General features: G+C 39.3%; 5 protein-coding genes, 1 long non-coding RNA gene and 1 pseudogene across 6 annotated transcripts; 2 read left to right on the top strand and 5 right to left on the bottom strand.

The window, feature by feature from the left end:
- Nucleotides 1-234: 234 nt before the first annotated feature.
- Nucleotides 235-14,515, bottom strand: LOC133766056 (alcohol dehydrogenase class-3). The gene is made up of 9 exons (XM_062199834.1): nucleotides 14,437-14,515; nucleotides 11,716-11,817; nucleotides 9,274-9,415; nucleotides 8,671-8,758; nucleotides 5,162-5,381; nucleotides 4,766-5,026; nucleotides 3,901-4,036; nucleotides 610-748; nucleotides 235-473 (listed from the first exon to the last, which is right to left on the bottom strand). The coding sequence occupies exons 1-9, from the start codon at nucleotides 14,479-14,481 to the stop codon at nucleotides 449-451; spliced, it is 1,158 nt and encodes a 385-aa protein (XP_062055818.1). The 5' UTR covers nucleotides 14,482-14,515; the 3' UTR covers nucleotides 235-448.
- A 100-nt stretch (nucleotides 14,516-14,615) lies between these two features.
- LOC133766055 (uncharacterized) lies at nucleotides 14,616-166,540 on the top strand. The gene is made up of 3 exons (XR_009866642.1): nucleotides 14,616-14,931; nucleotides 16,999-17,132; nucleotides 166,476-166,540. It is a non-coding gene; the product is annotated as an uncharacterized LOC133766055 (long non-coding RNA).
- On the bottom strand, nucleotides 48,494-73,825 carry LOC133766053 (alcohol dehydrogenase class-2 isozyme 2). Its single transcript, XM_062199832.1, has 9 exons — nucleotides 73,720-73,825; nucleotides 71,937-72,038; nucleotides 68,813-68,954; nucleotides 67,362-67,449; nucleotides 64,730-64,961; nucleotides 59,115-59,375; nucleotides 52,041-52,176; nucleotides 51,460-51,595; nucleotides 48,494-49,368 (listed from the first exon to the last, which is right to left on the bottom strand). Exons 1-9 carry the CDS (start codon nucleotides 73,735-73,737, stop codon nucleotides 49,344-49,346), a joined length of 1,140 nt encoding a protein of 379 aa, XP_062055816.1. The 5' UTR covers nucleotides 73,738-73,825; the 3' UTR covers nucleotides 48,494-49,343.
- Nucleotides 124,742-147,589, bottom strand: LOC133766054 (alcohol dehydrogenase class-2 isozyme 1). The gene is made up of 9 exons (XM_062199833.1): nucleotides 147,483-147,589; nucleotides 140,232-140,333; nucleotides 139,131-139,272; nucleotides 137,643-137,730; nucleotides 135,551-135,782; nucleotides 130,234-130,494; nucleotides 128,076-128,211; nucleotides 127,340-127,475; nucleotides 124,742-125,072 (listed from the first exon to the last, which is right to left on the bottom strand). The coding sequence occupies exons 1-9, from the start codon at nucleotides 147,498-147,500 to the stop codon at nucleotides 125,048-125,050; spliced, it is 1,140 nt and encodes a 379-aa protein (XP_062055817.1). The 5' UTR covers nucleotides 147,501-147,589; the 3' UTR covers nucleotides 124,742-125,047.
- Nucleotides 148,513-149,200, top strand: LOC133765782 (retinoic acid receptor responder protein 1-like; annotated as a pseudogene).
- A 9,700-nt stretch (nucleotides 166,541-176,240) lies between the features above and the next one.
- LOC133765601 (alcohol dehydrogenase 6-like) lies at nucleotides 176,241-191,292 on the bottom strand. Its single transcript, XM_062199144.1, has 9 exons — nucleotides 191,210-191,292; nucleotides 189,086-189,187; nucleotides 187,169-187,310; nucleotides 183,787-183,874; nucleotides 183,464-183,680; nucleotides 182,251-182,511; nucleotides 180,885-181,020; nucleotides 177,958-178,096; nucleotides 176,241-177,405 (listed from the first exon to the last, which is right to left on the bottom strand). The coding sequence occupies exons 1-9, from the start codon at nucleotides 191,225-191,227 to the stop codon at nucleotides 177,381-177,383; spliced, it is 1,128 nt and encodes a 375-aa protein (XP_062055128.1). The 5' UTR covers nucleotides 191,228-191,292; the 3' UTR covers nucleotides 176,241-177,380.
- An 18,086-nt stretch (nucleotides 191,293-209,378) lies between these two features.
- On the bottom strand, nucleotides 209,379-230,950 carry LOC133765600 (alcohol dehydrogenase 1-like). The gene is made up of 8 exons (XM_062199143.1): nucleotides 230,912-230,950; nucleotides 229,322-229,423; nucleotides 217,098-217,236; nucleotides 215,838-215,925; nucleotides 215,503-215,722; nucleotides 215,072-215,332; nucleotides 214,581-214,716; nucleotides 209,379-209,521 (listed from the first exon to the last, which is right to left on the bottom strand). Exons 1-8 carry the CDS (start codon nucleotides 230,948-230,950, stop codon nucleotides 209,379-209,381), a joined length of 1,128 nt encoding a protein of 375 aa, XP_062055127.1.
- Nucleotides 230,951-243,793: the final 12,843 nt, after the last annotated feature.

Here is a 243,793-nt window from a genome sequence, read left to right as displayed (position 1 = left end):
ACTTGGATGCTGATGAGATTTGCCAATGATGCCTTGGAAAAATCTGGGCTTTAGTAAAAGGCCTGAGACTCCTCAAGTCCCTTGAGTGTTAACTGGGATTGGCAGCAGAGAATGAATGCTCAAAACCTCTCCTTTGCCCCGTGTCTTCCTCCTTTCCTGAACAGGATGCAAACTATGGGGAAAGGAAGCCTGAGAACAAGCAGCCTACAACAGAGATGACAACTTCCACACCAATGCAGAGATGAGTTTTATTTTGTTAGAAAATTGCTTAGTGAGCCAGCAATTGTACATGTGAAGGAGATCATGATTTGTGTGGCACAACACTGTCCCTGGGGTACTCAGTGAAGATGTAAGAGGCTGTGAGCTTGGAGGATCTTTGTCCTGTGCATCAGGCTGCTCCCATCAGACAGGAAGGCAGGTACAGGATGGACATGTTCTCCATGAGAATTTAAATCTTTACAACAGTTCGAATGCTGTAAGGGAAAAACGCAGTACACACACATGGTTTTAATGATGCCTCATCTTCTGACGCCACTAAAACTGTTCTATTTTTGACACCTGCTCCCCCATCAGCCCCAAATCTTTATTACATTCTGTACTAATGCTTACCTCTTCCCTGAGTGCATCAGCTCAAAGGCTTCATTAATTTGGTCAAAAGACAGGGTGTTAGTGACAAATTCATCAACTTTTATCTTCTTGGACATATATTCAGACACCAACTTTGGGACACTTTCCACACTCTTCCATCCTGAAAGAAATCGTCTAGTCATCCATTTGTTCAGCAGATTTCTACTGTATACTTACTGCTTAGGGGGAGAGAGGATGACATTTAGGAGAATGAATTTTCTGATGCATTGAAGAGGACTGAAAAACTTCAAAATTAGTATCGAGTAGAGGAAGAATTTGACACAGACCTTTAGTCATGAAAGAAGTAAACACCTTTGAATATTTTCATTTTTCTGCATCAAGATTTACTAAAATCTCATTAAGATTGGCTAGCTGAGACTTTTAAACTACCTAGGATAGAAATCTTAGGAAGAAGTTTACTTAAGTCCATAACAGCAAAGATTTCTATACTCACAACATTTTAAGCCAGGAAAAGCTGATGGGATACAAGACTTTATTTCTCTGGTTTTATATTCAAAAATAAAATAGAGATAGCATCTCAGAATACAAAAACATGAAATTGGCTCACTAGGCTAATCCTCTGCCTTGCGGCGCTGGTACACCGGGTTCTAGCCCCGGTCGGGGCACTGATCCTATCCCGGTTGCCCCTCTTCCAGGCCAGCTCTCTGCTGTGGCCAGGGAGTGCAGTGGAGGATGGCTCAAGTCCTTGGGCCCTGCACCCCATGGGAGACCAGGAGAAACACCTGGCTCCTGCCATCGGATCAGCGCGGTGTGCCGGCTGCAGCGCGCCTACCGCGGTGGCCATTGGAGGGTGAACCAACGGCAAAAGGAAGACCTTTCTCTCTGTCTCTCTCACTGTCACTCTGCCTGTCAAAAAAAAAAAAAAAACAAAAAAAACAAACAAAAAAAAAACATGAAATAAAGTAGTAATTCTTTAGTGAAGTGAGATTTTAACAACATTAGAGGCTTTAATTTCTTCCTTATCTTGAATGAATCAATAGATCAACAAAGAAGCTTCCCTATCTTTTATGAGTTCTTTGGACATTTCACATTTCCTTTGAGACTTTTTCCTAGTTCCCTTCTTATATCCTCTGCCAAATTTAATTTTCCCCCCCTACAAATTCTAGGGATTGTTTTCTTTCTCTGAAATCTGGTGATAGACAGCTAATGTCTGTGCTTTTCCCTGGATTAAAACTTATTTACATCTTGGATCAGGCCTCAGATGTGCAAAGAGCCCCAAAGGTTCAGCTACTTTTTTTCAGCCAGTGTGTGCTAGGATGGAACTTAGGTTACAGGCTATCACTAAGACCCCTGGCTCTTTCTAATGCCCCCAGCGAGCATGTTTTGCAAGTGTGCCCTGAGATAACCCAGCTGTGGTGTACATCCAGGCTCTAGAAAGTAAAAAGCTTACAATGATGTTTTCTAATGCAAGATCTGTAGGGTAAAGAAGGAAAACTGGGGCTGGCACTGTGGCACAGTAGGTTAATCCTCCACCTGTGATGCCCACATCACATATGGGCGCTGGTTCTAGTCCTGGCTGCTCCTCTTCCAATCCAGCTCTCTGCTGTGGCCTGGGAAAGCAGTGGAAATTGGTCCATGTCCTTGGGCCCCTGTACCTATATCAGAGACCGGAAAGAAGCTCCTGGCTTCGGATCAGCGCAGCTCTGGCCATTACAGCCATTTAGGGAGTCAACCAACAGAAGGAAGCCCTTTCTCTCTGTCTCTCCCTCTCACTGTTTGTAATTCTACCTCTCAAATAAATAAATAAAATCTTAAAAAAAAAAAAAAGAAGAAGAAAGAAAACTGGTTAAACTACTCACTTAAGCACATTTTCCCAGCCTCTCTTTCTGGCTTTCAAAAGAAGTGGCATTAACAGGAGGTAGGGGAGCTAATTACATACACCTTGTTGCACCTGGATCATTCAAAACCTATGTTGAGTTTTCTTCCTCAAGAAGATGGTGAGATATAAATGTATTGTTAAGCAGCCTATAAAAACCTTAGATGTTGGGAAATACAAAAACATTTTGATGTCTTTTGTCTTCCCTCACTGAACAACCCCAAAAAGGTGGAAACTGTTTCCCAGCATTCTGCTGGCAGTTCAAATACCTGAGGGCTTTTTAGGATCATACAAGGAAAAATGGTAAATCTGGAAGCTACTCAATTTTGTTGGAAGCTTTTGTCTAGTTTAATATTTTCAGCTTGGGGCTGACTTGGTAGTGTAGTAGGTTAAGCATCAGCCTGTGGCACCAGCATCCCATATGGGCGACAGTTCGAGTCCTGGCTGTTCCACTTCTGATCCAGCTCCCTGCTGATGGCCTGGGAAAGCAGTGGAAGATGGCCCAAGTCCCTGGGGCCCCTGCACCCAGATGGGAGACCCAGAAGAAGCTCCTGGCTCCTAGCTTCGGGTCAGCTCAGATCTGGCTGTTGCAGCCATTTGGAGCGTGAACCAGTGGATGGAAGACCTATCTCTCTGTCTCTCCCCCAGTCTGTAATTATGCCTCTTACATAAATCTTAAAAAAAATTAAAAAACTATATTTTCAGTTTAGGACACAGTATTGATTGGTGCTGAATTCAGGAGTATTCAGACAGAGACATGTTCACACCCAGGGATCACTGCACTCTGGACAAATGAGTAAAAAAAAGGACAACCTATTTAAGTTCACGGTATCAACAACAGGGTAGCTGACACTGCTGCTGCCTAACCTTGCAATCAGTTTCCCCCCCTGCCCTACCTTCCAACTGCTTCCTTATTAATAGTATTTTTTTTTTTAAAGATTTACTTATTTATTTGAAAGGCAGACTTAGAAAGAGAGAAAGACAGATATTTCATCTTCTGGTTCACTCCCCAAATGCCTTAAACAGCCAGAGTTGAGCGAAGCCAAAGCCAGGAGTCAGAAGTTCAATTTGAGTGTCCAAGCACTTGGGCCATCTTCTGCTGCTTTCCCAGGCCATTAGCAGGGAGCTGGATTGGAAAGTGGAGCAGCTGGGACTTGTATTGGAGCTCACGGGATGCTGGCACTGCAGGAGGTGGCTTAACCTTCTGTGCCACAATGCTGGCCCCTGAACTTTTTTTTCAAAGGCTGTGTAACAACTGTCCAGGGGCTTCAGAAGAAGCTGAGCCCCTGCCCAGTCCAGGGATAAATACTGACTTTCAAACCCTATTATTAAAATATCCTTGTGTGTAACAACTTAGGAAAGAGAAGGTGGTAGCCTGGGCTCAAAAATCCAATGAAAATACTGAGAAAATATACTTATCTTATCCATGGAATTACCTCCAAAGGCAGTGCCTTTCCATGTGCGACCTGTCACCAGCTGGAATGGACGAGTGGAAATTTCTTCACCGGCACCAGCTACTCCGACCACCACACTGACGCCCCAGCCTTTGTGGCACGCCTCAAGTGCTGCTCTCTGCAGGAACAGATACAAGCAAAACACTGACGTCAGTACATTTGCTGAGAATAACTTCCTCCCCAGAAACTTCCAGTCGGAAAGGAGGTGGTGGTGGCATAAAGCTTTTATTTAAAAAATCGCAACAGAACATCCAAATTTAATGTTTAATTTTTCTCAACAGTTATATTTTAACAAGTATTTTAAAAATTATTAACTTTGATAAATATTAATACAAGTTCAAAGAACTTCAGCTTTTATTTGCTTTCTATTATTAAAAAGTAAATCCCAGCCTGAAATTCCATTGCCTTTAACACCTTTATGGAGTGCCCACTTAATGTCAAGGAGCTGTTACTACTGACATTATCTAGATGAGGAAACTGAGGCTTAGAGAAATGGAAAGCTATTTGCTCAAGGCCACAGAGTTAGAAAGTGGACGTGTACCTAATCTGAAAGCCAATGCTATCTACAACTGCATTATTCTGCATTTTCATTTAATAAATTATGAGACATATACACTTAGTGTGCATCAGAAGGAATAGATTTTTTTCATCTTTCCCTGAGATGATTTATCCCCATCCCATTTAAAGCTCAAAGTTTTTTTCCTCTTCTTCTATCAGAATAATTCTTATCAAAAGAAATTTTTTTTTCCTTTACAAAAACAAAACAATTTTTCATCTTAAAGAAACCACATTAAAAAGAAGCAGGTCCACCAACCAAATCGAAAGGAAGCCAAGCAAGCGCACTCACCATGACCTTCACATTGCCAATACACTCAAAAGAATAGTCCACTCCTCCATCCGTCTTCTCAACGAGTACTTCCTGGATGGGTTTACTGAAATCTTGAGGGTTAATACACTCGGTGGCACCAAACTCTTTGGCCCTCGCAAACTTATCTTTATTGATGTCCACGGCGATGATCCGAGATGCACCAGCTGCTTTACAGCCCATGATGGCTGCCAATCCAACTCCTCCCAGGCCAAAGACGGCACAAGTAGAGCCAGGCTCCACCTAAATATAAAGACGGTCTATAAAGCACTCATTGCAGAAGAGTAAAGCAAATCACTAGGTCAATGTCACTGTTCCAGCAAAGCTTTGCTGAACTGAATTAGAAGGTATAAACTGAACCCCAGATTGCTCTCTTACCTTGGCAGTGTTTAATGCAGCACCATATCCAGTAGAAATGCCACAGCCCAGAAGGCAGACTTTATCCAAAGGTGCTGAAGGGTCTATTTTAGCAACAGAGATATCAGCCACCACCGTGTATTCAGAAAATGTGCTGGTTCCCATGTAATGCAAAATTGTCTTTCCTTTGCAAGTAAATCTGCTAGTACCATCTGGCATTAAGCCTTTTCCTTGAGTGACTCTACGCAAACAAAAAAGGGAAATGACAGACAGGGTAGACTCAGGTTTCATCCAAAAGAAATCAGACATGAAAGAGTTATCTGTACCCCCATGTTCATTGAAGCACAATTCACAATAGCTAAGATATGTAATCCATCCAGATGTCCATCAACTGTTGACTGGATAAAGAAATTATGGTATATATACACTATGGAGTACAACTCAGCTGTAAAAAAAAAATGAAATCCTGTCTTGCAAAAAGATGGATGCAATTGGAAACCATTATACTTAGTGAAATAAGCCCATCCCAAAAAGACAGATATCAAATGTTTTTTTGTGATCTGAGGTAGCTAAAATGTAATGTATTGGAGTGAAATGGACATTTTCAGATTCGATGATTGTTTACAGCTCTTGTGTCTTCCGTTAAGGAACAGTGTTTTTTTTTTTTCATACTGTTTGCTGAATTTTTTTACTTAATGTAGGGTTAACTTTATGATCATTAAGTAAACTGAAAATAGATCTTTGTAAAAATTAAGAATGGGATTTGGGGAGGGAGGAGGAAGAAAGGTTGGAGGGTGGGCAGGAGACATGGTAGGGTGGGAAGTATCACTATGTTCCTAAATCTGTATATATGAAACATATGAAACTTGTATAACTTAAATAAAATTTTTAAAAAAATGAATCAGGTTTCTTAAGTCACAGAAGAAATAAATCAGTTTTTAAAATAATGACCAGTAAAGTGTAATAAGATCAAAAGTATATTTCTTATTATTAATAATTTAGCACCTTTCAGTATTGCCTTTTCAGCAAAACTTATAAGAAGTTTTCCAATATTCAACAGTCTTCTAGAATTGAATACCAAACTTGTTTTAAATAGAAGTAAAACATTAGGATCAGAAAAAGTAAGATTCCATCATAAAACTCTGTGAGCAAATAACTTTATAAAGGATAAAGCCAAAACCAGCAGTTAGACAAGCAGATCCTTCATCCACTGGCTCACTACTCAAATGTTTTCAAAAGCTGGGGCTGAACCAAGTCAAAGCCAGGAGCCAGGAACTCAATCTGGTCTCCCAGGTGGGTAGCAGAGACCTGAGAACTTGAGGGATTATCTGCTCCCTTCTAGGGTATGTATCAGAAGAAAGCTGGAATCGGAAACAGAGCCAGGACTCAAATCCTTGCACTCTGACATAGAAAGTGGTTATCTCAAAAGCAGAATCTGAACCAAATGGTCACTCCTAGAGGAATTTCTTTTCCTTTTCTTTTTAAAAAAGATTTATATATTTATTTGAAAGAGTGTGTGGGGGGGATATCTTCCTTCCACTGGTTCACTTCCCAAATGGCCTCAACTGCCAGGGTTGGGCTTAGTCAAAGCAGGAGCTTCTTCTGGGTCTTCTATGCAGGTACAAGAAGCCCAAATACTTGGGCCATCCTCTGCTACTTTTCCCAGGTCATTAGCAGGGAGCTGGATAAGAAGTGGAGCAGCTGGGCCTCGAACCAGCAACCATATGGGATGCTGGCTTTACCTGCTGTGCCCAATGCTGGCCCCAGAGGAGTTTCTTGAATAAAAGGTGACATAGGATACAATATAGGCCTTGGGAGAAATTCTTCCTCTGAAAAGTTACAGTCACAAAAAGCCCATCATCATTATTATACTTGACATGCCACAAAATTTTTCAGACTGTGCTTGAAATTCCCTGTCAAAACAGTCAGATATTTTTTGGCTCAAACATTATGAAAATTAACTGGGTTAATAAATGGAATCTTCCTTTACAAAAATATAAGCTAATTTTGTCAACATTATTAGAAAACAAATGCAAGAACAGATCTGTCCTACAGCGCTGGCAAGAGTGTAAACTGCTTACTGTCACATTGGAGAGTTCTAGATGCACATCCTGTAACTTGGCAACTCCAACCTCAGGAAAAAACCCCAAAAAAAGTGCAGCATACACCCATCAAAAGATATGTGGAAGAATGTTCTGAACAGCAGTAATCATAACAGCTCCATGCTGGGAGCAACCTAAATGTTGATCAACAGGAAAATGGATAAACAGTGGCATTTGGAATGCAACTATAACAGAGCAACGGAAATGAACCTCTGATGCACATAGCAACTTGGCTATATTGCACAGACATTATGAATGACAGAAACCAGACAAGAGAGCACACAACTGTATGATTGTAGTCATGCAGCATTTTATAGTAAAGGAAATCAGAACTGTGGTAACCTTTCCAGGGAGGTAGATGTTGCCTTGGAATGGACACAAGGGACTTTGTGGGGTGTTGGTAGGGCTCCCTCTCTTCATCTGGTGAGGGCTCTAACCAGCAGGTGTGTTTAAACATTCATTAAGTTGTACATTTAAGATCTGTATGCCATAAATATTTTATTAAATGTATTATGTTCTACCTTAATAAAGAAACAAAAGAAGGGAACAAACATTAGTAGTTCATTTTTGATGGTATGTCACAACTGCATCCCAAATACCACTTTTATCCATACTCCTACTGATGTTTAGGTTGCTCCTAAATTTAAGACTGCCTCAAAGAAGCAGTTATTCAAGTGTTGCTATGGTAGTACAACATATTAACTATCTTTTCTGTGTCAAAGGGTTACGTTATCTCTTATAGTCTCCCTAGGTATTAACGTTATAAGGTAAGTTTTATTACTTTGATTTAATGGACAATAAAATGGCTCATAAAAATGACTTTGTTTAATCTCACAAGCATGTCCTTCTTTACTACACATTCTGGAAAATTTGGCTGAGTGTTAGTGAAAGAGAATCTATCCAGAAAATTGTTTTATATCTTGATAGCTGGTAATCCTGGGCAAACCTCTGATTTTCTGAGTCTTTATTTTCTCATCTATGAAAATGAGCAATTCCAGTAACAGTGATAGTGGTATCATTTTAAAAGATGAAATGAGAGGCGGTCATTTGGCCCAGTGGTTAAGAGGTTATTTGGTATGCCAGCATCCCCTGTCAGAGTGCCTGGGTCCTGAATTCATCGTTCTGGTAATGAGCACTCTGGGATGGCTCAAGTAGTTGGTTTCTTGCCACCCACAAGGAAGACCTATACTGAGTTCCTGACTCTCAGCTTCAGCCTGGCCCAGCCCTAGCTACTGAGCATCTGGGGAGTAAACCAGTGGATCGGAGCTCTATCTCTGTCTGTCTCTCCAGCTATCAAATAAATAAAACAACACTCTAACAGAAAAAATGAAATAATGTTTGTGAAATGCATGTTATAAATTGCCACACAATTTCTTACCATTGTTAATAAGACCTCTTATTTTAAGAATAAAATAGAAATATACTAACCTTATTTTCTGGCAAAGATTTGTTTTAGGATTAAGACAAAACTTGCACTCTCCACACTGTGGGATGTAAAGTGGGATGACAGTATCACCTGGGAAACAAATGCGAAGACATTATCTAGAAGAGGTAGCATCCGTTTCTAAGTGGATACATCAGCCCTGCAAATTCTCATCCCCATCAGCGAGTGCTGCTTGCCGAAGTCAACAGCTTTACGCTGTAGAACCGTACCCACATTACACCATTTAGACACTGCCCGTCGGAAAAGTCTTTTTCAGAACTGTTATCTAAATGAAACTTTTCACAGTGACTGCAGAACAAGGAGGTTGTGTACATCAAAATACTGACTCACTAATGCTTCTCCACAAATTCTTGCTTGGTTTGCCAAAACTGGCTCTAGAAATATATTTAAACAGCTATAAACAAACACTAGCTTGAAAATAAAAACAGAAAACAAAAAAAAAAACCCTCAAACATCTGTGCTTTTCTAGTGAGAGAAAAAAAGCAAGTGTTGGCGGTAACCTGTTCATAAATTGTGCATAACATCAGAAAAATCATTTCACTATAAAATAAGCCACAACCATCAAATAATTCAAATCCTCTCCTTACCTGCCTTCAGGTTAGTAACTCCTTCGCCAACACTTTCCACAATTCCAGCACCTTCATGTCCCAAGATCACTGGAAAACACCCCTCAGGATCGGCTCCACTCAAGGTATAGGCATCAGTGTGGCAAACTGCAGTGGCGAAGATCTACGAGGACATTAAAATATAACGCATTGAAGTGTGTGTATGCAATTCAGAGTGAGGCACAGGTCAGATGAAAGGCATTTTACTTTAATATATTTCATGGATTCTTAAACACATTTCTTTCATATTTTAACCTCTTTAAAATCAGCAGGTGGGGTTGGCATTGTGGTGTAGCAGGTGAAGCTGCTGCCTGCAATGCTGACATCCCATGTGGGCACAGGCTGGTGCACTGGCTGTTCCTCTTCCCATCCAGATCCCTGATGATGGCCTATGAGGGCAGCAGAGGATGGCCTGGGTGTTTGGGTCCCTGCTACCCAAGTGGGAGACCTGGAGGAATCTGCTGGCTGCTGGCTTCCGTATGGCCCAACCCTGGCTGTTTGGCCATCTGAAGAATAAACCAGTGGATGGAGGATTAGTCTGTCTTTCCCTCTCTGTGTTTCTTTCAAGTAAATAGATAAATCTTTATTAAAAAAAAAATCAGCATGTGCTTATAACCCACAGCATCTTAACAATTAGAACTAGTGGCATTATTTTAGTGGTGCATAAAAGCCATGGTGCACTTATGGGCAATGAAATGCAGCTTATCTATTCCCCTGCATATTTGCAAGGTAGGGTGTGCAAAGGGATTTTCCAGGCACTGTATCTTTAGGCATGGAGAGGTGTCATCACCTGTGCACAAAACAGGCTGTGCTATCTCACTGCTGGCCTCCTAATTGCTGGGAAATGAGATGGCTGCAAAGGTACTATTTCTGAAATACGCCACTTTACTCAAGTCTGGGTCAAAATCCAGAGCTTGTAGTGGAACCAACTCCCTTTTTAGAAAGCACATATAGGGGGCGGCACTGCAGCATAGTGGGTAAAGCCACCGCCTGCAGTGCCAGCATCCCATATGGGCACCAAGTCGAGTCCCGGCTGCTCCACTTCCAATCCAGCTCTCTGCTGTGGCCTGGGAAGGCAGTGGAGAGTGGCCCAAGTGCTTGAGCCCTGCATCCACATGGGAGACCCAGAAGAAACTCCTGGCTTCTGGCTTCAGATAGGCCTACCTCTGGCCATTGTGGCCATTTGGGGAATGAACTTGTGGATGGAAGACTTCTCTTTCTGTCTCTGCCTCTCTGTAACTCTGCCTTTCAAATAAATAAATAAATCTAAAAAAAAAAAAAAGCACATATAATTTTTACTTAAATAAGCCCTTTATCCCTATCTCTCTAGCTATTGAGTACCATTTTTCCCAACCACCAAAAGCGCAGAAAGGCAAATCTTGGAGTGTTCATGTTAATGCCTCTGCTTCTGGCCTATGTGCCCACTTACAAAGAGACATTCTTTCCCATCTGTCAGCAGTTTCAGAGAACACAGCTTACTGCACTCCTCTCTCACTGCTACTCTTATATCCAGGGCAAACATTATCTTCAGTGGCAAAATCATAACCAGCTTAATTCCTGAACTTGAAGAAAACAATTCGAAGTACTGTAAGATTTCAGATTCCCAGGTCTGGCTGACAAAGGACCTTCAAAAGGTTCTTGGTCCTGGGCTCCTCGACTTCATAGGTATGATCGTGGGGTGCATGAGCTTGGTATGGTACGTTTGGAAGTCAGATAAGGGGATGTCAAAGCAAAAAAAAAAAAAAAAAGGAGCTGTAACTCTTTTTTCTCTTTTTTCCTATAATATTAGTTTTATTCAGCAGTTACTACTTTAAAGTGTTAATTTTATATCAAAACAAGTAGGAAGCAGAATGCTGAAAACAAGAAGTTTTATAAACAAGCTTCCAAGATCTCTCCAGCTGGCTGCCTTGTGCAGTGCACCTCTCTCCAGGGGCAACTTTCTCTGCCACAGTGGAGAAGCAGTGCAACAACAAACTCCCTGAACGCTGGTCTCTGCTGCCCGGTCAGCGCATCTGAAAGCTCTCTAAGAAGCCGACTTCACTTGCTCGTTGCTCCAATCAGGAACCTCTTCCCAAGTCTTATTTGAAGTCCCTACTGACAAAACTGAAAACATCTGTTTCCAGCATGTCACCATAAAGGTAGAGTCATGGGATCAGCAAAAAGGGCATTATCCGAAAGTCACCTGAAAATAAAGCTACACAAGATCAACTGCAGCATCCAGTTATCCACATAGATGGCTACCTAGCACAAGATCAAAACATAAGGCCGGAGACAAGGGTGCATGATTCTAGAGTTGGATAACTTTCAGTGTCATCTCCTTGTCACTCCCCAGTGGGATTTATCCTCCGCAGACCTCAGATCTACTCTTCTACCCAGAGACCTCATTTTAAGTCTTTTCTTCCACTGCCTTAGCTGTATCATTACCTTAATTCGAACTTCATGAGCCTTTGGGGGTGCGACCTCTATTTCCTCTATGGAGAGAGGCTTTCCTGCCTCCCAGGCAACTGCAGCCTTGCACTTGATAACCTGAAATGGATAGAAAAAGTGTAAGCTGTTTTTCCTCCTAAACTATGAATTGGTCAATTTAGATACAAGTGAATGTTAATTTTGGAAAGTGTATCACAGATTCACAAAGAAAACATCTAAATGATAGGAGAACTGTGTTGAGATTTTATATAAACAGGATACATTTAAAAAGCCTTAACTGAAATGATACAAAAACCTCTTTTGATTATAATTTTTTTCATCAACTATTTAGTGATCCTCTACAATGCATAATTAAGAACAGGTTAAGAATACAGGTTGATGGAGTGGGAGCTGCAGTGTGGCAGGTTAAGCTGCTGCTTGGGATGCCTGCATCCCACAATGGAGTGCCTGGGATTGGGTCCTACCTCTACTTCTGGTCCAGCTTCCTATTAATGTGCACACATGAGGGCAGCAGTACTTGAAAACTTTGTGTTTCCAACATTTCAGGCCACAAGAGAACCAGACAGAGTTCTTGACATTGGTCTGGCTCAGCCCTGGCTGTTGTGGGCATCTGGAGAGAGAACCAGTGGATGAAAGATCTGTCTTTGTCTACTGTGTTTCAAATAAATAAAAATTAAGGAGGGCTGGTGCTGTGGCGCAGAGGGCTAAAGCCCCAGCCTTCAGCACTGGCAGCCCATGTGGATGCCGGTTCAAGTCCTGCTGCTCCACTTCCGATCCAGCTCTCTGTTATGGCCCACGAAAGCAGAAGAAGTTGGCCCAAGTGTCTGGGCCCCTGTACCACATGGGAGACCCAGAAGAAGCTCCTGGCTCCTGGCTTCAGATCAGTGCAGCTCTGGCCGTTGTGTTCATTTGGGGAGTGAACCAACAGAACGGAGGACCTCTCTCTCTCTCTCTCTGGCTCTACTTCTCTCTGTAACTCTTTCAAATAAATTAAATAATTCTTTTCATATGTGGTTATTGAGCACTTGGAAAATAGTCTGAGCTAGGATATGCTGTAACTGTAAAATATATCTGCATTTTGAAGACTTGGTACAAACACAGGTATGACTATCTCATTAATAACACTTTAAAAATATTAGCTACAAAATAAAATAGTATTTTGGATAGCTTGATTGGCTTATATAAGTACACCATCAGAGGTTACAGTCAGCACGAGGAAGGTTGACAACTGACGTAATGCTTAGGAAATATGTTAACAGGATCAAGGCTGCAGACAACCAGGTTCAGAGGAGACAGACCTGAGTCAACAACTGAAAAAGTGTGATTTAAAGAGACAGGCACAAAGTCCTTCGGAGAGGAAGAAGTGGAAAAAAGAATGCACTCTACGTGGTGGGTTGGGGAATGCGTCACTTTTAAACTGGATACTGATGGGTGAGGAAAGCATAGCTATTAACAGTGATACATCTAAGGGCGGCTTTTCAGAAAGCTCACGGACAAATGGAAATTAACGTATTATGCAAATTGCCATGACTTTTTTTTTTGAAGCCCCTTCACACACAGGGTGGAAAGGTATATGACTAATAGTCCTTGGCACAGTGGCAGCTTTGCCAAGTAAGAAGTTATCAGTAGCAGCAGAACAAAGTGAGGAGGAAAAGGAGAGGTGCACTGTATCCAGAAACAAGGAGTGGCTTGGGTAAATGGGTGAGGCTGGGAGGCACCACTTGAAAAGTGAAAATGCAGATATTAAATTGGATAGTACAGAGAATTTGGACACTGCATTACAATCTCTTCATTTCAATGTGCTGTAAATCTCAAAACAATATCCCCAAAGTCAAAATCACAACACTGAGCCAATGCAACAATTAAATAACTCAGAATCTAAATCTGATGCCTCACTCCTTTGAAAAATATTTGAAAGCTGCTCAACCTTTCCCTTTCCCTTACAAATCTAAGCAAAACAAAGCCCCACTCCAGACCCAAGGCCAACTGCCCTGCTTTAACATGTGGATTATCATAGGAATAACTGTTCACCTCCTCAGAATAAAGACATTTTGGTAATAAAAAAAGATGCCAACTTATCAAGTTTGAAAGATCGGAGTTCATCATTTCTGTTAAACTCCTAAAGTTAAGGTCACGTATCTTCTTAGAAAATGTCCAAAGTTTGCAAAGCACTGGAACAACTGCAGAGTGATTTATTCACATTATTTGAATAACGCTGCCTTTGGCGGCGAATGTGTATTTCAGGAACCTGTCGCCCAGGAATCCCGACGCTACTATCCGTGGTGCGACCGCCACGCACAGCGCTGAAACGCGGTAAACCGCTCGCCGAGTACAGTTAGGCAAGGGTTAAAGCAGAGTATCAACCGGTCGGTAAACTTGTGCTCAAAATGTTACAGGAGCAACACCGGGTTCAGATCGTGGGCCTTGGACGCGGCTTTGCCCGCTTGCAAGGACGACTGGTTGCAAGCCATGGCCGCTCCGACCAGCCCAGGCCCGGCCCCCACGCCCGGTTCTCCCATCCCCCAGCCCGCTCCGCTAGTCCCCGAAGCAGCCAACAAAGTGAGGAGCTGCAACGGAGCCTCCGTGCCTCCCTCCCCGCTGCACCGGGTAGCGGGACCCCGTCCGCGCGCAGCCCCGCACGCCCCGGGGCTGGCGCTCAGCTGCCACGTCCTGCTCTCCCGGTCTTCGACCCGGGGCCCACCACCGGGCGAGAGCTACCTGGTTAGCCATGTCCTCGGATCGGGTCCGCGCGGGCTGTGGCATCCGGGGCCGCTCGTGCGGGGACGAGGAAGTGGGCGGGGCGTGCGGCGGGGGCGGGGCCTGAGGCGCCGTCCGGGAGACGCCAACCCGGAGGGCGGCGCCCGAGGCGTGGCCTCGCCGGGGAGCGGGCCCGGCCGACCCGCGCCTGCCTGTCACGGCTCCTCACACAGCTTCTGGGACGGGAACGGAGACCCCGTGTAGTTTTGGTCCAGTCTTAGAAAAGAAGGCTCATAAAGAGTGGAGGAAGGCGAGGGAACGGGAGGCTGGCTGGGAGCCCGCGAGACAGCGCGCCGCTGTTCCAGCGCGGCGTGTGCGCCTGGCGATGCCAGGATGAGTGGCATGCAGCCCTTCAGGGGCCTCAGACTGAGCTTGGGGAGTAAGGATACCGGCGGGCGGAAGGAGGGCAGCTTGTTCTGCAGACCTCCCAGCTCGTCTTTCAGCAGCTTCTGAGGGGTACGTTGGATCGGGCGGGCGCCGCTGTAGTACACAGGAGGGAACTTGGCAAAGAACCTTCCAGAGGAGGCCAAAGGCTTAAGACAAGGGTCGTAGGGTAGAGAGAGGGCGGAGCGTTTGATGTTGAAGAGGAAAACTCTGCTTGCTGTGGGTGCTAGATGTTCTTAAAACAGGCTGCTCTGCTTTAAGTCTTTTCATGGCGCTTTTCTAAGTACACGCCACATGCGTTGGTAATCTCGAAAATTCTGCCCAAACCCTTTCCCACTCCACCCTCTCATCCAAACCGTGGCTTTTGACTTCTTGTTATATGAGAGGGTCTTTTAAACGTCTGTGGGAAAAATGAAATTAAGAGTATTAGTTTTTGTGCAACCTTTTCTTTTTAACGTGGAAAATATTTATTAAGAAAAAGACCATGCGTTGATTTCAAAATTTTATTTGGGCAAAAATAAACTCATACTATTCTTTCAAATTTTCTGTAAGCCTTTAAAACACGATTTATTTATTTGAAAGGCAGAGTTAGAGAGAGGAGAGATCTTCCATCTGCTGGTTCACTCCCCAAATGTCTGCAACAGCCAGGGCCTGGAGCTTCATCCAGGTCTCCCAGGTGAGCACAGGAGCCCAAGCCCTTGGACCATCCTCCACTGCCTTCCCAGTGACATCAGCAGGGATCTGCATGGGAAGTTCTTGAACCGGCACCCATATAGGATGCCAGCATTTCAGGCGGTGGCTTTACCCACTGTGGCACAATGCCAGCCCCTCCATGAGCTTTTTGACTACATTCTTATATGAACACCAGATTAGTATCTCCTAACCTCCATATATGGGCCTACCAGCCAACTTCATCCCTTGGGATTATCTCATAGTAGTCTCAAACTCAATTGTTGGGAAGCTCATCATATGTTTCTCTCCTTAAAGGACTTTTTCCTTCTGTCTGTGTGTGTTGAGACCTTATACCTCTTTGCCCCAGCCAGAAATGGGGGAGTCACAACTTCTCCCCCTCCCTTGGTCCCTGCAATCTGTCTTGTCAGCAAGCCCTAAATAGGCCCTCCAGCTTGTCCCCACCTGCTCCCCACTGCTTCTACCTTAGTTCAGGTTCTAGTCATTTCTTACAGGGGTACTGAAAGAGCCCCCCATCTGATTTCCTTGATGCCAGTTCTGAAATAATGCCCCCATAGTGATCTTGCTGAACCTACACCAATGTCATTTCCTTTCTGCCCCAAAACACTATTGAATGAGGTAGGTTATAAAGAAACAAATGTTGAGGCTGGTGTTGTGGTACAGTGGGTAAAGCCACTGCCTGCAATGCTGGCATCCTATATAGGCATTGGTTTGAGTCCTGGCTGCTCTACTCCCATCCAGCTCCTTGCTAATGCACCTGGGAAAGCAGTGGAGGATGACCCAAGTTCTTGGGCCCCTGGACTCACATGAGCGACCTGGAAAAAGCTCCTGGCTCCTGGCTCCTGGCTTCAGCCTCGGCCCTTGCAGCCATTGGAGAAGTGAACCAGTGGATGGAAGCCCTCTCTCTATGTTTAACTCTGCCTTTAACTCTCTCTCTTTAACTCTGCCTTTCAAATAAATCAAATAAATCTTTTTTTAAATAAAGAAAGAAATGTCATTCTACTATTTAGAGCTCTCCAAGAGCTAAGATGGATAGAATACCCTGTAGCTAGCCAGTTAGGCCCTGTGTAAATCTCCTGCTTACCTCTCCATCTTGGTTTCTGCTGTTCTCCCACACAAGTCTCACGACAACCTGACAGAACATTTGTTCCTTAAAAGGGATGTCCAGAAGCAGAAAAAGACCGTCCTATCTCCCAATCCCATGCCTTTTTGTATACCAGCACTTCTGCTTGCAATGCAGCAAGCACTTTCTGGCTGGGGAGGGGGTGTTAGTGTCAGGGGAGGGCGGAAGGGAAGAGCATTAAGCTGAGAGTTAATTTTCTTTTCCCTATGGTAAAAAATATTGTCTATTTTCTGTGAAGAGAGATTTGCATTTTTATAGAGACTTCTTTAAGAATAACAGGACTTTTAGAAAACAACACTCCATCTTACCAGCTGCAAAATTAACAGTTTTTCCTAGGTCCATGAGAGACGTGAGGTCACAGGGGAAGCTGCTGCTGCACAGTGAGAGACACAGACGGATGGGTACGGAACATCACGACTTACCAGATTAGAGGCCCACCCCTTCAAGAACCGTTACTGAGGTAGGAAAACCTGAATTTTAATTCACGAATTTGCTGGAGATGTATCTTGGATTAATCTGAGAGTTATGAATTCCAGAGGAACCAGTCTTAACACTGGGTGAGCTTGACTTCCTTGAATTCTCACCATGAAGGTTGGAGACCAATCCCCTGCTGCTCCCATCAAGGGGAGTAGAAAAGTAACTAGTTTGAAGTGTGGCAGAACATTCTGTTCTTAACAAGGCTTGCTCTCAAGAGTTGTTTGAAATTTATGGTCTGATAATTCCAACATCCCTGCCAAATTTTGAGTCTGGTTCTGATACATGGTCTGTCCATTCAAACTGTGGTTTTGCCTTTTAGTGTGCCTTATACGTCTTTGCTGAGAGCCAAACATGATACGCTGATAAAAGGAACTACAGTAAACAGGTCTTTAGTGACATACTGCTAAGGTATAGGGGAAAGGGAAGTATTCTATAGTTATACGGTTTGATTTCAGGGAGAACTTTGAACCTGTCCACTGGGCTTTGAACTCCACAATTCTCAGTTCTTTTTTTTCTCTCTATTTTTCCCCCACTTCCTTAGGTGGTAAAGGATGGCTAGAGGGTGTTCAGATTAAGTAGAGCCTTTCTCTGGGACTGGTTAAGCTCTGGTACAAACCACAGGGAGAGAGAGAGAGAGAGAGAGAGAGAGAGAGAGAGAGAGAGAAAGAGATTTTCCATCTGCTGGTTCACTCCCCAAATGGCCACAACAGCCAGAGCCAGGCCGCTCCAAAGTCAGGAGCCAGAAGCTTCTTCCAAGTCACCCATGTGGGTGCAGGGGCCCAAGTACTTGGGCCATCTTCCACTGCTTTCCCAGGCCATTAACAGGGAGCTGGATGGGAAGTCAAGCAACTGGAACTCGGACTGGAGCTCATATGGGATGCCAAAATCATAGAAAGCAGCTTAACTTATTACACCGCGATGCTGGCCCCAGGGATGCACATATCTGAATTGACCTCTTAACTCCTGCACAAAATACTTATCCCCACTCCCTCTCTTTTTCTGTGTAATGCTCTGTACCAACTTCAAACTCTGACATTCAGAACAGAAGTACTGAACCCATATGGATGCTGGTTTGAGTCCTGGCTGCTCTACTTCCAATCCAGTTCCCTGCTAATGTGCCTGGAAAGCAGCAGAGGATGACCCAAGTGCTTGGGCCCGTGCCACCCACGTGGGAGACCTGGAAGAAGCTCCTGGCTCCAGCCCTGGCTGTTGTAGCCATTTGGAGAGTGAACCATTAGATGGAAGATCTTTCCTTCCTTCCTTCCTCCCTTCCTTCCTTCCTTCCTCCCTCCCTCCCTCCCTCCCTTCCTTCCTTCCTTCCTTCCCTCCTTCCTTCCCTTTCTCTCTCTTTCTCTCTCTCTCTCTCTCTTTCTTTGTAATTCTGCTTTCAAATAAATAAAACAAATCTTTTTTTTTAAGGTGATAAGCCAGAAGGGCACCAGTGTCAGATGGCAACTGTACTTGACATGTAAAATGTAGTCTTTGGCTCCAAATAGCCCTCCCATCTAAGCTGGACAACGGAGGAGGCTTGATACAGTAGTTAGCAAGAGACAGAAAGGATGGTGAAGGGAAACGGGAAGCAGCAAACCCTTTCCCTTTATCCATTGCGGATTTCCTGGTTTGAGGCAAACCTGAATTAGGAGAAGAGGGATTTTAAATACCGCTTTAGACATGTCTGCATTTTTTTCTCTGTATATGAAGTTCATTGGAAGAGTTATGGATTCCTGTCCCTAATTTCATTTAAGTCAGGAAACAAAACAAATGAGTCCAAAAGCAGGTTCATGGTGGATATTTTTCATTATTTTTATGCCTGACATTAAAATTATCTTCTTATACTTGGGGAATTCACCATCTTATGAGTGTGAAAATATTTCCTCACAATTAAAGAATGGGCAAAGAACTCAGGCTCCACCAATCTGAATTGTGTCTAAGACCTTAAATTGAAAGCTGTGGACTTCCAAGGGACTCTCTCTGGTGAAAGCAGTGGTTGCAAGTATGATAAATTCTCTGGGACATAAATGACAGCCAAGTCAGGGTGGCGTCCTGTGTCAAAGGGTGGCATTGATGATTCAGTCTGCACCCTCGGGCTGAGGGCAAGAAAAGTGGTCACCAGATCAGTACTGCTACTTAGGTTTGGCTAAAATTCCAAGCTGTACAAATTTACCTATAGTCATTATAATTCTGTGATCTATGTATTTAATGAATGTCTTAATATCTTAAATAAACCAGAATTTATTTCTGTGACTTACCATGATAGCAAATGTTATAAAAAAACAGTTCCTGTAGTGATGTAAGAAAACAGACCATTAAGGAATTGAATGGGTCAGTCTGGGATTATATATCAGAACTGGTCAAAACAGAAGTCAGTGAAAACTCAGATGAGATTAAGGAGGGTGAGCAACTCCAGTTGTGCAGAAGTGGATCAGTTAATAAATATATCAACTCTGACTTCATAGAATGAAATAAATAGTGAAGGCAAGACCTTGGGGACCATAGAGCTATTATCAGAAGACTATTAAAGTGCATGGGTTATTCAGAGTCTGGAGGTAAGTAGTTGCTTCTAAAAGTTCCAGGGAGCTTAATGAAAGAGAATGGAAAACTCAAATTTCAGATCTTGGCTCATGGTATGAACTGTAACCCAAGGGTGTTCCATGACAATGTAGAAGATTCATTAATTCATTAATTAATGGTAGAAGATTAATTAATTCATTGTGGCTAAACTAGCCAGAAGCCAAATTTAGAATCTGACCCTGTGGATTTCCAATTATAGCATTGATTAACATCACAGGAACACCAGGTCTCTTAGGACATTGATTGGAAAAGAATAGGATATATTGGAAAGTTCAGATGAATCAGGTAGCCATAAATCTCTAATCTTGACTAACTTTAACTTGTTGACTGAAACATTTTCTCTTGCCTATCTGATATGGATGTCACTTGCTGATTTGAAGACCATATAAGGACCTTGCCTAAGCAGCAGCCCAATAAGGGAAAAGCTAATTTCCTCATTCCTGTCTTCTACCATCCCTATTGTCTTCAGATTTATGATTATCTTCAGACTAAGCAGTTAGGAGCAATTACTAAATGTGAAGGGAGAAAGGTTATACACTAAAATAATATCATATTTTCCTAATGCATACTGATAAAAATTGGACCAATTCTTGTGAGAATGACTTCTGTGAGTACTAGGGAAAGGGAAGAACTTAATTTTAGATAAGGCTGAATTTATCCTGTTGGGTGCCCTCACTAGAAGGTTCTGTATTTGTTGTATTAGCTGTAACAGAAAGGAATAGCTAAAATTGTTCTATTCCTAGACAGAAACCCAAGTTCAAAAATGATCCATGCTAAGCTGGTGCCGGGGCTCAATAGGCTAATCCTCCACCTGTGGTGCCAGCACACGGGGTTCTAGTCCTGGTTGGGGCACCGGATTTTGTCCTGGTTGCTCCTCTTCCTGTCCAGCTCTCTGCTGTGGCCCGGGAGTGCAGTGGAGGATGGCCCAAGTGCTTGGGCCCTGCACCCACGTGGGAGACCGGGAGAGGCTCCTGGCTCCTGGCTTCGGATCAGCGCCGTGTGCCGGCTGCAGTGGCCATTGAGGGGTGAACCAACGGAAAAGGAAAACCTTTCTCTCTGTCTCTCTCTCACTGTCCACTCTGCCTGTCCAAAAAAAAAAAAAAAAAAAAAAGATGCTAGATGTTATCTTAGATAATGTAAAAGAAGGAAAACAAAGAAGAATGTTAGAATTTATCATATGCTTCCCTCCCTGAGAGGGCCCAGAAAACAAGCTCTTTAGCAAGGTTATGGAGAAATACGTTCTTGAGTGAGAGTGCCATGATTTGTTTTTCACGTAGGTTGGTGTGGGTGTTCTAGTTGAGATGGGCTTCTTGTTTTCTATCAGGATGGTAGAGACCAAGTGGTGTGGCAGGAGAGGCAAGGTAGGCACAATCACTGTGATTAGCATCAGGATCAGTCTGATCCACTATGGTTTTAGGATGTGGCAGTGGAAGTACTTATTAGGTTGTTTTGCCTAAAATAATAGACTATTTGAATAAAAGAGGCTTAACAAATGAAAGTTTATTGTCTGATATAACCAAAAAGTCTGTCAGGGGTTGGTGGGTTCTGCTGCTCGGTGATGGCAGAGGGCAGGGCTCTAGTCCAGCCTATCTGCCATGTCTGTTTTTTGTTGTTGTTGTTATGTTTTAAAGGTTTATTTATTTACTTGAGAGGTAAAGTTATAATCAGAGAGAGGACACAGAGAGTGAGGTTTTCTTTTCTGTCCACTGGTTCACTCCCCAAATGGCCACTACAGCCTGAGCTGAGCTGATCTGAAGCCAAGAGCCAAAAGCTTCTTTCAGGTCTCCCATGTAGGTGCAGGGGTTCAATCACTTGGGCCATCTTCTACTGCTTTTTCAGGTGTATTAGCAGGGAGGTGGATCAAAAGAGGAGCAACAGGGACATGAACCAGCACCTAAATGGGATGCCAGAGCCACAGGTGGAAGCTTAGCCTACTGTGCCACAGTGCCAGTTATTCCCGTGTCTTTGCAGTCACAGTTGCAAGATGGTTTTTGTAGCTCCAGCATGTCACATATTTATATTATAATACCTTAAGGTACAAAGCAAAGGGTCTTCTATTCACTCTACACTTTTTGTTTTTATCCAGAGAGAAATCATTCCCAGTATTCTTAATCTCAAGTCTCAGTTTCCCAGGATTCTTTTCTTTTTTAAGATTTATTTATTTATTTGAAGGCAGAGTTACAGAGAGGGAGAGAGAGAAAAAGAGAGAGAGAAGTCTTCCATTTGCTGGTTCACTTCCTAGATGGCTACAATGGTTGGAGCTGCGCTGATCCGAAGCCAGGAGCCAGGAACTGTTTCTGGGTCTCCCACGTGGGTTCAGGGGCACAAGGACTTGAGGCGTCCTCTGCTGCTTTCCCAGGCACATTTAGCAGGGATCTGGATCAGAAGTGGAGCAGCCAGGACTAGAACTGGCACCCACAAGGGATGCCGGCACTGCAGGCAGTGGCTTTACCTGCTACGCCACAGCGCCAGCCCCCCTCATGTCTCATGTCTCATTCACCAGAACCAAGTCACATGTCCACTGCAAATCAGTCTCTAGGAAAAGGGAGTGGGATTACTTCAATCATGGATTAGCTGCTGGAGCAGAGGGAGAGTCCCAGTTTCCTTGAGCTTATTATTGTATGTTTCTTAGATAGAATTTGAGATTCTTTTTCTAAATGAGAAATGAGATAAACCAGGTAGCCAAAGTAGGCACCTCCATTTTTGTGAAGCTCTCGCTTATTAATAGCATGACTTAAAAAGACGACCAGCTTTGAGCAGAGCTTATTGCAAGGAAAGTCTGTTCATTTCATCTAGGCTGCCTTGATAAACAACTCGTGCTTTCCTTTTATGGACTGACTGGTTTTTAAGTGTCTGTGCAAGATGTTAATGGAGCCTATGGGCTATGGCACTCCTATAGTGAAATCGTGGTGGAAAACCTGGTTAGGATTAAATGCCTGCTTGTGAGACACTGCAGGTGATTGTGCTGTCTGATTTTCTCAGTATGAATTGGATCCACAGAATTATAAGGCTGGACCAAACTAAGAAGATAGCATTTTCAGACAGAAGTGGTTTATATAGCATTGGACTCCAGTTGGTCCTAAAGGCACACAATGTTGCAGTTACTTCCCACTTTCACTTGTTGGAGAGATTTCCTATGACCAGTTATGGAGAAGGAGGAAGAGAATTTTAGCTTGTTTTACAAGCATTATGCATAATACTCTGGCAGTTGATAATGGTTGACTTAAAACATTTTGCCAGGGCGTAGAACTTTAAGACTCATATCTCTATGAGAATGAAGTGGCCTAATATAAGGGTCTATACTGATTAATGGGTAGTAATTAATTATTTGGTCAGATGACCAGAGACTTTGAAGAAATGGGGTTATAAGAGTGGTAAAAAGGGAGTCTGGAGAAGACTTATGTTGGTGGACCTTTCATAAGGATTCATGTGATTCTCATCAAAAGCTCCAATTTTGGAGAACATTGTCAACAATCACATGAACAAGATGACTCACCCTGGGGGTGTTGTTCATCAGGACATCCAAGTTCTTGTCCAGAGGGCTAATATAATAAATGTTAGTGGCCCTGCTGATGTTTGTGGGTCCAGCAGCATAGACATTGTCTTAGCAAGGCTTTTTTAGCTATGTCATTGCTGAATGCTCATAATGATGAGCAGCACCATGAACCCTGGGTCCCTAGTGTGATGCAGTATCTCAGGTGGCCTAGACACCTGTTCTGTGACAGGATGATCACATCAAGGAAGAGGTTGTTCTTAATGACATCTGTATTTATTTCTGATTATAGAATGATTTCCCTTGTCTGTCATGCTTATACTTGTATCATCATTGAAACAATTTTTAATATAAATGAAACAATCTTAGACTCTCAGATTTAAAAAATATAACAAAGATGTAAATACTGTGAAATACAGAAATGTAATTTATAACATTCTTATCAGGTCAAAATCTTACCAATAAGACAATCAGAATTGCAAATTCTGGGGGATGAGTTTTTTATTTTTATTTTGTATAGTGGTTAAGACACCATTTGATATGCCAACATCCCATATTTGAGTGCTTCAATTAAAATCTCAACTCTTCCAGTCCAGTTTCTTGCTAATGTACTCCCTGGTCAAGTAATTGGGTCACTGCCTCCCACTTAGGAGGATCAAATTGAATTCTCAGCTTCTGTCTGAGTAGCAGGCATTTGCAGTGCAGGCATTTGAGGAGTGGACCATTCAATGGAAGATCTCTCTCTGTCTTTTTCTCTCTTGCTTTCAAATATATAAAAAAATGAAATTTAAAAAATTACAAATTCCTTTTGGAAGTTATTTTTACAGGTTAAGTCAATACTTTCCTTTTTCTTTTTGAAAGAGTTATTTTTACTTACTTGAGAGAGAGTTATATAGAGAGGTAGAGATAGCGAGAGAAAGGTCTTCCATACTCTGGTTCACTTCCCAAATAGCTACAATGGCCAGAGCTGAGCCAATCTGAATCCAGGAGCCAGGAGCTTCTTCCTGGGCCCCCTACATGGGTGCAGGGCCCAGGGACTTTAGCCATCCTTTGCTGCATTCCCAGGTACATTAGCAGGGAGCTGGATCAGAAGTAGAGCAGGTGGGACTTGAACCGGCCCTCATATGGGATGCTGTAGACTGGGGCTTTAACCCACTGCACCACAACCCTGGCCCCTTAAGTCAATATTTTCAATGTCTTTGAAGTCTTACAAGGCCTTTTGGTTCAAATAGTATATTAACAGAAAATGGATTTATTCTTAACAAAGAATAGAAGAGGTCCTAGTGATAGCTAGGGATATTTGCAGTCCTCATATTGCTGAGTAGAATAAATTGATATTCTTGGGAACCTTCTTAATTTAAAAGCTTATAAAATCAGGTTATTTGCAGTAGCTTATGATGTAGAATTGCATTTCTCTTTTTATATGTACCAGGAGAAGGAAGGGGTATCTTTTTCATCTCTTCCTCAGCCTCTTTTGGTTTAATTATAAAGACTTACATTTTTAACTCCAGGTTTTGAAATTTTATTAGCTGCTTATAAGACAAATAAAGAAAGGGTTAAAATTTTATTCAATAGCACTCAAATAAGGACATATGATTTTTCTTCTATATTACTTAAATCCCTTTTTTTATTATGGTTTTCTTCCAAAAAGTCCTTGAGACTTCAGAGAAAATAAATGGTCTGGGGCAAGCCATTGGCATGGCAGTTAAGACTCATATTGGAAAGTCTGCATCTCATATTAGAATGCCCAGATTCAAGTTCTGGCTCTGCTTCTGATTCCAGCTTTCTGCTAATGCACATCCTGGGAGGAGTGGGGATGGCTGAAATAGTTGGGTCTCTGCCATCCATGTGAGACTCAGATTGAGTTCCATGCTCATGGCTTTAGTATAGTCTAGCAGCCATGGTTGTTGTGGGCAATTGGGAGTGAGCCAGTAGATGGAAGTTCTCACTCAGTTTTACTGCCTTTCAAATCAATGCAATAAATAAATTGAAATACAAACAGTCTGTCTTTGGTCTTAAAGAATAAGAACAATCTGGCTTAATAGCATTTCAAGGAAGAAATGTTTAGGGATTTTATAAAACTCAGTATTTGTGTACTATGAAAGAGAGCTATGGAATAATATAAAAGTTGCATGTACTGGAATATTATTTTCAATAAATGTATTACTCAGACTGCATATGGAATCTTGAGTTATACCAAGTGATGCTTAATTAGGAAGAAAGAGGATGTGATAGTGGGGGAATGCCAGCTTTTGCATAGTTCTTATACACTGCACATCTTTTCAAGAGCTCTTTTTTTTCCCAAAGAAACCTTTTATTTAAGGAATCCAAACTTCATGCTAAGCACATCCTAGGTACAACTTTAGGAATATAGTGATTCTTCCCAACATACCTGCCCTCCCACCCACACTCCCACCCCTCCTCCTTCTCCCTCTCCAATTCCCAGTCCCATTTTCCACTACAATTCATTTTCAATTAACTTTATACACAGAAGACTAACTGTATACTAAGTAAAGATTTAAACAATTTGCACACACAAAAAATTTTTTTCTCAACAGTTGAGACAAGAGCTGTTCATATCATCTACATAATACACTAAAATGAAATAAATCTTTGAGAACAAGTTTTACAGTTAACTCTCATAATACAAGTCATTGGGGACAGAGGTCTTGCATGGGAAGTTAGTACACAGTGACTCTTGTTAATTTTTTAAAGACTTATCAATATATATGAAAGAGTTACACAGAGAAGGAGAGGCAGAGAGAGAGAGAGAGAGAGAGAGAGAGAGGTCTTCCATCTGCTGGTTCACTCCCCAGTTGGCCACAACAGCTGGAGCTGCACCGATCCAAAGCCAGGAGCCAGGAGCTGCTTTCGGGTCTCTCAAATGGATGGAGGGGCCCAAGGACTTTGGCTATCTTCTACTGCTCTCCCAGGCTATAGCAGAGAGCTGAATCAGAAGTGGAGCAGCCAGGACTTGAACTGGTGCTCATATGGAATGTCGGCACTGCAGGCAGTGTCTTTACCTGCCATTCCATAGCACCAGCCCCTCCTGGTGTTTATTTGCAATTAACATTATTATGTTAATTCTTATGACGTCAGTGATTACCTAAGGCCCTTGACATGAGCTGCCTAGGCTATTGAAGCCTTTTGAATCCACAAACTCCATCAGTATTTAGCCATGCCTGAAATGCTCTCGTGGGCTTTTCAGCCAGATTAAGAATGCCTTGAGGGATGATTCTGAGTTCAGAGTGCTACTTAAAGAGATTGTCATTCTATGAGTCTGCTAGTAGACTGCATCCCATATTGGAACATTCACTCCTTTTTAATTCTATCTAATATCATTATTACCAGACACTTAATCATATTTATGGGATCACTTTAACACTTAATCCTATCCATATGATCACTTTAATGTTAAAGGTGGTATTTTTACCACCCAGATTAAGGGATTTAGTGTCCCATGGTAAGTCTTTAAACTGTACCTTTAGAAGTAAGTCCATGGCTGGTGCCGCGGCTCAATAGGCTAATCCTCTGCCTTGTGGTGCCGGCACACTGGGTTCTAGTCCCGGTCGGGGCGCCGGATTCTTTCCCGGTTGCCCCTCTTCCAGGCCAGCTCTCTGCTGTGGCCAGGGAGTGCAGTGGAGGATGGCCCAAGTGCTTGGGCCCTGCACCCCATGGGAGACCAGGAGAAGCACCTGGCTCCTGCCTTCGGATCAGCGTGGTGCACCGGCCGTAGCACGCTGGCCGCGGTGGCCATTGGAAGGTGAACCAACGGCAAAGGAAGACCTTTCTCTCTGTCTCTCTCTCTCTCTCACTGTCCACTCTGCCTGTCACAAAAAAAAAAAAAAAAAAAAAAAAAAGAAGTAAGTCCATAGAATGTATGCAGAGCTATACAGCTTTTAGTTACAAACTTCTTACACTTCATAATTGCAACTTTGGGAAAATGGTGATTCTTTCTACCATGTCCACCTTCCCACCCATACTCCAACCACTGTTCCTCCTCCCTCTCTTATTCCCACTCTTATTTTTTACTGAGATCTATTTTCAATATACTTTATACACATATGATTAGCTCTGTATTAAGAGTTCAACAAATAGTATGAAAAAAAAACTTCCTCAACAGTCAAGACAAGGGCTGTTCAAATCATTGCTTTCAAAGTGTCAATTTACTTCTACAGATTTCTTTTCAGGTGCTCTATTAGTTATCACAGATCAGGGAGAACATATGTTATTTATCCCTTTGGAACTGGCTTATTTCACTAAGTATGATGTTTTACAGAGTCCTCCTTTTTTTTGCAAATGACCAGATTTCATTGTTTTTATCACTATGTAGTATTCCATAATGTATGTATCCTATAATATCTTTATCTAGTCTTCAGTTGATGGGCATTTTGGTTGATTCTATGTCTTAGCTATTGTGAATTGAGCTGCAATAAATATGAGTATTAGATAACTCTTTTATTTGCTGATTTCATTTCTCTTGGGTAAATTCTCAGGAGTGGAATGGCTTGGCCATATGGTAGGTCTAGATTCAGATTTCTGATGTGTCTCCATACTGTCTTTCATAGTGGCTTTACCAGTTTAGATTCCTACCAACGGTGCTTTAGGGTATCTTTTCCCCCACATCTCCACCAGCATTTGTTGTTTGTTGATATCTTTATGAAAGCCATTCTAACTGGGGTGAGGTGAAACCTTATTTGTGGTTTTGATTTGCATTTCCCTGATGGCTAGTGATCCTGAGCATTTTTTTCATGTGTCTATTGGCCATTTGGATTTCCTCTCTTGAAAAATCTGTTTAAGTCCACTGCCCATTTCTTAACTGGGTTGTTTGTTTTGTTGTTGTGGAGTTTCTTGATCTCTTTGTAGATTCTGGTTATTAATCCTTTATCAGTTACATAGTTTGCCAATAATTTCTCCTATTCTGTTTATATATATACATATATTTATACAAGCTTCTCAATTTGAAGTAATCCCATTTGTTAAGTTCTGCTTTGATGACCTGTGGCTCTGGGGTCTTTTCCAGGAACTCTTGGCCTGTGCCAGAGTCTTGCAAGGTTTCCCCAACATTCTCTAATAATTTGATGGTATCAGTTCATAGATTTAGGTCTTAATCCATTTTGAATGGATTTTTGTATAAGGTGTAAGGTAGGGGTCCTGCTTCATACTTCTGAATGTGGAAATCCAGTTTTCCCAGCACCATTTGTTGAGGAGATTGTCCTTGCTTGAGGGATTGGTTTTAGCTCCTTGGTCTAATATAAGTTGGTTGTATATGCTTCAATTGATTTCTGGTGTTTCTATTCTGTTCCATTGGTCTATCCATCTATTTTTATACCAGAACTAGGCTGTTTTGATTATAACTGCCCTGTGGTATGTCTTGAAATCTGATAGTGATGGCACTGGGTTTGTTTTTGTTGCATAAGGTTGCTTCAGCTTTTTGAGCTCCCCTGTGGGATTTTTTTTAAGATTTATTTATTTGAAAGTCAGAGTTACACAGGGAGAGAAGGAGAAGCAGAGAGAGATAGAGAGAAGAAAGAGATCATCCATCCACTGGTTCACTCCTGAACTGGCTGCAATGGCTGGAGCTGAGCTTATCTGAAGCCAGGAGCCAGGAGCTTCCTCCAGGTCTTCCCAAACACGTGCAGTGGCCCAAGGACCTGGACCACCTTACACTGCCTTCCCAGGCCACAGCAGAGAGCTGGACTGGAGTGGAGCAGCTGGGGCTCAAACCAGCGCTTATATGTGGTGCCAGCACTGAAGGTGGAAGCTTTACCTGCCACGCCACAGCGCTACCCCCCAAAGCTGTTGATTTTTGTGTATTGATTATATATCTTGCTACTTAACCAAACTCTTCTATGAATTCCAATAGACTCTTATTGGAGTCTTTTGGACCCTCTATATATAGAATCATGCCATCTGCAAAGAGGAATAGTTTGACTTCTTCCTTCCCAATTTGTATCCCTTTGTTTTCTTTTTCTTAATGGCTCTGGCTAAAACTTTTAGGACTCTATTGAACAGCAATGGAGAGAGTGGGCATCCTTGTGTGATTCTGGCTCTCAGTGGGAATGCTTCCCACTTTTCTTCATTCAATAGGATGCTGGCCATGAGTTTGTCATAAATTGTCTTGATTGTGTTGAGGAATATTCTTTCTATACTGTTTGCTTAGTTTTCATCATGATAGGGTGTTTTATTTTATCAAATGCTTTCTCTATATCTATTGAGTTAATCACATGGTTTTTGTTCTTCAGATTATTAATGTGATATATCACATTGACTGGTTTGTGAATGTTGAGCTATCCTTGCAAACAACGGACAAATTCCACTTGATCTGAGTGAATGATCTTTCTGATGTGTTATTGGAATTGATTGGCTAGAATTTTATTGAGGAGTTTTGCATCCATGTTCATCAGGGAAATTGGTCTGTAATTCTTTTTCTCTGTTGTATCTTTTTCAGTTTTATTAATTAAGGTGATGCTGGCTTCATAGAAAGAATTTTGGGAGGATTCCCTCCCTCCAAGTTGTTTTGAGTAGCTTGAGAAGCATTGGATTTAGTTCTTTAAATGCCTGGTAAAATTCAGCAGTGAAGCCATGTAGTCCTTGGATTTTCTTTATTGGGAAAGTCTTTATTATAGATTCATTTTCTGGTTTGGTTATGGGTCTGTTTAGGTTTTCTGTGTTTTCATGGCTCAATTTATGTAAGTTGTGTGTGTCCAGGAAGGTATCCATTTCTTCTAGTTTTCCCAGTTTGTTGGCATACAGCTCTTTGTAGTAATTTCTGATGACTCTTTATTTCTGTGGTGTCTATTGTTATATTTCCTTCTTAATCTCTAATATTATTAATTTGGGTCTTCTCTCTCCTTTTTTTGGTTAGTTGGACCAATGGTGTGTCAATTTTGTTTATTTTTTCAAAGAACCAGCTCCTGGTTTTGTTGATCTTTTGTATTTTTTTTTGCTTCAATTCTGTTTATTTCTTCTCTAATCTTTAGTATTTCTTTCCTCCTGCTTGATTTGGGCTTGATTTGCTGCTGTTTTTCTAAATCCTTGAGGTACATGGAGAGTTCATTTGTTTGGTTCCTTTGCAGCTTCTTGATGTAGGCACCAATTGCTATAAACTTTCCTCTTAACACTGCTTTTGCTGTGTCCCACAGGTTTTGATAGGTTGTGTTATCACTTTCATTTGTTTCTAGAAATCTTTTGATTTCTCTTTTAATTTCTTCGATGACCCACTGTTCATTCAGGATCATGTTGTCCATTCTGCATATGTTTGCATATGGTGTAGAGATTCGTGGGTTGTTGATTTCGAGTTTCACTGCACTATGGTCTGAGAAGCTGCATGGTATAGTTTCAATTTTTTTGAACTTGTTGAGGCTCCCTTTATGGCCTAGCATATGGTCAATCCTAGAGAATGTTCCATGTACTGGGGAGAAATACGTGAACTCTGGCTGTGGGGTGGAAGGTTCTGAAGATACCTATTAGCTCTATTTGGTCTATAGCATCAATTAGCTCTGTTGTTTCCTTGTTGATTTTCTGTCTGGTTGATCTGTCCATTGGTGAGAGTGGGGTGTTGATGTCCCCTGTTCCTATTGTATTTGAATCTATATCTCCCTTTAAATCCTTTAGTAATTCTTTCAAGTAGCCAGGCGCCCTGTAATTAGGTGCATATACATTTATAATAGTAATGTCTTCCTGTTGGATAGATCCTTTAATCATTATATAGTGCCCTTCTCTGTCTCTTTTAATAGTTTTTATGTTAAAGTCTATTTTGTCTGATATAGGATGGCCACACCAGCTCTTTTTTGATTTCTGTTAGCTTGGAGTATCTTTTTCCATCCTTTCACTTTCAGTCTGCGTGCATCTTTGCTGATAATGTGTGTCTCCTGAAGGCAGCATATAGATGGATTCTCTTTCTTGATCCAATCAGCTAGTCTGTGTCTCTTGGTAGTAGAATTAAGACCATTCACATTCAGTGTGATTACTGTTAAGTACTGTCTTTTCCCATTCATGTTTCCTGAAATGAGCTGTTTATGTATTTTGAAATTTGTTTTTAGCTTACTCTACATTCGCTTTTTTTTGTAGTGAAGCTCTTTTTTTATATTTCTGTGTGCAGCACGTCTTTGAGCAAGTGTTGTAGGGTTGGACACGTGGATACAAATCTTTCAGTTTCTGTTTGTCTTGGAAGATCTTTATTTCCCCTTCATTCATAAATGATAGCTTTGCAGGGTATGGTATTCTAGGTTGGCATTGTTTGTTTTTTTAAAACTTGAAATATATCATGCCATTGTCTCCTTGCCCTTAGTGTTTGCAATGAGAAGTCTGGGGTAAGTCTGATTAACTTACCCCTGAATATGATTTGTTGTTTCTCTCTGGCACATTTTAGGATTTGTTCTTTGTGTATCACTGAGCTGAGTGTTACCACAATGTGTCGTAGTGAATTTCTCTTCTGGTCTATCCTGTTGGGACTCCTGGTATCTTTGAATTTGCCTGTTATTATCCAGCTGCCTTTGTTTGAAGTTTTCTGATATTATTTCATTGAAAACACCTTCCAATCCATTCTCTCTTTCCACCCCCTCAGGGACTCCTATTATCCGAACATTATACTGCTTGATTGAATCTTGTAGGTCTCCGACTGTATTTTTTAATTTTTTAATTTCTTCTTCCTGCGTTTGAACTGACTGTATTATTTCTGGAAGTTTGTCTTCAAATTCTGATATTCGGTCTTCTATTTCATCTGTTCGATTTCCGAGGGATTCCACAGTGTTTTTTCATATGGTTAATCGAGTTTTTCATTTTCAGTACTTCATTCTGGCATTTCTTTAGGATCTCTAATTCTTGGGCTTGTTTTTCGTTCAGCTCTTGAAACTGTTTCTCATTATTTCTAAGTAATCCGATTTTTAATTTTCTGAATTGTTTTTCTGGCATGGTTTCAAATTCTTCTTCTTCAGCCTCTGTTATGGTTGGTTTAGCCTGCTCCATTGGCGAGTTTATATGTTCTTCTATATTCTTATTGTGGGTTTTTCCTTTGTTTTTCAGCATTCCATCTGGCTTGTTTTTCAGGTTGATTTCCCTCTGCTATAGGCTGCTGTGGGTCTGTGCCAATATCCGGTGTAAGCAGGTTGCTCTACCTTCTATAGTTTGTTTATTTTTTACTTATTTATTTATTTATGTATTTATTTTTTGTAACTTGAGTGGGCTGGTGTCAGGGCTTTGAGGTGCGAATCTCCACCCCTTGGAGGCCGGTTTCCCTGTTCCTTTGTTGGCCCTTACGTGTCTGTGCCTGGGTTCCTTGGTCAGCCACTCTCTCTCACTGTGCCTCCTGCATAAGGAGTGCTGAGTAGCTCCAGACCACCTTTGGACTCTGCCCCTGCTGCTTCCTCCTTCAGAGCAGAGGCCAGCCTCCTTTACACCTGAATGTAAACAAACAGGATGGCTGCTCTCTGCCCGCTGCAGCTCTGATTGTGGGGAGGGCGGAGGCTCTGAAGGATCCTGGCATTTTAAACAAACTATAGAAGGTAGAGCAGCCTGCTTACACCGGATATTGGCACAGACCCACAGCAGCCTCCTCCCCCTGGATTCCTCCCCCTGGATCGTGCCCTCTTCCCCCGGGCGCTATTCAATTTTTTTTTTTTCTGGTAACTTGAGTAGGTTGATGTCAGGGCTTTGAGCTGCCCTTCCTCGCTGCGCCCCCTGCACAAGGAGTGTCCTTTCACTCCACTCCGCTTCCGAAGGTTCCTCCTCCTTTGTAGTGCGGAGGCAGAGGCAGTTCACTTTTAAGCCCGAATGTAAACAAACAAGATGGCTGCTTTCCACCCCCTGCAGCTCCGATTTGGGGGAGGGTGGAGGCACCAAGTTATCCTGGTGTGTTCAGTCCCTCAATTTGTCCCCCTGGATCGTGCACTTTTTCAGCAGGCGCTACTCACTCTGTTCTGTTTTCGATTTCCTCCCCCTCTCAGTCATGTGTGTCTCACTGTCCATCCCAGGGTGGGTTGGAGGAGGGGCTGCAGCGGTGCCGGGTGCCCTGTCTCACCTCGGCTTCCAGTGTTAGTGCGTAGACTCCCCTGCTGGTGTCCTGTGCTTCAGGTGTCTGCGTCCTCCTCGCAGGTCCACCCTGTCTCCCCAGTTCCAGAAGAGTTTCTTCTGCAGTATATTCTCTCTGCCCTTTCCCCAAAACTACAAATTCTCACCACTCCTTGAACCTTCCCTTTCCAGACCATTGGTGTGCTCCCTCCCTATTCCGCCATCTTGCCTCTCTACATTCCTTTTTCTTCTATGATTTTATTGATTTTGGTCTTTTCTCTTCTTTTAGTAGGTAGTTGGGCCAATGATGTGTCAATTTTATTTATTTTTCATAAAACCAGCTCCTCATTTTTTGTTTGTTTTTGTTTTTATTTTTTATTTTTATTATTTTTTTGACAGAGTGGACAGTGAGAGAGACAGAGAGAAAGGTCTTCCTTTGCCATTGGTTCACCCTCCAATGGCTGCCGCAGCTGGCGCACTGTGGCTGGCGCACCGTGCTGATCCGAAGGCAGGAGCCAGGTGCTTCTCCTGGTCTCCCATGGGGTGCAGGGCCCAAGGACTTGGGCCAGCCTCCACTGCACTCCCGGGCTACAGCAGAGAGCTGGCCTGGAAGAGGTGCAACTGGGACAGAATCCAGTGCCCCGACCGGGACTAGAACCCGGTGTTCCGGCGCCACAAGGCGGAGGATTAGCCTACTGAGCCACAGCGCTGGCCCAAGCTCCTCATTTTGATGATCTTTTGTAATGTTTATTTGGATTCAGTTCTGTTGATTTCTTCTCTAATTTTAATTATTTCTCATCTCCTTCTAGTTTTGAGTCTGGTTTGCTGCAGTTTTTCTAGGTCCTTGAGATGCTTTAATTGCTCATTTGTTTGGTCCCTCTCCAATTTCTTGATGTAGGCACCTATTGCTATAAACTTTCCTCTTAGCACTGCTTTTGCTGTATCCCATACGTTTTGATATGTTGTGTTGTTATCCTCATTTACTTCCAGAAAGTTTTTGATTTCTCTTTTGATTTCTTCTATGACCCACTGTTCATTCAGGAGCATGTTGTTCCATCTCCATGTGTTTGCGTATGCTCTAGGGATTCCTGAGTTGCTAATTTCCAGCTTCATTCCACGGTTGTCTGAGAAGATGCATGATATGATTTTGACTCTTTTGAATTTGCTGAGACTTGTTTTATGGCCTAGAATTTGGTGAGTCCTAGAGAAGGTTCCATGCACCGCTGAGAAGAATGTGTATTCTTTAAGTGTAGGATGAAAAGTTCTGTAGATATCTGTTAGATCCATTTGGGCTATAGTGTCGTTTAAATCTACTGTTTCCTTGTTGATCTTCTGTCCGGTTGATCTTCTATTTCTGAAAGTGGAGTGTTGAAGTCCCCCAATACTATTGTATTGGAGTCTAAGTCTCCCTTTAAGTCCCTTAACATATCCTTTAAATAAACTGGTGCCCTGTAATTAGGTGCATATACATTTATAATAGTTACATCTTCCTGTTGAATTGATCCCTTAATCATTATATAATGCCCCTCTTTGTCTCTCTTAACATTTTTTGTGTTAAAGTTTATTTTGATATTAAGATGGCTACACCAGCTCTTTTTTGGTTTCTGTTGGCATGGAGTATATTTTTCCAACCTTTCACTTTCAGTCTGTCTGCATCTTTGTTGGAAAGATGTGTTTCTTGTGAGCAGCAAATAGATCGGTTTTGTTTTTTAATCCATTCAGCCAGTCTGTGTGTTTTAACTGGAGAGTTGAGGCCATTTACATTCAATGTGACTATTGATAAGTAGTGACTTTGCTCTGCCATTTTTCAATAAGCTAATCCAAAGATATTTTCTAATATATGCTTTGAACTTCCTGTGATCTTTTACTGAGAGATTTTCTTCCTTTACCTTCTTTCGTATTGATGGCCATGTTTCTGTGTGTAAAAACACATCTTTAAGCATCTTTTGCAGGGTTGGATGAGTGGTGACAAATTCTTTCAATTTCTGTTTGCTATGAAAGGTCTTTATTTCACCTTCATTCACAAATGAAAGCTTTGCAGGATATAATATTCTGGGATGGCAGTTGTTTTCTCTTAGAACTTAGGCTATATCTCACCATTCCCTCCTAGCCTGTAGGGTTTCTGATAAGAAGTCTGCTGTGAGTCTGATTGGAGAGCCTCTGAGAATAATCTGAGGTTTCTCTCTTGAACATTTTAGAATCTTTTCTTTATGTTTCACTGTGGTGAGTTTGATTACAACGTGTCGTGAGGATCTCTTTTGGTCATGTTTATTGGGGGTTCTATGTGCATCCTGTACTTGATGTCTCTTTCCTTCTCCAAACCCAGGAAGTTTTCTGCTAGTATCTCACTAAAAAGGCCTTCTAATCCTTTCTCTCTCTCCATGCCTTCAGGAACTCCTAGAACCCAAATGTTCGTTTTTTTAATAGTATCCTATAGATTCCCAACAATATTTTTTAGACTTATAATTTCCTCTTCTTTTCTTTGGTTTGACTGTATACTTTCCTGTGCTCTGTTTTCTAAGTCTGATATTCTCTCTTCTGCCTCACTGGTTCTGTTTTTCAGGCTCTCAAATGTGTTTTCCATTTGTTCTATTGAATTCTTCATTTCATTTTGACTTCTCTTCAATATCTCAATTTCATGTTCTACTAAATTCCTCATTTTGTTTTGATTCTTCCTTTAGATTTCATTTTCATGCGCTGGTGCCGTGGCTCACTTGGCTAATACTCTGCCTGTGGTACCGGCATCCTGGGTTCTAGTCCTGTTTGGGGCGCCGGTTACTAGTCCCAGTTGCTCCTCTTCCAATCCAGCTCTCTGCTGCGGCCCGGGAGGGCAGCGGAGGATGGCCCAAGTGCTTGGGCCCCTGCACCTGCACAGAAGACTGGGAAGAAGCACCTGGCTTCTGGCTTCAGATTGGCGTAGCACCGGCCTCAGTGGCCATTAGGGGAGTGAACCAACAGAAGGAAGACCTTTCTCTCTGTCTTTCTTTCACTGTCTATAACTCTCTCTCTGTCTTTCTCTTTCACTAACTCTACATGTCAAAAAAAAAAAAAAAGATCTTATTTTCACAAGAGAGACTTTCTGTCCTGTCCTTATGGATTTCTGTAGTTCATGCATTTGTTTTTGATAACTTTTAATGTTCTTATCATAAATTTTTTGAATTCCATATCTTGGATTTCTTCTATCTCATCATCTTCATAATTTTGTATTGGAGTATCTGTTCATTTGGGAGCATCATAATGTCTTCCTTGTTTCCTCAGTTTTTGCATTTGTTGTTTTGCATTGTGGAGATATTCTTTGGTTTCTTCTTCTTTTTTTTTTTCACTGTGGTGACTTTTCTCATTATACTATGACTCTAGATTAAGTGGACTGTCTGCTTTTGGTGAATCTCTAGAGGCTTGTGGTGGGTGTGGCCAGAGATCTCTGTTCAGTTCTTCAGGGTTAAGGGTGTGCCAAAGGTGACACACCCAAGTTTGGTGTGGTAAATCTTCTCTCTCTTTTTTTTTTTATTTAGAAGGGAAGTAATTCTCCTCAGCTGAGCTCTTTTCCTTGATGGCAATCAGTGCCTGAGTGCTAGTCCCAGTGGGTATAATATTTGTCTGCTCTGTCCCGAGGACCACACAAAAGATCTGTGCAGTCCTCAGTGTAAGCTCAGATTCCCCTGCAATGTCTTTCACCGTGTAGCCAAGGCTACCGAGTTGTGGTGTCTCACACCGAGACTACTCACGTCTCAGCCACACCGTGAGTTCTCCCACACACTCTCAATTTTTTCACAGTCCCGGTTCATAAGCTCCACACATTCTCTAGGTCTTAGTCTCCTGTTATTACTCCCAACCAGAGTCAAGTTTTTCTGTTTGGTTGAGGGCGGGCGCAGCCCCGAGCTGGTATAGCTGTTACGTATGTCCAAAATGGCGCCTGCTCTATTGTCTCACATGCCTTTGTAAGGTTTGTGGAGAGAGAGAATCATGTCCGTACCGTCCCTTTTGCTTTTTTCTCTCCTCTAGTTAGGCTGGTGTACTTTCCTCCACAGGGCTTCAAGCCTCGTTCCCTCCAGGCTCTTCCTGCTGCTTTTCCGCCAGTGTCTCGGGCTACTGCTGTTTCACCTCATCTCTCTTTCCGGTGCTGGTGCAGAGGAGAAGATTCTTGGCAGCTGGGCTCCCGAGCCTTAGGCGCCCGTGTTCTCCACATAGATCCACCATGTCCCTCTAATTCCAGAAGAGTTCCCTCTGCAGTTTCTCCCCTAACTCTTCCCTGAGACTTCGCTATCTCCACTTTTATTAAACTATCTTTTCCTGGACTATCAGTGAGCTCCCTCCGTATTCTGCCATCTTGGAGCCCCAGAACCATATAGTTTTCATTATTCTGTTATACATATTGGAGAAAAGGGAAGTGCTAATGATTTTCTTTACATTTGTGAGAAAAGTTAAAATACTGCTTAGAAATTCAGAGATGCCAATTAGAACATTTCTTACCAGGTCAAACCTTATCAGTACAACCATCAGAATTACAGATTGCTTTTGGAGATTATTTTCATAGGGTAAGGCAACACTTTCTAATGCCTTTGGAATCTCATAAGACTTTTTGATTCAAATATGAATTCTTTGAACAGAGAATGGATTTCTCTTTCACAAAGAAAAAAGAGATTCTAGTATCAGCTATGGATATTCAGTCTCCAAGTTGCTGAGGAGAACAAATGGTTAGTAGTGGGAGTTTTTTTTTTAAATTATTTATTTATCTGAAAGTCAGAGTTACAGAGTGAAAGAGGGAAAGAGAGAGAGAGAGAGCGATCTTTCTTTCTTTCTTTCTTTTTTTTTAACTTTTATTTAATGAATATAAATTTCCAGTGTACAGCTTATGGATTACAATGGCTTCCCCCTCCCATAGCTTCCCTCCCACCCACAACCCTCCCCTCTCCCGCTCACTCTCCCCTTCCATTCACATCAAGATTCATTTTCAATTCTCTTTATATACAGAAGATCAATTTAGTATAAAGATTTCAACAGTTTGCACCCACATAGAAACACAAACTGAAACATACTGTTTGAGTACTAGTTATAGCATTAAATCAAAATGTACAGCACATTAAGGACAGAGATCCCACATGAGGAGCAAGTGCACAGTGGCTCCTGTTGTTGACCCAACAAATTGACACTCTAGTTTATGGCGCCAGTAACCACCCTAGGCTCTAGTCATGAGTTGCCAAGGCTATGGAAGCCTTCCAAGTTCGCCGACTCTGATCATATTTAGACAAGGTCATAAAAGACAGGGTGAGGATAGTAACCAATGATCTTAAGAGTGGCATTTACCAGGTTTGAACAATTATACAGCATTAAGTGGGGAAGAGGACCATCAGTACACACAGGTTGGGAGTAGAGCCATTGGTGGTAGAGTAGAGGTTATGATTACTAAGGAATGAGGGCCAAGTGTGCTAGACAGGGTCTAGAACAAAGGACAGAGTCATTATTAGAGGAGCTAAGAAAGGTGCTGTCTAAGCTACAATTAAGTTTTCTGATTTAGAGGCAAATAGAACCTGACAGAAGGGGCTTGATAATAATCTGCTGGGCTTTAGGCCTTGTAAGTTCAGAGGCCCAGACCTATCTATCTCTTCACATGGGGTATATCCTAAGGGAGGTGTGAACCTCCTTGGGGAAGGCACTCTGTTGACTTTCATTACTTGGCTGGCCTGGGAGGAGAGCTGGCCAGGTAAAGGCAGGTGGCATCTCTAACAAGAAATTTACAGTTCTGCCTGCAATGTTACTGACCCCACTTGACCACACCCTCAGCTGCAGTGGTCACTTTGGAAGTTGGGCTGAGTGAAGGGCTTTTCAGCTTAGAGCCAATAAGATCTGTGGCTCTGACCTGGGCATCCTTCGACTCCGGGGCAGGTCCATTTCCAGTGATCCAACTCTTGGCAGAGCTGCCAGGGCTCTTCACAAGCTGACTTCTGCTGAAGCCCAGGCTTACCACATTGAAAGCCACTGCAGTGGACTGGCCTGTTGGGTCTCCTTGAGGGCAGATCACTGTACAGATCAGCCATTAATAGGCCTGCCACCCATTGCTTCTGATGCCCAGCTTTCTTTTCCTCCTGGTTTGTGTTAAAGCAGACCAGAGGATGCAAGTCAAGGGAGTGCCCAAGTCCCATCTCTAATCTTCGGTGGCCTGAACTATAAGTCTATAGTCACAGGCATGTTCTGTAGTAGTTTTTCTAAGGTAGACAATGCCCATGAGGAAAATTATATTCTCCCTTAAAAACTTTCTTTCCCTATTGGTCTGAAAGGGAGGTTTTTTCTACTTACTGTATACTTCGCTGATGGTGAAGTGAATCTAGCTATGAGATTATTATTTAAGTTCTTATTTTGGCTATGCTATTACAGAAAAATGTTAGCCATCTCTTTTATAAGGTCTAAAGATTAAATTGTGCATCCTATAGATTCCTTCATAATAGAATTAGTTTCCTACCTTGAAGAGAATAGAGAAATGAAAGAACAAGTTTGGCTTAGAATAGAGAAATGAGGGAGCAAGTCCTAGATCGCTTGCTGACAATAGCAATATTACATGAGTACTTAGCAAACTGTTTCAACCATTAGATAACAACTTAAGAAAGTATTTACCAGAAGGTCCAATGCCTTCTATAAATTTTAAGAATCATGTATTTGGAAATACCTCTTAAATATCTAACATGGTGTAGTTTGTTTACCCAGTAAACTTAAGCACAACCATCTAAAATGTTTTTAGTTTCTTTCTACCAACAAGTCTAAAACATATGATACACAGATTCAGGTCACACAAATTAAAATGTATCTTTAAATAGATTTTAGCAGCTTAAATTTATGGACAATCTTATCTATAAGCCATTTAAAATAAAACTCTTAAGAAAATTTCCCCATGTGGACATACAATATGTACACACATATAACATAGTGTAATAGACCAATATAACAATTTTAATAATAGCTTTTAAAATCTTTAACTCTTTTTGTAGATTGCCAATTGATTTGAATTGCTTTTTGTTTTTAGTAACCTCAGTTAACCATACTTTCTCTCAGTTGGTACTGTTAATACATTATTGGCTTCATCTGTTTACAGAGCCATCCCAAAGTACTGAATACAATAGAAGTGGCTAGAAAAAGTCCATAGGAATCTATAGAAGGACAGCTAAACACAGAACCAACAACACTTTAGTTTTATGAGCAGCAAATCATATATAACTATGGATGACAAAAGACTTTAAGTTGCCATGTTTAAAATTATAAACTCATCAACCAACAAGAGGCACTTGCTTACTTCACAGTATTTTTGAAAGCACCTGTAGGATTTTACAAGTATTTAACCTTTTAGGCCTCCGGGGCTTTCTCATTAAGATAACTATCATGTCTAGTAACACAAAATCATTAAGCCTTCTTGGCATTCTTGACAGGCATTCAAAAAATCAAAGTTTCAAACAATCTGGACTCTAAAATTTCCAGTAATCCTGGACTTTGGTTTTTCCAGTTTGGGCCTAACTGAAAAAAATTAAGGACCTATGTCTCTCATCTTATAGAGACTCCAACTAATCAGGCTATTTGGATTATATTAGAAGTTCTGTCAAGATGTGATGTGGTACCAAACTTTGTTTCTATAATGGAAAATGCTATTAATACAAATGTTTTAGAATTAAAAAGTCTAATGATTTTGAGAGAGCGATCTTTCATCCACTGGTTCACTGCCCGATGGCCACAATGGCTGGTGCTGGGCCAGGCAGAAGCCATGAACCAGGAACTTCTTCCAGGCGTCACACATGGGTACAGGGGCCCAAGTACTTGTGCTATCTTCCACTGTTTTTCACAGGTCATTAGCAGAGAGCTGGATCAGAAGTGGTGTTGCTGTTACATGAACATTCATATGGAATGCTGGCATTGCAGTGGTGGCTTTATCCACTACCCCATATTGCTGGCTAGTGGAGCTTTCTTAATATAATACCTCATCAATTCAGGTTATTTGCATAATGTATAATATGGAATTGCGTATCTTTTTTTATAGCTCCTAGGAAAAAGAGCATCTCTTTCATCTCTTCCTAGACTTTTTTGGTTTAATTATAATGACTTTCATTGTTAAGGCCTAATTCTCAAATTACATTAACTATTTGTAAGCAGCCCTGTAGAGCATAAATTTATTAGCATAGTAAATAAAGGAAGGAAATACAGTTTGTCTTCTCTATTATTAAATGCCTTGTTTACTTTCAATTTCCTCCCAAAAAGACCCTGAAAGTTGAGAGAAGATAACTGATCTGTCTTTGTGCTTGAAGTTTGAGTTAAGTGCACTAGGTTTAATAGAATTTCAGAGTAAATAAGCATTTTATGAGGCTCAACATTTGTCCACACTGGGAAATAGCTACACAATAATACATAAATACACACTGTATTTACTGTTTTATTATCCTGAATAGATATACTATTTAGGCTATATCTGGAATGTTGAGTAGCTATTACATAGTATCATTTTCTATGAACTGCATAGATTAAAAATCTTTTGCATCAAGTGGGGTCGGCATTGCGGCATAGCAGGTAAAGCTGCTGCTTGTGATGCCAGCATTTCCTGGCTGCTGTTTCAGTTTCCTACTAATGGCCTGTGAAAAGCAGTGGAGGATTGCTGAAGTGTTTTGACCCCTGTAACCTACATGGAGCCTGGATTAAGCGCCTAGCTCCTGGCTTTGCAGCCATCTGAGAATGAACCAGTTGATGGAAGGACTGTGTCTTTGTCTCTCCCTGTCTTTAACTCTTTCAAAATAAATAAATAAATGTTTAAACTTTTTTTGCATCAAAATAAGCTTGTCTTTTAATTCTCTTTTTCCATGAACTGTTTGTTCTAAGTATCTCCATATCTGCTAAGAACAAGGTTGCTGAAGAATAGAAAAATGGCCCTGCCCTAAAGAGCTGTATTGTCTCATGAAAAATATTGGCGACTCAGGCAAAATAATACATATTGACGTACCTCTTTTTTTTAAATTTTATTTTGCTTGAGTGGGAGGGATGAGGGGTAGAGAGAGAGAGAGAGAGAGAGAGAGCTAGAGAAACAAAAAGAGCACTCTGTCTCCTAGTTCTTGTCCCAAATGCCTGCAGTAGCCAGGGCTGTGCTGGGACTGAAGTTAGCAGCTGGGATAGTAATCTAGGTCTCCTGCATGGGTGACTAGAACCCAATTAAGCTATCACTGCTGCTTCCCTGTGTTCACACTTGCAGGAAGCTGGGGTTAGTTGCCAAGGCTAGGAATTTATCCCATATACTCCTGTGTAAGATGCTGGCACCCCAATTGTATTGCTAAGCTAAATACTCACTACTGAAAGCACTCTTTCAAATGTCAACTATATCGGGCTGGGCATTGTGGCAGTGAGTTAAGCTACCACCTGCGATGCTGGCATCCTATATGGCTGCCAGTTCAAGTCACTCCTGGTTCCAGCTCCCTAGTCTTGAGCCTGGGAAAGTAGTGGAGGATTACTTGAGAGCTTGGTGGCCCTTGTACCAATGTAGGAGACCTGGATGAAGCTCCTGCTCCTGGCTTGTGCCTGGTCCAGGCCCAGCTGTTGAGGTCATTTGGGGAGTGAACCAGCTGTTGAAAAATCTCACTGTGTCTTTCCCTCTCTCTGTATCTCTGCCTTTAAATTAAATAAAACAAGCTTTAAAAAAGTTACCTATAATATAAATGAAGCTTGCATTATTCTGTCTTACTGATCTTTCTCAAGAAAAATAGGATTTAAGTGATGGAAAAATGTAGGAAACAACACCAGAGGGCACTGTAGTACCATTTTGAAAACTGAAGGCTAAGTTATTTGAAGGGATAGTGAATGTTTCTTACAATTGCATGTTTTCCTTGTCAGAAGAATATATGGTGGTATTGTTGTACTGCACTGTAAATTCAAATATTGTTTTATTAAATGATATTTGTAAAAGTTTGCAATAATTTCAGGCTAAAAATCACTTTAAGAAATAGACCTCTATATCTTAATGTGTTAGAGAATAAATTGTTTTTGTGAAAATTTAACAATCTTTAATACCCTGAATGGTATTAAAAAAATGTTCTTGCAAAAAATTTTCAATGTTTGGGTCAGAGTATTGGAGGAAAGGAAGAAATGATTCTGGAGAAATTCTTTAGAATAAGAGAAAGTAGATCTTCCATCTAACCTGTAAAATAGCATGTCTCTTTCTCTCCGCTACCCCTGTCCTTAGGAGGGATCAAGTTCCCTTCCAAAGGGATCAAGTTCCAAGTTTTGTTTCATAACTCTCTGGAAATGTTGGAACTTGTGTTGCCCCAGATCTTTGGAAATCAATGATCTTCAAGTGAAGAATACATGTGTAGCACTGAAGAAAAGTAGCCAGCAGTTGGTAGTTCATGGACTTTCTGCTGTCTTTAAAGTGTAGATCTTACATGCAAGATTTCTACAAACTGTCACTTGCATAATTAGTCATTTTTGTTGTCTCTGGCATATTACAAAGTTTCAGTAATCCTCAATTTGAGAGAGAAATACTTTTGTAACTTTGGCATTAGGTGTACATTTTGAAGACTTACACAATAATTTTCCAGGATTTTCATGGATATAAAAAAGTCCCTCTGATGCTAAAAGAAGGATCATGGTTAAGCCTTAAACCCCATTCACTTCACTCTGGGGTTTCACTGGCTTTTTTTTTTTAAAGTGTTTATTTAATTAATGCATTTTTTTCATAGATACAACTTTAGGAATATAGTGGTTCTTTCCCCCATACCCACCCTCCCACCCCACCTCCCATCCCACCTCCCTCTCCCTCTCCCTCGCCCATCTCCTTCTTCATTATGGTTCATTTTTACTCTGATTTTATATACAGAGGACCAACTCCATGTAAAGCATAGATTTCAACAGTTTGCACCCACACTCACCACATATAGAGTACAGGTTGAGAACAAGATTTGCAGTCGATTCTCACAGTACAACTCATTAAGGACGGAGGTCTTACATAGGGAGTAAGTGCACAGTGACTTCTGTTGTTCCTTTAACAATTAACACTCTTATTTACGACATCAGTGATCATTCGAGGCTCTTGCCATGGGCTGCCAAGGCTATGGAATGTCTTTTTTGACTATAGACTCCATCGTTATTTGGATACCACCATAAGCAAAGCAAAGTGGATATTCTCTCCTCCCTTCAGAGAAGAGTACATCCTTCTTTGATGGCTCTTTCTTTCCACCGAGGTCTGACAGAGATCCTCTGTGTTGGATATATTTTGCCATAGAGTCTTGGCTTTGCATGCCTGAGGTGCTTTCACAGGTCTTTCAGCCAGACCAGGAAGCCTTAAGGGTTGATTCTGAGGTCGGAGTGTTATTTACAGGGAATGTCATTCTAGGAGTCTGCTATGGTGGACTGCTTCCCATATTGGACTTTCCTTCCTTTTTAATTCTATTATTATTACCAGGCACCTGATGTTTTTTATATGATCACTTTTACACTTAAACCTATCTTTATGATGACTTTAACAATTTGTGTGTGAGTATGTGTGTGTCCTTCTTTTAAAAATGTCATTGCCAGATGGAAATTCCAATTACCCTGATTTGATCATTACACATTGCATATTTGCATCAAATTATCACACTGTATTACATATATATAATATAAAAATTTTTAGATATTACTATCATAGCTCTATTTTATTTTTTTTAACTTTTATTTAATGAATATAAATTTCCGAAGTACAGTTTATGGATTACAATGGCTTTTTCTCCCCCATAACTTCCCTCCCACCCTCACCCCTCCCATTCCCCGCTCCCTCTCCCATTCCATTCACATCAAGATCCATTTTCAATTATCTTTAAATACAGAACATCAATTTAGTATATATTAAGTAAAGATTGCATCAGTTTGCACCCACACAGAACACAAAGTGTAAAATAGTGTTTTATAGTTATAGCATTAATTCACATTGAGCAACACATTAAGGACAGAGATCCTATATGAGGAATAAGTGAATAAGTGCACAGTGACTCCTGTTGTTGATTTAACAATTTGACACTCTTCTTTATGTCGTCAGTAATCTCCCTAGGCTCTAGTCATGAGTTGCCAAGGCTATGGAAGCCTTTTGAGTTCGCCGACTTCGATCTTATTTAGACAAGGTGGTAGTCAAAGTGGAAGTTCTCTTCTCCTTTCAGAGAAAGGTACCTCCTTCTTTGATGGCCCATTCTTTCTACTGGGATCTCACTTGCAGAGATCTTTCATTTACTTTTTTTTTTTCCAGAGTGTCTTGGCTTTCCATGCCTAAAATACTCTCATGGGCTCTTCAGCCAGATCCAAATGCCTTAAGGGCTGATTCTGAGGCCAGAGTGCTGTTTAGGACATCTGCCATTCTATGAGTCTGCTGTGTATCCCGCTTCCCATGTGGGATCGTTCTCTCCCTTTTTGATTCTATCAGTTAGTATTAGCAGACACTAGTCTTGTTTATGTGATCCCTTTCACTATTAGACTTATCAGTGTGATCAATTGTGAACTGAAATTGATCACTTGGACTAGTGAGATGGCATTGATACATGCCACCTTGATGGGATTGTATTGGAATCCCCTGGCATGTTTCTAACTCCACCATTTGGGGCAAGTCAGCTTGAGCATGTTCCAGATTGTACATCTCCTCCCTCTCTTATTCCCACTGTTATATTTAACAGGGATCACTTTTCAGTTAAAATTTAAACACCTAAGAATAATTGTGTGTTAATTACAGAGTTCAACCAATAGTATTAAGTAGAACAAAAAAATACTAAAAGGGAGAAAGTATTAAATTGTACATCAATGGTCGGGACAAGGGCTGATCAAGTCACTGTTTCTCATGGTGTCCATTTCACTTCAACAGGTTTCCTTTTTTGTGGTTTGTTAGTTGTCACTGATCAGGGAGAACATATGATATTTGTCCCTTTGGGACTGGCTTATTTCACTCAGCTTGATGTTTTCCAGATTTCTCCATTTTGTTGCAAATGACTGGATTTCATTTTTTTTTTTTACTGCTGTATAGTATTCTATAGAGTACATGTCCCATAATTTCTTTATCCAGTCTACTGTTGGTGGGCATTTGGGTTGATTCCATATCTTAGCTATTGTGAATTGAGCTGCAATAAACATTAAGGTGCAGACGGCTTTTTTGTTTGCCAATTTAATTTCTTTTGGGTAAATGTCAAGGAGTGGAATGGCTGGGTAGTGTGGTAGGGCTATTTTCAGGTTTCTGAGGAATTTCCAAACTGTCTTCCATAGTGGCTTTACCAGTTTACATTCCCACCAACAGTGGATTAGTGTCCCTTTTTACCCACATCCTAACCAGCATCTGTTATTAGTTAATTTCTGTATTTAAGCCATTCTAGCTGGGGTGAGGTGAAACCTCATTGTGGTTTTGATTTGCATTTCTCTGATTGCTAGTAATCCTGAACATTTTTTCATGTGCCTGTTGGTCATTTGGATTTCCTCTTTTGAAAAATGTCTATTGAGGTCCTTGGCCCATCTCTTATGTGGGTTGTTTGTTTTGTTGTTGTGGAGTTTCTTGATCTCTTTGTAGATTCTGGTTATTAACCCTTTATCAGTTGCGTAGTTTGCAAATATTTTTCCCATTCTGTTGGTTTCCTCTTCACTTTCCTGACTGTCTCTTTTGCAGTACAGAAACTTCTCAATTTGATGCAATCCCAAATGTTAATTTTGGCCTTGACTGCCTGTGCATCCAGGGTCTTTTCCAAGAAGTCTTTGCTGGTACCTATATCTTGCAGTGTTTCTCCAATGTTTTCTAATAATTTGATGGTGTCGGGTCATAGATTTAGATCTTTAATCCATGTTGAGTGGATTTTTGTGTAAGGTGAAAGGTAGGGGTCTTGCTTCATGCTTCTGCACGTGGAAATCCAGTTTTCCCAGCACCATTTATTGAATAGACTGTCCTTGCTCCAGGGATTGGTTTTAGATCCTTGATCAAATATAAGTTGGCTGTAGATGTTTGGATTGATTTTTGGTGTTTCTATTCTGTTCCATTGGTCTATCCATCTGTTTCTGTACCAGTATCATGCTGTTTTGATAACAACTGCCCTGTAGTATGTCCTGAAATCTGCTATTGTGATGCCTCCGGCTTTGTTTTTGTTGTATAAGATTGCTTTAGCTATTCAAGGTCTCCTGTGCCTCCATATGAATTTCAGCATAATTTTTTCCAGATCTGAGAAGAATGTCTTTGGTATTTTGATATGTATTGCATTGAATCTATAAATTGCTTTTGGGAGAATGGATATTTTGATGATATTGATTCTTTCAATCCATGAGCATGGAAGATTTTTTCCATTTTTTGGTATCCTCTTTTATTTATTTCTTTAAGATTTTGTAGTTCTCATCGTAGAGATCTTTAACGTACTTGGTTAAGTTTATTCCAAGGTATTTGATTGTTTATGTGGCTATTGTGAATGGGATTGATCTTAGAAGTTCTTTCTCAGCCCTGTCATTGGGAATTTTTTTTCATAATTCTGCTCACTGAGTATTTTTTTTAAGATTTCTTTATTTTAAAGGCAGAGTTGCAGAGGCAGAGAGTGAGAGAGGGAGAGTGTTAGGTCTTCCATCTGCTGGTTCACTCCCCAAATGGCCACAACGGCCATTCTGAAGCTGGGAGCCTGGAGCTTCTTCAAGGTCTCCCATGTGGGTGCAGGGGCCCAAGGACTTGGGGCACCTTCCACTGCTTTCCTAGTTCTTAGCAGTGAGCTGGATCGGAAGTAGAGCAACCAGGACTCGAACCAGCACTCATATGGGAAGCTGGCACTGTAGGCGGCGATTTACCCACTACAGCACAGCACCAGCCCCACGTCAGTCTTTAAGGAACATTGATAATCTTTGGAAATTTTACCAAGTTGAGAGTTAGTCTTCATTAATCTAAGTTACCTACCTTATCCTTTTAAACCTTCATTATAACTCTATGCATACTATAGTTTGAAAAACTCACTTTTGTTACTTTTTTAACATAAATTTTAATCTATTAAATCTTGTAACAATAAATATATTTATCTAATAAATTACTTTATTATAAGTAATTTACTTTTTGTTATTTTTAGTTGACTATAGAAAATTGGCATCAGTTAGAGCCAGTTAAAGATCATTAAACTGTAAAACACTAAACATGATGTGTTCCAGTAATTGTCAAAGATGAAAGGGTGATTATATGTGGAGATAGAAATTTGAGAATTTAGTTTTTTTTCCTTTTCAAATTTTCATTTCCATGGATTTTGATACCTGATTACTTGTGATTATATTGAATAATGATAAAGTGGGGCTAAAAGACATTAACTGTAATTTATTTAGCAGCTTATTTAAAAAGAATCGCTTCTGGGAACATAGTAATTATATGACATTTTATAAACACATATAATATGTAGCTATATTTTTCCAGTAAGTACCTTTTTAAAAGATTATTTATTTAAATGTAGAGTTACAGAGAGGCAGAGAAAAACACAGAGAGAGAAGTCTTCCATCTGCTGGTTCACACTCTAAATGGCTGCAATGTCCATAGCTGTGCTGATCTGAAGCCAGGAGGCAGAAGCTTCTTCCAGGTCTCTCACATGGGTGCAGGGGCCCAAAGACTTGGGCCATCTTCCACTGCTTCCCCGGACATAACAGAGAGCTGGATCAGAAGCAGAGTAGCCAGGACCTGAACCAGTGCCCATATGGGATGCTGGCACTGCAGGCAGTAGCTTTATCTGCTATGCCACAGCACTGACCCCTAGTAAGTACCTTTTTATTGTGGAAAGTTTTCAACATAGACAGAAGTGGGAGAACAGTGTAATGAAACCCCATATATTCATCACCCTACCTATAACATTGTAGAATATGTTCAGTCTGGTTTTATTATCCCTTCATTTCTCCTCTCCTCTCCAGATCTAATTTTAAACAATTCCTAAACATCATGAGATTCCATTCAAAAGTATTTCATTTGCTATAGTCATTTAACATGGAAACCATTACCATATTTTATGATGACAAATTCTACATTATTTATAACTGTTATATGTTGAGGTACTAACTGTAAATATTTGTTTAAATTCATAGTTTTTCTTGATTCATCATTTTAGGTAATCAGTCGGCAGGTTCATATTCACATAGTGTTCCAAATTGCCTCTGACATCTTCAGTAGATCAGGATGGTTCGGATGCTGTTAACAAGAAGTGAACTATGTTAAGTATCATTTTCATGATAAATTTAACTAAAACTCAAAAATAATTTTTGCTTTTCCATTTCAGAATTTGGTCTAACCTTTCTTTATAGACATCCTTTCATCTTGTCATCTTCTGTTTGTGGCATATATAATAATTTACAATGCAATATAAGCTGGGGACAATTTGAGGACCCTCATTCAACCTGGACCCCAAGGTCCTTGTTGCTGAATGGTACTATGGTGATAGAGCATACCAAATGAAGGTTTAGTCTTGGAATAGTCACTGATGTTATTCCTCTATAGCCAAGGGCAAAGTTGGACACTGAAGGAGGAGTAGTTGAGTTGGGATGCTCCTGTCTGAGAATCCAAGTATTCTCCCTCCTGGATAACTCCAACATGTAGGAGCAAAGAGGGGGAAAAACCCAAGGACAAAGAATTCCTTATCCCAGACATCATTGATGGAGCTGCTGTGATATCCTGGCATCTGCAGACTGCCATGCATAAATGTTTTCTGCACTCAGGTGCTGGAAGTACACCCACCTGTGGAGGGAATATTTTGTGTTCATTCCTCACGATGTGAATCAGTCAGTGCACCTTGCAGTCTAGTCAGTAATTGCGTTCCATCCCCTTCCCTTGAGGCACTTCCTTACTTCTGTGTAGCTTGCAGGGTAGGGAGTCGTGCCCTCTCTTGTGCTTCCTGTACCCCTTTAGTGAATACATCTGGAAGTCCCATCCTCTGTCTTCCCTGTTGCCTCCTTTCCATCAGTTTAGGCAGCCAGGTAGTCTTCTCAGTGATCCAGAGGGGAAGTAGGAGGCCTACTGAGATATCTACCCCTAAGCCTGTGCTCTCCCACTGCTTACCAGGGAGATTTTTCTACCTACTAATAAAGCAATGCAGCATCTTCTGTTTGGTGGCCACTTTGCTTGTATCTGTGTGGTTATGTTCCATGACTGAGAACTTTAGAGGAAAGGTGTTATGGTAGAGGAGCTATGAGCACCAGGGTCTAAGGCCAAATACCTCAACCCATTCTTAAGAAATATTCTATGTGGGAATACTGAGATTGTGGAAGATACTATAAGAGCTTCTGCACTAAGTTTACATAGAGGAGCTTAAAATAATGTTATTTTTACTTTTTATTTAATTTTTTATATGTTGTCACTAACATCAAATTGGGGAGTTGATGGCAATGGGGATATTTTTTCAGGTTTCTTGCTTAGGAAGCAGCCTGAGTCCTTACATCATGGTCCTATTTTGTTTTTCCTGTGACATTTGTTCTCTGCTTCAAACTCCTGTCATTTTCATTTTACTTTAGGCTCCTTCCTCCATTTGCTGTATCTTCTTTTTCCATTTTTTCTCTGCCCTGTATCTCCTCCATATAATATTGTTACTGGTGTTTTTGACCTTTGCTAAATCACTGTGCTAAATCACTGTGACTTAATTGATCCTAAGCTTAGCCATTCCCCAACTGTTACAAATCGCTCAGTTAGGACATTTATAGAAGTTCCTAGGATCCATTGTAAAGGAGCACAGCATATAAAATTAGGGATCAGAAGGGTATCTTACAGGAGCCTAACACAAAGCAAGAAAATGAGAGAATGAGGCAGCCTTCATACTTTGATACCTGCCACTCACTGATCACATCTCCGTGGTTTCATGTCGCTCTGTTTATGAAGGGACTGAGTGGGCATTCTGGGTCAGATTGCAGAGTGTAATGATTCCAAACTCAGGGAAAACCGTTCTAGAGGGATCTGTCATGATACCATAGAAATCCTTCTTTCTAGGGAGCAGCCCCAGCTGTTTTAGCAATTGTTTATCAAGGTGAAGATCTGTGTCAATTGAGGCCACCACTCTGTTGCAACAGTGTATAGCAGTTTTAACAAGTGTAGTAATTTTAATAATTTTTAGTAGTGTGCATTACGGAAGTCAGAGGTTTTCTTTCTTCCCAATGGCCACCGTACAATCTTTTAAGCACATCTAGTATCTGATATGGGAATTCAGGAAAGACAAACTGGTTAGTGCTTAACATCAAATTAAAATAGAATCATCATGAAGGTTTTCTAAACTTGTCAATCATCTTTTTAGTTTACCTTTTTCCTTGTTTCAATAGGTCCAGTGCCTCATTGATTTTTTCAAATGGCAGGGTATGGCTCACCAATTCTTCCAGATTGAATTTCCCATTCTTGTAGTCAGAAACCAGCTTTGGGACAGTATCTACATCCCAACCTATAATTTGGCCAAAATGGCAAAAATTGAAAGACACAGCCCACGAGATTAAGAAGCAATGTATTCAATGTTTCTTGAAGATTTGAGTCGCTTCAAATAGATTTATCTCTTTCCCTTCTCCTTTAAGTTTCTATACTTATATCTAAAGATTTCACAAGAAAAAATATCAAGATGACTTCTACATTAAATAATTGTATCAATTAATTAAAAGTTTACCTTTTGTGCTTTTATGTTGGATTACTTCACTGCAAATTGAATTTTAGTTTTTAAGATAATTACATTTCTATATGAACTCTGCTTATTAGTAGTTAGTGTTTATATAAAATCTACAGATATGGTCTAGGTTATTAATATTTAAACAATTTATTTTCTTTTGTGTCAGTCTTCAACCTAAGAATTTCAGTACTATAAAAGAACTGAAAAACTATGAAGAATAAAAACCCACCGCCAAAGCTTGATCCTCTTAAAGTACGGCCCAATATTAGTTCCACTGGAGAAATAGTCAATCCTTTGTCATTGAAATTGACTCCAACAAAAGTACACGATCCCCAGCCTACTGTTGTACAGTCCACGGTTGCTTTCTGGAAGGTACAGTACAAAAGAACACCCAAGTATACAGAAATGTAGCACACAAACTCCAGTGTTGGCATATGTTTTAGAGAAAATTTATTCAATTCTGCATTTTGGATAATGAGATTCAAGCTAATGAGGTAGAATCATTGTATAGAGCTTCAATACAATTTGAGGGTTCATTATAAAAAATAATAAAAATAAGCAGAACATATTTTTACATTGTATTAATAGCATAGATAGACAATCTAAAATGTATAGTTATATGCAATAAGTATCAATTAGAAATATTTAACACATTAATATGAATTATAACATCTTGTTCAATGTATTAATGAAGATTATAATTTATTTTATGTGTAATTGTATGCCTATATAAGTGTGTTAATGTTAAATATAAAAATAAGAGATTCCAAGATGGCTGAATAGGGAAGCAATATGTAGATTCTCACAGGGGAAGACAGTAGGAAAAAAACAGAGGAAGTGTATTCCCCGGGCAGAATTGGAGAAAAGTTTGTGGTGGAAATTCTACAGAAAGAAGAGGCGCGCCTTGGAACATTGTGAAAAGTAGAAATGCAGCAGCATTTAGGGGGACCACACATGAATCCCATAGACTTAGGCTGGAGGAATTGCCAGGTTCTGGGAGAGAGGTGGGCAGACTGCAGCAGCCTGGGCCACTGGTGACATTGCATGAGGGAGAACCTTGTGGACCAGACTGATTTTGAGTCTGGGGTACAGGGTACCTACCTAATCCAGTGAATACAGGGCACATTTCTTTCTCCTCATCCTCCCCATGGGTACCTGGCAACTGATGGGGAATAGGCACTATATCTTGACATCAGTAGATACTGCAGTGGTTCCTCAGGCATGTGACCAGTGTATTTTTTTTTTTTTTTGGACAGGCAGAGTGGACAGTGAGAGAGAGAGAGACAGAGAGAAAGGTCTTCCTTTGCTGTTGGTTCACCCTCCAATGGCCCCTACGGCCGGCGTGCTGCTGCCGGCACACTGCACTGTTCAGAAGCCAGGATCCAGGTGCTTCTCCTGGTCTCCCATGGGGTGCAGGTCCCAAGCACTTGGGCCATCCTCCACTGCACTCCCTAGCCACAGCAGAGAGCTGGACTGGAAGAGGAGCAACCGGGACAGAATCTGGCGCCCTGACCGGGACTAGAACCCGGTGTGCTGGTGCTGCAGGCAGAGGATTAGCCTATTGAGCCGTGGTGCCGGCCATGACCAGTGTATTTTACTAGAGGGAAAAATCCTTGTTTCCCACTTACTGTAAGTCTGGCTAAGAGGGTTGACAGGATGTTGAGCACCTGCTTAGGATTGGAGGTGCTCCCATCCTCTCAAACTGTCACAGGCTGTGGGGCTCAGATTGCCAAGGCAGAGCACCCATAGACATTGAATCTGGAAACAAATCTGCTGTCTCTGTGGGTGGGGTAGGCTCACAGGGCAGTGAGGGGATCCTCTGCACCCCATGACTGTGGGAGCCTTCAGTGCTGTGTGAAGAAGAGAAAAAAAAACTGTTCCTCAACAGTCAAGACTAGGGCTATTCAACTTATTGCTTCTCAAAGTATAAATTTCATCTCTAAACATTTCATTTTAGGTGCTCTGTTAATTATCACAAATCAGGGAGAATATATGGTATTTGTGCCTTATTTCACTGACTTATTTCACTAAGTATGATTTACAGATTCATCCATTTTGTTGCAAATGACCAGATTTCATTTTTTTAAACTGCTGTGTAAAATTCCATAGTGTACATATCACATAATTTCTTAATCCAATTTTTGGTTGATGGGCATTTAGGTTGATTCTATGTCTTAGCTAATGTGAATTGAGTTGCAATAGGCTTGGTGGGGGGTGCAGATAACTCTTTTATTTACTCATTTCATTTTCCTTGGGTATATTCTCAGGAATGGGATGGCTGGGTCATATCGCAGGTCTATATTCAGATTTTTGAGATATCTCCATACTGTCTTCCATAGTGGCTTTACCAGTTTACATTTAAACCAATAGTGGATTAGGGTACGTTTTTCCCTACATCCTTGCCAGTATTTGTTGTTTGTTGATTTCTGTATAAAAGCCATTCTAACTGGGGTAAGGTGAAACCTCATTATGGTTTTGATTTGCATTTCCCTAACAGTTAGTGATCCTGAACACTTTTTCATGTGTCTGTTGACCATTTGGATTTTCTTTCTTGAAAAATCTCTGTTTAAGTCCATTGCCCTTCCTTAACTGGGTTGTTTGTTTTGTTGTTGTGGAGTTTCTTGATCTCTTTGTAAACTCTGGTTATTAATCCTTTATCAGTTGCATGGTTTGTAAATATTTTCTCCCATTCTGTTGCCTCTTTACTTTCCTGAGTGTTTCTTTTGGAGTACAGAAGCTTCTGGATTTGATGTAATTCCACTTGTGAATTTTGGCTTTGATTTCCTGTGGCTCTGAGGTCTTTTCCAAAAAAATCTTTTCCTGTGCCAATAACTTGCAGGGTTTCCTCAATGTTCTCCAATAATTTGATGGTGTCAGGTTGTAGATTTATGTCTTTAATTCATTTTGAAAGGATTTTTTGTGTAAGGAGTAAGGTAAGGGTCTTTAGTCATACTTCTGTATGAGAAGATCTAGTTTTCCCAGCACAATTTGTTGAAGAGACTGTCCTTGCTTCAGGGATTTGTTTTAGCTCCTTGGTCAAATATTAGTTGGTTGTAGATATTTGCGTTGATTTTTGTTGCTTATATTCTATTGCATGGTCTATCCAATTTTTTTTTTACTAGTGCTAGGCTGTTTTGATCATAACTACCTTGTAGTATGTCTTGAAATCTGGCATTGTGATGCCTCTGGCTTTGTTTTTGTTGTATAAGGTTGCTTTAGCTATTCGAGGTCTCTTGTGTTTCCATATGAATTGCAGCATCTTTTTCTAGATCTGAGAAGAATGTCTTTGGTATTTTGATTGGTATCACATCCCTTAATCATTACATAGTGCCTTTCTTTTACTTTTTTTAAAAGTTTTGTGTTAAAGTATATTTTATCTGATATTAGAATGTCAACACCAGCTTTTTTTTTTGACTGATATTAGAATGTTGACACCAGTTAGCATGAAATATCTTTTTCCATCCTTTCCCTTTCAGTCTGCATGTGTCTTTGTTGGTGATTATTGTTTCTTATAGCCAACAAATATAGTTTTTTTTTTTTTAAATCCATTCATCTTGTCTGTGTCTTTTAACTGGAGAGTTGAGGCTTTTTACATTCAAGGTGACTTTTAATAAGTAACAACTTTGTCCTGACATTTTTCCAAAAATATTTCCATTTTTTACTTTGGATATCCTTTGTACTTTTACTGGGACATTTTCTTCCTTTATCTTCTTTTGTGGTGATGATCGTGTTTCTGTGTTTTTTTTTGTTTGTTTGTTTGTTTTTGGTTTTTTTGTGCAGCATATCCTTAGGCATCTTCTGCAGGGCTGGATGGGTGGTGACAAATTCTTTCAATTTCCATTTGTTATGGAAGGTTGTTTTTTCACGTTCATTCATAAATGAGAGTTTTGCAGGGTATAGTATTCTGGGCTTACATTTTTTTTTTCTCTTAAGACTTGGAATATAACTCATCATTCTCTCTGTAACCTGTAGGGTTTCTGATGAGAAGTCTGTTGTGAGTCTCATTGGAGATGCTCTGAAGTTAATCTGGCATTTCTCTTGTGCATAGTTTAGAATCTTTTCTTTATATTTTACTGTGGTGAGTTTAATTACAGTGTGTCATGGTGAAGATCTTTTCTGTTCATGTCTATTAGGATTACTATGTGCTTCCTGTACTATGTCCCTTTCTTTCTCTAAATTAGGTAAGTTTTTCTGTTATTATTTCTCCAAAAAGGCCTTCTGATCCTTTCTCTTTTTCTATGTGTTCAGGATGTCCTATTGCCTGTATGTTGGGTCATTTAATAATGTCCTGTAGATTCCCAACAGTGTTTTTATTTTCTAATTTCTTTTTCTTGTGTTTGGTCTGACTGTATAATTTCCTATGCTTTGTCTTCCTAGTCAGATATTCTTTCTTCTGTTTCATTGATTCTGTTTTTAAGGCTTTCCATTGAATTTTTTATGTTCTATTGAATTCTTCACTTCCAAAATTTCATTTTGATTTCTCTTTAAGATCTCAATTTCATGGGAAAAATTTTCTTTATGTCATGCACTGATTTCCTTAGTTCATGCATTTGCTTCTGATTACTTCTATGTAATCTTCTTTAGATTTTTTATTTACTTATTTGACAGGCGGAGTTACAGACAGTGAGAGAGAAAGGTCTTCCTTTTGTTGGTTCACTCTCCAAATGGCCGCAATGGCCGGAGCTGCGCCAATCCAAAGACAGGAGCCAGGAGTTTCCTCCTGGTCTCCCATGCAGGTGCAGGGGCCCAAGCACTTGGGCCACCTTCTAGCACTTTTCCAGGCCATAGCAGAGAGATGGACTGGAAGAGGAGCAACTAGGACTAAAACTGGCGCCCATATGGGATGCCAGCACTGCAGGTGGAGGACTAACCTAGTGTGCCACAGCGCCAGTCCCACTTCTATGTAATCTTATGATCAAATTTTTCGAATTCAATTTCTGGCATTTCTTCAATATCATCATCTTCACAATCTAGAATTAAGGTATTGTGTTCTTTTGGGCATGTCATGTTGTCTTCTTTATTCATGTTTCTTAAATTGGTGTTTGTTATTTGGCATTTTTGGAGATACTCGTTGGTTTCTTCTTCTTTTTTTTTTCTTTGCTATGGCAGCTTTTATCTTTGTATGATGTCTCTGTAGATTAGTAGAGTGTCTGCTTTCAGTGAATATCTAGAGGCATGTTGTGGTTATTGCCAGGGAGCTCTGTTCAGTTCTGCAGGGTGAAGGGCAAGTCTGAGACATACCCAGATGTCCTCTTTATTTTTTTCTTTTTTTAAAAATCAGAGTGTAGGTTTATTCTGCTCAGCTGAACTCCTCTCCTCAAAGGAAACCATTGCCTGAGTGCTAGCCTCAGTAGGTATCATATTTGTTTGCTGTGCCCCAAGGGCCACACCAAGGATCTGTGCAGACCTCAATATAAGCTCAGATACCTCAGCAATGTCCTCACCAGGTAACCAGGGAGCCCTGAATATGTGGAGCCATCCACAGTGACTGCCCAAAGTCCCAATCACACTGTGAGCCCTCCTACACAGCCTCAGGTTTCTTTACAGTCCCGGAACACAAGTCTCCCACAGTCACGAGTACCCAGTCCCCTGTCAGTTCTCCCCACCAGACTCACATGTCTCCACTCTGCTGGCACAGCTGTTACGTATGTCCAAAATGGTGCCTTCTCCTTATCAGCTTATTATAGGATGCTGTTGCAGGTTTGTCGGGGAGAGAGAAATGTATTCCTCCTTTTTGTTCTCCTCTAGTTTGGCAGATACATTATCTCCCGCTGGGCTCCAAGCTGGATTCCCTCTAGGGTCATCCTGCTGTTTTATCACCACTGGCTTGGTCTCTGCAGTTTGGTCTCACCTCACTCTCCAGCACTGTTGCAGAGGCTCTCCACTGCAGCAGTCCTGAGTTATGGGTATCCACGTCCTCCAAGTGGGTCCACCATATCCCTCTAATTTCAGTAGAGATTCCTCAGCTGTTTTCTCCCAGGCCCTTCCCTGAGGCTGCACTCTCTCCACTTTTTTTAAGCTATCTTCTCCTAGTCTAGATCAGTAGGCTCCCTCCCTACTCTGCATCTTAATTCTATCTATAAAGTTTTAAGCCTTTTTAGGGCAATGTAAATTTAAAATATGTTAAGTCAAAAACTAAAAAAAAAGGTAGAAGGAAGGAGGATAGGAGTGTGAGATGGAGGGTTGAAGGCAACATGATTATATTCTCAGATTTCATAAATCATATTGAATCTGTTAATAATTTGTTAAAATTAAAGTAAAAATGAAATTAAAAATAAACATAGTCTATATACACTTCAGTGTTTAGTTTTTTTTTTTTTTTTTGACAGGCAGAGTGGACAGTGAGAGAGAGAGAGACAGAGAGAAAGGTCTTCCCTTGCCGTTGGTTCACCCTCTAATGGCCGCCGCGGTAGCGCGCTGTGGCCGGCGCACCGTGCTGTTCCGATGGCAGGAGCCAGGTGCTTCTCCTGGTCTCCCATGGGGTGCAGAGCCCAAACACTTGGGCCATCCTCCACTGCACTCCCTGGCCACAGCAGAGAGCTGGCCTGGAAGAGAGGCAACCGGGACAGGATCGGTGCCCCGACCGGGACTAGAACCCGGTGTGCCGGCGCCGCCAGGCGGAGGATTAGCCTGTTGAGCCACGGCGCTGGCCTTCAGTGTTTAGTTTTAAGAAATATATGCTATTATATATGCTCCATTTTATCAAATATAAACATTAACAACATACTATGTATGCATAATGTATAAATAGTTAAGCAGAAAAAGTATTCCTCCTTTTTTATGCACTTCAATTAGTTAATTTCTTGATATGTTTTGCTAACAATGGTGCAATGTATATAATATACTTGCTATTTTATTTAACTTTAGTTGTCAGATGAACATTTTCCCATTAATTATTAGTGAAGAAACCCCTCAAATTATCATTTCAAAATGGGAAATTGTGGTGCTCATGTAAAAATCAGAAAAATATAATTTCCAGCCTACTAATATTGAGCTTTTCCAAGGGATCTGAAATGAAAATTCAACATCTAAAAATAATATTATGTCTGCTTATCTTAACACAAGTGTGAATTCACAAAGATAGTATTGGCATTTGGAGTACACACCAGTGGCCATCAGAAACATGTATAAATAAGGGAGTAGGAAAAGATTTGCAGCAGACCGTTCCACTTCCTTGTTACCATTTAAACATATTAAGAAGGAATGATTATAGTTACTTTAATGAACATGCTCCAGCCCTCTGCTATTAATTGATGACCATAGAACAAATTGAAAATAAGATCCAAGGAAAATACATACATACCATGACTTCTGATCCACCTGCACAGTCAATAGCAAAATCCACACCTCCGTTGGTCATCTCAACAATGACATCCTGTACAGGTTTATTTAGTTCTTTAGGATTGAGGCAGTCAGTGGCTCCCAGGGCTTTGGCCTTTGCAAACTTGTCATTGTTGATGTCAATGGCTATGATTCTGGAAGCTCCTGCTGTTTTACAGCCTATTATAGCAGAAAGACCTACACCTCCTAGGCCAAAGACTGCACATGTAGAACCAGGGGTGACCTGCGGGTAGGAAAATTATGAAGTAACTCTTAAAGCAGCTGGTCCCACTTGTTTTCATGTAAAAGGGAGTGTGAGACGGAGGTATGAATATATGCATAAAATACTGTCTGTTATAAAACCATGTGATATCACCAATGTAGGAAATCTGCCAATGTGAAAAATTGTGTTACTGTCTAAACTGATGAAATTATTTGAAGGCAGACAATTAAGTTTATTTGCTCATAAAGAACAAACCTAGTAAAAGTAGTTATTTTACTTTTTCCTTCATTGTTATCAGCACAAACTTTGAAAAATACACAAATTCTGCCGGTGCTGCGGCTCAGTAGGCTAATCCTCCGCCTTGCGGCGCCGGCACACCAGGTTCTAGTCCCGGTCGGGGCACCGATCCTGTCCCGGTTGCCCCTCTTCCAGGCCAGCTCTCTGCTGTGGCTAGGGAGTGCAGTGGAGGATGGCCCAAGTTCTTGGGCCCTGCACCCCATGGGAGACCAGGAGAAGCACCTGGCTCCTGCCATCGGAACAGCGCGGTGCGCTGGCCGCAGCACGCCTACTGTGGCGGCCATTGGAGGGTGAACCAACGGCAAAAAGGAAGACCTTTCTCTCTGTCTCCCTCTACTGTCCACTCTGCCTGTCAAAAATAAAAAAAAAAATAAAATAAAATACACAAATTCTAAAGAATTTATCTTTTTCCTTTTTTTTTTTTTTTTGACAGGCAGAGTGGACAGTGAGAGAGAGAGAGACAGAGAGAAAGGTCTTCCTTTTACCGTTGGTTCACCGTCCAATGGCCGCTGCGGCCGGCACGCCGCACTGATCTGAAGCCAGGAGCCAGGTGCTTCTCATGGTCTCCCATGCGGGTGCAGGGCCCAAGGACTTGGGCCATCCTCCACTGCCTTCCCGGGCCATAGCAGAGAGCTGGCCTGGAAGAGGGGCAACTGGAACAGAATCCGGTGCCCCGACCAGGAATAGAACCCGGGGTGCTGGTGCCACAGGCGGAGGATTAGCCTATTGAGCCATGGCACTGGCCCATCTTTTTCTTTTTAAATTGGATTGAAAGTAAGTTGAGGCCAGCGCCGCAACAACAGCCACAAAAACTCATGCCTTAATTTATACTGTTCTTTCAACCTGATATACTTTTTGCTGTATTTTATCTAATTAAAATATAACCTATAATTCTAGCCCTGCCTTAAAGAACATTCTCTCCATGCACTTTGTCTCTATTCTTCCATCAGAAATCAATACACATGTGAGCAGCATTGTGGTATAGTGGGTTAACCCACCACCAGCATCACTGGCATCCCAGTGGATGTTGGTTTGTGTCCTGGCTGTTGCACTTACAATTTAGCTCCCTGGTGCTGGCCTGGGAAGAACATTAGAAGATGGCCCAAGTGGTTGGACCCATGCACCTATGTGAGAGAACTCAAAGAAGCTTCTGGCTCCTGGCTTTGGCCTGGCCTAGCCCAGGCCATTGTGGCCATCTGAGGAGTGAACCAGTGGATTGAATATATTTTTTAAAAATATTTAATTTTTGTTAGTTTATTTATTTGAAATTCAGAGAGACTGTGACTTACAATGTCCCTTACAATACAGAGATCTTCCTTCACTGATTCACATTTCAAATGCCCACAACAGCTGGGACTCTCCAGGCCAATGACAAGAGCCCAGAAGTCGATGTGGGTCTCCCATGTGGGTGGCAAGTGCTCAACTACTTGGACAATTACCTACTACATTCCAGGGTTCCCATTACCAAGAAACTGGAATAGGAAGTGGAGCCAGGACTCTGGCTCAGGTACTTTGATATGGAATGAGAATGTCCCAAGCAGCATTGTAACTGCTGTACCAAATGCCTGCCCCTTATTGAATCATTTTTTCCCCCATTTGAAAACATGGTTACCCAGAGTGGATGTTTATCTGTCTGCCAAGATCACTGTTAGAGAATATTTTCATGTTTCCAAAGAACTCTGTGAACTGTGGTTTCAGTGACAGCAAATGATACAAGCAGATTGAAAGGATTTAGGGGTTATGGTGATGCAGGATGTTGTTGCTTCAGTTTTCTTCCCAGAAGTTAAACTCTATTACTGCTATTACTGAATGGACAGAATTACTGACACTTCCCTTCCTTAATGTCTTATTATCTGATTTATATTTCCTCTGCGATGTTTTATCTGGTAGCATTTCTTTCTCAACGGTGAAAAGAACAAGTCCTTGGAGTTTAAGCACACTCAGACCAGATTTGAAAGAAAGCTGTACAGTTCTACTGCTGGGTATATATCTAAAGGAAATGAAGTCCTTATGTTGAAGAGAGATCTGCACATTCATGTACATGCAGCAGTATTACAACTGCCAAGATATGGAAGCTGTATAACTATGAATCTATGAGTGGGTAAAGAAAATCTAGTATATATGGAGTGTCCTCACAAAATTCATGGATGATACATATGATGAAAAAACTAAGCATGAATTTCAGTTTTTTTTTTGCCAAAAACTTATATTTTAATTACATTTTCCCATGATCTTTTTGAAGAACCTTCATGTACATGACAGAATACTATTCAGCCTTAACAAAAGAGGAAATGCATTCTTTGGAAATGACTTTGATGAACCTGGAGGACATTAAGATTAGTGATATAAGCCAAGCCCAGAAACGAATACTGGTCTCAGGTACACCTGGTATCTAAAACAATGAAAGACATGGAAGTGGAGGGTAGTTCAGGGCTGGCGAATAAAGAATGGGAAGACATTGATTATAGCATACAAGGTGTCAGTTTGAAGGAATAGCTCTGCAAACATTGTGCTAGAGCATGGTGACTGTAATTAAGTGGATAATGTATTCTATATCTGAAAATGGCAAGAGTAGATTTTAAATGGTGTTACTGCAAAAAAACTATGTGAAAAGATAAACATGTTTATTAGTTTGATTTACTTACTCCACAATGTACATCAGTACATCACATTGTATCCCATAAATACATAGTTTTTTTTATCAGCTAAAAATAATTTAAAGAGAGAAAGCTGCGTCTGAAACTCTAGTTTTAATATCCCTTAAGAAGCATAGAAGTGTTAGGTTGGAGTCCAGAAGCATGGAGTCCAGAAGATGAAGGTAAAATTTCTTCCCTGAGTCTCTGATTCTGTCTAGGAGAGAATGCTCTTGTGCCTTGACTACTGCAGCTATAATTGAACCAGATACATCTCTTTTTCTCTTTTCATATTCTGATGAACAAAAGCAGCCTACTGTGCCTGTGACTGAAATATATGTTCAAACAGATAAATTATGCTTGCTTGTGAATTCCAGACTGGTCTTGAGAAAGCCAGCTGGAGTTGCAAAGTCACCTGGCCTTCCCTGGCCGGTGTGACTAGAGGTTTGAATTTATTCTAAGAGAATGGGGAAGCTTGAGTTCTAGATTGAGTTGGCTTCATCTTGATTAAACAAATACTGAAATCTTTAAATACAGTACTTTGCCTCTTTGAGATCCTAGCCAAATAACATTGCTTAGCTGCTTAGTTTAACAGAACATCCAACTATTCCCTCCTCTAAAAGAAAAGCCAGCAAGCAAGTTTTCCAGGGAACAGGGCTGATGTCTGAGATAACCCTGTTATTAGATCTGCAGTGAGCCCTAGCACCTGACTCAGCAGCCCAACTTCTTTGCAGCTTCTTTAAAAACTCCAGCCCATCCTCACTGAGCAGTAGTCTGCTTAGAGACTGCTAATTTGCTATTTTTTCATCTGCTAACAGGTTAAACTATCTCTTTCCTTGACCCTCAAACTTTGTCCTCTTTATTTTCATTCAGGACCAAGGACAGGAACCGAGCTTTTGGTAAGGTGGTCACAGCAGCCATCAACTCCGCCCTACTTCAATACATTTCCTCTAATAGTTTTCAGATTTTAGTTTGTTTTCCCATACAGTGTTAAGTTTTTGTAAATTAACGAATGATTCAGTAAATGAAAATAATTAGAGAGAGATAATATGCTGATGGCCCAAAGTAGCACTTCTGTCTACTTGGTAAATAAAAATTTAAATGAAAAATCATACATGTTATCTTGGCTACAAAATCAGCCTTTTGTTGTGGTTAGGCTGATTATGTTTCATTGACACTGACCAATTGAAGGTATCCTGAAGAAGAGGAATTTGGATTACAAAGCTGAGGACCTAGCCTTACCAAGATGTTTCACGAATTTCATATGTACCTGGTTTTACCCATTCACTTGTTGAAAAATTATCAAGTGCCTATTAGTTGCTAGGCACAATTCTAGGCTCTGGAGGTATCACAATGAGCAAGACAGTTTTTACCTTTAAGGACAAATAGTGTAATCGGATGAAAAAATTAAGGGGGAATTTCCCCAAAGTTTGATGAGAATGAAGATGGGTAAATGCAGGGACTCTGGAGAAAACTGGGAAGACACTCATTGTGTGTCTGAGAGGCTGAAGCAGGGCTCTGTCAGGAAGTGATATCTAAGTGGAGTCTTCCTCACAATGTGGGTGGGAAGCAGGTGTAAGGCACCCAGAGGGCACAGTGACTGGTGCCTGGGAAGCCTGGGTGAGACCGAGGGGACAACAAACAGTTCAGGGGGAAGCAGAGAGCCACTGTAGCCCACTGGGGAAACTGACCTCATCTGGAGGATAAAAAATAAAACAAGAAGTGTGAAATCTTCAAATTTGTTGTTTAGAAAGAGTACTTTGTCTACATTTGCAGTTTTCAGTCAAGGCATAAAGTCTGATGTCAGAGAGGTTAAAATAAGGAGGTTGTTTGAGAGATTCACTTCTGAGATCCTTCTTTGGTATCTTGCCCCAAGGTATCATTAAAGTTTTTAAATTCTAACTTGGGATTCCAGAGACACGTTTTGTCACCGTCAGAGCTGCCTCCATAGACCCACCCTTGGAACCAAAGGATGGGACAAGGAGCAGAGATGAGTTACTACTGACTGAAAGTGGAGATTTCTCAGCCTCGGGGGAAGCCCGAGTGGCTATAAGGAGATGGGTGAGGGCTTCCATAGCTTCTGATGCTGTTCAGTGGGGAAGGTGTCTCAGAAGGAGCACTCAGACCTAGGGTTCATGTTTAAGCTGACTGTGTATAAATCAGGGGTGTCCACAATCTAACTTGGTGTAGTCTAGAACATGTATTGGGTGCCAACTACGTGCTGCCTGCTGGGTCAGACATTATATACCAATAATATGATTTACTTATCTCCATCAGTATCTGTCCCACATGTTATTCAAGATATGTTAAATCATTTGCCTAAAGTCACAGAGACAATAAATGACATAGCTAGAGTTTGAAGGAGGATAATGGACTCTGGCTCCTTTCCATCACATTGCCTGCTAGTAACTTCTGGGTTGCCCAACCTGATGTTTAACCATTTACCTTGGCATCGTTGATTGCAGCCCCGTAGCCAGTAGAAAACCCACATCCAATCAGACAAACTCTCTTTAAATTTGCATCGTCATCTATTTTGGCAAGATTGATATCTTTTACCACAGTGTACTGAGAAAAGGCACTGACTCCTAGGAAATGGTAAATTGATTTTCCTTTGCAGGTAAACCTGCTGGTTTTGTCGTCCATTAGTTCTTGTTCAATTAAAGGGTTTTTATGTTCACTAGAAAATTTAAAAAAAAAGAGAGATGAAGAAGGGGAAGTGAAAAGAACACTAATCACTTACCTCCAGAATGTGCTGGGGAGTATATATTTGTCATGACAACTTTGTAATGTTGACAAAATCGAGGAAATAATCTGAAAGTTATCATGTTAATAATATCATGTTAGAAGTATTTTTAAAGGTAATAGCAACAAACATATTGAATTCCTTCTGTATGTCAAAGTTCTTTTAATGACTTTATATGTATTAACCTTTAAAAATTTTGAGGAGAAAATCAATTATATAAAGCTAGAAAAAAGAGTGTAATGAAATCTCTTACATTCTTTGTCCATCTAGTTTCATCTATTATCCTTCCACAATACCAATTTCCTTCCTCTTATTGGAGTATTTTGAAGCAAACCCCAAATCACCATTTATTCTGTAAATTGCTAGGATTCCTTGGGGTATGCCTATTTTTTTTGTTGATATACTTCTTACCTGCATTAATTTATAATTCTTTCCCTTACAATTTATTTTTTGAAGAAATTGAGTCATTTGTCCTGTAGAAGTTCTCCTCATTGTGGATTTTGCTATTACATTTATATAATCTGGTATAACATAGTTTTCTGTCCCTATATTTTATCCTAAATTAGTATTTTTGATCTAAGCACTTGTTCAAATTCAGGTTTTATATTTATGGGCACATAATTCATACACAGTTCTGTATATTTTATGAAAGGAATGCAAAAGCTGTCAGGATCAAAATGGAGTCATGTGTCAACCCTAAGTAAAGTTGTAAGGTTATGAAGAAAAAGTTCTTATCCATAATTGCCTGATAATAACTATCAGAAAAGACTCTTCCAGAACTACATTACACAGGGGCAAGCATAACCTTATACAAAAATTAATACTTCGAAGACATACATCAAACCTTGGACTAAGGTCACCCTGGTCATTAATCATTGTGGCTGACAATCACTGTCTCAAAATATCTCATGTAATCCTGCTCATTTTTGCCTTTGGAATTTTCCCTGGGGCCGGCGCTGTGGTGCAGCTGGCTAAAGCCCTGACCTGAAGAGCCGGCATCCCATATGGGTGCTGGTTCAGGTCCCGGCTGCTCCATTTCCCATCCAGCTCTCTGCTTTGACCTGAGAAAGCAGTAGAAGAGCCCACCTTCTTGGGCCTCTGCACCTGCATGGGAGACCCAGAAGAAGCTCCTGGCTCCTGGCTTCGGATTGGTGCAACTCCGGCCGTTGCGGCCAATTGGGGAGTGAACCATTGGATGGAAGACCTTTCTCTCTGTCTCTCTCTGTTTCTCCTCTCTGTGTGTAACTCTGACTTTCAAATCAATAAATAAATCTTTAAAAAAAAGAGGAAAACTTTCCCTGCACAATCTCATTGAATATGCTGTTGGTTAACTATGGCATGCACATTCCCAGTGCTGTGTGCTGGTATCCCTATTACAGTGCTCTGCTATTCCCAAATAAATGTCAGTATTCTTTAGAGAGCCTTTCTTTGATTACTCTTTTAAATTTAGGTTGAAAGTTTCATATGGAGGGACACAATATCTGATTACCTCCATTTTTGTGATATAGAAAGAATTTATGGTCACTGGCTATATCTATTATTATCATTAGAGATTTGCAAAAGAGTGTTACAGTGTTGTTTTTTTTAATATCTACAACCTTAGGAAGCAAGCTTTATTATTATGCTCACTTTTTAGATGAGGAAAATGAGGCACAGTAATAGATGTGAGTATTGAAGATTTAACTTTTATAATAAGTAGTTTCAAATAGCGTTACTGAGAATTAGATTTTTCTTTAGTCTCAGTGAAGTCAAAACAATTTGGAATTTAGATTTTGCCACTAGGTTAAAATTCTGTCTCCAAGATTTATACTATGAAGCCTTGGAGTAAATGACTGTGCTTTATTGCCTTCTGTAATTCTTGTAGAATTAGCTACTATTCCAGTGATATATTTATACATACACATACGTGTAACCATGGAAAACTTATGGTATTATTTTTGTGTAAGACACTTAGTGAAAATGTCTTTCAGCCGCTTTCTTTCCCTTAACACTTTTTTTTTGTAAATTATTCTATGTTGTTATGTAGTTCAAGTTCAGTGATTTTCACTAATTAATAGTATTCCATTATGTTACCTCAGAGCAATTTATTAATCCATTCTCTTATTTATAAACATTCTTGCTGTATTAAATTGCTTGCTGTTATAAACAGTGTTGTCATGAACATTCTAGCATGTGTCTCTTTGTGTGCATTTGCAACAGTGTCTTGTATACACGTTGTTGTGGAATTGGTGGGTGGGAGGTTAGCACCTCTTCAACTCCATTTAGGTGTTGTCAATTTGCTGTCCAAAGTATTTATATCAGTTCATGTTCTTACACACAATGCATAGAGCTTACCTGAATTTTGTACAAAAGTTTGTGAGTGGACTCTGGCAGAACTTGCATTTTCTACAACGAGGTACATAAAGTGGAATTACTTTGTCACCTAGACAGAAAGACCATAGGTTAAGTGGTGCCTAACATGTTACTTATGGTTTCCAGCAGATGAATCAATGAGAAGTATCATTCATTATCACATACATTTTATATTCAAAAGAAAGTATAATTGGCTACAATATCAAGTTATAAGATCTCAGATTCCCCCCAGTACTGCACATATTGCCATATATTATTCTGCTCAGTATTCAAGCAACAGGTCTGTATTAATATCATTAGGTGGAAAGTCCCATTTAAGACTCTGCTGTCTTTGGAACTCTACATTTTAACTGTTGTTTGTTTGTTTTATTTCCAAACATTCCAAGGACATCCTTAGATAAGAGGAGAGGTGAAAGCTAACAGGCTAGAAGCCTGGAGTAAACTTTACATAATTTCCCTGTTTCACCATTTAGCTTCACTTTCACATTCCACATTTGCTCACTTATTAAACTCAATTCCAAATTATATAATGACTTCTGTCCTTTGATGATGGAGGGCTAGTGATGATAATTCACATTTAGTGTTAATTCAATATTTAGTATGTGCCAGACACCTTTTTAACTGCTTCTATGTATCATCTTACATGATTCTCAGAATAACCCTCTGAGATAAGTATTAGTATAATCCAACTTTAGGAAACAGGAACTGAGAGATGTCACAGAAAAGTGACATAACCAGCCAAGAGCACACGGACAGTAGACAGCAAAGCTGGGACTAAAAGATTACATTGATTAGACTTCTTCATGGATGTAAAACTTTTAGGAGCAGTTTATTTCTGTGATCTTGTTTGGGATAAAATCTGCTAATTTCTGTTTGGAGCATTTTCCTTAAAGTAGGGAAGTGATATGATTTAATCTGTCAGTCAAATGAGGATTACAATGGCCATATTCCAGTATTTGGTGAATCTGTTATAAAATATGATGTAAATAATTTCAGCCATTGCTGTGTATTACTTAGGTACTATTTTTGCCTACAGATAGACACCTAACATTAACATATGTATAATGCTTTTCATTTAAGCTACCTAAAAATTTTCATTCTTCATATAAAAATAAAAGCTTTCTATTTTCTGTAGATAAAGGATTGTACATACCCCACGGAAGCTTCAGTTTAAGCAACCCTGTCTTCTTTTGACAATTCCTTAGCATTGTGTATAAATAAACTGATAATGTTTCAGAAATTTTATTAGATAATTCTAATTTCAACTATTCTGTCCTGTTGTTAGACTGTGATAGACCATGTGTCAGGTTTGCTTTGAAAAAGATGGTTCCACTATGTAAATAGAGATCAGATACAGCAGGCACTGCCAGGACAGGAATTATCTCCAAAATAACCTGAAATATCCATTTAATTGGGATCAGGAATTAAAATACCTGGTTTGAAGTTGGTCACTCCTGGCCCAACACTTTCAACAATTCCTGCTCCTTCATGGCCAAGGATCACTGGGAGAAGACCCTCTTTAAATGCAGGATTTATCACATAGGTATCAGAACGGCATATACTAACGGCAATTATCTAGAACACAATCACAGATTTGATCATGTTTCTGCCATTATATTAGTGGATTGGATCTTTTTTTTTTGTCCTTTACAAATTTTATTTATTTATATTTAGTAAATATAAATTTCCAAAGTACAGTTTATGGATTATAGTGACTTTCTCTCCCCCCCATAATTTCCCTCCCACTCGCACCCCTCCCATCTCCCACTCCCTCTCCCATTCCATTCACATCAAGATTCATTTTCAATTATCTTTATATACAGAACATCAATTTAGTATATATTAAGTAAAGATTGCATCAGTTTGCACCCACACAGAACATAAAGTGTAAAATAGTGTTTCAGTACTAGTTATAGCATCACTGCACATTGGACAACACATTAAGGACAGATCCCACATGAGAAGTAAGTACACAGTGACTCCTGTTGTTGACTTAACAATTTGACACTCTTGTTTATGGCATCAGTAATCTCCCTAGGCTCTAGTCATGAGTTGCCAAGGCTATGGAAGCCTTTTGAGTTTGCCGACTTCGATCTTATTTAGACAAGGTGATAGTCAAAGTGGAAGTTCTCTTCTCCTTTCAGAGAAAGGAACCTCCTTCTTTGATGGCCCGTTCTTTCTACTGGGATCTCACTTGCAGAGATCTTTCATTTACTTTTTTTTTCCAGAGTGTCTTGGCTTTCCATGCCTACAATACTCTCATGGGCTCTTCAGCCAGATCCAAATGCCTTAAGGGCTGATTCTGAGGCCAGAGTGCTGTTTAGGACATCTGCCATTCTATGAGTCTGCTGTGTCTCCCGCTTCCCATGTGGGATCGTTCTCTCCCTTTTTGATTCTATCAGTTAGTATTAGCAGACACTTCTCTTGTTTGTACGATCCCTTTGACTCTTAGTCCTATCAGTGTGATCAATTGTGAACTGAAATTGATCACTTGGACTAGTGAGATGGTATTGGTACATGCCACCTTGATGGGATTGTATTGGAATCCCCTGGCATGTTTCTAACTCCACAATTTGGGGCAAGTTCAGTTGAGCATGTCCCAAATTGAACATCTCCTCCCTCTCTTATTCCCACTCTTATATTTAACAGGGATCACTTTTCAGTTAAAATTTAAACACCTAAGAATAATTGTGTGTTAATTACAGAGTTCAACCACTAATACTAGAACAAAAAAAAAATACTATAATGGATAAAGTATTACATTGTACATCAATAGTCAGGACAAGAGCTGATCAAGTCACTGTTTCTCATAGTGTCCATTTCACTTCAACAGGTTTCCCCTTTGGTGCTCAGTTAATTGTCGCCGATCAGGGAGAACATATATTTGTCCCTTTGGGACTGGCTTAATTTACTCAGAATAATGTTTTCCAGATTCCTCCATCTTGTTGCAAATGACCGGATTTCATTGTTTTTGACTGCTGTATAGTATTCTATAGAGTACATGTCCCATCATTTCTTTATCCAGTCTACTGTTGATGAGCATTTGGGTTGGTTCCAGGTCTTAGCTATTGTGAATTGAGCTGCAATAAACATTAATGTGCAGACAGCTTTTTTGTTTGCCAATTTAATTTCCTTTGGGTAAATACCAAGGAGTGGTATGGCTGGGTTGTATGGTGGGGTTATATGCAGGTTTCTGAGGAATCTCCAGACTGACTTCCATAGTGGCTTAACCAGTTTGCATTCCCACCAACAGTGGGTTAGTGTCCCTTTTCCCCCACATCCTCTCTAGCATCTATTGTTGGTAGATTTCTGAATGTGAGCCATTCTCACCGGGGTGAGGTGAAACCTCATTGTGGTTTTGATTTGCATTTCCCTGATTGCTAGTGATCTTGAACATTTTTTCATGTGTCTGTTGGCCATTTGGATTTCCTCTTTTGAAAAATGTCTATTGAGGTCCTTGGCCCATCTCTTAAGTGGGTTGTTTGTTCTGTTGTTGTGGATTTTCTTGATTTCTTTGTAGATTCTGGTTACCAACCCTTTATCTGTTGCGTAGTTTGCGAATATTTTTCCCATTCTGTCGGTTGCCTCTTCACTTTCCTGACTGTTTCTTTTGAAGTACAGAAACTTCTCAATTTGATGCAAAGTGGATTGGATCTTATATGTGAATTTTGGCCCAATGCCATCTTGAAGCATTGTGATACTCCTGAACTCAATAAAAATTACATGTTGAAAAAAAGAACAGATAAAAATAATATACTCATATTTTTTTTTCTTATGATGTACCTTTGTTTTCTACCTTCCATTGTTGTTAGCAAGTCTTAAAAACAGATGGAATCAGCAATTATTGTCTCCAGGAGAGGAAACCAATCAAAGATAATAGAGGAAAGTTGAAGTCTGTTAGGGAAAAGAGTGCAAGGAGTACATGTTTCTAAGGTTTGTTCAGCTTTTGCTTAGACTATGTGGAATGAAGGGGCAATGTAGGTAGAACAGAGATATGAAATAAAAATTGTTTAAATCAATTACTAATGTATCTCTGTATTACTTTTCTTCAAAATACTGTTCATAAGGACGTCTCACTCATTCTTGTGTATAAACCAAACACTTCACATGCTGTTCCTGAGGAAAATTAAGGCTGACTAGCACTGGGGAAAATGGGGGACATCATCGGAATTCATTGTGCTCTTCTGCTTGATCCCAGACACTTGTGCTGCCCGGATTTTCTTCTCCTTTGTTTTGGACCTAATTCTCTCTTTCTTTTAATTACACTTTCCAGTAATTGGCAATTGGAGGGCAAAAGAAAATTCAACATCCTAATCCAAAGAGAATTCCTTTGTCTGGTTCTTAATGTTAATGATTTATGTTAAGCTAGTTCAATTACATTTTAAGTTGATGATTTATCACTCTTGGTGATAGTGCCTGTTCTTACCTGACCTAGAACTAAAACTGCCCCATAATGGAAACTCCAAGGCCTCCCAGTCATTCCATGTGGGATTGAATTGATAGAAACCAATTCTTTACTTAGGGTCCCATCTGTCCCTGGAGACAGTCTCCACTTACCTGAATTCTAACTTCATGAGCCTTGGGAGGAGCTACCTCAACCTCCTCAATGCAGAGGGGCTTTCCTGCTTCCCAGGCGATGGCTGCTTTGCATTTAATAACCTGAAAGAGAAGTGGAGGGTGAATGTAAGGGAAAGGAGAGAGAGAGAGAGAGAGAGAGAGAGAGAGAGAGAGAGAGAGAGAGAGAGAAAGATAGGAAAAAACCTAAAGAGCCTCTTGATGTAGTAATTCCATGAAACATAGTTTGTGAAAAAGAAAATGTTAAATTCTACATTATAGGTTTCCTACTTTTTAACTCATTGAGATGACAGATGTATTAAATTTACCCTGATATAATAACTTGATTCTTTTCCATAACAAAGTAGATATGTTTATAGAGTTCATAGGGCTTCATTGATGACCAAATAGTGTTTGTTGACTCAACCATTTGTAATCAACTCTGCGTTACTCAAGATCTTATTACTAGGACAAAGGTTTATTACTTAGCTACTCAAAGTGCAGGCCTTAAACTATAAATCATGTTACTTGGGGACTTGTTAGAGCTGAAAGCTCTTTCCAAACCCAGTAAATCAAAATTTTGAATTTGAATAAGATCGCCAGATGATTTATTTAAAGTCAGGGAAGTGAAGTTTATATAATTACATACATTTTTTCAGTATAATATAAATTAATTTTTTGTTTTTGTAAGAATTGAGCAAAAATGCATGAAAAGAAACATTTCAGGACTCTATAATCCATATATCAAAAATTTTTCTAAGGCCGGCGCTGTGGCTTAACAGGCTAATCCTCCGCCTTCCGGCGCCAGCACACCGGGTTCTAGTCCTGGTCAGGGCGCTGGATTCTATCCCGGTTGCCCCTCTTCCAGGCCAGCTCTCTGCTATGGCCCGGGAAGGCAGTGGAGGATGGCCCAAGTCCTTGGGCCCTACACCCGCATGGGAGACCAGGAGAAGCACCTGGCTCCTGGCTTCGGATCAGCGAGATGCGCCGGCCGCAGCGGCCATTGGAGGGTGAACCAGCGGCAAAAAGGAAGACCTTTCTTTCTGTCTCTCTCTCTCTCACTATCCACTCTGCCTGTCAAAAAAAAATTTTTTTTTCTAGCTTGAAATTGTATTTTTTATTTCAAGTAGAATTAACATTGAAAGAAAGTAAAAAGAAGCAAAATTATAATTCTCCATCCTAATATTATTTTTCCTTGGGTGTGATCTTCCTAAAGTCTTTTACCATATGAACATATAGTTTTCAATAGTTGCTGTCAATTTTGAATTATGCTTTTAAGTATCATTAACCTTACTATATATATATATATATATATATATATATCAGTTATAGGAAGTTTCAAAATCCAATAAGGAAAAACAGAACTCATCTGTGATTTTATCACTCACTTCATGCTTTTAATCTAAATCTTTGTAAGTATCTCACATGGGGTCATAAACAATGCAGCAATTCTGCTTTATAATCAACTTTGCCTATTTATTAATGTGTATATTTTTCATATTATTCTCTAACATTATTTCCAACAAATATATATTCTGTTTTATGGCTCTAGCACAATTGCTTAAGTCTCCTTTGCGCTGGTGACTTAAATAATATTTGATTCAACACCCTGTAGAGAGCATTTGATAGATCCACAAAGTTTCCTTTTACCAAATTCCTAGCACTGGGGCCACTCCTGTATCCTTTTGATCAATTTTAAGTTGCTATAATTCCCAAAGGAACCAACAAATGTACACAGACATAAAAAATACACAAACTGAAAAAAAAATACAGCTTATTTTCTTACTTTTCCCTTGGTGCCCATTTTTCTTTGGAGAACTTGCTTTCCAGTTTGAGAAACCTTCCGCTTCTCCTTAGGGTGCTCTGTGTCCAGTAATGAGCTGTCTTTGAATAAATATAATTCCTGCTGCCTTATTCTCCAATCACTTTCCTTTGCTCTTACTTTGGTCCATAGCTCTGCCCACTTACTGCCAAAGTGTGGTAACATGTCAGCTGCAAAACCTTTGATCTCAGCCAGCTTCAAGATTTTTTTAAACTCTTTTTTTCTTTTATTGTCAAATACAAAATAATAAAGAAAAATACATTAAGCATATAAAGGTGAGTTAGCAAATAATTTAAGTACAGGGGATTCTTCTGGCCTAGAGTCTCCTTTGTACTCATCTTTCTCGTTCACAACCCTGATGATTATATCCTCTCATATTGTGTGGTTTTGGCTAATATTTCTTTTTTTCTATACAATTATTTAGTTTTATCTATTCAAACCTTTATGTGAATGGAAACATATACTAGTGTATGTATTCATTCATCATATATAGTATGTATTTTCCTTCATGTCCTTTGTTCTTATCAATTCTGTTTGTGAGATTCTTCGACATTGCCTGTAGCTCTCGTTTATTTTCATCACTGTAGAATCTTCCACTCTATGAACTGAATATCACCTACTCATCTATTTTCTTTTCTATTTGTTTCCTTTTGTTTATAATGAATCAGTGGTTGCATATAAGTTAATTTCATATATCTTATTGCAGATGTGCTTGAGTTTCTTTAGGGAAACTAAATAAATAAACTAAACTGATATTCAGAGTTAGCATACTCCTTTAAGGTGATGCCAGTTTTTCAAATATTGAAATATTTTTTTCAGGTTGGTAAAACATCATTGGCCTTCTGAGGTGGGACCTGGTCAACCAACTCCTGATGTTCTGGATCTCAGGCTGTCCTCTACAATATAGTAGTCCTAGAATCCCTGTGGGCAAATATCCAGTGATGGTTTAACCTCCTGGGCTGTGATCACTAGAGCTAGGGGCCGGAGATTCCCTAGAATCTCACTTGTATGGCCATTTGTGAGAAGTAGAGTACCCTGTACTGCTTGTTGAATACTTTTAGTAGGAGTGCAGTTGCCAGGCCTTCAGCTGCTAGAGTTAATACCAAAGAGATTTGCCAGGTGGCTGTACTTACCAGCAGCAGTTATCAGAGTCCTCATGGCTCCACAGCCTTGCATATTGCTAAAGTAGCCTAGCATGTCTTAAAATGTTTTAATCATATCTAGGTTTTTTTTTTTTTTTTGACAGGCAGAGTGGATAGTGAGAGAGAGAGACAGAAAGAAAGGTCTTCCTTTTTGCCGCTGGTTCACCCTCCAATGGCCGCTGCGGCCGGCGCATCTCGCTGATCCGAAGCCAGGAGCCAGGTGCTTCTCCTGGTCTCCCATGCGGGTGCAGGGCCCAAGGACTTGGGCCATCCTCCACTGCCTTCCCGGGCCATAACAGAGAGCTGGCCTGGAAGAGGGGCAACCGGGATAGAATCCAGCGCCCCGACCGGGACTAGAACCCGGTGTGCTGGCGCCGGAAGGCGGAGGATTAGCCTGTTAAGCCACGGCGCTGGCTCTGGTTTTGTTTTTAATCTGTATTTCTCTGATTTTTTAATGAGACTAAATACCAGTGGTACATTAGCTCATATTGATTTTTGGTGTATTCTAGTCATATTATACTGGGAGATGCTTAAAAATTATTCTGGGCCGCCAGCGCCGCAGCTCAATAGGCTAATTTTCCGCCTGCAGCACCAGCACACTGGGTTCTAGTCCTGGTCGGGGCGCTGGATTCTGTCCCAGTTGCTCCTCTTCCAGGCCAGCTCTCTGCTGTGGCCCGGGAGTGCAGTGGAGGATGGCCCAAGTGCTTGGGCTCTGCACTCCATGGGAGACCAGGAGAAGCACCTGGCTCCTGCCTTCGGATCAGTGCGGTGCACCAGCCACACGCGCCGGCCGCAGCAGCGATTAGGGGGTGAACCAATGGCAAAGGAAGACCTTTCTCTCTGTCTCCCTCTCTCACTGTCCACTCTGCCTATCAAAAAAAAAAAAAAAAATTATTCTGAGCCGGCGCCGCGGCTCACTTGGCTAATCCTTCGCCTGCGGCACCAGCACCCCGGGTTCTAGTCCCAGTTGGGGCGCTGGATTCTGTCCCAGTTGCTCCTCTTCCAGTCCAGCTCTCTGCTGTGGCCTGGGAAGGCAGTGGAGGATGGCCCAAGTGCTTGGGCCCTGCACCCGCATGAGAGACCAGGAGAAGCACCTGGCTTCTGGCTTCAGATCGGCACAGTGCACTGGCCGCAGTGCACCGGCTGGCCGTAGCGGGCATTTAGAGGGTGAACCAACGGCAAAAGGAAGACCTTTCTCTCTGTCTCTCTCTCTCTCATTGTCTAACTCTGTCTGTCAAAAAAAAAAATTATGAATTTGTTCAATTCTGAATAGTGCCTTCTGTTTTTGCTTTACATATTTTGAAGCTTGATATTAAGTATATGCAAAGATTTTTTGTTCTAAACTATTTAAATAGTTTAAAATAAATTTTACCACCTTTCTGTGTTAGGATGTTTTCTTTGTGTGTCATTTCTTTTAATGATCCCATAGTTTTCCACTATCTCTTTCAAATGTTTACTAATATTATCTTATTGAATATTTTATTAAACTTTTAAACAGTCTTTGCTTCCACTTTCTCACTACTCACCTTGTCCTTCTTCATTGGTCAGCCTGTATCTTTTTAATTGAAAATGTATTCTTGAAAGTTGCTCCTGGGGTCATTTTTTTTTAAAAACCTGACCTTTTAGAAAATTTCTTCATAGCATTTAAGGTTTCTACCTTTTAGCTTATCTTATGGTTTCCACTATATTTTCCACATTCCTTCCCTTTAATCCAAACTTTAGACAGGGGTTTCTAGTTGCTCCTGAGAATCTCTAACAGAGTTCATGTCCACAAAACAGCCTCATTTTCTTGTTTACACCTCCAAAGTGCTTCCTTTTTACAACTTCTCTGTCTTGACACTAGCATCACATTTCTTTTTCTTACAGTTCTGAAACCTACATTGCTGGGCTGCTTTTTTGATTTCTACCTCTCATGTGCCCTTTCTTTCTTCCTCCCTTCTTTCCTTCCTTCTTTCCTTCTTCCTTCCCACCCTTGCTCCCTCCTTCCTTCTTTCTTTCTATTTTCAATGTTTTCATTTTAAAAAAAAATTTTATTTGAGCGGCAGATGTGGAAAAGGGGAGGGAGAGGGAGAGAGAGAGAGCAAGAGAGTGAGAGAGAGGCAGAGGGAGAGATCCCATCTCGGTTCATTCCCCAAAGGGCCATGCCACCCCTCACCCCACCCTACTCCCGCCGTGACCAAAGCTAGGTGCCTGGAACTCAATCCAGGTCTCCCACATGGGTGGCAGGAACTGTCAGCTGAACCATCAACACCACTTTCCAGGTTCTGCATTAACAGGGAGGTGAAGTCTGGGGCTGGCTATTGAACCCAAATACTCTAATCTGGGACAAGGGTGTGTTACCTGACATCTTAACTGCTAGGCCAATTGCCAAACCATTCTTTGCATTTTTATTACTACACCATGGACAAGCTTTTTCTTATTTCTTGCTTGTACTATAATGATCCTCTTCCTACTGAATTTCCTATGTGCAGAGCTCCATATGCCAGTCTCCATTTCAAAATAATACTAGATTAGTATTCCTAACAGAATACTAATCATATCATTTTATTCCAAAATCAGAAGAATGCTTTAATTCCCAGTGAATTAGGTAAAAACACTCACTCCAGCATTTAAGACCATTTTGTTAAAACCTAAACTTTATTTTGCATTTTACCTTCCAGATTTCCCTATTTGTGTTCTTGTCTCCACCCGAAAAAGACCTTTCTCCAATGCGCTGTTTGCCTTCTAACCACCCTGCTTTTATTAAAGCTGTTTGCCCCTGATTGGAACATGTTCTGGGCCATCTGTGCCTTCTAAACCCTAAGGTATCCTTCAGGCCCATGTCCAGGTGACCTGCCTATCCCAATCCTTCTATTTGTGTGTGATTTTCACCTCATTGACTCCTGACAGTACTGATGTTTGCACCACTCTTCAGGTTTGCACATAAATGGCTACATAGAACAAAATGAATTCCTTCTCATATTCTATTATTTGTACCTTTTTGGTAACCTTCTTCTCATCTTTAACCTTCTGAACTCTATGATTGTGTTTTATTTACATTTCACATCCTGCCTGCACAGAACACTTTATAGTCCTCCAAAATACAAAGTACCTAATAAATACGGGTGATTGAATATTTACCTTGGTAATGCAATGGGCACCAATGCACTTTTCTGATAGCCTGGTATCTGCCTTTTCTTCTGTGCTTCATTTTCCTAAGCTTTGAAGATAGAGGTGGTCTTTTATTTTCTCTAAATATAAAAGTACCGGTTGCGAAGTGTTTTGAGAGGAGAAGGAAGAAGAGGTCTCTGAATGGTAAATTCTTTGATTTTGAACATGGTGCCTTCTTCTAATTTTTTTTTTTTTTGGACAGGCAGAGTGGATAGTGAGAGAGACAGAGAGAAAGGTCTTCCTTTGCCGTTGGTTCACCCTCCAATGGCTGCCGCGGCCGGCGCGCTGCACCTGGCGCACCGCACTGATCCAAAGGCAGGAGCCAGGTGCTTCTCCTGGTCTCCCATGCGGGTGCAGGGCCCAAGCACTTTGGGCCATCCTCCACTGCACTCCCGGGCCACAGCAGAGAGCTGGCCTGGAAGAGGGGCAACCAGGACAGAATCCGGCACCCCGACTGGGACTAGAACCCCGTGTGCCAGCGTCGTAAGGCGGAGGATTAGCCTATTGAACCGCAGCGCTGGCTATTTTTTTTTTTTTTTAAGATCATGGATAATTCCTATAAATATGGTTTTATCATTTGTGACTTTTGATTTCGGGCTTGTGTTATCAAGATTCCCCTTGTTATATATTCCTTAAAAAGTGTAGCTTTCTGAAGACTGCATGCTTATTGCGGGGAGCTGCTGGCTGTCCATCCGCCCTGTGCAGAGGCTTCTCACCTGGCTTAAAACTCACTACTGGGCAATGGAGACCGTTATTGTCTTCCCACCCACAGCCACCACCACCAGAGATGACAATATTTATACTAAGATGTTGTTACCTGCTCGTGAAATTATGGCTGTTCAATGGTTGTGCAGGAGTTCTAACCAGAAGTGCTAAACTAGCAGCACAATCTCCAGCTGTGTAGTAATCAGGTCTGAATCAAAGGGAAGAGTTCAGAGAAATCTCGTTGGGGAATAATGAGCTACCTGAAAGGTAGTTCAGAAACAGACTTTTGTCCTGCTGGTCGGTGACCTGGGCTCCATATAGAACTTGCTTATTTCTAGTAGCTCCCCATACCCAGGTCCTTGTCTTTATTCCCTGCGAATTAAAACTTACATGACCCAGCTCATACTTTGTAGGCCATCATCTTTTTACTATAGTATTTAAAAATTAGTTTGATGAGGAGAAATTGCTGGAAAGTGCAATGAACACAAATGAAATGTGGCTATAAATTAAAGTGTTATCTCAATGTTAATTTTTATTTTTTAAATTTTTTTTGATTACTATGTTGCAAAAGAGCATATCATTTTTCTTTTCTTTCTTTCTTTCTTTCTTTTTTAATTTTTGACAGGCAGAGTGGACAGTGAGAGAGAGAGACAGAGAGAAAGATCTTCCTTTGCCGTTGGTTCACCCTCCAATGGCCGGCGCGGCCGGCGCACCGCGGCCAGCGCACCGTGCTGATCCAAAGGCAGGAGCCAGGTGCTTCTCCTGGTCTCCCATGGGGTGCAGGGCCCAAGCACTTGGGCCATCCTCCACTGCACTCCCTGGCCATAGCAGAGAGCTGGCCTGGAACAGGGGTAACCGGGACAGAATCTGGCGCCTCGACCGGGACTAGAACCCGGTGCGCTGGCGCCGCTAGGCGGAGGATTAGCCTGTTGAGCCACGGTGCCAGCCTATCATTTTTCTTAAACACTGAAATTTTAAGGAGAAAAATGGATTCAATACATACTATCTTCAAATGGTTAGGAAATAACATATACATGGTAGGTGCAGGGAAGATAGTGACCAAGAAAAATCCTAAAATGTTAAAAAAAACAAAAAACAGTAAATATGGGTATGCTAGTTCTAACATATGTCCACAAATCCAGTGAAATTCCTCCCTGGAAGAAGTGGAGTCTAATTACCCTGTCCTTTGTGTGAGTTGGGCTTAGTGACTCCTTTGTACTTGCTAGATGAAGGCAGAAGTTATCACACTAACTTCAGGGGCTAGGTCATAACATGTACTGCATGTTCTTGTTGGCTCGTTTTCATCCACTTGGCCTCAGAGGAGAAGCCAGTTCCTGTGTCATAAGGACACTCAAGTAGCTGTGGAGAAGTTCATTTGTCTAGGAACCGAGGCCTCCTGCCATGAGCCATGTTAGTAATCTTGGAAGATGATCTGCTGCCCTCATCAAGCCTGTAGCTCTGCCACGTCTGCCTACATGCCGACCACAACTTCACAAGAGACCCTGAGCTAGGATCATCCCTTAGCCATTTCTGGATTCTTTCTTGCTTAACTATGTAAAATAAAAAGTACTTCTTTTAGGCTGTTTTGCTTGTGGGAAATTCATTGCTTAGCTGTGAATAACTTTATGCCTGGTAAGAGAATGTGTGAAATATTTGGACTGATATTGCAGCTTTCCTGCAAGTTTGAAATTATTTCAAAATGAAATGATAAAAAGTGAAAAATAGTAATTCCTCACCCATTACATTGATGTAAGTAATTATGTTTCATAGTAGTCAATTTCAACCTTAATACCCAAGAAAGTGCATTTGAGACCAAGATGTTCCAAGCTGAACTCATCACTTTCTCCTTATTCCTAAATACTTGTTTCCTTTAAATCTAATTAATTTTTTGATTCTAAAGCACTTTTATTTACATGCTAAAATTTATGAAATAGGTTGCTTTTGCTATGGTTGACATGTCAGAGTTTATTGGTAGCATTTTTCTGGCATGGTGGTATATAAGTTGTGGTGTATTTGACAGTTGATGGCTTTGAAACTGTCATGAAATAAAGTGGCTGTAAAAACATGTAGATTGTGTTCCTCAACAATTTGTCATTTTATTCACATGGATTTGAATTGCAGCTCATTTCCTTGGTATTTATTTTTCTTGCTTTTAAAACAATTGAGATAAAGTTCACAACATACATGTACCACTTTAATCATTTTTAGGGTGTACAATATAGTGGTCTTTTAGTATATCCAAAAACGTATGCAACCATCACCACTAGTAGTTGCGAAACATTTCCACCACCCTAAAAGTAAACTGCATGCAAATGTTCCCCATTCTTCCCTACCGTTAGCCTCTGGTAGCCACTGACTTCCTGTCTATACTGATTTGCCTATTCTGAATATGTTATATAAATGGAACCACAGAATATTTGTCATGTTGTGTCTATCTTCTTTCATTTAGCATAATATTTTTCAGGTTCAACCATGTAGTGGTGTGCACTAGTAATTCATTATTTTTGCTGCCAAGTTATATTTGTTTTATATAGACTGACTGTATTTTGTTTATCCTTTTGTTAGTTGATGGACATTTGAGTTCTTTCCACTTTGGCTATTGTGAATAATGCTGCTATGAACACTCATGTTCGAGTTTTTGTGTAAAGACACATTTTCAGTTATTTTGGGGGGTATACCAAAGAATGGAATTGTGGGGTTTTGATCACTGTCTTTTTAATTTTTGAGGAACTGCCCAACCCTTTTTCATGGTAACTGCACTATTGTACATTCCCATTATAAGTAAGGCTTCTGGTTTCACCACATTCTTATCAACACTTGTTAATTTCCCCCCTCCCCTTTTTATTTCTTTCTCATCATAGCCATCTAGGTGGTGCTAAGTAGAATCCTAAAATTAAAAAAATGATGTTTCTTTTCTGACTTTCTCATTGCGCTTCTGGTTTCTTCTCATTTCAGTTCATCTAAACTCCAGTGCAACAATAGATTCCCAAAGGAAACCTCCAGTTATGTAATTTCCTGTTCAAAAATAGTCAATGATTCCATACAAAAAAAAAAAAAAAAAGACAAAACCCTGAATTATGTATGAACTTGTTAAGATAGAACTCAAGGACTTAAAAATATATCCCTATTTTTTGCTAATATTTTCTTTTTTTACTACTAGTATTCTGTGTTTTAGAAAATCTGGAAAATTCAGTTACTTGAATATCCTCTGTACTGTCCATTTACATGCCTTTGTTAATGTTTTTCTTGTACCTCTACTTCTCTTTTTTTTTTAAGATTTATTTATTTATTTGAAAGTCACAGTTTCACAGAGAGAGAGAAGGAGAAGCAAACAGAGACAGAGGTCTTCCATCTGCTGGTTCACACCCCAGTTGGCCTCAGTGGCTGCAGCTGCACCCATCCGAAGCCGAGAGCCAGGAGCTTCTTCCGGGTCTCCCACATGGGTGCAGGGACCCAAAGACTTGGGCTATCTTCTACTTCTTCCCAGACCATAGCAGAGAGCTGGATCAGAAGTAGAGCAGCCGGGACTTGAACTGGTGCCCATATGTAATGCTGGCACATTGGTTAGGGATGCCCACATCACACATCAGAGTGCCTTGTTTGAATCCTGGTTCTGCCCTCTATTTCAGCTTCTTGCTAATGTACACACTGGGCAACAGCAGGTGATGACTCAAGTAGCTGGGTCTCTTTCACCCACATGGGAGATCCAGATTGAGTTCTGGGCTCCTGGCTTGGGCCGGCCCCAGCCCTTGTTGGGGATGAACCAGCAAATGGGAAATCTGTCTCTGCCTCTCTTTTTCTGTCTTGTTTTCAAATAAAACAAACAAATTAAATAAATAAAACAAATTGAATTTTGAAGAAGTGTAGTAAAGAGTGATGGTATGGTGAAATTATCAAAAGTAGTATAAATTGCTGAGGGAACTGGTAATTTATGTTTTTCTGGCTATGATTACTATTATTTACAATTTATATTTGTATTATTAATTTTTAAAGTTTAGAATCCATAGTAATATATTCATTTAACATGTTAATGAATTTCAAGTGCTTTAACCTTTGGTCCTTTATTTTATTATTAGTTTCATTTTATTTTATGTTGAAGATGTTGATTTGTTGGATAAAAAATTTTATTTTTATTCTTTAAAATTGTAATTCCAGGTAAAAGATATTATAAACAAAACTATAGATTCATAATGTAATTTCTCTGCCAAAATTGATTAGGAAAATAAATAATGTGAGAAATCAATATATCTTCAGAAATGAAACCAAAATATATGAAGAAGGGCTATTCATTTTTTGGAGACTAAACTGTATTTGATAGGGCATTTCAAATTCCTGTATTGAATGATCTATACATATTTTTATATTTTCTAGGACTTTGTCCTTAATGTGGAATATGGCTTTAATTTTTGTTGGAGTGAAATAATTTAATATGCCTACAGACCTTGTGTTAGTATTTTACACAGAGCACAGTGGAATCGTCTTGTCTTTGCCGTGAACTATTTTGGCCTCAGGTGGGAGACTGGAGAGCCGATGGCTGGAATCATCTGGAGGCTCGTTCGCTTGTGTGTCCTGCAGCTGGACACTGTCTGTCGGCTGGACCTCTCAATTCCTCTCCATTTGGGCTTCTTTGTGCAAATCCCTGTGAATTTTCTCCCTTACATTTTCTTCTTGCTCATTAGCATCTCTTTTAGTTTGAAGAATTCACTTTGGAATTTCTTATAAGACAGGTCTGGTGATGATAAATTCTCTCAGCTTTTGTTTGTTTCCGAATGTCTTTAGCTCTCCCTCAAATCTGAAAGAAAGCTTTGCTGGGTATAATATTCTTGACTGGAGATTTTTTTTTCTCGTTCAGTAGTGTGAAAGTCTTATCCCATTACCTCCTGGCATATAAGATTTCTACTGAGAAACCTGCAGTCAGGCTAATTAGAACCCTATTATGTGTTATTTGCCTTTTCTCTTACAGCTTTGAGAATCCTCTCTTAATCTGTAAGCTTGGAGAACTTGAGTTTAATATGTCTTTGGGGTAGACTTTGGTAGAAGGCATGTGACCTGGTGAACTTTGACTTTCCAGTACTTGGCGAGTCACGTCTTTCTCTAGATTGCGAAGTTTTCTGTCATAATGTCTTTGTATATGCTTTCTACCTGTTGGCATTCTCAAGTTCCTCTTGAACTGCCACAACCCAGGTATTTGCTCTTTTCATGCTGTCCTAAACGTTCTTAGAAGTTTTCTTTGTTCCTCTCGATGCTTTTTATTTCTCTCCTCCAACTGTGTATTATCAAATTCCTTCTTTGTATTCACTGATTCTTTGTACTATTTGATCTATTCTGATGTTGATACCTTTGATCTCAGTTTTAAATTATTTAATGTACTTTGAAAGATTTCTTTTTTATTATTTTTATTTTTATTATTTATTTATTTATTTATTTTTTATTTTTGACAGGCAGAGTGGACAGAGAGAGAGAGACAGAGAGAAAGGTCTTCCTTTTTGCCGTTGGTTCACCCTCCAATGGCTGCTGCGGCCGGCGCATCTCGCTGATCGGAAGCCAGGAGCCAGGTGCTTCTCCTGGTCTCCCATGGGGTGCAGGGCCCAAGAACTTGGGCCATCCTCCACTGCACTCCCTGGCCACAACAGAGAGCTGGCCTGGAACAGGGGCAACCGGGACAGGATCGGTGCCCCGACCGGGACTAGAACCCGGTGTGCCGGCGCCGCAAGGCGGAGGATTAGCCTGTTAAGCCACGGTGCCGGCCCTAGATTTCTGTTTAATTTTGTCTAATTATTCTGTTTCTCTATCAGATTCCTCTATTAGAATATTAAATCAATTCTTTGTTATCTTGAGGTAAATTGAGCTTCCATTTAAAAAAAAAAAAAGTATTTTAAAATATTTATCCAGGGAGTCAGCATTGTGACGTAGCAGGTAAAGCTGCCGCCTACAGTGCTGGCATCCCATTTGGCGCTGGTTCGAGTCCCAGCTGTCCACTTCTGATCCAGCTCTCTGCTATGGCCTGAGAAAGCAGTAGAAGATGGCCCAAGTCCTTGGGCCCTTGCATCCGTGTGGGAGACCTGGAAGAGGCTCCTGGCTCCTGGCTTCGGATTGGCACAGCTCCAGCCATCGCGGCCAAATGGGGAGTGAACTGGTGAATGGGAAACCTCTCTCTCTCTGCTTCTCCTTCTCTCTCTGTGTACCTCTGACTTTCAAATAAATAAATAAATAAATAAATCTTAAAAAATTCTCTATCCAATAATTTGAAACTTTCAGTTGATTGATGGTTGTTTTCTGGCAGACAATGGTTTCTCTTGAACTTCTTGACACTTGTTGGTGTATGATATAGTCTGGCTTCCAAAGCTCTTGTGAAGATGACTTAAGGGGTGAATAACTGCTTATCTATGTGGGAAGGTGGTTGCTGGAGCATCTTATTTGGCTGCCATATTGGTTCTCATTTGATTATACTGTTGCCTGGTAATGGGTGGTAACTGTGTCAAGGCTCAGATGAATTTTTATTTTTACCAGAATATGCAGTTTTAGTTACCTGTAAGAAATGACACTAGCATATTTATTTAATAACATATGTTCATGAATACTGAATTTTAAAATTCAACAAAGCAAGAATTGTTTTCACCAGGAGTGAGGTGGTTCTGAGTAAGGATGCTAATGAAGAGATGAGCTAGAGAGACAACCTCACTGGTGTTCATTCTATTGTGCTGACTTACAGAAAACTGCTCAAGAAATTTTCATTGTATATTTTATATAAGGATAGCATCCACTTTTTTATAACAAAATTTCTGACTCATTTTCTTGTGTTATGAGAAAGCAGTAGACTAGTAGCTAGGAGCCTTGGACGAAGACCTGATCCAGACATTTATTATATAATGCTGAGAAAAAGTGGTTATGTCTGTGTGCCTGTATTTCTCCATCTGTTAAGTGAAAGACTTGAACTAGAGTCTTTTAAATATGTGTTCCAGCGCGTAAGTGGTATAATTCCTAGAATTATGTTGGAAGAAGAAATGTTTCATCTGGTAGAATTGAAACTGGTTTCCTGTATCTAATGTCTTTGATGTTGACTTTATCAGATCCTAGTCTCCCTCTCTTAGCTGGCAGTTGTGATCTTCTCATTTAGATGATTACAATTCAACTCTTTACTAAATATTGGTTATTGTCTACAGTCTTGTCTTTACTGTTGAGGAATAGTGTTTCTTTTTTCTTACTATTTATTGAATTCTAGTGGAGGGTTAAGCTTATGATTGTAAAATAAACTGAAAGTATGTCATTATAAAAAGAAAAAGAAAAAGAAGGAGGAGGGAGTGTGGGTGGAAGTATGGTCAGAAGGGAAGGTTAGGTGGGAAGTATTACTATGCTCCTAAATATGTATATATGAAAATGAAATTTGTTCATCTTATACAAATGAAAATTTTAAAAAATTAATTCATTAAGTTAATAGGGGGATACAGGAGTCAGGCTGCCCCATATAACTCCAACTTTTAAGAGTTAGATTTTCATTTTTATTCTCTATAGTTAACATCCTAGTGCTAGACTCTATTTTGAGATGCTTCACAGAAACTACAGGGCCTATTAAATGAGGTAATAACCAACCTGCCCATAGATCCCAGATGGGCTGGATCTCACTTTGCAATCATTGCATTTCTGGAAGAACACACCAGCTTTTTATTGCTGACCAATCCAAGGAGGCCATAAGCACCGTGGACCAACAATAGACTTGTATACAAGATACATACTACTGAACCCTACCTTTACTATTTGAAAGACAAAAAGACAAAGAGAGGCAGAGACAGAGGGCGACATCTCCCATGCAATGGTTCACTCCCCAAATGCCTACAACAGCCAGAACTATGCTAGACTGAATCCAGAAATCTGGAACTTAGTGAATTAAATGTGGGGACACAGGGCAAATATCTGGATTACACTGGAAAAGTTAGTTTTTTTCCCCCTCACCAAAATCTTTTGATTTAATTTCAGATTAAATGTTTTTGTGCTTTCTACAACAGAACTGATAAAGTAAGATCTCAAATACTGGGGTTGATGCTTCTACAAGAGTCCTTTCTGTATTTTTCTTTAATTTTTTTTAAACCATTTGAAACTTGTAGGAATATTTGCATAGTATAACATACTTAACATATTCATCTACAGAATTTAAAATGTTCTTATTCTTGGCATATTTTAACCTTTTGACATTCATTTCATGCCTTTAAGAATTTGATTTTGAAAATGTAATATATGTACTACTAGCATCCCTAAGTGGAAATATTTCTTTTTTCCCCCATGTGTTTTTTCCTTTGTTGTTTTCCCTTATAAAGTTAATTTTATTTGTGTCTGAGATATAGCTTATAAATGGATTTCTTTGGAGTGAGTTTGGGGCTAGGAGCCAGTCCTAAGATATCAATTTAGAATTCTTCCAGTAGGGGAATGCCATCCAGAGGGGAACCACCCATGAAAGATCCAGGTAAATTAGCAAGGAACACAGTAAAACAGTAACCTGACATCCTTTATGAATCATCTCCTCTACTTTTTACAGATTTTTACAGAGTTTTCAATGGCTCTAAAAAAAAACATTGATGTTATACGTAACAGCTACTTCAGCTGTATTCTCTCAGACTTGAGGATGGAACTCTTCCTTTTTTTAAAAAAAATATTTATTTATTTATTTGAAAGGCAGAGAGAGAGAGAGAGAGAGAGAGGGAGAGAGAGAGTGAGAGACAGAGAAAGGTCTTCCATCCATTGTTTCACTCCCCAAATGGCCACAAGGCTGGAGCTGGGCCGATCTGAAGCCAGGAGCCAGTAGCTTCCTCCAGTTCTCCCATGTGTGTTCAGGGACCCAAGGACTTGGGCCAATTTCTTCTGCTTTCTCAGGCCATAGCAGAGAGCTGGATTGGAAGTGGAGCAGCCAGGACTGGAAGCGGCACTCATGGGATGCTGGCAGTGCGGAGGCAACTTTATCTGCTACACCACAGCACCGGCCTCTGGAACTCTTCCCAACATTCTGCTTGGAGTCACAGTATTTCTAGAAATGCAGTTGTTTTATTTTTAATTCTTTTATTTTGGAAAATATTTTTAGGTTACATGAAAGTTGCAAAATTTCAAGGCCATGGAGTCAAGGAATGAATGAGTAGCTGTTCCAGATTAAAAAACTAAAGAGACATGGTAGCTTACTGCAATGTGTGATTCTGAATTGGACTCTTTGCAGACATTATTAAGACTAGCACAACTTGAGTAGTCTCTGAGGATTAGATGGTAAAATATCAATATTAATTTTCTGACATTTATGTTTGTACTATGAGAATGCCTTTGTATGAAATATGTATTATTCTATTTGAGGGTCATGGGTCATTCATTGTATTATCAACTTACTCTCAAATATCCAGGAAGATAAATTCTTTGTTCTGTACCTGTTCTGTATCTGTTAGATTTTGTAAGTTGATATTGTTTCAAAATATAAAATTCTTTAATGATAGGAAGGAAAAAAGGTATAGTCATGATCATTTTTCCACAAATGCCCTCTACAGCACATTTTCACCCATAAGTATATGGTCCAGTCCAGCATCATGTATTGAATTTAATTGTCATATCACATTTATCTCCTTTAATTTTCTAAGCAATTGTGAAGAGTTTCTTAGTTTTTTTTTATCTTTACAACATAAACATGTTTGAAGTGATCATGCCACTAATCCTTATCTTAATTTCACTGTATATATTTAGTTCAACAACTTTATAATGTTTTGATGGCTCAATGTTTTGATGGTTCAGTGAAAACAGAAAGTTGATTTTCTTGAATGCTTTCATTTCCGCCTTGTCTGTAACTGACCTCTTGGTCAGGAGCTACAACATTTTACTTCCAGTGCAACTTCTGTTCATTTATGTTCATCCATGCAGGCAAGTGTATACTTATGTATCAAGAAGAAATAGTGCTATTTTAGAATTTGGCTATAGTTTGTGACACCTAGCCAAGGAAAAATGAAAGGTTCATGTTGGTATAGGAAAAATCTCCTGATGGTAATGGGTAATAATGTAGAGCAAGATTTCTGGCTAGTGGTCAGATGGAAGAGGTATAGACAAAAAAGACTGATATTATAAATAATAAAATATGAATTTTTGGCCATTGGTGTACAGGTAGATGCAATAAGTATGAAGACTTGGAAAAGAGTGTAGAGAAGGACAAGAATAGGCTTGAATGAGATATGTGTGCAAAGAGAGATGGCCAATAAGAAATACCATGCATATGGATGGCAGCAGAGGCCAACAATAAACTTAATCTGTCTTCTGTTCATGCTGCACTGAAGTATAATCTCCTCATATTTCCCAAGTATGTAGCAAAGTCAGCTATAAACAAAGGACCAGTTGGTGGTGCTTCAGAAACTATAGGGAAAGAGAAAGCACAGCTTATGGAAATGTCACAGGTGACAGTAGCTCCAGAACACAGCTGGCCAGGATGATGATAAAACGCTTTCAGCAGGAGTATGAGTTCAGACCACATAAATGGAAGCCTCCAGAAATACCCAGAAAGCATGGAGGAGTATTTGTGTATTTCAGTAATTTTCATGGAGACTCAGCCTGTTTTTTTTTTTTTTTTTTTTTTTTTTTTTTTTTTTTTTTTTTGATGAGGGTAATAGCGAGTGAAAGGGGAGGAGGCAGGGTGAATATCTGGATTACACTGGTAAAACTATTTTTTTTTCTCCTGCAGAAGTCTCTTTTTTTATTTCAGATTAAATCATGTCATGCTTTTATGCAATAGAATTAGTTTTCCACAGATTCTGTTGCTTTCTAGGATTCTGTTATTTACTGATAGAATTTCATGTTAAAATATTTGAAGCAAGGTTAAGAAAATGTGAAGAAAGGCAAAATACTTCTAAAGAGTGAAAGGGAAAGCTGTTTCTATTTTTTTTTTTAAATAAAGGCTCTTCAAGTCCTGTCTTCATTTCCTAGAACCCTACATCTGTGTCTGCCACCCCTTGTGTCCATCTCAAACAAGGACTATGGCAACACACAAGTACCCAAGAAACCCAACCCTGGAGGTCTCACTGCCTGGATGTATTTTCCCCAAAGAACCATTTCCCCTAAGTCTGTGCCACTTGGTTGAGAGTTCTGAAGACATCCCAAGACTCCAGCTGGCACACACCAGCATTTCAGAACTATGGCAAAAGACTCAAATTATATTAATCTATTCATCTATCTCTCACAAAATGATCTTTGGGGTAGTTGCTTTGTGATGTCAGATGAAGAGTGGACCTGGGTCTGTCCTGTTGCTTCTTCTGAGTGATGCTTCTGCACCTATCACATGCTTTTGCTGTTTCTTCGGGTTTTTCTAACTTTTAGACTGACTTTTGATGTGCTTACCTCACACACATACCTATATTCTAAGGATAAATGTTGATTCTCCAAGAATATATGCTCTAAAACTTGAGTTAAGAGAAGAAATGAGACATTCAGTTGCCACACAGGAGCATGAAGCCACCACACTGCTTCTGCAAGTGTGCACATCATGGTATCACTTTGGTGAGTGAAGCTCTGCCTTGGACTGTCAGGGAATATTCATTTGTTTATGAGGGATCAGATTTTGATTTGAATTATATTTGGTTACAAAGTTCATGTTTGTTGTCAAGCTGCTGCTTTCAGAAGTTTTTGGTTGTTTGGTAAGGTTAGGGCTCTATTCCCTTTCTTTTGCATTGCATGTAAGTGGAATTTTGATCTTGGGATATTGTTAACTTTTATTCTAAAGTTAATAATTAGTCTATGTAATTACTACTGTGGGTTCTCATTAGATTTTTTTAAATCTTTGGTATTTAAAGGAACAAGTCAACTAGTATGAAATTTTTTTAGTATTGGGGTATTATATATAAAATAACTTTAGTGTTGGGATGTTATGTATAATATAACTTTTCCTTATCATTCATATTTCAGCTTAAATATCACTTTTTCAAGTGATCTCTCAGCCTGGGTTAGGGCCCTCTGTATTAAAAGCCACTTATACTTTTTCTTCAGAGGATTTTTATTTTTCATTTTCAAATTTGATGTGTTGCATTCTATCTCTGTTTAGTGATTTTTCTAGAATGAATGGGTGAGCAGGATTTAAAAGGACTTACAGGAATTCTTGAACATTGGCTGACAATGAAACCTCCAGGTATATCACAGTATATGCAGTCTCATAAGGGGGAGTTGACAATAAACAAAACCACACAAATAAATGGATAAATAAAAAATTTGAAAGGTGTTAGAAAAATAAGATTATTGACTTCTCTAAGCCAAAATAAAAAGGGGGACTCATACTAAGCTGAGTAGAAAATTCAAGTACCATGATATTGGAAATTTGGAATCCTGTAAAGGGTGTACTGTACAAAAGCAAATGTCCCTGGCTCTTCAGGTCATCAGGGTGCTTATGGAAAACATGTTTGAACCTTTTTTTATTTGTATTTTTAAAAATTTAATGAATTAGAAAATTCATTGGAAGTTAAGCAATTAAGCCCCTCTTAAATTAACCAAATAAGAAAAACAATCTATTTCATGTGATCTTTTCAAGGGAAAAATTCTGGCGGTGCACTTTATACTATATCTTCAGTTAGAGTAAACTCTATGATACCACAATAACTAATATTCATGAACGTGCCCCAAATTAATTAAATATTATATTAAATTACATTATTTCTTCCAACCTGTTTATAAAGCAGGTGCATGCATAGATACATTTTTTGACAACTAAAGTGTTTATCTGATTACTTTCTTTTTTAATTTTTTAAATTTTATTTAAGGTATACAAATTTCATATATACAGATTTAGGAACCTAGTGAAATTTCCCACCCTACACTCCCTCCCACCTGAACTCCCACACATCCTCATGCTTTCTCTCTCATTCCTGCTCTTAATTTTTATAGTGATCTATGTTCTATTCTTTATATTCATAAGATTAATCCTACGCTAAATAAAGAGTTCAACAAATAGTAAGAAGAAAAAAAAAAAAACAATGTTCCTCAAGAATAGAGACAAGGGCTGTAAACAGTCATCAAATCTCAAAATGTCAATGTCATGCCTATATATTACATTTTTGGTACTCTATTAGTTACCACAGATCAGGGAGAACTTATGGTATTTGTCTTTGGGGGAGCTTATTTCAGTAAGTATAATGGTTTCCAGTTGCATCCATTTTGTTACAAAAGGCAGGATTTCATTCCCTCTCTCTCTCTTTTTTTTTTTTTTTTTTGACAGGCAGAGTGGACAGAGAGAGAGACAGAGAGAAAGGTCTTCCGTTTGCCGTTGGTTCACCCTCCAATGGCCGCCATGGTTGGTGCGCTGCGGCCAGTGCACCGCGCTGATCTGATGGCAGGAGCCAGGTGCTTCTCCTGGTCTCCCATGGGGTGCAGGGCCCAAGCACTTGGGCCATACTCCACTGCCTTCCCGGGCCATAGCAGAGAGCTGGCCTGGAAGAGGGGCAACTGGGACAGAATCCGGTGCCCCGACTGGGACTAGAACCCGGTGTGCCGGCGCCGCAAGGCGGAGGATTAGCCTAGTGAGCCGCGGCGCCGGCCTTCTTTTTTTTTTTTTTTTTTTAAACAACTGAGTAGTATATATATATATGTGTGTGTGTGTGTATATATATATATATATATATACCACAATTTCTTTATCTAGTCATAGTTGATGGACATCTGGGTTGATTCCATAGCTTAGCTATTGTGAATTCAGCTGTATTAAACATGGGGGTGAAGATAACTCTTTCATATGCTGATTTCATTTCATTTAGGTAAATTCCTAGGAGTAGAATGGCTCCATCATATGTTATATCTATTTTCAGCTTTCTGAAGTATTTCCATACTGTCTTCCACAATGGTTGTACTAGTTTTCATTCCCTCCAAAAGTGGATTAGGGTACCTTTTTCCCTGAATCCTTGCTAGCATTTATTTATTTATTTTTTTAACTTTTATTTAATGAATATAAATTTCCAGTGTACAGCTTATGGATTACAATGGCTTCCCCCCCTCATAACTTCCCTCCCACCTGCAACCCTCCCCTCTCCCGCTCCCTCTCCCCTTCCATTTGCATCAAGATTCATTTTCAATTCTCTTTATATACAGAAGATCAATTTAGTATAAAGATTTCAACAGTTTGCACCCACATAGAAACACAAAGTGAAACATACTGTTTGAGTACTAGTTATAGCATTAAGTCAAAATGTACAGCACATTAAGGACAGAGATCCCACATGAGGAGCAAGTGCACAGTGGCTCCTGTTGTTGACCCAACAAATTGACACTCTAGTTTATGGCGCCAGTAACCATCCTAGGCTGTCGTCATGAGTTGCCAAGGCTATGGAAGCCTTCCAAGTTTGCCGACTCTGATCATATTTAGACAAGGTCATAAAAGACAGAGTGAGGATAGTAACCAATGATCCTAAGAGTGGCATTTACCAGGTTTGAACAATTATACAGCATTAAGTGGGAAAGAGGACCATCAGTACACACATGTTGGGAGTAGAGCCATTGGTGGTAGAGTAGAGGTTATGATTACAAAGGAATGAGGCCCAAGTGCACTAGACAGGGCCTAGAACAAAGGACAGAGTCATTATTAGAGGAGCTAAGAATGGTGCTGTCTAAGCTACAATTAAGTTTTCTGATTGAGAGGCAAATAGAACCTGATAGAAGGGGCTTGATAATAATCTGGTGGGCTTTAGGCCTTGTAAGTTAAGAGGCCCAGACCTATCTATCTCTTCACATGGGGTATATCCTAAGGGAGGTGTGAACCTCCTAGGGGAAGGCACTCTGTTGACTTTCATTACTTGGCTGGCCTGGGAGGAGAGCTGGCCAGGTAAAGGCAGGTGGCATCTCTAACAAGAAATTTACAGTTCTGCCTGCAATGTTGCTGACCATACTTGACCACACCCTCAGCTGCAGTGGTCACTTTGGAAGTTGGGCTGAGTGAAGGGCTTTTCAGCTTAGAGCCAATAAGATCTGTGGCTCTGACCTGGGCATCCTTCGACTCCAGGGCAGGTCCATTTCCAGTGATCCAACTCTTGGCAGAGCTGCCAGGGCTCTTCACAAGCTGACTTCTGCTGAAGCCCAGGCTTACCACATTGAAAGCCACTGCAGTGGACTGGCCTGTTGGGTCTCCTTGAGGGCAGATCACTGTACAGATCAGCCATTAATAGGCCTGCCACCCATTGCTTCTGATGCCTAGCTTTCTTTTCCTCCTGGTTTGTGTTAAAGCAGACCAGAGGATGCAAGTCAAGGGAGTGCACGTTTCCCATCTCTAATCTTCGGTGGCCTGAACTACAAGTCTATAGTCACAGGCATGTTCTGTAGTAGTTTTTCTAAGGTAGACAATGCCCATGAGGAAAATTATATTCTCACTTTAAAACTTTCTTTCCCTTTGGTCTGAAAGGGAGGTTTTTTCTACTTACTGTATAGTTCGCTGATGGCGAAGTGAATCTAGCTATGAGATTATTATTTGAGTTCTTATTTTGGCTATGCTATTGCTGAAAAATGTTAGCCATCTCTTATAAGGTCTAAAGATTAAATTGTGCATCCTACAGATTCCTTCATAATAGAATTAGTTTCCTACCTTGAAGAGAATAGAGAAATGAAAGAACAAGTTGGGCTTAGAATAGAGAAATGAGGGAGCAAGTCCTAGATCGCTTGCTGACAATAGCAATATCACATGAATACTTAGCAAACCGTTTCAACCATTAGATAACAACTTAAGAAAACATTTACCAGAAGGTCCAATGCCTTCTATAAATTTTAAGAATCATGTATTTGAAAACACCTCTTAAATATCTAACGTGGTGTAGTTTGTTTAGCCAGTAAACTTAAGCACAACCATCTAAAATGTTTTTAGTTTCTTTCTACCAACAAGTCTAAAACATATGATACACAGGTTCAGGTCCCACAAATTAAAATGTATCTTTGATTGATTTTAGCAGCTTAAATTTATGGACAATCTTATCTATAAGCCATTTAAAATAAAACTCTTAATAAAATTTTCCCATGTGGACATACAATATGTACACACATATAACATAGCATAATAGACCAATATAGCAATTTTAATAATAGCTTTTAAAATCTTTAACTCTTTTTGTAGATTGCCAATTGATTTGAATTGCTTTTTGTTTTTAGTAACCTCAGTTAACCATACTTTCTCTCAGTTGGTACTGTTAATACATTATTGGCTTCATCTGTTTACAGAGCCATCCCAAAGTACTGAATACAATAAAAGTGGCTGGAAAAAGTCCATAGGTACCTATAGGAGGACAGCTAAACACAGAACCAACAACGCTTTAGTTTTATGAGCAGCAGATCATATATAACTGTGGATGACAAAAGACTTTAAGTCGCCATGTTTAAAATTATAAACTTATCAGCCAACAAGAGGCACTTGCTTACTTCACAGTATTTTTGAAAGCACCTGTAGGATTTTACAAGTATTTAACCCTTTAAGCCTCTGGGGCTTTCTCATTAAGATAACTATCATGTCTAGTAACACAAGATCATTAGACTTTTGAATTCTCAAACATTTGTATTAATAGCATTTTCCATTATAGAAACTTAAAGTCTGGTACCACATCACATCTTGACAGTCCTTCTAATATACTCCAAATAGACTGATTAGTTGGTGTCTCTATAAGATGAGAGACGTAGGTCCTTCGATTTTTTCAGTTGGGCCCAAACTGGAAAAACCAAAGTCCAGGATTTACTGGAAATTTTAGAGACCAGATTGTTTGGAACTTTGATTTTTTGAATGCCTGTCAAGAATGCCAAGAAGGCTTAAAATCCAAAATATCTGGTTGAAATAAGATTTCTTAAAATCATGACATAACATAGACCAAATTTGATCATTGTTACAAGGTGATTATTCAAATTTTTGAAAAAAGCACATATTTAAATAACCCATAGCTCTTAATAAAAATTCAGCTGTTTTTGAACAATTAGAATTTAACAGACATCAAGAGAACATAATAGATTACTTTAAGACATTGATTTAACAGAGCATCAGAGTTTAATTCTATGTCAAAGAGAAATTGAGCTTCCTGTGATCTTTTGCTGTGAGGTTTCCTTCCTTTACCTTCTTTCATATTGGTGACCATGTTTCTGTGTTTCTGTGTGTAAGACATCTTTAAGCATCTTTTGCAGGGCAGGATGAGTGGCAACAAATTCTTTCAGTTTCTGTTTGCTATGAAAAGTCTTCATTTCACCTTCATTCACAAATGAGAGCTTTACGGGATATAATATTCTGGGCTGGCAGTTTTTCTCTCTTAGTACCTGGGCTATGTCTCGCCATTCCCTTCTAGCTTGTAGGGTTTCTGATGAGAAGTCTGCTGTGAGTCTAATTGGAGATCCTCTAAGAGTAATCTGACGTTTCTCTCTTGCACATTTTAGGATCTTTTCTTTATGTTTCACTGTGGTGAGTTTGATTACAACATGTCGTGGTGAGGATCTCTTTTGGTCATGTTTATTAGGGGTTCTATAAGCTTCCTGTACTAAGATGCCTCTGTCCTTCTCCAAACCTGGGAAATTTTCTGCTAGTATCTCACTGAAAATGCCTTCTAATCCTTTCTCCCTCTCCATGCCTTCAGGAACTCCTAGAACCCGAATGTTGGTTTTTTTAATAGTATCCTGTAGATTCCCGACAATATTTTTTAGATTTCTAATTTCTTCTTCTTTTCTTTGGTTTGCCTGTTTCCTTTCCTGTTCTCTGTCTTCTAAGTCTGATATTCTCTCTTCTGCTTCGCCCATTCTGTTTTTAAGGCTCTCTAATGTGTTTGTCATTTGATCTATTGAACTCTTCATTTCCTTATGATTTCTAGTCACTATCAGAGTTTCTTGTTCCACTAGTTGTTTCATTTCATTTTGATTCCTCCTTAATATTTCACTTTCACGAGAGAGATTTTCTATCTTGTCCATGAAGGATTTCTGTAGTTCAAGAATTTGTTTTTGAGAACTTCTTAATGTTCTTATCAATTTTTTGAGATCCGCTTCTTGCATTTCTTCGATCTCATCATCTTCATAATCTTGAATTGGGGTGTCTTTTTCATTTGGGGGCGTCATAGTTTCTTCCTTGTTCTTGTTAGCTTGGTTTTTGCGTTTGTTGTTTGGCATGTTGGAGATATTTGGTTTCTTCACTGTGGTGTTTTTTCTTGTTACACTATGGCTCTATATTAAGTGGACTGTCTGCTTTCAGTGGAGCCTTAGAGGCTTGAGATGAGTGTGGACTGAGAGCTGTGTTTGGTTCCTCAGGGTTGAGGGTGTGTCAAGGATGACACTCCCAGGTTAGGTGTGGTAAATCTCTCTTTCTTTTTTTGATTTAAAAGGGAAGTAATTCCGCACAGCTGAACGTAATTGGAGGTAGTTAGCAGGCAAATTATATACCCACAGGAGCCAGAGATCGGAAGCTCTTTCCCAAGGACCACACAGGGAATCTCTGCTGCCCTCAGTGTGGGTTCCAATTCTCCTGCAGTCTCCCACTGGGTTGCCAAGTTAGATGCTAATCTCCTGTTATTTCTCCCCTCCCCCCCCAGAGTCAGGTTTTTCTGCTAGGCTCAGGGCTGGTGCAGACCTGAGGTCGCCCTGCTTATGACGTATGTCCAAAATGGCGCCTGCTCTGTCTTGCTCGCCTTTGAGAGGTGAGCGGAGAGAGAGAAACTTGTGTCCGTATCAGTCACTTTTTTAATTTTTTTTTCTCTCTCTTCTAGTTAGCCTGGTGAACTTTTCCCCACGGAGTTTCAAGCCTCGTTCCCTCTAGCCTCCTCTTTCCGGTTGCCTGCTGGTATCTCGGGCTATGGAGGTTCGGCTCACCTCGCGTTCCAGCGCTGGTGCGTTGAGTCTGCCGCTGGTGTCCCGAACTTGGGCTCCTACACTCTCCACGCAGGTCCACTGTGAATCACTAGTTCCGGAAGAGTTTCCTCTGCTGTTTCATCCCCTACTCTTCCTTGACCCTGAAGTATCTCCACTTATATTAAACTTTCTCTCCCCCCGGACTAAGTGTGCTCCCTGCTTATTCCGCCATCTTGCCGCCTCTATGTTGGGATTTTCCTTCCTGCTAGCATTTATTGTTTGTTGACTTCTATATGAGAGCCATTCCAACTGGGGTGAGGTGAAACCTCATTGTGTTTTGATTTGCATTTCCCTGATGGCTAATGATCCTGAGAATTTTTTTATGTGTCTGTTGGTCATTTCGGTTTTCTCTTTTGAAAAATGCCTGTTCTAGCCCTTTGCCCATTTCTTAACTGGATCGATGTTGATGTTTTATCAGTTGCATAGTTTGCAAATATTTTCTCCCATTCAGTAGATTGACTCTTCACTTTGCTAAGTGTTTCCTTTGTGGTGCAAAAGGTTCTCAGCTTATGTAATCCCTTTTGTCTATTTTGTCTTTGATCGCCTGTGCTTCTGGGGCTTTTGGTGTCCTCAAGTAACTCATTGAAGATTTCCCAGTGAATAGCTGAGTGGTGCCATCTCCTGTCAGTTGTCTTGGGCACTTTGATGTTTTCTCTTCAGATTATGCTCTTTCTCCTTTTGTCAAATTGCATGGACAGAGATGCCTTTGCTTCCTAGTCCTAGAGTTAGTCAGATGGCTTCAAGCTATGAAACAATTATTATTATTATTATTATTTTTGACAGGCAGAGTTAGACAGTGAGAGAGATAGACAGAGAGGAAGGTCTTCCGTTCTGCCATTGGTTCACCCCCCAGTGGCCACTGCGGCTGGCACGCTGCGACCGGCGCACTGCGCTGATCTGAAGCCTGAAGCCAGGAGCCAGGTGCTTCTCCTGGTATCCCATGCGGGTGCAGGGCCCAAGCACTTGGGCCATCCTCCACTGCCCTCCCGGGCCACAGCAGAGAGCTGGACTGGAAGAGGAGCAACTGGGACAGAACTGGCACCCCGACTGGGACTAGAACCCAGGGTGCTGGTGCAGCATGTGGAGAATTAGCCAATTGAGCCTCAAACCATTATTGTTCTGAGGATGTTCTCTGTGCTAACATGCAAGGATACAGCAGCTAACCCTTTTGGGGGACAAATCATGATAGTTCAAATGTCTCCCATACAATGAGCACCAAGTTGCTATTTAGGATGGTGTTTCTGAACTTACCAATTGTGAAGAATGACTTTGAGCAGATGGATAGACCAATGGAACAGAAAAGAAACACCAGAAATTAATCCAAACATCTACAGCCAACTTATATTTGATCAAGGATCTAAAACCAATTCCTGGAGGAAGGATAGTCTATTCAACAAATGATGCTGGGAAGACTGGATTTCCACATGCAGAAGCATGAAGCAAGACCCCTACCTTATACCTTATACCTTATACCTTATACCTTATACCTTATACCTTATACCTTACACAAAAATCCACTCAACATGGATTAAAGATCTAAATCTATGACCCAACACCATCAAATTATTAGAGAACATCGGAGAAACCCTGCAAGATATAGGCACGGGCAAAGGCTTCTTGGAAAAGACCCCGGAGGCACAGGCAGTCAAGGCCAAAATTAACTATTGGGATTACATCAAATTGAGGCATTTCTATACTGCAAAAGAAACAGTCAGGAAAATGAAGTGGCAACCAACAGAATGGGAAAAAATATTTGCAAACTATGCAACAGATAAAGGATTAATAACCAGAATCTACAAAGAGATCAAGAAACTCCACAACATCAAAACAAACAACCCGCTTAAGAGATGGACCAAAGACCTAAATAGACATTTTTCAAAAGAGGAAATGCAAACTGCCAACAGACACATGAAAAATAGGATCACTAGCAATCAGGGAAATGCAAATCAAAACCACCATGTCGTTGCACCTCACCCTTTTTAGAATGGCTCACATACAGAAATCTACCAACAATAGGTGGTAGATGCTGGGGAAAAAGGGACACTAACCCACTGTTGGTGGGAATGCCTAGTGGTAAAGCCACTATGAAAGTCAGTCTGGAGATTCCTCAGAAACCTGAATATAACCCTACCATACAATCCAGCCATACCACTCCTTGGAATTTACCTCAAGGAAATTAAATTAGCAAATAAAGAGTTGTCTGCACCTCAGTGTTTATTGCGGCTCAATTCACAATAGCTAAGACATGGCATCAACCTATATGCCCATCAACAGAAGACTGGATAATGAAATTATGGGATATGTACTCTATAGAATACTATACAGCAGTTAAAAAAAATGAAATCTGGTCATTTGCAACAAAATGGAGGAATCTTGAGAACATCATGCTGAGTGAAATATGCCAGTCCCAAAGGGACAAATATTGTATGTTCTCCCTGATCAGTGACAACTAACAGAGCACCTAAAAGGAAACCTGTTGAAGTGAAATGGACACTATGAGAAACAATGACTTGATTAGCCCTTTTCCTGACTGTTGAGGAACAACTTACTACTTTATTCCTTTTAGTATTTTTTTGGTTCTATGTAATACTGTTGGTTGAACTCTGTAATTAACATACAATTATTCTTAGGTGTTTAAATATAACTGAAAAGTGATCCCTGTTAAATATAAGAGTGGGAATAAGAGAGGGAGGAGATGTTCAATTTGGGACATGCTCAATTGGACTTGACCCTAATGGTAGAGTTAGAAACGTGCCAGGGGATTCCAATACAATCCCATCAAGGTGGCTTGTACCAATGCCATCTCACTAGTCCAAGTGATCAGTTTCAGTTCATAATTGATCACAATGATAGGACTAAGAGTGAAAGGGATCACATAAACAAGACTAGTGTCTGCTAATACTAACTGATAGAATTCGAAAGGAGAGAATGATCCAACATGGGAAGCGGGATACACAGCAGACTCATAGAATGGCAGATGTCCTAAATAGCACTCTGGCCTCAGAATCAGCCCTTTAGGCTTTCAGATCTGCCTAAAAAGCTCATGTATTTCAGGGCATGGAAAGCCAAGACACTCTGGCAAAAAAAAAAAAAAAAAAACTAAATGAAAGATCTCTGTGAGGGAGATCCCAGCAGGAAGAATGGGCCATCAAAGGAGGTACCTTTCTCTGAAGGGAGGAGAGAACTTCCACTTTGACCATGACCTTGTCGAAATAAGATCAGAGTTGGTGAACTCAAGAGGCCTCCATAGCCTTGGTAGCTCATGACAAGAGCCTAGGGTGATTACTGATGCCATAAATGAGTGTCAATTGTTAAATCAACAACAGGAGTTCCTGTGCACTTACTCCTCATATAGGATCTCTGTCCTTAATGTGTTGTACTATGTGAATTAATGTTATAACTAGTACTCAAACAGTACTTTACACTTTGTGTATCTTTGTGGGTGCAAACTCTTCAAATCTTTACTTAGTACATACTAAATTGATCTTCTGTATATAAAGATAATTGAAAATGATTTTTTTTATTTAGTAAATATAAATTTCCAAAGTACAGTCTATGGATTACAATGGCTTCCCCTCCCCCATAATTTTTCTCCCACTCAAACTCCTCCCATTCCCCGCTCCCTCTCCCATTCCATTCACATCAAGATTCATTTTCAATCATCTTTATATACAGAAGATCGATTTAGTATACATTAAGTAAAGATTGCATCAGTTTGCACCCACACATAAACACAAAGTGTAAAATACTGTTTCAGTACTAGTTCTAGCATTACTCCACATTGGACAACACATTAAGGACAGATCCCACATGAGAAGTAAGTACACAGTGACTCCTGTTGTTGACTTAACAATTTGACACTCTTGTTTATGGCATCAGTAATCTCCCTAGGCTCGAGTCATGAGTTGCCAAGGCTATGGAAGCCTTTAGGTTTCGCTGACTTCGATCTTATTCCAACAGGGTCATAGTCAAAGTGGAAGTTCTCTCCTCCCTTCAGAGAAAGGTACCTCCTTCTTTGATATCCCCATTCTTTCCACTGGGATCTTACTCGCAGAGACCTTTCATTTAGGTCTTCTTTTTGAAAATGAATTTTGATGTGAATGGGATGGGATAGGGAGTGGGAGATGGGAGGGTTGTGGGTGGGAGGGAGGTTATGGGGGAAAAAGCACTGTAATCCAAAAGTTGTACTTTGGAAATTTATATTTATTAAATGAAAGTTAAAAAAAAGAATGACTTTGTACTTATTTTTATTTTCAGCCTGTCATGGCCTGATACTTTTATGTAAAGTTACTGAACGTCCCATAATGCTATTAAGCATTATAAATGAAGTTTATTCTCCACAGGTTCTGTTGTTTCCTGGGGTACTGTTGTTTGTTAATACAGTTTCATTTCATGTTAAAATATTGTAAGCAGCATTAAGAAAATGCGAAGAAATTCAGAATAGTTCTAAAGAGCATAGGGAAAACTCTTCACGACTGTTTTTTCTTATAAAGGTTCTCCAATTCCTGTCTTCATTTCCTGAAATCTCCTGTCTGTGTCTGCCTCCGCTTGTGTCCTCCCCAAGTAGTGGCTATGGCAGCACACAAGACCTGAGAAACCCAACCCTGGAGGTTTCACTGCTTGGATCTACCTTCCCTAAGGACTCATTTCACTTTGTCTGCGTTACTTGGTTGGGAGTTCTGGAGATACCCCAAAGGCTCCAGCTCATATGCACCAGTTTCAGGAATGTGAAAAAGAGTGTCCTATAAAATTATATTCATGTATCTTTCAAAAAATGGTTTGTAGGGAAGTTGCTTTAGAGTCTAAGAACAAAGTGGAACTGGATCCTCCTTTTTGGTTATTCTTAGTGATATTTCTGCTGGTTTGGACTTACCACACCTTTTTTAAAAATTAATTAATTAATTTATTTTTTTGACAGGCAGAGTGGACAGAGAGAGAGACAGAGAGAAAGGTCTTCCTTTGCCATTGGTTCATCCTCCAATGGCTGCAGTGGCCGGCGCACCACGCTGATCCAAAGGCAGGAGCCAGGTGCTTCTCCTGGTCTCCCATGGGGTGCAGGGCCCAAGCACTTGGGCCATCCTCCACTGCACTCCTGGGCCACAGCAGAGAGCTTGCCTGGAAGAGGGGCAACCGGGACAGAATCCAGCGCCCTGACCGGGACTAGAACCCGGTGTGCTGGCGCCACTAGGTGGAGGATTAGCCTGTTGAGCCACTGCTCCGGCCTACCACACCTTTTGCTGTTCAGTTTATTTTTCACTGTTAGACTGAGTTTGTCTTGTGTATCCCACATACACATACTAGTATCCAAAGGATAAACATTAATTCTCTAAGATTAAGTTCTGTAAAACTTGAGTGCGGAGAGGAAGAGAGGATACTTCAGTTGCCACATAATGAGCATGAGGCCACCATACACATTTTACAAATGTGCAAGTCATGGGATCTATGCTGAGTGAAGTTCTCTTGGGTCAGCCAGAGCATTCATAATGGATCTGCTTGACACATCAGTGGCAGTTCTCTGATTTCCTGGAAGGAGACTTTGAAATTACTTTTTTTTTTTTGACAGGCAGAGTAGACAGTGAGAGAGAGAGAGAGAGAGAGAGAAAGGTCTTCCTTTGCCATTGGTTCAACCCCCAATGGCCTCTGCTGCCAGCGTGCTGTGGCCGGTGCACTGCACTGATCTGAAGCCAGGAGCCAGGTGCTTCTCCTGGTCTCCCGTGGGGTGCAGGGCCCAAGCACTTGGGCCATCCTCCACTGCCCTCCCAGGCCACAGCAGAGAGCTAGACTGGAAGAGGGGCAACCGGGACAGAACTGGCGCCCCGACCAGGACTAGAACCCGGTGTGCTGGCGCTGCAGGCAGAGGATTAGCCTATTGAGCCATGGTGCTAGCCTGAAATTACTTTTTAAAAAGTATTTTATTTATTTATTTATTTGAGAGGCAGAGTGACAGACACAGGGAGAGACAGAGAGAAAGGTCTTCCATCTCCTGATTCACTCTCCAAATGGTTACAATGGCCAGAGCTGGGTTGATCCCAAGTAAGGAACCAAGAGCTTCATCTGGGTCTCCCATATGGGTGCAGGGGCTCAAGCACTTGGGCCATCTTCTATTGTTTTACTGAGCCATAGTAGAGAGCTGGATTAGAAGAGGAGCAACTGGGACAGGAACCAGTGCCCATATGAGATTCCAGCTCTGCAGGCAGTTTAGCCTCCTATGCCACAGCACCAGGCCTGAATGCCTGTTTTAAGGACATGAGTGAATTTCTAGCCAAAAGATGCAGTCTCCATCTTTTTTTTTTTTTTTTAAAGATTTGTTTATTTATTTGAAAGGCAGAGTTACAGAGAGGCAGAGGCAGGATCCAGGAGCTTTCTCTGGGTTTCCCAAATAGGTGCAGGGGCCCAAGGACTTGGGCCATCTTCTACTGCTTTCCCAGGCCACAGCAGAGAGCTGGATCAGAAGTGGAGCAGCCAGGACTCTAACAGGTGCCCATAAAGGATGCTGGTCCTGCAGGCAGCGGCCTTACCTGCTACACCAAAGTGCCAGCTCCTGGTCTCCATCTTGAGGAAGGGAAAGGAGAAGGCTTAATCTCCTTAGCTGATGGATTTTTATAGTGGAGTTTGTTTCCATTATAGTTACTATATTTGATTATATTGAGTTGTTTAAGAGGGGATCAGAGGTTTGATTTGAATTGTTTGGTTACAAAGTTCATGTTTGTTGGCAAGCCTCTGGTTTTGCAAGTTTTAGTTCACTTGATAAGATTGGGCTCTGCTGGAATTTGAACCCTATCTGGAAAGCACTAATGTGATGCCTCAAGAGTTGTTGTAGGTAACATGTTGTTAGAGAGTCATGAAGGCTTGGCTTTGAGGTTTTTTTAAATTATACAAATGACACCCAGATGTTAGAAGTGTAAGTTAGAGTGGCTTTTATCTTTCATCTGTGTATGATTTATATTTTGAAGTTTTTTAAAATTTTTTATTTTTAATTTTTGACAGGCAGAGTGGACAGTGAGAGAGAGAGAGAGAGACAGAGAGAAAGGTCTTCCTTTGCCGTTGGTTCATCCTCCAATGGCCGCAGCGGCCAGTGCACCGCGCTGATCCAAAGGCAGGAGCCAGGTGCTTCTCCTGGTCTCCCATGGGGTGCAGGGCCCAAGCACTTGGGCCATCCTCCACTGCACTCCCAGGCCATAGCAGAGAGCTGGCCTGGAAGAGGGGCAACCGGTACAGAATCTGGCGCCCTGACCGGGACTAGAACCCGGTGTGCTGGCGCCACTAGGTGGAGGATTAGCCTGTTGAGCCACAGCGCCAGCCTATGATTTATATTTTGATAATAGAAAGCTACCTTATTATTTTTCTACTTTCTTTTCCTTTTTTTTTTTTTATACAGGAACTATCTTTTGGTCTAAATCTCCACTCTAGCTAACAGAATAGGATGATATCAGAAGTCTGGGATCCTGGAAAGGGCACAGTTTTCAAAAGCAAATACCCCCAGCTTTTAAAGTCATCCAGGTGCTCTTGGTGAACAGTGGTTGAATGCTAGAAGGTGTGAAGTAGCTCCTTGAAGATTTCCCAGTGAAGAGCGAGGTGGCACCTGTATTGTCAGTTGTTTCGGGCACTTTGATGTTTGCTCCTCAGATTCAGTTCCTTCTCCTTTTGTCAGATTGCCTGAACAGTTCCCATTGCTTCCTAGTCCTAGAGTCAGTTACTCGCCCCAACCTGCCAAGCTATTATCTCTCTGAGGATGCTCCTTCTGCCAACAGGCAAAGTAGACAGCACTAACCCTTCCCCAGGAGTGAAATACCAGCTCATATATCTTTCATACAATTTACAGGAAGCTCCTTGTTTAGGGCAGTGTTCCTGATCTTATCTATTGTGAGAATGACTATCTTCTTATTTTTATTTTCATTATTCTATGGATTGATGCTTTTTTGTAAAATATAATAAAAACTATACTGCTGCAATAATGAAATGGGGACTAAAAGCAGAAACATACAAAATACAAAGCTCAGGTTTTTTTTATTACTCAAAAGACAAAATCATTCTGCCCATGTGCCAGACAAGTTTATTTTGTTGATTTTTGAAATTCAGATTAATTTTATTTAAATTGGGAACACAATTATTAAAACTCCACACTAAGCAAGACCTCTTCTCCCCCTTTTATTTATAGAAAACATAAGGAGCTTCTAAGTAAGGCAGAAATATTGCTAAGTTAACAAGATCAGATTTGAATTTGGAATCTATTCTCTCAATTGGTTGAAAAGAATGGCTGAAAAATACATTACCAGCAGAAAACAATATATACCTATATGTCCTCAAAGGTACAAATTTGATTACAGAATATACTTTTGTACATGCTTCCATCTCAGAATGCAATTTTGAAAGAGCTCAGTTATGTTTCCTTGGGTTTTAAGAATGTCTAAGATCCTTCTTTATATGAATCTTTGGAAACACACAGTGTTTTACATGTGCACATCAGCAAGTTTGTGCTCTAAAGCAAGGGGAACATCTATAGACATATTGTTACTGTATAGAGAATGGGATGACTTTTTTTTTTTAAAAGTTCTTTCCCAGTGCAAATGTCAGCTATACTAGTTCTTTTATCTCTATGGCAACAGCCTTATTTCCATCAGCATTACTTATTTGTGACAATTGTTTCCATTTCTAAATTATCTTCTGGCAGAAAATTTCACTCCACCTTCTACAGGAAATTCAAACCCATCTCCGATGTATATCTATGTGTAAAAATCTTGGTATCTACCTGTAAATTCAACTGAAGACATCTTTATTACACAGCTGTACATTTCTTCTAGAATTCCAAGTTCAGTATCTAAATCCATTACCATCATTTCATAGTGTGGAAGTTCTCTTGATTTTGTGCTTCAAATTCTAGCACTTAGCACTACACAGTATCTTCAGCCTTTAATGTAATGACATCTCTGTTGCCAGAACTGCTCTGTAAGATGACAAAGCCAAGAGGCTCAGAGAGGTGGGTGTGTTGGAATGGATGTATCACAAACACCTGAAAACCCAGCGGAAGACTGTGTTCCTCAGAATCCAAGGGGGACACTCCTTTCACTAAAGTTAGAAATGCCTCAGTGGTGCAGGGGCAGGAGGTTCACTCCTAATTGCAGGTTGTAATTGCTGTGGCACAGGTGGAATCTCTAGGAGCACCAGGTGAGCTGCATCATAGACATACAGCATGAGTCCATGTTCTGCAGGTCCATGTTGTTTGAGTTGATGTCCTATAAGGCATCACTGATGAGATTCTTGTGTGTCTCCTTCCAGCACATTTTTCAGGATGGAGCCCCTGGACCATGTGTGCCTTGAACATGGTGGTAGAGTTGCAATATATGTGGCTAAAGTCAGTGGGAAGGAGGAAATTGGTCTTACCATGATGATATTTTTTGAGTGTGTAGATCAATTGGCACCCTTATCCATCTCAGCTCTAGGCCAACTGTAATCTATTACCCATCACCACTGATCCCTGTAGGTCACAGCCCCCTGGTTACTATTCAGCCTCTGTTGCCTATTTGGATAATTACACCCTCTTGTTCTGAAGGTTAAGTGCTGCCTCCTGATCTCTGCCATGGCCGAATCCAGTCATCCCAGAATCCTGTGGTGCTTCTCTGCTCTGTACTTGTGCCTGGAAGAGCACAGACACTACTGGGCTTCTTCATGAGGTCAGTGCCAGCCCTCCTCCCCACACTGGGCACTTCTTGTTGCTTTGGTGTGGGGTGTGTGCTCTGGATTGTCCTGAGGGACAGAGACATCTGCCGAGTTTTTGGGTTTTATATGATAGATTTCATTCTAAAACACTCACCTTTTGGAACATCTTGGCTTCTTTGCTGGTCCTCTGCCCAAACAGTTCTGGTATCACTACTACATTTGTCATAGGTCAGTAGTTTTCCCCCAACATTTAAAGCTCTATCCCAGTAGCACAGAACTCCTTCCAGATATTTTTCACAGGCATCAAATTCTTGGTTATAGGCAAATGCTCCTATTTCACTAATCTCTCCCTTAGCTCCTGCTCTTCCAGGCCAAAATGTACTCGCTTTATTTGTAACACATTTTTTTTCAGTTCCTGTGCATGTAATTTAGCTGGGTCTCAATTTTTTTTAGTGAATTATTTCTGAAGTCAGGCTAGGGCTTGACTTTTAATTTTTTTTAGATTTATTTATTTATTTGAAGGGAGAGAGAGGGGTCTTTCATCTGCTGGTTTATTCCCAAATGACTTCAAAGACCAGGGCTGGTGCAGGATGAAACCAAGAGCCTGAAACTCCATCTAGGTCCTCCACATGGATAGTAGGGTCCCATGCACAGCAGCCATCCTCTGCTGCTTTACCAGGCACATTAGCAGGGACCTGGATTGGAAGCAGTGCAGCTGGTATTCTGCTACGGGTTGGCATTGCATGTGGCAGCTTAGCTCACTGCACCAGAATGCCAGCCCCTAAGCCTTGACTTTTAGCCCTAAATATTGGCCTAGAAGCCATCAGATATATAGAAGCATATCTTGTCGAAGGGAAACATCATCTATGAGGCATTCACTTTAACAAGTCTATGCAAGGAGAGACTCATAAGGAGAGTGGGCCACTACTTTAGGCTTAGTGGGTTCAGGAAAATCTGGGGTTTGAGGTTCCCAAGATACTCCCAGTTCAGTCTCAAGCTCTGACCCCTTCCCTATCAGGCCCCTGAAGTTAGTGTTGGAGATTTGTGGGGACCGTATATTTAGACTTCTCTGTGATTTTGGCTGATCTTATAATTAAGTCCTAGTCCTGATCAGCCTAGTTTGCCTTCTGTTGTAAGAAATAAAGGAAAACTTAAATGCTGTCAATGAGGTTTTCATTTTTCAGTTCTGCTTTTAGTTGGTGATTGACCCAAGCTTGCCATTTTTTCCCCTTTAGCACATTAGTGATGTGTAACAATAACCAACTAAACTACAAACTACGGTCCTTATAATTATCATTGCTACTTTATCTCTCTAGTGCTAATTAGATTGCACAAGGCAATGCATACCTGCTGTCTGTATTTCCATCTCAATTCACCATAGGTGAGACTACACTAATTTGCCAATGGGGATTATTTTTCTACTTACCACCAGTGCATTAATGATCTACAGTTTAGCAGCTAAAAACAAACATTTATGTTCTCAAATTTTCTGTTGGGCAGTAGCAGCTTAGCTGGTGGTTTGTTTATCAGTTGATCTCTGTTTCTCTTTCTTCTTTTTTTTTTTTGTAATTAAAGTTGATTTTTTTTGTTGTGTATACTTTTTTTAAACTTATTTAGTAAATATAAATTTTAAAGTTGATTTTTAAAACAGAACTAAAATGAATTATGCAACAACATATAATAGAGGCAATATAGAAGCAGGCATCAATGAGATACCTGTAGCAAAAACTATATAACATAAACAATGAACAAGGGGAAAATATTCATAAAACATTAACAGCATCAATAAAACACTAGCAAATTAATTGAGGAAAAGAAATGTAACACAGATAGCCAGTTTCAGGAATCAAAACAGAATCACTCTTTCAAATCTTGTAAACCTTAGTAAGGTAAGAGGATTTTCTGAAATATTTAGGAATCAGATTTTTGAAACAGATCCAAAGCTACCAAATTTTGGAAATCAATTTACCAAAACACAAATATAGCATAGCATAGGGAACTTCTATATAAACTAAATAAGTTGAATCAGTACTTGAAAAACCCAAACAGTAAATAAACAAATTCTATAAGCAAAATTTCAGGCCCAGATTTTTTTTTTTGGGGGGGGGGGGGCAGGTAGAGTTATAGACAGTGAGAGAGAGAGACAGAGAGAAAGGTTTTCCTTCCATTGGTTCACTCCCCAAATGGCCGCTACAGCCGGCGCTGCGCCAATCCAATGCCAAGAGCCAGGTGCTTCTTCTTCCTGGAATCCCATGTGGGTGCAGGAGCCCAAACACCCGGGCCATCCTCCACTGCCCTCCTGGGCCACAGCAGAGAGCTGGACTGGAAGAGGAGCAACCGGGACTAGAACCCGGTGCCCATATGGGATGCCAGCCCCGCAGGCGGAGGATCAACCAAGTGAGCCACGGCGCCGGCCCCCAGGCCCAGATTTATAACAGAATATTCCAAAGACCTATGATTGAGGTGTTAGCCAAAGCTGCAGTCATCTCAAGGCTTCACCCTGGAAGAAATTCACCCCTAGTTTCATGCACATTGCTGTTGACAGGCCTTAGAAGATCAACTTCCAAACTTGCTGAGAACCCCACTATGGAGTTGTTCTATGATGTGGCAGCTGTTTTTTTCCAGAATGAAGGATCCTAGAGAGAAACTCTCAAATGGAAGGCATGGCATTTTTATAAAAAGACTTCTGGTCTTAGAAGTGATAGTCTACTACTTCTGATGTTACACTTTAGTCATCAAATCCAGCCCACACTTAGTGAGAGATTATGGGGGTTCATCTAACACCTCACAATGGAGTGGAGCCTTTTGGCCATCTTGCTGGCAAATGATCCAGTTCCAGAATCCCATCCTTAGGATCTACTTCTTAGGATTGCTTCTAGTACCAACTGTTTCACTTGGGTTTCCTCAGATACCAGCTTTGAGACAAAAATTGGACTTCTAGTAGTCCCATGAACAAGTTCCATGAACATTATTTGTGAAATGGGGAAAGGTGACACAGGGAAGAGAAGGCCGCCAGTAAATAATACATAATTTATTGTGTTAAATATATTTATGACAAAGTTTATCATGTTGGTCATTTTTAACAATGTTGACAGTTTGATGACATTAAGTAAATGCATATTATTGTGAAACCGTTACCATCATCTATCTCCAGATATCTGCCTTTTCTCAAACTGTAATTCCCTACTTATTATACATGAACTCTTAATTCTATCCTTTCCTTAGCTCCTGGTAAGCACCATCTTAATCTGATTAGATGACTTTGACTACTCTAGGGAGCATGTAAGTAGAAACAGATGGTATTTGTACTTTTCTGACTTGTTTATTTCATTTAGCATAATGGTTTTAAAGTTCATCGAGGTTCTAGCATGTGTCAGAATTTCTTTCCTTTTTAAGGCTAATATTCCATTGCATGTATATACAACATTTTGTTGATGTATTCACCTGTCAATGGACACTTTGATTTCCTCCATTGTGGCTATTGTTAATAATGCTGCTATGAATGTGGGCATGGGGATGCATTTTAAGATAGCTACCAAAGTGAGCAACTAGAGTTTAATTCCATGGGGTTACTCTGTGGATTGTGTTTTTTATAGCAACTTTTTCCAGTCATTTGTTGACAGCTGTTTGGGAAGCTGTAAATTCCCTGGAATGTCTGGAATACTTAACCAGGACTGACAGATTGACCTTATGGAATTCTGGCAAAGTACCTGAAACGTAGCATGGCTGACATTGGCAATTGGAAAGCAACAGGCCCAAGGAAAGGGGTGAAGTCCTAAAGGTATGGATGAGTCACTGATGGCTGCATCCACAAGAATGTTGTGTGAATTGTACTCATAGTGATAGGTTTTAGTTCCAATATGTTTTCTAATCCATTTTAATAACACAGCTTCTCTCTCTTTTTTTTCTACATCTTGTCTCTGTCTTTTCCATTCTATCCAACACAGTGGTGTGTCAAAGTAACGCTTTTTTCAAACACACATTTAAACATGCCAGCCTTTCCTCTAAACTCTGTGAATTTCTCTGGTCCATAGAATTAAATTCTTAAACCTCTGTGACTAAACATTGTCTATAGAATTAAGTCTTACTGACGCCATAAACAAGAGTGTCAAATTGTTAAGTCAACAACAGGAGTCACTGTGTACTTACGTCTCATGTGGGATCTGTCCTTAATGCGTTGTCCAATGTGAAGTGATGCTATAACTAGTGCTGAAACAGTATTTTTACACTTTGTGTTTCTGTGTGGGTGCAAACTGATGAAATCTTTACTTAGTATATACTGAATCGATCTTCTGTATATAAAGATAATTGGAAATGAAAAAAAAAAAAAACCCTGGTGTTAAATTGGAAATGGCATAGAAAATTAATTAATTTTTAAAAAATATCATGTGGTATCTCTGTCCTTAATGTGCTGTACATTTTGATTTAATGCTATAACTAGTACTCAAACAGTATGTTTCACTTTGTGTTTCTATGTGGGTGCAAACTGTTGAAATCTTTACTTAATATATACTAAACTGATCTTCTGTATATAAAGAGAATTGAAAATGAATCTTGATGTGAATGGAAGGGGAGAAGGAGCGGGAAAGGGGAGGGTTGCGGGTGGGAGGGAAGTTATGGGAGGGGGGAAGCCATTGTAATCCATAAGCTGTACTTTGGAAATTTATATTCATTAAATAAAAGTTTAATAAAAAAAAGAATTAAGTCTTCTGCCTCTTTCCTATTAGGTCCAGCCATGCCTTCCCTCTCTCCCTGTTTTATTATGTACACCATGAAATACATGTTCTTTCACCACCTCAACCTTTTTTTTCATGCTGTTACATAAGTTCCAAGTATTCTTTTTCAATTTGGCAAAACCCAGTATACTCATTGAAACTCAGTTCAAAGTTATTTGTGAAGTTTTCTGTAATCTGTCCCAGACAGTATTATTTTTCTTTTCCTGTTACTGGTTGGATTTTAGCTTTTTTTAAAAAAAATTTTGAAATAAAATATATCTACCAAAAATTCAAATAAGTATACAGATAAATGATTTTTTTGTCATCTGATCACACTGATAGCCAACACTCAAGAAAAAAATCATTACTAGTAACTCAAGACTCTCAACTATTCCCCTTTCCATTTCAGTTTTTAACATGTGAAATAAGAGTATATTGTCATTTACATGGTATAATTTAGTGAAGCACTATTTATAACTATATATACCAAATGATATGAAATCAACAAAATTTTTATACTCTACATATTAACTACCACGATTAAGAGACAGCATGTGATATTTGTCTCTTTGGGTCTGGCTTATTCCACTTACTATCATATTCTATAATTGTACCTATTTTGTTGCAAATATCAGAAGTTTATTCTTTTTATGGGTGAGAAATATTCCTTCATACACACACACACACACACCACATTTTCTGTATCCAGTCATCAGTTGATGGACATCTAGGTAGATTCCATATCTTAGCCATTATGAACTGAGCTGATACAGATATTGGAGTGTAGGTAACTTTCATATGCTGATTTCAATTCCTATGGATATATTCCCAGGAGTGGTATAGTTGAGTCCTATGGTAGATCTATTTTTAGTTTTCTGAGGAATCTCTATGCGGTTATTCATAATGGTTGTGCCAGTTACATCTACATCAACAGTGTATTAGGGTATATTTTTGTCTATATCCTCACTGGAAATTTTTTTTGGGGGGGCAATAACCATTGTGAGGTAAGGGGATATATCATTGTGGTCTTTATTTGCATTTTCCTGATGGCTAGTGATCCTCAGGATTTTTTTTAAAGATTTATTTATTTGAAAGACAGACATACACAGAGAGAATCATCCATTTGCTTGTTCATTCCCAAGATGGTCACAATGACCAGCGCTGGGCAATGCCAAAGCCAAGATACAGGAGCTTCTTTCAGGTCTCCTACATGGGTAGTAGGGGCTTAAGTACTTGGGCCATCATCCACTGTTTTTCCTAGGCCATTAGCAGGGAGCTGGTTTGGAAGTGGAGTTGCTGGGAAATGAACAGTGCTGATATGGGATGCCAGTATAGTGACCACTGGCTATGCCACAATGCCATCCCTGAGAATTTTTTCATGTGTCACTTTACTATTTGTGTTTCATTCTTTGAAAAATATTTGTTCATATCTTTTTCCTGTTTCTTAACTAGATTGTTTGTATTATTAGTGAATTTCTTGAGCTCCTTACATATTCTGGTTATTGATGCTTTGTCAGATGGATAGTTTGCAAATATTTTCTTCCATTCTGTCAGTTGCCTCTTTACATTGTTTTTCCTTTGCTGGGCAGAAGCTTCTTAGTTTGATATAATGCCATTTGCCTATTTTTGCTTTTATTACCTGTGTTTCTGGGGTCTTATCCAAGAAGTCTTGCCTAGGCTGATGTCTTTCAGAATTTTCCCTATGTTTTCCTCTAGTGATTTGATTATTTCCGGTCTTAGGTTTAGATGCTTGATCCATCGTGAGTTGATTTTTGAACAGAGTGTGAGGTAGGTGTCTTCTTTCAAATTTCTGCATATGGAAATCCAATTTTTCTGACACTGTTTATTGAAGAAACTGTCCTTTCATCAGCGATTGATTTTAGCTCATTTGTCAAAGGTTAGTTGATAGTAGATGCATGCTTGATTTCTGGGGTTTCTAATCTGTTCCATTAGTCTATATGATCATTTTTGTTCCAGTACCAGGCTATTTTGATTATAGCTGCCCTGTAGTATGTATTGAAATCTGGTATTGTGATATCTCTGGCTTTGATTTTATTGTTTAAGTTTTCTTTAGCTATTCATGCTCTTTGGGTTTCCATATAACATTTTAAGAATTGTTTTTTTCCTTGGTCTGTGAAGAATGTGCTTGGTATTTATATTGGGATCACACTGAAGCTATAAATTGCCTTGGCAAGTATGGATATTTAGATGATATTAATTCTTCCATTCCAATAACTGAAAATTATTCCATTTTTATGTCTTCTTTTTTTAAAAAGATTTTATTTATTTATTTGAAAGTCAGAGTTACAGAGAAGCAGAGGCAGAGAGAGAGAGAGAGAGAGAGAGAGAGAGAGAAAGGTCCTCCATCTGCTGGTTCACTCCCTAAATGGCCACAATGGCCAGAGCTTCACCGATCCGAAGCCAGGAGCCAGGAGCTTCTTCTGGGTCTCCCACGTGGGTGCAGAGGCCCAAGGACTTGGGCCATTTTCTGCTTTCTCAGGCCATAACAGAGAGCTGGATCAGAAGTGAAGCAGCCGGGACTCGAACTGGCGCCTATATGCAATGCCAATGCTGCAGATCAGGGCTTTAACACACTGCGCCACAGCGCTGGCCCTATGTGTCTTCTTCTGTTTCTTTCATTAATGTTTTGTAATTTTCATGTATAGATCTTTCACTCCCTTGGTTAATTTATCCCTAGATATTTAAAGTTTTTTTTTTTTTTTAGTTATTGTGAATGGTACTGATTTTGCAAGTTCTTGTCAGCATGGCATTGTTCATGCATACAAAAGCCATTGATTTTTGTGTTGGCTTTACATCCTGTCATTTTGCTGAATTCTCTTATGAATTCTAATTTAGAGTCTTTTGATTTCTCTGTATAAAAATGTCTTCTACAAAATTGGATAATTTGAATTCCTCCTTTCCAATTTATATCCCTTTGATTTCTTTTTCTTGTCTAATGGCTCTGGCCAAGATCCAGAATGATATTGATTAATAGTGGTGAGAGTAGGCATCCTTGTCTGGTTCCCTATCTTAGTGGAAATGCTTTTAGCTTTGCCCCATTCAGTATGATGCTGACTGTGGATTTGTCATATATTAGTTTTATTGTATTGAGGTATATTCCTTCCATACAAAATATTTAATTTTTAAAAAAATTATGAAAGAATGTTGTATTTTCTCAAATTCTATCTGCATCTGTTGAGGTAAATATATGGCTTTTATCCTTCATTTTGTTGATGTGATGTGTTTTGTTGATTTGTATGTGTTGGTACCCTTTAGATCCCAAACAACGCTTTCAAGTCTTTCTAATGTTTCATCCTCCTCTTCCTTCTTCTTCCTCTTCCTCCTCTTCTTCCTCTTCCCTTTCTTCATCTTCCCCTTCCTCTTCTTCCTCTTCTTCCTTCTTCTTCCTCCTTTCTTCAGGTGGACTCAAAACAGTAGGGGCCTTGGAATTCTCCCTTTGTCACAGCTGCCACTAGCAGGGGTGGCAGCAGCCTCCTCCCACCTTGCCCTGGGAGGATGGTATTTTCTAACCTGGAGCTGAGTGCATAGATGGAAGGGTGGCTATTGGTCATGTGTTTGCATTTTTCCTTTGTGCTTCACAGAGTATTCAGTTCTGATCATTCTCCCATGAAAATTCTCTGAACCAGTTCCTGGCAATGTGTTTCTTCCTTTCTGTATCTCTCTGGGGCCGAGGTCAGTGAGACTGTTCACTATTTAGACATCTTGAACCTCTAAAATTTTAACTTTTTTCATATCTCTATTCTGATTTTCAAGTTGTACTAACCATTTCTGTATCTCCAATACCATCCTTGTTAGTGAACAAATGTGTACTGGGGCCAGTGCCACAGCTCACTAGGCTAATCCTCCGCCTACAGCGCTGGCACCCAGGTTCTAGTCTCTGTTGGGGCGCCAGATTCTGTCCCGGTTGCCCCTCTTCCAGTCTAGCTCTCTGCTGTGGCCCAGGAGTGCAGTGGAGGATGGCCCAGGTCCTTGGGCCCTGCACCTGCATGGGAGACCAGGAGGAAGCACCTGGCTCCTGGCTTTGGATTGGCACAGCGCGCCGGCCATAGTGGCCATTTGGGGGGTGAACCAATGGAAGGAAGATCTTTCTCTCTCTCTCTCTCTCTCTCTCTCTCTCTCTCTCTCCCTCTCCCTCTCACTGTCTAACTCTGCCTGTCAGAAAAAATGTGTGTTGTGTAAATAAGTGATTGTGTAAATAAATGACTATCAAAACTTTTCAAAAAGTCAAGGAGAATCAATACACTTCTTCAGGATCATGTCAGTCATTCTTGTGACAGGTCATTCTTGTGACAGGCCTTCAGGGTTAGTTATGAATTATATGAGTGCAGTAAGTGGGATAAATAAATTATAGTGTAGGCCAATGTCAAACTTCACTATTGAAAAGAACCCTAGTATAAACTGACAACATTTAGTGGAAAATTTCGGATGTGATAGGATTTAAAACATTTTCAAGAGCTTTGCCAACACCAGTGTCAAGGATTCCTTTGGATTGAATAAGCAGGAGCTGATGGTTTTCACTTGAAAATTATCAAGAAACACTAACTTAATGTCTTGTAGTGTGTATATACCAGGTAGTGCTATAACTGGGCATCTTCCTGAATTTTATATGTTAAAGGGGGGCTTCCAATTTGTTTTTTATTGTCTAAGTGATATCTTAGAATATTATCTTGTATTTAACTAAAAATCTGAAAATACTTAATGCTTCTCATTTTGCAGGCAACCATAAAGAGAACTATAGTTCTTCTTAGAGACTGGATTCCTATAAGGTGAGTCTGGCATTAGGCAAGCCATGCCAGAGACCAGAAGAGGCTCTATCCAGTGTCTATCCGGGGAAATACTTGGAGATTGGAAAGAAGGATTTTGCTTAGCTTTTAGAACAGGACACTTAGTGTGATTTAGGAAGTGGAGTTCTGCAGGGGCAGGCTACAGAGTCTATTCATGGAAACTTTTCTAGGCCTAACATTAGAAGGCAACTGTGACTTTGAAGCTGGCAACAATAGTGGATGGGTATAGATGTGTTGAAAGACTTGAAAGCATTGTTTGGGATCTATAGGATACCAACACATGCATGATGTGTACAATAATGTATCAATAAAAAGGAGAGAAATGTTCTGAATTTGTAATCAGATTTGAGAGAATTTTTCAATGATCTACAACAGAAAGATACATTCAAAGTAGTTTAATTATTTTATCTTTACTGAAGGAAAACATATGGGTACCATGTGCAGCAAATCTGGGAAAGGTTAAATTTTCCAAGGCTTGAAGACTTCTGCAACTTCTCACAGTTAGTAAGGTTAATTCGAAGGCAGACCAGGATTCAATAGGGGTCCTCAGGAAATAGATCAATGGATGCTCTGGCTCAGAGTTGGGGAGATGGAGTAGAGTCTTTCCAAGTCCAGACTGAATAGGTTTGAGAGCACCCAACTTTCCAGAAAGGGAAAGTCGAGATCTCATCTCATGATGCTTTATCTTAGTTTGGGAATCAAAGTTTTACAAGATCCCCTTGACGTGATGGGAGAGATTGGCTGGGGATACAGCACACTTTCCTGGCCTAGTTTATATCATGAAGGCACAGTGTTTCGTTTCCTGGCCTTGCAAGTTCAGCATGGATTGCTGTCATGATCTGCCCTTGTTTGATCCATGTCTCCAGTTTTAGGAAACCCAGACTGGAGCAGAAGACTTTAACTAGGAAGGGAGCTCCTGTGTTTATTGGAGTTCTTAAAGAATACACACACACACACACACATACACATACACATATATATATACACACAAATTATAGATACATTTACATATATAAATAATATATATAAACATCATTAAATACACATAATATATAAATATATATAAATGAGTATTAGAAAGGAAATAATTTTCTAAGAGAACTGTGCAGTTTAATCCAAGTTCTAGGGGAATTATGAGGCTTTGAACAGAATGACAAGGGTCTGGCTCAGATACTGGTATCATAAAGAGCATTAGGTCTTGTTTTCCCCTTAGCCACTTCTTGAGAGAAAAGACTCTTTGGTACATGTTAGTAAGAGTCACTTTAATTATCTTCCTTTTCTGTGAAAAGTGGAATGAAAAACAGCTTTGTTGGTTAAGACCACAGCTGCCTCCTTGAAATGTAAATCTTGATAATAACAAGACTACCCCCATTTCCCTCTTCCCTATTATTTTTTCTTTTTCTGAGTTCCTAGATAGCTTAGTTATGAAGCCAGGTAATATGAACTGCTGGGAGCTACGTTTTCCTGGTCAGTTGAAGAAGAATTTGAAGTTCCTTTGACAATCTGGGAGAGAGGAGTGGATAACCGAAGAGATATTTATAGTCTCCTTGGTGATGATATCAGGTCTGGTTAACCTGATTGAAGTTAACCCAAGTCTTCAATAAATTTATGAATATAGTTTTTTTTCCTTTGGTATAAATGGGCAGAGTTTCTAATCTAGTCCAACATGCTAGTGGAGAGACACAATGTGTAAGGAATATAGGCCTAGAGGTTGAGACAACTATGGACCTAATTGATATCTATAGAACATTTCATCCCACAATTTAAGAATATGCATTCTTTTCATCAGTGAATGAAGCTTTCTCTTGGATAGATCATATACTAGACCTTAAAGCAAGTATTAGCAAAAAAAACCCTTGAAATCATACCATGTATCTATCTTTTCTGACCACAATGGAATGGTGCTGGAAATTAACAACTTAAGAAACTGTAGAAAATATGCAAACACATGGAAATTGAACAACATACTCCTGAATGGACAATGTATCATAGAAGAAATCAAAAGGGAAATAAAAAAATTCTTGCAGATGAATGAAGATGACCATACAATATATCAAAACTTATGGGATACTGCGAAAGCAATAGTAAGAGAAATTTATAGCAATTAGTGCCCACATCAAATAAATGATCTATCAATGCATCTCAGGCACCTAGATAAACAGCAACAAACCAAACCCAAAATTAGTAGCAGCAAAAAAATAAATGAAACTGAAACCAAAAACAGGTACAAAAAATCAGGAAATGAAGAGCTGCTTTTTTGAAAAGTTAAAATTGACACAGCATTGGCCCAACGAATGCAAAAGAGATCAAATCAATAAAATGAGAGATGAAAAAAGAAATGTAACAACAGATACCACAGAAATAAAAAGAATCAGGAATTACTACAAACAGCTGCATGCCAACAAATTGGAATATCTAAAAGAAATGGATAGTTTTCTGAACACCTACAATCTACCAAAATTGAGTCATGAAGATATAGAAAACCTAAACAGACCGTTAACCAGGATGTAGATTGAATCAGTAATGAAGACTCTCCCAACAAAGAAAAAGTCTGGAACCATATGGATTCACTGCTGAATTCTACCACACATTTAAAGAAGAACTAACTTCATTTCTTCTCAAACTATTCAAAACAATTGAAAGGGAGGAAATCCTAGCAAACTCCTTCTATGAAGTCAGCATCACATTAATTCCAAAATCAGAAAAAGAAACAAAAAAGAAGGAAAACTATAGAACAATATTCTTGGTAAACTTAGAAGCAAAATTTCTCAACAAAATATTAACTGAATACAACAACACATCAGAAAATTGAGAGCTAGTCTTTATTATTGTGATTTAAATTATTATCTATCTTTAAAAATAATTTATAGTTTTTTTTTTTTTTGACAGGCAGAGTGGATAGTGAGAGAGAGACAGAGAGAAAGGTCTTCCTTTTTGCCACTGGTTCACCCTCCAATGGCCGCTGCGGCCGGCGCATCTCGCCGATCCGAAGCCAGGAGCTAGGTGCTTCTCCTGGTCTCCCATGCAGGTGCAGGGCCCAAGGACTTGGGCCATCCTCCACTGCCTTCCCGGGCCATAGCAGAGAGCTGGCCTGGAAGAGGGGCAACCGGGATAGAATCTGGTGCCCCGACCGGGACTAGAACCCGGTGTGCCGGCGCCGCAAGGCGGAGGATTAGCCTGTTAAGCCACGGTGCCGGCCATGATTTATAGTTTTTAAAAAAGATTTCATTTTTTTATTTGAGAGGTAGAGTTACAAACAGTGAGAAGGAGAGACAGGGAGAAAGGTCTTCCATCCACTGGTTCACTCCTTAAATCGCCACAATGGCCAGAGGTGAGCCTATCTGAAGGCAGGAGCCAGGAGCTTCTTCTGGGTCTCCAACACAGGTGCAGGGGCCCAAGCACTTGGGCCATCTTCTGTTTTCCCAGGCCATAGCAGAGAGCTGGATTGGAAATGGAATAACCAGGACTCGAACTGGCCCCCAAATGGGATGCCAGTGCTGCAGGTGGAGGATTAACCTACTGCGCCACAGTGGCAGCCCATATCTTATATTTTTAAAGCAGCATTGTCACATCTATACTACAATAGTTTGAAAACTGTCATTTTGTTCGTTTTGGTATAGATCTTGTAAAATCTTATAATAACATCTTAGAATATTGTTATAAGTACATTGCTCTTTGTTATTTTTAGTTGGCCATAGAGTATTGGCATTAATTAAAGCCAATTAAAGACCATTAAACTGTAAAGTACTAAACATAATATGTTGTGAATATTATCAAAGATGGAAGTACAGTTATATTATGGAGGTAGAAATATGGTTGTTAAGATGTGGGCTTATAACTATTCAGAGCAATCGAAAAAGAGGGAATCCTCCCAAATTCTTTCTATGAAGCCACCATCACCTTAATTCCTAAGCCAGAAAGAGATGCAACATTGAAAGAGAATTACAGACCAATATCCCTGATGAACATAGATGCAAAAATACTCAATAAAATTCTGGCCAATAGAATGCAACAACACATCAGAAAGATCATCCACCCAGACCAAGTGGGATTTATTCCCAGTATGCAGGGATGGTTCAACATTCGCAAAACAATCAACGTAATACACTACATTAACAGACTGCAGAAGAAAAACCATATGATTCTCTCAATAGACGCAGAGAAAGCATTTGATAAAATACAACACCCTTTCATGATGAAAACTCTAAGCAAACTGGGTATGGAAGGAACATTCCTTAATACAATCAAAGCAATATATGAAAAACCCACGGCCAACATCCTATTGAATGGGGAAAAGTTGGAAGCATTTCCACTGAAATCTGGTACCAGACAGGGATGCCCTCTCTCACCACTGCTATTCAATATAGTTCTGAAAGTTTTGGCCAGAGCTATTAGGCAAGAAAAAGAAATTAAAGGGATACAAATTGGGAAGGACGAACTCAAACTATCCCTCTTTGCAGATGATATGATTCTTTATTTAGGGGACCCAAAGAACTCTACTAAGAGACTGCTGGAACTCATCGAAGAGTTTGGCAAAGTAGCAGGATATAAAATCAATGCACAAAAATCAACAGCCTTTGTATACATAGGCAATGCCACGGCTGAGGAAGAACTTGTAAAATCAATCCCATTCATAATAGCTACAAAAACAATCAAATACCTTGGAATAAACTTAACCAAAGACGTTAAAGATCTCTACGATGAAAACTACAAAACCTTAAAGAAAGAAATAGAAGAGGATACCAAAAAATGGAGAAATCTTCCATGCTCATGGATTGGAAGAATCAATATCATCAAAATGTCTATTATCCCAAAAGCAATTTATACATTCAATGCAATACCCATCAAGATCCCGAAGACCTTCTTCCCAGATCTGGAAAAAATGATGCTGAAATTCATATGGAGACACACAAGACCTCGAATAGCCAAAGCAATCCTGTACAACAAAAACAAAGCCGGAGGCATCACAATACCTGATTTCAGGACATACTACAGGGCAGTTGTTATCAAAACAGCATGGTACTGGTACAGAAACAGATGGATAGACCAATGGAACAGAATAGAAACACCAGAAATCAATCCAAACATCTACAGCCAACTTATATTTGACCAAAGATCCAAATCTAATCCCTGGAATAAGGACAGTCTATTCAATAAATGGTGCTGGGAAAATTGGATTTCCACGTGCAGAAGCTTGAAGCAAGACCCATACCTATCACCTTACACAAAAATTCAATCAACATGGATTAAAGACTTAAATCTACGACCCGAAACCATCAAATTATTAGAGAGCATTGGAGAAACCCTGCAAGATATAGGCACAGGCAAAGACTTCCTGGAAAATACTCCAACAGCACAGGCAGTCAAAACCAAAATTAACATTTGGGATTGCATCAAATTGAGAAGTTTCTGTACTTCAAAAGAAACAGTCAGGAAAGTGAAGAGGCAACCAACAGAATGGGAAAAAATATTCGCAAACTATACTACAGATAAAGGATTGATAACCAGAATCTACAAAGAAATCAAGAAAATCCACAACAACAGAACAAACAACCCACTTAAGAGATGGACCAAGGACCTCAATAGACATTTTTCAAAAGAGGAAATCCAAATGGCCAACAGACACATGAAAAAATGTTCAAGATCACTAGCAATCAGAGAAATGCAAATCAAAACCACAATGAAGTTCCATCTCACCCCGGTGAGAATGGCTCACATTCAGAAATCTACCAACAACAGATGCTGGAGAGGATGTGGGGAAAAAGGGACACTAACCCACTGTTGGTGGGAATGCAAACTGGTTAAGCCACTATGGAAGTCTGTCTGGAGATTCCTCAGAAACCTGAACATAACCCTACCATACAACCTAGCCATCCCACTCCTTGGAATTTACCCAAAGGAAATTAATTTGGCAAATAAAAAAGCCATCTGCACATTAATGTTTATTGCAGCTCAATTCACAATAGCTAAGACCTGGAACCAACCCAAATGCCCATCAACAGTAGACTGGATAAAGAAATTATGGGACATGTACTCCATAGAATACTATACAGCAGTAAGAAACAACGAAACCCAGTCATTTGCAACAAGATGGAGCAATCTGGAAAACATCATGCTGAGTGAATTAAGCCAGTCCCAAAGAGAAAAATATCATTTGTTTTCCCTGATTGGTGACAACTGAGCGCCAAAGGGAAAACCTGTTAAGTGAAATGGACACTATAAGCCTGTTAAGTGAAATGGACACTATAAGCAACAATGAACTGATCAGCTCCTGTCCTGACTTTAGATGTACAATGTAATACTTTATCCTTTTTAGTATTTGTTATTGTTGTTGTTGTTCTAGTACTATTGGTTGAACTCAGTAATTAACACACAATTATTCTTAGGTGTTTAAATTTTAACTGAAAAGTGATCCCTGTTAAATCTAAGAGTGGAAAAAGAGAGGGAGGAGATGAACAATTTGGAACATGCTCAATCGGACTGGCCGCAAATGGTAGAGTTAGAAATGTGCCAGGGGATTCCAACACAATCCCATCAAGATGGCATGTACCAATGCCATCACACTAGTCCAAGTGATCAATTTCAGCTCACAATTGATAGCTCTGATAGGTCTAAGAGTCAAAGAGAACACACAAACAAGACTAGTGTCTGCTAATACTAACTGATAGAATCAAAAAGGGAGAGAAGGTTCCAACGTGGGAAGTGGGATACACAGCAGACTCATAGAATGGCAGACGTCCTAAACAACACTCTGGCCTCAGAATCAGCCCTCAAGGCATTCAGATCTGGCTGAAGAGCCCATGAGAGTATAGCAGGCATGGAAAGCCAAGATATCATGGAAAAAAAAAAAGACCCAAATGAATGATCTCTGTGAGTGAGATCCCAGTGGAAAGAACGGGGCCATCAAAGAAGGAGGTACCCTTCTCCGAAGGGAGGAGAGAACTTCCACTTTGACTATGACCCTATCGGAATAAGATCAAAGTCAGCGAACTCTAAAGGCTTCCATAGCCCTGGCAACTCATGACTAGAGCCTAGGGAGATTACTGACGCCATGAACAGGAGTGTCAAATTGTTAAATCAGCAACAGGAGTCACTGTGTACTTACACCCCATGTGGGATCTGTCCCTAATGTGTCGTCTAAAGCCAAGTGATGCTATAACTAGTACTGAAACAGTATTTTTATACTTTGCGTTTCTATGTGGGCACAAACTGATGAGGTCTTTACTAATTATATACTGAAGTGATCTTCTGTATATAAAGAGAATTGGAAATGAAAAAAAAAAAAACAACCTGGTGTTAAAATGGAAATGGCATAGAAAATTAATTAATTTAAAAAAAATTATGTAGGATCTCTGTCTTTAATGTGCTGTACATTGCTATTTAATGCTATAATTAGTAATCCAATGGTAGTTTTTTCACTTTATGTTGCTATATGGGCAAAATGTTGAAATCTTTACCTAATATATACTAAACTGATCTTCTGTATACAAAGAGAATTGAAAATGAATCTTTACATGAATGGAAGGGGAAAGGGAGCGGGAAAGGGGAGGGTTGTGGGCGGGAGGGAAGTTATGGGAGGGGGGAAGCCATTGTAACCCATAAGCTATACTTTGGAAATTTATATTCATTAAATAAAAGTTTAATAAAAAAAGTTTAATTAAAAAAAAAGATGTGGGCTTATTTTTTTTCAAAGTCTTTATTTCTATCGACTTTGAGATCTGATTACTTCTAATAATAGTGAACAATGATAAAATGAGGCTAAAATAAAAGAAATTAACAGATTTTTTTAGCAGTTTATTCAAAAGGATAGCTTACAAGAACATAGGAATTATGTAACCTTGTATAAATATGTAAAATTTTTAATTATATTTTCCAGTAAATATCTTTTTATTATGGGAAGTTTTCATCTTGGATAGAAGTGGAAACAGTATAATGAAACCAAACATATTCATCACCAAACCTAAAACATTATAGAATCTGGTCAGTATTTATTATTATGTTTTATTATTCCTTCATTCTCTACTCCCACCTCCTCTGAGCTAATTTTAAACAGTTCCTATATATCATATGATTCCATTCATAAGAACTTCATTTGCTATAGTCCTTGATCATATAATCATTAACATACTTTATGCTGACAAATGCTATATTATTTATAGCTACTTTATGTTGAGATATTAACTGAAATATTTGTTTAAACTTATATTTTCCTTGGTTCATCATTTTAGGTAATCAATCTGGTAGGTTCATATTCAGTCACATAGTATTCCAAATTCCTCTGGCATCTTCAAAAGATCAGGACGGTTCGGATGCTGTTAATAAGAAAGTATAAAGATAAATTTAATTAAAACTCCCAATTTTTTTTTCCCATTTCAGGACTTGGTCTAACCCTTTCTTTATATGTACCCACTTTGTCAGGCTAATTTATTTTGTCATCTTCTTCCATTCATGGCTTATATACGCAGTGCTAGTAAGTGGAGCTGGAAGGGAATTGGTTGAATTCATTCAACCCGGACAAGGTCCTTGTTGCCCAGTGGTAATATGCAGAAGTAGAGTATATTGGTATACTTTAGTATACTTTAGTCTTGGAATAAGCACTCCTCTTGGCTCTTGTATTGATGAAGGCAAAGTTGGACATAGAAGGAGGAGATGGTTGAGGGGTTGGGAGAACCTGAATGTTCTCACTCCTGGATAGCTCCAGTAAGTAAAAGGCTCAGGGACAGCGAATTGTTTTATCTCAGACTTCACTGCTGAAGCTCTGGAATCTTGGCATCAACAGACTGCCATGCATAAATAATTTTATACCCAGGTGCTAGAAGATAACTTCACCTGTGGAGGGCATACTTCTGTGTCCAACCCTCACCAGGAAGAAGAGTTGCTGTACCTTTCCGGCCAGTCAGTCATCATGTCCCTTCCTCCATCTTTCCTGTTACCTCCTTTCTGCATGTTTAGGCAGTCAGGCATCTTCTCATTGGGCTAGCGGGGAAGATGAGGTCCTACTGAAGTATCTACACCTAAGCCTCTGCTCTCCCATGGCCCACTAGGGAAGCCCCTTTGGAGTATAGCGGAGATGTATCTACTGACTAATAAAGAAATACAGCACTTTGTGACATCATAAATAAGAGTGCCAATTGTTAAATCAACAACGGGAGTCACTGGGTACATGCTCCCCACGTAGGATCTCTGTCCTTAATGTGTTTTACTATGAAACTTAAAAACAATACTAGTCGAACAGTACCCTATACCTTGTGCGGTTGTGTGAATGCAGCCTGTTGAAATCCTTGCTTAGTATATACTAAGTTGATCTTCAGTATATGAAGGTAATTGAAAATGAAACTCGATAAAGGCCGGGATGGGAGAGGAAGAAGGAGAGAGGAGGGCCACAGGAGGGAGAGAGGTTGGGGTGGGGGAAGCCACAACAATACAGAAGTTGCACTTTGTAAATTCACATTTATGAAATTTAAAAAAAGAAAAAGAAAAAGAAATACAGCACTTTGTACTGGGCTGCCACTCTGCAGGTATCCTTGTGTTAAGTTCCATGACAGAACTTTAGAGGAACAGTATTGTAGTAGAGGAGCTGTGAGCACCAGGGTCTATGGCCCAAAGCCTCAACCTACTCTGAACCTGGGGAATATTACTTATGGGGGTGTTTAGATTATATAAGATATTGCAGGGTGTCTTCATTAAGTTTACATAATGTAACAAAAATAATGTTTAACTTTTCTTTTTATTGAACTTCACTTATAAGTTGTAAATAATATATCTACAAATTAGGGAGTTCATGTCATTGGAGATATTTTCTAGGAACTAGCCTAGGTCCTTACACTGTGGAGACATTCTCTATTTTTTTTTCTGTGACATCTGTTCTGTTTTGAACTCTTGTCATTTACTTTTTACTTTATGCTCTCCACACTTGTTGCTGTGTCCTTGTTTTTTCATATACTCTTGGCTCTGCACCTCCTTTAGGTAACTGTGTTCCTCTTGTTTTTGACCTTTGCTTCTGCTGATCAGGGCTGTTTTTGATCATTATGACTATAAAAATTGATCCGAATCGTAGCCATTTCCCAACCCTTAGAACCTATTAATTAGGACATTTCTGAATTCCTAGGATCTGTGGAATGGGGACACAATAGCTAAAATTATGGATCAGAAGGTATCTTACAGGAGCTTTATGACAAAGCGAGAAAAGGGTGGAGTTGAGGCATCTTTCACACGTCTGATACCTGCCACTCACTGCTCACATCTCCATTGTTTTGCCTGGGTCCAATTGCAGAGCATGATGATTCCAGACTCAGGGCAACACTGTTGCAGATGATCTGACATTATTCCATAGAAACCTCTCTTTCTAGGTCAACCGAACCCTAATTGAGTTAGCAGCTATTTGTGAAGGTATGCATTACGGAAGTGGAAGCTTACCCTTGTCGCCCACCCCAGTGGTTTCTATTTAATCTTTTAAGCACACCTAATATCTCTGATATGAATGTCAGAAAAGACAAACTGGTTATTCCTTAACACCAAATAAAAACAGAACAATGTTAAAGGGTTTCTAAAGCCCTCAATCATCTACTTCTTAATTTACCTTTTCCCTTGATTCAATAGATTCAGTGCCTCATTGATTTTGTCAAATGGCAGGGTATGGGTCACCAATGCATCCAGATCAAATTTCCCATTCTTGTAGTCAGAAACCAGCTTTGGGACAGTTTCTGCATCCCAACCTATAATTTGGCAAAAGTGCCGAAAAATGAAAGACATGGCCCATGGCATTAAGAAGTACTTTCATCAGCGTTTGTGGAATGCAAAATTAGGTCAGATTGGAGTTATTTCAAATAGATTAATCTCCCCTCCTTAAATTTTTTGTACTTACATATAGTATATTATATTATTATAAAATATTTTATTATATTTTATACTTAGTATATTTTATACTTTATATAATATAACAAGATATACAGTAAAATATATGATATAATAAATATATAATAAAATATAATAGCATATTTTCCTATAAAAAAGCAAGATTATTTCCTACATTTGATAAAGAATTGTATCAATTAGCTAATAGTTTACCTTTTAGTTATTTTGTTTGTATTTTTATGTTGGTTTACTTCACTGCAAATTGATTTTAAATTTGCAAATTATAGTTACATTTCTACATGAACTTTGTTTACTTGTAAGTAATTAGTGTTTCTGTAGTTTTTAGATCTGTTCTAGACATTCAATATTTAAATTATTTTGTTTTCCTGCCAACAATGTTACCCTAAGAATTTCAGTACTACTATGAAGGAAATTAAGAACTATGAAGAATAACATCTTACCACCAAAATTTGTTCCTTTTAAAGTACGGCCCATTATTAGTTCCATTGGAGAAATAGCCAATCCTTTGTCAGCTAAATTGACTCCAACGAAAGTACACAATCCCCAGCCTACTGTTGTGCACTCCACGGTTGCTTTCTGGAAGGTACAATACAAAAGACCAGCAGTATGTAGAAATGTAGAACATGAACTCCAGTGTTGGCATATAGAACATATTCAAGAAAATTTATCCAACTCTGCATATGAGATAATGAGATTCAAGTTAATGAGGTATAGAATCATTTTATAGAACTTCGATGCAATTTGCGGATTCATTATAAAACATTAAAAATAAACATCGTATTTTATTCCATATTAATAAATAGATTGAATCTAGAATGTGTATTTTTATGTATTAAAAAAAGGACACTTATGTGCATATGTGGTATTAGAAAAGAACTATAAGCTATTCTAAACTTTAAACAGTAAGTTTTTGGGGCTCTACCATGGACATACACTAAAATATTTGCAATTGTAGGGGCATAGGAGAAAAATCTTTGAAGTTGTGAAGAAAGGGTAAAAAGTAGCTATTCACTAGAGCATAAGAAATTTGGCTCACTCAGATCCTTGAATACTGCTCGGTGGATTCAATCAACCAGAGATTAAAAATATTCTAAATAGGAGTGGATGTTGGGACTAGCTGTTAAGGTTTCTACACTACGCATGTCACTACCTAGGTTTAATGCCTGGCTCTGGTTCCACAGTCCAGCTTCCTGACAGAGCAGACCCTGTCAGCCAGTGGTGACAGTTCAAGTAATTCGTTTACAGCCACCCAAGTGGGAGAACTGTGTTGAATTCTCAGTCCCAGGCTTTGGACCCACCTCAGGGACCATTGAGGGCATATTGGGAGTGAACCAGCAGATGGAAGCTCTTTCTCTGTTTCTCATAAAAAATTTTTTTCAGAAATAAAAAATGGTGTCATTTGTACTGGCCATGTACAGAATTTTTTGCTTGTCTTATTCTCTAAATAAGACAGTATAACAAATATTTTGTATTATTTACATAGACTGTAGTAAGTACTAATTACTTAGAATTAGGCATTAGAATTAGGAATTCTAATTATTGTATATATAATTCTAATTCTAATTAGGAATTAGAAGTATTTATTAAGACATTGATTCACATTATAACTTCTTGATGTTATTAACATAAATTACAATCTATTATATAAGAATAAATATACATATATAAATGTGTTAATATTAAATATAAATGTTACTATATACATATGAGTGTTTTAATAAGTTTATAAAATGCCATATCTATATTAACAAATATGAAATATTAGCAATAAATATGTATGTTATATATAGTTAAATAGTGTATTTATTCTTATTGATTTCCTTTTTTAAAATATTTTTATTTATTTATTTGAGAAGTTATAGAAAGAGATAGAGAAAGACAGAGAGAAAGGTCTTCCATCCACTGGTTCACTCCCCAAATGGTAGCAAAGGCTGGAGCAGAGCTGATCCAAGGCAAGGAGCCAGGAGCTTCTTCCAGGTCTCCCACACAGGTTCAGGGGCCCAAGCACTTGGGCTTTCTTCTACTGCTGTCCCAGGCCCTAACAAAGAGCTGGATTGGAAGAAGAGAAGCTGTGACACAAACTGGTGCTGATATGGGATGACAGCACCACAGGCAGAGGCTTAGCCTACTTGCTAAGATAATGTACTTTCTGTTTTATTTGACTTAATAGTTAAAATGAACATTTGTTCATTAATTAAAAATGAAGAAACCCTCAAAATTATCTTCTCAAAATAGGAAATTGGGATACTCATGTTAAACAAAATTAGAAAAATATGATTTCCAGGCTATTAATATTGAGCTTTTCAAAGGAATCTCAAAAGAAAAAAAATCAACATTTACAAGTAATATTGATATGGCTGCTAATCTTGATTCACAATGTTAGTACTGGTATTTGGGGACACATCAGTGGGCATTGAAGGAAATGTGTAGTTGAGGGAGTGGAGAATGATTTGTAGTTGACACCTCCATTTCCTTGTCACCTTTTTGAAAATATTAAGAATGATTACAGCTACTTTAATGATCATGACCCAACATTCCCAATTGATTGATGGCCATGGAACAAATTGAAAGTATGAACCAAGGAAAATACATACATACCATGACTTCTGATCCACCTGCACAGTCAATAGCAAAATCCACACCTCCGTTGGTCATCTCAACAATGACATCCTGTACAGGTTTATTTAGTTCTTTAGGATTGAGGCAGTCAGTGGCTCCCAGAGCTTTGGCCTTTGGAAACTTGTCACTGTTGATGTCAATGGCTATGATTCTGGAAGCTCCTGCTGTTTTACAGCCTATTATAGCAGAAAGACCTACACCTCCTAGGCCAAAGACTGCACATGTAGAACCAGGAGTGACCTACAGGTAGGAAAATTATGAAGTAACTCTTAAAACAGCTGGTCCCATTTTTTTTTAAGAGGAGGGGTGGTATGAGGACATGAATCTATGAGTAAAATCCTGCCTGTTATAAAACCATATCACCACTGGAGGAAACCTGCCAATGTGAAAATGGCTGTTACTGCTTCAGTTTGGTTAATTATTTCAGAGCCATGAAGGGCACAAGGAAAAAACACAAGTGAAAATAGTTTCCCTAGTTTACTTTTCCCTTCATTGTCATCAGCACAAAGTTCAAAAACCAACAAATTCCAAAGAATTTACCATTTTTAAAAAATTAACAAGTTGAAATCTGTATTTCTAATAGAATTTAGTCAGTCGTATTACTTTTACAGCTACATTTGACCATCAATATATCTCTCAATATGAATCAACATTGGTCCTTCTAAATCATCAATTCATTTAAAAGGAATGAAGTCCAAACATCTTTGTATGGTATTGAGGGATTTTCATGATCTGACCTGTGTTTACCTTCCAACTTCATCTCCATTATAGATGCTATGCAACAGCCACAAGAACTTTTTGCAGATTTCTGTCCTCATCCCTTAATCTCAGCTGGTGTATTTTCCACTGTATTTTCTTTAATTAAGATATAAACTACACTTCTTTTTTTTTTTAAGATTTTATTTATTTATTTGACAGGTAGAGTTACAGACAGTGAGAGACAGAGAAAGAGGTCTTCCTTCTGCTGGTTCACTCCCCAGATGGCCACAACTGCCAGAGCTGTGCTGATCCTAAGTGAGGAGCCAGGTGCTTCTTCTTGGCCTCTCACACGGGTGCAGGGGCCCAAGCACTTGGGCCATCCTCCACTGCCTTCCCAGGCCAGAGCAGAGAGCTGGACTGGAAGAGGAGCAACCGGGACTAGAACTGGCACCCATATGGGATGCCGGTGCCGCAGGCGGAGGATTAACCTAGTGTGCCACGGCGCCAGCCCCAAAGCTACACTTCTATACTTGTGTTAAACAACATTCGCTTCATGAAAATTGTCCTGATTCTTCAAGCAGAAGTCAGTGCCTACCTTTTTGTGTGTCCTGTATCATGTAACTTATACTCTCTGGTCGATTGCTTGTGTATATGCTTTTTTTAAAAAGTTATTTGAAAGGCAGACTTACAAAGGGAGAGGGTGAGACAGAAGGAGGGAGGGAGGGAGAGGGAGGAAGGGAGAGAAAAAGGGGTGGAAGAGTGAGGGGGGAGGGAGGGAAAAAGAGAGAAAGAGAGAGAGAAAGAGAAAGAAAGAAAGAGAAAGAAAGAAAGGAGGGAAGAAGGAGGAAGGAAGGAGGGAGGGAGGGAAGGAAGGAAGGAAGGAAAGGAGACAAGTCATCTTCCATCCACTGTTTCATTCCCCATATGGCCACAGTGGTTGGGGCTGGGCCAGCCTGGAGCCTGGAACTGCATCTAGACATCCTCTGTGGGTGGCAGGTCCTCAAACACTCAGGCCTTTTCCACTCTTTTGCAGTTGCATTAGCTGGGACTCCAACTGGTGCTCATATGGGATTCTGGCATCCCAGGAGGTGGTTTAAACCATAGAGCTACAATGCCAGCCCCATGTGTGAGTGTTTTGATGGCAGAATTTTATATTCCACATTGTTTTCAGGAAGTTTTCTGTTTGTCTAGTTTTTATGAAATGTTACTTTGAAATAAGTTTACAGTGTACAAGATAGTATAACTGAAATATTATTCTGCAGAATAATATAGTACTAGAAAATACTACATTAAGAGATGATTAGTTTTTATTTTCGAATGAGGATGGGATGCTTTAAGGGTTAAAGCATAAATAAAAGTAATGAAGAAAATCTCTCCAAGAGAGTGTTAATACATTCTAAGTTAGAAATAAAATTACTAAGGAACAGAGATAATATTTTACTGTTTGCATAATAGGTATGCATACACTGACCTTTGCTATTCAGGGAAAATTAAATACTTGTATTTTGCAAATATTAAGAATGCTGCTCCCCATAAATTGTGGCCTATTTACTATAATATTAGGGTACAGGTTTACTATGTTTCCCAACATGTTTCTGTAGAGTATGGGTTAAAAAGTTACCCTGTGAGTCTCTCTGGAAGGACAAAGGCAGTTTTCCATATGCAGCAGTGATGTAACTAATTGTATTCTCAGGCTAGCTCACAACAGTGTGTAGACTGAATACTCCACACTGCTTAGTGATACAGCTGGATCTAAGTGCCTTTTTATTCAGCACCTAGAGGAAGAGTCACTGTAAAGCACTCCTACAATTTGCAAACGGGGCTACCCAGAGTGGGTTCTTACCTGTCTGGGAATACCATTGTTACAGAGTGTTTTTACAGTTCCAAAGAACTCTGTGAAATGTGATTTAATTGACAGCAAAGGATACCAGCACATTAAAAAGGAATCAGGAGTTCTAGTGATATGAGGGTGTCCCCAGTAATATATCATTGTTGCTTCACTTTTCTTTCCAGAGGTAAATTTAACTCTGTTGTGGCTTTTACCTTATGGGCAGAATTACTAGTATTTCATTTGCCTTAATTTCTTCCTATCTGATTTATATTTCCTCTCTGAGCATTTGGTAAGATCTTTTATCATGTAGGATCTCTTTCTGAACAATGAAAAGAATAAGTCCTGGGAATTTAAGCGAACTTAGACAAGAAAGCTGAGCAATTCGATTTCTGGGTATATATCTGAAGGAAATGAAACCATTACGTTAAAGAGATGTCTGTACACTCATGTTCCTGCAGCAATATTCATAATTGCCAAGGTATGGAACCAACATAAGTATCTAGGAATGCATGAATGCATAAAGAAAATTCAGGGTTTATGAGACATCCTCACAAAATTCATGGAAGATGTGTATTATGAAAAAACTAATCACAAATTTCTTTAAACTCATCTTTGAATTTTTTCCATGAAGTTTTTGAAGAACTCTCATATACACAATGGAATACTACTCAGCCTTAAAAAAAGAAATCCATTCCATGGAAACAACTTAGATGAACCCAGAAGTCATTAGGCTCAGTGAAGTAAGCCAAGCACAGAAAGATACCACCTGGTCTCAGTTACATCTGGGATCTAAAGCAATAAACCCATAGCAGTAGATATGGCAGTTTCATGACTGGGGGATAAGGAATGTGGAAACATTGGTTGAAGGATAGAGGTTGTCAGTTTGAAGAAATAAGTGCAAAGCATGGTGACTGTAGTTAATGTACTCTATATCTGAAACTGACAGGAGGGTAGGTTTTAAATGATCTTACTATTAAACAATAAGTATGTGGATAATGCTAAGCATGTTAGTTTGTTTTAAACACTTCATGGTGTAATCAAAATATTACATTGCATTCCATAAATGCAAGATTTTTTTAAAAAAATCAACTGTAAATAAATAATTAAAACAGAAGGCTGTAGCTGAATCTCTGGTGTGGATTTACAGCACTTAAGGAGCACTGTAGAAGCAGAGGGCACAGACTGTGTGGAGTTTGGAAGAAGAGGGTAGGAGGGTGAGTCTTCTTCCCTGAGTTTCCAGTGCTGTGAAAGGGAGAATGTTCACGTGCCTTGACTGCTATGGTCAAATCAGCTGTTAACTTCACCCTACTGCCAGCACACGTCCTCTAACAGCCTTCATATTATAACTTGTTTTTCCCTACAATTTTTGGTTTTTCATTAATGAATGATTCAGTGAATGAATAAATCATCAGAGGGAGATAATATGCTGATAGCAAAGAATAGCATTTCCATCCGCATGACAGATAAAATTTTCAGTGAAAAGTCACTCTTTGTTATCTTGGCTTCAAAATCAGCCTCTTACCAACTCTAGATAACCTGATAAAGAGGACTCACTGGATCATGAAGCTGAGAACAAAGCCTCACCAAGATGTTTTAAGAATTTCAGATGTTCCTCATGACTTTACCATTCATTTGTTAAAAAAATATCATGGTCCTAGTGTCAGCCAGGGTGCTAATCTCTGTGGATATCACAGTGAGTAAGAGAAGCTTTCTGCACTTAAGGAACAAGAGTGTAATAGGATGGAGAAATAAAGGGACAATTTTTCCACTGTGTGATGAGAATGAAGACAGGGAAAATGCAGATACTCTGGGGCAGAACTGGGAGGATGGTCATTGCTTGACTGAGATACTGAAGGAGGAGTTGGTCAGGAAGTGACATCTAAGTGGAGTCCTCACTGCGATGTGGGTGGAGGCAGGTGTAAGGCACCCAGAAGCCACAGTGACTGGTGCCTGGGAAACCCGGGTGGGACCAAGGGGCAACGAGCAGCTCAGGGGGAAGCAGGAAGCCACTGTAGCCTGCTGAGGAAATTGACCTCGCCCCTAGTGAAAGTCAAATACACAAGAAGAATGACATCTTCAAATTCGTTGTTTAGACAGAGCCCCCTAGGTGTGTCTTTACAGTGTTGAGTCAAGGCGTAAAGTCTGATGTCAGAGAGGTTAAAATAAGGAGGTTGTCTAAGTGTGAAATTCTTTCATGTCTGACCAAAAAGCTTTGTAAGAGTTTTTAAATTCTAACCTGGGAATCCAAGGACACATTTTGCCACCATCAGGACTCACACCAAAGACTCTTTAAGCCCAGGACAGGGATGGGAAGCACATATGAGTTAGTACTGATTGAGGGTGAGCAATCCTCAGCATCAGTAAGAAAGCCTGGATGGCTGTGTGGAGATGGTGAGGGTCTCTGTAGCTTCTGCTGTCCTTTGACCAGGGGGCTGTCCCAGGAGGAAGACTCATATCTAGGGGTCATATTTAAGCAGACTGTGTTTAAGTCAGGGACACTCCCCAGTCTCACAGTGGTATAGTTTATAAAAGACACTGGATGCCAACTACCTGCCACCTGCTGGGTCAGATGTTATATGATTTATTTATCTCCATCAATATCTGTCCTAGGTGTTATTCCAGAGAGGTTAAATTACTTGCCTAAAATTACAGAGGTAATGAATGACATAGCCAGATTTTAAATGAGGGTAATAGACTTTGGATCCTTTATATCACATTGGCCTCTAGTAACTTCTGGGTTGCACAACCTGATATTTAATCATATACCTTTGCCGTGTTGATTGCAGCTCCATAGCCAGTGGAAAAGCCACATCCAAGCAGACAAACTCTTTCTAAATTTGCATCGTCATCTATTTTGGCAAGATTGATATCTTTCACCACAGTGTACTGAGAGAAGGCACTGATTCCAAAGAAATGGTAAATTGATTTTCCTTTGCAGGTAAACCTGCTTGTTTTGTCTTCCATTAGTTCTTGCTCAATTAAAGGATTTTTACCTTTGCTGGAAAGTTTAACAAAGGGAGAGAGATGAGGAAAGAGACATTAGATAGAACACTGATCACTTTCCTAAAATATATGTTGGTCACTGTAGGTTTGTGGTGACATTTTTGTAAGGTGGATAACTTGAAGAATAACCTAAAACTTTTCACATCAATATAGATTCTGTTAGAATTACTGTGATTACTGACATCATAAATAAGAGTGTCAATTGTTAAATCAGCAACAGGAGTCACTGTGTACTTACTCCCCATGTAGGATCTCTGTCCTTCACGTGTTGTACTATGTGAATTAATGGTATAACTAGTACTCAACGGTATAACTAGTACTTTTCATCTTCACAATTTATTATTTTGAAGGAACTGAATCATCTGTCTTGTGGAGATTTGCTTCATTTTGGATTTTGATATTACATTTATGTTATCTGGTTTAAGACATTTTTCTGTCCTTGCATTTCCTCCTAAATTAATATTTTTGATGTAAACACTTGGTCTGATTCAGGTTTTATATTTTTGGGCAAATACGTCATACATAGTTGTGTATACTTTATGAAAGGAATGCAAAATCTGTCATAATCAAAATGGAGTCACGTGTCAACCCTAACTAACTAACTAAAGCTGGAAGTTTATGAACAAAGATTTCTTATATATAATTGTATGATAATAACTATAAAAATACTCTTTCAGAACTACATAACACAGAGGAAAACATAATCTTATGCAAAAGGACATATGCTCAAAATTGGACTAAGGTCACCCTGGTTATTAATCATAGTGTCTGAAAATTATTGTTTTAAAATATCTCATATAATATCCCTCATTTTTGCCTTTGAAAACTTTCCCTGCACAACCTCCTTGAACATGTTGTTGGTTAACTATGTCATGCACATTCCCAGTGCAGTGTGCTGGTATTCCTATTGCAATGCTCTGCTATTCCCAAATAAATAACATTATTCTTTAGAGTTTTTTCTCTATGATTATTTTTCTAATATTAGGTTGGGAATTGCTTCTGGAGGGTCAATAACTGATTATCTCCCTTCTTGTGATATTAGAAAGAATTGTCTATATTTGTTATTTCATTAAAGATTGGCAACAGAATATCCTATGAATTTGTTGACTATCTATGACAACCTTATGAAGCAAGCATTATTTTTATCCCCATGTTACAGATGTGGAAACTGAGGCACAGTGATAGATGTGAGTAGTGCAAGTTTAGCTTTTTCAGTAAATAATTTCAAATAGCATTAACAAGAAATTGATTATTGTGTAGTATCAAGAAAGTCAAAACAAGGTGATTAACATTTAGATTTTGCTACTGTTGTCCCTAGGTTAAAAGTCTGTCTCCGAGTCTTGTCTCCATGAAGTCTTAGAGTAAATGTGCTTTATTGTTGCCTTGAATAATCCTTGTAGATACAGCTACTATTCCAATAACATGCTTATACTTTTACTGCATATACATGTAGCTATAAACAGTTATGGTATTGTTTTTGTGTATAAAATGTTAGTGAAAATGTCATTCAGTAACTTTCTTCTTTCCCTTAACATGTTTATGTGAACTATTATATATTGATATATGCACTTAAAGTTCAGTGATTTTGAGTTTTCTAGTATTCCATTATGTTACCACAGCAATTTATTAAGCCATTTTATATTTATAGACATTCTTTCAGTTTTGGATTGCTAGCTGTTATTCACATTCTAGCATGTCTATTTGTGTTCAATTTCAACAGTGTCTTGTACACACATTGGAGTCAAATTGGTGACCAGGTGGTTAGCACCCCTTCAGCTCCATTTAGGTATTGGCAATGAGTTGTCCAACATATTTGTACAAACATATGCTCTTACTAACAGCACAAAGGGCTTACCAGAATTTTTCACAAAAGTTTGTGAGTGGACTCAGGCAGAATTTGCATTTTCTACAATGAGGTATATACAGTGGGATTACTTTGTCTCCTAGAGAGAAAGACCGTATGTTAGCTAGTGCCCAAGATGTTGCTCACAGTTTGTAGCAGATGAATCAGTGGATAGCATCATTCTTTTTGGCATATATTTTATGTTCAAAAGAAAGCACGTGTGGCTAAAAAATCAAGGTGTCTTACAAGATTTCAGGTACCCCCAACCCCTACTTCTGTACATATTCACACACAGACACACACACACGCACACACACACCTCAGCATTCAAGGAACAACTCTGTAGTAATGTCATTAGGTGCAGAGTCCCATCTGAGGTTTTGCTGTCTTTGGAACTCTACATTGTGACTGTTACTTGTTTTATTTTTGAATACCCAGCAGAGAATAGAATATCCTTAGATAAGAAAAGAGGTGAAAACTAACAGGCTAGAAATAGGGAGTAAACTTTATGTTATTTCCCTGTTTCACTATTTAGCTTAACTTTGACATTCTCTGGTTAAATTCAATTTCAATTTTATAATAGCTTCTGTCCTTTGATAACTAAGGTCTAAGGATAATAATTCACATTTAGTGTTAATTCAACATTTAGTATGTGCCAGGCACCATTTTAACTGCGTCTTGTGTTGTCTTACATGTTTCTCAGAATAACCCTCTGAGATAAGTACTAATATTTTCCCACTTTAGGAAACAGGAACTGAGAGAAAGCTCAGAAAAGTGACATTTCCAGCCAAGAGCATGCAGACCTGGGACTAAAGGTTACATTGGTTAAACTCCTTCATGGAAGAAAAACTTTTAGGAGCAGTTTGTTTCTGTGAGCTTGTTTGTAATGGAATCTACTAATACCTCTTTGGAGCATTTTCATTAAAGCAGGAGAGTGATATGGTTCATCCTGTCTTTTCAGGGAGGGTTACTTCACCAACATTCCAGGATTTAGTGGCTTTGTTGTAAAATGCGACATCAATAACTTCAGCCAGTTGTGTGTATTATTCAGGTATTATTTTGATCTTACTAACCTCCAAATAGATACCTAAACTAACATTAACTTATGTATAATGATTTTCACTTAAGCTATCTATAAATTCTCATTCTTTATATAATAATAAAAGTTTCCTGTTTTATATAAATAAAGTAATTATAAATATATTGTGTATGTACCATGGAAGCTTCAGTTTAAGCAAACCTTGTAATTTGGCTTCTTAGGACAATTCCTTAGCACTATACATAAAGAAAGTGACCATGTGTCTGAGATTTTATTAGTAATTCTAATTTCAAATATTCTGTCCCATTTTTAGACTGTGATAGACTGTGTGTCAGGTTTGCTTTTGAAAAGATTGTCCTACCATGTAAGTATCAATCAAGTATAGTATGCAAAGCCAGGACAGGAATTATCACCAAAATAACCTGACATATCCACTTAATTGGAATCAGAAATTAAAATACCTGGTTTGACATTGGTCACTCCTGGCCCAACACTTTCAACAATCCCTGCTCCTTCATGGCCAAGAATCACTGGGAGAAAAGCCCCTTCAAATTTAGGACTGATCACATGGGTATCAGAACGACATAGGCCAGCAGCAATTATCTAGAAAGCAATCACAAACTTGGTCATATTTCTGCCCTTATACTTCTGGGAGGGGAAATGTTATAAGTAGCTTTGGTCTCAATGTCATTTTGAAGCATTATGATATAGCTAGAACTCAATAAACATTACATTTTTAAAAAGACCAGAGAAAAATGTACTAAAATTCCTTTATTCTTATGATGTATCCTTGCTTTCTACCTTCCATTGCTGTTCGAAGATCATATAAAGTGATAAGATTGGCAATTACTGTCTCTAGGAGAAGAAAATGAAAGGCAATAGAGGAAACTTTGATATTAGCAAGAGGGTGGAAGTAACATGGGTTTCTAGGGTTTGTTCAACTTTTGTTGAGACTTTGTGAAATTAAGAGGCAATAAACCTTTTACAAACAAAAGAGATATCAAATAAAAAATATCTAAATTAATTACCGATGTATTCTGGTACTACTTTTCTTCAAGATACTGTTCATGTATAAACTAAACCCTTCACTTTTTGGTCCTGAGGAAAATTCAGGCTGACCAAAGTCATTGAATTCACTGGGATCAATGCAGTCCCTTCTCTCTGTGGGTGCACTCTGGTCACCTGGGACACTTGTGCCACCCAGGGCAGCCCTGGGGGTTTTCCTTCTCCCTTGTTTTGAACCTAATTCTCTTTCTTCTAAGAACATTTTCCAAAAAGTGGCAGTTGGAGGACAAAAAGAAAAACTAACTTCCTAATGCAAAGGGACCTTTGTCTGGTCCTTAATGTTAATTTATGTTAAGCTCAGTTCAATTACATTTTAGGTTGATTAGCAAACATTACTGAAACAATTAATGATTTATCACTCCTGAGCAGAGTGCCTATTCTTACTTGAACCTAAAACTAAAATTCTCTCATCTTGAAAACTCCAAGGACTCCCAGTCATTTCATGTAGGATTGAATCAATAGAAACCAATTCTGTACTTGGGACAATCCCCTCTTACCTGAACTCGAACTTCATGAGCCTTGGGAGGAGCTACCTCAACCTCCTCAATGCAGAGGGGCTTTCCTGCTTCCCAGGCGATGGCTGCTTTGCATTTAATAACCTGAAAGAGAAGTGGAGGGGGGAGGTGTGTGAAAGAGAAAGTAGATATAGGAAAAACCTTAAAGAGCCTGTTGACATCATATCATGAAACATAGTTTGTTGTTGGATATTATTTTTTTTAACTTTTATTTAATGAATATAAATTTCCAAAGTACAGCTTATGGGTTACAATGGCTTCCCCCTCCCATAACTTCCCTCCCACCCGCAACCCTCCCCTTTCCCGCTCCCTCTCCCCTTCCATTCACATCAAGATTCATTTTCAATTCTCTTTCTATACAGAAGACCAGTTTAGTATATATTAAGTAAAGATTTCAACAGTTTGCCTCCACATAGTAACACAAAGTGAAAAATACTGTTGGAGTACTAATTATAGCATTAAATCACAATGTACAGCACATTAAGGACAGAGATCCTACATGATATTTTTTTTATTATTATTATTTTAACTTTTATTTAATGAATATAAATTTCCAGTGTACAGCTTATGGATTACAATGGCTTCCCCCTCCCATAATTTCCCTCCCACCCGCAACCCTCCCCTCTCCCGCTCCCTCTCCCCTTCCATTTGCATCAAGATACATTTTCAATTCTCTTTATATACAGAAGATCAATTTAGTATAAAGATTTCAACAGTTTGCACCCACATAGAAACACAAAGTGAAACATACTGTTTGAGTACTAGTTATAGCATTAAATCACAATGTACAGCACATTAAGGACAGAGATCCCACATGAGGAGCAAGTGCACAGTGGCTCCTGTTGTTGACCCAACAAATTGACACTCTAGTTTATGGCGCCAGTAACCACCCTAGGCTCTAGTCATGAGTTGCCAAGGCTATGGAAGCCTTCCAAGTTTGCCGACTCTGATCATATTTAGACAAGGTCATAAAAGACAGAGTGAGGATAGTAACCAATGATCCTAAGAGTGGTATTTACCATGTTTGAACAATTATACAGCATTAAGTGGGGAAGAGGACCATCAGTACACACAGGTTGGGAGTAGAGCCATTGGAGGTAGAGTAGAGGTTATGATTACAAAGGAATGAGGCCCAAGTGCGCTAGACAGGGTCTAGAACAAAGGACAGAGTCATTATTAGAGGAGCTAAGAAAGGTGCTGTCTAAGCTACAATTAAGTTTTCTGATTGAGAGGCAAATAGAACCTGATAGAAGGGGCTTGATAATAATCTGGTGGGCTTTAGGCCTTGTAAGTGAAGAGGCCCAGACCTATCTATCTCTTCACATGGGGTATATCCTAAGGGAGGTGTGAACCTCCTAGGGGAAGGCACTCTGTTGACTTTCATTACTTGGCTGGCCTGGGAGGAGAGCTGGCCAGGTAAAGGCAGGGGGCATCTCTAACAAGAAATTTACAGTTCTGCCTGCAATGTTGCTGACCCCACTTGACCATACCCTCAGCTGCAGTGGTCACTTTGGAAGTTGGGCTGAGTGAAGGGCTTTTCAGCTTAGAGCCAATAAGATCTGTGGCTCTGACCTGGGCATCCTTCGACTCCAGGGCAGGTCCATTTCCAGTGATCCAACTCTTGGCAGAGCTGCCAGGGCTCTTCACAAGCTGACTTCTGCTGAAGCCCAGGCTTACCACATTGAAAGCCACTGCAGTGGACTGGCCTGTTGGGTCTCCTTGAGGGCAGATCACTGTACAGATCAGCCACTAAAGGCCTGCCACCCATTGCTTCTGATGCCGAGCTTTCTTTTCCTCCTGGTTTTTGTTAAAGCAGACCAGAGGATGCAAGTCAAGGGAGTGCCCAAGTCCCATCTCTAATCTTCGGTGGCCTGAACTACAAGTCTATAGTCACAGGCATGTTCTATAGTAGTTTTTCTAAGGTAGACAATGCCCATGAGGAAAATTATCTTCTCACTTTAAAACTTTCTTTCCCTTTGGTCTGAAAGGGAGGTTTTTTCTACTTACTGTTTACTTCGCTGATGGCGAAGTGAATCTAGCTATGAGACTATTATTTAAGTTCTTATTTTGGCTATGCTATTGCAGAAAAATGTTAGCCATATCTTTTATAAGGTCTAAAGATTAAATTGTGCGTCCTACAGATTCCTTCATAATAGAATTAGTTTCCTACCTTGAAGAGAATAGAGAAATGAAAGAACAAGTTGGGCTTAGAATAGAGAAATGAGGGAGCAAGTCCTAGATCGCTTGCTGACAATAGCAATATCACATGAATACTTAGCAAACCGTTTCAACCATTAGATAACAACTTAAGAAAACATTTACCAGAAGGTCCAATGCCTTCTATAAATTTTAAGAATCATGTATTTGAGAACACCTCTTAAATATCTAACGTGGTGTAGTTTGTTTAGCCAGTAAACTTAAGCACAACCATATAAAATGTTTTTAGTTTCTTTCTACCAACAAGTTTAAAACATATGATACACAGATTCAGGTCACACAAATTAAAATGTATCTTTGATTGATTTTAGCAGCTTCAATTTATGGACAATCTTATCTATAAACCATTTAAAATAAAACTCTTAATAAAATTTCCCCATGTGTACATACAATATGTACACACATATAACATAGCATAATAGACCAATATAGCAATTTTAATAATAGCTTTTAGAATCTTTAACTCTTTTTGTAGATTGCCAATTGATTTGAATTGCTTTTTCTTTTTAGTAACCTCAGTTAACCATACTTTCTCTCAGTTGGTACTGTTAATACATTATTGGCTTCACCTGTTTACAGAGCCATCCCAAAGTACTGAATACAATAAAAGTGGCTGGAAAAAGTCCATAGGTACCTATAGGAGGATAGCTAAACACAGAACCAACAACGCTTTAGTTTTATGAGCAGCAAATCATATATAACTGTGGATGACAAAAGACTTTAAGTCGCCATGTTTAAAATTATAAACTCATCAATCAACAAGAGCCACTTGCTTACTTCACAGTATTTTTGAAAGCACCTGTAGGATTTTACAGTATTTAACCCTTTAGGCCTCTGGGGCTTCTCATTACGATAACTATCATGTCTAGTAACACAAGATCATTAGACTTTTTAGTTCTCAAACATTTGTATTAATAGCATTTTCCATTATAGAAACTTAAAGTCTGGTACCACATCACATCTTGACAGTCCTTCTAATATACTCCAAATAGACTGATTAGTTGGTGTCTCTATAAGATGAGAGACATAGGTCCTTCGATTTTTTCAGTTGGGCCCAAACTGGAAAAACCAAAGTCCAGGATTTACTGGAAATTTTAGACACCAGATTGTTTGGAACTTTGATTTTTTGAATGCCTGTCAAGAATGCCAAGAAGGCTCAAAATCCAAAATATCTGGTTGAAATAAGATTCCTTAAAATCATGACATAACATAGACCAAATTTGATCACTGTTACAAGGTGATTATTCAAATCTTTGAAAATAAGCACATATTTAAATAACCCATAGCTCTTAATAAAAATTCAGCTGTTTTTGAACAATTAGAATTTAACAGACATCAAGAGAACATAATAGATTACTTTAACACATTGATTTAACAGAGCATCAGAGTTTAATTCTATGTCAAAGAGAAATTGAGCTTCCTGTGATCTTTTGCTGTGAGGTTTCCTTCCTTTACCTTCTTTCGTATTGGTGACCATGTTTCTGTGTCTGTGTGTAACACATCTTTAAGCATCTTTTGCAGGGCAGGATGAGTGGCAACAAATTCTTTCAGTTTCTGTTTGCTATGAAAAGTCTTCATTTCACCTTCATTCACAAATGAGAGCTTTGCAGGATATAGTATTCTGGGCTGGCATTTTTTTCTCTCTTAGTACCTGGGCTATGTCTCGCCATTCCCTTCTAGCTTGTAGGGTTTCTGATGAGAAGTCTGCTGTGAGTCTAATTGGAGATCCTCTAAGAGTAATCTGACGTTTCTCTCTTGCACATTTTAGGATCTTTTCTTTATGTTTCACTGTGGTGAGTTTGATTACAACATGTCGTGGTGAGGATCTCTTTTGGTCATGTTTATTAGGGGTTCTATAAGCTTCCTGTACTAAGATGCCTCTGTCCTTCTCCAAACCTGGGAAATTTTCTGCTAGTATCTCACTGAAAATGCCTTCTAATCCTTTCTCCCTCTCCATGCCTTCAGGAACTCCTAGAACCCGAATGTTGGTTTTTTTAATAGTATCCTGTAGATTGCTGACAATATTTTTTAGATTTCTAATTTCTTCTTCTTTTCTTTGGTTTGCCTGTTTCCTTTCCTGTTCTCTGTCTTCTAAGTCTGATATTCTCTCTTCTGCTTCGCCCATTCTGTTTTTAAGGCTCTCTAATGTGTTTGTCATTTGATCTATTGAATTCTTCCTTTCATTATGATTTCTAGTCACTATCAGAGTTTCTTGTTCCACTAGTTGTTTCATTTCATTTTGATTCCTCCTTAATATTTCACTTTCACGAGAGAGATTTTCTATCTTGTCCATGAAGGATTTCTGTAGTTCAAGAATTTGTTTTTGAGAACTTCTTAATGTTCTTATCAATTTTTTGAGATCCGCTTCTTGCATTTCTTCGATCTCATCATCTTCATAATCTTGAATTGGGGTGTCTTTTTCATTTGGGGGCGTCATAGTGTCTTCCTTGTTCTTGTTAGCTTGGTTTTTGCGTTTGTTGTTTGGCATGTTGGAGATATTTGGTTTCTTCACTGTGGTGTTTTTTCTTGTTACACTATGGCTCTATATTAAGTGGACTGTCTGCTTTCGGTGGAGCCTTAGAGGCTTGAGATAAGTGTGGACTGAGAGCTGTGTTTGGTTCCTCAGGGTTGAGGGTGTGTCAAGGATGACACTCCCAGATTAGGTGTGGTAAATCTCTCTTTCTTTTTTTGATTCAAAAGGGAAGTAATTCCGCATAGCTGAACGTAATTGGAGGTAGTTAGCAGGCAAATGATATACCCACAGGAGCCAGAGATCAGAAGCTCTTTCCCAAGGACCACACAGGGAATCTCTGCTGCCCTCAGTGTGGGCTCCTATTCTCCTGCAGTCTCCCACTGGGTTGCCAAGTTAGATGCTAATCTCCTGTTATTTCTCCCCTCCCCCCCCAGAGTCAGGTTTTTCTGCTAGGCTCAGGGCCGGTGCAGACCTGAGGTCGCCCTGCTTATGACATATGTCCAAAATGGCGCCTGCTCTGTCTTGCTTGCCTTTGAGAGGTGAGCGGAGAGAGAGAAACTTGTGTCCGTATCGGTCACTTTTTTTTTTTTTTCCCTCTCTCTCTTCTAGTTAGCCTGGTGAATTTTTCCCCACGGAGTTTCAAGCCTCGTTCCCTCTAGCCTCCTCTTTCTGCTTGCCCGCTGGTGTCTTGGGCTATTGAGGTTCGGCTCACCTCGCGTTCCAGCGCTGGTGTGTTGAGTCTGCCGCTGGTGTCCCGAACTTGGGCTCCCACGCTCTCCATGCAGGTCCACTGTGAATCACTAGTTCCAGAAGAGTTTCCTCTGCTGTTTCATCCCCTACTCTTCCTTGACCCTGCAGTATCTCCACTTATATTAAACTCTCTCTCCCCCAGACTAATAGTGTGCTCCCTGCCTATTCCGCCATCTTGCTGCTTCCCCCCCCACATGATATTTTTTAAAAATTGATTAATTTTCTATGCAATGTCCAATTTAAAACCAAGTTTTTTTTTTCATTTTCAATTATCTTTATATACAGAAGATCAATTCAGTATATACTAAGTAAAGATTTCATCAGTTGCACCCACACAGAAACACAAAGTGTAAAAATACTGTTTCAGTACTAGTCATAGCATTACTTCACATTGGACAACACATTAAGGACAGATCCCACATGAGACGTAAGTACATAGTGACTCCTGTTGTTGACTTAACAATTTGACACTCTTGTTTATGGCGTCAGTAAGCTCCCTAGGCTCTAGTCATGAGTTTCTAAGGCTATGGAAGCCTTTAGGGTTCGCCGACTTCGATCTTATTCCGACAGGGTCATAGTCAAAGTGGAAAGATGAGAGGTCTTAACTGAAAATAAGATTTTAAATTTTGCATTTATAGTTTTCCTATTTTTTATTTTTTGAAATGGATAATTATATTAAAGTTTACCCTAGTATAATGGCTTGACTTTTTTTATATCAAAAAGTAGATATTTTTATAGAGTTCATAGTGCTTGGTTGAGAATCAATAGGTGTTGCCTCAGTCATTTGTAATTAACTCTGAATTATCCAACATCTTATTTCTGAGACAAAGATTTATTAGCTACTCAAAGTGCAGATGTCAGATTAGCAGTTGTGCCACAGGGGAACTTGTTTGAGATGAAAGCTCTCCCCAAAGCCACTAAATCAAAATTTGCATTTGAATAAGATCCCCAGATGATTTATTAAAACTCTGAGGTTTATACAATTACATAAATTTATCAATATCATATAAAGTAAATAAAATGTGTTTTCATAAAAATTTGTGAAAAATGCATGAAAAGAAATGAAACATTACAGTACTCTATAATATGTACATCAAAACATTTTCTAGCCTCAAGTTTTATTTTCTCTTTCAAGTATAATTAAAATTGAAAGAAGAGAAAAAGAAACAAATCTGCATTCTAACATTATTGTTATTTTTGGTATGATGTTCTCAAAATCTTTGACCACGTGAACGTATATTTTTCAATAGTTATGAAATTCTTAATTATGTTTTTAAATATGATTAATCTTGTTACAAATGAAATATATATATCAATTACAGGAATTTCCAAATCCAGGTAAGGAAAAAAATTCATCTATGATTTTATTACTCATTTTATGCTTTTGATCTAAATTCTTTTAAGTATCCCAAATGGGATCATGAATTTTGCAGCACTTTTAGTTTTTAATCTATTTTTGCTAACTGATTAATATACATGACTATTTCCTATATTCTTTCCAACATTATTTCCAACAAATGCATGTTCTTTTTTATGGCTCTAGCATAGTTCCTTTAGTCCCCTTTTTTTCTGGCCATTTAAATAATATTTGATTGAATACCCTTGTAGTAAACATTTGATAGATCCACAGTTAATTCCTTTGAGCAAATTCCTCGCATTGGGGCTACTCATATCCTTTTGTCCAACATTAAATTACTGTAATCCCTGAAGGAAGTACCTTTCAACAAGTGCACACACACATAAAAATGCACAAACTGAACGAAATGCACAGACTGAACAACTTATCTGCTTACTTTGCCTTTGGTGCCCATTTCCTTTTGGAAAACTTGCTTTGGAAGTTTCTTTCTGATTTGAGACGCCTTCTCTTCTCAGGGTGTTCTGTGTCCAGTAATGAGCTATCTTTGAGTAAATATCATTCCTGCTTTCTTGTTAACCAATCACTTTTCTTTGTTGCATTGGTCTGTAGCTCTGCCCACTTCCTGCCACTGTATTTGTGGTATCGTATTTCAGCTGTAAACTTTTTGATTCCAGCCAGCTCAAAAATTTTTTTAACTTTTTTTTTCCTTTTATTGCAACATAATAAGTAATAAAGCACATTAAAAATTCAAAGATGAGTTAACAAATAATCAAGGATCACACATGCATGGCTATTTGTGAGAAGTAGAGTATCCTGTACTGATTGTTAAATATTTGAGTAGGAGTGGAGTTGCCAGGTTTTTAGCTGTTATAATTAATGCTGAAGATATTTGCCAAGTGCTGCACCTACCAGCAGCAGTTATCAGAATCTTCATGGCTCCAAGCCTTGCATGTGCTAAACTTGCCTTGCCTCTCTTAAAAAGCTGTGATGAAAAACTGCTCAGGATCACTAGCCATCAGGAAAATGCCGATCAAAACCACAATAAATTTCGCCTCACTCCAGTTAGACTGGATTTCATATAGAAATCAAAAAATAACAAATGCTGGTGAGGATGTGAGGAAAAAAGGTACTACCCTAATCCACTGTTGGTGGGAATGTAAACTGGTACAGCCACTGTGGAAGACAGTATGGAGATATCTCAAAAATCTGAATATAGGCCTACGATATGACCCCACCATCCCACTTCTGGGAATTTACCCAAGGGAAATGAAATCAACCTATGGAAGAGTTATCTATACCCCGGTGTTTATTGCAGCCCAGTTCACAATAACTAATATAGGGAATCAAGCCACATGCGCATCAGCTGAGGATTGGATAAAGAAATTACGGGATATGTATACCATGGAATACTACACAGCAGTAAAAAAAATGAAAAATTAGGAGCCCGGGCGTCCAGTGCCGTGCCAATGTGGCCCCGCCGGGGCAACCGCAGCCCGCGTCCCGGCCTGTGGGCTGGCACCCCGCCGCGCAGCTGTTCGAGCTGCTGCTGTTGCTTGACCTGGAGGCCGTGGTGTTGGCGGTGCCCGCAGGGGCGGGGGTCCGGAAGACAGGGCTCCTCGGCAGGGCGCGGGCTCCTGCAGCAGGCGGCCCAGGCGGCGCTGCACTTCTTCAACTTCCGCGCGGGCTCGCCCAGCGCCCTGCGAGTGCTGGCCTCGGTGCAGGAGGGCCGTGCGTGGGTGAACCCAGAGAAGGGCTGTAAGGTGGAGCTGGTGTTCAGCACGGAGCGCTACAACCCGCAGGAGGGGGAGGAACATTTGGGGAAATGTTGCGCTCAAGTGTTTTTCAAGAATCAGAAACCCAGACCGGCCATTAATGTAACCTGCACTCGGCTCATTGAGGAAAAGAAAAGACAACAAGAGGACTACCTGCTTTACAAGCAAATGAAGCAACTTAAAAATCCCTTGGATGTGGTCAGCATACCTGGTACGGATCAACAGTCATGGACATATTGATCCTTCACTGAGACCCATGTGGGACCTGGCTTTTCTTGGCAGCTCATACGTAATGTGGGAAAAGACAACTCGGTTCTGGCGCTACAACCTGGCACAGCTCAGCAGTGTGAAGCAGTGGGTAAGAAAACTGAAAATTAGCTAGGGCCACAAGTGTTAGAAGCAATGTAGTGTTCTTCGGCTGAATTAATGTGGATTTCTAATGTTACAATAAGAGTTTTAATTACATTTCATTAATTCAACCAAAATTTGGGTGTCTGCCAGGACCCAGGTATTGTTTTAGGAACTTAGGATGCAACAATGAATGAAAAACACAATGTTGCTGCCTTCATTGAGATTAACTCTAGTGAGAGGTAAGACAGTGAACTAATGCACAAATGAATATGCATCAAATGGTGGTAAGTGCTTTGGAGAAAAACAGAGGGAAAAGGAAATGCGGGGTGTTAACAGAATTACTACTGCTATAGTCTACAGTAAGGCCACTTTGAAAGAAGTAACAATGAAAGAAGTAACAATGCATGGAGGCTGAAGGGAAGTGACAGCAGGCCATGTTCCCATGAGGGAAGAGAAGTTCAGGCAGAGGGAACTGCGAGCAGGATGGTTGGTGGGCAAGGGGTGGTGCCGGGAGGTAAGATCAAATGGAATACAAACGGAGGGGACCCGTTCATGTGAGGCTTTGTCTTTTACCCAGTAGAAGGGTTTTAGCAAAGGAGTGACATGATCTGACTTAGAACAGTATCATCCTGGCTGCTATGTATAAAGACCACACCAAAGCAAAATGAGGGAGCTGGCAGGAAACCAGTGAAATATTACTAGTAATCTAGGTGAGGCCTGGGGATGGCAGCAAGGGAGGTGATGAGACGTGCTTGGATTCAGGTAGACAGTGTTACTCAGGGATTAGATATGGATATTAGAGAGTTAACTGCCGACTGGGGAAGACTATAGGAGGAAGAGATTTGACATAAAGTTACCTTCATTTGAGACATGCTAAATTCTCTGACCAAGTAGAGAATCTGATGTTCAGGGAGAGGTTTGGCCTGGTCATTAAAGTTACAAGATTAGGATTGGGTGAGCCCACAAGTAATGAGTGAGTGTAGACAAAGACAAGGGCTTTATATGGACTGACTCCTAGAATACTTCTAACTATAGATGTTGGAGGTAAATGGAAGATTGGCTGCCAGTACCAAATAATGCTCGAAAGTCAAGCAAGATGGAGCCAGAGAATGGACTTATTTGGTTTAGCAACTGGAAGTCAATAGAAACGAAAGCCTGCCTGGTGTAGGTTTAAGGAGATGATGGGAGGACAGGAAGGGGATGTTCACTTCTTTCAGGAAGCTTAGCTATTTTGGAGAGCAAAAGAAAGGGAAGGGACTATGATTGGAGGATGGGTGGGCAGAAGTTGAAAGAAGGGCTTTTTATGTTGTATTTTTATGTTGATGAGAAAAATCCAGTAGAGAGGAGCAAGGTAGGAATTGCAGAAAAGAAAAATTGTTTATATTTTTGAGTAGGCAAGAGAACTGATCAATTGTGATGCTCTTAGGTACATGGAGGGTTCTCTTTGGGGGAAAGCAGAAACAGCAGCCTGATCTGCTGGTAGGAGGGCAGATGTCAAAGACTTGCGGAAGTTCTGACTGTTCCCATCTTCTCCATAAAGGAGGCCACCTTATCAGCCGAGAGTGAGGAGCAGAGAAGTAGTGCTGGCAGCATGGCAGGAAGCACTCTGCAACCCTGAAGGGCCCATGAAGGTTTATGGGCATGAATTCGGAGGACGGCTCTCCCTGCTGTGTGGGTGTGCAAGCCCAGTAGGTGAAGAGTTGGATTTAGCCAGGGTTGAGGTTTTGTTGGGCAGTGTGATGTAGGGAAAGAGGGGGCATTCAGTCAGAGGCAAGCACAACCAACTGCAAGGGCCAATCTTTAAAATTCACTTCCTTCATGGATTCACCCATACACAGATGGATCATCAATGAATCTGAGGACAGGGATTTGTCAGCATTTTAATGCCACTAATAGTTTGGTGTACCTTCCCAAAGCCACTTGTAAAACAGATATCAACTAGAAACTCATGTTTTTCTTATCAAAATGAACATCTATCTTTCTGCTTACAGAGTATTCTTTAATAGAAATTACCATCTAGTTGATTGTTACATGCAGGATACAGCACCACTTCTGCTAGACAGACACTTTTAACTCTTTCCCACCAACATGAACATGTCAACAACAGACTTTTAACCATAACTGACAACTCAGAGGGGGAAGTTTGTTTAAAGTGTAGAGAATGGGGTCAAAATAATTGAGAATGTGAGAAGGAAACTCAATGGGAACAGAGCAATACACTGAGATACCAGAGAAAAAGCATTAGGATTGCGCTGATGTGTTTCCATGGCACGTTCCCAAACTCCCCTCCAGGCACAGCAGGACATAAACAGAGGGCCAGTCACTGCTGGCCATCATGTCCCTCAACCAACCTGCAAGTGGGAAAGTGGGAGCCTACCTGTGACACCGTCAAGACTAAGAGTTTTAGATTTTTTTTTTAAAACCCTGTGGAGGATCAAGGTGGCATGTACCAATGCCATCTCACTAGTCCAAGTGATCAATATCAGTTCACAATTGATCACTCTGATAGGTCTAAGAGTCAAAGGGATCACACAAACAAGACTAGTGTCTGCTAATACTAACTGATAGAATAAAAAAGGAGAGAACGATCCAACATGGGAAGCGGGACACACAGCAGACTCATAGAAGGGCAGATGTCCTAAACAGCACTCTGGCCTCAGAATCAGCCCTTAAGGCATTCGGATGTGGCTGAAGAGCCCATGAGAGTATTTCAGGCATGGAAAGCCAAGACACTCTTTGAAAAAAAAAAAAAACTAAATGAAAGATCTCTGCGAGTGAGATCCCAGTAGAAAGAATGGGCCATCAAAGAAGGAGGTACCTTTCTCTGAAGGGAGGAGAGAACTTCCACTTTGACTATGACCCTTTCAGAATAAGATCAGAGTTGATGAACTCAAAAGGCTTCCATAGCCTTGGCAACTCATGACAAGAGCCTTGAGTGATTACTGACACCATAAATAAAAGTCAACAACAGGAGTCACTGTGCACTTACTCCCCATGTAGGATCTCTGTCCTTAATGTGTTGTTCAACGTTAATTAATGGTATAACTAGTACTCAAACAGTATTTTACACTTTGTGTTTCTGTGTGGGTGCAAAGTGTTGAAATCTTTATATACAGATCAATTTAGTATGTATTAAGAGAACTGAAAATGAATCTTGATGTGAATGGAATGGAGGAGGGCTGTGGGTCAGAGGGAAGTTATGGGGGGGAGGGGAAGCCACTCTAATCCATAAGCTGTACCTTGGAAATTTATACTTGTTAAATAAAAGTTAAAAAGAAAACCCTGTGGAGGGTGGATTCAGATAAATAACAATTATTCAACTGACTTGCTGGGTCACCCACACAAACTACTTCATCCCTTATGAAATGGGGACCAACAAACTGGCTGAAGCCCTCAAAAAAAAAAAAAAAAACTAAATCCTATTGTTTGCAACAAAAAGGATGAAAATGGAAAACATTGTACTTAATGAAATAAGCCAGTCCAAAAAGGACAAATACCGTATGTTCTCCTTGATCTGTGCTAACTAATAGAGTACCTAAAAGGTAAACTATAGAAGTGAAATTGGCAGTCTGAGATGCAATGACTTTGAACAGTCCTTTTCTCAACTGTTGAGGAACAGTTGAAAAACAGTTTTTTTTAATTCCTACTAATTGTTGAACTCTTTATTTAGTATAGAGTTAATCACATGTGTATAAAGTTAATTGGAAACAGATTTTAATAAAAATAAGAACTGGAATAGGAGTGGGAGGAGGAAGAAGGATGGGAGTGTGCGTAGGAGGGCAGGTGCAGTGGGAAGAATCACTATGTTCCTAAAATTGTATTTATGAATTGAATGAAGCTTGTATCCCTTAAATGAAAGCTTTCTGGGAAAAAGTTTAATCATCTGGTGGTATGTAGGGATATCTAGTTTTGTTTTTAATCTGTATTTCTCAGATTTTTAGTAAGACTAAGTACCAGTGATGTACTGGTGCCATCTCATACTAATTTTTGGTGTGTTCTAGTTTTATTAAGTATTGGTAGAGGTTTAAAAATCATGAGTTTTTCAATTCCTGTAGTACTTTTCTTATTTGGTGATAAAATGTTTTCTGTTCTATGAGTATTAAATAGTTTATCATAATTTTATCAACTTTCCCTATTAGAATGATTTCTATATCTGTAATTTCTTTTAATGATCTCATAGTTTTCCACTGCCTCCTTCAGATGTAAATTAATACTATATTATTGAATACTTTAGTTGTTTAATTAAAATTTCTGAAAGTATAATTTATATAGTCTTTGCTTCTACTTTCTCACTACTGACATTTTCTTTCTTAGCTGCCATAGCTCTATCTTTTTATTTAAAGTGTTTTCTGGAAAGTTTTTATGGAATCATTTGTTTATGGAAAAAGGAAAAAATGATATGATTTTTTAGAAAATTCCTCCATAGCATTTAAATTTTTTAGACTTTACTTTGTCTCTTAGTTTCCATTATATTTTCTACTTTCTTTCCCTTTAATTCAAACTTTAGACAGGAGTTCCCAATTGCTCCTAAAAATCTCTGTTTTACCAGAGTTCATGTCCACAAAACAATCTCATTTTCTTCTTTACATCTCCGAGTAGTTCCTTTCTACAACTTCTCTGTCTTGACACTAGCATCACATTTCTTTTTCTTATAGTTCTAAAACCTTCCCTGACTTGCTTTCTGCATTGTTAGCAAGCATTTTTTTTCTGCCTCTGATGTGTGTCTCTTAGTTCATTATTCTTTTAATAATTTCATTTTAAAAAGAGACTTTATTTGAGAAGCAGAGAGATGGGGTGGGGGAGAGACAGAGAGCATGCTCCCATCTTCTGGTTCACTCTCCAAAGGGCCTTAAAAGATCCCACCACTGTGACCAAAGCTAGATGTCTAGTGTTCAATCCAGATCTCCTACATGGGTGGCATGAACTAAGTCAACTGAACCATCAAGACCATCTTCCAGGTTCTGCCTTAGCAGGAAGGTAAAGTCGGAGCTGACTGTTGAACCCATGAATTCTGATTTGGGGTGAGGGTGTGTTATCAGGCATCTTAACTGCTAGGCCAAATGCCAATCTGTTCATTCCATTTTTATTACTATACCACAGATAGGCTTTTTATTATTTTTTGCTTGTACTATCACTATAGTCCTCCTGCTGAATTTCCAACTGTCAGGCTCTGTTCCAAAATAATACTAGATTAGTATTCTTAACAGAATGCAAATCATATTGTTTTATTCTAAAACCATAAGAATGAACCATACTAAGTGAATTAGGTAAAATCTCTCAATCTGGCATTTAATGTTTGCCCAAACTTTTTATGTCTTACCTTCCAGATTTCCCTGTTTGCATTCTTTTCTCCACCCAAGGTAGGCATTTTCTCAATGCTCTGTTTTCCTACCATCCTGCTTTTATTCAAACTGTTTGCCCTGATTGGAGCACCTGCTGGGTCACCTCTGCCTACTAAGCCCTAATGTATTCCTCAGGCGCATGTTCAGGTCACTTGCCTTTCCTAATCCTTCTATTTGTGTGTGATCTTTCCCCCTTTTTAATCCATAGTGTTGACACCATTTTTTTATTTTTATTTTTATTTATTTTTTTAATTAAACTTTTATTTAATGAATATAAATTTCCAAAGTACAGCTTATGGGTTACAATGGCTTCCCCCTTCCAAAATTTCCCTCCCACCCACAACCCTCCCCTTTCCCACTCCCTCTCCCCTTCCAATCACATCATGATTCATTTTCAATTCTCTTTATATACAGAAGATCAGTTTAGTATATATTAGGTAACGATTTCAACAGTTTGCCCCCATATAGCAACACAAAGTGAAAAAAAATACTGTTGGAGTACTAGTTATAGCATTAAATAAGAGTGTACAGTACATTAAAGACAGAGATCTTACATAATATATATTTTTTTAAAAAATTAATTAATTTTCTATGCCATTTCCAATTTAACACCAGGTTTTTCCTTTTTTCATTTCCAATTATCTTTATATACAGAAGATCGATTCAGTATATAATTAGTAAAGATCTCATCAGTTTGTACCCACGCAGAAACACAAAGTGTAAAAATACTGTTTCAGTACTAGTTATAGCATCACTGCACATTAGACAACACATTAGGGACAGATCCCACATGGGGTGTAAGTACACAGTGACTCCTGTTGCTGACTTAACAATTTGACACTCCTGTTCATGGCGTCAGTGATCTCCCTAGGCTCTAGTCATGAGTTGCCAGGGCTATGGAAGCCTTTAGAGTTTGCTGACTTTGATCTTATTCTGATAGGGTCATAGTCAAAGTGGAAGTTCTCTCCTCCCTTCAGAGAAAGGTACCTCCTTCTTTGATGGCCCTGCTCTTTCCACTGGGATCTCACTCACAGAGATCTGTCATTTAGGTTTTCTTTCTTTCTTTTTTTTTCCATGGTGTCTTGGCTTTCCATGCCTACAATACTCTCATGGGCTCTTCAGCCAGGTCCGAATGCCTTAAGGGCTGATTCTGAGGCCAGAGTGTTGTTTAGGACGTCTGCCATTCTATGAGTCTGCTGTGTATCCCACTTCCCATGTTGGATCTTTCTCTCCCTTTTTGATTCTATCAGTTAGTATTAGCAGACACTTGTCTTGTTTGTGTGATCCCTTTGACTCTTAGACCTATCAGAGCCATTGAATGTGAACTGAAATTGATCACTTGGACTAGTGAGACACCATTTTTTAATCTCACACTTAAATAGCTTCATAGAGCAAGGTGAATTCCATCTCATGTTCTATTATTTTATCTTTTTGGCAGCCTTCTCCTCAACTTTACCTTCCTGAACTGTAGAGATTGCATTTTATTTACATTTTGCATCCTATCTAGTGCACTTTGTAGTCTTCCCAAATACAAAGTACCTAATAAATACTTATCAAATTGAACATTTACCTTGGAAATGCAGTGGGCACAAACACACTTTTCTGAATGCCTAGTAGCTGCCTTCCTTCTGCCTTTTCTTCTCTGCTGCCCTTTGATGTGCTTCGTTGAAAGTAAGTGTGATCTTTTGCTTTCTCTAAACATTACAGTGTTTTGAGAGAAGGGACAAGAGCTCTCAGAGCAGTAAATGATTGGCTTTTGAACATTATGGATTTTTCTAATTTTTAAAAAAAGTTTGTTAAAATTTTGTTTGAAAAGCAAACAGAGCAGGAGAGGGGGTCTTCCATCCACTGGTTCACTACCCAAATGGTCTAAAGCCAGGGCTGGACCAGGCCAATGCCAGGAGCCTGGAACTCCATCCAGATCTCCAAAGTGAGTAGCAGAGACTGAATTACTTGGGTCATCTGCTGCTGCTTTCCCAGGCACATTAGTGGAGAGTTGGATTGGAAGTGGAGCAGTGTGTGGCTTCAGCTGGTGATCTTATGGGATGTCAGTGTTCCAAGTGGCTCTGACACAATGCTGACACCTCTTCTAATATTTTATATAGTGGATCATGAAAAGAATATGTTTTCTTCATGTATGTCCTGGGTGCTTTTGTTAAATATCAGCTTGCTGTGTGTACAACGATTGGTTTCTGGGATCATTATTTTGTTCTTTTGATATGTATGTGAGTTTTTATATCAGTACCATGCTGTTTGAAATACTGTAGCTTTGTAGTATACTTTGAAGTTGGGTATTGTGATGCCTCCAGCTTGATTTTTATTGCCCAGGGTCACTTTGCCTATTCTGAGTCCTTTGTGATTCCTTATGAATTTTAGGATTTTTTTCTAATTCTGTAAAGAATGTCATTAATATTTTGTTATCAATTGCATTGAATATGTAGATTGCTTTAGATAGTATTCAAATTTTAATGATATTGATTCTTCCTATCCATGAACAGGACTATCTTTCCCTTGTTTCATGTCCATGATCATTTCGTTCATCAGTGTTTTATAATTTTCAACATAGAGATCTTCCATGTCTTTGCTTAAACTTATCCCTAAATAGTTAATTTTTCTTTCTGACTATTGTTAAGAGAATTTAATTCCCAATTTCTCTTTCAGTGAGTTTATTATTCTTGTATAAAAATGTTATTTTTAACATCTATTTTGTAGCTTTGATATTACTGGTTTGGTTTGTGAATTTACTGGATCAATTCTTTTTTTAAAAATGTTATTTAGGTACATCAATTCATGTATTTCCATATACAGATTTAGGAACTTAGTGATACTTCCTAGCCTACCCTTCTTTCTGCCCATTCTCCAAGCCTTCTTCCTCCTTCTTTTTCTATTCCCACTCTTAATTTTTAAAAAAGATCTATTTTCAGTTTACTTTATACTCATAAGGTTAATCCTATGGTGAGTAAAGAGTTCATCAAATAATATAAAGGAAAAAAAGACACTACTCCTCAACAGTCAAGACAAGGGCTATAAATGATCATCAAATCTCAAAATGTCAATTTCATTTCTATACATGACATTTTAGGTACTCTATTATTTACCGCAGATCAGGGAAAACATGGTATCTGTCTTTTTGGGATTGGCTTATTTCATAAATATAATGCTTTCCAGTTGCATCAATTTTGTTGCAAAAGACAAGATTTCATTTATTTTTTTTCTTGCTGAATACTATTTATACTATTTCACAGTGTATATATAACATAATATCTTTATCCAGTCATAAGTTGATAGAAATCTAGGTTGATTCCATATCTTGGCTAATGTAAATTATGCTGGAATGAACATGGGGGTATAGATAACTTTTTCATATGCTGATTTCATTTTGTTTGGGTAAATACCCAGGAGTGGGATTTCTGGATCATATAGCAGATCTAGTTTCAGGTTACTGAGGAATTTCCAAAGTGTCTTGCACAATGGCTGAACCAGTTTACATTCCCACCAAGAGTGGATCAGGGTACCTTTTCCCCTACATCCTCACCAGCTTTTATTGTTTTTTGTTTTCTTTATGAGAGCCATTCCAACTGAGGTGAGATGAAGCCTTATTGTAGTTTTGATCTGCATTTTCCTGCTGGCTAGTGATCCTGAGCATTTTTTCATGTCTGTTGCCATTTGAATTTCCTCTTTTGAGAAATGTCTGTTCAAGTCCTTTTCCCATTTCTTAACTGGATTGTTTATTATTGTTGATTTTCTTGAGCTCTTTATAGATTCTGGATATTAATCCTTTATCAGTTTCATAGTTTGCAAAATCTTCTCTCATTCTGTCAGTTGCTGAGTGTTTCTTTTGCAGTGCAGAAGCTTCTCAACTTGATGAAATCTCATTTGTCAATTTTGGCTTTGATTGCCTGTGCCTCTGGTGTCTTTTCCAAGAACTCTTTGCCTATGTCAATATCTTGCAGGGTTTCCTCAATATTTTCTAATAATTTGATGCTATCAGGTTGATCCATGTTGAGTGGATTTTTGTGTAAGGTATAAGATAGGGGACTTGCTTCATCTTCTGCCTGAGGAGATCCAGTTTTCCTAGCACCATTTGTTGAACAGACTGTCCTTGCTCCAGGAATTGGTTTTAGCTCCTTTGTCAAAGATAGTTGTAGATATGTGGGTTGATTTCTGGCATTCCTATTATGTTTAGTTGATCTACGTGTCTGCTTTTGTTATAGTACCAGGCTGTTTTGATTATAATTGCCCTGTAGTATGTCTTGAAATCAGGTATTGTGATGCTTCCAGTTTTTGTTGTTGTTGTTGTATAAGATTTCTATAGCTATTCAGGGTCTCCTGTGTCTCCATATGAATTTCAGCATCATTTTTTTCTAGATCTTAGAAGAATATTGGAGTCACTCCAAGATGGTGTAATAGGGAGGGAGCTCACTAATAGTCCAAGAAAAGATAGTTTAATTAAAAGAGGACTGAGAGCAGCAAGATGGCGGAATAGGAAGGGAGCACACTGATAGTCCAGGAAGAGACAGTTTAATAAAAGTGGAGATACTGCAGGTTCAGGGAAGAGTAGGGGATGAAACAGCAGAGGAAACTCTTCCGGAACTAGTGATTCACAGTGGACCTGCGTGGAGAGCGTGGGAGCCCAAGTTCGGGACACCAGCGGCAAACTCAACACACCAGCACTGGAACGCGAGGTGAGCCGAACCTCAATAGCCCGAGACACCAGCGGGCAAGCAGAAAGAGGAGGCTAGAGGGAACGAGGCTTGAAACTCCGTGGGGAAAAGTTCACCAGGCTAACTAGAAGAGAGAGAGAGAGAAAAAAAAAAAGTGACCGATACGGACACGAGTTTCTCTCTCTCCGCTCACTTCTCAAAGGCAAGCAAGACAAAGAGCAGGTGCCATTTTGGACATACGTCATAAGCAGGGCGACCTCGGGTCTGCACCGGCCCTGAGCCTAGCAGAAAAACCTGGCTCTGGAGGGGTGAAGTAACAGGATATTAGGATCTAACTTGGCAACCCAGTGGGAGACTGCAGGAGAATAGGAGCCCACACTGAGGGCAGCAGAGATTCCCTGTGTGGTCCTTGGGAAAGAGCTTCTGATCTCTGGCTCCTGAGGGTATATAATTTGCCTGCTAACTACCTCCAATTCTGTTCAGCTGTGTGGAATTACTTCCCTTTTGGAAACAAAAAAGAATGAAAGAAAGAGAGATTTACCACGCCTAACCTGGGAGTGTCATCCTTGACACACCCTCAACCATGAGGAACCAAACAGAGCTCTCAGGCCACACTCATCTCAAGCCTCAAGGCTCCATCAAAAGCAGACAGTCCACTTAACCTAGAGCCATAGTATAACAAGAAAAAACACCATAGTGAAGAAACCAAATATCTCCAACATGCCAAACAACAAACGCAAAAACTGAGGTAACAAGAACAAGGAAGACACTATGATGCCCCCAAATGAAAAAAAACCCCAATTCAAGATTATGAAGATGATGAGATAGAAGAAATGCAAGAAGCAGATCTCAAAAAATTGATAAGAACATTGCCACTCATCCTGCCCTGCAAAAGATGCTTAAAGATGTGTTACACAGAGAAACACAGAAACATGGTCACCAATATGAAAGAAGGTAAAGGAAGGAAACCTCACAGCAAAAGATCACAGGAAGCTCAATTTCTCTTTGACATAGAATTAAACTCTGATGCTCTGTTAAATCAATGTGTTAAAGTAATCAATCTATAATGTTCTCTTGATGTCTGTTAAATTCTAATTGTTCAAAAACAGCTGAATTTTTATTAAGAGCTATGGGTTATTTAAATATGTGCTTATTTTCAAAGATTTGAATAATCACCTTGTAACAGTGATCAAATTTGGTCTATGTTATGTCATGATTTTAAGGAATCTTATTTCAACCAGATATTTTGGATTTTGAGCCTTCTTGGCATTCTTGACAGGCATTCAAAAAAATCAAAGTTCCAAACAATCTGGACTCTAATATTTCCAGTAAATCCTGGACTTTGGTTTTTCCAGTTTGGGCCCAACTGAAAAAATCGAAGGACCTATGTCTCTCATCTTATAGAGACACCAACTAATCAGTCTATTTGGAGTATATTAGAAGGACTGTCAAGATGTGACATGGTACTAAATTTTAAGTTTCTATAATGGAAAATGCTATTAATACAAATGTTTGAGAATTAAAAAGTCTAATGATCTTGTGTTACTAGACATGATAGTTATCTTAATGAGAAAGCCCCAGAGGCCTAAAGGGTTAAATACTGTAAAATCCTACAGGTGCTTTCAAAAATACTGTGAAGTAAGCAAGTGGCTCTTGTTGATTGATGAGTTTATAATTTTAAACATGGCGACTTAAAGTCTTTTGTCATCCATAGTTATATATGATGTGCTGCTCACAAAACTAAAGCGTTGTTGGTTCTGTGTTTAGCTGTCCTCCTATAGGTCCCTATGGACTTTTTCCAGCCACTTCTATTGTATTCAGTGCTTTGGGATGGCTCTGTAAACAGATGAAGCCAATAATGTATTAACAGTACCAACTGAGAGAAAGTATGGTTAACTGAGGTTACTAAAACAAAAAGCAATTCAAATCAATTGGCAATCTACAAAAAGAGTTAAAGATTTTAAAAGCTATTATTAAAATTGCTATATTGGTCTATTATGCTATGTTATATGTGTGTACATATTGTATGTCCACATGGGGAAATTTTATTAAGAGTTTTATTTTAAATGGCTTATAGATAAGATTGTCCATAAATTTAAGCTGCTAAAATTAATCAAAGATAAATTTTAATTTGTGTGACCTGAATCTGTGTATCATATGTTTTAAACTTGTTGGTAGAAAGAAACTAAAAACATTTTATATGGTTGTGTTTAAGTTTACTGGCTAAACAAACTACACCACGTTCGATATTTAAGAGGTGTTTTCAAATACATGATTCTTAAAATTTATAGAAGGCATTGGACCTTCTGACAAATGTTTTCTTAAGTTGTTATCTAGTGGTTGAAACTGCTTGCTAAATATTCATGTAATATTGCTATTGTCAGCAAGCGATCTAGGACTTGCTCCCTCATTTCTCTATTCTAAGCCAAACTTGTTCTTTCATTTCTCTATTCTCTTCAAGGTAGGAAACTAATTCTATTATGAAGGAATCTGTAGGATGCACAATTTAATCTTTAGACCTTATAAAAGATATGGCTAACATTTTTCTGTAATAGCATAGCCAAAATAAGAACTTAAATAATAATCTCATAGCTAGATTCACTTCGCTATCAGCGAAGTATATAGTAAGTAGAAAAAAACCTCCCTTTCAGACCAAAGGGAAAGAAAGTTTTAAAGTGAGAATATAATTTTCCTCATGGGCATTGTCTACCTTAGAAAAACTACTACAGAACATGCCTGTGACTATAGACTTGTAGTTCAGGCCACTGAAGATTAGAGATGGGACACGGGCACTCCCTTGACTTGCATCCTCTGGTCTGCTTTAACACAAACCAGGAGGAAAAGAAAGCTCGGCATCAGAAGCAATGGGTGGCAGGCCTATTAATGGCTGATCTGTACAGTGATCTGCCCTCAAGGAGACCCAACAGGCCAGTCCACTGCAGTGGCTTTCAAAGTGGTAAGCCTGGGCTTCAGCAGAAGTCAGCTTGTGAAGAGCCCTGGCAGCTCTGCCAAGAGTTGGATCACTGGAAATGGACCTGCCCTGGAATCGAAGGATGCCCAGGTCAGAGCCACAGATCTTATTGGCTCTAAGCTGAAAAGCCCTTCACTCAGCCAAACTTCCAAAGTGACCACTGCAGCTGAGGGTGTGGTCAAGTAGGGTCAGCAACATTGCAGGCAGAACTGTAAATTTCTTGTTAGAGATGCCACCTGCCTTTACCTGGCCAGCTCTCCTCCCAGGCCAGCCAAGTAATGAAAGTCAACAGAGTGCCTTCCCCTAGGAGGTTCACACCTCCCTTAGGATATACCCCATGTGAAGAGATAGATAGGTCTGGGCCTCTTCACTTACAAGGCCTAAAGCCCACCAGATTATTATCAAGCCCCTTCTATCAGGTTCTATTTGCCTCTCAATCAGAAAACTTAATTGTAGCTTAGACAGCACCTTTCTTAGCTCCTCTAATAATGACTCTGTCCTTTGTTCTAGACCCTGTCTAGCACACTTGGGCCTCATTCCTTTGTAATCATAACCTCTACTCTACCACCAATGGCTCTACTCCCAACCTGTGTGTACTGATGGTCCTCTTCCCCACTTAATGCTGTATAATTGTTCAAACCTGGTAAATGCCACTCTTAGGATCATTGGTTACTATCCTCACCCTGTCTTTTATGACCTTGTCTAAATATGATCAGAGTCGGCAAACTTGGAAGGCTTCCATAGCCTTGGCAACTCATGACGACAGCTTAGGGTGGTTACTGGCACCATAAACTAGAGTGTCAATTTGTTGGGTCAACAACAGGAGCCACTGTGCACTTGCTGCTCATGTGGGATCTCTGTCCTTAATGTGCTATACATTTTGATTTGATGCTATAACTAGTACTCAAACAGTATGTTTCACTTTGTGTTTCTATGTGGGTGCAAACTGTTGAAACCTTTATACTAAATTGATCTTCTGTATATAAAGAGAATTGAAAATGAATCTTGATGCAAATGGAAGGGGAGAGGGTGCGGGAGAGGGGAGGGTTGCGGGTGGGAGGGAAGTTATGGGAGGGGGAAGCCATTGTAATCCGTAAGCTGTACACTGGAAATTTATATTCATTAAATAAAAGTTTTAAAAAAATCAGTACACAAAAATCAATAGCCTCTGTATACACAGACCTTGTCATTGCAGAGTAAGAACTTCTTTTTTTAAAAAAGAATTATTTATTTTATTTGAAAGTCAGAGTTACATAGAGAAGGAGAGGCAGAGAGAGAGAGGTCTTCCACCTGTTGGTTTACTCTCCAGTTGGCCACCATGGCCGGAGCTGTGCCGATCCAAAGGCAGGAGCCAGGACCTTCTTCCGGGTTTCCCACATGGGTGCAGGGGTTCAAGGACTTGGACCATCTTGTACTGCTTTCTCAGGCCATATCTCAGAGAGCTGGATTGGAAATGGAGTAGCTGGGTCTCAAATCGGCACCCATATGGGATACTGGTGCTTCAGGCCAGGGCGATAACCCACTATACCACAGCACCAGCCCCTGACTTACTTCTAAGGCTACAATTTAAAAACTTGCCAAATCCCCTTAAGCTATGTGGTAAAAATACCATCTTAAGTATTAAAGTTATCATATGGATAGAATTAAGTATTAAAGTTATCATATAGGTAGAATTAAGTGTTAAAGTGATCATAGAAATAGGATTAAGTGTTTGGTAATAACTATAGATGAAACTAGAATGGAATGCATGCTCCAACATGGGAAACAGTCCAAATTGCAGACTCATAGAATGACAGTCATTTAAAAAGCACTCTAACCTCAGAATCAGCCCTTAAGGCATTTTGGTTTGCCTGAAAAGCCCACAGGATCATTTCAGCCATGGAAAGCCAAGACACTGTGGCAAAGAATGTTCTACATGAAGTTTAAAGAAGTGGTTATTGAAGAAGTAGTTACTTTTCTCTGAAGGGAGGAGAATTCTTCAAATTTGCTTATGGCCTTATTTAAATACTGATGGAGTTTGTGGATTCGGAAGGCTTCCAGAGCATAGGCTGCTCATGTCAAGGGCCTCGCCTGATCACTGACATCATATATAAGAGGGTTAAATGTTGAATTATTAACAGAAGTCATTGTGCACTAATTTCCCATGCAGGACCTCTGTACTCAAGAGTTGTATTATGAGAGTTAACAATGAAACTTGTTCTCAAAGATTTCTTTTGTTTTAGTGTATTAAGTGGGGGATATTCTTATGTCTCATAAATTTTAGTTATGCCTACGTGTCCAGCTCCATTGCTTGTTTTCTTAAGTGCTTCCTTAATTAATGATAAAACTTATTCTCAAGGACTTAACTCTTTTAATGTATTAAATGGGGAATATTCTTATGTCTCATAAGTTATAGTTATATCTAAGTGTTGGCCAAAGTTATATCATTCTTGGGTACTGCTTTAAAGTTAATTAAGTTTCTAAAGAAAAAGTTAAATTAAATTCTAGATGCAATGACTTTGAACAGCTCTTACCTCAACTGTTGAGGAACAATTTTTTTCTTTTTGTACAAATTGTTGAGCTCTTTACTTAGTATAGAGTTGGTCTGCTGTGTAAAAAGTTAATTGAAAATCTTAGTGGAGAATGGGACGGGGAATGGGAGAAGCAGGAAGAGAATGGGTGGGAGGATGGGTGTGGTGGGAAGAATCACTATATTCCTAAAGTTGTACTTATGAAATGCCTGAAGTTTGTATTCTTTGAATAAAAGGTTTCTTGGGGGGAAAAAAAGAAGCAAAGCATAGTGGTCTAATAAAATATTAAACATTGAAAAATCAGAGAGCATGCTGCCCAAAGAGTCAATGCCTTATTTTCCAAAATGTTTGATAATAATACAAACCTTACACCTAAGTCTAATAAGCACATACATTGCTATCTTAGTATTTATAGCTAAACTTGATACCTACAACCTGCCTTCCAAAAGAAAATAAGTCCACTTTTTTATGATGGCTTAGAAAAGCCAGTAATCTGCTCTTTCTAACATTTACCACAAGTAGTAATTATGTGTTTACTTAAGTGTTTGTATATTTGATATTCATTCCTCCTTTGAGACCCTAAGATCTGTGAAGATAAGAACTGCATCTGCTTCGTTTCAATTATGCATGTGGTGTCTGATTACCAGTCACACCTGGACTGCAGTCATTAGATGATTTGTTGAATGACTAGGGTCAGCAATGTCTGCACACTGAGCCATATTTATGTCATGAAAGGTCACGTAGCACAAGTATTAATGCAAGAAATCTTTCTTGTTAAAAATTCTTTTCTGTTAACAAAAACTTCTAGTCTTATATCTGCATATTGACATTACACATTTTGTGGACCAGGGCTGATAATGGGTTTACTGTGAAACTGCTCCAAAGTACCTCAAGACTGAGCACAGGCAGAAAAAGAGACAATGGAGAGAATGTCTCCTGGATTGCTAAAGACCATTGTTTCAGAAAACCATCTTTAGGAATGGTTTGCCTTGGTAGTAGGGAAAAAGCATTTGAATGTGGTCTACAAGGCACTTAATGAGTCTTGAGGTTAAGAAGAGCATGTTGAGGCTGGTATTGTGGCACAGTGAGTTTGGCTGCCACATACAACTACGGCATCCTATATAGGCACTGGTTCTAGTCCCAGCTGCTCCACTTGTTATCCAGATCCCTGCTAATATGCCTGGTAAAGCTGTGGAACAGGACCCAAGTACTTGTAGCCATGTATCTATGTGGGAGACCCCAATAGAGTTCTGGGATCCTGACCGTTTGGATAGCTGATGGAAGATCACTCTGTCTCTCTCTAACTCTGCCTTTCAAATAAAGAAATAAATATTTTAAAAAGAGAAAGAAAAATAGCATGTTTTTAGAATTTTAAAGAAGTAATTTTAAAATAATTTTTTCTTAAAATTATAAAAGTAACACATGTGATTTAGTGATGTAAGTTTGGGTATTGCATTCTTTCATCACATAAATTATCATGTGTGATTTATATTTTGATAATGCCTAGGAGGCCTTTACAATTTTCAAGTCCTTTCTTCATAATACATGTATTACCTCTTGGTCTGTATCTAGTCCTCTGGTTAACAGTACCATGATATCTGATGTCTGGGATCCTGGTAAGGGCTCAATTTACAAAAGTAAATGTTCCTAGCTATTGAGGTCCTCAGGGTGCTCATGGCAAACTTGGTTGAATGCTTGGAGATGTGAAGTAGCTCCTTGAAGATTTCCCAGTGAAGAGCTATGTGGCCCCACATCTTGTCAATTTTCTTGGGCCTTTTGATGTTCACTCCTCAGATTCAGTTCCTTCTTTTTTTGTCAGATTTCCTGAAGAGAGATGACATTGCTTCTTGGACCTAGAGTCAGTCTGCTGGCCTCAGCCTGTGGAGGTAATATCTGTGAGAATGCTCCTTGTGCCAAAGGGCAAATAGACAGCAGCTAACCTTTCCCCGAGAGTGAAATCATGCTAGTTCATGTAACTTTCACACAAATTGCAGAAAGTTACTGGTTTATTATGGTGTTTTTGAACTTACTCACTGTGAAGAATGACTTTCTGTTTCTATTTTCAACCTATCATGGTTTGATACTTTTGTATAAAATACAATAAAAATCCTGCCACTTATTTGCACAACATAAGTGAAGTTAGTTCTCCACAGGTTTCGTTGTGTGCTAGAGTTCTATTATTTGTTAATACAGTTTCATTTTGGTTAAAATATTTCTAGCAAGTTTAAGAAGATGTGAAGAAATGGAAAATATTTTTAAAGAGCATAGGGAAAACTCTTCATGACTTAAAAAAAATATTCTCCAATTCCTGTCTTCATTTTCTGAAACCCCATGGATATATCTGCCTCTCCATGTGTCTTCCTCAAACAATGCCTATGGTACCATGCAAGCAGCTAAGAAACTCAACCTGGATCCGCTTTCCCTAAAGAATTATTCCCCTAAGTTCTGTGCTGCTGGTTGGGAGTTCTATAGTTATCTCATGGTTCCAGCTGGCATGTACCATCATTTCATATTAAATTATATTCATCTATTCATTTATCTCCCACAAAATGATGTGTAGGGTAGTTGCTTTTGGATCTCAGATCAAAAGTGGACCTGGGTCCTCCCTATTGGTTCTTCTCAATGATATTTTTTCTCGTTTGAATATTTATCACAAGCATTTGAGTTTTCTCGCTCTTAGACTTATTTTTTAAAAAAGATTTATCTATTTTATTTATTGGAAAGTTAAAATTACATAAAGAGATGGAGACAAAAACACACATATAGACAGATACACACACACACACACACACCCCAAGAGAAAGAGAGAAAGAGAGAGAGAGAGAGAGAGTTCTTCTATTTGATGGTTTACTTCCCAAATGGCCACAAAGGCCAGTACTGGGCCAGACCAAAGCCAGGATCCTTGAACTCCATCCAGGTCTCCCACACGAGTGGCAGGAGTTCAAATACTTGGTCCATTGTATGCTGCTTTCCCAGGTGCATTATCAGGGAGCTGGATCAGAAGTGGAACAGGTGGGACTCGAACTGGAGCTCAAATAGGATGCCTGTGTCACAGGTGGCAGCAAAATTCTCTAAGAATATATGCTTTAAAACTTAGGAGAGGAAAAGATGATAGGCACTTCATTTGCCATAAAATTAGCATGAGGCTACTACACAGCTTCCACAAGTGTGCACGTTGTGGTATCTACAGTGAGTGAAGCTCTCCCTTGGGTCAGCCAAGGCACTCATAGTGGAGCCACTTGACACATCAGTGGCAGTTCTCTGATTTTAGAAAAGAGACTTTGAAATGCCTGTTCTATTAAGGACTTAACTAAATTAATAGCAAACCTTTGCTCCTTCAGTCTCCATCTTGGGGAAAGGAAAGGAGAAAGCTTGTTCTCAATTGATTGATTTTTATAGCAGAGTTGGTTCCCATTATAATTAATTACTCTGATAGCATTCAGTAGTTATGAGGGATCCTAATTTGATTTAAATTCTGTTGGCTACAAAGTTCATGTCTGTGGTCAAGGTGCTGCTTTCAAAAGTCTTGGGCTGGGATCTGAAACCTGTCTGGAGAGTGCAGCATGGTGCCTTGATAGTTTTAAGTAGGAGGAGCATCTTGCTGGGAGTTTTGAAGACTAAGTTTTGCATAACTTGCTTTTAAAAATTATAAAAATAACATGTGAGTATTAGAGATATAAGTTTCAATCTCTAGGCAGTTCAATTGCTATGAATGACTGATAGTTTGATAATAGCCAGAAGGCTTTTATATTTTGCAAGTCTTCTCTTTGTGACATGTGTTACCTCTTGGTCTATAACTAGACCTATTTCTCTAACAGAATACCATGGTATCTGATACCCAGGGTCTTGAATAGGGCACACTTGAGAAAAAAGCAAATGTCCCTGGGTTTGAAAGTCATCAGGGTGCTCATGGCAAACAGTGGTTAAGCCCTGCAAGCTGTCAGGTAGCTCCTTTAAGATTTCCTAATGAGGAACTGTGTGGTGCCATCTGTGTCATTTGTCTGAGGCAGTTTGATGGTCCCTCCTGAAATTCAACTCCTTTTTTATCAGATTGCCTGCACAGAAACACCACTGATTCTTGGACCTAGAATCATTCCACTGGCTTCAACCTGTATAGTTATTATCTCTCTGAGGTTGTTCCATGTTCCAATAGGCCAGTAGACAGCAACCAACCCTCCCTGGGGGTGAAATCATGCTAGTTCGTGTGTCTTCCATAGAACATGCAGGAAGTTCCTAGTTTAGGATGGTGTTTCACCATAGCAAAGAATAATTCTCTGTTTTTATTTCAGTCTGCTATGGCTAAATAGTTTCTGTAAAATATAGTAAAAATAAATTGCTACCAAAATGAAATGGGAAATAAAAACAGAAATATAAAAAGTATAAATCTCAATTTTTTATTATTAGATTCAAAAGACCAAATATTCTGCCAATGTGCTACAGAAGTTTCTTTTGTTAATTTTTGAAATTCAGATGAAAAACTTGATGCAAAACCTCTAATACCACTTTAGTTATGAAAATCATATGTAGTATCTAAGTAAGGTAGATGTATTTTAAATTAACAAGACCGGATTTGAATTTGGGTTTTTCTTTAAACAAGTTGAAAAGAATGGGTGAAAATAGGTTATCAACGGAAAACAAAATATGCCTATATATTCAGAGGTTCAGATTTGGTTACAGAAGAGGCTCTCTTACATGCTTCCATATCAGAAGCAGTTTTGAAAGTGCACAGTTATGTTTCCTTGGATTTTAAGAATGCTTATAATCCTTCTTTATATGCACCTTGGAAACCACACAGTGTTTTACATGCCCACATCAGCAATTTTGTACTCTACAACAGGGGGTACATCTACAGACATACTGTTACTGTACAGAGTGGAGTGACTTTCTATTTTTTTCCCTTATATTAATTTGAGTTTGGTTTTTTGTTATTTTTCTACTTCCTTGAAGGGCACTGATGGCTTGCTTATTTGAGATATTTTTTTAAAAGATTTATTTTATTTTATTTGAAAGGCAGAGTTTTATATATATATATATGTATATATATATATATATATATATATATATAGAGAGAGAGAGAGAGAGAGAGAGAGAGAGAGAGAGAAAGAAAGATCTCCCATCCACTGGTTCACTCCCCAAATGGCCACAGTGGCCAGAGCTGGGCTGATCTGAAGCCAGGAGGCAGGAGCTTCTTTTGGATCTCCCACATGGGTGCAGGAGCCCAAGCACTTTGGCCATTTTCTGCTGCTTTTCTAGGTGCATTAGCAAGAAATTGGATAGGAAATGGAGCAGCCATGAATCTAACCAGCATCCATATGGGATGCCAGCACTGCAGGTGGCAGCTTAACCTGCTATGCCACAGAGCCAGCCTCATGGAGTGACTTTTATAAAGAAGTTCTTTCTCTGTGCAAAAGACAGCTGAACTAACTCTTCCATCTCTATGACAACAGCTTCCTCTTTATCAACATTACTTGTTTGTGACAACTGGTTCCATTTCTAAATTTTCTGCTTGCAGAAAATTTCACTCCACTTTTTTTTAAGATTTATTTATTCATTTGAAATACAGAACTATAAGAGAGATGGAAAGACACAAAAAGAGAGATCTTCTATCTGTTGGTTCACTCCCCAAAAGGCTGCAATGGCAGGGCAGGGACTGGCAGGCCGAAGCCAGGAGCCGAGAGCTCCTTCTGGGTCTCCCATGTGGGTGCAGGGGCCCACACACTTGGGCCATCTTCTGCTGCTTTCCCAGGCACATTAGCAGGGAGCTGGATCAGAAATGGAGCAGCTGGATCTTGAACTGGCACCCATATGGGATGCCAGCATTGCAGGTGGTGGTTTTACTCACTGTATCACAATGCTGGCCCAATCACTCTGCCTTTTCACAGGAAACTGAAACCCAAACCCATCTCCAATATGACTGAAATCGCGGTATCTACTTGTAAATCATTAGGAGACATCTTTATTACACAGCTGTAATTTTTTTTTCTAGAATTCCAAGTTCAGTATCTAAATCTATTACCATCATTTCATAGTGTGGAAGTTCTCTTGATTTTGTGCTTCAAGTTCGAACACTTAGGAGTACACAATATCTTCACCCTTTAATGTAGTGATGTCTCTGTGGCCAGTACTGCTCTGCAAGATGACAAAGTCAGGAGACTCAGAGAGGTGGGTGTGTTGGAATGGATGTATCACAAACACCTCAAAAGCCAGCGGAAGACTGTGTTCCTCAGGAGCATCCAAAGGGGACACTCCTTTCACTAAAGTTAGAAACGCCTCAGTGGTGCAGGGGCAGGAGGTTCACTCCCAAGCACGGATTGCAGTTGCAGTGGCACTCGTAGAACCAGGTGAGCTGCACCATGGACATGCTGCGTGAGTCCCTGTTCTGCAGGTTCCTGTTGCTGGAGCTGATGACCACTCCCTGTCAGGGCTCTGAAGTTAGTGTTGGAGGTTTGTGGGGACCATATGTTCTGACTTCTCTGTGATGTAGCTAATCTTATGATTAACTCCTAGTCCTGATCAGCCCAATTTGCCCTCTGGTTGTAGGAAAAAGAAAATTCAAATGCCATCATAGAGCTTTTGCATTTTTTTCCAGTCCTGATCATAGTTGGTGATTGGCTGACTCAAACTTGCCATTTTTTTCCCCTTTAGCACATTGGTGATACTTAAGAGTTATCAACTAAACTCAGTCCTCATAGTTACCATGCCACTTTATCTCTCAAGTGCTGATGATGCTGCACAAGACAGCGCATACCCTGAAGACTGTATTCCATCCCAACTCACCACGGTTGAGACCATAGTAATTTGCCAGTGGGGATTATTTCCCTTCTTACCACCAGAATATTAATGATCTATTGCTTAGCAGCTTAAACCAAATACTTATGTTCTCAAAATTTCTATTGGGTAGAAAACCAGACCAGCCTTAGCTGGTTGCTTGATTCTGGGTCTTTGACAAAGCTATGCTTGTAGTGTTGGATAGAGCTGCAGTCATCTCAAGGCTTGACTCAGGAAGAGCTCCACTCTCCGTTTCACTCACATTGCTGTTGACAGGCCCTAGAAGGTCAACTTCCAAGCTTGCGCAGGCCCTCGCTATGGAGCTACTGCAGGATGTGGTAGCTGTTTGTCCAGAATGAAGATCCTAGAGAGAAACTCCCAAAATAGAAGCCATGGCCTTTTTATTAAAAATACTTTAATTCCATAGAATATTTATTATTTGAAAGGCAGATTTACAGAGAGAGAGAGAGAGAGAGAGAGAGAGAGAGCCAGTGAGCTTTCATTCCCTGGTTCATTCTCCAAATGGCTTCAACGACCAGAGCTGGACCAGGCAAAAGTCAGGAGCCTGGAACTCCGGCCAGGTCTCTTATGATGGTGAAGGGGTCCAACGACTTGTGCCATCTTCTGCTGCTTTCCCAGACACATTAGCAGGGAGCTGGATTCAAAGCGGAACAGCCAGGATTCGAACCAAGAGCCCATATGGGAAGCTGTGTCATAGGTGATGGCTTCACGTTCTGTGCCACAATGTCAGCCCCAAGACTTCTAATCTTAGAAGTGATATTCTAATATTTATGCTGTTAAACTTGGGTCAGCCAAGTTTAAGTGCAGCCCACACTTAATGAGAGGATTACACAAAGGCATGAATACCATAGGCTGTGGATGATGGGGGTTCATCTTACTGAAACGGGGTCTTTTCACCATCTTGCTGGCAAGTGATCCAGTTCCAGGGTTCCATCTTTAGGGTCTACTTCTTAGGGCTGCTTCTTGTGGCAGCTCTTTTATTTGGGGCTCCCTTAGATTCCACTTTTGAGATAAAAATTAGACTTCTAATGGTTCCATGAACAATTTAAATGAACACCAATAGCAAAGTGGGGTAAGGTGATACAAGCAGGGAAGGTTACAAAAATAATACTTTTTTATTGTGGTAAAATATTTTTATAATATAAAATTTATCATTTGTTCTTTTTTAAAAAACAATGTTGGGGCCAGCGCTGTGGCTCACTTGGTTAATCCTCTGCGTTGCGGCATCCTGTATGGGTGCCCAGTTCTAGTCCCGGTTGCTCCTCTTCCAGTCCAGCTCTCTGCTGTGGCCCGGGAAGGCAGTGGAGGATGGTCCAGGTGCTTGGGCCCTGCATCCACATGGGAGACCAGGAGGAAGCACCTGGCTCCTGGCTTCGGATCAGAGCAGTGCGTCGGCCTTTGCGGCCATTTGGGGGGTGAACCAATGGAAGGAAGACCTTTCTCTCCGTCTCTCTCTCTCTCACTGTCTAACTCTGCCTGTCAAATTAAAAAAAAAAAAACAAAAAACCACAATGTTGACAGTTTGGTAACACTTGGTACCTTCACATTATTGTGAAACCATCCCCACCATCCACCTCCAGATTTCCTTTGGACAAAGGAAAATGATCCCCATTAAACCTGAATTCCCCATTCTACCCTCCCCTAGCTTCTGCTAACCATCATTCTACTCTCTGTATGAATTTGACTACTCTAGGGACTACAGGTAAGTGGAATCAGATGATATTTGTACTTTTGAGACTGGTTTATTTAACTTAGCATAATGTCTATAAGACTCATCCATGTTGTAGAATGTGTCAGAATTTCTTTCCTTTTCAAGACTGAAATAATATTCTATTGCATGTATATATAACATTTTGTTTACTCATTCATTTGTCAATGGACACTTGGGTTTCCTCCGATCTGAAGCCAAGAGCCAGGTGCTTCCTCCTGGTCTCCCATGCAGGGCCTAAACACTTGGACTATACTCCACTGCCTTCCCAGGCCACAGAAGAGAGCTGGACTGGAAGAGGAGCAACCGGGACTAGAACCCAGGCCCATATGGGATGCCAGTGCCACAAGGTGGAGGATTAACCAAGTGAGCCATAGCGCCTCCACCATGACTATTGTAAATAATGCTGCCATGAAAGTGGGTTCAGGTGTGCATGATAAGCCAGCTACCAAAGTGTAGTGTTTAATTTCATGGGGTTACTCTCTGGACTGTGTATTTTATAGCAACTTCTCCCAGACATTTGTTGGGGGCCATTATGGAGTGTTTAAATTCCCTGAAACTTCTGGACTACTCAACCATGAGTGGGCAGATTGACCTGTAATTTTGGCAAAAGACCTCAGGCATGGCAGTGCTGACATTGGCAGCTGGAAGGCAACAAGACCCAAAGAAGTGGTGAATTCCCAGGGGTGTGAGTGAGGACTGATTGCTGCAGCCACAAGAACTTGCATGTGAATCGTACTCACAGCAACTGGTTTTAGTTCCAAGATATTTTCTAATCCATTTGAATGCACCGTTTCTCAATTATTCTTTCTACTTCCAGTCTCTGTCCTCCCCACACTCTCCTCCACCATGCTGTCAAACTTATGTTTTATGAAACACACATGAAAACGTGAGAATCCTTTCATTAAATGCTTCTGTGAATTTCCCTTATCTATAGAATAAAATTCTTGAAGAACTTCTATGACTAAACATGATCCAAAGAATTCAGTCCTCTGCCTCTTCACTATAGGTTGTGCATGCCTTCCCTTTCTTCCTTTTTTATCATGTGCACCATGATAGACATATTCTTTTACCACCTTGAACTTCTTTATGCATTTACCTTAGTTCTAAATACTCTTTTTCAACATAGTAAAACCCAATGTATCCATTGAAACTCAGCTCAAAGTTTACTTTGTCTGTGAACTTTAATCTGTCCTAAGTGGAATTGTCTCCTGGTTGGTTATTCCTCTGATATAAAGTTTATTATACTGTACTTTATCCTTTTTCATATCTATATTATGATTTTCAAGCTGTACCAGTCATTTCTGAATCTCTAACACCACCTACATTACTGAAGAAATGTGTGTTGGGTAAATACATGATTGAGTAAATGATTATCAAAACTTATCAAAAAGGCAAAGAAAAGCAAAGAGCGTCTTCAGATTAATGTCAGTGATTCTAGTGATCAGCCTTCTGGATTATGAATGATATCAGAGTACAATAAAGGAGAGAAGTAAATTATGATGTAGACCAATGCCAAATTACAACACTAGAGAGAGCTGTAGTATTAACCTAGAAAATTTAGTAGAAAATTGGGAAGGTGTACAAGAGTTAAAACATTTCAGGAACTTGTGCCAACATTGGTGTATTGAATAGGCAGAAGCTGATGGTTTTCACTTGCAAATTATCAGGAGACACTAACTATTAATGTCTGATAGTTCATACATGCCAGGTAGTGCTAGAATTGGGCATCTTCCTTCGTGTTATGTGTAAATGGGTAGGGGCCTCTATATTGTATAGACATACTTTATTTATTATTGTCTACGTGGTAGCCAAGACTGTAATTATTCTTATACTGGAGTTAAAGTCTGAAAATTTTTGAAGATTTTCATTTTGCAGGCAAAAGCTGTATAGTTCTCCCTGGAGGCTGGATACCTAGGGTATGGGTCTAGGATTAGGTTACTTTGGTAGAGAAGTGCAGTGCCCAGAGATTGGAAAGAAGGATTTTGCTCAGTTGTTAGAATAGAACACTTATGTATGGTTTAAAATGTGAGGCTCTTTAGAGGCAGGCTTCAGAGTCTATTCAAAGAGAGTTGCAGGACCTGATGTTAATGGTCAGCTGTGGCTTGAGGGCTAGCAACAACAGTGAATGGGTCTAGACTGACGTGTATGATCACTGGTCTTTTTGATCATGTATCAGTAAAACATGTTCTGCATTAATGATCAAATTTGATAAAATTTTTCAATGATTTACAACACCAGTACATAATGTAGCTTAAAGATTTTATCTTTATTGAAGCAAAAAAAAAAAATGGTGGGCATTGTGTACAGTAAAACATTTCTAGGAAACGTGTGATTTTCCAACTCCTCAACACTCCTACAGCTCACAGCTATTAAGTTTAATTTGTGGACAGAGCAGGACTCCGCTGCTGTCCACAGGAAATGGAACAAATGTGGACATGGATGTTCTGCTCAGAGTTGGGGGGATGGAGCAGAGCCACCCCAACTGCAGACATAATAGGTTTGAGAGCACTGAACCCCTTAGAAAGCAGACACCCTGAGGGGAAAGACAGGATTCCCACCTCATGATACTTCTCTTTGGTTTGCGAATCAAAGTTTTATGAAATCCCCCTGACGTCATGTGATGAACATGACGGGAGATATTGGCTGGGCATGCAGCACTCTTTCCTGGCCTGGCTTATATCATGAAACCACAGGGTTTCATTTCCTGGTCTTGCAAGTTCAGTACGGATGACTGTCATGCAGCTGCCCTTGTTTGATCCAGGGCCCCAGATCCAGAGGAGACCAAACTATAGCAGAAGAGTTTAAGTAGAAAGGGAGCTCCTGCTGTGTGTATGGTTTTTTTTTTTTTTCCAGTCCTTTTCTTTTTTCTTTTTTTCTTTTTTATTTTTTTTATTAAACTTTTATTTAATGAATATAAATTTCCAAAGTATAGCTTGTGGGTTACAATGGCTTCCCCCCTCCCATAACTTCCCTCCCGCCCTCAACCCTCCCCTTTCCCGCTCCCTCTCCCCTTCCATTCATGTAAAGATTCATTTTCAATTCTCTTTATATACAGAAATCAGTTTAGTATATATTAGGTAAAGATTTCAACATTTTGCCCACATAGCAACGTAAAGTGAATAAACTACCATTGGATTACTAATTATAGCATTAAATAGCAATGTACAGCACATTAAAGACAGAGATCCTACATAATTTTTTTTTCAAATTAATTAATTTTCTATGCCATTTCCATGTTAACACCAGGTTGTTTTTTAAAGACTCTCTGTATCTACAATTTAAAAAAGTAATGGAGATGGGGAAGGAAGGGATTTCCTAAGAGAGCCATTCACCTTAATCCAAGTTCCAGGACAATTAAGGGACTTTGGGCAAAAAGTTACATGGTCTGGGTAGAAGGATACTGATTGTAAACCAGTATTGGGTCTTGTTTTCCCCTGAGCCTCTTCTTGGAGGTAAGATTCTATGGTAAACATTAATAAGAACAACTATAATCATCTGCCTTTTCTGTGAAGAGTGGAATGAGGCATAGCTTTATTTAAGGCCACAACTGCCTCCTACAGAGTGTGGATCTTGATGAATAAAACAGTATCCCATATCCCCATTTGTCTTCTTCTGAATTCCTAGATGCCTTAGTTAGGAAGCAAGGTAATATGAACTGCTGGGAGCTACATTTTTCTTGCCAGTTGCAAAGGAATTTGAAGTTCCTTTGGCTATCCAGGAGAGAAGAGGTAAGAATTGAGGAGATATGTGTAGTCTCCTTGGTGATGGTTTGCAAGTTGGTTAACCTGATTCAGGTCAATCTGAGTTTTCAATAAACTCGACTGGGAGTTTTGTTTCTTTGGTATAAAATCAGAAGAACTGCATGTCTAGTCCTGCATAGTATAGTACAGCAGTGTACAAGGAAATTTAGGCCCCAAAGTTTAGGCAACCATGAAAATGGGAGCATCTTGGAACAAAGTTGTTGATGTCTCAAGAGTCTGCAATTGCATAACTTAACCAGACAATCTGGTTCTAAAAGATAGGATGATCCTTAGTGACATAGGGTTACATAAAACAACCTTTATGAACCTTTATGCTGAGAGCAGAATCCAGATATGAGACCACTGTCGAGTGAATCAGAAACAATAAAATATTGTGCTGATAATTCTTCTAATCATGATAATCATAGTGAATGCAATTCAGTTGGAGAAAGATACTGCAGCTCTTTCAGAAAGTACGTTGTACTTAAGGTAACAGGACACAGCGGATACTAAAATGAAAATAAAATAAATTGAAACATTTCCCAAGTAAAATTTGTATTTTTGATTTCAAATTTGTGCCTGACATGGTTCACCAAAATAAGTAAGAGGTAAGCAGGCTTGTACTCCTCTGGGGATTGCCAATGCCCAGTTTATGACTAGTTTCTGTTTTTTGGGTCAAAGATAAGTGTCAGAATTTGTAATTCTGGATAATTTTCCCCATGAAATATAATAGCAATAATTAAAATGACATCTTGGAAAATTATGTTCTTATACTTGGGTTATAATTCTGTGAGCTGACTTCATTGGTTAATGTGTCATGCAAACAAAATGCCAAATTGGGAAAAGGTATTAATGGTAGGGTAGATGGGAAATTGCATATTATCAATTACATAGTTCATATGCTTTGCATAAAACAAAATATAGGATGGGAGGACATGCTTTACAAGGTTTCAAAGCTTCAACTCTCTGTTGTACGTTCTGCAGCAGAAATGACCCCTCTCGCCTGTCAGTCCCACACACCCCTTCTCTTGTACAGACATAAAATTGTGTGAGCGACTTACCATTTTCCAGTCTTCATTAACTCACTTGCTTCATTTATTTTATCAAGGTTCAAAGTATGGGTAATTAGTGGTTCGAGATTAAACTTCTTTTCTATATAATCAGAAACCAGTTTAGGGACATGTTCTCTGCTCTTCCAGCCTGCAAATACAGATTAATGGCAAATTTTATACAGTAGCTGTATTATAGAGGAAAGGCCACCTAGAGAAACTAGTGGAGGTGTTAGCTTTGATTGAGGATATCTAAAGGGTGTCTCATTAACATTCCTCAGTTACCAAGTAACCCCTCTCCCCCGTCTCAGTCACACAGCTTATACCCAGGGATGTGCTCCTGAAGATGTCCAGTACTACAGAAGAGAATTAATTCAAAGCAATTAGGTATGGTCCTCACTGGGAGATGTTCTGGATGTTAGATTGCTCTCTGTGGAGCAATGAATCCATGTCTAGGTCCTAAGAATCATGAAATGAAGCAATACAAACATTGTATTTAGTCGAGTGTGTGTGTGTGTGTGTTTTGATCTGCAGTTTCATGAAAGAGTCAAATAATTAAGAGAAAAGAAAACTCTCACTGCGGTTGTGATTTCAATTGCAGTTTTCGGAAAAAGTTGTTCAAAGCAATATAAAAATAAAATGTGCCTTCTGGAAGGAAGAATTATACAAGGAACTGGGTTCAGCTAAGATCATATAAACATAGCATTGCATTTATTGTTATGATTTTCAAGAATTTCCTTAAGTAATCTACTAAGAGTCATGGTCAACGAGTGACTGCCCAGAATTCCTGGCAAGGGTGAGTCTCATGCCATTGTGCAAGGTATAATGTAGTTTAATTTGCCCAATGTTCTATACAGACTGTTCTGTTAGGATATTGGCAGTTACTTGCTTTTCATGGTTCCAGGTTGTGTTCGGTTCTCTAACCTCTCCGTGTATTCTCAAAACTTACCTAAACTCTTCCAGCAGACTGGATTTTTAAATTGTTTTCTGCTCTATGTAACCAAGAATTCTGACTATTGCTCAGTGTCATGACTTGGAGATTGTGTTATTTGTTTGTATCATTGATCGATGAGCTGATAATAAATTTTTATATCTATGTTAAAACATTTTTTTTAAAAATGCTCTTCTTTCAACAAAACAACATAAGAAAGAAGATTTCAGAACCACAGACAAGGCTAAGCAGGGTTACTCAATTAAGATCCTAGGGAAATTTTTGTAAGGAAAATTTCTTCATTGTATACATTGTGGGAGGATTTGCAGGCCTGTCTAGCAGCCATTAATGTTATCCTTGATTGAAAAAAACCAATGAACCAGAAGATTATACTATCTATGGAAGGAATTAACTTTCATCACTGTTAAATGAACACTTAAGTTAACATAACAAGGGTTATTTAAGAGATTGGTGGTCTTGTTTATGTATTTATTATGTCATTGGCTTTATTTTTTTCTTATTTTAATTTTATTTTTTGGATCTAACATTTTTAATTTATGTCAAAACCAAAGGCTTAATGGTTATACTAAAAAGTTGTTTCTACAAATAAAAAATAAAAAGACCACAGTCCACCAGAAAAATAGGCAAGGGCTATAAATAATTATTAAATGAAAATATGCTCAACTTCTGAATGTACACATTTTGAATCAGCATTATTATCTATAAGTAAAATGATGGGAAATGATAATGGGCATATCCAGTTATCCTAAATGGAGGAACTGAAATTACAGTCTAAACTGGATTATTACTATTTTGTTCTTGCTAGTCCTGCCATTCATCTATTGTTTGCAAATGAATTAGTTACTACTCCTAATATCTTTAACAATATACAACCTTAGCTAATTTGGGGATCCCCAAATCACTAGTGCATGAAATTCAAACAACTCTGAATTCTCATTCCTTTTGCCCAAGCATTCAGATTGCCCAGAGTCTCTGGAAGAATAAATATCTTATTAAATATCAGATTACTAGCTTATGAGCCCAGCACCCTAAGTAGATTTATTCAGTTTGTTTCCAACTTTTAAAATAATGGACAGCTCAAAAGTTTATTAAACATATGTTCCAAGACAGGTCTAAAGAAATGCTAAATTGAAGCATTTATGAAAACATTTTTTCCTCCAGAAAAAAATAATTCTTATTTGCTTTTTATTAGCAGTACTTCTTTTTCATTAGATGCATTGTATTTAATGTATTTGAGTTTTTAGAATGAAAATTCATAACACTTTACATTAGTTGAATAATGACTACTAATAGGTGAGTATATATACTCAAGTAATAGTTGAGTATATTTTTCACACAATTCCAGTTAGCAGATATGTACTCAACTGAAGTAGTTATTAATGACAGTAGTGCCTGATTTCTTTTTCACTTTAGAGTTTGCACTAAATTTTAGACACCAATTTTTTATCAGTGTGGTTAAAAAAACAGCAAAACAACAACAAAAAACCCTCTTCTCTCCTTTTGCATGAGAAAATGCTTACCAAGAAGCTCTGGACAAATCCAAGCTCCATTCCCTTGCCCTTGATGTTCATATATTCGGACAAGAGCTGCAATCTGAGGCTTATGTTGTATGTCCTTCGTAAGCATGTACATTACATTTTTTGGCTACTTATTTATATTTTATTCCTGCATTTTACTGCTAAGATCTCTTTCATGATTTATTTATATTTTAAAAATTAGCACATTGAAGCACATATACTTATGTATAGATACCACGTGAGTTTTGATACATGTAAATATTAGTTATTATTCAAATCAGGGTAAACACACCTATATCCTCAAACATCACCATTTCTTTGTGGCGAAAACATTTAGAATTCTTTCTTCCAGCATTTTTGAACAATACAGCTCATTCTATAGCTATAGTCACTCTTCTGTATGGCACATTGTTCTGTTTCCCATCTCAAAGCCCCAAGCATTTAACCCTCTCCTGCTTCATCATCCATACCTCCAAAGACAGACCCCTTCAAGGTACGCCCTGAGAAGAACAAATTGCCGTTGATCCTGACTTGATCGGTAGTAGACAAATATCCTACAACCACGCATACCCCATGGCTCTCATTGCAGGAGGCCACGGCAGCTGCCTGTTGTAAAGCAATGCGAGACAGTGCAGGAGTTAAAACACACATTTGGGAGTGGGGGCTAGGTTTTAAATTCCGCTTTACTGCTGAATGATGTATCACCTTTTTTTTCTAGTTTTCCCTATCCTTATTTGAAATAACATTTGTCACTAAAGAATGTTCTGAAACATTGACATGACACCTATACTGCCTAGCACAGCGCCTAGGACTCAACACACGGAGATAACACAAATGAAAATAACAAAGGTGTCCATGTAATACTAATACTACTGAGAATAGTTTTTGTACGAACCTATTACTGACAGAGGTTGATTAGAGTTGACGTTTTGTTTTAGACATTAGTAGGGATACTTATTTATATAATATGTGTTGGCAAAGTGATACCTATACATCTTCCCATTAGTTATTTTCAAAAGCTGTTTTTCAGTTCAAGATTGTGAGAAAGGTTTGGCTGCATCTTTAAAAAAAATTTTTAAAAGTTTCTGTCTACATGAAAAGTAGAGAACATACACAGAGAGAGAGAGAGAGAGAGCGCGCAAGCGAGCGAGCTGGACTGCGACAGGCCAAAGCTGGGAGATTGGAATGCCATCCAGGTCTCCCAGGTGGGTGATCCAAGTACATGAGCCATCCCATGATGCCTCCAGAAAAAAAAAAATCCAAACACACAAGTTTCAGATGCTGCCATAACTTTCTCTCAATTTCTAGCCTCTTATATAAACCATTATCAACTAGAAAAACAACCACTTTTTCCTTCATTTACAAATGGACCTTATTTAATCAAGAATAGTAAATATTTTCCTTGGAAATTTAAATCTAGCATGAAAGGTTTTGCTGTAAGTGAAAAGTTCACTCTCTTATAGACTTATTAATCCAACTCTAGCCTTATCTCACTAAAATATCCTGACCTAGAAATGATAAATAGGCTGCTGCTTCTTAAGAAACAATTTGTGAGAATTCTTTACAAAGTTTTACTGCTCTGCCTGCTGGAATATGGATGTCTGCTGCGTGGAGGAATGATATGATAGAAAAGAGAGGGGGAAGAGAACTCAGTATGACAGTTCTAGACTCAGTGTCTAGAATGCACAGAGGGTACCAGCTGAGATGTTATTTTGTAAGGAGGAAGGGAAACTAAGTACAGAAATGTGGAGGGGATTTAAGAATATTCATTCAAACAAAATCTGAAGCGCTAATGGGTAGAAATACTGGTACTTTTTAGTGCAGAGGATCCCATACCACAGTGTCTGGATTTCCAATGACTTCAAAGCAAAATTCGACACCGGCACCTGTCATTTCAAATAGAACTTCTTGTATGGGTTTCTTGAAGTCCTGTGGGCTGATGCACTCAGTGGCACCCACTTCCTCTGCCTTCTTAAATTTGTCTTTGTTGATGTCCACTCCAATGATCCTGGCTGCTCCAGCTGCCTTACAGCCCATGATGACAGACAGGCCAACCCCTCCAAGGCCAAACACAGCACAGGTGGAACCTGGAGTCACCTAAGCACATAAAGGCAGAAAACAAAAGCCAAAAGGAGCATGTGCTTTTACTCATTTGGGAAGGCCAAGACTGAACACACTTTTTATGAGATACAAGCCCAGGCTATTTGCAAGCACAACATAACTAGAAAGTTCTAGTTTCCCAAGATATTTCTAGATGTGGGATATTCTTGCCCCAGGAGGAAAAAGAAACTAATTGAAAGTAGCTAGTTTCAAAACCCAGGAATTGGCATGAGGAGAAGTAGTTTAATGGATTTTCATAGTATCTGAAGACTTATTTGACGGAATTATATATATAAATATGTATATATATATATATGTATAATTTAAACTGAACCCCTTCCATTGTATCTCTCAATATAGTGTTGGGACTAATGAACATTGAAGAAAGCAGAGACCTAAAACACAGTAGTTCCTTAAGGAAATAATCTGGGAAGATTTGAGAGTTAGTTTAATTCCAGAGCAGGATTTCACACAGCAACATTTCCCCCATCACTCCCTACCTTTAGTCTTCTTTTCTTTCTATTAGCACACATCACTACCAAATCTATCATATGCTAGATTGCACATGATCAGTTTTCTTAGCTGCTGAAACCCAGCACCTAAAACAGTGAATGGCTTCATTAGTGTTTATTGAATGAAAAAAGGTGTGAACTGGAGTGTGGAAGGACACAGCATCACGTAGTAGTAACTGTGCTGTTTAACTTCCAGCAATTCCTGGTGTGTCTACCTTTGACTTAATTTGTCACTGACAGATGACGGAGATGGAGTGGAAAAGATGAATTAAAGAGGGGATGGGATGATCAGGCAGATGTAAGGGAACCCAAGGATATTTAGAGGCAGATCTGTGAGTTCTCCTCAGGTAGTTTAATCAGACACCACCCAGATGAAGGAGGCCTTGTACCTCCAGCATTTCAACAATTCCATTCAAACTGAGGTAGAAGCTGCTCACCTTGGCTGTATTGATTGCAGCACCAAAGCCAGTGGAGAACCCACAGCTAATTAGGCATACTTTCTCCAGAGGTGCAATTGCATCGATCTTGGCAATGGAGTCTTCCCTTACCACTGTGTACTCAGTGAAGGTGCCTGTGGCAGATAACTGCTTAACTGATTTTCCCTTGCAGGTAAACCTACTGGTACCATCAGACATCAGCGAGGTTTTGGACTGTCTTTATAAACAAAAACAAAAACAAAATTTATTTAATTAGGAAGCTTAGTTTTTCTCCCATGAAATTGAGTCAATTTTTCAAAAAAAAAATATCAATAAAGACTTACTTAAATTTTATACAATAATTCTCCCCAGAATTCAAGCAAGAGGAACATTCTCCACATTGTGGTAAAAAAAGAATGATAACTTTATCACCTACAAAAATAAAATAATTTCCTATTTAGATAGTGTTTTGTGAAGAAAAGGGATAGTTTCCTTTCAGAATTTTAACATAAAGGCACCCAAGGGATAACTGAGAATTATTTCTCCGTGTAGCTGTGTTTGACACTATGAAGCATACCAAATACTTAAAAACAGAGGAGTTGTGGCCGGCGCCGCGGCTCAATAAGCTAATCCTCCACCTGTGGCACTGGCACCCTGGGTTCTAGTCTCAGTTGGGGCTCAGGACTCTGTCCTGGTTGCTCCTCTTCCAGTCCAGCTCTTACTGTGGCCCGGGAGTGCAGTGGAAGATGGCCCAAATGCTTGGACCCCTGCACCCACGTGGGAGACCAGGAGGAAGCACCTGGCTCCTGGCTTAGGATCAGCGCGGTGCGCTGGCCACAGCAGCCACTGGGGGGTGAACCAACGGAAAAAAGGAAGACCTTTCTCTCTGTCTCTCTCTCTCACTGTCCACTCTGCCTGTCAAAAAAAAAAAAAAAAAAATAGAGCAGAGCAAACAGAAGAAAAAAGCAGTAAGCTTGAAGAGACTCTATTTGGGAAAACACAGTGAGAGAAGAAAAAAAGATTAAAAAGTAATGGAAGAAGTCTATGGGAACTTTGGGACTTCATGAAAAGAGCAAATACCTAAGATATTGGGAGTTAAGAGTGATTTTAGAATGCCAGAGGGGTAGCCAGCATTCAAACAGATAATGACAGGAAACTTCCTAAATCTACAGAAAGTACAGCTGTCTAGGTACAGAAAGGTCAGCGATCATCAGTTAGATTCATCTCAACCAAATCTACTCCAGCGCATATTATAATTTAGGTCTCCAAAGTTGAAAACAAACAGAGAATTATCAAACCTACAAGAGAAAAGATGTAAATTACATAAAGGGGTTCCAAAGTGCCTGACTGCAGATTTCTTAGTAGAAACAGAGGAAAAGTGGTGATAATTTCGTAATACTGGAGGGGAAAATACTGCCAGCCAACAATACAGCAAAACTATGCTTTAGATCTAAAGGAGAGATCAAAGCATTTTAAGACAAAAGCTGAGAGGCTTTACCACCATCAGATCTTTATAAAAAGGAATGCTAAAAGAAGTTTTTACAAATCAACAAGTAGATATATAATGAGTAAGAAGAAAATATCAGAATATCAATGAAAGAATGGAGTAAGATATATCATACAAATGGAACCCCAAAGAAAGCAGATGAAGTCATTCTTCTAATAGATAAAATGGATTTTAAATCAGAAGCAGTAAAAGAGACAAGGTCATTATATAATGACAAAGGGTTCAATCTCACAAACAGATAACGACTGTAAATGAATATGCATCTAATACCCAAGTACACAAAGCAAATATTAACAGAACTAATGAAAGAGAGACCAACTACAAAAATATTGGAGGACTATGATACTCCACTTTCAGAAATAAGCATGTCATTCATACAGAAGATCAACAAAAGACAGCAGAGTTAAATCAAGCTCTGGATCAAGTGGAGCAAGGAGACATCTATGGAATGTTCCATTCAATACCTACAATATAGGTATTTTTCTGAACATCAGATGGAACATTCTCCAGGATAGATCATATGGTATGTCACAAAGCAAGTCTCAACATAGTTAATACATAGAAACCATATCTGGTATTTTTTTCTGAGCACAATGCAATAAAACTGGAAATCAATTAAAAAAACACTTTGGATACTATACTACATGGAAATTAAATTTATTCCTGAACAACAAGTTCCAGTTTTCCCAGCACCATTTGTTGAATAGACTGTTCTTGCTCCCGGAATTGGTTTTAGCTCCTTGATCAAATATAAGTAGACTGTAGATGTTTGGACTGATTTCTGGTATTTCTATTCTGTTCTGGTGCTCTATCTGTTTGTTTCTGTACCAGTACCATGCTGTTTTGATTATAACTTCCCTTTAGTATGTCCTGAAATCTGGTATTGTGATGCCTCCAGCTTTGTTTTTGTTTTGAAAATTGCTTAAGCTATTCTGGGTCTTTTGTGTTTCCTTATGAACTTTTGTACTGTTTTCTCTAGATCTTAGAAGATCTTGTCTTTGGTATTTTGATTGTGATTGCACTGACTCTGTAAATTGCTTTCAGCACTATGCACATTTTGATGATATTAATTCTTCCAATCCAGTAACATGGAAGATTTTTCCATTATTTGTGTCTCCTTATATTTCTTTCTTCAATGATTTTTGTTGATTTTTATTGATTTTTTCTGTTGATTTTATATCCTTCAACTTTACCAAACTGTCATGTAAGTTACAAAATTTTCTTTGTGGACTCTTGGTTTTTCTCTATATAGGATCATGTCATCTACCAACAGGGATAATTTGACTTCCTCCTTTCTAATTTGTATACATTTGATTTCTTTGCCTTGCCTAATGGCTGTGGCTAAAACTTCTGGAACTATATTGAGTGGCCACAATGAGAGTGGACAACCAGGTCTTAGTGGAAGTGCTTCCAATTTTTCCCCATTCATTATGATGCTGGCTGTGGGTATTTATATATTTCCTCTAATCTTGATGTGTATTTCCTTTGCCAATTTTTCTATGGGACTTTTAAAAAATTACTTTTAAAGAATTAGTTCTGTATTAAGTAAATTGGCATATTGTAATATTTGTTGATTTTGTATACAGATTAAAAATTATTTTTGTTGTCAAATTTATTTAAGTACTGTTAGGTCTTTTTTTACATGTTAAAATTTCCTTTAGTTATTTTCTCATGTTACTTAATAGTATTTCTGTGGTTTTACTTCACACATTTAATTCTTAGATTCACACATAATTTTTGTATAAAGAATAAGATAACATAATTTTGTAGCTCAAATGACTATTCAGTTGTTTGATCACAATTTATTGAATAACCCATTTTTCTGCCTTCAAATTTGAAAGACGAACCTAGTCCTAAGTTAAATTCCTACATGTATTTGGATCATTCAGGACTTCTCTATTTCAATCTACTAATGTGTTTGACATTTTATCATATGCTTCATTTAAATAGTTGTTCAGTAGTTTATTTTTGTTGTATAAGCTTTATAGCTCATTAGTACTTTCAGGTCCAGTTTAAATGCATTAAACTTTTTGGTTTTCTTGTTATCAAAACATAAATGCTAAGAGTATAACACAGTAAATATTCCCTCTTCTTTAAGAAATGAGCAACATTTCACCTTTTATTTTCATGTGATGCTAACACATTTAAGGAATGCTGCTTATTAGCTGATGTGGGTTCCAAGTTATTGCTATTTCCCAGCCCCACTTGTCAATTCATACCTGGCTTCACTGTGTTCACTCCTTCTCCCACACTCTCAACTATTCCAGCCCCTTCGTGGCCCATAATGATGGGATATAAGCCAGGAATGTCTGTGCGTGCCAACATTTTCATCTCTGTACCACAGAGTCCTGTGGCCACGATCTGTGTGGAAGACAAAGAATACTACAGTTCCTTCTGCCTCTGATAAAAGTGTTTTTGAATTGTTAGTGCCTGAAGCTATTTTGCTGGTTTTATATGGTCCATTAATATAGGATAGTAAATTCTTTTTGATGCTAGAGAAAGGGTAATTATTTAAAGGAATTCAATGTTCTTCTTTAGCTAATTTCAGAGTCAAGATGAAGGTTTAAAATTTGCTATGGAGGGCAGAACAGGATCAGAAGAGAAGTTGTAGAACCAGTGTAACATCAAAGGCCCTCTTGGTCCATCATGGAGCTGGGGTGTGGGAATGTCGAGGAGAAAGACCATAGAATTGAAAGATTGGAACCAGGAGAGCAAGGAGTAATATTTTCTCTTGTAATTGAAGTCTTAATTTATTTCACAAGAGAACTTTGTAGTTGTGCTATGTAATCAGCCAGAAAGGTTAAATGAGGGCACCCCACAGCAAAGGTTAAGGGTTCAAGGCTGAATTCCCAGCTCTTCCTCTTCTTAGCAATCTGGTCTGATGGTAAACAATCCTATATATGTCTCAATTTCTTTTCTAAAAACAATATGAGGTTTGTACCCTCCCCATTGCCACAAAGCCATTGCCACAGCCATACCATGCTCTGCCAAGAAATAAAATTGATTGAAATTTGTGCACGTAAAAGGAGAATTATTAGAGACTGTTATGAATTTGCTTGCAACACAACTATAGAAGTGCAGTCAGCCCTCATAGATTGAGAAAGCTACCAATGGCCATTCTCTCGACTTTGCTTGAACTTGAGCATATACTGCACTTTCCTTGCAGATGGGCTTTTTCCATTTATTTCCATAATCACATGGGTAAAAATGGCTACCAACCCCGAGTCCAGGCAAGCTCTCCAGTCCCCACCATCCCCTACCTTGCTACAATTTCTATATCGTGGTTCACATTAACCAGTAAGAGATCCAGATTTGTAACTTGTAAGATAATGGTTAGATATCTTTGATTCAGTGCTCAGACTTGGTTGCATGAGTTGTGACCCTGTGGGTGAGGAGTATAAGGAGACAGCGAATGGCTCACTGATCATTCCACAGGGGATGTGGGTCAGAGACGTCTTTGAGAAGAGGGCAAGGACTGTGCAGATGTGGTAATTTAGAACATGATTATATCTTTATTATAAACCAATAAATGGTACTTCTTCATCATTACATTTAAAATAATAAAAAGTAAAAGGCCCTAAATAGAAGTCAAGTGAATTATGTTTTAGTCTGGTAGGAAACCTATTAGAATTATTGGGAGGTGGGGAATTTAAAAGCTCTTCATGCCCAGGCTGTACTCCAGACCAGTTATACGACAATTTCAGAATCTCTGAGAAAGTGAGTCAGTATCTTTCAAAATCCCCACATGATTCCAAATATTTAATGAAGGTTGAGAAAAACTGTTGGAGTCTGTGTGAACAGTTACTAAACAGCTGTAACCTTTTCTCTGGCTGAATTTAAAGATTGATAGAAATGTTAAGTAAAAAAGAAATGGAAGAGTACACAGCATTTTTTTTCTGAATTACTCTGAAAAGAATATATAACTTACAATGAATAGCACTGTGTTTTTTTGTGGGAATCATTAGCTTTTTAATCATTTATTTTTTAACTTTAGATTAACATCTAAAACTTGCACATTTGAAGGGGTAGGGTACAATGCAAATTTTCAACCCATATATATTCTAAAATTTACTGTACCATGCAATCAAGCCAGCCTTTCCATGGGTTTTGGAATGAAAATGTGGATTTTTTTTTACCTTTATACGAACTTCCTTTTCCTTTGGTGGGGCCACTTCCACCTCCTCAATGGAAAATGGTGCACCAGACTTCCAGAGTACAGCTGCTCTGCATCTGATAACCTGGACAGTAATATATAGGGGTGCAAAGGAAAACTTCTCAGGCTGGGCTGTTGGAAGATCCCTAGTTAACTACTATTAGAAGATTGATTCTTCCACATTCAAGCAAAAGTCCCATAATTAGATGCAAAGATAGCCTTTCCCCTCCAACTCAAATTTTCCTGTATCATCATTTCTGAATTCAAATAAGTGTTACAAATACAATACAACCAGGAGTATAGATGTCATGTTTTTGATAGTACTATGAATAAAACTGCCCGTTGGTTGTTTCAGGGTAGGATTGACATAGTATGGGAGTTATTGGTAATCTTAAGAATGGGAGAGAAGCAGTTTTGGAATAAAGAGGTGAGTAATAGGGCAATAAACAGAGATCATCTAGTTGTGGCAATCAACAAATGATTCTCATTGGCAAATTGAGGTTGGAGAAGTTGTTGTTGGCAATACAGGTATTAGGGGCTCTGATTTCAGCCCATCTCTCTTCCTGTGTGACCTTACCTATTTTTGTAGATGTAGCCCCTACCTTCATGTAGATGACCCTTTCAATCTGTATATGTAGGACTCCTTTCTTCCTAAACTTTAGACTCTTGTATTCTTCTGCTCTTTGAGTGTTTTAAAGATATCTGAAACTCAATGTGTTAGAGTATGAACAGGGCCGATGCTGTGGTTTAACAGAAAAGCTGCTGTCCGCAATCTGGCATCCCATTTGGCACCAGTTCACATCCTGGCTGCTCTACTTCTGATCCAGCTGCCTGGTAATGAATTGGGAAAGCAATAAAAGATGACCCAAGTGTTTGAACCCCTGCCATTCATGTGGAAAACCTGGATGAAGCTAATGACTTCTGGCTTCTGTCTGACCCAAACTGGCTGTTGCAGCCATTTGGGGAGTGAAACAACCGATGGAAGATTGCTCTCTGTCTCTGTATCTCCCTTTCTCTCTCTGTAACTCTTTCAAAATAAATATTTTAAAAATTCATAAGCACATTAATATATTTTTCTTCCACGTCCACTCCCCTACTCTCCATTGGACATAGCACCTTCCACTGGACAGAATTTATCTTTCTGCTTTATTTATTTCAATTGTTGCCCATCCAATCTATTTAGTCCCCCAAGATAGAATTCTGAGAAGCAAGATTTTCACTCTCCCTCAACTCCCACAATCTAAATTTTTCTGGACTCTATCCCTTTGTCTCAATTCTTGCTACCACTGTGTGGTCCAGCCTCTCATTGTCTTTCACCTGGACAATTTAATAAGTCTTCTGTTTTTTCCCCCGGATAAGGTTTATCACCATTCAAATTTACCCACTGTTTCTATGCTATATGAAATATAATCCTGATCATATCAATGTCTTAACTAAATATGTTATTGCTACCAACTCTTTTTAAAACAAGATTCATTGACATTACGATTCTTTCCCTATCAGTCTTTCCAATCTTATTTCCTGCTACTTTCTGCTTCAGACTTTACCTTCCAACCACAATAAGTATTCTGGATATTCTTAGGTGGAATATTTTTCTTTCCTGTTTTTCCTCACCTGGTTTTACCTACCTGTACACCCTTCTTCTTCTTTACCTGGTGAATTCTTAGTTGCTTTCCCCTTAGACATCATCTTCTCTGGGAAGCCAAGATGGGTAGCAGTTCTTCCTTATGCCTCAAACCTCTTTGTTATCTTTTACTTCCCTTTCATACTTTTTGAGAATTAATCTTTTGTAATTACTGTGTCTCTCTGTGAGACCCTTGAAGAAAAGGGCCTATATTTGACTTTGGAAAGTCTGACATGGGGCTTGGATATTATTAATTAATTAATGAAGGAATAAAACATAAAGGAAAGGCCAAATAGATAAATTGAATAAAGTAAAAGGGAAAGCAAGAGGAGAGTCACTAAGATGAAGAAAACTTTTTACTTTTAGTAGTCAAGAGACGAATTGGAGGGGAGGTAGATATTGGTAAAAAACAAAACAAAACAAAAAAAAACAAGCACACGAGTTGACACAAGTATGATGTGATAGAAAGAAAATTATACCTACTTTGCCTGCAGTACTCATGCTGACTTTTTTGTGTGCTCTTGCCACAGATGAAAATATTGAGAAAAGGCGTTTCTGGTCACAACTTTCACTGTGAAGTTCGAGGGTATGTGGATAACTAGTAGATCAAAAGCCCAAGTCTTGAACATATAAGCAGTTAATAATTAATTCAGATCTTTTTATGTTTTCCAGAAACTTAGAGTGTCTTGTCACTTGAGGGATGTTACTAAAGGTAATCTGAAATAGGCTTAGTTCAGTGAAAAAGCACAAAATGTGAAATTATGCAAACATTTTTCCCCTTCTTAATCCAGAAGTTCCCTTATTAGTATTCATTTCATTAAATTTTATATTTGGGCTTCCAAATGTCCAAGTTTAAAATTTCTAACTGAGTATATACAACTTTCTTTTTTGATGTTTTTAAATTGAGAGATATTCATCTTTGTCTCCAAACTCGAGTAATTCTTTTGGTTTTCTGAACTTGTATTGTATTGTTGAGGATTAGGATGATAGTTTAGTAAAAATAACCCATCCCTTACTATGCATGGCTGATTACTCAGAGGAAATGAAGACAGTTTGCATAAGAAGCCTAACAAGTAGGATTTGGAAGTGAGAGAGTTTGTGTATATAGATGAAGAGCCTTGAATAAGACTCAAGGATCTTGTTGAAGGATGGAGACAAAGAAACACATTCTTAGTGAAAGACAACCCAAGTGTGCCGGCTCTAGTCAAAAGAATAGAGCCCAAGTAAATACTGTTTATTTGTCAATTGGTTTGATCATGTGATTTTTCTTCTTTAGTGTGTTGGTATGATAGATTATGCTGTTATGAATTTTCAAGTATTGAAGTAGTCTTGCATACTTGGAACAGACTTTCTTGGTGTATTCTTTTAACATTCAAGAAATCTTCAAAAAGTTCATGGAACATATATATTATGAAAAAAATTACTCATGAATTTCAATTTTTTTGCCTCAGAATAAGCTCATCTTTTCATTCCATTTTTTTCATGAACTTTTTGAAGTTTCCACGTGCTGTTGGATTCATTGGCTAACGTTTTGCTAAGGATGCTTGTGTTTATATTCGTGAGAGCTATTAGTGTCTTGGTGATAATAACTTTATAAAATAAGCTGGTGGGTTTCTCCTGTTCTGTTTTCTGGAAGACAATGTAAAGAATTGGTGCTAATTCTTTAAGTGTTTGGTAGAATATGTTTTCCCTGATCTGTGGCAAGTAATGGAGTACCTAAATGTAATGGATAGGAGTGAAATTGACATTTTGAGATTCAAAGATTTTTTTTAAAATCTCTTGTCTCTACTGTTGAGGAGCAGTGTTTTTTCTTTTTACTATTTGTTGACCTTTTAACTGAGTGTAGGGTTAATATTATGAGTATAATGTAACCTGAAAGTAGATCACTGTAAAAATTAAGAGAGTGAATAAGAGAGGAAGGAGGAGGAAGGGTGATAGTGTGGGTGGGAAGGAGGGTAGGGTGGGAAAGTATGACTATGTTCCTAAATCTGTATATATGAAATACACGAAATTTGTTTGCCTTAAATAAAATAGCATAAAGTATACTAGGGAATTCAGCTTGAACCTAAAGTTTGTTTACCACAGAAATCAAATATATTTAAGGGCTTGAGGTAAGAGAGTCTTTGGGGATTAATGGTAATTGCCATTAAAAGATAATCCTAAGGAAAGAGAGTCATAAAAAGCAATGTGGGGGTTGGCGCCGTGGCTCAATAGGCTAAATCCTCCGCCTGCGGCGCCGGCACACCAGGTTCTAGTCCTGGTCAGGGCACCGGATTCTGTCCTGGTCGCTCCTCTTCCTGTCCAGCTCTCTGCTGTGGCCCGGGAAGGCAGTGGAGGATGGCCCAAGTGCTTGGGCCCTGCACCTGCATGGGAGACCAGAAGAAGCACCTGGCTCCTGGCTTTGGATCAGCGTGGTGCACCAGCCGCAGTGCGCTGGCTGCAGCGGCCATTGGAGGGTGAACCAACAGAAAAGGAAGACCTTTCTCTCTGTTTCTCTCTCTCACTGTCCACTCTGCCTGTCAAAAAAACAAACAAACAAACAAAAAGCCAGAACCAAGGGGCTGAATCACAACAGCTGAGTGTCAGTAGTGGCAGTTTTATTCCCAGCTGATAGAACCCCCTGCTCATGACTCTTGCAGCAAAGGGATGCCTTCTAGACAGGCACAAGTGCCCTTTGCATGAGACTGAGGCAGCTTTTAGACAAACACAAGTTTGGAAAGCATCAACAGTGAACCAGCTGCCAATTTCACCATTTACAATAGGAAGAGACTTTCCATTCTGATCTGTAGCAGAAGAGCAGATGAACATGGGTTCCACAAGGAGGCCAAGGGAGCTAATTTATGGAGTCTTCATAAGACGCTTCTTTGAGACTCCCAAAACCATCTGGAAGGAATCAGAGAGACTAAGGTTCCAACAAGGTGTTAGATGTGGAGGCTGAGCTTGGGAAATTGAGTGTGGGCTCATTTTCATCCAATTGGTATTAAGTAGACTTGTCATTTTGCAGTATGAGAAGATAAATGAAGTCTCACTCTATGTATAAAATGTGAAATAATTCATAATTTTTAAAATTCCAGAATCTCATAATCACAAACTACATGACCAAGAGAATTTTATGTTAAATTTATCCGCTTGCCATATCACACAGCTATGTTAGCTATGAAACAGAAATAATGTTCCTATTAGAATCTTCACATGAATTGTGTGCATTGTGAATTACACAAGTTTCACGAGCTTTGTTGCTATTGTATTTACCTATTCAAGGATGCTTGGTTTACATAGACTGTAAAAACAAAGAGACTGATGAATCAGATATAGCCATTGTAATAAATGAAAAAAGAGAGTTGTTAATGCTGTTATTCTCTTGCTGTTTTTATATTTCCAGTGTCTGTAGTGATTTTACTGTTTTGTATTAGATATTGGTGTTGTGTCTTTTTCTTTTTGTCTTATTAGAGCTTTGCTAATTTCATTGATTGTTTTAAACATCCTGCATTTTGTTTTACTGCTTTTTCTCTATAGTTTATTCTTTTCATTTTCATTCATTTTTGCTCTTACCCTTCTTATTTTTCCCTTCTACCTTTTTGGGCTTATTTTCCTCTGCTATTCCTGAGATCAAGAAGTATGATTTTGGACTAGTGATTTGCAATTATTGACTTACATCTTTGTGATGTAAGCATTTAGTGCTATATTTACCTGATTTTGTGCAGTATTAGCTGTATTACACAAATGTTGGTATATATTTTAATCTTTGATCAGTATAATTTCTTTTAAGTCTTATTCTGTGACTATCTAAAAGCATGTTGTATATCTCTAACACTGTTTTCAGTTTTTCTAATTTTTTCTTCTTTTTTTTAATCTGAGATATTTCCAAAGCTGTGTCTTTGAGTGAGATATTGTTTCTTCTGACACACTACACTATTGTTAAGGCTTTCCACTGTGTTTTTATTTGAGATATTGAATTCTTCATTTCTAATATCTGATTGTTTTTAAATTAATTAATTTATTTATTTGAAAGAGTGATAAAAAGGGAGACACAAAGAGAGAGTGGTTCTAGAGTTGGGGAACAGAGAGTTATGCCACCTCCTGTGATGCCAGCATCCCATATAAGCACTTGCTTAAGTCCTGACTGCTCCACTATTGGGATCCCATAATTTGTGGTCTTGGTTTTTTGTTCCCTTGGTTAAGTTAACAAAGCTTTTTCTCAGCTCAGTATGGAAGAAAAAGAAATGAAGAGAGGCAGGCATTTGGTGCAGCAACTAAGTTAATTTTCAGGATGCCTGCATCCTGCCGCAGACCGGCTCTCGCGGAGTCACCGACCGAGGGAGAACGAGGGGCGAAGGGGCCAGGAGAATCAGGAATCGGCGGGGAAATGATAGACAGACACACACACACGTTATGAGTATGCTGCTGCTGCAGTTTATTAGCGAGGAAACCAGAGTTTATATAGGGAAGCCTACATTGCTGAAGACAAAAGAAATTCCAAGATTACAAAAACTTGTTAAGGTTAATGGGGTTACATGATTAACTTTACAAGGGACACAGGGAGACATTGTGGTGATGGTTCACACTCCTACTTTTAAGAAAATGTAAAGGTCAGGTTACTAGCTAACCTCTCATTACGAGAACCTGGGACAGGGGAGTTATCAGATGGTGGTGCTTGTTAGCCCAAGTCCCATATATCACCTAAGTAAGATTGAATGTAGCTTTCCCATCCCCATGTTGCCTAAACCTTCTGATAACCCAGAACCTAAATCACACCTCAGCTCCCTAAAACTCACACCTCAGCTCCCTTTGTTTTATCTTGTCTAGGGTGTGCTGTTTTTTGTCAATGTTTAATGTCTCCTCGTAAATAGCCCTAATGACTGGTGGGCCAAAGTCTAAAGTGTTTTTTGTTAATTCTTGTGAAATGCTTATTGGCACTATTTGATTCCCTTGTTTCTAATCATGGTGCACTTGTCCTGACACACTACGTGGCATAACTACTAAATACAAATAAAGCAAGTAAATCATGCATAATAAAATCACTATCAATGCTGGGACACATTGCTTTATTAACCAGCAGCAATCAGGTCTTCTACTTCTTATTACGTGAGTGAGCCGAAAGTCTTTACGACCGTTGGCTGCACAGGAACTGCTCGAGGCCCCACTCCACGGAGTTCCCACCTTGTCCCTGCAGCCATAGACCCCCAACGCAACATTTTGCTACGCAGGTGTCACAACAGCTGTGGGTGTAGCAGCATCCCATATTGTAATACCTGATTCAAGTCCCAGCTCCACTTCTTTTTTTTTTTTTCTAAGTTTTTATTTATTTACTTGAAAGTCAGAGTCACACAGAGAGAGGAGAGGCAGAGAGAGAGAGAGAGAGAGAGAGAATCTTCCATCCACTGGTTCACTCCCCAAATGGCTGCAATGGGGAGCTGTGCCAATCTGAAGCCAGGAGCCAGGAGTTTCCTCCAGGTCTCCCACCAGGTACAGGGACCTATGGACTTGGATCATCTTCTACTGCTTTCCCAGAAAGCTGGATCAGAAGTGGAGCAGCCAGGACTTGAACCGGCCTCCATATGGGACAATGGTACTGCAGGTGGCAGCTTTACTTGCTATGGCACAATGCCGGCCCCCCAGCTCCACTTCTGATACAGCTTCCTGCTAATGCACAGCTAGGGAGGCAGCAGGTGATGGTTAAAGTATTTGGGTCTCTGCCACCTCTGTGTGAGACTTGGGCAGAATTGCAGGCTCCCAGCTTTGGCCTGGCCCAATTCCAGCTGTTGCAGGCATTTGGGGAGAGACATAGTGGATGAAATGTACCTCCCTTCCATCCTCTACACATTCAAATAAATAAATAAATATTTTTAAAGTTTTTAAAAATGAGAAACAAAAAACCAAGACCACAAATTATGGATACAGTTCAAGCATTTAAGTCCATTAGGGTCACCAAAAATGACATGACCCCCATGGCATTTCTTCCCTAGGATTTTGCTTCTGGGGTCAACATACAAGTGGGATCCCTAATTTCTAAATATATGAATAATCTGCTTTCTAGCAGTTTCTGCCTTTGAAAACAATCCCTTGCTCTTAATGCCTTTGATGTAGAATTTTTTTAAGCCCCAACTCCTCTCCCTTAACTTAGAGTTCCTCTGTTTTCACTTAGGATTACAGAACTCCTTACTAGATATTAACTCACTAATTAACAGAGTGCTACAAGGGTCAGGCCAGCCTGGTAGGACTCTGAATCACAAGATTCAGAATTAAATTATCACCTCTATAGTTAACATTCTAATGCTAAACCCTGATCTAAGATGCTTTACAGGGACTTCAGGCCATGATCAAACAATGTAATAAGCAATCTATCCAAAGACACCAGGCAGGCCAGAGCTCTCTTCCTATCACAGCATTTTCAGAAGAACATGCCAGCTGCCTATCATTGACCAACCTAAGGAAGGTCACAGCACTGTGGACCAACCAACGACCTGCACATAGCTGGTCATGTTCTGCTCAACCTCAACTTTATGATTTTCACCACTCTTAATACCTAGTAGGGTTCAGGAGTTGAACAATAAATTCCTGAGTCCTTGTTCTGTGTGTTGCAAAATAAACTCCCACTGTCTTCTACCATCCTGGTGTGAGTGATTTGCGTGCTGCAAGTTGGGTGAGTGGACCCAGGTTTGGTGTTCCATAACAAACTGGTGACCACAGAAGGACTCCAGTCCTGAAAGTTCTCATGTGTGGCACACAGACCCCTACCTGAAAGTCACCGTTAGGGACTGTTCTGAAGATGCTAGAGCTCTTGGTAGCCTCAGGGATTCTCCTCTGGCTGAATTTTAGCCAGGTATCATTGGTCTAAGATGCTGTTCAAGTGGAATAAACTAGACTTAGATTTAGCTTGAAATTTGAAGAAGTTTTTAAAATTTTTTTAAACTTTTTTTTTTTTTTTTTTTGACAGGCAGAGTGGATAGTGTGAGAGAGAAACAGAGAGAAAGGTCTTCCTTTTTGCTGTTGGTTCACCCTCAAATGGCCGCTGTGGCCTGTGCATCATGCTGATCCGAAGCCAGGAGCCAGGTGCTTCTCCTGGTCTCCCATGGGGTGCAGGGCCCAAGCACTTGGGCCATCCTCCACTGCCTTCCCGGGCCATAGCAGAGAGCTGGCCTGGAAGAGGGGCAACCGGGATAGAATCTGGTGTCCCAACCGGTACTAGAACCCGGTGTGCTGGCGCCGCAAGGTGGAGGATTAGCCTGTGAAGCCACGGCGCCGGCCTAAACTTTTATGTAATAAATATAAATTTCCAAAGTACAACTTTTGGTTTATAGCAGCTTTTCCCTCCATAACCACGCTCCCACCTGCAACCATCCTGTCTCCCACTCCCTCTCCCATCCCATTCTTCATCAAGATTCATTTTCAATTATCTTTATATACAGAAGATCAAATTGGTATATACTAAGATTTCAACAGTTTGTACCCACACAGATACACAAAGTTTGGGTAGTAGTTTTATCGTTAATTTGCTTAGTACAACACATTAAGGACAGAGATCCTACATGGGGAGTAAGTGCACAATGACTCCCGTTGTTGATTTAACAACTGACACTTTTGGCCGACGTGTGGCTCAACAGGCTGATCCTCCGCCGGCGGCGCCGGCACACTGGGTTCTAGTCCCGGTCAGGGCGCCGGATTCTGTCCCAGTTGCCCCTCTTCCAGACCAACTCTCTGCTGTGGCCCGGGAGTGCAGTGGAGGATTGCCCAAGTGCTTGGGCCCTGCACCCCATGGGAGACTAGGAGAAGCACCTGGCTCCTGCCTTCGGAGCACCTGGCTCCTGCCTTCGGATCAGCGTGGTGCGCCGGCCACAGCACGCCAGCCGCAGCGGCCATTGGAGGGCGAACCAATGGCAAAGGAAGACCTTTCTTTCCGTCTCTCTCTCACTGTCCACTCTGCCTGTTAAAAAAAAAAAAAATTGACACTTTTATACATGGCGTCAGTGATCACCCGAGGAGGCTCTTGTCATGAGCTGCCAAGTCTATGGAAGCCTCTTGAGTTCGCCAACTCCGATCTTATTTAGACAAGGCCATAATCAAAGTGGAAGTTCTATCCTCCCTTCAGAGAAAGGTACCTCCTTCTTTGATGGCCCATTCTTTCTACTGGGATCTCACAGAGATCTTTCATTTAGGTTTTGTTTTGTTGTTGTTGTTGTTGTTGTTTTTTGTTTTTGTTTTGTTTTTTTTTTTTTTTTGCCACAGTGTCTTGACTTTCCTGCCTGAGAAACTCTCATGGGCTTTTTTAGCCAGATCTGAATACCTTAAGGGCTGATTCTGAGGCTATAGTGCTACTTAGGGCATCTGCCATTCTATGAGTCCACTGTGTATCCTGCTTCCCATGTTGGATCATTCTCCACTTTTTAATTCTATCAGTTATTATTAGCAGACATAGCAGACACTAGTCTTGTTTATGTGATCCCTTGACATTTGATCCTATCAATATGATCAATTATAAACTGAAACTTATCACTTTTTGCCTAGTAAGATGGCATTGGTACATGCCACCTTGAAGGGATTCATTTGGAATCCCCTGGCATGTTTCCAGCTCTACCATTAGGGGTAAGTCTGACCTTTGGAAACAGTCTTTGCATGATGATGCCAAGGTGTTGATCTGATCCGGCCGTGACTGGGCATTGGACTTTAAAGGAGCTTTACTTTTTTGGAGCTGGAGAGATCCCTCCCTTCTCTTATAAAGTACTCTCTCAATACTTTGTTGCATGTTATCATGTCTTATTTTTTAACTTGAAAAACTTGTTTTGTGATTTTACAAGCTTGTTTTGTAACTCAAAAACAACAACAACAACAGTATTTTTAAGTTGGTTCTGTGTTGACAGGTCTTGCCATAATAATAATGGGTAATCAGAGCTCTATTCGTACAGCTGTCTAGGGTGTGTTTCACAAAATTGAGAAATTTTACTTATGGATACATGAGTAAAAAGAAAACGAACAATGAGGTTTCATTGTAAACACTGCTTGGCCACAGGTACTCCCTGAATAAGAAGAGATCACTTAATGAATCTCTGAGTTATGTCCCTGTTTTCTAGTGAGGGTTATTTTATAAAAGAAAGGAGAAATAATTCATTAAATAAAAGTTTAATAAAAAAAAGAAAGGAGAAATAAGAGAAAAATTCACATATTCAAGCTTTTATGCTATTATATCAAAGAGAGTCAATATAGAGGAAATGAAATATACATAGAATAATGGGATAGAAAGAATTAAGTGAATAGAAATCCCTGTTGGTGCACTGTGGCCTCAGAATCAGCCCTTAAGGCATTTGGCTCTGGCTAAAAAGCCTATGAGAGTTTTTCAGGCATGGAAAGCCAAGACACTCTGGCAAAAAAATGACCTAAATGAAAGATCTCTGTGAGTGAGATCCCAGTGGAATGAACGGGCCATCAAAGAATAAGGTACCTTTCTCTGAAGGGAGGAAAGAACTTCTACTTTGATTATGGCCTTGTCTAAATAATTAGGCTGGAGTTTGTGAATTCAAGAGGCTTCCCTAGCCTTGGCAGCTCATGACAAGAGCCTCCTCGGGTGATCACTGACGTCATGAATAAGAGTGTCAATTGTTAAATCAACAACAGGAGTCACTGTGCACTTACTACCCATGTAGGATCTCTGTGCTTAATGTGTTATACTATTAGAATTAATTTTAAAACTAGTCTTCAAACAGTACTTTATATTTTGTGTGTCTGTGTGGGTGCAAACTGTTGAAATCTTTTCTTAGTATAGAGTTGATCTTCTGTATATAAAGATAATTAAAAATGAATCTTAATGAAAAAAAAATCCCTATTGGTTCAATGACTTAAATCTGTTATAAATAACCTACTTTAAGTTTGTTAAAAGAGAAAAAAAAGATAGATATTTTTGGAATGATTAGCATGCATTTGTGCCTGGGTTGGCTGGTTTATTTACATTTATTTTTGATAGCTACTTAAAATCATAAAGGTATAATTTTTTACCAAGAAGGAATGGATAATGATACTGGCCTCATAGAATGAATTGGGAAATGTTCTTTCTTCTTCTATTTTTTGAAAATGTTTGTGAAAAATCAGTACTAAATTTTCGGTAGATGTTTGGATGAATTCACCAGTGAAACCATTCAGCATTGGGCTTTTCTTTGTGTCAAGTTCTTGATTACCATTTCAATTCCTTCTCTTGTTATATGTCTATTAGATATATTTATCATAATAGTAGTGTGTGTGTGTGAGTAGGTAGGCTTATTTTTTTAACTTTTATTTAGTAAATATAAATTTCCAAAGTATAGCTGTTGGATTACAGTGGCTTCCCCCCCCCCATAACTTCCCTCCCACCCGCAACCTCCCATCTCCCGCTCCCTCTCCCCTTCCATTCAAATCAAGATTCATTTTCAATTATCTTTATATACAGAAGATCAATTTAGTATATATTAAGTAAAGATTTCATCAGTTTGCACCCACAAAGAAACACAAAGTGGAAAATACTGTTTGAGTACTAGTTATAGCATTAATTCACATTGAACAATACATTAAGGACAGAGATCCTACATGAGGAATAAGTGCACAGTGACTGCTCTTGTTGACTTAACAATTTGACACTCTTGTTTATGGTGTCAGTAATCACCCTAGGCTCTAGTCATGAGTTGCCAAGGCTATGGAAGCCTTTTGAGTTCGCTGACTTTGATCTTATTTAGACAAGGTCATAGTCAAAGTGGAAGTTCTCTCCTCCCTTCAGAGAAAGATACTTCTTTCTTTGATGGCCCATTCTTTCTACTGGGATCTCACTTACAGAGATCTTTTATTTATTTATTTATTTATTTATTTATTTTGCCAGAGTGTCTTGGCTTTCCATGCCTAAAATACTCTCATGAGCTCTTCAGCCAGATCTGAATATCTTAAGGGCTGATTCTGAGGCCAGAGTGCTGTTTAGGACATCTGCCCTTCTATGAGTGTGCTGTGTATCCCACTTCCCATGTTGGATTGTTCTCTCCCTTTTTTATTCTATCAGTTAGTATTAGCAGGCACTAGTCTTGTTTATGTGACCCCTTTGACTCTTAGACCTATCAGTGTGATCAATTGTGAACTGAAATTGATCACTTGGACTAGTGAGATGGCATTGGTACATGCCACCTTGATGGGATTGTATTAGAAATGCGCCAGGCTTATGGTATGACAACATTTGCCTCTGTGATTGCTTAATACTTACCTTACTCTTCAAGCATAATTTAAGATGGTGATTAGTGTTTTTTACATGAGCATTTCAATTATAGTTTAATTGAGTAAATTAGGAAAAAATAATTTGTATAAACATTTATAAATGATCTCCTCTGACTTTCAAATATCTTTTCCGTAACTTGAAACTTAAGGTCCTGTGTTATTAAATTAAGTAACATATATTCAGATTGTCTAGCTATTCTTCAGTCAGTTTTGGTAGTTTTCAGTTTTTCTAGGAATTCGTCATTTCATCTGAGTTATACAATTTTAATATGGTGTCTTCCATTTATTTACTTATTTGAGAGGCAGAGAAACAGGTGCAAAAAAGACACAGATTTAAATGGATGTTGTTGTATAAATTTTACATTTCTAGGCATTTCCTACTAGGAATATTTTTCATATAATCTAGTTTGTAGCCAAAATAGAGCCAAAGAACCAACTCATTATCCTCATGTGAAGATTTTGTTTAATGGGGCTGGCATTGTGGCCAGTAGGTTAAGCTGCTGCCTGCAATGTTGGCAGCCCGTATGGGCACTGATTCAAGTAAGCCTCAATCATTGCAGCTATTTGGGGAGTGAACCAGTTCACTCTGTCTCTGTGTGGATAATCTTTCTCTGTGTGTGTCTCTGTCTCACCTTCTTTCTTTTTCTGTAACTCTGTCTTTCAAATAAATAACTCTTTAAAAAAGATTTTATTTAAATGATGATTTTTTTCTTGAATCTTACCTATCACTATTTTCTCTTTTCATAGTGTGTAGCTGATAGAATGTGTGCACCAAAGCTTGTAAATCATGAAGAAGCTGAACCTTTGAGAAATACACAGAATGGCAAAATGGCCTAAGATTCTAACCACAGCTGAGCAGCCATTTGCTAACAGGAGGTTACATGTGTACTCTGTTTTGCTCTGGGTTATTGTGACCCTTGCCCAGGCATGTTCCTGTTTTCAACTGCTGAGACAAATAGAATTTAAACATCTTGTTTTGCAACCTGGACCTGAGCAGTGAACTGTGATCTGCAGTCACTTTTAAATATCAACTAACTGTGACTGAGTGCTTCCCACCTGCAAACTTATATCTAACATTCTTCATTTGCATAGTGGACTGGAGTCAAAGCTGCGTATGAACCTGTTCTGTAAAAGACAAGTTCTCCTTTTTGCTCCTTTGGAGTGCACTTTTTTTTTTTTTTAACTGAAGGTTGCATCTCCCTGGTTTGCAAACTTCTTCCTGAAACAGAGCCTTCCTTTTATGCTAAGTTCTATTCTAGTGAATTTTGGCAGATTGCAATAAGTTTATGACAAAATTATATGTGTAATCACTGTGGCCCTTTATCTCTTTACATGCAAGCTGAGGCAATGGAGCCAAAAAAGAGAATGACTCAGTTCTACCCTAAGACCGCAGGCCTACCCAGGGGAACATAGCATATTGAGAAGAAATAGGGAAAATATATTTCTGCTTGTGAAGGGCAGGTGAGACTGAGCGTTAAGAAGTTTGATTAATTTTGAAGCATGGTTAATAGTAGCACCCCCTCCCATACCATCCCAACTAGGAAAATTTGGCCCAACATATGTGAGGCTCAAACTCCTACAACTGGTCACCTGTCTTCCCAGTCCTTGCCCAAGAAGGCAGACTATTGGGTGATTCTTTCTGAAGCAGGTCAGGTCAGCACATGTGGAATGGAGAAGCATTCCATGCTATAAATACATTTTTAATAAATACAAGCTGAATTGAGGCCTATTCAAAGTAAAACAAATTTAAAGTCAGACAATTAATGTGGATGGAAGACCCTTCCATAAGTAACTCATTCCTTTTTCTTCAGGCTTTAAGTTGAAATGTAAAAATGAATTCAAAATAGTTAATTTTATTATAATTGATTCATTTCTAAAAATTCTGCAAGAACCCTCTTTGCAATTTTGGACTTTCTTTTTTTAATTTCTGAATCTCAGGAATTACTAGAGAGTTTTTTTTTTTCATTTATTTATTTATTTGAAAGTCAGAGTTACCGAGAGGGAGAAACAGAGAGAGAGAGAGAGAGAATCTTCCAACTGCTGGTTCACTCCACAAATGGCACAATGACCAGGGCTGGGCCAGGTCAAAGCCAGGAGCCAGGAACTTCATCTATATCTTCCACTTGAGTGCAAAGTCCCAGGCAATCTTTCATTTCTTTGCCAGGTGCGTTAGCAGGGAGCTGGATTTAAAGTGAAGCATATGGGATGCCAGTACTGCAGATGGAAGCTTAACCCTCTGCGCCACAGTGCTAGCTTTAATTTTGGGCTTTCTGTTCTATAATTAAGTTGTCAAGGAGGTGGGAAAGGCAAAAAACAAAAAAAGAGAGCATTGCTGAGGATACTTGTGCTCCATTTTCATCCTCTGGGGTCTCAAAACAAGAGGACACAACGGATGCTGAAACACAAAAAAGTTCAAATATTCAAACAACCAACTTGGCTGGCCAAATGCACATCCTACAAAATAATTACAGCACATGTATTTCAAGGTATCAAACTGTCTGCCGACCCCCATTCTGTATCTTAACTGTTAACTCCCTTGCCCCCAACCAATACTAATCACCAAAAAATGTCTCTGCAATCAAGTTCAGTGGGTAACTGGAAATCTTAGGATCAAGAAACAGAGATAATAAGGCAAAGGGAAAGTCATCAGGTCCAACCAATCATTGCATATAGCTCCACAGTTACAGGGTCTGCTTCTTTCCATGAATTCTGATCAGTCTCTAGCTGGCCTTATGTTGATCTGGTGGTAAAGGAAGGATTCCCAGAAGGCTGCATAAAGACCATGGTATATTTCATTTCAAATGTCAGGTATTTTCTTTTCTTCTTTATCTCCTGTGTTGTTATGGTTACTAAGTTGTGTTATACCTATACTCATAATAGCTGTCAAGCTGTTTTTTTTTTTCTGTTTTAAGAAGAGTAATATACATTATACATTGTGTATAGGTAAAATCTCTAGATGTGTGCAGTTTTCTAAATCCAGTGGTCTGATGCACTTGCATTAAGGATGTTTGCTCATTTTTCATGTTGGTATTTATTCATTTATTAAACAGAAATTCATTATAGAGCAATTGCATTTGATGCTAGGGTTATAATGAAGAATATGATATTCAAGAACTCATCAGACAAATAACTAACCAGACAATTACAATATAATATTAGATGTCTTGAGGGGGGAAGTTGAGGGTAGAAGGGAAACAGAGAAGAAGTACATGTTTCCTAGATTTCTGGGCACTTAGTATGCTAAATGGAGTTGGACATTGCCTGGCAGCTGAAAGAGACAGAAATGTGGTGCAGGTCGGGTATGGGCATGGATGGGCTCCAGAGCGAGGAACTACAAGTGTGAAGTCTCAGAGATGGGGAGCTTGACATCATCCTTTAGCGGATAGGGTTTGAGGAAAGCATGAAAGAAATTTGTTGTGACCGAGGCATTGAGTGCTGGAGAGAGTAAAGCCAAAACATGAGAATAACATGAAAGACTCGTGCAGAGAAAGGAGTGGTGAGAATCCAGGAGAGTCTACTTAAGTGGTAATTTGCTATGTGATCCTGGACGATGTCTCTACTTCCTTGGATCTTCATTTGGTTCTCCATAAATAAAGGTGAAAGCCAAGTGACTTCAGAACTTACATCAGCTTATAATCTATGAAAGCTAGGTTTAAAAAGTCCCAATGCAAAAATGGTTTCTATTAGTGAGGTTGAAGCAAGTTAATACTATGCCAGCCAAGGATCTCTGGATAAACCCCAGAGGCTTGGTCTACATTTCCTTTCCTCGGGAAAGTTCATCCAGGTACTTCCACCACATTTTGTTTTGTTACCACACACACTGCTAATGTTAAAAGTGCAAGATTAATTTTTTAGCGCTGGTGCTAAAGTCTAATGTTCCTAAGTCATAAGTAATTATCAATCCAGTTCTAACAAGGCAGATTGAAAGGGAAGTAATGTTTCCTGGTAGTCCATTTTTAGCGACGTAGGTTGTGTGAGGCCTTTATGAATAAGTTGGTGAAAACTGCCTTCTTCCAGGGTTAAATTTTGGAATTAAGCTTCAAGGTAGGGAAAATGGTTTAAAATTAATATATGAGGCTTATTTGTGGTCAGAAATTATAAGTCACAATTAATGTGAAGGATAGAACTGGCAATGTTTCTGTTCTCTTTATACAAAAATGGCCATACCATAAATAAATTCATGCTATCTATCAGATGTACATTAAGACCTGTTTCATTTCCATAAACAGTTAGATTCAGCTTTGTCTCCAGTACTCCCCTCAATTTTGTAACTTTTGTCTTTAAAATGTTTTGAGAATTCTGAATTAAAATGCATGAAAATGCATTGTCTATTATTGTATGAAACTTATTAGCCTGATGATTTGAATGGAGAAGAATCCCTTCAATTTTGTTCAATTCTCATCATGCTTATCTTTTTCAGCAATGTAGTAGCTGTCTTTTGTTTTCCCAGGACTTGTAATTGATGGATTTCAATAGTCTCTCACTATTGGTGGACAATGGAATGCATTTATTTGACTAGTGCTTGGATATAGGAGTGAAATATTTAGCTAGAGGTTTTTTTCAAAGAACAGCTAATTAAGGATCAATTTCAAAATATAAGCAACTCAACATCTATATTTTTCAGATGCTTTGGAACTTGGTTGATTTCAGTTGCTCTACTCAATGTGCATAGTAATTCTAAGCAAAACTATTGTTGATTTATGCTAGTCCCTATTAGGTGGGATTTTATAACAAAATTGTAAATTTAGACTCCAGAAAGGCCAGCTAATATCCTAGGAAAATCCAGTTCAATTTAGATGGAAAACGTCTTGCACTCTTGTTAATTTACAGTAATATTTAGAAAAATTATACAATCAAGACCTTTAAATTTGCTGGTTTAACAAACACAAATTGTTCCTTGTAAACTGAATTGCCTGCCATTTGCTAAGTGTGAACTTTGTTCTCTCTCCTGTGAGTTCTTGTACACAGCTCTAATTTCTACAGTATCTTTTGCCCAGATGTTCATTGTGTAGATCTATAAGCTCCTCGTGCCCAGATCGGTGGTGACTTGCTCCTCCAGGGCTTCACCTACTCTAGTCATTAAGAAATGGGATTTCCATACCATGAATCTTGAGACTTAGATTTTTTAGCCAGACATCAGATCCTGCCTCTACCGCAATTATTGTTGTACAAAGTATATGATACTCTAGGGCTGAACCATCATCAACGTAAAGACAGGGATTACACTGGACTCTGTTATGCCAGTGTGTCAAGTACGATTTTGTTATTAGGTGCTTTATTAATATACGCTGAATAGATATACTACTAAAATGTCAAATAGCAAATTGCTTAAAAATATGTGGGGTATTCAAAAAGTTTGTGGGCAATGAGTATTGTGAAAAAAAATCTATGCATTTATTTCAAACTTTCTTTTCCACTAAAATAAATATCTTTTTCATGAATTTTTTACACTTGATCTTAGCCAAAAGATCGAGAAGCAATTTTCATGAACTTTTTGAAGTACTCTCATAAATCCATAAAAGCACAAACTGTGGTTTGTAAATAAATAAACAATTTCTTGGTAGATGTCATATCATTTTAAAACTGTGTTAGTCTTTGCAGGTTGCTGCTCAACTTATAATTTTATTTTTTTAAGGGAAAGAGTTTATTGGGGGAAATCCGACAGACTGGGAGGAAGGGGCAAAGAAGGAAAAGAGGGAGGAGAGCATAAGAGAGAGAGACAGAGACAGAGACAGAGGTCAGGAGACAGAAAGGAAGAGAGAGAGAGCGAGAAAGAGGAGAGGAGAGAGCCACGTGTTCGGAACAGGTCCTTTTAAAACTTTGCCCGGGGGGGCAGACAGGGAAGTAGGATCAGCGAATCCCATTAGGATGAGGGTGGAGCTTGACACCAGTGGTTGAGCCATGTGGCCACCTGGCTTCCAGCAATGGCGGCAGGGGCTAGAGTCAACTTATAATTTAATTTCTTAGTAATATATTCTAGTTCTCAAGCTCATGATAACAAAAAACTTCATTATAACACACTCTAGTCACACTTTGCTTTTCTCTGGTGTTTCATTGTGATTTTCTCATTTGATCTTCATAGCAGTTTCTTTTCTTTTCTTTTTTTTTATTTGAAAGAGTTACAGAGAGAAGTAGAGACAGAGAGAGAGGTCTTCCATCCACTGGTTCACTCCCCAGATGGCTGCAGCAGCCAAAGCTGCGCCAATCCGAAGCCAGGAGCCAGGAGCTTCCTTCTACTACTCTCCCAGGCCATAGCAGAGAGCTGGGTCAGAAGTGGAGCAGCCAGGAATAGAACCAGCGCCCATATGTGATGCCAGCACTTCAGGCCAGGGCGTTAACCTGCTGTGCCACAGCGCCGGCCCCCATAGTAGTTTCTAAAGAGAGAGGGTATCATTTAAAAAATAAGAATAGAAACATGGGCCAAGATAGCCATTTTGGGTCACATGGCAACTGAGTATAGAAAGAGCTGAGTTTCCTCACAGCTGACTCAAAGCCCTTTTATTGTTGTTTCCTAAACTGTTTCTTACAACTGCTCACTTTTGCACTTGGCTGTCTTATTTTTCATAAAATTTTGGATGAGAGAGATGAGCTTAGTGAATAAAGCCACCACCTGCAAGACTAGCATCCCCTATGGGTGCTGGTTTGTGTCCTGGCTGCTCCACTAGTGATCCAGCTCTCTGCAAATTACCTGGGAAAAGCAGCAGAGCATGGCTTAAGTGTTTGGGCCCCTGCCACCCATGCAGGAGACCTGATGAAGCTCCTGGTTCCTGGCTTTGTCCTGCCCTGTGCTGGCCATTATGGCCATCTGGGGAGTGATCCAGTGGATGCATGATCTCTCTCTCCTCTCTCTCTCTCTCTCTCTCTCTCTCTCTCTCTCTCTCTCTCCTCCTCCTCCTCCTCCCCCTCCCTCTCTTTCTCCCTAACTCTGCCTTTAAGATTTTTTTTTTGACAGGCAGTTAGACAGTGAGAGAGAGAGAGAGACAAAGAGAAAGGTCTTCCTTCCGTTGGTTCACCCCCAAAATGGCCGCCACAGCCGGCACGCTGTACCAATCTGAAGCCAGGAGCCAGGCACTTCCTCCTGGTCTCCCATGTGGGTGCAGGGCCCAAGCACTTGGGCCATCCTCCACTGCCTTCCCCGGGCCACAGCAGAAAGCTGGACTGGAAAAGGAGCAACTGGGACAGAATCCAGCGCCCCAACCTGGACTAGAACCCAGGGTGCCGGCGCCACCAGTGGAGGATTAGCCAAGTGAGCTGCGGCGCCAGCCCCAACTCTGCCTTTAAAAGTAAATCAAGTCAATCTTCAAAAGTCTTTTGAAGTCAAGTCTTCAAAAAAATGTTTTGGGTGAAAACCACATGCCATTTCTTGCACAGAAGCTTTTTAAATATCACTCACACATACACACATGCACACACACTACTGACACACAAATACTTACCAAGGTCCATTCTGGAGCAATTTAAATGCCTCATTGATTCTTTCAAAAGGCAACTTATGGGTTATAAGTGGGTCTATGTTGATTTTGTTTTGTAGGTAGTCAGTAACCAGTTTTGGAATACAGTCTCTGGTTTTATACCCTGTAGAAAGAACAATAACAGGACCTGGATGGTATACAAACTAATCAAAGAATCCAACAATCTACCTATGGTTGTGAGCAGACCCCCAAGTGCTGTTACGGTCACTGCCCTGGAGCCTGTAGCTCTCCTGTATCTTCAGAACATCAATGAGACCCCATCACAGCTGACCCCCAACTGGCTTGATTCACCACATTCTCTCTCCACTGAATTCTGTAGTTATATCTGCTGCACACACCCAGCTTTTCACCCTGGAATTAAGTCTCAGACTCTGTAGCAACTTTTTGGAAGGTGGTGCAGTAGAGTAGTTGTGTAAGATGCTGTTGGAAGCTGCTAGTTCCTACTGACTATTTGATCACAGGAGTAAGACAGACACAGGGATCTTTCTCAATGTTATAACTTCCATCAGACTGAGATTTATAGAGGTTAAATATTTTTCACTCATTGTATTAATTATGCTTTCAATTTTCTGTAGTTTATCATGCTCTGACATCTTGGGGTCTTTGGGACCCGGGGAGGGACTCTCCCTTCCAAGGTAACTAATTCCTAAAGATGACAAATAACTTGTCTGGGAGTATGCCTTTGGTATGCGTACTAACCAACATTGAATTTGTACAGTTGTTTCCCTCTTTGATCAGGTTACAACAGTTCAAGTCACTATTCCCTACCTTAAATCACTCCTGGGCCAGTTCCCAGAATCCATCAGTATTACTCAAGCTACTTAATCCTAAACTTGGTTGGCTTGTCTACCCAGCCTTGCCAGTTCTCCCTGTGAAAACCACATAAAAGGCTCTGGCCTTATGCTTTCCTCCTTATTCGTTCTGCCTCCTGAATGAGCCTGTGCTTCCTGTGTGTTCTTGCACGATGTGGAGTAGCTGCCCTCTGGGAACTGGAAGAAATAAGCTGTTCTTTCAGGGCAGTTTTCTGTGAGTCTGCCATCTTGCCAAACCTGACCAAAACAAATCCTGGACATCTTTTAAAACACAAATGCACAACTAGAAAGTAGCAAAGCTGAACCTAGGGCTCAGGTCTTTTTATTACTAGAAGGGTTTATTTATAGTCATTTAAGAATTCACTTAAGGCTATTATAAAATATTAAGATAGGATTAAAAAAGAAGGCTGAGTTTTATATATACAAAAAAAAGACATCAGGTAATCTTTTTCAGACCCCTGGTTACAAATATTTTATCTTGCTTAACAGGACTATTCGTATTAAATATCTGGGAATTATGTAACCAGTATTCAGGATTTTGAGTAATAGAAACCTGGCAACATGGAAGTGAATGAAAGGAAAAGATCATCACAGATTTTCCCATCCAAAATGAGAATCTTATTAAGTATGGTTTTCCTCAGCGTGTTTATTGCGGAGGAAGGAGACATGGCAGATACACAATGAAAAGTTTTAGAAAATGTAAATAAAGCCTCCAGTGAAGCCAAGGATGGTGCAATAGTTTGAGTGTGATGCAAGGGTTCCTATGTTGAAACTTAAAAATATTGTTTGTTTAATTAATTAATTAATTTATTTTTTCAACAAAAGGGTAACTTTAATTGTTGAAAGTTACAATAGGTTATAGGACGGGTTATAGAAAAGGTGAATTAAGATAACAGAACAATATATTTGCACATATTTAACATAAAATATTCCATAAACATTCTAGCATTCAGGAAAATTACCACAGTTGGTTATTTTTTGCATATTTAAACTCGTTCTTTGGGAACCATACTTACACATTTTTCTTTAATTTTGAAAAAATGAGGTTTTTTTTTAACTTTTTTTTTTGTGACAGGCAGAGTGGACAGTGAGAGAGACAGACAGAAAGGTCTTCCTTTGCCGTTGGTTCACCCCCCAATGGCCGCCGCGGTTGGCGCACTGCAACTGGCGCACCGCTCCGATGGCAGGAGCCAGGTGTTTCTCCTGGTCTCCCATGGGGTGCAGGGCCCAAGCACTTGGGCCATCCTCCACTGCACTCCCTGGCCACAGCAGAGAGCTGGCCTGGAAGAGGGGCAACCGGGACAGAATCCGGTGCCCCGACCGGGACTAGAACCCAGTGTGCCGGTGCCGCAAGGCAGAGGATTAGCCTAGTGAGCCGCAGCGCCGGCTGAAAAAAATGAGTTTGATACAGTTCTTCTGAGCCAAATCATTGGATAAAATCACTCCATTAGTTGTCTTAAAGTAGCAGAGTTAATTTGTCATTTTTCAAGATTTACCCCATAATTTTAACCAATTGTAGTTCCTCTATTATATTAATTCTACTACTATAACATATTCTCTTTATGTAGATTTTTACACATTTGACCAATTGATTTATTTTAACAAAAATACAATTTTGAAAGCAGAAGTATCTGTTAATATTAGATACAAATCAAACTATCATTTTAGTACATATTAGTGAAATTTTAAAATACCAGTTCATTACAAATTATAGAAATTTTTTATTATTATATATAACCAAACTTTCCAATAAAACTTAGTTTAAATATATTTGACCTTGATAAAGTTACATACCTGGTACATGGTGAAAATTTTGAGTGAAGGCAAATTTTAAAAATAAGACAAAATATTGAGAGTTTGGAAAGGAGTCTTGAAAGTAATCCAGTAAAACACTGCCATTTTACAGGCAACAAGGGAATTCTTATGAAAGTCATTATTGACCAAGTTCAATAGCCTTGTGGTAGAGAAGAAATTGGGATGCCTTGTCACAATGCTTCGCTTTTTCAGGTACTAAATGAGTGGAAGACTAACAACAAAGAATGCCCTCTTTGAAGGAAGTAGACTTTGCAAAAGGACAATTGTCAAGAGAACTAGCCTGCAAGTTACAAGTTGAAAGATTGGCAGAGATTTGGTAAAAGAAGGAAATAACACTGGAAACCATGTGCAAAAATGAAAATACTAATAGTTCATGTTGTAGTTCATTTTTTTCCACCATGGCTTTTATGAGTAGTGAAAGTAGTCAAGAATATTTGAAAATGTAACAGAAAACACCATCTTGTGTCCTATAAATATAAACAGAAGAGTACATGATAAAATTGTGTTATAGCCTAAGAAATTCTTTTATCAAATCCTTCCTGCCAGAATATTTCTTTATTTTTAAGAGAGAGAGAGTGTGTGTGTCCACTGATTCACTCTCCCGAATGTCCACAATAGCTAGAACAGGACCAGGATAAATCCAGGAGACAAAAATCCAATCTGGGCCTCCCACATAGGTGACAGGGACCCAACTACTTGGTTTATCACCTGCTGCCTCCTAGAGTGTGCATTTGTAGAAAGCTGCGTTTGGGAGCAGAGCTGGGACTGTAATCCAGGCACTTGATATAGTGTGTAGGGGGTCCCAAATAGCATCCTATCCACTACACCAAATACCTGACCCCAGGTTTTGTAATTTATCCCCATTTGAGATATTAGGAGGATGGAAGTTTTTTGTTTTTGAAGTAAATCCTTTGGGAGCTGATTAGGATTAGATTAGGTCATCAGGATCAATTTTTCACAACTGAATACTGTTGGCTTTATACAAAGAGAAAGACTTGAAACATGTACTCCCTTTCTGTGGTCATGTGGTGTCCTGTACCCCTAGGAACTCTGCCATATATCTGTGTCAATTATGCTTAGGCATTCTCTGCACCAGCCCAATTACTTTTTTTTAAAGATTTATTTATTTACTTGAGAGGCATTGTTACAAACAGAGGGCGAGACAAAGAGAGAGGTCTTCCATTTACTGGTTCACTCCCCAAATGGCCTCAATGGCTGGAGCTGGGCTGATCCAAAGCCAGGAGCCAAGAGTTTCTCCCAGGTCTCCTATACGGGTGCCGGGGCCCACGCACTTGGGCCATCTTCTGCTTTCCCAGCCCATCAGCAGGGAGCTAGATCAGAAATGGAGCAGCCAGGACATGAACCTATACGCATATGGGATGCCTGTTGCACAGGCAGATGTTAACCAACTGTTCCACAGCGCCATCCCCTAGCCCAGTTATTTCTGAAATGACTTAATTTTTAAATTGGGTTTTTATTCAAGTTGGAAAATTTAGATGTATAGTTTTTGGAAGAAGGAACTTCATAATGGAAGTTTGGTCAATTGCAAAGTTTTTTCTTATATTTTATAACTAGGCACTAGTCTAATTTTAATGATACAAGGCTGCCTAATGACTAAATGAAAGAGCACCAAAGATATTTCAATACAGCAAAATATATCTGTCAGTTATATTTTGCAGTATATGGCTTTCTTTCCCTCTAGCTTTTATTGGGGCCAATAGCTCCTGTAATCATTGTTGTTATTATGTTCCATGTATTGTTTACTTTAGTTCTCACTATAATATACAAGAAAGGAACTGTTGTTAATCCCATTTTTTCAGATGATAGACCTGAAAATTAAGAACTTTAAATAACTTGGTTTAGGTCATGTTAGAGAATGTTTTTAAGCTCCATACTATAGTTCCCTCAAGTTAGCTTATCATATTAAAGCATTCTAGCTTAAGTCAGAGAACAAGATAAACTCAACTGTGCTGTCTAATAAGGTAGCCATGGAGTCATGTGTGGCTATTTAAATAGTTAACTAAATTAAATGTAATTAAGTCAGTTTTCTAGTCCTGCTAGCCACACTTTGAGTGTTCAATAGCCACAGGTGGTTAATGTCTGCCATATTGGACAAAAAAACTGAAGAATATTTTCATCATTGCAAAAATGCTCTCTTGGATAGTTCTGGCCTGGAGGCACACTAGCAGTGGGTGTAAAGGGTGGCAGGAAAGGAACTCAGAGGTGTTATTAGGATAACACACCATTTTAGAGTTATCTGATTCATTCTTACATAGCAAGTTTGGGTTATGTTATGGTGACAATTGGTGGTCAATACAGTGAGAGTTTCTCCTAGTCTTATTCTATACTGGGGAGTGGCTCAGAGACATAAAATGCCATGTTCCTGCCCTTCATTTCTTTCCAAAGAGCATGAAGGGTGTCAAGATTTCTGGCAAAAGCAGATAACCTCCTCCATTACACATAAAACCAATACTTTTTTCCCCTCTTCCTATTAACACCGAAACATCCACTTGGAATGATAAGTGAAAGACCTACCTCCCAGAATGCCACCTTTCAGGATTCTCCCAGACAGAATCAGCATGGGGTCAAAGGAGAGTTTTGTATTTGAGGGTGCTGCTCCAACAATCACACACACTCCATAGCTCAGATTGCATGATTCCAAAGCTGCAACCTAATTTAGGAAATAAATTGCTTAGCTTCTCAGTACACCCAAAATATGTTTTCAGGGTAGCTATAAGAGAGAAGTATTAGGACAGTATGTGGTATAATTCATATGAGATCTTGGGCAAATGGCTTAAATTAATTAGTTACATTTTCTGATCTTTGGAAAGAGGATATTGTTAGCACCTGAATTTTAAGGAAGATATAGAGACAAAAGAGCACAGAATGTGTAAATAATTCAGCATGGTACAAGGCAGCTAAGCTCAGAAATTCCACTTAAAATTACAGTAATTTTATGTTTTATGAAGTTAATTTAATTTATACCCAGATGTTGACTGAAGACCCATACCCCAAAGACCACATACCATGGTATCAACGAGTCCAATGGCCTCAAAGGCAAAGTCAACACCAACACCCGTCATTTCCACCACCACCTCCTGGACAGGCTTCTTGAGGTTCCGAGGGTTGAGACAGTCAGTGACCCCTAAAGCTCTCGCCCTGGGAAACTTCTGCTCATTGATGTCAACCCCAATGATCCTGGAAGCACCAGAGGCTTTGCAGGCCATCACAATGGCTGCACCAATTCCTCCAAGTCCGAAGACCACACAGGTGGAACCTGGAGTGACCTATAAATTCAGAGGATAAACTTATCATCCTAAGTGGACGTTTCGGTGTTAATAGGAAGAGGGAAAAAATATTGGTTTGATGTGTAATGGAGGAGGCTATCTGGCTTCTTGGCTGTGGGTTTGACCTTATGTGGATGGTCACTGAAAACATCACACAAATAGGTTTTTACCTTTGCAGTGTTAAACACAGCTCCAAAGCTTGTAGGCACCTCACAGCTCATGATACAGACTTTCTCCAAAGGAGCAGCGGCATCGATTTTCCCCACTGCTATTTCATGCACAACAGTATATTCAGTGAATGTGCTGGTACCATAAAGATGATAAATCTTCTTCCCTCTGCAGGTAAATCTGCTGGTTCCATCTAACATTAATCCAGTTGGAGAGAGAACACTGTTCCAACGATTCAGAGTTACAAGGAGAGAAATAAAGAACTTTAGCTCTGAGTCAAATATCTGTACCAATGAAAGCAAATGGGATGAAAGGAAGGCAAAAAATTGAAACTAACTCTCCCTTCAAGCAGAGGTTGCCCTTGGGGTTCAGGCAAGAGTCGCATTCTCTGCACTCTGGAAGAGGGAACATTAGGACTTTGTCTCCTAAGGAAAAAGAATAAACAAAATGATTACCAGCTCGGAATTTAATCAATACCATGTTTATTCACAGGAAATTGTTTCAGTTTGTTACAATAAAAGTTATCATTATTTTTATTTATATAATCAAATTGTTATTGTTTTTAGGAAACAGAGAGGTAAGCAGAGAGAGAAGGAAAGAGAGAGAAAGAAAGACAAACTCCCATCTGCTGGTCCACTCTCCAAATGCCCACAAAACTGAGGACTGACCAGGCTGAAGTTGGGAGCTTGGAACTCAATCAGTGTCTACCAGTAGGGTGGCAGGGTCCCAACTCCTGAAGCATCACTACTTGCCTCCCAGGGTTTGCATTAGCAGGAAGCTGGAATGAACAGCAGAGCTGAAACTTGAACCCAGTTACTCTTCATATGGGATGTGATGTCTCAACTGGAACATTAACCACTAGGTCATACTCCTATTCCTATTATTATTTTTGAAATTATCATTTCATTTGGAATGGAAATAAATCAATTTTCAGAGTACAAAAGAGTTTGCAGATTTTTTTTTTTTTTTTTTGGACAGGCAGAGTGGACAGTGAGAGAGAGAGAAACAGAGAGAAAGGTCTTCCTTTTGTCGTTGGTTCACCCTCCAATGGCCCCGTGACCGGCGCGCTGCGGCCGGTGCACCGCACTGATCCGAAGGCAGAAGCCAGGTGCTTCTTCTGGTCTCTCATGGGGTGCAGGGCCCGAAGACTTGGGCCATCCTCCACTGCACTCCCTGGCCACAGCAGAGAGCTGGCCTGGAAGAGGGGCAACCGGGACAGGATCGGTGCCCCGACCGAGACTAGAACCCGCTGTGCCGGCGCCGCAAAGCGGAGGATTAGCCTAGTGAGCCACAGTGCCGGCCAACAGTTTGCAGATTTATATTGAGGTTCAAAGTTAATAGCAAAGTCTTTGTTTTATTGATATTCGTGGCGTAATGCTTCTCTGTTTTGGTCAGTGTTCTACATCAGGAGCCTCAAATACAAAATTGGAGCATTATGAGTTCTAAGCTGCCTGTTCTTTATAACTGGTATGAGAATACATTCTAATTTTTTTTTTTAAAGTGTATGATGAGTTTTGCTATCCTAATGGAGCCCATGGGAAAGAATCAGGAAGTGAGTCGGGAAAGGGGGAGGCACTGTCTCTGTCTAGGTACTTACCTGGTTTCACAGTGGTTACGCCTTTTCCAATGCTCTCTACAATTCCTGCCCCCTCGTGGCCCAAGATTACAGGAAACGGGATTTCATTTTTTCCTTCCAGGATGTGGTTGTCAGTACCACAGACACTAGAGGCTATAATCTGAAAGGTGATTAAATGATTAGAAATGAAATGCTTTGTCATCAAAGGGATTGTTTAGAAAAACGTGATATTTCCAAATCTAGAGACAGAATATATTTCTTAAAGTTTGATCTGTACATTTGATCTGTTATTGCTTGTGCCCATGTAGTATAGCTGTTTCAGAAAAATAAAGTACTTAGTTTGTTTCTGCATTTGTAAACCTCTTCAATATCACAAACATCCAGTGAATTATTTTCTGGCTGTTTGCCAAGAAGTGTCTGTGGGATATGATAAAGCAGATAACCCCAAGTTTAGCATCCATTTTGATACATACACTGAAACACGTGGTGATAACATAGTCATTCTTCTCTCCCTGCATTGCCTTCTACCTACCAGCAGGTGAGGCTAAAACAGGTTTTTCATGGTAAGTTCCCTGTTCTGATCTTGACATGTTAGCCCATGACTTGCAGCATATATAAAAGGAAAAGTGGAATGAGCTTTTCTTTAAAGACTCTGCCCTGATTCATAGTTTTCTTTCTTTTTCTCTTGCAATTTGTGTCTTTCTTCAACTGTTCCAGTACAAAAGGTCAGTTAGCTTTCCTCCAGGGTAAGAAGATTCCACAGTTGAATGAAATTGGAGTCCAATCACAAGTCCAGATCTCTTATTACACACTTAACTCAGTACATGTTGAAACCACTAACAAGTTCCATCAAGATATTCTCTTTACTAATTTTTTTCTAGTCAGTGGACATTGATACCTTGAACTTTGTACTTTTTGTCAATTCAATTTTTAGTTCAGTGTTCGCTTATTTCATTTATTCTTTTCTTTTCTTTGCAGGAAGGTGAAATTTCATTCCAGGATTTCTTGGGCTGTTTGATTAGGCTTCTAGCCAAAATAGTTCTCCAGGCAAGCTCATGTCTCTCCTATAGATTTTGTCTGTGGGAGATCTCTGACTAACCATGCATCCTGGTTATTGGTGTTCAACATGCTATTTGGTTCTTTGAGAGAAACAACTTGCTGGCTCTGCGTTCCATAACTAAAATTATCTCATTCTCCATCCCTTTTTGTTTTCTGAACCATTTTAGGCTGTCCTCTCATCTTTTGTACTCCGAATGAATTTTTTTTGCTATATTTTTCTTATTTTAGTGAAGTAGTTCAGGCATCCCTGCTTGTCTAGTGATTAGGATTCAGCTCTCTCAATGAAGTATTCAAAAATATATTCACATCAAGTATCTTATTGCTAAAATCAAAGCAATAGCATTTAACTAGCAAGATTGTTGTCAAGTATGACTTAGCAATTATATGTAGTTAGTTCAGCTTCCATCTGTGGCAAGATAGGTTTTTTTCAGATTCAACTTTATTCTAAGGAGAAGAAGTAAAACTCAGCACAATTCATGCAAACCACCAGCAACAGAATAAATAAAATCAAGTACCAATAAACTGGTAGGATGTAGTGATAGAACTTAAGTAGTTGTATCCTTCTAGAAATGCATAACTTGAATCTATTTGGGAGATCTTGTAATAATTGAATTGAATGACATTCTATAAAATAAATGCAAAACTTCATAGTCAGATATATATTTTATTCAGATATATATTATATTCAGATATATATTTTGGCCTTCTATTTTGTACCTTTATTCAAATATGTCTAATTTTCTAATGTAATTTCTGATGACAAGTTATGAGATGAAAGAAGAAGCTGTGAGGCCTAAGTTTACAGACAATTATGGTACTATTTGTGATGAAGAATTATAATATTCTGTGACATTTCAATGCAACAGAGCAGAATTCCAAGGACAGCCAAAGAAATTTTGTAAGATATCAAGACTTGTAATAAGACTATAATTTTATGACCATTTGCCTTTGGCACAAGGATAGATAAATAAGTGAATAGGTAGTTGGCCAGGTTAAAAAAAAAATCAAGAAACAGGCCCATACATATGTCACTTGATTTATGATAAAGCTCACACTGAAGTGTGTGTATGTGACTTAGGAAAGAAGACAGGCTTTTCAATTAATGCCAGGTTAATTTGATGTATAAGGATACTCCAAACATTTTGTGGAAAGATACTAATATTTTTAATTAAAATCCATTTATTTTGATGACAAAACAAAATCAAACGAAATTTTGTAATCCATGCATAGTTCTTTTCATAATATGCATTTTATGTGACCTTTTAAGACATCCTTCATATGTATGAATTGCAAATGTTTTTTGCATACACAAAAACATATCTTTTAATTTCATTTGCCAGGAAAGTTTTGAAGTACCTTTTTATAAGGCAGAAGAAAATGAGTCATGGACCTCTACTCTGCAACAAACAAGGAATCTCTACTAGGTGATCTTAATTTGTGTGAAATGAAAACCAGTTAAGATTTTAGACAAAAACAAGGAACTTACCTTCCTGAATTTAAGGAAGGCATTGGTTACTTATTTGGGACAGAAAAGGCCCAACCATTTGGGAAAAGATTTATAGATTGGACAGTGGTGAAATGATGAATTATGTTCATAAATATAAGCAATTAAGAGGATGAAAAGGCGGCTGGCACCGTGGCTCACTAGGCTAATCCTCCGCTTTGCGGCGCCGGCACAGCGGGTTCTAGTCTCGGTCGGGGTACCGATCCTGTCCCGGTTGCCCCTCTTCCAGGCCAGCTCTCTGCTGTGGCTAGGGAGTGCAGTGGAGGATGACCCAAGTCCTCGGGCCCTGCACCCCATGGGAGACCAGGATAGGCACCTGGCTCCAGCCATCAGATCAGCGCGCTGCGCCTGCCGCAGCGCGCTACCGCGGCGGCCATTGGAGGGTGAACCAACGGCAAAAGGAAGACCTTTCTCTCTGTCTCTCTCTCACTGTCCACTCTGCCTGTCCAAAAAAAAAAAAAAAAGAGGATGAAAAGGCAAGCCACAGACAGTGCTATGAATACAGCTAGATTTGTCTTGCTAAAACTCATGAAGATGCTTAAACTCTGATATCTCTCTTTTTTTTTTTTTTTTTTTTTGACAGGCAGAGTGGACAGTGAGAGAGAGAGAGACAGAGAGAAAGGTCTTCCTTTTGTCGTTGGTTCACCCTCCAATGGCCGCCGCGGCTGGCGCGCTGTGGCCGGCGCACCACGCTGATCCGAAGGCTGGAGCCAGGTGCCTATCCTGGTCTCCCATGAGGTGCAGGGCCTGAGGACTTGGGCCATCCTCCACTGCACTCCCTGGCCACAGCAGAGAGCTGGCCTGGAAGAGGGGCAACCGGGACAGGATCGGTGCCCCGACCGAGACTAGAACCCGGTGTGCCGGCGCCGCAGGCAGAGGATTAGCCTAGTGAGCCGCGGCGCCGGCCATAAACTCTGATATCTTAATGTTAATGATTTGTTGATTAAGGGTATAGGCCTGATAAAATGATGGTTTCTGAGAGGTGAGGCTGGTGGGAGGTCACATGTACCCAGAGGGTGGTTCTCACAAGAGGCTTGATTATTTGAGTTGCGAATTTGGCCTAGACTCGCTCTCTTCCTCCTTCCTGATTCACCATGTGATCATGTCTCCACACTCACCATGACCAGCCTCCATCAGACAGTGGAGTATGGGGACACCTGATTTTGAACTGCAATCTCCAAAACTGTAGGTGGAAATCAACCTTTTCTTTCTCAAGAAGCTCCTCTTGGATATTTTAGTTAAAGTAACAAAGCACCGACTAATACAGGAGGGAAGGATATATTTACAAAATAATCATCAACTGAGAGGTCATATCTAAGGCTACATATTGAAACACTACAAATAGGTGCGGGTGTTTGGCCTGGCAGTTAATTACTGCTCGAGACACCTGCATCCCATATCAGAATGTGGGTTTGCTAAACTTAATCTTTGATCACATATCTCTATTATTTTGTGTGATGAAATTGAAAGTTCACAAAAAGCATTCATATTTTAACCTGAAATATGCAAGTCTTCTCACTACTTTTTGTTTTGGAAATATACATACATTTTCAATAAAAATGTTTATGTTAACATCTACTGTGTTATTTTTTATTAAATCTCTTCAAATTTTTTTTATTTCAGATATGATAAATATGAATAGATGCAACCTCCGGTCACACACACACACACACACATGTACACACAGAATGATGGTTCTAGTCCTGACTCTGCTCTTGATTCTAGCTTCCTGCTAATGTTCACTCTGAGAGGCAGCAGGTGATGCTAAAGTGTTTGAGTCCTTCATGCACAATCAGACTTGCCCCAAATGATGGAGTTAGAAATGTGCCAGGGATTCCAATACAATCCCATCAAGGTGGCATGTACCAATGCCACCTCACTAGTCCAAGTGATCAATTTCAGTTCACATTCGATGGCTCCGATAGGTCTAAGAATCAAAGGGATCACACAAACAAGACACGTGTCTGCTAATACTAACTGATAGAATCAAAAAGGGAGAGAAAGATCCAACATGGGAAGTGGGAGACACAGCAGACTCATAGAATGGCAGACGTCCTAAAGAACATTCTGGCCTCAGAATCAGCCCTTAAGGCATTCGGATCTGGCTGAAGAGCCCATGAGAGTATTGTAGGCATGGAAAGCCAAGATACCATGGAAAAGAATAAAAGAAGAAGACCTAAATGAAAGATCTCTGTGAGTGAGATCCCAGTGGAAAGAACAGGGCCATCAAAGAAGGAGGTACCTTTCTCTGAAAGGAGGAGAGAACTTCCACTTTGACTATGACCCTATCGGAATAAGATCAAAGTCAGCGAACTCTAAAGGCTTCCATAGCCCTGGCAACTCATGACTAGAGCCTAGGGAGATCACTGACGCCATGAACAGGAGTGTCAAATTGTTAAGTCAGCAACAGGAGTCACTGTGTACTTACATCCCATGTGGGATCTGTCCTTAATGTGTTGTCTAATGTGCAGGGATGCTATAACTAGTACTGAAACAGTATTTTTACACTTTGTGTTTCTGCGTGGGTACAAACTGATGAGATCTTTACTAATTATATACTGAATCGATCTTCTGTATATAAAGAGAATTGGAAATGAAAAAAGGAAAAACCTGGTGTTAAATTGGAAATGGCATAGAAAATTAATTAATTTTTAAAAAAAATATTATGTAGGATCTCTGTCTTTAATGTGCTATACACTCTTATTTAATGCTATAACTAGTACTCCAACAGTATTTTTTTTCACTTTGTGTTGCTATATGGGGGCAAACTGTTGAAATCGTTACCTAATATATACTAAACTGATCTTCTGTATATAAAGAGAATTGAAAATGAATCATGATGTGATTGGAAGGGGAGAGGGAGCGGGAAAGGGGAGGGTTGTGGGTGGGAGGGAAGTTTTGGGAGGGGGAAGCCATTGTAACCCATAAGCTGTACTTTGGAAATTTATATTCATTAAATAAAAGTTTAATTAAAAAAAAAAGTGTTTGAGTCCCTGACACCTGTGTGGGAGTCTGAGCTTGAGTTCTCAGCTCCTGGCTTTGGTCTAGCCCAGCTTGGGCTGCTGGAGGCATTTGGGGAAGTGAACCAGTATTTGAGTTTTCTTTCTTTCTCTTTCTCTCTCTCTCAAATACATAAATGACAATTACACTAGGTGAAACTTTCTTATCTACTACACAAAAAGGATACCCACATGACCGAACAGAATATGAAACATGCCCAAACTCATCTGTCACCAGGAAAATGTAAATTTAAATCTTAAGATACTGCTATCTATCCACTGGATAAACTAAAACAAAATAACTTATAATTCCAGATGATGAATGTGGAGAAACTAGACTTATCTTGTATTTCTATTTAGAATATTACTTTATGCCATATCAACTGGGTGTCAGTTCTCCTTGGTGTGTTGGGCACTACGTCTGGGTAGCATATAGACTACTCCATGACATATGGATGAGAATGATGGAAGAAGAGTACTTTTTTGTTTGTGCAATGTTCACAAGGTGATGGTAGTAAAGAAGGAGACTATTCCTCTCCTAATCATTTTAATGAACGCAAAGCTATTTTAACACTTCACTAACTAGTTTAGACTATATCTTACCTGTTAAAAGTTTTAAATTTTATCAGTGATTAGTTAATGAATAAAAGGATTTTGACTCTGTATATATAACATGATAAAGTAAAAGGCAACAAAATCCCTTAAATGCTGCTATTGAGAACATAATGAATGACATTTCACAAAATACCACAAAAGGATATTTAAAAGTCAAATAACCATGAAAGAAAAAAAGATGCCAATGAGAAAAAAAAAATGCTCAGGAAAGAGAGAATGAGAAATTATTTATCCCGGTTAACCCAGGTAATCAAATTTCTTTATTATGTTTTGGATAAATGTAAATTTTTTTCTGCAAAGCAATAATTAAAAATTGATCAGCCTATCAAAAGTTTCACATTGGAAAATAAGAGTAGGAATAAGAGAGGGAGGAGATGCACAGTTTGGCACATGTTGCCATGGACTTAACTTAAGGGTAAAGCTAAAAACTTGCCATGGGACTCTAAATCCCATTAAGTTGGCAGGAACTAATGCCATCGTACTAGGTAAAATGAGCCTTTTAAGTGCATAGCTGATCATAAAGATAGGAATAAGTGTCAAAGAGATCACATAAATAAGGCCAAATGTCTGCTAATAACAATAGATAGAATTAAAAAGGAGAGAACAATCCAACATAGGAAGTGGGATACACAGCAGACTCATAGAATGACAGACGCCCTAAACAACACTCTGGCCTCAGAATCAGCCCTTAAGGCATTCGGATCTGGCTAAAAAGCCCAGGGGAGCATTTGAGGCATGGAAAGCCAAGACACTCTGGCAAAAAGTGGCCTACATGAAAGATCTCTGCAAAAGAGATCCCAGTGGAAGGAAGACACCACCAAAGAAGGAGGTACCTTTCTCTGAAGGGAGGACAGAACTTCCACTTTGATTATGGCCCTGTCTAAATAATGTCGGAGTTTGTGGACTCAAAAGGCTTGCATAGCCTTGGCAGCTCATGACAAGAGCCTCTGGTCATCACTGATGTCATAAATAATAGTGTCAATTGTTACATCAATAGCAGGAGTCACTGTGCACTTGCTCCCATGTAGGATCTCTGTCCTTAATGAGTTGTACTATGAGAATTAATGGTAAAACTTGTCTTCAAACAGTACTTTTTACTTTGTGTGTCTGTGTGGGTGCAAACTGTTGAAATCTTTACTTAGTATAGAGTTGATCTTCTGTGTATAAAGATAATTAAAAATGCATCTAAATGAAGAATGGGATGGGAGGAGGAGTAGGAAGTGGGACGGGAGTGTGGTTGGGAGGGTGGGTATGCGGGGAAGAACTGCTATATTCCAAAAGCTGTACCTATGAAATTCATATTTATTAAATAAAAGCTTTCTAGAAAAAAATTAAATAAAGAACTTCCATACAATGAAAAAGATTGAAGAAAGTAAAAGCTCCACATTGAGCAATTGCCAATTGAAATCCTGAGAATTTATTATGATTTATAAAGTTTTTGAAGGAAGACAGACACATAAGGTCAGATTGTACTGGTCACGATAGGAGAACATTCAGTAAAGTCCTCTGAAATATGGTGGAAAAATGTTGGCTGGGGCAACACATTCTTTTAACCAGTGTTGAAAGGTACAGGAAACAACAGCCTAAGGGTAGATTCTTATAGCTCATTTATTTGTAGTTAACAACATATATGCACTTTTAAAATTTTGGAATGTAGGTTCAGTTATTTTGAACTAACAGCCTACCTAGTGCATTTGACTAAAGTGAATAATACTTTTTAAACATTCTTTCATTTACCTAAAAGTTTGAACTTTCATCATTTGGTTAATCCTTTAGTTAAATTTAGTTCTTAAAATTTTTATGATGATATTGTTGTATAAATTGTGCAGCAATCAACAGGTGAATTTTAATAAAAGTGAAACAGCTACGAAAGTTTGAATTTAGACAATTATTAAACTGTCTCATTGATGGACATAACCATTTCTTGGTTTATGATTTAGTTTTAAAGCAAAAATCAAACTACTATAAAAGAAAAAATATCCATTGTAAAGGCAGTCAGTAATGGTGAAGACATCTAGAATTTAGGTATGGTGAAATATTTTATATATGAAGAAATATTTGCACTTGATCAAAATTAGTGTGTCTTGTAGTTTAGCTGGAATAATTTCTTGAACTATCTCAGGTAAGTCAAGTTTTTCAGAAGCAAATTACCTTAGTCTCCTAAAATACATGTGAATAGCTTTATTTCACCTTCATGTTTGAAAGGCAATTTTGCTCCATTCTTGGTTAATAGTTTTTTCTTTTAAAAAAAGATTTATTTGAAATTCAGAGTTAGAGAGAGAGAGAGAGAGAGATCAATCTTTCATACACTTGCTCACTCCCCAGATGCCTGCAATGGTCAGAACTGAGCCAAGCCAAATCCAGAAGACAGGAGCTTCATCCAGTCTTGCACATTGATGACAGGTGCCCAAACACTTGGGCCATCTTTTGCGCTTTTCCCAGGCCACTAGCAGGAAGCTGGATAAGAAGTGGAGCAGTTAGGACACAAACCACTGCCCATATCGGATGCTGGCGTCTCAGGCAGCCACTTTACCCGCTACGCTACAATGCTGACCCTAATAGTTTTTTTTTTTTTCTTTAATTTCTTTGAGTTTGTCACTGCATTGCTCTCTGAAGTTTATTGCTTCTATTGTTATCAATTTTTGGTCTTATTGGAGTTCCCTTGTATAGGTCATTTTTCTCTTTTTAAAAACTTCTCTTTTTATTTCATTTACCATGAGTTCTATCCTCTCAGCAGGATTTTAAGTTTACAATATATTCTGACTGACTCTAGGTACCATATTATGCATGGTATCTCTAGCACTTAAACCATCTTATTTGTCTGAAACTATGCCTGTGGGTTGTTAACTCCCCAAATCACTCTTTCCCATATCCCTGGAAACTACCATTCTAGTCTTTGATTCTATGAATTAGATTGTTTTAACTACTTCATACAAGTGGAATCATGCAGTATTTGTCTTTCTGTGACTAACTTATTTCATGCAACAATGTCCTTAAGATTCAAACATATTATTCCATATTGTAGAATTTTTTTAAAATGCTAAACAGTATTCCATTGTATGTGTATACCACATTTCCTTTGTCTATTCATCTGTTGATGGATATTTAGGTTTTTCCCACATCTAGGCTATTGTGACTAGTGCTGGAAGGAACATGGGAGTGCATATATCTGACATACTAATTTTAATTGTTTTATATAAATATTCTGAATTAGATTGTTACATCATATTATTATTGTTATTTTCAGTTTTTGGAGAACTCTCCATACTGTTTTTATTTTGATTGCACCATTTGAATTCTCAAAAGGTTTCCTTTTCTCCACAACTTTGCTAACCACTGGTATCTTTGTTTTTTGATAATGGCTTCCCTAACATATTTAAGGTGTTATCTCATGTGGTTTTGATGTACATTCCTAATAATTTGTGACATTAAGTATTTTTATATAGTTGTTGGTCATGTGTATGTCTATTCATTTTCTTTGTCTATTTTAAACTTTTTGCTATTGAATTGTTAAAGTTCTTTATATACTGTGGATATTAACCTCTTCAGATACATGGCCTGCAGATATGTTCACCTATTCTGTAGGTGGTCTTTTCATTATGTTACTAATTTCCTTTGCTTTACACGAGCTCTTAAGCTTGGTATAAGCTTTCCTGTCTGTTTTTATTGTCGTATCTATGAAAACCTTTGCCATGATCCATGAAATGAGCTTTTACCCAATGTTTTCTTCTATTAGGTTTACAGTTTTAAGTCTTATGTTTTAGTGTTTCATTTATCTTATGTTGATTTTTGAGTGTCATATGAGATGAGTGTCCAATTTTATTCTTCTGAATTTGGATTATCTAATTTCTCCAACAATATTCATTGAACAGACTCGTCAAAGTTCAATGTTTTGTAATTTTCCATACAAAAATCTTTCACTTCCCTAGTGAAGTTTTTTCTTTGTCAGATATTTGTGCTTTTGGAGCTATTTTAAATGAGATTGTTTACCTAATTTCATTTATTTACCTAATTTCATTTTCAGATATTTTGTTGTTAACTTATACAAATATAGCTGATTTTATTTGTTGCCGTTGTATCCTGCAACATCACTGAATTAGTAAGAAGAGATATCAGACAGATTGCTCATTTTCTTTCCATTGTGAGAGGACACAGCAAGATCTGGAAGCCAGAAAGAAAGCCCTCACAAATACCAAACCAAACTGGAACCTTGATCCTGGATTTCCAGCATCCAGAACTATGAGAATTTTTTTTTTTTTTTGCTTAAACCACACAATCTACAGTGTTTTACTGTGATAGTCTGAGCAGACTAACATGGTTTTTCTTGTCTTGCCCTGCCTGGTTTGAAATGCTGCTTTCTGAATTAGAAGGAGGTGGCACATGGGTGATTCGGGCCCTGGTATTCTAGGTCTCCCTTGTCTAGAACGGAGCCTTAAAGGGAGGGAGCTGGGATAGGAAAGGGAGCCCAGTCTTCTCAGCCTCTCCCACTAGAAGTGTCTGCTCTATTATTGTCTTCACTTTCTGATGCTACAACAGAATACACAGATTGAGTAAGTTATGAACAATAGAACTGTATTTTGCTTGTGGTTGTAGAAGCTGGAAAGTCCAAGAGTATGGCACTGACATTTGGCGATCACCACCATGTGTGTCATAATATGGTAGAAGGAGAAGCAAATGTATGTGATAGAGAAGGGGGTGGGGGACTGTATTTATCTTGTTATTAGGATCCCACTTCCATGATAAGTAACCCACTTCTGAAATAACAGTCTTAATCCACTTATGAGAGTGGTATCCCCATGACCTAATCATCTCTTAAGGGTCTCACCTCTCAACACTATTATAAGGAAGTTAAATTCCAGCATGAGTTTTGGAGGAAGTATTAAAGCCATAACAAGTATATAACTGTATAACTTCGTCATTTCAAAAAGATCTATGAATCAACAACTATATTGGCTTTCAAAATATTTTTAAAAAGCAATGTTTTGTGACACTTTAATAAAAAGGCCATAATCTAATAAATATGGTAATATACTTGTAGTTATAAACCATAGAAAGCCTTAATTATCTTTGCAGAAAATATGCTGTTTGTTCTTATAAAACTGAAATCATTCCTACAATACTCTCAAGAGCCCATGAGAGTATTGTAGGCATGGAAAGCCAAGATACCATGGAAAAGAAAAAAAAAAAAAAAAGAAGAAGACCTAAATGAAAGATCTCTGTGAGTGAGATCCCAGTGGAAAGAACAGAGCCATCAAAGAAGGAGGTACCTTTCTCTGAAGGGAGGAGAGAACTTCCACTTTGACTATGACCCTAGCGGAATAAGATCGAAGTCAGCGAACTCTAAAGGCTTCCATAGCCCTGGCAACTCATGACTAGAGCCTAGGGAGATTACTGACGCCATGAACAGGAGTGTCAAATTGTTAAGTCAGCAACAGAAGTCACTGTGTACTTACATCCCATGTGGGATCTGTCCTTAATGTGTTGTCTAATGTGCAGGGATGCTATAACTAGTACTGAAACAGTATTTTTACACTTTGTGTTTCTGCGTGGGTACAAACTGATGAGATCTTTACTAATTATATACTGAATCGATCTTCTGTATATAAAGAGAATTGGAAATGAAAAAAGGAAAAACCTGGTGTTAAATTGGAAATGGCATAGAAAATTAATTAATTTTTTTAAAAAATATTATGTAGGATCTCTGTCTTTAATGTGCTGTACACTCTTATTTAATGCTATAACTAGTACTCCAACAGTATTTTTTTTCACTTTGTGTTGCTATATGGGGGCAAACTGTTGAAATCGTTACCTAATATATACTAAACTGATCTTCTGTATATAAAGAGAATTGAAAATGAATCATGATGTGATTGGAAGGGAAGAGGGAGCGGGAAAGGGGAGGGTTGTGGGTGGGAGGGAAATTTTGGGAGGGGGAAGCCATTGTAACCCATAAGCTGTACTTTGGAAATTTATATTCATTAAATAAAAGTTTAATTAAAAAAAAAACTGAAATCATTGCCACCATATATTCTACATCCATAGCCACTAAAAGTTGCATTCATATTTACCTTAATTCGAACCTCCCCAGCCTTTGGTGGATCAACTTCAACCTTCTCAATGGACAAAGGAGCATTGGCTTTCCAGGCAATTGCTGCTCGACATGTGATAACCTACATGTATATACACAGAAAGATAAAAAGGTGAGGTGGGCTTATTGTCCTTAAACAAACCAGGTGAGGCATATACTTAAATTCACATCTACTAGACTCACTAGTCATTCTGTTTATGATACTTTGAAATATATAGTCTATTTATTTATTGAAAATAATATTGTGTGTATTTTGATTATTTTTTGTTCTTTCTTTGAAAGACAGAGTTACAGAGAGGCAGGGGCAGAGGAAGAGAGAGAGAGAGAGAGAGAGAGAGAGAGAGAGAGAGAGAAAGTCTTCCATCTGCTGGTTCACTCCCCAAATGGCCACAATGGATGGAGCTGGGCCAATCTGAAGCTAGGAGCCAGGAGCTTCTTCTGGGTTTCCCACATGAGTGCAGGGGCTCAAAGACTTGGGCCATCTTCTACTGCTTTTCCAGGCGCATTAGCAAGGGGCTGGACCGGAAGTGGAGCAGCCAGAACTCGAACCAGTGTTCATATGGGATGCTGGCACTGCAGATAGTGGCTTTACCCGCTGCACCACAATGCCGGCTCCTCTTGTACATACTTTTAAATATTTCTGAGTAATTACATAAAGTGTTATAGTGTGAAATCTGTAATCTCTGTATCTACGTATGTATTATGCCACTCTAAAATGAAGGTACTTCAGCAAGTTCACAGAAAACCAAAATTAAAAGATAAGTTCATTTGGGTGTAAAAAAAATTTAAATCTATGCATAATTTGTTCATAATTAGCATTTTTATGAACTCTTTGAAGATCCTCAAATACACATATATGTAGTCTTTAAAAAATTGTTTTATCCCAGATACCTGATCATACTCTGTGTTTGTAAAGTATTTCTTTTCTGAATTCCAAATGTCACAAGATGTTAAACTTGGTCAAGTGACTTATGGAATCCAGTTCAATTTACACAGCATAAATTTCTGCATGATAATGTATAATAATAATCATTTATTTTAAATGGAGAAGATTAGAATCCATCATATAAAGAATATTTTAATAAGTGATGGCTATCACTTTGGAAATAGGGAAGGAAACAATATTAATTCTGCTTCTGTAGCCAAAGTTCATCATAGTCAATAGCATGTAGAACATTGTATTCTACCTTGATACTTAATTCTTGTGTGTTGTAACCCTTATTTGTTTATGACATTTTTAGTTTTAAATCTCTACACAATAAAACTTTTGATATTATCTATCAATTTTTCTATATTAAAAGATGGCTCCTTATAAAGTATGATTTAGCTTTTTACAATAATTTACTTAAGAGAAGGATTGCCTACACAATAATAGTAGTTCTTATTTTTATCATGACTACAATTTTATTTCTGAAATATTGACTTGCAAATTACCAGGAATAATCCTTCCATGCAAAGTATAGTACACAATATCCTCCCAAGGTGTGTACATCACTGACTTAGATAATAAAGTTGTAACTGCTACTAAGATCATCCATGAGATGACATTTCGAGAGCAAACCATACTTACTTGGCTAGCTGTTTCTGTGGAGAGTTTAGCTGGCTCCATCTTTCTTTCTGGCTGGTGCACAGGTGAAAGCTCCTCTGTCTCTGCTTCTCACCAACCCAGGCTGGATATTAGAGTTTCCTCACACCTCAGAATGACTCACAGGCACCATGCACCAATCAAGGAGAGAGGGAGGGAGGGAGGGAGGAATGGGAAACTGAAAACTTGAGGGAGAGAGGAAGGAAAATGGAAGCTGTGAAATGGAGGGGGAAGGGTAAGAAAGGGACAGCGCAGTGGAAAAAGGAAGGAGGGTTAATGAAAGCAAAAGAGGAATGTAAGTCAGGGTTCTAGAAGGAAAACGAAAAGAAATGAAGGGAAAATAGCCTCCCCCAAAGGATGTATCATGGTTTATGGACTGGAGGTTCCTCTACATCATCATCTCATTTGTCCTTCTCAGTCTTCAGAGCACTTGTTCTTACTCCTCTGTACAGGAGACTGGGCTTCACAGAAACTGCAGATTAGTTTTAGGTTTCTGATTTCAATTCTCATAGTTTGGGTGGGCAAGAATAATGAAGAGAAATGTAAGAAATGATGAGAAGAAAAACTTTAGAAGCAATGATAAAGATTGGTGAAAGTGAGAGCAAGAATGATTCTAAGAGAAGGAATAGAATTAGAGATTATTTAGAAAAGAATTATATTTTTCAGAGCAGAAATCTAACTCAAACTGGTTAGTGCAGCATAAGAAGGTTTTTGCTGATTCAAGTAACCACATGATCTATTTTTTTTTTTTTGGTTTTAAAAACAGAAGAATCTAGAACACAACTGAAACTTGGCATTCTATAATACATATCTACTGACTGCCAGCTTTCTCTTTGGTACTTGCTATGCTGATCCAAACAGCGATAGGTAAAAATTTGATATTTTGAAACTTGCCTCAGTGTTGGCTTTATCATAAAATTAATTTACTTCATCTATTTTTTATTTGCCATTTTATATGTCTCAAAATTTTTATTTAAATTTTTGTTCTCTTTTCCTTTGATTTTTCAGCATTCACTTATTTTTCAAAGAAAAAAATTTAAGTGCTTAAAAATTATTTTCTTTTTTATGGAAAATTGTACATGATCATTGCATAAAAATCCAATGCATAATTGTGCAGAAATGAGGGCAAAAGGTGGCTGAAATGTCACAGCACTGACATAGGCCCTACTGACTTTTTAAAAAAAGTTTATTTATTTATATTTGTTAAGCATCTGGGAAAACTTCTTTGAAGAGCTGATATTTAAATGAAGCCAGAATGATCAGAAAGATGCAGCCTTGCAAAATTCTTGGGGAAAGCATTTTAGGAAGTTTTCCCTTGATGTTTATTTAATGTTCTACTTCTTCAGTCATTTTTAAATGATTTATGTTTTCTCAGAAAACTTATGAGGCGTTTCAGATGGATTTGCACGACAATTTATATACCATTTTTCTATAATAAAAATAAAATATCTATCTATGTTAGTTTCCTTTTCTCACTCCTAATCCTGTGTTTTTGTGTTTTCTCTTTCTCTGGAGTTGTCTTGCTCAAGGTTGCTAAGGGTGATTGTAGGTGCTGGAGAAAAATTGCCTTTCAGACAGTCTAGAAAGAGAAAAATAGCTCTCAGTGTGTATGTGGGATCTGTATTGACATTTCACACAGGCCTGAGACTGGTAATTTGTGCAAATTTCTTCCTCTGCTTACAACCCATGTCCTGCCAGTTTTGTCTGTCACCCTGCAGGTGTACTTTTGCACAGTACAGAGAGAGAAGAATATTTGCAGCATTAGATGATCCAGTTGGCAATACTCCAGCATCCAGTTGTCACTATTGTGGACTTAAGAGTGGAACGGAGACTGCAGTAGCTAAAATGCTATCCATGTTGTGAGGATGCCCTGCAGCTTGTTCCCAGGCAACAGGGCCTTCCAACAAACTACCTGTGACCAAAGAAACATCTACTATACTTAGGGAGTGAGCTTTATATCTTATGGGCATTGTAGAAAGACTGATTAATGATCTCATTGTTTGCCTCTCCCTGCGTATGTGGTGTGAGAATGTAACATACATCCCTAATCAATAATTAAGTCTGTTGGCAAGTACCAAGTATTCTTCGATTTTTCAATGTGATTGATGACCACACATAAGTCTATTTTGTTTAAACCTGACTCAATGTATGTGCTCATCCTGTAAGAAAAGTATAAAACCTGTAATCAAAATCAGGCTTGTGGAGCAGTCAATCCATGCAACTGACTGCTGGTTTCTGGGTTTAAATCCTCAGTTTGACTAGCTGAATAAACTTTGACTTTCATTGTTCAGCCAAACTCTACTTATTCAGTCAACCATCTTGGCTACTGAAAAAGAACCCAGAGCAGACCACTTGAAACTGACCAAAATACCATGTGCATCTAGTGCTTGGTACCAGCAAGGGCTCCTTGTCATCTCACTGGCTTCTCTGGTGCCCCAGGTGGCAGGGTGATTCTCCCCTGGGTCATAGATCTCCCACTTATTGGTTGAAGATCCTGTGTTTATTTAGATAGTAGATGACATTCCAGGTATGGGGCGCAGGATCTTCTTTGAGAGGTAGTAGGGAAAGGAAGTCCATATTTTAATCCCTCAGCTAAAAGGGCACTGAGGAAGGGAATTAGCTGGGAAAAGATAGTCAGTGTGTTTTCCCTTTGTTCAGGACAAAGCCTCAAAATCCAATTCAGTGAAACAAAAACATGAAACTTAAATAAAATCCACTGACTCCAAAGCTAACGAACGTCTTTGCTCCCTCCGGTCGGATTACTGGCACTTCCAGGTGGCTGGAGGCTTAGAGGAGGAGTCCAAGATTCATCTGAAGATGAGCAGCAGTCTTATAGGGAATTCCCTACACATGAATAATGAATTGACTCATCCAGGGAGGCCACATAGTGCTAATCACTAGCACTGTGTGCCCCCAAGGTCAAGATAGACAGTTGGAAGGAGAAACCTAGACACATCATGAGCAGATAGTTTACGTTTAAAACACTAATCCTGTACATTCAAATCCATAGACTTTGTCTCAACAAACTGGAATAAGAAGCAATAGATTCAATACCAAAATCACTAGGATATCTAACGATCAGTCTCTTGCCAGTAGTCCAGCAGGATTCAGGTACAATACCTTTGGAGCTCAAACTGTCTAAATGCGAGATTGATACTAGAAGTGATTCAAGCTTGCAATGACCAACATGGGGTACCTTTGATGTATCTAAACTGGTGTTTTGTGTATACAACTTAAAAAGCCAATAAAATTGAGAAACCAGAACAGGACAATTACTTTGATTGATACTTAGAAGCATCAAAGAGGGGAAATGATAGGATTGTTTCCTTTTAAGAAGTTAACAGGACTGTAATTGAAAAACTATCTCAGAATTCAAGAAGGCAACCAAGGCAAACTTGGTAATGGCAGGAGCCATAGGACTGTTGCAACTGCTGCAGCCATAATAATGATTCTTCCACCTGCAATTCCTCCTCTGTATCCTTCAGATGCTCTGCTCTCTGAGCTGCCGGAGCCAGGTTCTACTTCTCTTCTTCTCTTGTTTCCTTTCCTAACTCAGAAACACTGGAAAAGATCCAGAGCCCAATATACTGCTATCTGTTCTCAAGGAGAAACCTGTTAGAGGTAAAGACATGTCTCTTGCACTTGAGCTGAACTAAGAGATTTGATACTAAGAATTCCCAAATATGACTTAACTGTTAGAGTTTATGAACCAGGGTATTCGGGTTTATACTAATTGATTCAAACACTAATTTCTGATAGTAAAGCAAATGAATGGATGAAACCAGCTGACTGAAAAAAAAAAAAAATCCTCACAATGAGAGGAAACCACACCGGGAGTTAGCCAACTGCATGGAGGAACTTGCTGCTTCAGTCAAAGGCACAAGTTTACCTGGAGAGCTTTGCACCCAAATGCCCTCGTGACTCTTACAAATCTGTTCTCCAAGGCTTGTGACTCTAGCTCTGTTACTTATTTAAAATCGTAAAAATAGGAGTTTGACCCAATAGCAAGTAAATCACAAAGAAAAAAAGGGGACACGATTTATAAATGTACTTGTGAAGTAATAATTGTGTCTTACTATGTTTTTATGATTTCTTGGGTAACTACATTCATATAGTTTTACTAAGCTAAATTACATGCTCAATATTTGCCAAGTATCTGGGCCATTTCTAAATAAAATATAACTATAAACATTGATTACAAACTATGTGTTCAGGTATATCCACCTTGGGCTTCCTAAATCTTATAAAAAGACAAAACATATTTTAATCTATTAATAAATATATCCCGTAGCACATTAACAACTATTGTATAAACATGTGTTTCTAAGAATTATAAAATATTCACAATTCAAGTATGCCTTAGTACTTAGGTTTCCACTAGAGGTTAACGCTACTAAGAGTTTTTTTTTTTTTTAATTCTGAAGTTAAAATTTTTTTCAAGATGTAGTTAAAAAAGAAATAAAAAGGCAAAAAGTAATCAATACATAAGAAAAAATGTATAAAGTTGTAAGGATACATTTTATGGTAAAAATAGTTAAAATGAAAGAATAATTTTTGTATGTAAAATAGTATCATATGATCAAAATGATAAGAAAAAGAAAAATAAGTTTTATGCTAAGGCAAAATGATTTATTCTAAGAAAAAAATAGGATAAAAATCAATGTCTGATCATATTGTAAAAATGTTTATAAGCAACTAATTTTTTAAAAAGATTTATTTATTTATTTGAAAGCCAGAGTTACACAGAAAAATAAGGAGAAGCAGAGAGAGAGGTCTTCCATCCACTGGTTCACCCCCCAGTAGGCCACAATGGCTGGAGCTGTGCTATTCTGAAGATAGGAGACAGGAGCTTCTTCCAGGTCTCCCACGTGGATACAGGGGCCTGAGGACTTAGGCCATCTTCTACTGCTTTCCCAGGCCATAGCAGACAGCTGGATTGGAACTGGAACAGCCAGGACTCGAACTGGTACCCATATGGGATGCCAGCACTTCAGGAGGTAACTTTACCCACTACACCACAGCACAGGCCAAAAAAAGCAACTAAAATTTAAATAGAACAGTTTATAGTTTTTTCTTAAAAATCAAGCTTTGATATTAAACACATGTGGCTATAAAATTAAAATATGGTCCTTTTTGTTGAAAACACAAAGTTTCCTTAAAATATTATTTTATGAACTTAATAAAACATTAAAAGTCTTCATTTGCCTTTCAGTAACTAACTTACCTTATACTTCATCCAAATAACTTTCTGTGCTTCATGTAGATTCTTGATTGATTAGACAAACAGAGCCATCTCTGTTTAAAAGGTGCAATGCTCCAACTGTGCAACTTTCTTTATGTGCCTTTAAAGGTGTTTTAAAAAATGTCATTTTGGGATTCCAAATCAATCCCATCAAGGTGGCATGTACCAATGCCATCTCACTAGTCCAAGTGATCAATCTCAGTTCACAATTAATCACACCGATAGGTCTAAGAGTCAAAGGGGTCACACAAACAAGACAAGTGTCTCCTAACACTAACTGATAGAATCAAAAAGGGAGAGAAAGATCCAACATGGGAAGTGGGAGACACAGCAGACTCATAGAATGGCAGATGTCCTAAACAACACTCTGGCCTCAGAATCAGCCCTTAAGGCATTCGGATCTGGCTGAAGAGCCCATGAGAGTATTGTAGGCATGGAAAGCCAAGATACCATGGAAAAGAAAAAAAGAAGACGACCTAAATGAAAGATCTCTGTGAGTGAGATCCCAGTGGAAAGAACGGGGCCATCAAAGAAGGAGGTACCTTTCTCTGAAGGGAGGAGAGAACTTCTACTTTGACTATGACCCTGTCAGAATAAGATCGAAGCTGGCAAACTCAAAAGGCTTCCATAGTCTTGGCAACTCATGACAAGAGCCTAGGGAGATTACTGACGCCATAAACAAGAGTGTCAAATTGTTAAGTCAACAACAGGAGTCACTGTGTACTTACTTCACATGTGGGATCTGTCCTTGATGTGTTGTCCAATGTGAAGTAATGCTATAACTAGTACTGAAACAGTATTTTTACACTTCGTGGTTATGTGTGGGTGCAAACTGATGAAATCTTTACTTAGTATATACTGAATTGATCTTCTGTATATAAAGATAATTGAAAATGAAAAAAAAAACTTGGTATTAAATGGAAATTGCATAGAAAATTAATCATTTTTTTAAAAATATTATGTAGGATCTCTGTCCTTAATGTGCTGTACATTGTGATTTAATGCTATAACTAGTACTCCAACAGTATTTTTCACTTTGTGTTGCTTTGTGGGTCCAAAAAGTTGAAATCTTTACTTAATATATACTGAACTGATCTTCTGTATATAAAGAGAATTGAAAATGAATCTTGATGTGAATGGAAGGGGAGAGGGAGTGGGAAAGGGGAGGGTTGCGCGTGGGAGGGAAGTTTTTTTTTGGGGGGGAGCCATTGTAATCCATAAGCTGTACTTTGGAAATTTATATTCATTAAATAAAATTTTTTTAAAAAAATGTCATTTTGGGTAAAGGATTAACTAAGTATTGTGGCAAAGAAGACTTGTGATCTAGTTTAAATTAAATGCTTTAAACCTTTGAAGGTTTTTTGACAGATTTGTGTGTGTCAGATCCTAAATTGGTTTTTCTGACCAAAAGTTGACTTTGGGATCTTCCAGTTGGGCTCCTGGAGAATAAGCAAGGTTGTGTATTTCATATTATTATGATATTAAAATAGGCTCAGGGCAAGTGTTGTGGCTTAGCAGGTTAAGCCACTGCTTGGGACACCAGCCATCCCATATTGGAATGCTGGATTGAGTCCCAGTTACTATGCTGCCCAACAAGTTTCCTGTTAATGCATCCTGGAAGGCAGCAAATGATGGCCCCTGACACCTATGTATAGACTTAGGTGGAGTTCTAGACTCTTGACTTTTTTGGCCTGGCCCAGTCCTGTCAGTTGTGGGCATTTGGTGAGTCTACTAACACATGGAAAATCTCTCTCTCTAACACTCTCAGGTAGATGAAAATTAATAAACACTAAAAATTAGACTCCTTTGAGATGCTACATTTGATAGGAAACAATGTCAAATAAGAAATGATACATAACTTTCTTTGAGTTACATTTATATAAATGTTACAAATATGTGTTCTAAAACTATGAAGAATTCTTAAAATCAAATATGTCTCCCCCTGACAAAGAAACCTTTTATTTAAGGAGCACAAGCTTCATGTAATTCACAAGTACAACTCTAGGAATACAGTAATTCTTCCCACCATACCAGCCCTTTCACCCCTTCTCATCCTACTTCTCCCATCCCCTCCACATTTTCCACTGAGATCCATTTTAGATTTACTTTATACACAGAAGACCAGCTCTATACTAACTAAAGAGTTCAACAATTTGCACGAAAAACAAACAAACAACAACAACAAAAAAAAACCTGTTCCTCAACAGTCAAGACAAGGGCTGTTTAAAGTCTTTGCATCTCATCTGTCATTCTATAGCACTCTGGCCTCAGAATCAGCCCTTAAGACATTTGGATCTGGCTGAAGAGCCTATGAGAGTATTTTAGGCATGGAAAGCCAAGACACTCTGGAAAAAAGAAGAAGAAGGAGAAGGAGAAGGAGAAGGAGAAGGAGAAGAAGACCTAAATGAAGGATCTCAGCGAGTGTGATCCCAGTGGAAAGAACGGGGCCATCAAAGAAGGAGGTACCTTTCTCTGAAGGGAGGAGAGAACTTCCACTTTGACTATGACCCTGTCGGAATAAGATCGAAGTCGGCAAACCCTAAAGGCTTCCATAGTCTTGGCAACTCATGACAAGAGCCTAGGGAGATTACTGATGCCATAAACAAGAGTGTTAAATTGTTAAGTCAACATCAAGAGTCACTGTGTACTTACGTCCCATGTGGGATCGGTCCTTAATGGGTTGTCCAAGGTGAAGTAATGATATAGCTAGTACTGAAACAGTATTTTTACACTTTGTGGTTATGTGTGGGTGCAAACTGATGAAATCTTTACTTAGTATATACTGAAGCGATCTTCTGTATATAAAGATAATTGAAAATGAAAAAAAAAAAAACCTTGGTGTTAAATTGGAAATTACATAGAAAAGTAATCAATCTTTTTAAAAAAATATCATGTAGGATCTCTGTCCTTAATGTGCTGTACATTGTGATTTAATGCTATAACTAGTACTCCAACAGTATTTTTCACTTTGTGTTGCTTTGTGGGTCCAAAAAGTTGAAATCTTTATATATACTAAACTGATTTTCTGTAAATAAAGAGAATTGAAAATGAATCTTGATGTGAATGGAAGGGGAGAGGGAGTGGGAAAGGGGAGGGTTGCGGGTGGAAGGGAAGTTATGGGGGGGGGGAGCCATTGTAATCCATAAGCTGTACTTTGGAAATTTATATTCATTAAATAAAAAAAAGTCTTTGCATCTCAAAGTCAATTTCAGCCCCCCCCCTTTTTAGACACTTAATTAACTTTAAAGCAGCACCTGATAATGATACATCTTTTGCAAGCACTTAGATCTAATTATACAACTCTTTGAAGACAGAGGTCCTCCATGGGAAGTTAGTGCACAGGGATTCTTGTTGTTAATTTAACAACTAACACTCTTATGTATGATGTCAGTGATCACCTGAAGTTCTTAATATGAGCTGCCTAGGCTATGGTAGCCTTTTGAATCCACAAACTCCATCAATATTTAGACAAAGCCATGAGCACAGTGGAAGTTCCCTCCTTCCTTCAGAGAAAAGTACCTCCTCCTTTGATGTCCACTTCTTTCCACTGGGATCTCACCCACGAAGGTCTTTCATGTAGGGCATTTTTTAAAAAGATTTATTTATTTATTTATTTATTTGAAAGAGTTACACAGAGAGAGGAGAAGGAGAGAGAGAGAGAGAGAGAGAGAAATCTTCCATTAGTTGGTTCACTCCCCAATTGGCTGCAATGGCCGGAGATGTGCCAATCCATAGCCAGGAGCCAGGAGCTTCTTCCGGGTCTCCCACGTGAGTGCAGGGGCCCAAGGACTTGAGACATCTTCTACTGCTTTCCCAGGCCATAGCAGAGAGCTGGATCGAAAATGGAGCAGCCAGGTCTTAAACTGGCGCCCATATGGGATGCTGGCTCTTCAGGCCAGGGCGTTAGCCCATTGCACCACAGCACCGGCCCGGACATTTTTTGCCACAGTGTCTTGGCTTTCCATGCTTGAAATGCTCTCCTGGGCTTTTCAGCCAGACCAGAATTCCTTAAGGGTTGATTCTGAGGTCAGAGTGCTATTTGAAATGATTGTCATTCTGTGAGTCTGCAGTGTGGACTGCTTCCCATGTTGGAGCATTCACTCCTTTTTAGTTCTATCTATTATTATTATTACCAGACCCTTAATCATATCCATATGATCACTTTAACGCTTAAAATGGGATTCCAATCTTAAGGGGAATCCCAGCTTAAGGGGATTTGGGGCCCCATGGCAAGTTTTTTAAACTGTACCCTTAGAAGTAAGCCTGTAGTAATATATGCAGAACTATACAGCTTTACAGTTACAAACTTCATACACTTCATAGTTACAACTTTAGGAACATGGTGATTCATCCACTGTCCCTGCCCTCCCACCCATACCCCCACCCCTCTTCCTCCTCCCTCTCTTATTCCCACTCTTATTTTTTACTGATATATATTTTCAATTGACTTTATACACTTATGTTGAACTCTATGTTAAGTAAAGAGTTCAATAAATGGTATTTAAAAAAAACTTCCTCAGGAGTCAAGACAAGGGCTGTTGGTCTTGACTGTCAAGAAACACTTTATTATTTCACTTTATCTATTCATTTATTCTTTTTTTTCTTCTCTACTTAATACCAATGGCTGAACTCTTACTTAACATAGAATTAATCATAGATGTATTAAGTCAATTAAAAATAGATCCCAGTTTAAAAAAAGAGTGGGAATGAGAGAGGAGGAGCTGTACAAATCACCACACATTCCCACAGACCTACCCCTAAAGGTGAAACTAAAAACTTGCCATGAGACTCCAAATCCCATCTTACAGGATAAAGTGATCATATTAAGTATGGAATTGAGCATATACATAGGACCATCAGTCAAAGGGATCATATAAATAAGACCAAACACCTGGTGTTAACAATAGATAGAATTACAAAGTAGAGAAAGTTCTAACATGGGAAGCAGTCCACACAGCAGACTAAACAGTGCTAAACAGCACTCTGGCCTCAGAATCTGCCTCTAAGGCCTGACTGAAAACACCATGAGAGCAGGCATGGAAAGCCAAGACATAGTGGCAAAAATGGTTCTGCATGAAGTTTCTCTGTGAGACCCCAGTGGAAAGAAGGGGCCATCAATGAAGGATGTACTTTTCTCTGAAGGGAGGAGAGAACTTCCACTTTGCATATGGCCCTGTCTAAAATCCAACGCAGTTTGTGAATTCAAAAGGCTTCAATCGATTTGGCAGCTCATGTCAAAAGCCTCAGGTGATCACTGACATCATAAATAAGAGTGTCAACAGCAGACTCATAGAATGGCAAAAGCCCTAAAGAGCACTTGGGCCTCAGGATCAGCCCTTAAGGCATTCGGATCTGGCTTAAAAGCCCATGAGAGTTTCACAGGCATGGAAAGCCAAGACATTGTGGCAAAAAAAATAACCTAAATGAAAGATCTCTGTGAGTGAGATCCCAGCGGAAAGAACAGGCCATCAAAGAAGGCAGTACCTTTCTCTGAAGGGAGGAGAGAACTTCCATTTTGCCTGTGGCCTTGTTTAATAAGATCAGAGTTTGTGAACTCAAGAGACTTCCATAGCCTTGGCAGCTCATGACAAGAGCCTCGGGTGATTACTGACATCATAAATAAGAGTGTCAATTGTTAAATCATCAACGGGAGTCACTGTGCACCTGGCATGGAGAGGGAAGGAATTCTGAATTGTTGTGGCCCTTATTGATTGGGTGGGATGCAACCTCTGTTATTTATTGTTGGGTGTGCACAGGTAGTGGGGTGGCAGCTACCTGCCTGTGTCCAAAAAAGAAACAAACAAAAAATGGCAACTTTAAAAGCAGTTCACCAAGCTTTCTCTCAAGCTGTATCGGCAGTACTGTGGGCCCATGGAATCCCCTCTTACCTGGTTTGCTGGGGTGGGTGTCTTCCTCCCGGTATCCAAGCTTCCATTGTTTTCTGATGTTTATTTGCTCCCTCGGTGCTGATCTGGAGCGTTTCTATTGCTCGCACTGGGTCTCCTGCTGGGGTTCCCTCAGAGCTCTATCCTACCAGTGTATTTACTCCCCTTTTTAAACATTAATTTTGCCCCATAAGTCAGGCCATTATATTGCTATTCTGCTATCTTGGAACCCTCTGGTCAACAATATATCAACAATTTTATATCAACAATTTAAAATTATGTATCTATGTATGATATAGGCAGTGACTTACTTCAGCAAGGTTGGGCTCACTGTTGTGTAAGTAGCTGGTGAATGGAAGTACAATGCCTCTTTTATTCTTTTCTATTTATTTATTTGACAGGTAGAGTTATAGACAGTGAGAGAGAGAGACATAGAGAAAGGTCTTCCTTCTTTTGGTTCACCCCCCAAGTGGCCGCTATGGCCAGTGCTGCGCCGATCCAAAGCCAGGAACCAGATGCTTCTTCCTGGTCTCCCATGCAAGTGCGGGGGCCCAAGGACTTGGGCCATCCTCTGTTGCCCTCCCGGGCCACAGCTGAAAGCTAGACTGGAAGAGGGGCAGCCGGGACTAGAACCCGGCGCCCATATGGGATGCCGGCACCGCAGGTGGAGGATTAACCTAGTGAACCATGGCACCAGCCCCAGTACAATGTCTCTTAAGGTATTTTATTATTATTTCCTTTTGCACAAAAATTTAATGACTCCATTAAATAGAAAATCAAGAGAAAATTTATACAATTGTTCATACCATCTGTTACATTTACATAACTATGTCTAAATGGAAATTAGATTAGACAAAGTCACCCCAAAACTAACCGATGAGAATATGTAAGGAAAACCTCTCTATGACCTGTTTAGCTGCCTACTCTCAGGTCTAAACAAGCTTTTTTACTCAGGATTACAAATGGTTGTCATGATCCTCATGGGAATTCTGACTACTCTCATTGTTTTCAAAGCAATCATGTTTTATATTCCTAAATATTTAAAACAGACCCCAACTAAGGTCATGTTGCTTACTGTCACCATTGCAATCATGCTATCATTTTATGGTTCTTAGGAAAAGGCAACATCCAGGCCATGTTAGCTAAAAAATTAGAGATGACACATAATGCATCTTGTAATATTCAGTAGGGAAACATAAAGCTTGACTCTCTTAATGTTATAGTCATACCCAAGATCAACATGATGATGAGAGTGCAATGACTTGTGGTCATGCTACACAACTCTAAGTTGCCATATGAGCACAAAGGTAAACTTGTGGTCCTAAGAGTGGATTGGTGGAGCAGACCTTGTGGTTCAGTGGGTTAAGCCACTGATTGTGATGCCTGCATCCCATGTTGGAATGCCTCAGATCAAGTCCCACCTCTGCTTCCAATCTAACTTGCTAATGCACCTGAGAGGCAGCAGATGATGGAATAAGCCCTTGGGCCCCTCAACCTGCATGGGAGAAATGAATGAAGTTCCTGGCTTGTGGCTTTGTCTTGGCCAGCCCAGGCTATTGTGGGCATTTGAGGAGTCAGCTGATGGATGAAGGCTGTATCTCTCTCCTTTTCTCTCTCTCCCTACCTCCCTCTCTTGCTGCCTTTCAAGTAAATAAAAATGAGTAAATGAACATTTTTTTCAAGGAGTGGAATGGTAACTGCAGGGCCTACATTAGATGGGATACTGTCCATGATGTAAAA

This window comes from Lepus europaeus, chromosome 8 (genome assembly GCF_033115175.1).
Source record: "Lepus europaeus isolate LE1 chromosome 8, mLepTim1.pri, whole genome shotgun sequence".
Lineage (NCBI taxonomy): Eukaryota > Metazoa > Chordata > Mammalia > Lagomorpha > Leporidae > Lepus > Lepus europaeus.
This window is presented reverse-complemented; position numbering and strand designations above follow the sequence as displayed.

What these genes read in the sequence shown, in the direction of transcription:
- LOC133766053 (XM_062199832.1), bottom strand. An exon ending in CTCATGAAGTTAGAATTCAG is followed by an intron (nt 68,955 to 71,936) that starts GTAAGTGGAGAC and finishes ATTGTGTTCTAG; the next exon opens with ATAATTGCCGTTAGTATATG. An exon ending in AGTGACCAACTTCAAACCAG is followed by an intron (nt 67,450 to 68,812) that starts GTATTTTAATTC and finishes CTTTCTGTCTAG; the next exon opens with GTGACAAAGTAATTCCACTT.
- LOC133766056 (XM_062199834.1), bottom strand. Translation starts at nt 14,481, where the DNA reads ATGCCACAGCCCGCGCGGACCCGATCCGAGGACATGGCTAACCAG. An exon ending in TTGGCAATGTGAAGGTCATG is followed by an intron (nt 4,037 to 4,765) that starts GTGAGTGCGCTT and finishes CTGTTCCTGCAG; the next exon opens with AGAGCAGCACTTGAGGCGTG. An exon ending in GAAAGGCACTGCCTTTGGAG is followed by an intron (nt 749 to 3,900) that starts GTAATTCCATGG and finishes GATTTCTTTCAG; the next exon opens with GATGGAAGAGTGTGGAAAGT.
- LOC133766054 (XM_062199833.1), bottom strand. An exon ending in AACTTTTGTGAAAAATTCTG is followed by an intron (nt 135,783 to 137,642) that starts GTAAGCCCTTTG and finishes TAAACTTTCCAG; the next exon opens with CAAAGGTAAAAATCCTTTAA. An exon ending in CTATTGAATCAAGGGAAAAG is followed by an intron (nt 125,073 to 127,339) that starts GTAAATTAAGAA and finishes TCTTATTAACAG; the next exon opens with CATCCGAACCGTCCTGATCT.
- LOC133765601 (XM_062199144.1), bottom strand. An exon ending in AAAAGGAAGTTCGTATAAAG is followed by an intron (nt 187,311 to 189,085) that starts GTAAAAAAAAAT and finishes TCTTCCACACAG; the next exon opens with ATCGTGGCCACAGGACTCTG. An exon ending in AATTATTGTATAAAATTTAA is followed by an intron (nt 183,681 to 183,786) that starts GTAAGTCTTTAT and finishes TTGTTTATAAAG; the next exon opens with ACAGTCCAAAACCTCGCTGA.
- LOC133765600 (XM_062199143.1), bottom strand. Translation starts at nt 230,950, where the DNA reads ATGGAGCCAGCTAAACTCTCCACAGAAACAGCTAGCCAA. An exon ending in CTGGGGAGGTTCGAATTAAG is followed by an intron (nt 217,237 to 229,321) that starts GTAAATATGAAT and finishes ATCACCTTTCAG; the next exon opens with ATTATAGCCTCTAGTGTCTG. An exon ending in AACCTCTGCTTGAAGGGAGA is followed by an intron (nt 215,723 to 215,837) that starts GTTAGTTTCAAT and finishes TCGTTGGAACAG; the next exon opens with TGTTCTCTCTCCAACTGGAT.